The 288358-nt window shown below is 42.7% G+C and overlaps 3 protein-coding genes across 4 annotated transcripts in view; 1 reads left to right on the top strand and 2 right to left on the bottom strand.

The window, feature by feature from the left end:
* Positions 1-2040, bottom strand: part of LOC142501712 (inactive pancreatic lipase-related protein 1-like) — a 148975-nt gene extending 146935 nt beyond the window's left edge. The window contains exon 1 of the mRNA XM_075611993.1: positions 1603-2040. Within this exon, the coding sequence (XP_075468108.1) occupies positions 1603-1647 (45 nt within the window). The 5' untranslated portion in view covers positions 1648-2040. The remainder of the gene's footprint in view (positions 1-1602) is intronic.
* A 27362-nt stretch (positions 2041-29402) lies between these two features.
* On the bottom strand, positions 29403-61846 carry CCDC172 (coiled-coil domain containing 172). The gene is made up of 8 exons (XM_075611992.1): positions 61601-61846; positions 56865-56950; positions 53710-53826; positions 51656-51821; positions 50733-50834; positions 48319-48421; positions 33713-33800; positions 29403-31956 (listed from the first exon to the last, which is right to left on the bottom strand). Exons 1-8 carry the CDS (start codon positions 61677-61679, stop codon positions 31906-31908), a joined length of 792 nt encoding a protein of 263 aa, XP_075468107.1. The 5' UTR covers positions 61680-61846; the 3' UTR covers positions 29403-31905.
* A 35893-nt stretch (positions 61847-97739) lies between these two features.
* On the top strand, positions 97740-220267 carry GFRA1 (GDNF family receptor alpha 1). Of its 2 annotated transcripts, none has more exons than XM_075611991.1 (9): positions 97740-98416; positions 102739-103041; positions 109655-109738; positions 183842-184178; positions 198606-198715; positions 199505-199639; positions 202651-202841; positions 214316-214369; positions 216580-220267. In XM_075611991.1, the coding sequence occupies exons 1-9, from the start codon at positions 98377-98379 to the stop codon at positions 216736-216738; spliced, it is 1413 nt and encodes a 470-aa protein (XP_075468106.1). In that variant the 5' UTR covers positions 97740-98376; the 3' UTR covers positions 216739-220267. The 2 variants fall into 2 exon arrangements, with proteins under 2 accessions (XP_075468106.1, XP_075468105.1); XM_075611990.1 differs by having other exon boundaries at positions 97741-98416; positions 183839-184178.
* Positions 220268-288358: the final 68091 nt, after the last annotated feature.

Genomic DNA, 288358 nt, shown 5'->3' with positions numbered 1-288358 from the left:
GGGTGTCAGAGTGTGTGTGCGGAAGAGTGTGTGTGTGTCAGTGTCTCAGTGTGTGTGTGTCAGTGTGAGTGTGTGTGTCAGTGTGTGTGTGTGTGTGTATGTGTATGTGTGTCAGTCAGTGTGTGTGTGTGTCAGTCAATGTGTGTCTATCTGTGTCCTGCAACCCCCCCCCAGCACACTTGTCCTCCCCCCAGCACACTTGTCCTTTCTCTGCAGCACCCTTATCCTGCCCCAGAACATTTTCCTGTCCCCAGCACCTTTCAGCAGTCTCCCCCCCCCAGCACACTTGTCCTCCCCCCAGCACCCTTATCCTTTCTCTGCAGCACCCTTATCCTGCCCCCAGAACATTTTCCTGTCCGCAGCACCTTTCAGCAGTCTCCCCTCCCCCCCCCCCAGCACACTTGTCCTCTCCTCAGCACCCTTATCCTGCCCCCAGCACATTTTCCTGTCCCCAGCACCTTTCAGCAGTCTCCCCCCCCCCCAGCACACTTGTCCTCCCCCCAGCACCCTTATCCTGCCCCCAGCACCTTTCAGCAATCTCCTCCCTCCCCCCCCTCCCAATTTCTACCAGATCGCGGCATGGAGGCAGTGGCGGCGGGGGGAGGGAGGCAGCGCGTCATAGTCAGCTGGAGCCGGCTCGGAGGTGAGCGCTGCCTCTTCTGATGGTGCTGCGCACTCAACCCCCCCCCCCCTTCCCGTTACCGGAGCAGGAGCCGTTCCACTCGCTATGGCGTGACAAAGCCCGCCTTATTTTGCGTGACGTCACAGCCGAGCCGGAGTTCCATTGGCTGTCCCCATGATGATGAGCGCTGCCCCCAGGTGAGGTGAGGACGCTTCTGAGGGCGTTATTCAGTCAGTGGGACACAGGGAAGGGGTAGGAGGGAGGGAGGAGAGATGCTGAGCAGCGGCTCACTGAGTCCACTTGGCCCACACCCGTGTCCCGCTACACCTTTCACTCAAAAGCACCGGAAGCTCTGCGGCAGCCATCTTGCTACACCCATGGCAGCGGACGTGTGGGGGTAACGGCGGCCGTTAGGAGCGGCGCCGGCGGCTATCGCCGTCGCCGCATGTCACAGCGGGTGTGTGGGGGAAGCGGCGGCCGTTAGGAGCGGCGCTGGCGGCTATCGCCGCCGCCGCATGTCACAGCAGGCGTGTGGGGGGAGGGGGAGCCGTGACGTCACTTCCGTTTCACATTTCGCCCCCAACTCTCCCGTTTTACCCTATCAGAATAGGTGCCACTAAAGAAGTTTCACTTCAAAAACAGGCAAGCGGAAAAGCTGCTTTACATGTTTTTGCAATGCATATTGCCTTAAATCCCTATAGCATAATTTGATATACAACTAAAACCTGCATATACTAGAGAAAAGCATGTCTGTTGTAAGATCGCAGCCCCATCAGGTATATTTTAAGTTTGAATTAAAACATTGTATCAGTATAACTCTATTCCACATAAATTTAACATTTTAAATATGTAATGCCACGGGAGCCCAGGACTAATACCAGGGATCAATATCTCCAGACAGGAACACGGGAGTTTATAAAATTTATTTACTGGAAAAAATATCCACAACTGACAAATAAATAGAAAACACACATACTTACAATTCCCCTGTTCTTCTTTTCGCACGTTGCTTGGTTTTCAGCCATGGGACCAGCACTGGAGCTTAAGCTAAATCTTGAGTTAGTTAGGGGTCTCCCTCCCACATGTTTATACCCTTAGGCCTCGTTCAGGGTGCTGGCTTCGGGGGCAGGGCGTGCTGACGTGCGTGCTGCCGTGAGCAACAAAGTATTCAATTTGAATACTTGTTGTCAGGGTAGCTACTGCCCTGCCTCCGAAGCCAGGAGTTGCTGCTGACGACAGCTTCAGTAAACGAAAATTTTGTTTCTTGGAGCTGAAGCAGCGTCACAGGGACCAAGGCAGCCAATGAAATCATTCTTCAGAATGATTTCATGACTGCAGCTTGGATACTTTACCCTGCCGTCTGTAGCCCCGCCCCCTCCCCAACGCTGAAAAGTCTGCTGGGGGATAATCACATGTCGCCCAGCAAACTCCAAGCACTGCCTCCCGCACGCCCCCCCTCCGAGTCCTCAGCTGCCTCCCTGAACGAGCCCTTAGTCCACCATATTGCAACATTCAGGGCCAGTTGCTGCCTGCGTGCCCAGGCGCACTGATTAGTGGGTAGAACTGCAACATTACATTCGAAACAAACTGTTAAAGGAGAAGGTCACAGACAACTTGTTTTTTGTTATTTGTTCCTTTGAGGAGGTAATTGGAATTTAGACCAGGGTAATACAGTTGATGTGGTCTACTTAGATTTTGCAATGGCTTTTGATACGGTTCCACACACAAGAGGTTGGTGAACATAATAAAGCAAATTGGACTCAGTATAAATAGATGCATATGGATTGAAAACTGGCTGAAGGATAGAAAACAGAGGGATATCATAAATGGAACATTGTCTGGTTGGGCTAAGGTCGTGAGTGGACCATAGGCAAGTACCCGTACCCTCTTCACTCTCTTATCCTGACCCTGCTACGTTCACGACTCTGCAATCCGGACCCACCCCCGTGGCTTAGGGCGGTGGTTATATATATTCCCCACCTCGGCCTCGCGGTTCAGTCCAGGTTGCAGTGATCAACCGTGACACCAAGAACCCGAGTTTGCTCTTACATATTTGGGTGTGCAAACGACGACAGTTTTGGCGACGGAGGATTGAATTCCAAAAACACATGGACTAGAGGAGACAGACGGCTCTCACTGCAACACTCAACTCTATGATAATCATTTGACAAGAAAGGCGCCTTTTGAAATGCCATTAGTTTAAAACGTTGAGTGTTTCATGAGGCCATGAATGTCTCTATGAAGTCTAGTCTGTGTGATGGAAGACCGATAATGAGTAGGTTATTGTAAGAATCAATTTATTAAACCTGTATGGTCTTAGTGGTCTGTGTGGTCTTAACGTAAATCTGCAGTTATAATCTGTGTGAGGATAGCATAATTCTGTAGTAGTTTGTGAGAATAGCATAAATCTACAGTGGCTATTAAAATAGGTAAAATCTGTGTGGTACAGTGTGGTGGATAAAATGGGTCAAAAGAATTATGTTGAGGAACTGGAGGATCCCGAAAAAGGAACTTCAAATTATATTAAAGTCCTAATTTTTTCCCCCTAAAAGGTGTTATTACTGCTGTATGTACTTTAACCATTGACTGGACACAAATTAACATAGCAGTGGACTCCCAACATCTCTGGCACTTGGACCAGAGGATATGAAGGATTTCTATAGAAATAGACAACTGACCGGTCATTAAATAAGGTAAAGGCGCCTTTTGAAATGCCTTTAGTATAACTTGGAGTGAATTTATGGAGGTGTGAAATCCATCCGAAATCCATTCGAAGACGGCATGGCCATAAAGTTATTGATTATTATTCAGAAAATCTGTGTGGTATATATAAAGTTAAAAGAAAGTTTGAGCTCGTGAACAAGCTGGTCTTGATATGTGAGGAAGAACTGATACATGGGAAATAGATTTAAATTGTAAGAAATGTCCATTACTAGGGTTGAAAAATCAGTATTTTGAATTCCAAAGTTGTTGCAAAATTCTTAGAACTATATCAGGAATCCAAGAAGTAATTCATGACTTTAAAATAGCTGCATCCCACAGCACCCTCCTCCCTCCCTTTCATTGAAAATCACAGAAGAAGTTATGTCTGTGAGACATGCAAGTTAATCATTAACCTAGAAAGAAATGGCTTGAATTTAACATATAAAAAGTAGTTTTTAAAGTAGTTCAACAGAAATGAATGTATTAATATGAAAGTATTTAGATGAATTAGAAAAAGAAAATGAAAATTCTTATTAGGTTTTCTTACAAGAATAAGAATTAAACTGTTTTTTTCTCAGCAATAATGTAGGTAAACACTGCACTAATGTTTAGTGTAGATTTTTGGTATCAATGACAAGGTACAGTATAATTTTTTAGGATCATGTGTAATTATTTGGCTATAAATCAGAAGTGTATAATTTCTGATTGTCTTATAATTTCTATGTTCTGCGCTAAAAAAAGGGGGGACATCCTCTTTAAATGTTTTTGTTTTGTTTGTAGAAAGATCATAGTAAATAGTTTCAACGCATAATTATTACATGTCGTGGAGTGTTTGTATGTCACTCTGATGGTTAATGATTTAGAATTAAAGAATAATAAGGGTAAAAATAAACCTATGTAGTATTGTATGTTGGTTTATTAGTGTAATGTTTTAAAAGGAAATATGAAATTTGGCAGTTGTAAAAAGATTTTTTTTACACCCCGACTCAAGTATAGATTTGTATTTACATTGAAGTAATTCAATAGCTCATTAACATGTGTAACGGGTATTCCCCCCACCCTATCGCATATAGCGTGTGTGCGGGGAACCTAATGTTACCTGGTGTGGTGCGTTATACCTGTCAGGCTCACAGGAGGCCTGAGCCTCCGCTAGTGAGAGCCTGGGGTGAATCTCTGGAACGTTCTCGTCGGTCAGCGCCTCCACCTATGTAGGATTCTATAGGAATGTAGAATGGGCCTAGCATAGGAACCCACCCAGAAACCACATACACCAGGGTTATGGCTAAAAGGTTTACTGAACGAGCAAATAACACAATAACATTACATCATATTGTATAGCAACACAACACAGAGTATCATACTTTAACAGTGCAACATCATCAGTATGCACAACGATATATATGCCACCCTCTGCCACTAGCTGGCAGCTATAACCTTGCCCCTAACTGGGCTATAACCTCCTTACACAGTATCCCCAAAGTCCTTGTACCCAAAGTCCCAAGAGTCCCACAACCCCACCCACGTGTGGAACAGCGCTGCCCACTAAGATGAAGTGTATAGGTGGTGCACTTGGTGACTTGGATAATACCTGCCGGTGCTCCTGCTACCAGGTGCGCAGATGACCTTTGCTTGGAATCCCTTGATCCAGGAGATGATCCAAGATGCCTCCGCCTCAACGGTGGGTGGCTCCCGCATGGAGTGATCCACCTTTATAATGTCTCTTATCTCTGCTAACGCAGAGGATGTATTACCTTCACAGCAATTGCCAGGATAGTCACGGTTCCTGGGTGGACCCTCACTTGTCTAGGTTCTACAGGACCCTGTCCCTAGTCTAAGGGGAGTCCCTGTAGTAACCACAAGCTGAGGTGAGTAGGGCCTAGCTGGGGGCTAAGGGGAGACTTCTGGCCTAGTGCAGGAGGCTACTTTCCTCCCCTCTCTGTGTTCCAGCTCCTAACTGACAATCCCTGTCTTCACACAACATTGTTGCAACTTTGCAGCATGAGAATCTGTCAGCCTTATTGGCTGTCTGGCTGCCTGTGACCAGGGTGAAAGTGCAGTCCCCAGAGGCTGCTGGGAATTGTAGTCCTTGGTGGCTCTCTTTAAAATTGGGGCCTCGTGCGCGCTGTGTAATGGCCACCGCCAACTGCGCATGTGCGAACTGGGGGATGTCCCTGACTATGGAGCGCCTCTTCTCACTCCCTGTAATGGCTGCCGTATCGCATCTGGGGCTATACTGCGCGTGCGCGAGCTTCCGCGTATGCGCAAATGCACACAAGATGGCGGCGCCCTGTAGCTGATGTCGCTGGAAGCCTCCGGTGACGCGATCACCCCTGCAACTGCCCTCACGCTGTCGCAGGTGAGAGAGAGAGAACCGAATGTCTGGGGAGCCAGAGGGGACCTGGCTACACATGTTTTTACCGTAGCACAGATTTTGTTACTCCTGGGCGTGGGAGATACTGTGTTACAATATGTAAATGATCTATTGATAAATAATAAAATATGAAGTAGGATATAAGGAAGTTTCAAATAAAGTTTTTTATATACTGTTTTAGAAGTCAGGACTGAAACTAAATATATCTAAAACTCAAACTTTTAAAAAGTAAAGTAAATTGTTTATGGTAATAAAATAGACAAAATAAAGAGTCTGATCCAATAGTGGAAGGAAGCTTTACAGATTTTTTACCCAGGCTTACTTCAATCACAGGATTGAGAATATTTGGGATATTTGTTCATTTTGTTGATTTTTCAGAGGAATTTTTAAAAGGTTTTTCAGAAAATCTAGACCTGTCTATAATTTTTGAAAGGGAAAAAGACTGAGTACAAACAGGGTAGAATTCAAATCTGTTAAATGGGGTATACAGAATTTTAATGGAAGGTATGAGAATAGTGACAAGAAATGGAGAATGGTAGGAGAGAGTTGTAGGCAGAGAAAGGTGTAAAAGAGAGAAGGAATTAGAAATAAATAGTGATTAAAAACAATAAGATTTTTGTTTTATAGGAAAGACTTCAGAGATGGTTTTGTTTTTTTAGTTGTAGCGCACGTTCCCCCACCCCTTGTGAGATAAGGCGACTACTGTGCGTGTGGTGCAATACCTGTGACTCACAGGAGTCTGAGCCTCCGCTGCTGGGAGCCTGGGGTGAGTGTAATAAATATGCTAACAGTGCCTCCACCTGGGAAGGATCCTCACGCAGTGGGATAGCCCCTCCCAAGACAATACTGTCAGTAATTGCACACAAGGTATATGTAACAGTATTTACTGATCAGTAACGTATAATAAAAAAAGCTGTGTGTGCTGTGCACGCACATAGTAAGTGAAACTTCGTGAGTTGTCAGCATCATATAAAGTAACAAAAATATAATTACTGCTTAGAGCATGAGTAAATTTGATTGGCGGGGTCATGTTTATTGGCAGCAGTACCAGCATCATGGATGTTGAGCGGGTGGGGGAGCTCACAGGGGTGGGGGGGAAATAGGCACATCATTCAGGGAGGGGGGGAATAGGCACATCATTCAGGGGCAGTGTTCGGCGCATCAGTGGGGTGTGTGCGTGCGTGTGTCAGAGTGTGCGTACGTGTGTCAGAGTGTGCGTGCGGGTGTCAGAGTGTGCGTGCGGGTGTCAGAGTGCGTGCGTCAGAGTGTGTGTGTCAGTGTCTCAGTGTGTGTGTGTCAGTGTCTCAGTGTGTGTGTGTCAGTGTGAGTGTGTGTGTGTGTGTGTGTGTGTGTGTGTCAGTCAGTGTGTGTGTGTGTGTCAGTCAATGTGTGTCTGTCTGTGTCCTGCAACCCCACCCAGCACACTTGTCCTCCCCCCAGCACCCTTATCCTTTCTCTGCAGCACCCTTATCCTGCCCCCAGAACATTTTCCTGTCCCCAGCACCTTTCAGCAGTCTCCCCTCCCCCCCCAGCACACTTGTCCTCCCCTCAGCACCCTTAACCTTTCTCTGCAGCACCCTTATCCTGCCCCCAGCACATTTTCCTGTCCCCAGCACCTTTCAGCAGTCTCCCCCCCCCCCCCCAGCACACTTGTCCTCCCCCCAGCACCCTTATCCTGCCCCCAGCACCTTTCAGCAATCTCCTCCCTCCCCCCCCCCCCAATTTCTACCAGATCGCGGCATGGAGGCAGTGGTGGCGGGGGGAGGGAGGCAGCGTGTCATAGTAAGCTGGAGCCGGCTCGGAGGGGAGCGCTGCCTCTTCTGATGGTGCTGCGCACTCAACCCCCCCCCCTTCCCGTTACCGGAGCAGGAGCCGTTCGACTCGCTATGGAGTGACAAAGCCCGCCTTATTTTGCGTGACGTCACAGCCGCGCTGCCCCCGGGTGAGGTGAGGACGCTTCTGAGGGCGTTATTCAGTCAGCGGGACACAGGGAAGGGATAGGAGGGAGGGAGGAGAGATGCTGAGCAGCGGCTCACTGACTCCACTTGGCCCACACCCGTGTCCCGCTACACCTTTCACTCAAAAGCACCGGAAGCTCTGCGGCAGCCATCTTGCTACACCCATGGCAGCGGACGTGTGGGGGTAACGGCGGCCGTTAGGAGCGGCGCCGCCGGCTATCGCCGCCGCATGTCACAGCAGGCGTGTGGGGGGAGGGGGAGGGGGAGCCGTGACGTCACTTCCGTTTCACATTTCGCCCCCAACTCTCCCGTTTTACCCTATCAGAATAGGTGCCACTAAAGAAGTTTCACTTCAATAAATATGCAACATAACACACAAAGTATAAAGAGCACCTAACCCAAACCCCTAGTGAATGTCCCAACAGTACTTTGGGTGCTAGGCACCAATACACCTTGATGTCCCTTTCCCTAGTGTCCAGCCCACCCAAAGTGTAAGGAGTAGCGCTCTCCAGTTAAATGTTGGTGCACTTGTTGGAATAGGTACCTGCCGGGTGTGCTGTTGCTGTACTTGTGATCTACGCATGCTGAAGGGTAGTCCACGATGTCTCTACCTCTCCGCTGGGTGGGTCTCGCGTGGATGGTACCACCATTAGGAATGTCCAGGTAATAGGTGTCTGGTCCCAGAACACCTTTGAACAGGAGACTGCCGTGTCCTGTCTCAGCACCGACTGCCTTACTTAATAACTCACTAACTCACTATCTTCTAACTTACTAACTTCTAAATTACTAACTTACTAACTCATAAATTACAAACTTACTAACTTACTCCTAACTCACTAACTTCTATATTAATAACTCATAAGTTACTAACTTACTCCTAACTCACATCTCCTTCCTGTCTCTCCCTCAACTGTCTTAATCTTAACTCATAATATCTCAGCCTCACTGGTTGCCTAGCAACATGGGAACTGCAGACTCTGAAGCTGTGACATACTCCTATAGAAAAATAAGGGGACTCTGGGAGCCGGGGCTATATAGTTATCAGGGTTTCTCTGTTCAAACTTATAATAGGAAACTTACTGTTTGTTTTCTTAAATGAACTAGTCCTGTCTGATTTTTGAAGAGCCGTAATTTAAAAGAGTAAATAATAAAGACCCTATCTCTCATTGGAATTCTACAGTAGATCAAGCTGCAAAACACGCTCTATCTGTAACAGCTCTCTATGTTGCAAACCCTGATGCAAAAAGCACAGGCACCATCACTTTACCTATGGTCCTGCAGCATTTTTATGATAATTTGCTTCACCGTGAAAGTGACTGGTGGGAGTCTCATGGGGCCACCTAGCTGGAAGGCAATATGTGGATTGGCCCCAATGGCTTCCTGGCTTTGCGCCTTCCTCACTATTATTTTATATTGTTCGCATGGCACATGGGATGTTCCATGTGGGAGAAAAAAAAAAGAGGGGATTATACAATTAATCAGCAGAGATTGGTGGGCGCCTGGATTGTCAAAAAGAGTGTCAGATTTTTGCCAGCAATGTGCTATTTTCAGGCAACACAAAGTAGGAAAGGCTATAAAACCTACACCGCGCAATCCTCCACCTTGTCCATAGGGCGCTTTTGTAAATTTGCAGATTGATTTTATTGAACTCCCTAGAAGTTTACATTATCAGTATGTGTTGGTAATGATTTGTACTTTCTCGGGTTGGGTGGAAGCGTACCCGTGTTTACATGCAGATGCTAAAACAGAAGCAAAAAAGTTACTGCAGGAATGTATTCCTAGGCATGGGTTGCCTCACCATATCTAGTCAGGCAGAGGGACTCATTTTACAGGACAGATAGTGCAAACAGTCTGTAAGAGTTTGGGAATTGAGTACCATCTTCATTGCTCATATAATCCACAGAATGCAGGGGCAGTTGAAAGGGTTAATGGAACCCTCAAAAACAAAATTGCTAAAATTTGTGATGACACAGGGATGAAATGGCCTGAGGTCTCCATGTGGCTCTAATGTCCATCCGAAGCACCCCTATTAGAAAATATAAGTTATCCCCTTATGAGATACTTTTGGGTAGACCAATGACAACAGGCAGTTCAAAGGAACTGATTGTAAAAGATCACGCAACCTGTAATGAGACAATTAGTAAAAATTACATACAACTAATGAAACTTTTAAAGTCTCTCCATGTGCAAATCTGAGAGAACACCAACTGGAACCTGGTGATTGCAAAAATGTTGTCTTGTATACTACAATTGGGGATCACTCCCAAGACCAGTGGATACTGAGAGGGTTAATGTAGTGGCTACTAGTATGTTGACAGAAATGTTGTTGCCACTAGTTCACCATGTTGTCTTAGCCATTAATACTGCCTCTTGTCCACATGCCCTTTAGCATTATAGGGGGGGGGGGGGTTCCCTTTGTTCCCTTACCTAAGGAATGTTGCACCCATGTCCCTGATGTATTATATAATATCTGTAGATCTGTGTCTGCTATAAGAACAGCAGTACAGAACTTAGAAGATAGGTTAATCATCCCACAAACTTGGTTGCTTGGCCTGGAAGGCTAGTTTGGACCCCTAGGAGCAAAATTTGTGCGATGCTTGATTATCTGTGTTTGTATTATTGTTGTACTGTTCATTGTCCTCTCTTGTGTTAAAGAAATATTGTCAAAATTACTTCACAAGTTATTCCCTCCATGCCCCTCCGAGAAGATGCTATAAATAAAGGAATGGAACTTGACTATGATGATGCAGAAATCTCTCTTGATGAGTTACAATTAAAATTACAGAAATGCCAAGACAAAAAAAATAAATTGCGAATGGATGTGGAGTGGGTGAGACTCCAAAGGATTGAGGTACTGGATCAAGTGTTACATCAAGGAAATACCCTCTACTAGGGATGGATACCATGTTTTTCAAAAATAAAGTTATACATTTCTCACTGAAGATTTCGAAAAGTATAAAAGAGGCGACTGTTGAAATAATGTTGGAATGGACATATTGAAATGGACTGAAGGGGATCTCTGGAGAGTGGAATTCATTTTGTTTCACAGACATCCATTTTGTCTTTGTACGTGCTCTTTTTCAGTAGGCGTGTTGCAAGAATGAACGTTGCTCAAACATTCAAATGTTGTGGTCAGCTAAAGAACCTGTTTAGGTTAGATGAATCGATCTTAGGAGCCAGTCTGTGATAGATAAAACGTAACTTGATTGGCTTAAAAGAGGATTATTCCTGCATGCACAGGGAATGCTTCGGTGATGTCATTATATTCTTCCTATTAACTTATTTTAAAACAAAGGAATCTAAAATGTATATAAAGCTTGAGCAAAAACAAGTGATAGACAGCACTCAAGATTGTAGGTCAATGACTAAGAATAGGGTGCAATAGAAACAAGGAGGACCCAGGCTCCCCCTAAAACAATAACACAAGTAATGTTCCAGCACTCTCAAATTTAAGCAAAAACGTAAATCAAGGTAAATGCCAAATTGATAATATTTAATATGAGTACATGACAGTAATAAACTTGGAGAAATGTCACAAGTGGGTAATATGTCCGTAGGGAGAACAGGAACAGGGAGTGCACAAAATGAAAAAATGGGGGGGGGGGGGGGGTAGGAGGAGAGGGGGGAGAAACACAAAGGTGAAAAAGGAAAGTGGAAGAGGGTAGTAGGGGGGCAACGTTTCGGGGAGAGGTCCCCTTCCTCGGGCCCGTTCCCTCAGGTCCAAATGGACCATAAGGTACTTCCCTGCACCCTGTATCCCCAACCAACTGAGAAACCCCGGTATAAGTGTAGCAAACAATAATCAGTATGCTAGAGAATATGCTCAGTAACCAAAGTCCAAAAATCAGCCGGAAAGTATGAGCCCAATGTCAAATAGAAGGAAAGTCAAACCGTCTCTCTCTTTTTTCTCCTCCTCCTGCAGCATCCCCACTCAGTAGGAGGAGGACAAAAAAGAGAGAGACGGCTTGTCTTTCATTCTATTTGACATTGCACTCATACTCTCTTGCTGATTTTTGGACTTTGGTTACTGAGCATATTCTCTATCTTATTATTGTTTGCTACACTTATACTGGGGTTTCTCAGTTGGTTGGGGTGCAGGGAAGTACTTTATGGTCCATTTGGACCTGAGGGAATGGGCCTGAGGAAGGGGACTTCTCGCCGAAATGTTGCCCCCCTACTACCCTCCTCCACCTTCCTTTTTCCCTTTGTGTCCCCCCCCCCCCCCCCACATTTTTTCATTTTGTGCACTCCCTGTCCCCCCTACTATTTTTAAGGATCCACTGACATATTACCCACTTGTGTGACATTTCTCCAAGTTTATTACTGTCATGTACTCACAAATATGATCAATTTGGCATTTAACTTGGTTTACATTTTTCCGTAAATTTGAGAGTGCTGGAACATTAGTTGTGTTATGTATATAAAGCCTGCTTAGGCCCTCCCCTGGCAGAGCGTCTCATTGGCGTTTGTGTGCATGATCATACATTATGCTGTACAGGCAATAAACTACTCATTATCCATGAACCCGTGTTTGCTCTTACATATTTCGGTGTGCAAACAACAACAGTAATAATAGTAAAAAAAAATCTGCAAACCGTGAATCACCCTTTTTGAGATTGATCTGCTGAAATCCGTTGACCAAAGAAACCGGCCGATCCGCGAAGGATCCAAATTCGCAAAAAATATTTGCCCACCTCGACTTCTGATGCTGGAAGACACATTAAAGCCCATTCGCTTCAATGGGCAGTAAGGTGTCCCATTAAGCACTAGAAGGTGCCTTATGGCAGAATAGGGGGGCTCAACTTCAGGTCAGGTTTTAAGGATATCCCAGCTTCAGCACAAGTGGCTCAATCAGCGGCTCAGTCAAAAACTGCACCACCTGTGCTGAAGAAGGGACTGAAGCACAGAACTGAAGCAGGAAGTGATTGAGCGACCTGTGCTGAAGCTGGAATATCCTTAAAACCTGACCTGTTGGGGGAGCTTGAGCACTGGAGTTGAGTGTCCCTATGGCAGAACACTGCTGAATAAATATGGCCCAAAATATATTTTACTTTCAGCAGGAACATGATGTGCTATGATGACTTGCTGGTACATAGTCAGCATCAAAAAAAAAATGTCTTTAATTCCTTGCAACATTTTTTTTTTCTGTATCAGCAGTTTTTTATTTGAAAATGTGATGGCACCAAGCCCAGAGAGCACACGACCTGTGAAAGGTCAAACTATCGACAGATGGAGAAAATATAAATTTAACTTCTTGCAAAGATAAGTAAAGCTTGACGGGAGAAACTGACACTTAAACCCTCAAGGACATTGCTCTGGAATAATATGTTATTTTAATGTCAACTTGTGAAAAAACTGCTTATGTAACTTCACATCATCACCAAAACTGTGAACAATCAATGTGTTGACCACATAATCACCAGCTGTTGTTTAACCCCTATGCTGACCAGCGAACTCTCTGTATGCATTATGGAGACTTCCCGATAATTAGGACAAATATCATCCCTGATAAAAGTAACCACAACCCAATACAAGTCAAAGAAAAGATGAAGAGATCACTCTAGCAGGAGTGGCCAACACCAGTCCTCAAGGGCCACCAACATGTCAGATTTTCAGGATATTCCTGTTTCAGCAGTTATGCAGTCTTCGATTGAGCCACCTATGCTGAAGCATAGATATCATGATAACCCAACGTGTTGAGGACTGGAGTTGGCCACCCCTTCTCTAGTAGGTGAGAATGTAACTGTAGAATACCTACCACCTTGTCCTCCATTATGCTGACAAATAGGCCATCAACATGTTATCCTCCAGGAGACCAGAAAGAGGGTTATGTGCTAAAAATAAATATATTTTAATATACAGGTATGCTCTCCAAAAACTACAACCGCAAGATGAGCAAATATAGAACGTCTTGAACAACAGAATAAAAAAAACTTCCTTGGTGCATTTAATTGGTATTGGGTCAAAGAGCTGCAGGTTGTTTCCTGCAGTATTCATGGTTTATATCTTAAACACTTAGATTGTAAGTTCTTCAGGACTCTATTTCCTAATGTTACTGTTATGTCTTATGCGCATATTTCCATTATGCATTATATTATTATGTCACATGTATTACTGCTGTGAATTAATGTGACAAAATACCTTTTGTCTGAAGGGTTCTTGTCTGGGAACCTTAAAACCCACTGTCTTTTAGGGTAAAGCACAGTCACAGGAGCATCCAGCTCTGGTTTAAAGGCTTATTTGCTTTGTCACTCCAGCAGACAAAATCAAGACAAACAACAGAATCAAAATAAATCCTAGCTCTATCTGAGCATTAACTAGACAGCAATTCTCTAGCTATCTTTGGGTGGCTTTCCCACTTACCAAACAAAAAAACAGATATCATAAACCAAACCTGTTGCAGGTCAGTGCCTGTCTGTAGCATCCAGCTCTCTTAGCAGGAATGAGGGGAGAATTGATGCAGCCTGGCCTTTCTTACACTCTGTTAATTAAGTTCAGGTGATCTGCACCTGGCTGTGCTTGCAGAACCTCCCCTGGCTCTTTAAACCTTAGTAGGGCAAAGCACAGTTTGCCAAAGCAGGAGGTATATACCTCCCCTCTACAATGTTACCACCATTCCTCTCACAATACGTACATACCAGGTGGGATTATGGTTACCATTTCTTTTCCTAAATGGAATTCTTTATACCAGGCCTGTCCAACTCCAGTCCTCGAGGGCCGCAAACAGGCCAGGTTTTCAGGATATCCCTACTTCAGCACAGATGGCTCAATTAGTGGCTCAGTCATACTGAGCCACTAATTGAGCCAGCTGTGCTGAAGTAGGAATATCCTGAAAACCTGGCCTGTTTGCGGCCCTTGAGGACTGGAGTTGGACAGGCCTGCTTTATACAAAACCACTTAACAGTTCTTAAATAAAGTACCTACAGTTTAAAGAAACAAGACATGCTCTTAACATTGAACCTCAGGAATTGCAAGAAGACAGGCATAAAACTGCTAGCAATCAGCGACTGCTGAAATGTTCTACTTCTGTAAAAGTTGTTTCATGTGTTCATTTGGTAAAGCTGCACCACTAATATATCTCATCATTATCTTCAGCCCTTGTCAAGCCACTACTGGATAAAGGCCTCCCCAATGATCTTCCAGGTATTGTGACTGCAAGCCCCTTTTGAATTAAATCAATTGGGGAATGAAGATGGGATGGAGCACATTTTGAAGAAACAAGACAATCTTTCAAGGGAACCTTCCACTGCGCCTCAGGAGGAAATTTTTTGACCAGCATATTCTGCCTGTGGTCACATATGGATGTGAAACTTGGACCGTAAGGCTAAGGCCCCGGTCACGGCGCTGTAATGCGCGCCCGCGCTTTTGGCTGCGCGTTCCGGCGATTCCCCGGTCTGCAGCTCACTGCAGGAGCAGAGACCGGGGGGGGGGGCGTGGCGGAGGAGTGACGGGGGCGCGGCCATGACGTCACCCGGCAGGTTCGCCCTCATTGGCTGAACCGCCGGGGGGCGTGCCTAGCCGCTCGACGTGAGTTCCTGCTCTCAATTCTATTGAGAGCAGGCGTAGCTCTCGCGCGAGCGCTGCGGCCCCCCCTCGCAGCGGGCCCGGCGCCATTGCGGGGAGGGCTCTCGTGAGCGCAGCGTCCGCCACAGCGGACGCTGTAGCAGCCAGCGGGGGCAAGGCCTTATTGTGCAGATAATTCAGAAGCTTCAAGGCAACCCAAAGATGTATGGAGAGATGTACGCATGTATCACTCGAAGAGACAGGAAAAAGAATGAATGGGTTCAAAGCCAAACAAAAGTCTGTGACATCATCACACAGGTGAAGAAATTAATAGGCAGCGGGCCGGACATATTGCAAGAAGAAATGATCATCCTTGGACAAAGATTGTATTCAACTGGATTCCAAGGGAAATTAAAAGGCCAAGACATCGACCAACAGTAAGATAGGAGTATGAGATGAGAACATGTGTTGGAGCGACGTGGAGAAGAGAGGCTGTAACCACAGTACCTGCAAGATCATTGCGGAGGCTTCATCCAGCAGTGGATCGACAAGGGCTGAAGAGGATTTTTATATATACAGGTAGTCCTCGGTTATCCGACACAATGCGTTACTCAAAATGGCGTTGTAAAGCGAAACGTTGTAAAGCGAAACACGTTTTCCCATAGGAACACTGTTTAAATGAAAGGTTCCGTTCCTGAAGGCATTTTTAACACTAAAATACACCAAATATTTTATGCAGGCAATAAGATATGCAGCACACACATACATTATATAGTTTGTATATACTGTATTATATATATAATATAACATAATAAATAATATATTATATAGTATAATATTATATATATACGCTGTTACGACGCTTTGCAACGTTGTTTATGTGAATGTGTATGTATATACACACATGCACAACGTTGCAAAGCATCGTAAGAGCGTTGGATAAGCCATTTTGGCGTTGTAAAAATTAACATAGGTATGCATTTCATAGCGTTGGATAAGCCATTCGTTGTAAAGCGAAGCGTTGTAAAACGAGGACTGCCTGTATATATATATATATATGTATGTATGTATATGTAGAGGTATCAGTACCGTGTTAGCCGAGCTTCAATAATCAAAAAATAAATAGATGATACCGTTCTGTGGCTAACGAAATGCTTTTATTTGTGTGAGCTTTCGAGATACACTGATCTCTTCTTCCACCGATGTTACAATGTTACATTCATTGTAACATCGCCGGAAGAAGAGATCAGTTTATCTCGAAAGCTCGCACAAATAAAAGCATTTCATTAGCCACAGAACGGTATCATCTATTTATTTTTTGATATATATATATATATATATATATATATATATATATATATATATTGTGACATAGTCCAAAGATGTTAGGCAGCTTTCTGCCCCATTTTAGGTCAGAAAGTGCAGGAATAGTTAAAAATGGTCCATTCCACAGCTTCACATTAACTCAGGCTGCTGGATGGAAAATCCAGACCACAGATTACAATGGGTCTAGTTCTCCCTCAGCTGCTCTTCTAATCACATGCACAGGTATTTAGAGCAGAGAGGTTTTGCATTTCACTCTCTCACCTTAGAGCCTGGAGGCTGGGGGTATCGCTGCTCCCCTGCATCCAGTTTCGGGGTGGACGGCCCCTCTTTTGTAGCGTTGACGTCTCTCTGGGTTCTTCCCGACACAGTCTTCTAGGGTTAATTATACAACAAGCAGGAACATGCAAAGTATTACGTTACTTACAGTAGAGGCAACGTTTATTCTAACATTTGCTGTAAACTAGCCGGGTTACATTCTGGGTATGTGCTGGGTATGTGCTGGGTATGTGCTGGGCTAGTTCAGGCACGTTTAAGGCATTTCTGCATTGACTAACGACCCATAGGATTAACACAGCAGGGATCCCTGGCAGTCCAATTCAGTTTGAATGGGACTGCCAGGGACCCCCGCTGTTAATCTGATAGGCCATTAATCAATGCAGAAATGCTGGGGCTAGTTTAAGGAAAGTTTAAGGCATGTATTCAGAATGTACCTGGGTGTTTCCTGGGTTTTTTGGGGAATTGCCACTGGTTTTTGTTCGAATAAGAGTTGCCTCTACTGTAACTCAGGCTTCTGCCTGCTTTATTTTCATCCAAGTAAGGGACTGCAGCTTTAACATGTGTAGGTTAGAGGCACTCAGACATTTTCATTCAGCGGTTCACTTATATCAGTGTCATAGCATTTCACACAGTGTCACTTTTAAGAAATAAAAACCAAACCATATAAAGAAATCCTATCCCTTTCAGGGATCTAACTACACATCAGAATCAGCCTCTAACTGCTGCTGGGCAAACTAACCTGGTTCCCCAGCTTAAAACAATGCCCTCTCATTTAGGGTCACTAGATACAGCATAGTCTTTTAGAAACAGCAATAAACATTTGTTTGTCTTATCTGTTCGTGGTGGGAACTCGGTCCCAAGTGTCCAGGCAAATCCTCTGGTACTGTGATACTTGGAGGGGCCGTCCACCCCGAAACTGGATGCAGGGGAGCAGCGATACCCCCAGCCTCCAGGCTATAAGGAGAGAGAGTGAAATGCAAACCTCTCTGCTCTAAATACCTGTGCATGTGATTAGAAGAGCAGATGAGGGAGAACTAGACCCATTGTAATCTGTGGTCTGGATTTTCCATCCAGCAGCCTGAGTTAATGTGAAGCTGTGGAATGGACAATTTTTAACTATTCCTGCACTTTCTGACCTAAAATGGGGCACCTCCCTTTCGGCGCACTGTATCTCGCGCTCAGCCATCCGCTTCTGCAGCTCTTCCTGTATTTCTAACTTTTCCTGGATCAATTGCTTCTCCACTTTTCCTGCTTGGTGAAGCTTCTTATCACCTTCACTGATCTGGTCAGTCAAGTCTGAATTTTTCTGTGTCAGAATTACATTCTCTCTCTTTACAGTCTCTAAATTACTCAGGGTATTCTCACAGTTTTCCTTCAATATTCCCAGCTCTGTGTTCAGACCGTGGCCCTCCAGGCGTAAGTGTTGCACCTCTGTGCTGAGCGCGTGAACCTCTTGTAGAGCCTTCCCGTATTTCTGTTTTAGGATAGCAATTACGGTGTTGGCCTTTTCCAGACTAGTCGTCACCTCTTCCAGCTCACTCCGTAAGAGAGACTCTGTTTTCTTCAAAGCCTCGTGCTCTTGTAAAGCTGGGAGTATACACCTCTGTAACTCGGCGTTCGCTTCTCGCTCCTTATTGTTAGCTTCTTGCTCCTTCTTCCAACATTCTCGCTCCTTCATCAATCCCTGCCACAGGACTTCATAATCATGGCGGGCAGCTTGGAGTGCAGAAACCAAAGCCTCTTTATCCTGGATCAAGGATTCAGCTTCCCTTTGCTCCTCCTTTTCCTTTGCCACTGTTCCCGTGACAATTCTGCCGGTCATTCCGGTCTGCAGCACATCTCGGCGCCTTTCTGACATATGTCCTGACAGCGCAGGTTCAAGTGGCTCGGTCACTTCCCCTGTAACTTGAGGAACAGTTTTCTTTTTCTTCTTCTTTCTCTTTGCTTTATTAGCTCCAGAGATATCAGTGGTACTGGGCACACACTCACTGGTAGCTTCCACATTTTGCTTGCACTCACAGGGCGTTGCTTGCTTATGCAGCTGTTTGTCTTTGAAAATTTTGGGGCACACATCTTCCATGTGACCTACTTCACGACAGGCCCAGCATACTAAATTCATCTGTGGGTACGGCTCTCCAGGGGCCACATACGAGTCGTCGTCATCATCATCGTATGGCCTGAAGGGACACTGTTTTTCATGATTACGTGCATTACAAAACAAACATTTCACGTCGACCATTTTAGAAACCCAGCAGGGACAATTTGCTAGCTGCAATTTCACTCACTTCAGCAACTTACATACAGCACTTGCTAGCTGCAAATTCACTCACTTCAGCAAAAGGCATTAGCTTTACAAACAGCACTTGCTAGATGCAATTTTTTTTTCTTCAGCAAAACATTTTGGTTTTCTGTTTGGGTTCAGGGTGCTATTGCATCCACACTTCGCACATTCTCTGTGTATGCTAGAAGCACAACTGATATACACAGTGGGACAGACTTCACTCATAGCATCTGTACTTTAGTTCAGCTGGGCGGCCATTTTAAAGCCCCGCATTTATTTACAAACCCACAGACTTTTTAGTGTCGACCCGCATTCTTCACCATATGTGACAAACGCCCCTCTTTTGTAGCGCTGACGTCTGTCTGGGTTCTTCCCTACACAGTCTTCTAGGGTTAATTATACAACAAACAGGAACATGCAAAGTATTACGTTGCTTAACTCAGGCTTCTGCCTGCTTTATTTTCATCCAAGTAAGGGACTGCAGCTTTAACATGTGTAGGTTAGAGGCACTCAGACATTTTCATTCAGCGGTTCACTTATATCAGTGTCATAGCATTTCACACAGTGTCACTTTTAAGAAATAAAAACCAAACCATATAAAGAAATCCTATCCCTTTCAGGGATCTAACTACACATCAGAATCAGCCTCTAACTGCTGCTGGGCCAACTAACCTGGTTCCCCAGCTTAAAACAATGCCCTCTCATTTAGGGTTACTAGATACAGCATAGTCTTTTAGAAACAGCAATAAACATTTGTTTGTCTTATCTGTTCGTGGTGGGAACTCGGTCCCAAGTGTCCAGGCAAATCCTCTGGTACTGTGATACTTGGAGGGGCCGTCCACCCCGAAACTGGATGCAGGTGAGCAGCGATACCCCCAGCCTCCAGGCTCTAAGGAGAGAGAGTGAAATGCAAACCTCTCTGCTCTAAATACCTGTGCATGTGATTAGAAGAGCAGGTGAGGGAGAACTAGACCCATTGTAATCTGTGGTCTGGATTTTCCATCCAGCAGCCTGAGTTAATGTGAAGCTGTGGAATGGACCATTTTTAACTATTCCTGCACTTTCTGACCTAAAATGGGGCAGAAAGCTGCCTAACATCTTTGGACTATGTCACAATATATATATATATATATATATATATATATATATATATATATATATATATATATATATATATATATATATATGAGAGAGAGAGATAGATTCTAACACTACAGTACAACATTTAATAACCTCTTTGAATGCCAAAATGGAAGAAAAAAACGGCAAAAATATCAATCATTTAACAGTAAAATGTCAACCGGTATCACATTATTTCAAGGGAATCCCTGGTCATCTCATGCATATTTTATGTATCCCAAGGGTTCCACAGAATATAGCTTGAAAACTACTTATCTAAATGAGATTTATATGGTTTATGCAATGTCTTTAGGTTCCCAAATTCCATTTTTGCTTAGAAATTGACTAGAGGTATTTTAATTATTTGCCTACGTGCCAATGTATCGAGCTGTTTACAGTATGACCTATTTTTCCATAGTGTTTATTTGCATCAGTTTGCAGTCTGGGCAGTGGAACAGTAATGAGAGGGGCTGTTATGGAATTCTTCCAATTCTGTGTTTCAATCCATCGCTTTGTGCTTTTGTGTTTCGTGTCAGAATGTATCTGCCATGTTTAAGAACATGTAAACTCTTTCTATGCATTCAATGTAAGACTTGATTAACAAGTGACTTTTATGGCACAGATATTAAATGAAATTAATATATTGTTATTATTATGTTGTTGTGTGTCTTTTTTACTTCTCTTCTTGGATATTTTAAGAATTTGTCCTTGGGAACTAACACAACAAGTTTCTCCTGGCTAAAAATAACCTGAAAGAGGAGCGCGCTTTCACCACTATGCATGAAAATGAAACTGTTAGAAATGCTGATAGGAAAACCAGTGGAACTGTTTATTTTACTACTTGTATGAAAGTGTTGTGTTCTGTTACTGTGCTTATTGCTCATTAGAGATACCTGGCCCTTATTAGAGATGTGATTTTCTTCTAAAAAAATTTTGGTAATTTTGGTAGATTTATTTAAATATGATTTCTAAAATTGTTTTTTTTATTTATTTATTTTTTAAATAATAGCATTGAATAATAGCCTTGAATTTTTACAGTATATTGCTTCTGCAAAAGTCATGTAGATTTGCTTTCTGTGTAGCGTGTAGAAAAGAAGAGCATTTAGGGCAACTTTTTTGTTGATTTTTGTGAATGTTACTATTTTTTTGTCTTTTTTACTAGCTGAGGTGATAAAATTATAGGAGATGTTGTATATTTATTGTATAACATGTTTTACACACGCTCAAATGAATGTGCGTGGTTTAATACCAATAAGGTAATATATGTGGTGTACATATTCTATCCATATTTAAATCCCTTTTTAAAACTCCCCTTGTGATTAATCATTTCAGTCATTTGAAGTATGACAGGAATAGTTTGTACACACAGCAGCTAATTAATGTATTCACCTGTGTAATGATGTCACAGACTTTTGTGGTTTCTAACCATATCCTGTCTCTTCGGCTAATACCCAGCATGCATGTCTCCATAATTCTTTGGGTTGTCTGAAGCTTCTGAATAATCTACTCATTTAGGGTCCACGTTTCACATCCATAAGTGAGCATGGGCGGAATACACTGGTCAAAAACTTTCCCCTGGAGGCACAATGGAAGGTTCCCTTGAAAGATTGTCTTGCTTCTTCCAAATGCCTCCATCCCATCTTCATTCTTCTATTGATTTCATTCAAAGGGTTTCCAACCATTGTTATATGCCGGCCAAGGTAGACAAGGTCGACTTCTAGTTCTAGTCTGTTTTACTGTATTTCATTTTTTGTTTTGCAGAACTAACACATTTGTTGAACATCCCTTTGGTCTTGCTGAGATTTATACGGTGGCCCACTTTCTTACTTGCTTCGGCGAGTTCACCAATTTGTTGCTGGAGGTCTTCTAGACTTGTGGCAAAAGTAACAATGTCATCTGCAAATCGTAGGTGACTCAAGTATTCACCGTTGATTTTGATTCCTTTTTTCTCCCAGTTCAATGCCTGGAACAATGCTTCAAGTGTTGCAGATGAAGCTGATCCGTATCTTGCTTGTATCTTCAGATAATCTAATGGGATGGGTGATGTGGCATTCTCGTAAATTTTCCTTATAATATTAATGTACGCTTCTTAAACACTGTCTTCTTAATACATATAAAAATGTGGTGCTGAGGTGTTGACAGAATCAAATGCTTTTTTGAAAATCCACGAATCTTAAATTGATTGTGGTAATCGTATTCATTATTTCGGGAAATCAATTCTTGTACGATTTGCATATGGTTCATTGTATTATACCCACTGCAAAATCCCGCTTTCTCTCTAGGCTGGGTCCAGTCCAGGGTCTGTTGTAGCCGATTAGTTAGCATCTTTGTACATATCTTGTAAGTGATTGGAAGTAGAATGATTGGTCTGTAGTTCTTGAGGTCTGTGTCTCCTTACGTGTGGTTGAGGATACAAAGATATTAATACAGTATATATAAATAAGAGGCCTAACAAAGCAATAGTTTTTACAATAAAATGCAATGTACAATAAATATTTGCGTGGTTGCACAGTCACGAGTCACAATTCATTTTTAAAGCGGTCAGCAGTTCTGAAAAGGTTGGAAGTCCCTGATTTAAATTTAATAAAAAAACAAATCCGTAAAGGGTACGTTGGAGAACAGTTTGCATGAGAGCTCTTCATGATTTGACTTTTAAAGCAAAGCTTTTGCACATCCCTTTGCACATATACCCATAACATAGCATTACCACATTCAAGGACAGTATCCACTTCATGCACTTACCTTCAGGCAGAACATCTCCAGGACAGCTAATCTTTTCTTGAAGACCTTGCTTCAATCCGTTTAGTCGTATCCTTTTGTTCATTTTCAATCTCGTTCTACAGATTCGGTATTGCTAGCAAATGGAAAACAAATGGCGGTGATAAATACAGATGTTCTGGGAAGATGTAGCATTTTACTGTACATTTACAGTATTTAGTAATACACAACTTGTTTCTTATCTCTATTTGGATACTTCTTATCTGAATTGCACAGACCATCAAGACTGGCCTCACCTTAATAATCGGAGAACCTTAAACTTATTACAGCAATTCCTTGTCTCTGAGCTCTAACGGGGAAATGTCATCAACATATAAATTACACATAATATATATATATATATATATATATATATATATATATATATATATATATATACATATATATATATATATATATACATATATATATATATATATATATATATATATATATACAGTATATATATATATATATATATATTTTTTTTTTCCCCAAACTCGTACAAGCTGATTCTACTAAAAACCAATATAATAATGACATAAATAAGTGGATTTAACCTCCTCGGCTCAAAAGGAGAAAACAACACACAAAAAGATGTGCAAAATACACCCACAGTAAAATAATTGCTGTGACCGTACTTTAAACAATGATCCTAATATAAATATATTAATGCATATGTAAGAGCCTCAGCTACAGACGCTCATACTAAACAATATAAATGAAAATTATGTACAACTGTATGACCCCTTGGTCATTGATTAAGGAACAACCTTACAGTGTAGCAGACAAAGTTCAGTCCAATATTTCCAGCGGGTGCTGCTCTCTTGGTTCAGGGTGCCAACCCAGCACTCCAGTAGGGAACTAAGATAAAAGAGAAGAAACGAAAGCGCACACCTCCAGGTGCAATAACGTTTTTTACTTAAAACTTAGACAAACAATAGAAATACCCTCACAAACATCCAGTAACAATAGGCAATGGTTTGCAGAATTGTGCATCTGGTGTGCAGAAATCTTCCTCTGTGGGGATACTCCGCCTGCTGCCACAGCGCGTCCGCTGCTCCCTGTTGCCTCCACAGTACCCGGAGTCTCCTTCCGCACCACGTGACTCCTTCCCCCGTTTCAGCGTCGCAGCAGATCGGCGGTTCAGGGATGATGTAATTACAGACCGGACCAACAAGTTATCCGCTCCCTTCCTTCTCCTCCACAGTATCCCGTTCTGCACTCCTCACACACCAAACCTTCCTTCTTTCACCAATGAAAGCCAAGCGTTTAGAGGCGTGGCCTCTTCGTCAGGGTGTGGCTTTCAGTGGTGATGCAGTCTCTTAAATACCTTATGTCCTAATGGACTCATAAAACCCTTTGTGCCCCCCCCCCCCCCCTTGTGGGGTAATGAAGGACATGGCAGTCTCAACATGATCACCATGCATTCTGGCTGAAATATTACATCACAAGAATAAAATACCAGATACAATTCTAACTCACTGCTATTCAATAGCATAAAGTATAACAAACATAAATAAACCTATATAAATATGCATACGTCCATAATATAACTTACATCATAATAATTACATCATAATTACATATAAATAACACAAAATTAATATAGCGACACATAGTCCTATTCTGGACAGGTTTAGAATTCCTACATATGATAAAATAGAATTATTACTATAAAATACTTAATTGATAAGCTCTATAACCTTTCTTGAAATATAATCATAAACAATCAAAGAAGTAACTAAGATATTACACTGTACCAAAAAAAACTCAACACAAGTCATGGAAAATCCTCATAGAATTTACCTAAAAATATTACACATTTTGCTACATTTTACTAAACTGAGCAACCAAGCAATGTCCATTTAGTCCATGAGGGATTGAGATAAATAATTACTTATTCTCCTCTAGATGGCAATAGAGGATTACGAAGATAGTAGCATAACCCAGCACTCTCCTTGATTTCTGGATGTGTTTTACTGACACTATACTTTCATTCCCAGTGCAATCTCTACTTACTGCTGCATCCTGCAATCAGCCATGTTCACTTACTCAGCTGGGCAGGAATTCACAGCAGCAGCACATCAGGAATAGTGTCTAAATCCTCTATTTATTATATCGTAAACAGAAAAAGACAATCGCCAGGTTTTGGAGGATATACAACCTCCTCTTGTCAGGTATATACAGAGGATTACTACAAGAATCACTCACTGACGTTACTATAGCAATGTTTGTAATTGTAATACCTTACAGTATGGAATTAAAACTCTAAACTGAGCGGTTCTAGCTGCCTTATTGGTCCTAGAAAAGTAAAAACAGGTTATAATGAAGGTTAATGGACTGAAGGTAAGTGGACTGTAGGTTAGGGGACTGAAAGTACAAATGCAGCTACTTGTATTCGACCACATCTCGTGAAAAACATAGAGATTACGATCAAAACCCCAGAGAGATGGGCCATATCAGCTGTAATGTAGCATCGGATTAACACAGCGGATGTCCCTGCGTTTAAATGGGACTCGCGCTGTGTGAATCCTACTGGGTTCTACCTGTCTGTAAGAGACGCGCAGTCAGAGATAGACTGGATCAGTCCCTCTACCTGCGTGCCTCTAACAGGCGAACACGGGGGGGGGGGTTATTTTATTTTAATATTACAGTATTGTAGCAGGGGGTCTCCGGAAATGAACCGCATTGATTTCAGGTCCGGGGACCCCCTGCTTCCCAAGTTACAGGTTACAGGTGTCGGTATCCCGGTGGCCATGTTTAAGTTCGCATCATGGCCCACGTGATCGGGGGATTTAAATTAACCAGAGGGATACCGGCATCCCATAACGGGGCCTGTAACTCGGGAAGCAGGGGTCCCTGGACCTGAAATCAATGCGGTTAAGCTCTGGAAACCCCCTGCTACAATACTGTAATATTAAAAAAAGAAAAGCAGCTTCATTGAAACCTCTCAGGGTCCTTCATCAAGTATAGCTCTGCAATACTTCCTCGTGCCATCCTGTCCAAACCTCCCGGTACCCCAGCCTGTTAGGGATCGGATGCCAGCGCTGCTTCTGAGTTGCTCAAATACCAGTAACTCAGTGGCTAGGGACCGCACCACACATTCCTATCCCTCTCATCTAGCTACATTATATAAGTGCAAATAGAGCAGAATTCATACACCAGCTAGAAAGAAATAGCACATGAACATTTGGGTACAGAAAGGAGGGTTCACTAAGAATGGTTGCAAAATATATTATCCATACCAAACAAAATGAACAGAACCTTTGTCACAAAATGTGTATGTTTCACAGGTGAATAACAGAAGATTCATGCACTATCCAACACTGTGACATCTAAAGAGACTCAGTTGTGGTCTACAAAGTTTATATTGCGCACAAAGATATAAGGACCTTTTGTTCTGGTCCAATAAATATTATCAAGAGATGGTCAAATTTGGAGGGTTTGAGTCCGTACCGATTAAACTCCTGCAGTCCTGCTCTCAGCAGACAGCTCTGAATTACAACTGCCCTTCCTGTCTGAGTCTGGTTCGAGCTTGGGAGGAAATGCCACGAGAACAAGTGTCCTAATAGTTTTTTCTACCTTTAAGTAGCGTGATCTTCATGGCAGCAGGTAGGGAAGAAGAGGAATAGAGGAAATAAAGGGGACCCAAGGAGATACAGGCAGGCATGCAGGCACGCATGGGCTATAAGCCTACAACCTACTCAAAGGATGTTAAAACATCAAAAATACAGTGAAGAATTGTCTGTCTTTCCACAGTAATTCTTACCATTCTTTTTCGGCTGTGATATTATATTTTAAGTTTTGATCATGGAAACTGAGTTTACAGTTTTTATAAAGACCTAAAATATAATATATAGAGAAAGAGCTGAATATCTTTAAGAGAAATTAGTAAACAGACCATTTTACCAACAAAAAAAAACAACAACAAAGAACCATAGAAATTGATGGCAGATAAGAAAGCCTTAGGTTCACCTCTTCTTTCCATGTCCTATCAGTTGTGAAACCCCAGACACTATAAGATCTTTTGCTTTCTTTCATATTTAGAATACCCTTATGTCTATCCAAAGTAGTTGTAAATTTATCCAATCTCTACTGGGACGCCACTCCATGTATCCACCACCCTTTCTGCAAAGAAGAAGTTCCTCACATTTTCCCTGCCCCTCCCAACCTCTTAAAACTTGTTTCTTTAGACCTTTTTTTGTGCCAGTAGAAGAGTGCCATGGAATACTGATGTTGATTTTGAAAATCTGTAATATATATGTGGTTAAAGTTACATCTTCAAATGATAAGAAAACGTACGCAGTCAAACTGATTCACATAAATATACATTTTCTGGCACTGTTCAATTTAACATCTCATAGCCGCAGAATGTCACTGTTGTTGTTTATGGCTTTAAATGAGATCCATGGGTTTATCAGTGAAACCATTACGTTAAAAATATACTTTGTATACATAAAGACACAGTAGTGTGATAATAAAAATGGAACCTAATGTGTATGCCATTACGGCAAAGTGTATAAATGAAAAAGCACATTGCAGCTGTATGTAATATAATATTGCAGGCACATTAAATGTCTGTCATAAAACTGAAATATAATGTCCCAATCTCTCACTCAGTCTTTTAACCCTTTATTTCTCTGAGTGTACTCAAGTGTTGATGCTATTGAGCCAGATACATTAAGTAATAAAGCCCTGGGAGGTCAATTGTGCATTGCTTACAAAAATAGTGCACTAGCAATCTAAATCTGAGATCAGATGCATTGTAAGGATCTACAACCCTCTCTAATAGCGCGTCCGAGATCAGATCCATTGTAAGGCACCCCAACCTTATCTAAAAGTGCGTCTATGATCAGATGCACTGTAAGGAACCCCAACCCTCTCTAATAGCGCAGTGATTATAACAAAATATCCATCTATTAGAGGTTAACCCGCAAAGTTAACGATTGGTTGGATAATTTTTGATCATTTTTAATTACGGATTGCACTCACCTACAATGTATTTAAATGTTGTACTCCTTGAGAAAGCGCCATTTAGGCGTGAAATGCATAGGAAGTGGTTTATGGAGATTGCCATCTCCTGTTTGTCCAAATAAAGCCTTTTCTACTTGACCTACCTGGGTACAGTGCAACTTGATTCTGCCATCCAGTTATTGCTCTGGATATTCTCCTTTTCTTCTATTCCTCTTGAATAGCGTGTCTGAGATCCGATGCATTGTCAGGAACCCCAACCCTCTCTAATACTGCGTCTGAGATCAGATGCATTGTAAGGAACCCCAACCCTCTCTAATACTGCGTCTGAGATCAGATGCATTGTAAGGAACCCCAACCCTCTCTAATACTGCGTCTGAGATCAGATGCATTGTAAGGAACCCCAACCCTCTCGACTAGCGCGTCTGAGATCAGATGCATTGTAAGGAACCCCAACCCTCTCTAATAGCGCGTCTGAGATCAGATGCATTGTAAGGAACCCCAATCCTCTCTAATAGCGTATCTGAGATCAGATGCATTGTAAGGAACCCCTACTCTCTCCAATTGCGCGTCTGAGATCAGATGCATTGTAAGGAACCACAACCATCTCTAATAACGCATCTGAGATCAGATGCATTGTAAATTCGGGTGGTGGGGGGGAGGTTCAGAGACAAAAAACAATCCGTTTCCGGACGAATTTTTGAACAATCTGCAAACGGATTCTTAAAAAAAGAACACACACAGACGGACACACGCACACATCCTTTCTAATGTACCTCCAAATAAATGAGTGAGACATGCCAGGGCTGAAAAAGAAGCACACCTAAGGTGCCTGGCTGGGAGATATACTGATGGCTATGCAAAGTATATTTAAATGAGTCCCCTCCCACACTTCCAAAAACTATTTCCATACCAACTATATAGCGTTTATAATAATCCTAAAGCACCAACTGAATGACTGGAATGGTGATAGACCCAACCGGACTAGAACCCACAACTCCTGCTTTTCTAGGCCACAGCTCTGGCAGCGTGAGCTAAACCAGCTGATGAGCAGAATTACTGTCACAGCTGTGCTTCACCTTGTTTCTAATTGTGTGTCAGAAAACGTGTTTTATTCCATTTATATTAGAATATGGTGAGAGGGAAAAGGCAATCCTTTAGAGGTGTACTCCTAAATACTTCAAGTGGGCAAAATACCCCTTAGAGATGTATAATGACCTGTACAACGTACCTTTTAATACATATACAATTAAATCCAATGATGGATTAGAATTAATCTGCCCAGATTTGTAAATACTGTATGCAATCCGTATGTGGATTTTAGTGTGCGGGATGGATTTTGTCAAAATGATCCGTGGATTTCCGGGAAATGGATATTGACAGTTTTGCCCACCCCTACAGTATTCAAGATACCGAGGCAAACGTTGTTACAGAAGGAGTAACTTAATGTACCTGTACCAATAAGTGGGCTAATGGCAAGAAGAGAGCGAGTTAGAAAACAAATGGAAGCAGTTTTTGAAAAGACCATTTATTAATCCAGTAGTACTGTACTTGGAATAAAGCAATAACCATTTAGTGCAACGTGAACACTTTTTGCAGAATGCTACCCATAAACTGTAAAAAAAAAGTTAATATCCATCCCTTACAGAGCTCTTGGTATGTATATCTCCTAATGTACAAGAACAACAATTATAAATAATTCAATTTTATTGAACAGATTTAAGTGAGAGAAGAAATAAAACATTATGTTCCAAAGATTAAACTGAATAGGATTATGCAAAATAAATCAAGATGGATTGTGATAATTTGATCATAGCTGGGTGTTGTGAATGATGTCGGGAAGAAATGCTATTGCACTATAACACCTTTTTAATTCTCACTGTATGATCCAGTAGATTCTCAACTGAATAATATATAAATTGTATCGGACAACTCATGATGAGACCGATTATGGCTCAGGATCCCTGCTCAATTCAGTGGACGAAAACGCCTCGTTAGAAGTCTGAAACGTATTGAACATCAAAACCCAGTGTTTAGCTGTAAATTCCAAGCAACAGAGTGTCTATCTGATGAATAATTTGTGTACTAGGATTCAGCACAATTGATTAGTAATGACTGGATATCAGTGCCTTTAGCAATGTAATGTACAGCAGTCTGTGAGATATTTTACGCCATTCCCATTTCCTTGAAGGATCACAATCCCCAAGTTCTTCCCCAAGAGAAACAAGTACTGCCAAAATACTCAACTTGCGTTATGTGTCAGAAATGTCTGCAGTTGTGTTAAACTGAAGCAGCATCATTAATGAAACCATCGTGCTGCAAAGAAAGCCTATTCACTTAAAGCAACAGTCCACACCCTGTTCCCTTTTTATTAATGTGTGAGAAGCAATGGGTCCTGGAGCTGAACCGCGGATCAATAGGCAACCACCATGGATGATGTTGAGGCTTCCTATTGGTCCGTGTAATGCGGGAGATTTGAACTTCCATTTTGTTTCCCCTAAAGGGATGTTGCCAGCAGCACCTTCCGCGGAAATTAACAAGGTACAACTTCTGGGAGCCTCTGCTTCCCACACATGTAAAAATAAAAGTGTGTATCTAGGGGGAGGTGGGAAGAGGAGGGGAGAGGGGGGAGATGGGAGGTGGCAAGGGGGATTGGGGTGTTGGGGAGTGACGAGCAGAAGAAATTCCTTCTTTGTGTGGGCTCACCTGGGAGTTACAGCTGCCATTCCCACTTACTGTAACATCTAAGGCCCTAAGAATTGTTCCTTGGACATACAGATTCACAGTCATTGTATTGTGTTTAAGGGGCCTATGCAGAGAGCAGCGCTATTTCGAAATTCGCCATTTTTTGGAGAAAATCGCGCAGAAAGCAGCAGAAAATGGCGAGTTCCGAAAAACGCGCCAATTTTTCTTTTCTATTTGTAAAACTCGCCTCGCGGCTGGCGAGAACCTCGCCAGTTTTAAAAATATCCTAATGCAGAGAGGCGCGAATGGCATCTAGCATCTCACATTTTTGCCGCGCCAGGAAAAGATGGCGCTCGCCGCCTATAGTAAAGGGGAAAAAAAAGGCGCGAATTTGTTTTTACACGTTTCTGAAGCGCGCATCTCGCCAATTTAAACTCGCCACACGCATCCATGTTAAACATAGCAGAATTCGCACTTTTCTGCATATGGAGATTAAAACTCTCCAAAAAAGCTACTTTTTAATAAATTCGCCAATTTTAAAATTCGCTGCTCTCTGCATAGGCCCCAAAGTCTATTAACAATCGTTGTATAATGGGTTAGCCATTTCTGCCTCTCTTGCTGTCATTTTTGTAAATGTGCTGTGCATCATAGTGCCGGGCCTGAGCTGATATAAATCTATTTATGTTTCCTGCTTCTAATGCAGACACTAAAGAACCAAATAATGTGACTTCCCACAATCAAAGGCATTAGTACCGTACAGTGTAAGTTTCATATATAGCGGCATTTCCAGGGATTTCATTGCGCTGAACCTGAACTAGTAATTTGCATATTAACAGAACATGAACATTAATTTTGTTTAGACCAGAGGTGGCCAACTCCAGTCCTCCAGTACCACCAACAGGTCAGGTTTTCAGCACATCCCTGCTTCAGCACAGGTGGCACAATTTGAGCCACCTATGCTGACGCAGGGATATTCTGAAAATCTGACTTGGTTGAACCCTCTGAGTTGGCCACCCTTGGTTTAAACCTACCAAAAACTGCAGAAGAGATATGTTGGCCTCCAGCCATTTTACCAAAATGTTCCATTTGTGGAAAGGATAAGCAAATCAACACGTAACGTTAAAGAAGTGAAAACAGATTCCTATTTCAAAATAACTGACATTTCCACTTACAGAAATACCTCTTTCTCTTGTAAACCGACAATATCACAACTGAGAAAAACTGAACATTTACCATTAGAGCTTCAGTTACTGTATATATGGATAGCACTGGTGTTCTCAGCATCACAGCTGGTTACATGTGTCCACATAAACACACAGTTACGTGCCATTTATCTGCTCAGATTCATTTTTTTTCCATGGGAAGCCTTTTGAGATAATTTCTAGAAAAGCAAAAAAGAGAGAAGGATTTAGAATGTTCTTATAATTCTGCCAGTGGAACTGCTTAGCCTGTAATCTGTTTAAAGCAGTAATGCATGTTTGAACATTGGGGTTTATTCAGAAAACTTTTAGAGCTGTTGGAGATCTTTAATGGCCAAGTACTTTGCTGCCTGTTAACCATCACTAATGGTTATTACAGTTTAGGGAATAAACAGATTGTGTTATAACATTTTCATAACAGTTGAAATCTTAATTTCTTACAATAAATGAGCATTAAAAGGTGGAAGGCTACTATTAGAACTCTTGCCATTTACATTTCCTATGAATATCCTTCCATTTGTGCTAGCCACACAACTATAATTACTTTCACTCCCAACACCGGGAGCTCTCAAGGGGCTGTTTAAATGCTGTCATGGACTCAGCTCTATTACTTTGCATTGTCCAACACAGAAACTGTGTTAGGCTACGCTTATAGTCCTGGCTATGGTGCATCGCATCAAAACAAGTTGATTTAATCCATCGCGTGCGCCTATAGTGGGCGTGACCGCGACACAGCGACCAAAATCACTGAAGTCAATGGAAAAAAAAATTTCGGTGACCGCGCATGACATCAGCGGCACGTGAGTGGTTCAGCCAATGAGGGTGAACAGCTCACGGCCACACCCCGCCACGTCCCCCAGGCCGCCGTCTCTTGTCTCCTACACTATAAGCAGAAATCGCTATTACAACGGCGACGGATGACATCACGTCTTCGCATCGCCATAGCCGGGACAATAAGCGCGGCCTTAGTCTGCAACCTGACCACACCCCTATTCCCTCCCACACTCAGTTCAGAGAACGGCAGTGTCACTTAGTTTCATTTTTTGGTCCTATTTAAGTGGTACCCCAGAAATGTTTTTTAGTGCTATTAAATCAATCTACAGTTGTGTAAATATATTTTAATTATGCAGATAATGTAAATATTATGTGTTTTATGTGTCCGTATATTTTGGTTCATGTTATGTTTTTGTGGGGGGGAGGGTGGGGGTTTATGCTAACCTTTATTTCTTCAAAGTTTCTGTAAATATTTATTGTGCAAACAAACTTTGAAAAACACAAAAAAAAAATCAATCAATCTACAGTAATAGATTGAGAGAAGTACGGCAAGAAAGCCATGCAAACATTGTATTTCTAGCTTTCATATATTTAACTCTTGAGTGCCATAATGATGAACTGGACGTTACAAGGAACGGCATGCTAGTGGCCCTTTATATTTGCTCGTGTATTGGAGATTGTAAGAATGGCTCTGAGTGGTAAGGTTAGACAACAAGAGCTTTCCCGCCTGCTGCCGAGTTCAGGAGTCTGAGAGTCACAACCATGTGATTGTTACCCAAGTCGATGGAGTAGTCGAGGTACCAGCATGTCCATGGCAATCAGGGGTCAAGGACATTCCAGCACGAAAAGGATGATAACCATACAATGCTTTGCTAAGCTAGTGTCTACTTAGAAAAATACCCTTCATGCAGTAGCATCTTTTCCGTTTTAATTTTGTTTTGCTTCATCGAATCTGTATGCAGACGCACTACACACCGCTAAAATAGCAGTGTTCGCATTGGAACCAAGTAAAACACAACCGGAGATGGTATACAGCAGCAGTACATTACATTTCTGAGACACAACCGTATTAAGACACGAATCAAACTACAACATAATGCTGCAAAACATATGTTTGCTTCTGAATAAACTTTAATTTCATAGAGAAGAAGAAAAAGGACATACCGCCTGCAAAAATTCTATCTCCATGCGTAGAGCCTCATAAACATTTTCCAAATCATCTTCTTTATATGAGTCCAGTTCTTTTTTTAGCCTGTGTACATGTAAAAAGGTTTGTACATTAACCCTTTGAAGTCTATGCTACCTTGCCTATAAAAAGAACCTTGCAAATAGAACTGCTGTCCCAATACTTCGTATCAAAGAAAAAGGGAAGTTACAAATACAGATATAACTATCATCTTTCATTCTTTAAGACAGTATTGCCTGCTGAATTATATGTTTTTAAGGTTTATTGAACCCTGGTGCAGCAAATGTCTTTACATATTTTTGGACCTGGATTTTTTTTTGCATAAATATAGCATAATGAGCAGGGCCAATGTTATTTTCAAACATTTGAACAGTGAACCAAATATGTGATCCATCTTTATATTCTTTAGGCACTGACTCTGTAAACAATGACACCAAGTTTGAAGCGGGGGAACCTGGTTTAAATCCCGGTGTCAGGTCCTTGGACAAGTCACTTTATCTCCCTGTGCCGTAGGCACCAAAAACATAAATTATAAACTCATCTGGGAAGGGACGAATTTCGAAATAGCGCTGCTCTCTGCAGTGGCGTAGCTAGACATGCATGGGCTCCCGAGCAAAAAAAATCCAGGTCCCCATTAATATTAATACGGACTGCAATTTTTTTCTCCATCCTCCATCCTCTCTCTCTCTCAAAATATCTCCCCCTCCCCATCGCTCCCTCTCATCATCTCTCCCCTTCCTCATCACCATCTCTCCCCATCCTCTCTCCATCCATCATCACATCTCCCCATCATCGTCACCTCTCTACCCCCACCATCACCTCTCTTCCCCCACCCTCATCACCTCACTCCCCCCACCATCACCTCTCTCTATTCCCGCCACCATAATCACCTCTCTCTCCCCCCACCATCATCACCTTTCTCTCCACCCCACCATCATCTACCCCGCCATCATCACATCTCCTTCCACCCCACCATCATCACATCTCCTTCCACCCCACTATCATCATCACCTCCCTCTCCCCCTCATCACCTCTCTCTCCCCCCCATCATCACCTCTCTCCCCCCATCATCATCATCTCTCTCTCGCCCCATCATCATCACCTCTCTCCCCCCCACCATCATTACCTCTCCCGCCCCCCATCATCACCTTCCCACCTCCTCGCCCTCATTCCTACCTGTCGGGGGTCCATCGCTCTCTTCAGACAGACGAGGGGAGATGGTATTCGGCAGCGGGTCCCTGGCGATAAACAGAAGCCGGCAGAGGAATTAGCAGCTGTTACAGAGCAGGACAGTAGGGGAGCAGCGCGCTCTAGTGGTCTGATCCAAAAGTATTTCTTACTTCCGGTGTCTGCTGCCAGAGCGTACTCCTCTCCTGCTCTGCCTGTGTAACAGCTGTCGGCTTCTATTTATCGCCGGGGACCCGCCGCCGAATACCATCTCCCCTCGCCTGTCTGAAGAGAGCGATGGGCTCCCGACAGGTGCGGGGAGAGCGGGCCCCCAGGCTTCGCCTGGTCTGCCCGGGTTATAGCTGCGTACTGCTCACTGTACTGTAATTGTAAAGCACTTTCAATACCATTGGGACAAAAGCGCTTTATGAAATAAAATTATCATTACTGTAATATATGTATATTTAGCTTTTCATATCAATGACTGACTCAAATATCACAGTATATCTAACAGTACTGTATATGTTGTACATACTGCTTTTATTAGGCACATAAAGAGGTTTACACCAATTTAACTAATTAAAAAGTTTAAAGATTCAAAAGGTGCAGCTATCAGTGACAAGTTTAACCCAGTTCTTAAAAAATTAAATGTTATATTTATAAAGAAAGAAATGTATATTTGATCAAAGTTGATCTCCAAAATAGAAAGCACCTGGGTAATTTCAGAATGAAGCGTGGGATTAGGAAAAGGGCAACTGACAGCAATTGTTTGTACCCATAACTGAGCTACTGCACCGACACACTTTATTCGAGCAAATACCCGGTATGTACCTGGCAGATACCTGGAATGCGCCGCTCCTCACCTCTGACAAGCCCCGTTGCATTTGCCTTCCCAGCCTGGGTTCATGCCTGGCTGACGGGCGGCTGATCTGTTAAATGATAATGATTAGGATTTAATAGGCTGCAATGCTTCGCGTGTCTACCAGATGGCATAAATTCATGAATTGTAATGCAGTATATATATATGTACTGTGCAGTATTGCAGCCAGCGGGAATAAAATGCTTCAATCCCTGCCGGAAAATAACTCAATGCACTCGGGCAGAAAACAGTCACAAACCTCAATACACCCGGGTATACCCGAATTCGTGGGACTAGCCGAGCTCGAATAAAGTGTGTCGCCAGTGTAATAGTGCTCACTGCGCACACAGCACTAGGATAGAGTGGAGTGATTCTGTTTCGCTTAAGACTCCTGGTAGAGGCCGAGATACACTACACGTTATTTTCCTTCAGTTTACCCCATATCCACAAAGTTAATTATATGCAAAAACTCATTAGCACAGGCTGAACATTGGGTTAAGTTAGCACTACAGTACATTGCGTTAGCTTCAAAGCATTTCTTACCTAAACGTAGCGTTACTCCCAGACCCTGAAATACAGTATAGGGAGAGAGTCCTAATTTGGTAAAATACAGTACCTCCCAGATACGGTACGTGGAGAGATACCTGTGAACATAACTGAACACCTATAATGCCCGAAAAATATGCTAATTTGAATATACTTTGCATATCGAAATTGGCATATTTCCCAGGTGGGTTCAGTTTTGCTCCCTAGTATCTCTCCACGTGTTGTATAAAGTAATTTTTGGGAGGTACAGTATATAAATCACTGGGTAGGATTCTCCCTGTCTCTCGCAACAATTATTTAGTGTACGGTCACTGGTCTGAAACAAGTGGTGTCCAATAGGAATTCAAAGCTAGCAACACTTGTGGTTGTCGTCTTTACATTTTCACCACGTTCTCGTGTGAGTCACAATAGTTTCATGCTCGCGAGTCACGATGCCCGTTGCATTACGCCCTCTCTCACACCACCCCTATCCCTCCTCCTCCTCCCACCTCGCTTTCTTACCCACACCCCCACCTCTCTCCCCATCTCCCAATATACACAAATAAACAAAAGACACCCTGTGGGCAGCACTCGTTGTAAGCAAATATGAATTGGTGGTAGATTTAAAATAAAAATGCTTTAATCGTATAATTTAAAATAAATGTCAAAATTGTTGAAAGAGTGGACAACTGACTGTGGTGACAAAATACAAAAAACAGACAAAAATACATAAAATACTGTAACTGAGATGTAGGGGGAGAGGTGGAATATCCACCTAACTGCTAATTAGCAGAGATCAACAATCAAGGACTGAATAGTCAACCCCCTAGTTCAGCAATAACAAGGTTAAAAAGCCTGTAAAGTAGATACAGGTGACGGAGAACTACCCATGCAAAGGTATATATCAATGTGCTATGTACAGTGGATAGCAATAGAGTGAAAGCTCACTGATAGTAATTTGATAGTCCACAATGAAATAAAGTTGCTGATAGTGAGGAGTACCCTCAATATAGGGTTAAAGCAAACCTAGCTATAGAAAGATGGATATGGTAGGCAATGTGTTAAATATTAGTGTGCACAAGAGCTCACAAAGTGTGGTGCTTAGCTCTGGGGCACGGATCTAGTCCGTATCCAGTTATAGCCCCCTAGTATAAATGTGCCACTTAAACTAGCTTAATAATACCTCACAAAATACATTGGTCATTCAGTAACTATCAGTAACTAAGTGCACAAGAGCTTACAAAATGTATTTTACAGCTCTGGGGCATGGATCTAGTCCGTATCCAGTTATGGCCCCCTAATTCAAATGTGCCACAGTAGCAAATAGGTAAACAGACTGTGAAAAAATAATAATGAGCAAACACATGAATGAGCCGAGGGGAGAGGGATTATATGCAGTGCAAAAGTAGTCAGCAGCAATTACAATTTACACGTGCTGGGTAAGGTAAGGTAATTAAATATGTACCGCATCTCTTTTGGTTGGATTAAGCCCTCGTCAGGGTTGATGCCGCGGAGTAGCGCTGGCATATGCAGTTTTACCTGCTCAAAATCCTGCTGCCAAAAGATACCTTATAGCATACCTGGTGTCTCTGGTATATAGACCCAGTCTCCCTTCACACGCGTATCGGCACTATACAGTGCCTCTCACCCTCTGCTCGGCATGGGGACGTCAATGCGTGATGACGTCAGTTCTGTAGCCGCCTCCCACCTGACGTAAGTTTCGCTGGGGCGCTTTATCAAACGATTTTTACATTTATTTTAAATTATACGATTAAAGCATTTTTATTTTAAATCTACCACCAATTCATATTTGCTTACAACGAGTGCTGCCCACAGGGTGTCTTTTGTTTATTTGTTACAATTCTGCTCCTTCCCCTTATTGCACCGTTGTCAATTCTTTTTGATTAGAGGCTGATGCGAGGGTTTCTACCCCTTTCCCCCTTTCCCATTGTTGTATCCCAATATACACACTAAGCCTCCACACCCCTAAAAAACAAACTAAGCTCCCCACTCCCAATGCACATAACCCTTCAATAGGGATAAAGTCCTAATTTGGTAAAGTACAGTACCTCCCAGATACGTTACGTGGAGAGATACCTGTGAACAGAACTGAACACCTATAATGTCTGAAAAATATGCTAATTTGAATATACCAATATACATCTCCCAATATACACACTAAGCCTCCACACCCCTAAAAAACAAACTAAGCTCCCCACCCCCAATGCACTCATAATAATACTCATAATAACCCTCCACACCCCAAATACACATAATAACCCCCCAAATGCACATAACCCCCCACACCCCAAAAACACATAACCCCCCTAAATAAACAAACCCCCCCATTCTAATACACATAATAACCCTCCCCAAGTACACATAACCCCCTCCCCCCGCTCAAGTACACATAATAACCCTCACCAAATACACATAATAACCCCACCCCCCAAATACACAACCCCCCTACAACATACATGGGGGGTGGCTTCCGATCCCGCAGGCGAATGAGGAAGCAAAACCACCTTCCGGTGCACATGTGTGTTGCTGTGTCAGTAGGTGCCGGCCCCGCAGCTGCCGGACAGTCAATCCCCCCCCTCCAGCCGCCGGGCAGCTGAGCCCACCCGCAGCCGCCAGCCAGGCAGATGTCCCGGCTCTCACCTCTGGAGCCCCCGTTCGCCACAATACATTGTTCTATTCACTACGTGTGGAAAGTGGCAAATGTATTGGGCACCACTGGTCTAAATGATAACATTACGGGGGCCCTGTATGAAGATGTGTTTGCAAAACAAATGAAAGAGTGAAAATCTATTTACTTACCTGAAATCATTAGCGACATATGATCGTATGTCATTAATCATGTTCTTACATTCGACACACGTCTTCTTAGTAATTGTATGGGGTGTGTTAAATTATATGTACATAAATACAGTGCAAGTCTGAATAAAACCCAAAAAGTAAATCAAAAAGTACATGAATTATGAAGATATATTCACTTTCCCTCTTACTATTAATCAAAAGCAGTTCATGAATTTCAGCGTCAACACACAGAGACTGCGTTCAGACATATCGATGCGCTAATAAATGTTTGCGTTGTTTTTTACACAAAGAATAACTTGACAGACAAATATATCATGCACACTCTGCCTCAAACTTCACTTCCTAGCGCCATTTTTTTTATTTGCAGAAACGATGTTGACACACACCACACAACACATAAAAAATACTTTTTAATATTGTTAAATAGGTTTCGTGGTGTTCTACTAGTCTACTTTCTGAGAACCCTGTGACTCCTGCATTGGCTGAGGTCTCATTGTCCCCTGAATCCGTTGAGTAAGAGTATAGGCGGGATGCTGTTTATGAGTGTTCCTCTTATTTTTTTAAATAACAGGTATTTTTCAAAATGTATTTGCACTATCTTTGTATTTTACTTTTCTGTATTTTGTTGGAGGGTTATCTTAGATGGAAACAACAAACTCAAATAATTTCAATTGTTAACTCTCGGTTAATAGAGCTGCTCGCCTCTGCACAGCACCAGCGTGCTAAGGGTTTGCTAATCTGGGATTGCTTGCTGCTATGTGTTTCGTCAGCCTCACCCTCCTGCAGTGTTTATAACTCTGGACATAGGAATTTCAAACCGCAGCTGAATTCATTTAGAACCCCTTCAGCCTACATCTGCGTCGCCCCAAAGGCAGATAGCCAAAGGGCAGCCAAAAGGTGTCAGCCATTTGCTGCCGTTTGCTGCTCAGGTACTGGGTTGGGTAAAGTCTTCTAACACAGCACATTGCAGGCCTATCCTATCATTTCAAACGCAGCACATTGACGGCCTATCCTACCTCTTCTAACACAGCACATTGCAGGCCTATCCTACCTCTCCTAACACAGCACATTGCAGGCCTATCCTACCTCTCCTAACACAGCACATTGCAGGCCTATCCTACCTCTTCTAACACAGCTCATTGCAGGTCTATCCTACCGCTTCTAACACAGCACATTGCAGGCCTGTATTACCTCTCCTAACACAGCACATTGCAGGCCTATCCTACCTCTTCTAACAGCACATTGCAGGCCTATCCTATCATTTCAAACGCAGCACATTGACGGCCTATCCTACCTCTTCTAACACAGCTCATTGCAGGTCTATCCTACCGCTTCTAACACAGCACATTGCAGGCCTGTATTACCTCTCCTAACACAGCACATTGCAGGCCTATCCTACCTCTTCTAACACAGCACATTGCAGGCCTGTATTACCTCTCCTAACACAGCACATTGCAGGCCTATCCTACCTCTTGTAACACAGCACATTGCAGGCCTGTATTACCTCTCCTAATACAGCACATTGCAGGCCTATACTACCTCATCTAGTGCAATTTTTATTTTATTTTTTCCACAGCTTAATTTTATTTGCAGTTTTCAATGGGATACAGAAAATAAAAAGAGAACATTCAGGATCACAACTAGCAGTTTTCGCATACTGTACATTTAAAATTGAATAGTGATGATGGAGTCAAATTAACAACTACTAATAACAACACGTTTAAATAATAAATAGACCAGACAAATACATAGGAAAGGAGGGGAGGAAGGGGGTGTAGGGGGACGGGGGCAGCTTCTTTATCAGCTTTTTAGGTTTTTAACGTGTCTATTTTCCTGTATCTATCTATAAGCAATATTCCTTCCTACAGGCCTTGCCCGAACAACCTCAAGGGGAACAATTTTTCCATCTTATATAAAGGCTAGTTCTCTGTTGTCTCTCTGCCCCCCTTCTCTGGTGAAACCAGGATCCCAGATCTGGGAAAACTTTTGGCAGTTCTCTCTCAGAAATGCAGTGAGCTTTTCCATAACAGAGATATGCCATATCCTACGTTTAACCATAGCTAGAGAGGGAGCTTCCTGTTTCTTCCAGGACATCACAATACAGCAACTTGTGGCTGACATGATATGTGCGATCAGCTTTGCTGAGGCTCACAGCATATATTGAATAGTTCTTCCCAGGAGGGCAACCCATGGGTCGTGTCTCAATTTAACATTTAACAACCTATTAATAAGTTGGAAGATGAGATTCTATAGGGGTGCTAGTTTTGGACATCTCCACCAAATATGTGACATTGTTCTGTTTTGTCCACAGCCTCTAAAACAGGATGGCGAATGGGAGTTAAATATCGTATGGAGCCTAACCGGCGTCATATACCAGCAAAATAGTAATTTATAGGAGTTCTCTTTTACCACAGTGCATATTGAGCTTTTTGCTGCAGCTTCCCATATATCTGCCCAGTCCTCGTCATCGAGGACCTCTCTTAGTTCTTCCTCACATTTTAGCATATAGAGATACTACAGTATCTGCCACCTTCATCAGAGCTAATTAGAATATGTACAGAGTGGATATCATACCTTTCTCCAGAGCTCGGTTTCTATAAAGCGTTTCAAAATAAGTGGAGGCAGGGGACACACCAACTCTATAATATTGTGTAACAAAATGTTTTACCTGCAGGTAGCGAAATATCTCAAAGGGGGGCAGGTTTCTATTTTTTTGTAATTCTGGGAACGGGATAAACCTACAGAAAGAGAACAGATCTCCTACTTGACAATGCCGGCCGTCCTCCAGGCTTGGAATGCACCTGTCGCTCTACCTAGGTCAAAGTCTGGGTTGTCGAAGAGCGGGATCATAGGGGAACACTCTGTTGTGAGTTTACACTTTAATTTCAGGCTGTCCCAGAGTGTCAGCAAGTGTCTAATCACTGGATGGGATAGAGTATTTGGCGGTTTGTTGGATTTGGTTAGCCATAAAAGGGTTTTGATGTCCGCTGGTTTGGACTCAGCATTCTCTATATCTACCGATCCTCTAGAGTGAGGGTCCGAGTTCCATAGCAGAAGCTGACTCAGCTGGGAGGCCTGATAGTATTTCAATAGATTAGAGAGAGCTAAACCCCCATCCCCGTAGGCCTATATAGTACCTCTCTTTTGACTCTTGGGCGTTTCATGTTTCAAACATACTTGGTAATCCTGGATTGGAGGTCCTCTAGATTTTTAAGGGGTATCTTAATGGGGAGAGTACGGAAACAATACATTATTCATGGAAGGAGATTCATTATATAGATATTATTTTGCCAATCCATGAGATATTGTATTTGCTCCAGGATTCCAAATCTTTCTTTAGGATTTTAATGAGTTTCGGGTAATTCAATTTGTATATGGTTTCATATGATTTTGTAACATTAGTTCCGAGATAGGGAATGTAATGAGTTTCCATGTAAAATCGAAGTTAAGCTTGAGAAGCTTAACGGTGTCGGTGGGCATGTTCACCGCCGATTTGGTATGATTTTGTTTAAAGCCCGGCCTACTTCCAAAGTCTTCAAGAGATTGGTAGAGGTTCAGGAGGGATATTAAGGGGCGTGTCAGGGTCAGGAACACATTGTCCGCAAATAAGGAAATTGTGTAATTAACTTTACCAATAGTTACCCCTGAGATGTTGGGATTCAATCTAATTTTAGCTGCCAGAGGCTCTATTGAGAGCGCAAACAGTAGAGGGGATAAAACACAGCCCTGTCTAGTGGCATTAGTTATTTGGATTTTATCTGAGACAAGGCCAGCGCATCTAACTCTAGCTGAAAGGTGTTGATATAGACCTCTGACCGCTTGTAGGAATCGACCTGTAAAACCCATCTGTTTTAGTACAGAGAACAAGAAATCCCAGTCGAGTCTATCAAAGGCCTTTTTGGCATCTAGAGATAGGCAGAGAAGAGGGGTACACCCCGCCTTTGGTGACTGGATCAGGTCTACTATACATCGTACATTGTCTGCGGCTTGTCGGGAGGGAACAAAACCCACCTGGTCGTGGTGCACTAAATGGGGCATATACTCATTTAACCGGTTGGCCAATATCTTGGGAAATAACTTAAAGCCAGTATTTATAAGGGAGATAGGACAGTAGCTCGAACAGCTAGTGTGGTTCTTTCCTTTTTTAGGTATCACCACTATATTGGCTGAAGACATAGTGTCGGGAATGGGCTTGCCCTCCATAAATTGATTAAATAGGATGGTTAGCTGGGGAGTATATTTTTGTAGGACTTTTTGTAGTACATACCGGAAAAACTATTCGGACCAGGAGATTTAAGGTTTTTGAGGCCTTTAATTGCCGACACTACTTGTTCACATGATATTCTTTGGTTAAGTTTCAACACCTGTTCTGGTGTTAGTGTGGTAAAGTGACTTGACTGTAGTAAATGGGAGAGACTGGTTTTGGTGGGTGGGTATGAGACTGTATTAGTTTAGAATTGTGATATCGATTATCGCATGGTCTGACCATGTAATCGGATTTATGTTAGCATTAGGAATTGTATATACCAGTCTAGCATCTGTCAAGATCATGTCAATCCTAGAGTATGATTTATGGGGGGCGAATAGAATGTATAGTCTCTTTCCGTAGGGTGAAGAAACCTCCATATATCAACAGTCTGTGACTCCACTAGCAGTTTAGTCATCAATCTTGATTCTTACCGAGTCGGGGGGTGACTTGTTCCCGACTCGTGAGCGCCTGATCCATCTAATTTAGGGGTTCGGACTAAGTTACCTGCCACAATCAGAAGGTCTTTTCTAAATTCCTGAATTAGGTTTAGAATTTTTTCAAAATAGGGGGCCCTACTGTAGCTGAGTTTGAGGCATAAATGTTGACCAGTGTGACCTCAATCCCACTTATCCGACCAGTCAGGAGAACAAATCGCCCTTCTTTATCGGTTTTCTTAAGTTCTAACTGAAAGGGGGTTTTATTATTGAAAGCTATGGCTACACCTCTGTTTTTGACTACCACAGATGAGTAAAATACTTGGGAGAATTGTTTATGTAGAAAGGTGGGTTGAGGTTGCAAGTCTATATAAAATTGGGAAAGTGAGTTTCCTGCAAAAAGATAACATCTGCAAGCACTTTTTTATAATTCCAGAACACCGTCCGGTGTTTTGCTTGTCTATTAAGCCCTTTGACATTATGGGATCGTATTTTAAAAGTACCCAACATTACGGTGGTTGAAAGCTAATAGTTTGATCATTTCTGGTACCCTGAGTCTAACTGATTTAGGAACTGGAAAATACATGTTATTCAAAACATTATGTTGGAAACATATAGCCTTATTGTTATTGAAGGTGAAGGGAGACACATAGGGAAAGAGAGAACAATAATAACTGTACAAAACTAACACCTTAAAATGAAAAAGGTTTGGGTTCACTGGGTGGCCCAAACAATCAAACTCATGACTTGCCAACTTATTGGCATGAGTCAAACAATAACTCGGGTCAAATACCCACAACATAACTTCTATGGCCGGCCATCAGCAGCCCCAGGAACTCATATCTTAAACATTTGGCAACCTCTGTTACTTAGATTACTCCACCTACCTCCCCCTACATTTGGTAGGGGAACCCATATTTAAGTGATGGTGGGGTCTGGCCCACTACTCATTTACCTGGTTACAACTGCATGAAAACACTCTATATCATACTGGCCAACAGTGGCAATGGCTTGTAGCACTACCCCAATGTGATCTTATCTTCGACTCGTCAAGGCCCAAGGTGCTTGACACAGAGCCGGGTCATAACCGGGATCATGAATTGCACCTTATCCATTATACTAACAGTCCATGTATAGTTCCACTTATCTTATGGGTTGTCTTATTCCTTTTGTTTTCTCTATATGGGGGAGGGGGCCTCAGGGGAGAGATCGGATCTCAGTCTGTGAGCTCCGGTGGTCCTGTTAGCTGGGGCGTAGGTATAGCAGACGCACTGCCTCTCTTTACTTTTATGCGCTTCCCCCAGTCAAAGAAACAACCCCCGTGTTGTCCCCCCATCCCAGCGCTGCTTCCAATTCCACAGCTCCGGAGGGTGCCGAATCAAAATGGCTGCTTCTGTATCGGCCGCCTAACTGCTGCCTCGACCGCCTGCGGTCATCTTGGAATGCTGCTGTATGGATTTTTTATCTGACCCGGTAGCTCTGAGTCTCTCCCGCAGGCCCCCCCCTCCCCCATCCCACCCCAAATGCAATATTGACTACGGTACTTCCTTTCATATGGTTTGCAATATCATGTGATACACACCCTTTGGAATGCAATGCTGGATTTTCTGCATAGGATGTTTAATTTCCCCGTGGTATCAGGTCCTGCGATTTGTATCTTGGGCTTAGTTGATGACTTTGCTATTAGTTATCATCACAAGATAATGGCAATGAAGCTAATAATTTAGAAAATGGATTTCTGTGGAATGGAAAGGAAGTGAATGCACAGATTTACAATTGTTGATTGATTCTGTTTAATCAGTCCTATCCATATTAGAAATTGATATATATGCATAGAGGCTGCCCTGATTACTTTGAAGGTATATGGTCGATATGGATAGAAAATCCCTTCACGCATAAATTGGATTTGAAGTATCATTACAGTATAATAATTACAGATGGACTTGGTACAGATATATTTAGATTATTAAGACTACCCTCTGCCTCTAATTATCTGGGATATGCTGATTTATCCAACAATACAAGTACAATCTGCTGACTGTGCATTCTTCTTTTTGTTTAATAATTATATTGTTTTGTTTATATTCTTTTCTACAAGTAAGAGGAACTGCTTTTTAAACTCGGTTAAATTTGGAGTGTACACAACGGAAACTGCGCACTGAAGCACTCGCTCTACTCTCCTATATTGCCTACCTAACCAAATCCGAATATGCAATCACACTACTTCAGTCTCTGCCTGTTGGTTGGTAGAGAGGGTTTTCACTGCCCTATTGTACCTTAAGAGCAATCGCTAAGCCTCAGTCTTCTCCACCTGAGGGTAAAGAACATTATGAATGCGTTGCAGAATAACCCAATGACCCACTGTTCTCGTAGAGCAGATATAAAGTAAACCCAGATTCTTCCCAAACTTGTGCTTCTATCTGAAACACAACAACATCTAATACAGTTTGAAGAAATCAACAAGCAGATTGTTATTACAGAAACTCATTTGGCATGAAATATAATGCTCTGAAGATTGATATTTCCTGCTTATAAACTTAACATAAAATTAAATTGCAAATATTTCTCAAACCCACTAGAATTGGGGCCCCAAGGCAATCCATTGCTAATATGAAACATTGGTTCAGCTCTAGTGGGCATATTTCTTGGTATGATTTATAAGGAGAAAAGCTTCATTTGCTTCTCTATGGCTTCAATAATGACGTTTTTGTTCCCTATACTGAGCGCATCAGAATGCTAAGCTAGATCTTTAAACTTAGGTGAATAAACAGAGTCCTGATTAAATTTTCTAAGCGCCCTTCATTCAGTATGAATTTTTGGCACTACTCCTTCATCTATACACACACACACACACATACACATGTCTTTAAATGGTTGAGAAGCTCAACCTTGAAACTGAAAACTATATTTTTCTTCTGCCGCCAGTCATTCACTCCCAGACGGAGGACAAAATGATTTCAGTAAATGTCAGTCGTGTTCATATAAATATAACTTTTTTGATTAAAATGTTAATAAATATTATAATTACAGATAGGGAGGGGGGGAAAGAAAGTCGATTCCATTCTCTGCCTACTGAAAAAAAAGTTACAAATGTCTTAGAATTATTGTTAAATAAAACAGGCGAGTGAGATGTGTCCAAAAGTGTTTCAACAATATTTGCAAGTTTTTTTTGTGAATTTCGCCAAAGTCACAACATTTTGCATATTGCTCAAAAAATAAACAAAAATCACACATTTCCACTGAGAATTCACCAAATATTTTTAAGACCAGACCCTGAAATACTGTAGGGCTTTTTGCTGGAGAGGAGAGAGGGAGGTGGGGGGGGGGGGGGGCAGAGAGGAGGTGGGGGGGGAGAGAGGGGCGAGGGAGACAAGGGGGGGAGATGAGTGAGGAGAGAGCCCTTGGCTCTTTTGCATATTCAAATGAGCTCATTACCCAGGTAGATTCTTGTTTTGGGAGGTATATAAGTCAATGGGTACTCTAGTAAACCTATCGATATCAAAGACTTAGTGAATCGTTTGCGAAATCTGACAAGATCGACATTTTTCTCCCGGCTAAAAAAAAGCACATTTCACCTGCTTTGGAAACTTGGGCAAATGGTTTTTTAATTCAATTCAGTAATTGAACCTGCCTGAAATGTATGTATTTCAGATTGAATAAACTGACAACAAATTGCCTTTTAAATGCTAGAAGATTATTTAACCCAGGGATGCTCAACTCCAGTCCTCAAGACCCTCCAACAGGTCAGATTTTAAGGATATCCCTGCTTTAGCACAGGTGGCTGAATCAGTGGCTCACTTGAATCCACCTGTGCTGAAGCAGAGATATCCTGAAAACCTGACCTGTTGGGGGGTCTTGAGGACTGGAGTTGAGAACCCCTGATTTAACTCATTCAAACTGGTGACATGTAAAATGGGATTTCTGATGGTATAATGTAACTTCAGTGGCAAATAGGAGGAAGAGAAGCAAATGTGTATCTGTAGCAAGTGAGGCCAGTGGTCAAGGTCTCAACCGCTCTTGTTAAAGCTGCTGACCAAGCAATATCCTACATGTGTTTTTTTTTAATAAATCAGTTCTGTACGATGAGAAAATTCTTGCAACATTTTTTTTAAACAACCTCTGAATTACATTTTTAATGTATTATAATGTAACAAGTCTTTTTTGTTTCTATAGCAACCATTTACAAAGTCACATCCCTTTCCTCTTCTGAAACAAGTTCTGGTTCACCCCTTTTTGAGCCCTGCCCTCTATCTAGCAGTGCACCAATTGTATCTAGTCACTGCCTGGTCACATGATCTTCCCCACAGAACTTTGCATCTTTGGTCCTCTTCTGCTGCACTGACAGCCATTTAGTGAACCCCCGAGCCGTATCTTCACAGATTGATCACAGGAGAACGGAGAGATCGGCAACTTAGCGAATTGCTTATTGTGTGGATTGTACTGATGCACATATTAAAGGGGGAAATAAATTAAATAAAAAAAGACAGTTTGGACTGCTGCTTTAAAGATTTTGCGTTTTTTGTCTCTCACCTCAAACAGTCTGTGTCTAACTGCGGTTTCTGACTGATCTTGACCTTTTTAGCTTCCAAACTCTTGGTTGTAGCAGTGGCTTCAAATATTTTATCTTCAACATCTGCAATTAAAATGGTGGTATTATTATATGACAAGAACCATACTGGTTAGCTTGATAAGCACATACAGCACTTATTCTAAATTCAGTAACAGTTTTTACTTTCCCTAAGATTGTTTCTGTAGATGCAAACCCCGAGGAAGAAATTGGTGCGTGCTCCGCCTAACATTTATAGACTGTCAGAGTTGCCTAAACAACGTGTGCATTTGCAAAAATAAGGAACTGTCCACTGCAAAACGAAGCCCAAAAGCACAGTGGTGATAACACATGTGAATGATTCTCTTTCTTGTTCATTCCATGCCTGCTTGTCCTACCGAAGCTGCTTAGCTGCACTGGCATACAGTAGATGTAAACAAAAATGTTATCCACTGCAAAAATATTACAGTATCTACAGATGTGACTCTTGCTATTACCTTTTCTATGCAATATTTGTGATATATTTTGATATAATGTGCTAGTAGTAGCACTGAATTTCATGGGAAAGTCTGATATTCAGAGTATATTATAATATATATGCTGGATATGCTGTTACCACTGTGGCCAATGATACAGATCACATGTGAAGACAGAGGACCTGGGAAAATTAAGAAGAAGAATATTGGGGGGCCAGTCCTTTTTTATCATTCAGCATAAAGCGGTTTTCAGTCTCTCCATTATTTCTTAGAAACTGATCTCAGTGTTCAAAAACAACTCCGTAAACCGTATGGTCCATTTCGATACTTTCTGTCTGTGCTGATCCCTGTATGAGGGAGGGTTTTTGTCCCTGTTCTACCTACCGTAACTGAGGGAAACGCTGACCCATAATATTAAAAATAAACATATATATATACTGCTGAGACACACTTTATTCGAGCAAATACCCAGTATGTACCTGGCAGATACCTGGAATGCGCCGCTCCTCACCTCAGACAAGCCCCGTTGCGTTTGCCTTCCCAGCCATGGTTCATGCCTGGCTGACGGGCGGCTGATCTGTTAAATGATAATGATTAGGATTTAATAGGCTGCAATGCTTCGCGTGTCTACCAGATGGCATAAATTCATGAATTGTAATGCAGTATATATATATATATATATACTGTGCAGTATTGCAGCCAGCGGGAATAAAATGCTTCAATCCCTGCCTGGAAAATAACGCAATGCACTCGGACAGAAAACAGTCACAAACCTCAATACACCCGAGTATACCCGAATTCGTGGGACTAGCCGAGCTCGAATAAAGTGTGTCGCCAGTGTATATATATATATATATGAGAACAAAAAACAAACAGAAGCGCAAGCTCCATAGCATGTAACTGTTTACATTTATTTAAAAAATAATAACCTGACGAAGTCGCCCTTGTGTGACGAAACGCGTAGGGTTGGTGACATCATCACGTTCTAGGTGTGTGTACACAGAGTCCTGGGCGTCCCTGCGATCCAGCTAGCTGCATTTTAAAGTGCTGGCAACTGTTCCATGCTAGAGCAGAGGATGTGGAGGCACTGAATGACTCAGTTTTTGGCGCCAACTCGTGACAGGAGCAGCGACAAGCTGTGCAGATGTACCCTGCCTACCTGGGACCCCCCTCACCCTCGCAGATGACTACACATAGAGATTTCTCTCCCACGTATGGTTGCTTTTTTTAATCCTGTTAGTGCATTTCCTTTGGGCTGCAGTTTTTTAAATAAATGTACTTTATTGTTTAAACAGTTACATGCTATGGAGCTTGCGCTTCTGTTTGTTTTTTGTTCTTAGATTCGTAGTGGTTGGCTATACCTCTTTTATCTGAAGCTGCATAACGCTCCCTGGATCTTCATATCGGACTCTTATCTTTCTGGATTTTTATTTAAAGTGGAACATTCATATTGGACTTATTCTTTATCACTATCACGTTATGGTTTGTTGTTATATTTAGTTAAATGTGTGTTATCTTTAATCAGTACATTTTTATTAGTTATAATATAATTTTTACTATTAATATTATCACTTATATCCACCTGAGCGCTACATATTTTTGTGTTGTTTTCTGTCATATATATATTTATTTATTTATACAGTTATACAGAATAGCTCATTATAAAATATGCATTATTCACATACTGTATGCCGCCTCATTCTAATTACGTCTGTGAGAGGAAACTGCAGTGGTGAAAAGCCTATCAATGTACAAAAAAATGTATCTGGAGTGATAAATATTGATGTGAAAGGAAAAGTCACTGTAGACGGCAAAAAAAGGTTTGTATGTATGTATATGCAATGCAACAAAATACATTGTATTTTTTAAATTGAGTAAGATTTGAGAGCGCTTTAGACATGTTTGCCAGATTTCATGTGTACCTTTTAGAGTGAGTTGTAATTCTAATAACTCTCTTTTGATCGCGTCCTTCTGCAGCTGCAGTGAGTTGAGATGGAAATTTTGACGTTCCATGGATTCCATTTCTGGAGAAGAAAAGTATTTCAGAGTATGACTTTGTATCTGAATTATTATCATGTTTTTATCCCATTGTAAGAGTTCAGGTTTGACCATGAGAAGCTTCACATGAGACCCTGTACTTCCAGCGGGCCATGACGCTTACCCACAAGCTAAGGACAAACATTTATGACATTCTACCCAATGTGCTACTGGAAGAAGCTGGGTCTCAATACACAATATTATATAATAAAACTAACAAATTACAAAATGACAACCCTTAGAGCTGCTTAACAATGTCAGAGTGTAAAGCAGCATAAGATGCCTCAAGTGCTCTGCAAATAAATAGGGCTGCACTTATACTGTATAATAGTAGTGCTAATTGTTATCTACTTCTTAGAGCAGCCGAAGCAGCAGGTGTAACAGAAAGTCAGGGCACCCGTGGCAGTACACTACCGAAGATGTACTACACCCAGAGGTAAAGACCATCAAACTTTCAGTCCATTTACAGCAGGAGTGGCCAACTCCAGTCCTCAAGGGCAACAGGCCAGGTTTTCAGGATATCCCTGCTGCAGTACAGGTGGCTGAATCAGTGACTCAATCAACGACTGAGCCACCTGTGCTGTAGCAAAGATATCATGAAACTGACCTGTTGGTGGCCCTTGAGGGCTGGAAGTCACCACCCCTGATTTACAACCATTCTAACCTCACTTAGCTTGTCCACTAATGCAAGACTTACTAAGCATCCCCTATTTGATAGTTACATTGGAAGGCTGGTGATAACATAGGAATGTGGATTATCCATGGTAAACCAGGAAGACAAATGACTCCGATATACAGTAAGACTTACCTTTCCTCAGTATATCTGCCTCTCGATCTAGGAGGTCTGTTTCAGTGTTGACCTGTTCTCTAATCAAGATTTCTCTGTTACTGGTCAACCCGTATCCACTGTTAAAATCCATAACCTCCGTCATGAACTTCTCCTCTTCATCAGCCATTTCTTTCTTTATCTTTTGCTTATAGAACGAATACATTGTTATCAAAATGTCTTGAGAGCACTGTACTAAATTAGGCTGCAATGTAATATAGCTTTCTATTTTTGTTTTGTTTAATTTTGGTAATGCTTACCTGGCGGTTCTGGGACCAAAATGGTTAAACTGTACATTTGCAGTGGCAAGAGGAGAGAGGGAAGAAATGGAGCACTATCCAGTATACAAAAAACGATCCAGAGGGGGCTCGCTTATAAAATAAGAAGACTTTATTAGATCATAGAGGCAACCCCTACAGAGGTAGCAACAAACAACACATTTCGCGCTAGTAGCGCTTCATCATGGTGTGCAAAATGTAGTAAAATCGGTATATTTAAATTCTGGCGCGCGCATGACGTCAGACGCTGTAACTCCTCCCCTTTATGCTCCTCCGCAAGCTCCAATGACTGCGGATTCCTATTGGTTAAGCTACTGTTCAAACAAGAAAACTTGGAGCTGCGGCAAGGAGACAGTGAAGGGAGGAACCGGACTGTGCACGAGCCCGGAAGAGTCCCCTGCTTCATATCACTTGATGAAAAACATCTCTTACGCCGAGGCAGACCCCACATCAACACCTGGAGGTACCGGAGATAGACCTGGAGACCTGTGGAGTCTGGAATACATTCCCTCCCAATGCTATATATCGTTGGCTGTTTGTGAGTTTTCAATCTCTTTTTTTATTTATTGTTAATAAATGGTTTTACACTATATTTTCTTTTTTTTCCTTGTACTTTGAGGCACCATCAGGAACTTTTTCCCATCTCTCCTAAGAAACAACTTTTTGATGTGAGTGCATTTTTCTAAATGAACTAACCAAGTTGTATTTTGTTTTACTCTGACCACTCCTCATTGTGGTTTTGTTCTCTTTTCTTATTGCATGTGTCCTGGAATCACGAGTGAAACCACGCGCCGGAGAATCTCCTTTTTTTTCATGACTGATATTGTGTAGAGGATGCTGAATCACCTCTAAGAACTCTGGCAGCAGGACTTCACTGTGTGTGGGACTGAACATTTACGTGTACATCAAATTACGGTGGCGCTACTACAGCCGCGGCTAAACTTAATCTAACGCTTACCCGCTTTTTTTTTCAACTTTTTATTTTTCCGGCCGGATTTGGCCGCGCGCCAGCCGCATCTCACGGCCGCGCATGGCCGGTTCTCCAATCAGCGCCTAACAATAAAAGCGCCTGCGGCACCAATTTTTTTTTAAAAAGGCCGCGTCTACACGGGGTTTTAAATTACCCGCGGTGCCGGCTGCTTGAGATTAAGTTTAGCCGCAGCTGTATAACCCGCTTTTTTTCAATAACTGTTCAAACAAGAAAACTTTATTCTACTTTCACATGGGGAATAAGGTATACGAAACCGCCCGATGTCATGCGTACCCACGTGTGCGGAAGTGCGCCCCTCGTGAGTGCACGACCTTAGACGAACCAATTGAAGAATAGAAAAACTTTAATAGATACAAAGACAACTATTTTGACACGAACGGGCACCAGAAATGCTGAGAATAAAAGATGTGTAAGAATCACATACATTAAAAACAAGTATAAATACCACATAAAGGTGCATATGGCATGTACATTTGCAGTGGAATGGTTTATCAGAAGATTCTGTAATGGCATATAATCTGGATAGGGATTCCACGTCTCCAGTTTATGTATTTCTTTTGTAAACTCTCCAAATAACAAGGTTCAATTTCAGTCGCTCATATGACCATAGCAATGCTACTTGCTCAAAACTTAACTGTATCTGATCACGTACTTGAGTTGATATTTTCACAAGAGATCATCTTACTGGCTTAAGTCTCTGGGTACAGTATACACTCTAAAACCTAAGAAGCAAAACCATTCCTTTTGTAAAAGAGTCGGTCACATACCAGCATAGTTAGAATAACCTGTTTCTCCTTAAGTAGTTCCTCATGCTGACAGCCAAGGCTACCTTGACGCTTCTTCAGCAGGTCCCGTTGAAAGACTTTTTCAGACAGAAGGTAAACCTTCAAACACAATATGGGAACAAACTCGTGAGATGCGAAGCAGACGCATGCTGTGCACTCATTTTATTGGTGCTGCTTTTATAATGAGATAAAGTAAAGATATGGTGCGTGGCAGGTGAGAACCCACTGCCGTTTAAGTCATTAAGCAAACTGCAGTGGTTTATTAAGAAAATACCTATGTACTGTATCTGTGGGTTTACTGTATAATATCTGCAACTTTTAAAATATTACACTCATGCCAAACAATGTTTCTTTCTCATATCGTAGGGATGCCAGGTGTCCTGTATTGAACCGGACTGCCCTGTATTTGGACACTCTGTCCAGTACAAAATGAGAGGTAATACTTGACATGTATATGTATACCGTTATTACCTCTCTGGACATAGTGACCTGACCGGCTTGGGAGCACGCAGGTTTTCTCAGAGCAGGGCGAGAGTGGGGCGGTTGCTAGGGGGCTGGGAAGCTTCCTCCATCCTGATTGGCTGGTGGGTAATGCAGCCTATCAGGAGGAGGTGTCAGGAGTTCTTGCGTTGGTGAAGGATATTTTATTCACTATATTCATTTATATATTTTTGAAGTTCACATTTATATATCACGTTTATATCACTTTAATAATTTCACTATTAGAAGCGCCCGGTATCATTTTTCTTTGTTGCATTTTCCTTGGAGGTGTCAGGAGCCTGAGTGTGGGGCCAAGGAGAGGAGGAAACAGCATGGAGCAGAGAGCGAAGAGAGGTGTGTGGGTGTGTGTGTGTCTCGAGCGCATCGCACCTGTCACCATTGTGTCCAGTATTTTTTGAGAAAACACTTGGCAATCCCACTCATATGTAATCACAGAACTATAAAATGCTAATGTTATAAAATACACTATAAGACACTTGGCATTTCACAACACAGTTAACATCGATCTCTGTGCACTAAAGCTCCATATGAGAATATATGTAGAAAAAAAATCAACCCTGATACGATAATTAGAAAATAATTGCAAGACTTTAAAAAAAAAAAAATAATAATAATTTATTCAGCTCAATTTTTGTTCTCAAATTCTTACATACTGTACTGTTATATGTACCCTAATGGTAAATTGAATATATTAATCAAATTCCTTATTGCTAGAAGATAATTCACTCCACAGCACAGGAGAAGGAGCAACTAATGTATATTTAGATATCAGATCACCAAAGTTGGGAAACTCCAGTCCTCAAAGGCTCCCAACTGGTCAGGTTTTCAGGATACCCTGCTTCAGTATTCGACTGAGCCACTGATTGAGCGACCTGTGCTGAAGCAGGGATATCCTGAAAACCTGACCTGTTGATGGCCCTTTGGGAATGTAGTTGGCCAAACCTGAGTAGTTATGTACAGTAAGTTGGCTGTTTGCTTGGTACAGACAATGTGATGTATGCATGTATGTATGTCTTTATTTATATTGCGCCATTAATGTACATAGCGCTTCACAGCAGTAATACATATGACAATCAAATAACAAATAATACAAATAACACATAATGGGAAGAAGTGCTTCAGAAATAAAAGTAACAATTAGAAAAATGATGATGATGATGTATAAATGCAATATATACATAGATTATTTTAGAAAACACTCCGCTGACTTTGTTAACCCCTTCGCTGCTTTGCAATGTGTTGCCGTCCCCTCTGGCAGCCAAACGCTAAAGTGTGTTACAGAATATATATAATGTATTTCATTATATGTATATTTATCCACTGCGTTCATTACCTCATCCACCTTTTTATTCACACTCCAATTTGAGCGCTGGTTCTTCCCCTTTATCTGTTATATATGTAACATGGTTAGTCCATCCTGCCTCTCTTTTCCCCCTGTCACATAAGTCCTTGGCAGTCTAGGCTGTGACAAGCAGTCCTGTGGGCAATTGACCCCCTCATGCTACTCTCTGAGTGACAGAAGTGTGGTGGTGACTCAAGGTCTGTGTACAGCCTATCAGGGTACAGACCTTGAGACCCTCCCCTTCTGATTCCTCAAGGGGAAGTACCAAAGTTAGTAAGTTAGTACTTCCAAGAGAGTGGAGGTGTGTGGCCTGTCCCCTCCCTGTGTGAGAGAGAGGCCAGCCAGGCCCTCATGGCTGGCTCAGAAACATCTAAGGCTCCACATTAGAAGAGCCAGCACCACCCAGAGACCTGGGATTCTCTAACGAACCCTGCATCCGCTGTATGGGGCCTATGCAGAGAGCAGCGAATTTGAAAAATGGCGAATTTATTAAAAAGTAGCTTTTTTGGAGAGTTTTATTCTCCATATGCAGAAAAGTGCGAATTCTGCTATGTTTAACATGGATGCGTCTGGCGAGTTTAAATTGGCGAGATGCGCGCTTCAGAAACTTGTAAAAACAAATGCGCGCCTTTTTTTTTCCCTTTGCAATGGCCGCGAGCGGCCGCTTCTTGCCAATTTTTTCTGGCGAGGGAAAAAGGAGACAATAGCGCCATTTTATTGGCGCGAACAGCCGCTAGATGCCGTTCGCGGCTCTCTGCATTAGGATATTTGTAAAACTGGCGAGATTGAGGTTTTCGCCAGCCGCGAGGCGAGTTTTACAAATAGAAAAGAAAAATTGGCGCGTTTTTCGGAAATCTCCATTTTCTGCTGTTTTCTGCGCGATTATCTCCAAAAAATGGCGAATTTCGAAAATTCGCTGCTCTCTGCATAGGCCCCTATGAGTAAGAACTGCAGTGACTGCCAATAAAGCCCTTGTTCCTTTTTACACCTGCTTGGATTCTAGTCTGTGCACATGGGTGTATGAGAATAGCGCCAGAGGGGACTGCCTCTAAGATTCTTGGAGCCTACTGAAGCTGGAGGCGCTTAACACCGGATACCGAACATCAGATGACACCAAAAGCCTGTCCTGGTCTCCACTACAACGCAGACAGCTCAGCTCTCCTGGACCCTCACAGGTATGCGCACTACTGACACCTTTAGTCTCAACAGTATCTTCCAGAGGGTGGTGGTACATGTGCTACACATACAGTACATACATACATCTTTATAAAGAGATATTTATTTCACACTGTACCTTACTTTCCAGCAGGGCTTTTGCTTCTGTCAGTTTCTCAGTAACTTCTTTGATATTTTCATGGCAGTTGTTAGTTTCTGATTTCACTGTAAATAAAGTGATAACAAACCACATTTGCTTACTATTTCAGTATATTCATAATCTATACATAATGTATAAATACTATAGGTGTTCCTAATGATCAGATAAAAGATGATCACATTTTCTAATATTTTATATTTACCATAGCAAGAAGCCGGTTAAGACCACACAATCTTTCACTTCTTCTGAAGACCCTGTTAGACTTTTGCAGCCTTTATATAATTTGTCTCTTCTATTTTTATAATCTACATTTTACATTACAATATATTTTATATTACTATATATTTGCCTAAGGGATGTCCCAGTATCACATTTGTTAAGGACTATCATTTATCTCTCAGTATGCTATATAATATGAACAAATCCCTCACCCGTTCCTGTAAATATATCCTGTCCAATACACTTTAAATGTGTCATTTTTGCTTTTTAGCTTTTTAGCTTTTAACTGAGATAACGTTGTCTAAGGCAGGGGTGCGCAAACTTTGCAGTGCTCTCCCCCACTGCTCCCGCCCCCTTACCTTAGTTCCGGCATCAAATGACGCTGTGGTGTCATGTGACGTCACTTCACGTGACCCTGTGGCATCATTTTGATGCCACATTGCCATGGCAACGGGTGTCATATGACGCCACGGGATAACGTGACATCACGGCACATGATCCCAATGCAGCATTTGACGTCGCGTTGATATGGCGACGCATTGCCCGAAGCCAAGGTAAGTGAGTTTACAGAGGCCTCGCGCGCTCCCCGGCATTTAATATAAATGCCTTGGGGAAGATCGCAGGGCCTCTGTAACCACCATGCCCCCCCTTTTGCACACCCCTGATCTAATCATTTGGGATATGTGACACCCAAAGACCTGATCATTCTGAGTTTCACTGATTTGGAATCAATCTCACTTATCTTTAGCATAATTAGTCTTAGTGTTAGTAACACAGGAGGGAGGGAGTAGGGGGTCTGATACCTTTTATTGGACCAACAAGTAGTCAATATGTTACAAGCTTTCGAACCTCCAGGGTCCTTCATCGGGTATGACAGAAATACAGAAAGAAAATATAATATACAGTGTATGTAAGAGGGATATCTGGTTGCAATGCATGTTGAGAGGAAGTGGGAAACAAGATAAGGTAGAAACAGGTAGCCAGATGTGAAAATTAACAGTGGAGACATAAAAGGCTATTCTTTAATTTAGGGTTGCCAGGTGTCCAGTATTGAACCGGACTGTCCTGTATTTGCACACTGTCCAGTAAATAATTAAAGGTAATACTAGACATGTATGTGTATACCGGTATTACCTCTCTAGAAATGTATGCGTATACCGGTATTACCTCTCTGGACATGTATGCGTATACCGGTATTACCTCTCTGGACATGTATGTGTATACCGTATTACCTCTCTGGACATAGTGACCTGACCGGCTTGGGGGTCGCGGGATTTCCCAGAGCAGGGAGAGAGCAGGGCGCGGGGCAGCTCACTCATCCTTAATGGCTGCTGCTGAGTAATGCAGTTTAATCAAGAGGAGGTGTCAGGAGTCTGGAGGTGGGGCCAGGGAGAGGAGGAAACAGCATGGAGCGAGAGCGTGTGTGTGGCGCGCATGTGTGTGCCTCGAGCGAGTCGCTCCATTCACCATTGTGTCCAGGGGGCGCAAGATTGTTTAGGGGGGGGCGCAGGCAGAGGCAGCGATTTTGCCAGGAGCAGAGAAAAAAATCCATCTGTAGCGGCAATTTCTCTTTTGGCCATTAGGTGGCACTGTGCTACACAGCTACACAGCAGCATCTCCTTCTTGCATCAGCGTGGTGAATGTGTGTGAGACTGGGACATGGGGAGGGAGTGTGAGACTGGGACATGGGGAGGGAGTGTGAGACTGGGACATGGGGAGGAAGTGTGAGACTGGGACATGGGGAGGGAGTGTGAGACTGGGACATGGGGAGGGGGGTGAGTGTGACATGGGAAGGGGGTGAGAGTGTGACATGGGGAGGGAGTGTGAGACTGGGACATGGGGAGGGAGTGTGAGACTGGGACATGGGGAGGGGGGTGAGTGTGACATGGGAAGGGGGTGAGAGTGTGACATGGGGAGGGGGGTGAAAGAGCTACATGGGGAGGGGGTGAAAGAGACATGGGGAGGGGGGTGAAAGAGAAACATGGGGAGAGGGGAAGAAAGAGGGACATGAGGAAGAGAGAGACACTGGTGTGAGGGAGGGAGAGAGAGACACTGGGGGGAGGGAGAGACAATGGCTGGAGGGAGAGTGAGAGACACTAGGGGGAGGGAGATAGAGACACACACACTGGGGGGAGGGAAAGAGAGAGTGGGGGGGAGGATAGACACTGAGGGGAGGGATAGAGAGACTGGAGGGGGAGTGAGAAATACAGGGAGAGGGAGAGACTGGGAGAGGAGTGTGAGACTGTGGAAGAGGGGAGAGAAGTCCTGAGAGGTCCTAATGTGGCGGGAAGAGAGAGATTAATAATACAGCAGAAATGGGGACGCTATTAGACAAATATCATAATATTTATTTTTAAGTGATGTAATTTGTTATAAATATTTTTTTTGTAGATGCCTGGCGGGGGCGTTACAAAGCTGGTTCACCCTCATTGGCTGAACCAGCTCAGGTGCACTGACGTCATGTGATTTTGATTACATCAGGTAGGGGGGGCCCGAGAAATTTCATGGATGAAAAGGGGGGCTTGGCATAAAAAGTTTGCTCACCCCTGCTTATTGAAATGAAAAAGCGGCCTAGACAGTAAGGAGACGAAAGGGGGGAGAGAAATGGGACAGGACAGTGTATGTGAATGTAACCCCGGTCTCTTTTCAGCCCCAGAGACCCCCCATGTAGCGCTCCGAGGCTCTGCGGCACACCCGGCTAGCGGGGACCGCCATGACAGGTTGCGCGAGCGTGCGCGTTGGTCGCGCAGGCGCAGTAAGGGTAGCGCACGCGTTCCCAATGCTAAAGAGGTCCTGAGTGGACTACAATTCCCAGCAGCCTCTGGGGATTGCCCTTTCACCCACATCACTTGCAGCCAGCCAGCAAATAGGGCAGCCAGCCAGCTTCTCCTGTGGAGGAAGGCTACAATGTTGCGAGGACCACGTTTGGCGGTTGAAGCTGGGAGCAGGAAGGGGGAGGAAGGGTGTAGGGAGCAAGTGGCTCCTACACCAGGTAAGGTAGTTCCCCAAGTCCCAGGCAGGCCCCAATCCCTGTTAGGGTAGTGGGTAGGTACTGAGGGACAGCCCCTAGGTTAGGGACCCAGCCCTTAGGTGTGAGTGTGCAGTCTTGTCAGTGTCACGGCTGGAAGTGCTGTGAGCGCTGCCAAGTAGGCACAGTGTGTGTGCAGTGCAGTGGGTTGCTGCAGGTTCCGTGTGCAGTGCAGTGTTGCTGCAGGTACCGAGTGAGTGCAGTGCGGTTGCTGCAGGTACCGTGTGAGTGCAGTGGGTTGCTGCAGGTTCAGTGTGTGTGCAGTGCGGTTGCTGCAGGTACCGTGTGAGTGCAGTGGGTTGCTGCAGGTTCAGTGTGTGTGCAGTGCGGTTGCTGCAGGTACCGTGTGAGTGCAGTGGGTTGCTGCAGGCACCGAGTGAGTGCAGTGGGTTGCTGCAGGTTCAGTGTGAGTGCAGTGCGTTTGCTGCAGAGGTTAGGGAGAGGTTAGTCAGAGGGGACCCGGGTGTTGAAGGGAGAGGTAGTGTGGGTGCAGGGGGTCAGTGACCCACCTGCATAGGACAGGCTACCCCGTAGGCCCCTAGGAGTGTTCCCTGAAGACACCAAAGGTTGCTGTGCTGCAGGGACGGCCTATAGTATTAGCGAGCATCACCCTTACTGTGTAGACAGCTAGGGACAAAGAGACAAGCGTGCGGAGCAGGTTGCTGGCGAGTCGTCTGGGACCAGACAGCTGGACATTAAGACCAAGAGGCAGACCGTGATTCATCTGACCCTTTGCGAAGAGGTACCGGTCACCGCCGTGACCGGCAGGTACTATATCATCAAGTGCACCAACACCGGTCATCAGGCGCTGATCCCGCTTTAGGCTAAACTCTTTGTAGGAACACTGAGCGAGTGGTTACAAGACTGAGCCTATACCATATAGTATCATACATGGACACGGTGTGTGGGGCACGCGGTGGGGGGGGGGACCCGTTACTCCTGATGAGAGTGGCCGAGCCACTAAGGTTACCTGTTGCATTATAGAGTGATAAGGTTACTCTGCATCGTTAATACAGTAAAACTGGTTGCATATATATATGTGTGTTGTTGTATTTCTTGCCCAGGGAATCTCACATCACGGGATCCTGGGTAAGTGGAGGCGCTGCACTAAGTAAGTGTATGAGTGTTACCCCAGGCTCCCAGCTAGCGGAGGCTCAGATCTCCTGGAGCCGCAGGTGTTGTACAGTGACCAGTAGTTCCTTTGGGAGGGTTCAGAAAAAGGGCTACATGTACAAATATCTTACTTCTATATAAAACCAATACAACTATTTAAATGTCTGTATATCTGTAAACAATGTTACCAAGGAATGGGGCATATATACATGCATACACACATATGCACATATACACCATACACATATATACATATAAACACATACATACACACATGCAAACACATACTGTAACACAAACAGTGTATATAGTGTTAGACCTAGATTCCATGTATAAGTTAAGTGTAATTATTCACCCTCTTGCATCAGCCTGCGTCTTTCTTGGGCCTGCTGCTCTGTGAGCAGGATTTGTTGGAAGAGGGAATCCAGGCTCATTTCCCTGTGACTCCGGCCTACTCCACCACAAGATTACTGTATGCCCCTCTTGTGAAAAATATAGGGCCTGTAGTCTGAACATCTACACAGCAATCCCAGTGATCTGAGAGGTGAAATCCCAGTTATCTGAGAGGTGAAATCCCAGTGATCTGATAGGTAGAAATCCCAGTGATCTGATAGGTGGAGAAGTGTGGCTTATTTGGTGGGGGGTATGGCCTACTAGAGTAAACTAGGCCTGGTTGCCATGGCAACCCACATGAGCTGAGCTGAGCATAGGCCCTTTCCAGGAGGTAAACAAATATATTATGCTATGTGCTTGGAGACATTAAAAGTTGTATGTTCTCTCCTCAGGCACCAAAAATCCCCTTTTTAATAAATGTCATACTTAAAGTTACATGGTGTGTGTGTGTGTGTGTGTGTGTGTGTGTGTGTGTGTGTGTGTGTGTGTGTGTGTGTGTGTGTGTGTGTGTGTGTGTGTGTGTGTGTGTGTGTGTGTGTGTGTGTGTGTGTGTGTGTGTGTGTGTGTGTGTGTGTGTGTGTGTGTGTGTGTGTGTGTGTGTGTGTGTCCCAATTTAAAATTAAACTCTTCTTAGCCCCTCAGAGATCTAAACTTCTAAAATAAAAGATTAAAGCTTCTTTTCCTTGTAACACAAATACATCAGTCTCAAATACCTTAGCACCTTACAAAGTCAACCTACAAAATCAGATTTGGGTCAATAATGGGAAATTGCTGATTTTATCAGTAATATTCTATTGGAAGTTTATGGGCCAGATCCACAGAGCTCTGTTAAATCAGGCAAACTAAAACAGCAGTGCACATGACTTTCCCTCAGGTTACACATATCCACAAAGCTAATTATATGCAGAATGTGTGTTAATATATATATATATTTTTATTTTTTTAAAGAAAAACTTATTACAAGACAACCAAAACACACAACAATATATATGCACACACATATATATATATATATATATATATATATATATATATATATATATATATATATATATATATATATATATATATATATATATATATATATTATATATTTAATAAACCGCACAAATAAAGGGCAGTAGGGGGGGATTCAAGCAGGAATAGAAGCAGAAGAGGATGAGTACCCCAGAGTCCATTCTTTATAGCCCCTCCCCTTAGGTTCAGCCCCCTGAACTTTGACCTAATATCCCACTTTCCTTAATCCCTACAGATCGGGCCTCCACCCTCTTCTGTCATGCCCCCCTTCCTGAGGGGTACTGGGAGCTCCTTGAAGTTCTGTATGTTTAGTGTTTTTCAAGAGTTGCAGTGCCTTCCGTTAGTGACAGGGTTCAGCATCAGTGATCAGCATCCTTTATACCAGAGGTGGCCAACTCCAGTCCTCAAGGGGCACCAACAGGTCAGGTTTTAAGGCTATCCCTGCTTCAGTAGCTCAGTCGTTGACTGAGCCACTAATTGAGCCACCTGTGCTTAAGCAGGGATATCCTTAAAACCTGACCTGTTTCTGGCCCTCGAGGACTGGAGTTGGCCACATTTAGAAAGAGGATTAATTTGAATGCTGAGCAATAAATAGGAGCCTGGTTTCTATCATGAAATTCCTAATTGTCTGTATTGACATGTTAGAATGAATGTGGTACGTGTCCAGTCATTTTTCCCATGATTAATAGCTTTGTAATATAGTATCGACTTATGCATTAAATGGAGACCAATTTATTTTCCATTCAATCCCTTTCAAAGGCACAGTCATGGCTAGAATTTTTGGGCTGTAACAGCCCATGAAATTACTGGATGCTTTATAATTTCCAGATAAAGGTCCGAGCTTTTATCCATGAACCCTGTAATCCGGTATTCTGCGCTTCATTAACTATACCAGAGCTGGGGGCTCTGTTCTTGCAGACACACCCAATGTCACAACCTATACATAATACATAAATCAACTTGTAACTATTAGTGCAGGTCCAGATGGGGTCCCATGGGCATTTAATTTAACCCCAAGAAGTTCAGATGTAGCAGGACTTATTGTCTCCGGCACTGACATGGGTGGATTGTCCTACCGGGCATTCGGGCTTGCTCCGGTGGACAAGTGCTGCGGGCAACACATTCCACATCACCGGCCCACAGCACATCTGCAGCACCGGCCCACAGCACACCTGCAGTACCGATCCACAGGCGGGGTGTTGCTGCGTTATGCATTGTGCTTACAGAGGTGCCGCACTCTTTCCCCACAACAATTAAACTGATTGCCGGGAGAGAGAGCGGGGCCTCTGTAAGATTTACGTTTTCCAGAGCAGCCCTCCTCCTTCAACATCACAGCTGCATGTGGCGCTGCATCATCATGGTGACGCATTGCCATTACAACATGCAGCCATGTGAGGCGGCAGTGTGGAGAAGATGCGGCAGCCGATGAGGATTTGCAGGGGTTGGGCTTTAGAGAATGCCGGCTGGGCCGCATGGGATTGGTTGAAGGCTGCCGGGGGCGGGTCTTTGTAGGATGCCGGGCCGCAGGCGACTGGTTGGAGGACAGAGCACACTGAGCTGCTTCCTTCTCAGAGCGTGTGTGTGTGTGTGTGTGTGTGTGTGTGTGTGTGTGTGTGTGTGTGTGTGTGTGTGTGTGTGTGTGTGTGTGTGTGTGTGTGTAGGTCAGTGGCTCTGTATGTGTGTGTGTAGGTCAGTGGCTCTGTGTGTGTGTGTGTGTTTGTGTAGGTGTGTGTATGTAAGGAATCGGGGAACACGTCCTTTGCGACACAGACCTTTGCGACACCTGTCGCCGCACAGACTTCCACTCTGGCACCCGCGCGTGCGCGCACCCCGCTCTGCTTACAGAGCGCGCCCACGCAGCTCTTCTAGGTTGCCACAGAGCTTAACTCCGCCCCCTTGGATGCGCCGCGCTTCTCTCGCGCGGCGTGCACACGTGACGCCATGCACCGCTCCCAGCTGCATGACAAGTTCTCATCAAGTCCACTTGTCTCCTGCAGCCAATCCTTGCCGCGCCTCCGCTCCGCCTCCATTGCTACTGGTTCCTGTGCGCTACTAATACCCTGCACTTCCCTTCCTGCTTTGCTGAGCATAACTTGTTGTAACCTTGAGCTCCTGCATTTGTTGTGCCTTGCTCCTGTCTTGTCTTTCTTGCAGTTTGGATTCTACGTGTACCGGCCCGGCTTGACTTCTGAACCCCTCTGGATATTACCTTCGACTCTGCATACCTCTCCAACCCAGACCACGGCTATACAGACTTCTACGATTCTGACCTCTCCAGACCCAGACCACGGCTATACAGACTTTGACCATTCTGATCTCTCCATCCCAAGACCTTGGCAAGTATCAGGACTAACCCACTCCCAGACCCGGCTACATTGACAATCCGCCTGCCAGGCACGTTTCCGCTGCTGTGGGTGCGTGGTTTTATACTTCCCCACCTCAGTACCGGGGTCCTGTCTTGCTCGTGGGCAGCGCAGGCGTTACAGTGTAGAAATGAGGAGGGGGGAGATATGGGGAGGGGGAGATATGGAGAGGAGGAGATATGGGGAGGGGGAGATATGGGGAGGGGAGAAATGAGGAGCTGAGGGGGAGATATGAGGAGGGAAGGGGAGGGGGAGATATGAGGAGCTGAGGGGGAGATATGAGGAGGGCAGGGAGAGAGAAATGAGGAGGGGGAGATATGAGGAGCTGAGGGGGAGATATGAGGAGCTGAGGGGGAGATATGGGGAAGGGATGGGGGAGGTATTAGGAGATATAAGGCGGGATGGGGAGATATGAGGAGGGGAGAAATGAGGAGCTGAGGGGGAAATATGAGAGGAGGGGGAAATATTAGGAGATATGAGGCGGGGAGGGGGAGATAAGGAGGGCAGGAGGAGATATGAGGAGGGGAGAAATGAGCTGAGGGGGAGATGGGGAGCTGGAGATATGAGTAGAAGAGGGGGAAATATGAGGAGGGGAGGGGAAATATGAGGAGGGGAGGGAGAGGTATGAGGAGAGGAGGGGGAGATATGAGGAGGGGAGGGGGAGGTATTAGATGGGAAGGGGATATATGAGATGGGGAGGAGATATGAGGCTGGGGAGGAGGAGATATGAGGGGAGGGGTGATATGAGGAGGGGGAGATGTGAGGAGGGGGAAGGGAAGATATGAGGAGGGGGAAGGGTGTAGGTATGAGGAGGGGAGGGGGAAGGTGTAAGGAAAGGATGGGGAGGGAGAGGTATGAGGAGCGGGCAGTATGAGTAGAGGAGGGGAGGTATATGGAGAGTTGGGGGAGGTATGAGGGGAGGAGAAGAGGGGGAGGTATAAGGAGAGGGGGAAGTATGAGATGGGGAGGGGGAGGTATGAGGAGGGGAAGGGCTGTGTGTGTAGGTCAGTGTGTGTGTGTGTGTCTCACTGTGTGTGCACGTCTATTGGGGAGGGAGGTTGAGTGTGGGGAGGGGAGAAAAATAAATGGGGGTGGGGGTGTAATAGAGGGGGGGAAGGAAAGGGTGACTGGGGAGTGTGAGGTGGGGTGAGTGAGGTGGTGTGTGAGAAGGGGGGTTCTCGCAATGCCGCCAAAACCTGGGTAGGGGGACCTGGTGGAAATGTTGGTCCTGGGCCCTGGGAAGGATGTCTGCGGCCCTGCATGGCAGTGATGTTACTGACTGCCACGAGGAGAGCAAGAGACCCTATTTTGCAAAGTGTAATATACACAAGGTCAGGAATGTCACATTTTTAAAATGTCTTAATTTTAATTAATGCCTACTTTTTTAATTTAATTTTAATTTGTCAATTAATTATTTAATTTTAATTTGTTAATTATTTTAAATTGTAATTAATGTCTTCATTATTTAATTTTAATTAAAGTAGAGTAGAGAAAGTACATTTCAGATTTCAGGCTGCAAAGTGGTTTGTTTTATTTCTGAAAGTGAAATCCCTTTTTACTTAATAGAATTTGTTATGTTGAAGTTAAACGCTAAAGGTGGTTTGTGGGTTTTTCTCTGCTGCTGTCAAGAAATGTAAATGTATTGCATTTAAATGCTGATTTCAAATTCATATTTGTGCATCCTTTTTCCTGCAGCGTGGGCACGGACATTGTCGTGCCTGCCACGAGGATGAGTTTTGACATACCACCAATGATCCATACAGACCTCAGGTCAGTCCAGAAAATAATAAAAATAATTTTTTTTTAAATATGTTGCTTTTCATTTTCCCCCCCCCGACTATTTTAGAAAACAGATATACAGTAGGTAACCGGCGCATCAGAAACAGATTGATCCTTTTCATAAAGTATAAATCTCCGCTTGGACCATTCACTATATAGGGTATAGATACAGCATCCCTGGCAGGGGATAAGGGACTAGTACCTACAGTAGTGCTATCTAGCACACATGTGTAGTACAAATAATGTCCCTTATAAAGCTGGTAAGTATATAAATCCACAGGGGTAACTCACTGTTGGGGTTCCCAGGTCCTCAGTGCGGTCCAAATGGTCCAAACGGTGTGCAGATCCACCAGAGGATGAACAGGAGAAAAATGGAGAAGGGCAGCACACTGCCAGACAAACAGGAGGAGGCTCACATTAAAATAAATCCTTTTATTCTTAAACTGGATCCAACAGAACCAATAGAGAGCTCAGAAATCACCACATCTACGCGTTTCGGGCCGTGTGCCCTTTATCAAGGTGTAACACACATCCAGGGGGTGAGGGAGCAGAGAGAGCGAGAACGGGAAGGGAAGAGGGGGAGACGAGAGTTTGTGTTATGTTAAGAATTGGAAATAAATACAGTTTGAAGTAGTAATTATCCCCTCCGAACTGGGCATTCCTGCCCAATAATGCCCTAGCTGTAAGAGTTGAAGGGCCCAAGCAAAGCCCCCACCTCTATACACACAAACACACACTGCAGGGCCCACCTCTGTACACACAAACACACACTGCAGGGCCCACCTCTGTACACACAAAAACACTGCAGCCCCCACCTCTGTACACACAAACACACTGCAGCCCCCACCTCTGTACACACAAACACACTGCAGCCCCCACCTCTGTACACACAAACACACACTGCAGCCCCCACCTCTATACACACAAACACACACTGCAGCGCTCACCTCTATACACACAAACACACACTGCAGACCCCACCTCTATACACACAAACACACATTGCAGCCCCCACCTCTGTACATACAAACACACACTGCAGGGCCCACCTCTTTACACACACAAACACACACTGCAGGGCCCACCTCTGAACACACAAACACACTGCAGCCCCCATCTCTGTACACAGAAACACACTGCAGGGCCCACCTCTGTACACACACACAAACACATACTGCAGGGCCCACCTCTATACACACAAACACACACTGCAGCTAGGGTTGCCACCTTCTATTGAGCTTGAGTGCTACCATTGGGTTCTTTTCTCCACAAGTTCTCTTCTATTGAAGGCTAACCCATAGATAGCAATTTTTAGATCTTTTTATTATATATTTATTTATCTTGCCTTTGGCTGTATCCTCCCCTCCAAATTCCATCAACATGGCTGCGCTACGGCACGTAATGCCCATCGCCAGAACAACAAGATGCTCCATGACGTCAAGCGGCATCAAGTTGACATGACGACAACGGGACGCATTATGGCGGCGAGGCATCACGTGATGCCACATTGTCATGGCAACAAGTCACCGCCTGACATCAGTGTCTCGTTGTCATGGCAACGGGGTGCGTCACATCATGTAATTTGTTTTATAAATAATTTTTTATTGCACTAGGATGGGGCGCTCTCTTTTTTCCGTTTTTATAGATCTACTGGGGGGTCGTTGGTTCCACGTAGAAGGCTGCCAGTATCCTGCAAAGAGTGCTATTCTTGATTTGAGTATACATTTTTTATTCATCCAGTCATGGTTTTTTATCCACATTGATTTTTTCCAACATTTTTTTTATCACAGCCATTTTTTGATCTATGGTTTTATAGACACTAGCAATCTTTTTGTTTAGGATATTTATATGTTTGTTTATCATTTTTCATGTTTTTAGAGATATCTCTTTGCTATTGAAATATAGTATAATAAATTTAGTTAATCATAATTTCAAATAATTTCTATATGTTAAATTTACAAGTGTACAGTATATAGATCCCAACAGGCGCAGTCTTTTTGTGTGTATATATATATATATATATATATATATATATATATGTGTGTGTGTATACTGTATATATATATACAGTGTTCGACAAACCTATACATCTGCACGCCCCGGGCTAGTGGATTTAACATCGTGGCGAGCTCCTATTGGCCCAAGCAGTATACATGTGGCGAGTAGATTTTTTTGTTCGGCGAGTAGATTTTTTGGTGATTTGTCGACCACTGTGTGTATATATATATATATATATATATATATATATATATATATATATATATATTATACAGCTCAACCCTGTTATAACGCTGTTCTTGGGGTCCAAAGAATCACATCGCAATGTAAGCGGATCGCGTTAGAAATAATGTACAATTGTATACACTGTACAATAAAGTATTTAAGACACCAATAATCGTGTTGTAAAGTATTCATAAATACGAAAATTGGGAGTCGAGCTTGCATCGCGTTATAAGCGGATTCGCGTTATAACGGGGTTGAGCTGTATATATATATTTATATATATGTGTGTGTGTGTGTTAAAACAGCTGATCAGTTTTTTTTACAGAAAGGAAACTGGGGTCCGTAGCTAAAACCCCTCTTATGGTGTCTGCGGTCCAAAGAGAAGCCATTATGTCATTGGTTGCAGCTTCCTATTGGACGCGCATTTCAAGCCCTTTAAAAACCAGGAAGTACTACTAGTGACTTCACTCAAAAGTATATCGGAAATCTAGGGGGGGGGGGGGGGCGTTCCCCATAGCTGAAAATAGAGGGGTTCATCTCCAGAGGATGCCCGGTTACCATCTGGTAAAAAAGAGGGGTTAGTTAAGGGGGATTGTTGCTTCTGCTGTGATAGTAAGACTCTTTGTTACTAACACCCTAAACGGGTGGAAGAGATTTGGCTCCAGCACATTTTTTGTCTTAAATACGTGTATATAATTTCCCCAGTTTTAGTGACGTGTTTTTACACTGGCTTTTTTTTTTTGTAAACAAAGACCTCGCACAGATGTGTTCTTGTAATAAGAGCCACTAAAGTTCGAGCTGCAGAACACTGACGCCCAATATTTTTCATAGCTGCCAACTTTTAATAACACTTTGCAGAGACTCTCCCATTTATTCAAATGAAAGTACTAGGTTGTATGTAATGGGATATTCAGAAGGAGATGGGACAGATGGATACAGTAAACTGAAAATCAAACCTAGCTCTCTATAACACCATATGCATTCACTCTCTGTGCTAACGCCAACACTACTGTATATTCTCTCTGGCACTGTCCTCTCTATTTGGCTCCCAGCCCTCGTCCCCAAATATACCCCTAAACGCCCCCTCCATTCTGCCCACAACATCCGCCTTTCCTCCTGCCTTATTACCTCCTCTCACTCCCGCCTACAAGACTTCTCCCATGCTGCCCCCTCTCTCGGGAATTCCCTACCACGTAATATCAGACAATTAAAAGTGCTCTAAAAACTCACCTTTTTAAGGGAACCTATCTGGCATACCTCTAACATCCCCCCCCCCCCCTGCGCCCCTATTGGTACCACCTGTGTGGCTGGACCAAACACCACACTATCTAACACCCCCTAACATCCACACCCCCAAACCTTAATTGGTCCAGTTGTGTGTCTGTACCATACTCCATCCTCACAACAAGCAGCTACTTTTCCTTTTGTTTCAACATTGCCCCTTATTCCCTCTACACTGTAAGCTCTCCGGTGCAGGGCCCTCATTACCTTCTGTACTGTATATGTTTGCACTTGTCTGTCCTTATTTGTATATCCATTCTTTTTATGTAATTAATGTCACTCTGTACTCCCCATTGTGCTGTGCTGCAGAATGAGTGGGCGCTTTACAAATAAGTGATGATGATACTGTAATAATAACAATAATAATATCCAATATACCGTGAAGCCATCTTCTTCGTGCTGGAGAAGAGTTCAGCTCCATTTAAGTGATTGGGATTAAAGTGTTTTAAAGCATGGGGATGATTGCTTCACATCATTAAAGGTCCTTCTTTGCCCTCCATGCTTCTTTAACCTGTTAATGTCACTGTGCCACAGTGTTTTGCCTTGCGCAGGCAGAAGAAAGCAAAGGGGTAGAGTGAAAGTCAAGGTTTTGACTTCTCTGAAGTATCGATGGAGTTACACATGCAGCTAATGGTAGTGCCCCAATTATCGTGCAGTATGGCGCTTAATCACGCCAGTTTGCAACTCGCAGCTTCACCAAATTACATTTCAAATGGTACCATGACGCATTGAAACGCGTGTCGGCGGTAACACGTTATCATGCGAGAACATTGGCTACATCTGTACTTGACAGTTGACAACAATGTCCACAATCTCTGGCTTTGAACACCTCATATTCAGAGAAAGATAAAAATAATGATAGTCTCTTCGTGTTTCATGGGGTTCCTAAATTAACAAATAAAATGCTTACCTGGTCCTTGAATATGATTCGAAGACATGGAAATGATTTCATAATAATGAAACTCCTGCAGAGCTCAGTGGCCATACAATTCTGCAGAGAATACATTGAGTGAAAAGTTGGTACCCTCCAGACAGGTAAGAAAAGGGGGGAGTAATGGGAGGGTTGAGGTCCCCTAAAGAGAGGGTAGAGAAAGTGGAAGATGGTGTTGAGAGAGGGTTAGGAAGGGGAGGGGGCAGCAGAGTTAGGCCTTGTGGCTTTCAGAGGGGTAGACAGTAACACTTCCTGCCCCCTTGATGAAGTAGATGACCAAATATGGCCAGATAGTCTCCCCCTCATAATGTTAAGCCCCATATAAGGGCATCTACATCATCCAGGGGGGAGGAATTACAGTACAGCCTGCATCTTACAGTACCTTCAGCGCTGCAGGGACACGGCTGCAGACGGGGAGACGTCTGCACAGTTCCTCTGAAAGGTAAGTACCAATATTTCTCTTCCTACACATGGTCCAAAAGGATTAATGTTGTGGGGTCCTATTCAGATGCATGGAACCCCACAGAGTTAATCCTCCTGGCCAGTTTACTGCAGCCACAGGAGAACAGTCAAAATCGCGGCACTGAGGACAGTAAGTCTTGCCACATCTATGCTAAATTTAGACATTGTTCAAAAAAGTGTTATTAAATCGGCGCACTATACTAAAAAGTGCAATTCATATATATGAAAACATTTCAGTGAACAAATCATTCTGTGGTGTAATACCAAATAGTAAAAGTGCAGTGTTCCCACACACATAGAAGTACCGGTCATCTGCTGCCACTGATGGACATGCTTAAAAGAACATAGATTGTGAGTACACAGTCTATAGGTTACACTGAACTCTATTAATTTAAATAGACATATTGAACTATTTTGTGTTTTTTTTATTCACATATCTGCACTCCCCAACGACTGGACTACTAAATTTAGACGACAGATACTTTATCCTATAATTTGTACTTACAGTATATTGATCCAGAGGAAGGCAAACAAAAAAAAACAGTGATACTGTATATATTTGCCGAGTGTCCGCCGATGTTAGTGGAGAAGACAGGACAGGCTTTCAGGAAATAGAGCTCTCATCTCGTACATGGGTGCAGCGCCTCCATTCCCCGCAGGCCCCATAAGTGCTGGGTGCAGTCCCTGCAGGAAAAACCATCTTGCACTCCCCTGATAAACTGCAGTCACAGGCAGGAGTATAAAAGCAGCAACTGGTCATTATTCTTCATAGTACAACAGTACATTACAGCATACAACAGGCACACTCTTCTTAGGGTCCCTAAACTCAGCCCCCAGGGCTTGAGGCCCCAAAGGTCTATCCTTTGGTCCCCTACTCACTGGTGGAGTAAGGGGTAGTATCCCACTCCCTTGCGGGAGGGGAAGGAAGGTGGCCAGAGCCCTTGCTCCACACTTCCAACAACCACTACATTTTGATCTGCAGTCCCTTTGAAAACCCGTGTCCTAGTTCTTAGCCCCTTATAGGGCAGCACACAGGCCTCAGCCCGCCTCCCCCCCCCACACACACACAAGGGAGTATACTGCAGTGAAACCCAGATTAACCCTAATACTGCCTGCACTGGTACCAAGGCTTATGTGTTAGGTAGGGCAGATTAGTAGCCAAGAGGATGCAACTGTATACTTTTTTTTTTTTTAAAGATATCTATTGTATCTGCCATCACAGTCTCCATGGGTAATGAAATCCACATTGTAATTGCCCTTACTGTAAAGAACACTTTCCTGTGTTGCTGGTGAAATCTCCTTTCCTCCAACCTTAAGGGATGTCCCTGTGTCCTTTGTACTGCCCTTGGGATGAATAATTATTTTGAAAGCTAAATATAATTGTATATAATTATCATATCCCCTCTTAGACGCTTCTTTTCTAATGTAAAGAAATCTAATTTAGCTAGCCTCTCCTCATAAATCAGATTTTTCTATCCACTTTATTAATTTGGTGGCTCTACTCTGCACTTTTTCTATTTTCATAATGCCTTTTTTATGAAGTGGTGCCTAAAAATGTACTCTATATTGAAGGTGTGGTCTTACTAATGCTTTGTAATTATGCTTACTTCCCATCCATCCATTGCCCATTTAATCCAAGATCTTGTTTGCCTTTGAAGCTACTGCCTGACATTGTGCACTATTGCTAAACCTGCTCTCTATAATCACTCCTAAATCCTTCTCCATCAAGGATTAACCTAATTTTGCCTTATTTAATTTGTAAATTACCTGTTTATTCTTGTTTCCCAAATGCATAACCTTACATTTATCTGTATTAAACCTCATCTGCCATTTACCTGCCCAAGTTTCCAGTCTATTCAAGTCCTTCTGGAGAGAAATTACTCCGGCTCTGATTCTACTGCCTTACACAATTTAGTGTCATCAGCAAAGATGGAGACTGTGCTTTCTATGGCAACCTCAAATTCACTAATAAATAAGTTAAAAAGCAGGGGTCCCAGTTCCGATCCTTGAGGTACTCCACTCACAACTTTGGCCCCACATGAAAAGGTTCCATTTATGACAACTCTCTGTTGTCTATCCTTCAACCAGTTTTCAACCGAGGTGCAAATTTGCTTTATTTTGTCCACTAACCTCGTGTGGCACTGACCGTATCAAAAGCATTTGCAAAATCTAATCATCAACTGCATTACCCTGGTATAAATTCCTACTTACCTCCTCAAAGAAACTTATACGGTAAGTTTGGCACGACCTATCCGTCATAAATTCATGCTGATTATTACTAATAAATGTATTATCCATTAGGTATTTCTGAATATATCTCAAACTAAACCCCACTATTGATGTCAGTCTTACAGGTCTGTATTTCCCTGGTTGTGATCTAGCTCCCTCTTTAAATATAGGCACCACGTCTGCTTAATGCCAATCCTGTGGTACTGAGCCTGTAGAAATGGAGTCCTTGAATATTGAATGTAATATTTTGGCTATTACTGAACTTACCTCCTTATGAACCCTTGGGTGCCTGTCATCAGGGCCAGGTGCTTTATTTACTTTAATTTTATCAAGTTGCCTATGCACCTTTTCCTAAATTAGCCAATTGTTCCGTACTATAGAGGTTGTGGCTTCCTACCGTGGCAATATTTGTGCAATTGATTCCTCCCTGGTAAATCTAGAGGCAAAGAAGCAATGTTTGGACAGAAAATGAGAGAATTCAGTCAGTGGTTGGATCTCAGCTGAAACGTTTGGCAAGCTTGGTCCTACCAAGCAAAGGAGGGGTTAAATGAAACAAAGAAGATGGGATTCCTTGATAAAACGTACATTAGTTAAAAAAAAGAGAAAAAATAATTAGATTTTTTTTTCTCCTCAGTTTTTTGTTACAATTTTATTAGTCGAAGTGCAGAGTTTATCATGTTGTCTGATATTATAATTCCCTTCTCATGAACAACTGTCCTCGGTTTAAAAAAAAAAACACGCCATTGAATTCTAAATCCGGAGGTGTCCTCCTGAAATATCTGTCTAAACTGCTGGCTAATTCATCCAGATTAAGATCACTCTATGCTTTCAGGGCTGAAATGGGCTTGAGCAGCCATAACAGAATGCTATTATTTCATTAGTCCTTTGCAGCTGTCATTATATTCTATTCCAGGCACCATAACTTGAAAAGTTTGCAAATATGTTCTGCTTTGTATGGTGTAGAATTGGACCCCTGTTTGACCTGTTGAGTGTTTTTTTTAAAAACTTGAAACATTTGTACCGTGTAATTTTCCCCTGAATATGGCTGCAGTTATTTTATTTTTAGATCCCAACATTTTATTTTGAGAGGCTTGTAGTTTGCAGAATGTGGGATATAAAGGTCAATAGTGTTTTGTTTTTTTCTTCCTTGCTTTGCTGTCCTTTTTAATTTTTTAACTTTTGACTTTTTTGTTTCTAAAAAACACAACCCCAGCCTACATTTCTTTAATCTGAAATGTATAATTACTTACAATAATCTAACACTACTCTTCTCCTTCTCTCCCTCTTTGGGGTATTTTCAAAGCTCAATAATGATGCATTAAGTGCTGTTTTCTGCAGTAACGAGCGTAACTATAACGGGCGTTAGTGCTAATGATATGAGAGGCGTTCCCTGTAACCGCGCAGATCCCCAGAGCGTCGTTATAGTTACCGCAGGGATTTAACGCTACGTTAGTAAGGATAGCGCTAAAGGTGGCGTTACTCACACCCAGGCCCTGATATAGGTCTGTTACAGGGTCGGGATACGTGTAAGACCACAGTACGATTTAACTAGCAGATTGTTATTTACAGGGCTCTTTTCCTCTCCTCTCTTATCTTTTTTTTACTTTAATGAAACACCTATTCAGTGTCTGGATGGGAGTAACGCCCCCTTTGGGTAAGGCCGGCTTACCGCCATGTTATGTGAAAGTAACGCAGGGCACTGCTAACTTCACATGGGGTTAAGCCGATGCTAATGAGAAATTAACGATAGTTGTTTTTGCATGTATTTAGGTTTAAACCCAGGGAAACTAACGTCCATTACCTATTTAGGTAACATCACGTTAATAGGCCAGATTTAACAGACTTCTGAAGATCTACCCTTATGTGTATATATATATATATATATATATATATATATATATATATATATAGTGGCGGGAAAAAGTTTGTGAACCCCTTAGGATTTTCACATATTTCAAATATTTTAAACCTAAAATGTTATTAGATCTTAATCTAAATCCTAATAATAGATAACGATAACTTGATCAAACAAATGACATAAGAACATGATACTTTTTCAACATTTAGTTATCCACAAATGATTCAACATTCAATAGCCATTCGTGAAAAAGTAAGAGAACCTTTAGATTCAGGACCTGGTGGCGCCCCCTTGAGCAGCAATGACTTCAAGTAAGCGATTCCAGTAACGGCTGGTCAGTCTCTCACATCGGGTTTGAGGAATTTTGGCCCATTCCTCCTTACAGAACTGCTTCAACTCAGTGACATTTGAGGGCTTCCTTGCATGGACAGCTCACTTCAGGTCCTGCCACAGCATTAAGATGGGGTTTAGGTCCGGACTTTGACTAGGCCATTCTAAAACGCAGAATTTCTTCTTCTGCAGCTATTGCATTGTAGATTTGCTTGTATGTTTAGGATCATTGTCTTGCTGAATGACCCACTTTTGGTTCAGCTTCAGCTCATGGACGAATGGCCTGACTTTCTCCTCTAAAAACCTGATACAATGCAGAATTCATTGTTGTGTCGATGGCAAGACATCCAGATCCTGAGGCAGCAAAGCAGCCCAAACCATCACACTCCCACCACCATGCTTAATGGTTGGGATGAGGTTCTTCTGTTCGAACACAGTGTTTGGTTTTCGCCAAATATAACGTTTCTCATTGAGGTCAAAAAGTTCTATTTCTGACTCTCCTGTCCAGAAAACATTGTTCCAGAAGTCTTGTGGATCATCTATGTGCTCTTTGGCGAACTTCAGATGGGCAGCAATATTCTTTTTAGAGGGCAGTGGTCGCCACCTGGTTATCCTTCCATGAACACCATTCTTGTTCAGTATTTTTCTGATAGTTTACAGTAGTCATGACCACTCACATTAGCCAAGGCGAGAGTGGCCTGTAGATCCTTGAATGTTACTCTGGGTTTTTTTGTGACTTTTGATTTGCTGGTTTGTTCTTGGACAGATTTTGGTAGGATGACCGCTCCTGGGTAGAGTAACTGTGGTCTTCAACTTTCTCTACTTATCTGTCAGTGGATTGGTGGACCCCCAAATCCTTAGAAATGGTTTTGTAACCTGTTCTAGACTAATGAGCATCAATAACTGCTTTTCTGAGGACCTCAGATTTCTTTTGATCGTGGCATGACATGTTTCCACACACCTGTATGCTGAAGACCAAACTCACCACATTTCTGATCTTTATATAGGATGAGGCCTCCCAAAGTCACACCTGAAAATCTACCTGATCATCTGATTATAATTATCCCCTTTAATTTAGCTGATAAAACCAGGGTTTTACTTACTTTTGCACACACCCGGACTCTTAATTACTCATTGTTTGTCTAATTCATACTTCATTCATTCTTTTGTTTCAAAAGACACAGAATTGGTTAATATAAACCCTATTGGATATTTAAGAAAATACTTGTTTTGATTCAAGACGGTTATCATGGAAAAACTATGGAATTTCCGTAAATATCATTGGGTTCACAAACTTTTTCTCGCCACTGTATATATAAAAAAAATATATATATATATACTGTACATATTTATGCCCATATGCAGTAAAGGGTGATAAGCTTTAACCCATCTAAACTTACAGTCAATCGAATGGGAGTTAGGATGTGGTAAAGCAGGGGTGCGCTAACTAGGGGGCGCTACAGCACTTATTGAGGCCCCACGCTCTTCCCCACAACATTTAATGAAATACAGGGGGAGTGCGCAAAGCCTCTGTAAGTTCCATTAACGTGTCTCCGGTGGCTTCTGGCGACGCAGCAGGGTCACATGATGTCGGGACGTCAGAAAACATTGTAGAAAAGGTAAGGGGGGCCACAGGCAGGGGGGGAGAGCAGACGGGGTGCGGACAAAAATGTTTGCGCACCCATGTGTTAAAGAGTAGCAAGCTTTAGTGCATCTGGACCTTTAGAAAGGTAATGAGATGCAGTGATTTGATGTAAAGTACCTCTCCCATTCAGGGTTTTTCTACTACTCACCACACGGGGTCCCTCTCAGCCAACCGTTGAGTTTTGACGGAGGTAAATCATCTGAATCTTGCTTGCCAAACACAAAGGATACTATATATCATTAACCTGTATTAATAAGATACACTTCATCAATTAAATGAAAACCTGCATGTTCACGTCTGTGGGGGTTACTGATTAAAGTGCGATAATGCCAATTGACACTACTGCATTTTATTGAACAGCTCTACATAGCATTCTTCATTTCAAGTTTAATGTTGGGTCTGTTCTCTAGCTGTATTACTGCTCCAGAGTGTCAGGAAGGCACAGGGCAGTCAGGTCTATTTATAATATTTAGTTATATATAAAAAAAATGGAATAGCCATCTATACATTAGTTAAATAACACATAAAACTCTAGGATATCCACTGCCCTACTGAATACTCATCAATGCTCACAAATACCCGAGTATTAAGAAGTATGTCAAAACAATAGGTAATCCAAAAAAAATTGGAGGTTGCATTCTTTAAATTCAATGTAACAATTTGATTTGTTCGATTTACATAAAACTTTATTTTGTCCAATTCCAAAAATGTATCCTAAGAGGATATACATATTTTATAATTGCAGATGAGGTCATGTGGAATGAGGTTGGAGTTGTGATATACTGTAATGATTAAGTGATGATGATGCGGATGGAGATGAATAATGAGTCAGAGTTATGGTTCACAAACCTACCCTTCTATATCACTCACCTACGTAATATTACAGTACATGAATCAGCTTCATTCTTTTGATTCCATCACTAATAGCATTGAAGAATGAGGCTCAACAGTTATAATAGTAAGTGACCCCTTAGTGTGAGTAGCAGAAAGATAGCTGGTTATGTCCTGATTTATAATCCTGTATAACACTATTTAGTATATATGCTCATAGGGCAAAAAGAGCCCTAAAGATTTATCTGTGTGAAAAAGTTAACAACATATGCATGAGATGAAATAATGGTGCCTTGGGAAAGTAGTTGAGCTGTACCTGTGGTCCTTATGTGGCCACCTCCCGCACTGCTGTCTGGGAACGAGTTATTGTTTCTACTTTATGTTGCTGTTGGACCATAGGAGCCATTCCCTCTGGGATTTTATACTCTAGGTCTCAATCCTGGCTTGTTTGTTCTCCTTATTAGGCTAGTTTTACACAGACTCAGCAACCTACTCCTTGCTACTATGCTGTACTCTTGCCAATTACAATTTATTTTGGCAAACAGGAAAGTTGTAAAGCCTGTGTTTGTTGAAGTGGAAGATTTATGGAGTCCTGCGTGGTAATGCAAATGTGAGAATCTCACCATGCATTTAGACTTACAACACAACCACTTCGTCCCAGCCTTTGTTCACAGCAATTATCCTCTTTACTGTCAGAGGAGACTGCAATGCGTTGCTTTGTAATGTGTTCCAAGCCCCTGTCAGGAAGGGGTTAATATTTAATATCTATTATCAGCTAATACAAATATCACTTGTGAGCACATTCAAATGTCTCAGACAATTCTGCAACCCTACCTTTCCTCATTATCTCTTAGCATACAGTGCGTCCACTGCAGCCAGGGATTCTGGGAAATGGCATGCAAATGAGCACACATATCTATTATCAATGTTCTAAATTATGACATTATTAGATTTTGTCCAGCACTGATTTTCTCACCCCCATCTTACTTCACTCAGGTCTCCATAAACCTGCATTGAAACATCAGATGTAGGCAGGGAATATAAGGTTTGGGTTACAATCTCGTGATCAGGTGCACCAATTTATATTATAAACAGCTATAACAGAGTCGGAATCTCTACATGTCCATTTATCGCTCTTTTTTTGTGCACCAAAAACTCCGCCATAACTGAGATGGGATAACAACTCTAAATAAATATTACAAACTTGATTAGCAAGCTTCTTACATTTGATAATCCAAACATGTTGCAGTGCCCCAAAGTACATTTCTTTTGTAGTTCTATATTATTATATGGAGATATGTTGAAACCTACTGTAAATGTACTTAAAGTAAAATTACTGTACTTGTTTATTACTGCTGCACTGTCTTTAATAAATTCCTCTGCCCTCTGATGAACTTGTGGGACCCTTATAAATAAACTATTGGCAGGTCTCACTGGTAGTTCAGCTAACCCCAAAAGCTGCAGAATAGGACATGAACCGTTGAGGTGCACAGAGAACGTACCATCTGGAATGGTTTTGTGGTAACAATAAAACCATCACTAGCTGTTTACATAGCACTTAGGCTTTACATTGCATGAAGATTCTTCCCTGTCATGAGAAATTCTCTGAGTAGACTGGCTCTGTAATAAGCCATTAGCACTTGTAATGAGAGTGAAAGAGCGGGTTGTGTGAGTGTTAGAAAACCTGAGCAAACAAACAATCTAGTTCTATATACTGTATAAATTATATAATACATGTATAGTGCTGAATATTGCAAAACTGCAGTTGCATGCATTTTGTATGTATGAATAATTTCAGCGCTTTACAAACATTACAGTAGGAGGTAAATAAATTACAAACAACGTGGATAAGTGCAACAGGTAAATGGCAACATAAGGCTAAAGGAGACCCTGCCCCAAAGAGCTTACAATCTAAATCTTTCAACCATAAAGTGTTAGAGTTGGAAAATGTAAACAAATACGTGTGTGCCTACATTTACATATTTGTCTTACTATTTATTTATTATAGATAAGCATTTGGTTCTCCTGATGTTCAAAAACGAGTTGTTGATGGAAAAAGTGGTAGCAGCCGCCATCTTTAATTGCAAAAGTAAGCCTATTATTTACATTTACAACTGGAGGCCAAATCACCACAGCTGAGAACAATATGGGGTAATTGTAATCAAAATCAAACACAATATTTTGCACAGCAAAATTGTCGCATTTACACATCACACATTTAATAGTTATATGGCCTTTTTTAGGTGTCAATAGCTGGACCTCAATGAGCAAAGATGGCTGATTTACTGTGATCTCTAAATGAAACATAAAACGGAACCCAATTATTTGCACTTTAACTTTAAACAAACATTGGGCTTAATCAATTTTCACTGAAACACATAAAGCCCTTTTTTCTTTATATAATTTAAGACAGGATGAAGGTGTATCGTCTCTTGATTTTCACACATAAATACCAGTTAAATAAAAGCTTATCGGAGATCTTTGAAAATCTTTCCTGTCTTTCATGTTTATTGTCACAGCATTTGCCCAATAGTTTGTTGACATTTTGAAAGTTCAAAAATAATAAAAAGTTCCAACTTTAGAACTTAAGACGTGAAAATGCTTAGACTATTTTTGAGACATCAGGAGTTTGCAGAACCACAGAATGTGATTTGATTAGACTAAGTGATGTGCAGTAAAACTATTAAGATATCACAAGATACTAATATCATAAGATCTTCATTTCACAGGTAAGGTAGTGAAATGTAGTTACGTTGACCATACTCTGATAAGTAATTAGCTAAGTTGTCGATCGATCCGTACTCCTGTGATCGATCGGCGAAGATTCGGATTGGGGGTTCACTAAATAGAGATCAGTGCAGCAGAAGAGAACCAAAGATGCAACATTTTGTGGAGAAGACCATGTGACCAGGCAGTGACTAGATACAATTGGTGCACTGCTAGAGAGAGGGCAGGGCTCAAATCGGGGTGTGCCAGAGCCTGATTCGGAAGAGGAAGGGGATATGACTTTGTAAATGGTTGCTATAGAAACAAAAATGCTTGTTACATTATAATACATTAAAAATGTCATTCAGAGTTGTTGTTTTTTTTTAATGCTGCATGTAGTAGCTCTCATAGTACAAAACTGATTTATTAAAAAAACAAAAGAAAAAAACAAACGTACTGTAGGATATTGATTGGTCTGCAACTTTAAAAGAGTGCAAGGTGACAGCCTCAAAAATAAGCAGAAATCCCAGATATTAGCATGAGAATTTGAGCATAAAAATGTGTAGTAGCTTTTTTTCCCACTTGCAAAATAATAACTACAGTAAGCATTTAAATATATATATATGATATTTGGATTAGTGCATCAACTATTCTGAGTAAGATCTGGCTATACCTTGGCTGACAGGCACAAAAAGGAAGATACAAGTAAGAAATTCTTACAAGGTTTGTTATTAGAGTCATAAATCTTCTGCTGCGTAACACAAGTACAATTGGAAAGATATCTTGGTTATTTCAATGGATGAGAAAATGACATTACAAATCAAACATGGCTCCCTCTGGATGCGTGTGGAGAAAGTACAAATATAAGTGGAAGTGATTACCAGGTTTCTGTTTTTCTTCTGGGTTGTAGTTGATTTTGGTGTGTAACCCCTTCCCTGCTAGGGTCCATCAACGAATTTCAGAGCATTGTGTTGCTGAGCTCTTTGGCAGCCAATCGGTTAATCTTGATATTAAGATTAATGACTGGAGAGTGAGCATTGGAAGAAAACACTATTGTCTTTTGGGGGGGGGGGGGGGAGGGAAATTGCCATATTTACTAAGCAGTGCTAAGACATCAGGCACTCATCCTCAAACTCTTTTGGATATGACACCAGAGTCACGTCAAAAGGTGGCACCCTAAGAGACTCTCTCCCTGCTCCTGTCCACTAAGCCAGCATGAACAGGGTTAACAGCATGGGAAAAAGAGAAACAACTTCAAAAGATCTGGAGTTCCTCAGTCTCTTCCCCCTGTATGTCTGCTTTGAGGGGTTCCGCCTGCTGTGAGGGGGTCCTCCTGCTGTGAGAGCATCTATCTGCTGTGAGGGGGTCTGCCTGCTGTGAGGGGGTCCTCCTGCTGTGAGAGCATCTATCTGCTGTGAGGGGTCTGCCTGCTGTGAGGGGGCCGCCTGCTGTGAGGGGGTCTGTCTGCTGTCAGCGGGTCCGCCTGCTGTCAGGGGGTCCGCCTGCTGTCAGGGGGTCTGCCTGCTGTGAGGGGGCCGCCTGCTGTCAGGGGGTCTGCCTCCTGTCAGGGGGTCCGCCTGCTGTCAGGGGGTCCGCCTACTGTGAGGGGGTCTGCCTGCTGTGAGGGGATCCGCCTGCTTTCAGGGGGTCCGCCTGCTGTCAGCGGTCCACCTGCTTTGAAGGGGTCCACTTGCTGTGAGGGGGTCCGCCTGCTTTGAAGGGGTCATCTGCTGAGAGGGTGTCCTCCTGCTGTGAGGGGTCTGCCTGCTGTGAGGGGATTCGCCTGCTGTGAGGGGATCCACCTGCTCTGAGGGGGTCCGCCTGCTGTGAGGGGATTCGCCTGCTGTGAGGGGATCCGCCTGCTGTGCAGCTGAATTGGCTCTTCCTCAAAGGCTCTTGAACATAACACCAGCGTTGCGCCAAAGTGTGTTATCCGTTTGCCTCCATTCGCTGATGTTACAGCCGCTCTGTTATTGGTCTTCGGTAAAATATTTTATCCCCCTGCACCTTATGTTTCCACTTACCCTTCCTCATAGATTGTAAGCTCCTTGAGGTGGGCCCTCCTTACCTGTAGCGCAACCAGAGAGGGGGGGGGGGGGGAAGGGTGCATTTGCACCCTCCAAGAATTGGTATTGAGCTTACAGAGGCCCCGCACTCTTCCCCACAGTAATGAAACTGATTGTCGGGAGAGAGAGCAGGGCCTCTGTAGGAGAACAGCCCTCTTCATCGACAACGTAGCATCATGTGACGCTGTGTCATCATGGTAATGTGATCACGGTGACGCATTGCTATGACAATGTGCCGTCACGTGACGCAGCAACATCATGACGTCGCAGCGTCATATGATGTCACGTCGTCGGTGGGGAAAGCTGGTGAAACCTGTACCCCCCAATCAGAACTTCTGCTTGGGCCCTTTATGTTCATGCCTGTTATTTTACTGTTTTTGTCCTCCAACCCTATTGTACTGTGCTACGGAATATGTTGGTACAGTACATTATAAATAAATTATAATAAGAAGAATCTTGTGGCTTATTCAAGTGAATGGATTGTAATGGGCTTTACGGCATAGCTCTGCTTCGTAGTTATTGCCATATTCTGTATTTCAAGGAATATATTGCATATTCACCCATCTCTGCTTAACTCTTGAGTCTTGGAGGGATTCAAATATTTATTGACTTCTTTCATTGATTTTAATATAACATACAGTAAGATCATCGTTGTGCATTGAAATCCTAAAGGCAGCAAAACCGGCTCTGAACTTCTCCAAACTGTCTTCTCTCTTCAACCTTTGATTCTATTTCTATATCTTTACAGACAAAAAGGAAACAGAGTGTTCTGTTGTGTTGTGGATAAGACCTTCCCCGGACATTCACCATCTGGTCCACCAGACACTCCAGGGAGTCACGAGCTACATATGCTTTTCAGTGAAGAAAAATGTCCTCCCTCTGCTTTTGTTTTGAACAAAATAAGTTATCAGCTCATCCCACTTTGGAAACAGTTTATGGCATTACTTTGGCTCTCTAAAGATACAACACACTGTCTGAGTCCCTAATCAGTTGCTCAGTAACTCTACTGGAGAGCTCTTCAACACATTACTACAATATCTACTATATATTTCTCAAACCGTTGTATGCCTATCTGTCCTGTCCCTAGGAGAAATCACATTGGACCTTTGGCCCGTCACTCCGCCTCAGGCAATGAGATGGCTCCCTTGGCCCGCCCACCCCCGCACACCTCTCATTGGCTGGTGTGCTCTAACAGTGTCTCACACACACCCCTGTGACCCCCTCACCGCAAACCCCCCCGCGCCCCCTCACCGCAAACCCACCCACCCCCCGTCACCGCAAACCCCCCGCCCCCCCTCACCGCAAACCCCACCACCCCCCGTCACCGCAAACCCACCACCCCCCGCACCCGCAACCCCCCCCCCCTCACCGCAAAACCCCCCCCACCCCCCCCTCACCGCAAACCTCAGCCTCCCCGGTGCCAAGCCTCCTCCACCTCACATCTCGACACGCCGCCAGCAAAACTCCCGCCGCCTCTCACACACCGCCCGCCTGCCACTTGGCTCTTCTCCTCGGGGCCCCGTATTACCGCCGGGAGCGCCAGCAAGCAGGAAACATCCCCCGCGGCCGAGCCGGGAGCACTGGGTGGCGCATGGAGGTAACCTCCCCCCCCCCCACAATACCCTCCCCCCCCCCCACAAACCCCTCCCCCCGCGGTCGGGAGCACCGGGGGGGCTCCAGCAGGTACCACCACCATTCCCCCCGAGCCGGGAAGCCGGGAGTGCGAGCAGGTATCACCACCCCCCCCCCCTCCTTTGCCTCCCCTCACACCTCCCCCCCACACACACTGACTGACACACACACACACACTGACTGACTGACACACACACACACTGACTCACACTGACTGACTGACTGACTCACACACACACACTGACTGACACACACACACTGACTGACACACACACACACACTGACTCACACACTGACTGACTGACTCACACACACACACACTGACTGACACACACACACTGACTGACACACACACACTGACTGACTGACACACACACACTGACTGACACACACACACACACACTGACTGACACACACACACACACTGACTGACACACACACTGACTGACACACACACACACACACACACACACTGACTGACACACACACACCACACACTGACTGACACACCCACACCACACACTGACTGACACACACTGACTGACGCGCGCACACACCCTGACTGACGCGCGCACACACAGAGTGCCTGCGACACACATACTGACTGACGCACACTGACTGCCTGACTGACGCGCACACACACACACACACACACACATTGACTGACGCGCGTACACACACCCTGACTAACGCACACACCTGAGACACACATACTGACTGACGCACGCACACACACTAACTGACTGCCACGTGCACACACACAACCCCTTACTGACGCACACACACACACACACAGAGTGACTGACGTGCACACACACACACACATACACCAACTGCCTGCCACGCGCACGCACAAACCCCCTGATTGACGCACGCACACACCCCCGACTGACGCACGCACACACCCCCTGATTGATGCACGCACACACACCCTGACTGACGCACGCACACACACCCTGACTGACGCACGCACACACACAAACCCTGACTGATGCCCGCACACACCCTGACTGACGCACGCACACAAACCCTGACAGACGCACGCACACACACACTGACTGACGCATGCACACACTGACTGACGCACGCACACACACACACCCTGACAGCCGCACGCACACAACCCGACAGCCGCACGCACACACACACACACACACTGACGCGCACACACACACAAACTGACTGACTGGACACACACACACAAACTGACTGACTGATGCACACACACACACTGACTGACACACACACAAAGACTAACTGACACGCACACACACACACACTGACTGGCGCACACACACACTGACTGACACACACACTGACTGACTGACTCACACACACACACACTGACTCACACACACACACTGACCGACACACACACACTGACTGACACACACACACACTGACTGACACACACATACACTGACTGACACACACACACACTGACTGACACACACACCACACCACACACTGACTGACACACCCACACCACACACTGACTGACACACACACACACACACACACACACTGACTGACGCGCGCGCACACCCTGACAGACGCGCGCACACACCCTGACTGACGCACGCACACACAGAGTGCCTGCGACACACATACTGACTGGCGCACACTGACTGCCTGACTGACGCGCACACACACACGCTGACTGACGCACACATACACTGCCTGCCACGCGCACACACACACACACTGACTGCCTGACACACACTGAATGGCGAGTGCACACACACTGACTAACGCACACACCTGAGACACACATACTGACTGACGCACACACACACACTAACTGACTGCCACGTGCACACACACAACCCCTTACTGACGCACACACACACATACAGAGTGACTGATGTGCACACACACACATACACCGACTGCCTGCCACGCGCACGCACAAACCCCCTGACTGACGCACGCACACACACCCTGATTGATGCACGCACACACACCCTGACTGACGCACGCACACAAACCCTGACAGACGCACACACACACACACACTGACTGACGCATGCACACACTGACTGACGCACGCACGCACACACACACACACACACACACACACACACACTGACTGACACACACACACACACACCACACCACACACTGACTGACACACCCACACCACACACTGACTGACACACACACACACACACTGACTGACACACACACACACACACACACACTGACTGACACACACACTGACTGACACACACACACACACTGACTGACACACACACACACACTGACTGACACACACACTGACTGACACACACACTGACTGACGCATGCACACACTGACTGACGCACGCACACACACACACACCCTGACAGCCGCACGCACACAACCCGACAGCCGCATGCACACACACACATCCTGACTGACGCACGCACACACACACACACACAAACTGACTGACTGGACACACACCACACACACACACAAACTGACTGACTGATGCACACACACACACTGACTGGCGCACACACACACACACACACACACACTGACTGGCGCACACACACACACTGACACACACACACTGACTGGCGCACACACACACACTGACACACACACACTGACTGACACACACACACACACACACTGACTGACATACACACACACACTAACTGACACACTGACACACACACACACACACACACACACACACACACTGACTGACACACACACACACACACACTGACTGACGCGCGCACACACACACACACAAACTGATGCACACACACACACACACTGACTGCCGCACGCACGCACACACTGACTGACGCGCCCCCTCCCTCCTTTACAGCTCGGTTTGTCCCCCTTTACAGCTTCATGCAGTGTGTGCGTCAGTCATTGTGTGTGCATCAGTCAGTCTGTGTGTGTTTGTGTTTCTGCGTCAGATGGACTCACGCACGCGCACACACACACACACACAGTGACTGACTGACTGACGCACACACAATGACTGACGCACACACACTGCATGAAGCTGTAAAGGGGGACAAACCGAGCTGTAAAGGAGGGAGGGGGGGGGACTGGATTGATGTGAATGTGGGACAAACGGAGAGGGGGGAGGAGAGAGGAGAGAGAGAGGAGTGGGAACATTACATCCTGGGCAACGCCGGGTCTCTCTGCTAGTAACCAATATTATCTGAGACACACCTAAATAACAGGAATTAGTCAAACCATCATTCTCTAAGAAGACCTGTATAGTAGTATTTTATTAACCATCTTTTTCTCCAAGTCATTCTACTGTATTTCAAAATTGATGGAAACCTGCTAGAACACTATTCTGAAAATTATTTAGGGCAGCTGACAAACTACACACAACATATAAAAGCGTACGTTCTCTTTATTCAAATGTATTCTTTATTCTCTTTATACAAATGTACTTCACTCACCAAACCTCTGAGGAAGAAACCCTACTACATGAAATTCATCATGGGAAGGCATCCTAAGGAAGTGACGCTATTTCACAAAAGTCATCATGGGAAGGCATTCCCTTTAGGGAAGTGATGCTACATCATCACAAAATGCACCAGGGGAAGATGCCACCTATACAGAAATAATGCTACATCATGAAACCCGTCCGGGTAAGTCACCCCCTTTGAGCAAGTGATGCTATATCATGAAAGGTGTCAGGGGAAGACATCCCCTTTGAGCAAGTGATGCTACATCATGAAACGCATCAGGGGAAGGCTAATAATATGTCGAGTAGCCTTAACAATATGTACATTTGAGTTATGAAATAAAGCATTTGTGTCCATGAAGCGTTGCTGTGTGCTTGCATTGTCAATAGGCATGACTTTGGATCTGACAGCGGGTTTCTGCAGCAAGCCTGCCATGGATGTGGGCTGTGTGGCCAATACCATGATTGGTGAGCTATTTCTGAAGTCCTAAGACCTATATGGCAGTGTTTAACGGACATCAGTGCCACTGATTTTAAAGCATTTCGGCCAATGTATTCAAACCCTTCAGAGACAATTATTTGCAATACTTATTCCCCTTTCTTAACTTAATTTGTAATGCCAGTACCAAGTTAGGGAAAAAAGCGGTATCAAAATATGGTAAGAATTGATGTGGTAGATTACGTTAATTTATTATGTTTGATACATTGCTTCCATTGTTTGCAACCAATTCAAATAATCACTGATTTCCCAACATCAAATATAACGTTTATTCAAGATTGTTTTAAGATGGATTGTTGTACATATCCAAAAGTATTGTAAAGTAAGCATAAAGTATTAGAAGTATAAATTGCATTGATAAAGGCAAATACCAACAATTACTATTGTTCTATCAAGCAAAATGAACCGTGCCTAGCTAGAAAAAAATAGAAGCTAGTGTTATAGAGGATGCAATTATATAGTGTCATTTCAATTCAAACATTGGAGCGAGTGTCAGCAGCGATACTTATCACCTGATGTTCCCAAGCTTTAGGAGTTGCTGTCACAATGTCCTGGTCCATTTATTAATCTCTCTGATACTGAACCGGGCCAATTGTCAAAACAGGCTTTCTAAGAACATCAGATCTGCATCACCAAATACATACACACCCACACCCACACCCACTTTCAACAATATTTCAACTGGGTTGATACCATATAGTCAAATCTTTTCTGAAAGAAAATAACAGATCGTTGGCCTCATTCAAAAATCTTATGTCATGCTTGGTATAAACCCATTCAAGTGAATGAATATTGGTAAGGTAATTAATTATTTGTGATGTGGGTTCACCATTAATAGATTCTAAGCATTCATAAAAGGCAGATTGTGACAGTGAGCTAGCTTTGCTTCATTCCCACAATACTGTACGTATCATACGTACACATGTTCATTAAATCACTATTTGGTGCTATCAAAGCATTGTCTATGCTAGGGCTAGCCAACTCCAGTCCTCAAGGGCCACCAACTGGTCAGGTTTTAAGGCTATCCCTGCTTCAGCACAGGTTGCTCAATCAGTATCTGCTTCAGCACAGGTGGCTCAATTAGTATCTGCTTCAGCACAGACGAGCTTCTGATTGAGCCACCTGTGCTGAAGCAGAGATATCCTTGAGACCTGACCTGTTGGTGGCCCTTGAGGACTGGAGTTGACCACCCCTGGTCTATGCTGGTATGATACAGGCACAAGGAGACCTTGCCTTGACGAGCTTACAATGTAATATTTAGTGCCATGGGGAGATTATGTAAGTTGCCCAAAGACAAAGTGTATTGACACCAGGACTAGTGATGTGCGAACCTGCCGACCGCCGAAACCGATTCCGAAGAGTTCGAAAAATGCACAAAAAATCTGATTGAACATTTCTCAGCAAAAGTTCCACTGAAAGGGCCCACGTTGCTAAAAAAAATTACTATTTTCAAAGTAGCAAACTAGCAGCCCTTCGACTAGTAAAAAACGGGGGGGTTTGTACAATTTCAGTCAAATTTCGAAAGTGAAAGTAATCGAAAATACAACGCCCATTGACTTATTGTTAATCGAATCTGTGACGAGTTTTTGTATCGACGCGCACTTCCTCGCCGAACCGCATGAAACATTCGCACATCCCTAACTGGGACACAAACTGAAGTCACTAATATCAAAGAAGAATGCCTCAATCAAAAGGGTAACACCCTCAGGCTTGAAGACTTCATGAAATCTCTGCTTTATGTTACCATTGTACACAATAACAGATACTTTTTCCTCTGCCCCTTCAGCATTGTGCTTGGTTTCAATTAAAGTTTGTTTCAGACGTAGTGTTTCTGTAATTAAGAGTGCAATCTTTCTCAGATTTCAGCGTTATGAGTTATGCTTCGGTTCATTACAAATTGCACATTACATGTTACTGAATTGAAACGTATCTGAATAATTTGTGCATTAGTGCTGTTCTTATTAACATTTTATGGATACATTTCCTTTTGTACTATGATTGTTGATTGCAATATAAATGTAATTACATGAAACTAAATCAAATGAAATAGGGTTTGATACAGTAGGGTTCATTAATTCCAAACTTGTACAGAAGAAATGTGCCTCTCATATCTGCATCCTCAGACTTATTAAATATTATTGAAGAATCATTTTCTACCTGTTCCTACAAAGTTAGTGACACGTATTACTGACACACCACTATCCAGAACACTTTACTCTTATATGTCTATCCAAAAATGTATCAGACAAATCCTTTTACTCTACAGCAGGGGTGGCCAACTCCAGTCCTCAAGGGCCACCAACAGGTCAGGTTTTAAGGATATACCTGCTACAGCACAGGTTGCTCACTCAGTGGCTCAGGCAAAGACTGCACCACCTGAGCTTAAGCAGGGATATCCTTAAAACCTGACCTGTTGGTGGCCCTTGAGGAATGGAGTTGGCCACCCCTGGTTTATGCCATGGTATGGCACTGGCACAAGGAGACATTGCCTTGACAAGCAATGTAAAATTTAGTGCCAACCGGAGATTATGTAAATTGCCCAAAGACAAATTGTAGTGACACAAGTTAAGAAAATGCACGATAAATCTTCGACTTAGCCACTGATTGAGCTAACTGTGCTGAAGCAGGGATATCCTGAAAACCTAACCTGCTCGTGGCCCATAAGGAATAGAGTTTGCCACCCCTGAATGATCTACGTCAGGGGTGCACAAACTCAGTGGGGTGCAAGATTTTCCAGAGGGGACACAGCAGTTACAGAGGCCCCGTGCTCTCCCCCAAGGCATTTAAAGTAAATGCCGGGGGATCACGTGAGGCCTCTGCCACTTACCTTCTCTTCGGCGACACATCGTCATGGCAACGCGGTGTCAAATGATGCCGCGGGGTCGCGTGATGTCACATTGCCATGGCAACATGACCCACAGCGTCATTTGATGCAGGACACATGGTAAGGAGTGGGTGCGCGAGCGGGGGGGGGGGGGAGAGCAGGCAGGGGGGCGCAGACTGAAAAGTTTGTGCACCCCTGGTCTACATCATATTTACATCTACACAACCTACACTACTCTAAAGCCATCAAGAACACAATGCCTTCCCCAGAGACATACCAATTACATCTGACACAAACAAGAGGATACCTCTTTCTGGCTCACCCCTATATGGACTTTATTGGAATGGACCTGTTATTTCTCTAAAACTATATCAAGAAACATATACCATAATAATAAAGGAACACCCAGGACCTGTGTAGACAGACAATGGGCCAGAAATCACTAACCACTTTCACACACACATCACTACCATGTTATACTCCACTACAACAATGGCATTAGTAATAAGGCGACTGAGACCGTGAAACATGTTTCTTCTGTGCTCTTACAAAGAAACGCAAAAAAGGAATCTAAGACCGGCTGACAGACTATTAAAAACCCTGATACGATTTTAGCCAATATTTGCATTTTATCTATCCTCCATTTTTATAAGAGGCGACAGCACGCATCGGATGGATTGATAAATTGGAGCATGTCTGAAAACCAAAGAAGGAAGAAAGACCAACTGAGACTCCAAGGAAAAGCAAGAGAGAGCACATTATCCAGCCAATTATCTTTCACTTCTGTTCTGTACAACATAACTATGGGGAAAACACAGCACTACACTGGCCACACTTTAACCATCTGTCCAGCTGGGGTGACATATGTTTCCTTTGTTTATTTAGGAACAATTGTAAATTGATACATTATATCTGCCTAGCTCAGTGGCACACACATATATCTGTATGCCAAGGCACAAGACAGAGCACTCCCTGCAAACCCACGTATGTTAATTCCACTTTTGTTCATGTAACGCACCAATAACTTCTAAGGCGTCCTGCGTGCCCAGAATATGGATACACTGCCTAGTGATCTGGTTTTATTATTTAACTCTTCTAGAGATACTTTCAGGACAAAGATCATATAGACATGTGTGCCCCAGTTTCCAGCGAGTTACCCTGTGGCCTTTTTATAATGGCTAAGAAAAATTCCTTAAATGCTGTAAATGAGTACTTCAGTATTAGGTGGTACCTTTTTATTTGGACTAACAAATTATATTATTAGACAAGCTTTCAAGAGCTCTTCCTCAGGTCAAGCAGTATTGCTGACCTGAGGAAGAGAGGAGAACTCTTGAAAGCTTGTCTAATAATATCAATTGTTAATCCAAATAAAAAGGTATTACCTAATACTGAAGTAGTAATTTACTTTGCACTATCGCAGCTGGACTAACACTGCTATTGCTACTTAATTAAACGCTGTATGAATAGATCATTTGAAAACATTACAGAAAAGAAACAGGTCATTCCATACAAAGGTTCCAAGTTTTTGAGAAGAATAGACTATTTCACACCTCTCCTTGTAGATAATTAAAGATTGTCGCAGAATTGTGTTGCATAGACACATGTTGCTCAGGTAGGACGGTAGCATCTTCAGGGTGTCTTCAAAATGTAACACGAACAATAAACACTCTGCATGTAAGCAAGGGCTAAATAAAGTGGCAAAGCAATCACAGGCATGCATGTTTAATGCCCATAAGATACCAAAACTGCTTATATAATTGTACAGAATATGAATGTATATGGAGGTAAGATACAGGTGAAGTGCCTGCAAAATAACATGGCACAGCTGTCCTCATGCGGAGCACGAGCTTCTCCTCAGCATTTCATTTGCAGCTCTTCGGGATATGCTCTGGTGGAACATACAGCATAACTTCTTATACTGTAGTTATCATACCTCTACTTTCTCACAGTCTGACACTATGCTACTTTCACACACTTTCATAAATGTATACACACGCCCGGTTTGCCCCTAAAGCTATTTCTGAATGTATTTTAGGCGTATCTTGTAGTCGAGAAATAATTTGCAATTGGATCTTTAAACAGGCAGCCTTAGGCAATCTTCACTCTTTAGTAGGTCTCCTTCACAATGAGAAAAAAAAAGTGGAGTAACACAATGATGGGTGTTTCAGGCTGGAGCTTCTTCAGATATCAAGACATTCCATAAAAAGAGACTGGGATTGTACCTGCTATCCATATGATCATCCTTGCTTTAATGCTGTGTTACACTTTAGCCCATTAAAACCTTTCTGTGATAAAACCTGATAGTAGACAAACTTCTTGATTCCAATCATGCACATACTAATGTTACAGTACAAGTACTCTCTAAAAGCTGGTTTAGTAATACCCCCACCTTCTACAATATTGAGGTTGTTTGCCAGTGCCAGATCTCCTAACGCAAAGTTCATCAATGCCTGATCTAACTTGAAATGTTCTGTATCTCCTGTACTAACTACAGTACACAGAAGTAACCCCACCCTCCCAATCCTTTCTGTTCTCTAACAACAATTAATAAACACAGCACAAAATAAGATTGCTTTGATCAATAACTTCTACTGCTTATTTTAACATGCACCTGCTTCCCACTGCAGTGGCAGAAATCAGGTCCATAGACCATGCCCATGAAAAGTGAATATTCATTCAGCACTTTTATATCAATCATATAAACCCACTAGCTGATATACCCGGCGTTGCCCGTGATGTAATGTTCTGGCTCCCCTATCCTCCCTCTCAACTCCCTTCCCCCCCTCTTCACAGCTGTTCAGAGCTGCGCCCCCCTCCCCCCACTGTTCACAGCTCCAATTCCCCCCTCCCCCCGTTCACAGCTCCTTCCCCCCCCCCTGTTCACAGCTCCGTGCCCCCCCGTGTGTTTGGCAGCTGAGCTGACTGAGGGGGAAAGTGTGTGTCAGTCAGTGAGTGTGTATCAGTCAGTCAGTGAGTGTCAGTCAGTCAGTGTGTGTCAGTCAGTCAGTGAGTGTGTGTGTCAGTCAGTGAGTGTGTGTGTCAGTGAGTGAGTGTGTGTGTCAGTCAGTCAGTGTGTCAGTCAGTCAGTCAGTGTGTGTCAGTCAGTCAGTCAGTCAGTGAGTGTGTGTGTCAGTCAGTGAGTGTGTGTGTCAGTGAGTGAGTGTGTGTGTCAGTCAGTGAGTGTGTGTCAGTCAGTGTGTGTCAGTCAGTCAGTGTGTGTCAGTCAGTGTGTCAGTCAGTCAGTCAGTGTGTCAGTCAGTCAGTCAGTGTGTGTCAGTCAGTGTGTGTCAGTCAGTCAGTCAGTGTGTGTCAGTCAGTCAGTCAGTGTGTATCAGTCAGTCAGTCAGTGTGTGTCAGTCAGTCAGTCAGTGTGTATGTGTCAGTCAGTGTGTGTCAGTCAGTCAGTCAGTGTGTGTGTCAGTCAGTCAGTGTGTGTCAGTCAGTCAGTCAGTGTGTGTCAGTCAGTATGTATTTATGTGTGGGCTTTCCCCCTTCTCTCCTGACTCCCTCCCCACCCCCCTTTTCCTGACTTCCTCTCCCCCCCCCTCTCCTGACTCCCTCTCCCCCCCTCTCCTGACTCCCCCCCTGCTCCCTGCTGACTAGCGGTGGTGCGCTAGTGTCGGCGGCGAGTGGACAGGTGAGGCGCTGCTGAGAGGGGGGGGGGGTGGTGGTGGTGGGCTCAGAGGCGGCTGCAGTGGTGTTGTCCTTCCCCCTCCCCCTGCATCTGTGTCGGCAGCGGGTGGGGAGGAGTTGAGGCGCTGCTGAGAGAGGGTGGGGGGTGGTGGGGCAGAGGCGGGTGTCGTCGGCGGTGGTTCCCCCTCCCCCGCGCGGAGCTGTGTTGGCAGCGGGTGGGGAGGAGGTGAGGCGCTGCTGAGAGAGGGTGGGGAGTGGTGGGGCAGAGGTGGGTGTCGTCGGTGGCGGTGGTTCCCCCTCCCCCGCGCGGAGCTGTGTCGTCGGCGGGTGGGGAGGTGAGGCGCTGCTGAGAAACGGTGTGGTGGGGGAGAGGCGGTTGGAGGCGGCGGCGGTTCCACCCCACCTCCCGGAGCTGTGTCGGCGGCGACACTACCCTCATGCTGCTGCTGGCCGGGGCTCGGGTGAGCCTGGTGGATTCCCTGGGGGGAGGTGAGCTGGGTGGGTGATCGGTGGGGGAGACGGCGGGGAGGTGAGCTGGGTGAAGAGGAGTGTGTGTGTGTGTGTGTCAGTTGGGTGAGGCCATGGGGGATGGTGAGCTGCGGGTGAGGAGAAGAAGAGAGTGGCAGTTGGGTGACGTCATAGAGCCACCAATCTGATTGGCCAGAGGCTGAGGACCAATCAGATTCACCACATCTAGCACCAACCTCACAAATTTCAATTTTATATATTAAGATAAGATAAACCCGCACTGACTGGAATGGCTTACATAAGTCAAAGATATGTCACAGCTGTTTGGGGGGGTCCGGTAGATGGAATACATCCATGGAAGATGAGTGAACAAGGTGACACAACTGGTGCTTTGCTTGTCAAACCTGTGGACACCTCTCTGTTCATAAATGTGGATTTTATTGTGAAGATTACAGGATATACACTGCAGCCTTGAGCATTTAAACAGAAGGTTTACCAGTTTAATCAGTTCTGGAGAGTAGTGGAAATACAAGTATGAAAGCTAGACAGGTGCAAAGATTCTGGAAGGAATGCTGTGGGACCTCAAATGTTCAATGAGTCTTAATAAAACCTCAACATGAATCTAAAAGTCCAATATCTGATGAATCTGTTTATATTTAGTAAAGTCTATTCTTTGCTGGAGATTTAAGCTATGCTGACCTTTCTCCCCTGCCGTAAAGAAGGTGGAAGTGTGCATGTGAATTTCCTTAAATATTTAAGGATCTCGGACACCCTGCCTCGGTAAACACAACAATAAATGTTGTGCAATGAGTTTAGAACAGGAGTGGCAAACTGCAATCCTCAGGTGCTACCAACAGGTCAGATTTTCAGGACATCCCTGCTTCAGCACAGGTGACTCAATCAGTGGCTCAGTCAGGCTACCAACAGGTCAGTTTTTCAGGATATCCCTGCTTCAGCACAGGTGGCTCAATCAGTGGTTCAGTTGACTGAGCCACTGATTGAGCCACCTGTGCTGAAGCAGGGATATCCTGAAAACCTTACCTTTTGGTAGCCCTTGAGGACTGGAGTTGGCCACCGCTAGTTTAGCAGCTGGAATTGTCCAGAGATCAAAATCAAGGACGTGAATAAACGTTGTGCATGACCAAGCAGATTTAAAAGAGTCCACGCCAATCTCCCCACCTCTCCCTTTGATCTGTGCCAGTAATAATTACTCACTGAGTGACACTGTCATAAATCAGTAACTCAGCCTTTGCTTTAATGCACACATCTTGACCCATTGATCGGGGGTTCAGATCAGATTCTGTAGAATTGATAAAACTGACTGACCAGGGATAAGGAAAATAAACACAATAGGAAATAAGAACAGGGGGAAACAATTTCATTCCCTACTGGGGGAAATTAACAACTCCAGTACACAGGGGAAAGAGAAGCACATAGAACAAAGCCATGTAAGGCTGGAGGTAAGAGGCTGTGATATCTTTTACACTAGATCAAATGATGTATGTATATCTTTATTTATATATCGCCACCCATGTACATAGCCCGTCACAGTAATAATACAAGACATAATAATATAACACATAATGGGAATAAGTGCTTCGGACATGAAAGTAACATTAGAAAAAGAAGTCCCTGTCCCAAAGAGCTTACAATCTAAGTGTCCTTTTTACTCTTTCCTGTGCCAGATCCATGCATTCCTTCCCATATTAAAAATAATATCATGCTCTGAGCCTCTCCCCAATCTACATTTTACTTTGTTTGCATACTTAATCCCTTTCACTCCCCAATGCTCCCCAAACCTGAAATCCCCCACCCCCATAATATCACCTCTCCTTCCAGCCTCTCCCCCCACCCTTACAACTTCTTTCCTCTCAACACCACCCACTCCTCCTCCGTCCAGTTTCACATCAGGACTACAGTATACAAAAGCAAGAGAGTAGCCTCTCTTCTCCCTAATCCAACCACCACCCCGAAGCTCTGACCCCCTCCAAGTCTCTTCCCTTGTGTCCAGGTCTCAGTCTCTCCAGATCAGGGCTGTGGGTGAGAAGCACTCTCTCTCTTTCTCTCTATCTCTCCCCCCTCTTTCTCTCTCTCCCCCTCTTTCTGACTTGGAGGCGGTAGTGTTGCTTGCTCTAAGTGCAATAAGCATTGCCACCCTCTCTTCAGTCTGGAGCGATCTTTGGAGGAAGAGCAGCCAACCTGCTTTGGAATTGAATCTCCTGGACTCGTTCTCTGCTCCTAACCTCTGGTTTTTCATTGTTTGGTTGTTATTTTTCTGTAGAGAGAGATTTCAGCAGGATCTGGGTACCTGGAAAGTCCATTCTCCTGCATCAAACCCCCCCCGTGTGCCTGGTACAGGGGCTGCAAGGTGCTGACACACTGGGCTCCCTGTGTTACTTGGATCTGGCTTCTATCTATATGGATGTGAACTTGGACGGTCTGGATGTTACTCTGGGGATACCTACCTGCTGATCTGATTTTTGGGGAGGGCGGCACTTAAGCGTTTTCTGGACAATTACCCGAGTACAGCACCATGTATTATTCCAGTCTTTACTTCGTGTTGCCTCTGATGGGTAAGTGTCTCATCATACAGTATAACGCCAAAGATGTGTGTGTGTGTGTGTGCTGGGGGAGAGGCTGGGGGGCTGCTGCTCATCGGGAGGTATCTCTGGCTGGAAACTCTGCTGTTACTGTCCTAGAGGCACATTTATTCTGCATGGGTTAGTGTATAGAAACAGGTCTCTTTTTTTATCCCTCATCACTCAGCTAGAGAGAGAAGTATCTGCAAAACTTTTACAAGTATATTCACACCCTGCACTAACGGCAACATATATGACATGACACACACGGTACATATGGTGTGTGTGTGTGTGTGTGTGTGTGTGTGTGTGTGTGTGTGTGTGTGTGTGTGTGTGTGTGTGTGTGTGTGTGTGTGTGTGTGTCAACATAACAAAGGGAGAGGCACACCAAGAATTTGCACACACAAATTTTTTTTGGTGTGCCTATCCCTTTGTTATTTTTGTACAGGATCCTCTAGGTACTCTTCAGCACTTTGGTGTGTGTGTGTGTACTGTGTGTACAGTATGTATGTATGTATGTATATATATATATATATACACACATATACACATACATACATACATATACACACACTTCAAAAGGCAAAAATAGTTTTTATTTTTATATATATATTAATTTTTTGCCTTTTGAAGCTTTAACAATTTCTCGGTCATGTTTCCAATCGCAAGTCTAAATAGGTAGGCTACAAACCCTCTGTTCTTTGGTTATTGTCCATGTGTGTTTATTATAGTATCCCATATATGTCCCAGTTTAAGAGCTGCAGACAAAGCGAGGGCAGTGTGGCTGCTGCTGCTACTGCTTCATTGTTACACTGTTATGGGGAGTTGATGAATAGGCTGAAGATGTTGGTAGCAAAATGAAGCTAATGCGCGTTTGCTCTTATAAGGGATCTTTCCTAGGGATGCACATTTGTACAAACTTACATTGTGTGGGATAGTGGGAGCCTTTTGTTCATGTCCCTTTACTCTCTGTATATCTGTATACTGTACTTGTCTTTCTTCCTCCTCTCTCTGTGTGCATATGATCACACACACACACACACACACACACACACACACACACACACACACACACACACACACACACACACACACACACACACACACACACACACACACACACACACACACACACACACACACACACACACACACACACACACACACACACACACACTCTCTCTCTAACTCTCGATGGATGAATTACTTCTTGGTAAAACATTTGATAAATAAATGTGTGTGTGTTGTCTCTGTCTATATATTTATATCTAAATATATAAATACTGTACACTGAATATAGTATACATATATTGTACAAAACACACACACACACACACTATACTGTACATGCACACACACAGGATATGTTTCCATTTGTGTGCGTGTGTGAACTAAGGAATTATGGATGTGTAAAGTGATGTGACTCCTACTGTATATGCAGACTGAACAGTGATATTTGATGCACACTGTCTGTGCTATGAGTATGGCACATGCTGCTGGAAGTACATGACTGAAGTACAGTATAAGTAAGCTTAGTCACTTTAACCAGACTTGAACTACTTGAAATAAATGGAGAGTTACAGTACAAAATAGGGATCTACACCTTAAACTTATCCCTTGATCTACGGTGTTAATTCAAAGTGTAGGCAATCCTTGAAAATCAGCTATTTCCTAGCAGCTGCTGGCATATAATGTTAATTTTTTGGCTCCAGGTATGGCACAGTATGAGCAGATCTCTCAGTTCTTTCTCAGATGCCCCACACTTGCTAGGTGTTACCCAAACATCACATCTCAGCTCTTTATTTAGATTTAGGATCTGTATGCCATGTCTGCTGTTTTTGCATCTTTTTTGGCATCAAAATTAAAGTTGCAGTAAGCGAAAACATTGTTAGATTTTTAATTAAAGCTATGAAATATTCAAACATTACAGTAGGCAAGTAACGAAAATGCAGCCTTCTGTTTTTACACCTTGTACAGTATGTGAATGTGATATGATTCTGTGAAAATATATATATATATATATATATATATATATATATATATATATATATATATATATATATATATATATATGTGTGTGTGTGTGTATATGTGACATATACAGTAGAGTGGGACAGCTTGTGTACCTGGTTTCAGAGTAATAAATACAATGTATGTGATCCTGATGTTACAGTGGGTTAGATGTCTCTGATGCTTAGGTGGTATTGATTAGACCTGCAGTACAGTATGTGTCCCAGATGTTTGTATGGACAGTGCTAGTGGTAGGTGCTCCTGATTTTTTTTGTGGGATGAAAGGGGTGATAGTTACAATTTAACAGATTAGTTGAAGGGATAAGATATGTATAGCATGTGCTAATTATCTTTCGGTGGGAGATCATTAAAACATAATGTGTGGAATACATTCCCAATTACTGTGTAAGAGAGGTGAGAAGTACTGTATACGACCATGTTAAAGTGTTAATGTGCTAAGGTGTGAGTATTATATGTGTTTATGATGGAAGTGGTGACATAATATCTTGTATTTATTTTGTTTCTTTTAATTCCAAATAATGAATACAGCATCTAACCAATCCTACTGCTCTAACCACTGTGGCAGCATGCGAAGAGAACAGGGGACAAAAAAGTAATTTGATTATTATACCCAATTGCAGGAGGGAAATCTTAGGGAAATAAACTGATTTGCTGTACATCACTAATAGTTAATATACAGTACAGCAAGGGGCAGAAACTGAACCCTCAGCCTTGTGCATTTAGATCATGTCATGAATAGAGATGGGCGAATCCGTCCAAATCCATTTCTCGGATTTTCTCGCATTTTCCCCCTAATATTTATTTATAAAATATTTTACCAGGAAGTAATACAGTGAGAGTTACCTCTCGTTTTCAAGTATGTCCTGGACATAGATAATATGTCAAATAATACATGGTTAAAAATACAGTTACATAAATGAACAGGGTATACATTATATACAATACATTGCATGCACAATATCCATTTCGCAGTGTTATTTAGTCAGTTTTAATCTGCGCTGATTAATCGAAATTTACCATTGGATTGAAGCATCCAATTGGATTTGTAGAATCCAATCCGCGGATTCAGCGATCCGTTGGCGGATTCTTAAAAATCCATCAACGGTTTGCTGCATCCGCGGATTGGATTCTACAAATCTGTCCACAGGTTACGCAATCCACAGAGTGCATTGGTAATAATAATAATAATTCCGCAAAACGCGATGAACCCTTTTTTACTTTGATCCACGGAAGTCCGCGGACCAAAGGAAGTGGCTGACCCTCTGGGGATCATGATGCCACCTACTCACATTGCCCTCACTAGGTCTGAGTATGCTTGTGCATTACAACAGTCTTATGCACCTGATGTTTGCGTAGAGGTAATGGGATATATTTTACAGGTGTAAATGTACTATAAACTAACCAGCTGTATGGAATGAGAACCATCCCTGTGATATTTCTGTATTAAGTGGTGAATTGTATGGGTTTCTTTCTATGTCTCTGTATGAGTGGGTGAGTATCTGTCTCTGATGATGCACACAGGAATACATCTTTGATACTACAACGGGAAGAGATGTAACATATATGGGCTGTACGTCTCTGTTGGAATAGGTGGAGTGTGTGTGCTGTTGATATCTCTGTCAGAAAGGTGAGACATTTCGGTTGCCGATTCCTTCATAGGGAAACATGTGTAACAATTGTCTGTTAGGCTCTTCCCTAATTTGGATATGCAGAATACACAGGAAACACATAATGTAAACCAGGAGTGGCCAACTCCAGTCCTCAAGGGCCACCAATAACCCAAGTTTTTGGGATACGCCTGCTTCAGCACAGGTGGTTCAATCAGTGGTTCATTCTCTGACTGAGCCACCTGTGCTGAAGCAGCCTGACAGGTTGGTGGCCCTGATCTAAATAATAAATGCATTTATTGGTGTAACATACAGATGTAGTTTGTTCAGTGTTCTCTCTGGCGTGATATGGTAAGATATATTGTGATATTCTGCACTAATATTGCCTGTGAAGATTATGGAAACTGATATTCAGAGTCATTCTGGGATACGTTGTGTTATCCGGGGCAAATGTCACATATTACGTCTGTACCACAAAAATAAGTGCAACTGATGTTTTGGTGCCCAAACTGGAGACTTCTACGTCACACTATAAACCTACATAGCCTGTTCCTACACATATTACAAGTCTTTTGGGTATGGTTTGCATCGTTTAGCCGCTATTTTTGCATTTTTGTATGACTTCTAAATCGTTGTCTTACCAGTGCCATCTAATGCCAACTTCTTGTGCCATTCCAGATGCCTTTCTGTGTGCCGAGGTGAGGGGGATGCCTCCTGGGGACCGCCTGGACTGTGTCAAAGCCAGCGAGCAGTGCCTGAAAGAGCAAGGATGTAGCACCAAGTACAGGACTCTCAGGCAATGTGTGGCGGGCAAAGAGAGCAACTTCAGCAAGGTCGCAGGACTAGAGGCAAAAGACGAATGTAAAAATGCAACCGAGGCTCTCAAACAGAAGTCCCTCTACAACTGCCGCTGTAAGAGGGGGATGAAGAAAGAGAAAAACTGTCTCCGGATTTATTGGAGTATGTACCAAAGCTTACAAGGTAAGTTACAAAAATCCGAAACCTATTGCTGTGTAACCAGCAAACACTGACATTTTGTATAGATTAGCAGTGCCCTTTTCCTGCCCTTTCCTTGCTTTCAGATTTGAACCTTACAGTCTTCCTTATGACATGGGAACACCTTGGCTGTGTGAGAAGCCTGCAATGCATTGCTAAGGGGGTTATAGAATGACATTGTTATAACACTGCTCTGAGTGTTTTCTTCAAGAGGTCATCCGTGATTCTTTCATTCATTAATTTCTTTAATTTTTTTCATTCGTAGTCTGGAAATATGTGCATGACACAGATCAGGCTTTTGATATATTTTAAAATGTCCGCCCTTGATTTAACTGAATGCTGATTGATAGGAAATGTGAACTTTGGAGATATACACCTCCCTTAGGCCCTTGTTTATACCTTTCAGTGGTCGAGGTTAATGTCCTGGCAGAATACTGTGTTTATTCTTTATTTTCATATAAAACATTTGACTTGGAAAAATACATTGAGAGTTACCTCTTGTTAACAAGTATGTCCTGTTCACAAAATAAAGTTGACACTATTGCAAGTTGCTGGCACTTCCTAAAATAAAAGGGAGTCTATTGTATGTGAAAATACTGCCACCGAAATTCAAACACATGGAGGCCTAAGTATGTCAACTTACAAGGACCAAAGAGAATGGATGGTTTTGGAGCCAATAAAATAGCATTTTGTACCGCGCTGCGTTGACGGTTTACAAATAAGTGATAATAGTCATGTAAATGGGAAAGTGCCAATTTATTAATGTGGCGCTATTGAAGTCTATGAGGTGACGGTGTTAAATATTCGTGAGACTAATTCCAAATCACTGAGACCCACAGAAAATTGACAGGTCTTGATATGTGAGGCCCATGGCCTTTGTCCTTCCCCAATTCCGACCCTTGATTCCATTAAAGGCAGCTCTTTGTAACAGATTTGAAATTGAGGGTTTGACCTTATGATTTAATTCCCGTTGTGTGCTGCTCCTTCTCAGCTGCAAGAGCAGAGCCCTTTCTTCAGGCCACAGAACAGATGGCTGGAGGATCTGCTCCTGTCCTCCAGAACCCTCTAAGAAAAGAGCTCCCCAGGGGGACATGGCTGAATTTTGTAAACAGATGTCAAAAGATTAGGACATTAGCAGAACAGGAATAAAGAAAAAAACACACAGCAACAATCGTCTTGTAGATATTACCAATAAGGCTTGTGTATTGTAAGGCTGTGAAGAGTGTAATATATATGCTTTCAAAAAGTAAGCCCTACACCTACACAAGACATCACTATGGCAGGAGGGAGGCTCAAAAGTGTGTTAAGGGGTTGGGGTGGGGGGGGGGGGGGGGGGGGTTGTAGCGTGAACATACAGTAAACATCATGGAGGTAGCCATCTTAAATGTGACCCATCAAAAATACATGACATTTAGTTGTTGTTGAGTGGCTACAGCACTCGTATTTAAGTGTATTAATTCAACTTCTACAATAGAACTGCAGATCCTTTTCTTATTACAATTAAATGTGAGTGCATCATTACATCTTAACTGAAATACTGGAGGTCAGAGGAAGATCTAGAGAAAATAATATCAATTACTGTAGTATATCAGTTTTGTACCTTGGCAAAAAAAAAAATGACAATCTTTTTATTGCCCCAGTAAAGTATAAGCTGATGGGAAACTGGAGACATTACATTGGTGCAAAACGTACATAAATGCCCCACCTGTGACCTGAGGAAATAAGTTTGTTAATATAAAATGTAGTTATTCTATTAAAAGGATCATAAAGCACAGATGGGTTGATACCCTCCTCTGTACTACTTCTATAGGTAAACAATGCTTGAATAACTATAAAAATCCAACTGGATTTAACCCGTTCACAACAGGAGCCATTGGATTTAGAGCCAAAGGAAAATGGTTTCATGAATACTGTATATTGATACACTATTGTCTAACCATTATTTCCAGCTGTCTTTTGTATCCACTGACAAATCAATTGTATTGAATACCATGCGCCTCTGGAATCTGCTACAGACCATGTTCATTATAAATCTGAATTGAATACTCATGGGGATCCTACATAATTGAAGGTTTAAAATCAAACTGCTGTCATAAGAAGCATATAAAGAGACACCCTTCATATAATAAGATTTATTTGTGAGTAGAGGTGCACAGATGTGGACATTTCTTATGGTCATAACTGATATTTTACTGTATACCGTACAAAAATAATAGCACTGTTGAAGGGTGATGAAGACTTCAAAAAATTACATTATTTGTGCATTTTTCTGTATGGCTACTTAACCCTTTAATGCTCTCTGCCCCCCCGTACGAAAGGGGCCATGATACATTTTCTGTGACCATTTAAATTGTTTTTATGTATTTAAAGGAGCAATCCAAGGCATTAATTTATTATTTGCGAAAAAAAAATTCTTTACAGGGGATGGAAGCAGGTGTTGTCCGGAGATGAACCCCATTCATTTCAGCTCAGGGGACCCCCTGCTTCCAGAATATTTACCTCCGAAGGAGGTGCCAGTATCCCTCTGCTTTTTAAAGCTCCCACGTAACGTGGGCCAATTGGAAGCTGCACCGGGTGACGTCATGGCTTCCTATTGGCCCGCATGGTGCGGGAGCTTTAAAAGCGGCCATTACGTGATCCCGGTTAGCTGAGCAAAGCTACTACCAGCACCTACTATGGAGGTAAGTATCTCTATCTCCGGAAGCAGGTGGTCATCTGAGCTGAAATTAACTGGGTTCAGCTCTGGAGACCCCTGTTTCAATACAATGTAAAAACAACAAAAAACTCTGATAAAAATTTTTTTGGCTTGGACTGCCACTTTAATTGTTATGCTAAGTTTTTGACATCTGATCTCAGACGCGCTAATAGAGAGGGTTGGGGTTCCTTACAATGCATCTGATCTCAGGCACATTATTAGAGAGAGTTGGGGTTCCATACAATGCATCTGATCTCAGGCGCGCTATTAGAGAGGGTTGGGGTTCCTTACAATGCGTCTGATCTCAGACGCGCTATTAGAGAGGGTTGGAGTTCCCTAGAATTTCCCCATATAATTATTGGATTCCTTAACAACAACAAAAAATTGAAAACAACTTTCTTACTGTGACCACAGCTTGTTAATTTCTGTGCTTCTAGTAAGCCGTTCATACTTGTGCACTGCAATCTTGAAATAACCCTAAAAGTCTAAACCTCCCTAAAGCTAAGGCCCCGCTGCCTCAGACCACGCGCCCGCACTGCAGACAGGCGGTGCGTGGAGAGGCACTTGACCGCTATCTGCGGTCTGTAGGGAGTGGGAGCGGCGGCTGGGGGGGGGGGGGGGCGTGGTTTGAGCGGGGGTCTCCCGGGCTGCAGGAGGGACCCCCCACATGCCCTCTGCTGCTCTCCCTACTACTCCCCTCCCGCGGATGGCTGCAGCGGGGGTCGGTCTGCCGGGCTGCAGGAGGGAGCTGCTGCCGGCTGTATGCTGGAAGGTAAGCAGCTCCCCCCCACACATGCCCCCCTCTCCGTGCTGATCCCTCCGTCGGTCCGTCTGTCCCTCCTCCAAAACACACACACACACATATATATATATACATACACACACATATACATACACACACTTCCCCCCCTACCTTTTGGAGGTGGGGGAAGCTCTGACAGCTCCAGCCCCCGCCACTGATAGGTTCACCAGCGCACCACGTGACGCGTCACCGCTCGGGATCGCAATTCTCTTGCATCCCCTGGTGGCTGACGCGTCACAGCGCGTAGTGAGCCATGCAGCCAGGGTGGACTGGGACCGGCTCGGGAGGATACCCCTGCTGGTGAGGAACGTGCACGCAGCCGCGCGTGCCGCCGGACACAGCGGGACCAAAGCCTAAGAGGTTACACCAAATATGGACTCTGGATGTCAACACAATTCATGTAAAGATGTTACCTTGTTATGAAATGTTTTGATACAAGTAACGCGGTGATATAATACAACTGAATCCCGTGGAAAATACTGTGCTATGTTATGACATACTGCAATACACTGTGCAAACATTAACACTAATTCCCAAAGAAGAGACCTGTGATGTGTTGTGATGTATTGCGATATTTTGTGCCAAAGGCACAGGACGCATCTGTGCTTTTGTAAATTCAAACCCCTTTGGAAGATCCACTTCCTCAGAGAAGGTTTTAAATTATCTCCCCTTATTTAGTCCATTGCTCAATGAAGTCACTATTTTAAATCCAGTCCTGTGCACAGTTAATTTTGGGGGCTTTGAAAAGAGCACAAAAAGATCATTGAAGAAAGCTTGCCAGCAGCAAGCCCCATCTTACTCCATCGATCACTTTTGTAAAGCAGTCCTTTGTTTCACACACCCCTGCTGAACGAGATGTTCACTCTCTCTCCCCCTCCCAGGTCCTTGAGGAAGCTATCTAATCCCCCAGTTTTGTTTCAAAAGGAGGGGGATTGTGGGTTATAATACCCAAGGGCCACATGCACAATATCAGGCAGATGATTTAACCCCAAAGTGCATAGTGTAGCATTGCACTGTTAATCCCTTTGGATCAATGGGTTAACAGTATTCTTGCTGCATTGTTTCCATGAAAATCTATCATTTTGTTTACTTCTAATATAGGAGTGGCTTACTTCAGTCCCCAAGGGCCACCAACAGGTCAGGTTTTACGGATATCCCTGCTTCAGCACAGGTGGCTCAATCAGTGGTTCAGTCAATGGCTGAGCCACTGATTGAGCCACGTGTGCTAAAGCAGGGATATCCTTAAAACCTGACCTATTGGTGGTTCTTGAAAACTGGAGTCGGTCACCCCACATCTAATATATTTTATTTGCTTCCAGCAATGCATGACAATAGTTACATATATTTACGATATACTCCTCCTGCGGATACATACACGTTATTCCTTTTTTGTAACCTGTGCTTTGCTGGTGTCCTTTCCTACACAACATAATCAGGGAAGGGGTTAACTGTGTCAATGATTTGCCATTAAAGAGTTAAACAAGTTACTGGCTGCTTGCGGAAATGGCGATGTAAAAGCCAGGGCATCATATCCATCAAGATTTTAGTCAATTAATTTCTCTTGTATTGATTGCCATTGGTGAACTAAAGCAAATGCTATATAAAATGGAGGTATAATTGAACCTGGTCTGTCATGTGTTGCTTGGTAATCCATCAAAGCAACACAGCTCACCCGTAAATGCCCGTAAAGCAGGGATGGGCAACTCCAGTCCTCAAGGGCCACCAACAGGTTAGGTTTCCAGGATATCCCTTCTGCAGCACAAGGGGGGTGCAGTCTTTTTATACTGAGCCACTGATTGAGCCACCTGTGCTGAAGCAGGGATATCCTGAAAACTGGCCCTTGAGGACTGGAGTTGCCCACCCCTGGGCTAAAGGGTCCCTTACAAATAGAGATGGCCGAATCCGTCCACATCCGTTTCGTGGTGTAAAATCCGCAAACGGATTTAATCAATTTTAATCCGCGAGGATTCATAAAAAACCGCCATGGGATCCACATCCGTGGACGGATTTGTAGAATTCAATCCGCGGATTCAGCATTCCTTTGACGGATTGTTAAGAATCCAAAAACAAATAGCTGAATGCACGGATTGGATTCTAAAAATCCGTCCACGGGTTGCGGAATTCGCAGAATGTATTGGTAATAATAATAAAATATCTGCAAAACGCCAATCGCCCTTTTTGAGATTGATCCGCTGAAATCCCCGGACCAAAGAAACCGATCCGCTGCTGATCCAAATTCACTACAAAATGTTGCCCATCTCTACTTACAAAGGGACATACAATGGGACAGGCTTTAACGGACTCAGATAATTAAACTGTGCAACTGAGTTACTTTATTTAGCAATTCTGATAGAGGGTTCAGACGTGTTACAAAAAGTGAAACCATTAGGCTATATCACTGCTCCTGACACATGACAGATCCACATATGAATTATAATTTCTTTACTTTTTGCCTATATACATTTTATATATGTATTACCTTGCTGTGGCCAGCAATTATTATTGGCGCAGTCCCACTTAGCTTTTTCCGACATAAATTGCCCTTTCTTCCTCTTTTTCATACTAAATAACATCATTGGGAAATCCTCCAACCGTGTTCTATTCTGGAGAAATAGAAGTCTAATTTTTTTGGGGTGGAACTTTACTAGCGGCTTTATAACTAATCTGTAACTGTTGAATTGCTGCAGTATTCTTGACCTAGTTGGGTGTTGGCGTCTAACTAGCCAGAAACAGAAGCAGCATGCATTGCATATTCTGCCATACTTGGCATTCTTTGTGCTGTTAGGTTTTAAAGTTCACATAATATAAACACATCTTAAATTATTAAGCAACTGCGAAAAATTGTATTAAGGATGGTACATTGCTGAGTGCTTTGAATCCATTGTAACTACAACATATTGCTAAGTGGGATTGCATTTCACACACAACTGTTGATTTTCAGTTGTGTGATGTGACTGACAGAATTAAAGGTACATTTGTAATTACATTGTATGCCTAAGTAATAGGGCGTGAATGTATTTACTGCTGTTAAAACCTAGACTGGACTAGGAAAATGTGGTGGAGAAATGTAAACATGTGTCTCTCTTTGGTGCTGCCTTTAGGTAACGAATTGCTTGAAGATTCCCCATACGAACCTCTTAACACCCGGTTGTCTGACATATTTAGACTGGATTCCGCAATATCAGGTAAGAACTGCTTGCGTTGTGTAGGGTGTAAAGTTTGCACCGACATATAATGTTTTTATGAAACCCTCCCTACAGTGTCATAGCTGCTAAATAGTTATTACCCTTTTTAGTTTTACATAGATTTACATTGTATTTAGGAATGGACGTTTGTCCCTGACATTGCTAGAAGTAACCCAGAGGATTGCCTAATGGGGTAACCCGCTGGCCATATGAAGTGAATGTGTGGTCATAACGGACTATTGCGAGATCCCTCTTTTCAAAGATCATCTCAAACTTGGGAGCTTACAATCTAATTGTGGAGTCATATATTCAAAGGAGACGCCATGACTTGCATTAGGCCCCATAAATTTGCCCAAGAACAATCCACATATTGGTGTGTCGGCCATTTCACAAGGCCGCCAAAGATTTGAATATTTCAGCCATTATGTTGACTCCAGTTTCGGACTGTGCTCAGATTTTAGAGTAACATTACTCAAGACTTGTCTGTAGGTGGCAGCATTATTCCCTCCATCATCTGTGCTTTCCCAACTGATATATTGCTTACAAAGGACACATCCGCACACTGTCTAGCTGTGTGACTTCCAAAGGGGGCCTGGATGTGCCTGCTTCTGTTGAAAACAGACACCCAGCTTGGAAAGAATTGTTTCCTTTGTCTCAGTGTCCGCTCACAGTGTTGAGGCCAGTCTTGTAGAGCACTTTTGTAATGCTTCTGATGACAGATTTAGCTGAGGCTTTCTAGACACTTGTTTCAGAAATTTCAAAGGATGCATCTCATTCATTGAACCAATAGGATGAATGTGTCCTGGCAATCCATTTATTTTCACATTGGGAGGCTGAAGTCATATCCTTGAACTTGGTGCAGTTGAACAGTACTTCTCAGCACTATCCTCGGGGAGCCACAGATACTCTAGGTTTTAGGAAAACCAATTAATTGGAATACATTCAGTTTACATAGAAATGTACTATTGGTTGGGTTTATTTCTGGAAAGTTTTACAGGGTTAGGATTGTGTGGAGATAATGTTCTAAACATTTCACAATCATGCAAAACCCAATTTGTGTTGTCACTGTCCCCTATTTATTATTGATGTATATGGCTCATTGTTTAATACAGAAAAGTACAAACAAGGTACTGGCTTGGGTAACCACAACAGAAATAAAAGAAAAACATAATGAGGGGGAGTATTCCTACTGTACCTTAAATAATTTGCAATGTAATAAAAAAGCTAAGTGATGGTCTATTTTGTATGTCAGCCTAAAAGCCTACATTACTTGTGTAATATTTATGTGGTTAATAAACCACCAAATCCAAATTAGCACATTAAAAGCAAAATTAAAATATTCCACTGCATCCTTATAAAGATATAAAAAAGAGCTTTAACTGAAGTTGCAATTCTGTGTTATCACTTAACTGTGTATACCAGGGGTGGCCAACTCTAATCCTCAAGGGCGACCAACAGGTCAGATTTTAAGGATAACCTGCTTCAGCACCGGTGGCTCAGTCATTGATGAGTCATTGATTGAGCCACCTGTGCTGAAGCAGGGTTATCCTTAAAACCTGACCTGTTGGTCACCCTTGACAACTGGAGTTGGCCACCCCTGGTGTGTGTTTGTGTATATATATATATATATATATATATATATATATATATATATATATATATATATATATATATATATATATATATATATATATATATATATATATATATATATATATATATATACCATATCCACACATATAAATGTGTTTTGATGACTGTCTCCATTATGAAACACTCTGTCCAACATGTTGCCAGAAATTGAATGCTGTGTTTTTCTCATGAACAAAGCTGTATAATATGCATCACATTCTTCCTTCTCCATACCAAAGCAATGACTATAAAAGCTTTCTTCCATCTCACGTCATTCTGAGTTATTCACATGTGCAGCAACTAGCTAAAGTGATGTTCCTTCTCGGGGTGACCTTGTAGTGTGTGAACCAGTTCCCCTTCCACTGAGTTTATACTTGTTGACATGCTCAAATAGGGTGTCCTAGAGGCACAGATCCTGGATCAGTGTCCAACTGCATGAATATTTGTCTCTTAAAATCTTGCTTAGTTAGGTTAAGTCTATACTCAATTTCCACATTTTGTTTTCTTTGACCTTATGGAGCTTCTGACGTATACAGCTGGGGGAATAAAAGTTATGGTGACGTTTGCACTTTTTTAATTGGTCGAATGCACCACCCCCATGACCGGCATTTTAATTGTCCAAATGCAAACAAAATGTTCCGTTCAGTGATGTGTCTGTACTGTGAGTGGGGATTTTTAATCTTTATTTTTCTGTGCATGTGTCTGAGGTATTATTTGCAGTCAAACAACTACAACAGAATAATATATGGAAATATTTCCACGCTTCGCGTATGGTAAATAAATTCCAGACAAAGAACGTTGCTGAATTTGTACTGATGTCAAGCTGCGGTAATAGAATTTGTATGGAACTTGATGACTTAATATTTCATGTGAAAGATACATTTCTAAAAAAAAAATAATAAAAATCAGATACAGTAATATGAGCTTGGGACAATTTAATCACTTTTAGCTCTGTGGGCAAAGAACGCAATTTTGCTTGGAAAGAGTCAGAAAACATAAATTTTCTTCCCTTGTAGTACATTTTGTGACAGATGTGCATTATTGAAATCCCCTGATGCCATTATATTGTGAGAACTAGGAAAATGTGGCCTGGACATTCTGCATTGCAATTGGTCGGTTCCTGGTCCACAGTCTATTCTTAACCCATTACCTGCTGGAAGACTGCTCCAGGTTATGCATACGTTTCAAAATCAAAGAATTGGATGCGTGTTAATAAGTTGATCAAACTATGTGCATTTTCAGTAGGAGAAACCCAGGTAATATTCTTCAGGCTGGGACCAACTGGCTTTGTGTTCCTGTAAGTCAGCATTTGAAGGCTGATGGCCAAGTTATATCGGTCATGGCTTTAGCATAAGGGCATAGCAGTATTATGTGTGGGGTCTACCGATCTAGCAAGCTTCATTATCTTTAAGTGCATTGTGGTGGGATACTGTATGTCGTGATATTCTGCACTATAACAGAGAAAACAGTGTCACGTGCTATGTCCTGTGTGGGTGTGACCCTGTTATACTTGACAAAGGGATTCAATTTTCTTGTCTAAGGAAATCAGTGAAATTTGCTATGTATATTTGGGGAAGTTTCAGGTTTCTCGATTCCTTCCCATTACCAAACTCCAATTTGCCTGTAGTCTAAGGACATTGCAATAGCACCCAATTTTCACACATTAGTACTAACATATATACAGTGCCCTACATTGCATATCCTCTCTCAACTCCCACTGTAAACCATCCTACTACAAATTGTATGTACAGTACCTAGGAAAAGAGCTTCTTTTGTTCTGGGCCAGAGGATGTCAGTGATGAATGAGGGAGGCTGGTGAGAGCGCTGCAATCCAAGTAGACATTGGTTTGTTTTTGTTTTTAAATAGGATTGAAGCAGGGCGTCTTCGGAGCAGAACCACATTAATGTCAGCACTGGGGACTCCCTGTTTCCGGAGATACTTACATCTGTAGTAGGTGCGGTAGCCACTCCGTTCGGCTAGCAGGGATCACATAATGGGTGTTTCTCAAAGCTTCCACGCCCTGTGGGCCAATAGGAAGCCATGATGTCATTCGTTGCGGCTTCTTATTGAACCACATGACGGGGGCTTTAAACTGTGCAGATACAGGCACCCCCTTTGGAGGTCTGTATCTCAGAAACAGGGGGTCCCCGGAGCTGAAATTAAAGGTGCTTAGCTCCGGTGACCCTCTGCTTCAAACCTATGTTAAAAAAAAATAATTAAAAAAGTGCATGAATTTCTCCTTCACAGAGGCAAACTGTTTTTTTGCTTTAATATATGCAGCCTTGGATTACCTTTATTGAAAACAAATTACCTAAACTGCTGATTGATTAGTTTTCCCGTGATCGATCAGCAAAAATCCTGCTTCCCAGGGTTCACTAAATGGCTGCCTTTCAGTTTCGATCAATCCTTCATTCAGTCTAACTCAGCAGCTACAATGTATCCTGATATTACTAAGGTAAAATTACCTATTGTTACAGTTTGCAGCTCAAACGTCTGGGAATATTGGCAATAAATGATCACAAACAGCAAAGAGTTGCAAAGATCTTACACTGCCGTGGAAGTGTGCAAACACCTGCTATTGAAATCAAAGGATGCTCAGTATATTAAAACTCATGAAAATGGCATTGAGTTGAATATAACATTTTTTAGTAAGTATTATTTAATACTACAGAACTGATTTATTTTAAAAAAAACATACATTTCATGAAATTGCAATGAAAGTTAAGGAAAATTGCATGACTTGCTCATTTAAAACTGGAGAGAGGGCGTATAGAAGATTTCAGCAGTTACATTAGATGGGCTGGTGGTGAGTTTATTTCTACTACAGAAAACAAAAAGCATGTGCTGTATGTGCTTCAGCCACATTCTCATCATCTGCATCCATCCACGGTACCTGAACCGTCCCTCCGTCTCATAAAGAGACAGTGCAAGTTCTTCAGTGCCATGCTAGGTAGATCTAAACAGGACACTGAAAGCACAGGATAGCACAATACATTACCCAGTGACACAATTTTATTCAGAAGTAGTTCTGAATGTTTTGCTTACAATAAGAAGCAATACAAGGTATTTACACATACATCTTTTAAATTTGGGGGTGGAACGCACTCCTATTAAAAACAACTTCTTAATGTTAGCGCAGAACAATGTGCCAGGGATAGCGGCTTGCTGATTCCACTATATATATATATATATATATATATATATATATATATATATACACACACACGTGTGCTGGGCGACTCGTTTTCAACTTTGGGGTTATTATCAATGTTTCAGGGCAGCGACCCGTATCTTGACACTGAAACGTTAATAATAATAATGTCTCTGTAAGTTCTCCCTAATTACCATTTAGACTGTAAGCTCTGCGGGGCAGGTGTTCCCTTTCCTATTGTTACTTCCATGTCTGAGTGCTTATTCCCATTATGTGTTATATTATTATGTCACATGTATTACTGCTGTGACGCGTTATGTCTTTGACTGAGCCACCTGTGCTGAAGCAAGGATATCCCTAATACCTGGCATGTTGGTGGCCCTTGAGGACTACAGTTGAGCACCCCTGGTCCAGCATACCATCTTTGTATCTTCTCACATAACATTGTCCACTCATTTCCTCCCCCTCTGACTTGTGCGGAAATAACCCTTCCTCCACCACTGTATATGAGGAGCAGAAGCGAGGACATTGCTGAAAGAAAATAAAGCCCTCCACAGATAGGAATTGTGATCTTTATCACCAGACAACAAAATGAGGTTCTCATTTCTTGCTGTCCTAGTTATGAGTGACGTGACCCCGCAATGCCATAATCATGTAGGAAAAAGTAGAGAAGGGGATTATGGGGAAAAGGCGGCATCCTATTTTGTTCAGGCAGCATTTATAGCTGTTCCTTCCGCAGAATAATTGTTTCAGTGCTTTTGTGTGCCCAGAAGTTATTTAATTGTTGCTGTATGCAAGGGATTAGTTTTGGCACAACCCTGCGAGACAGCGAGCCAAAAAAAGTAGTATTCTTTGGGTGACAGTAATAAATTCATAGAATCTACACTACAACTGTCAACTACGGCTGCTTTGGCAAAGGCTTCAAAGCCAGTGAAGCACAGAACACTGCCAGACGGAGATAAGATAAAGAGTTTGCTAAAGGGGTGGTTTTAATATGTTTTCATATTATGCCGGTTTGTTTTGTTCCAAACGTACAAGCCTGATTTATTCTTTATTTGGATTTATTTAAATATAATAACCAGGCTTTATTAGTGATCATTTTAGGAAGACACCACAGGGAATTTAAATTAAAGTCGAAATCTCACTTTGGCCGGGTTTCATCAAGCCGCGGTGTAGGGTATTGAACCACGATCTGACGGTAACTGCTATTGGCTTGAACGGCAGATATCTCCAGATTGGGGTGATTAATCCCCGGCTTTAAGTCAGATGTATTGGAGATACAGTAAAGTAAAATAACTGACCATGCAGCACTTTACATTTAATTAGTAACATTTCTTTTGTTTGGGGACCTGAGAGCATAACCAATATTCCTATGAGGCTTCAAAAAGAGATAGCAGATAGGCAGGTCCTTGACCTTGTAAGGTTTTGAAGGTCAAACCCAGGGCCCTGGACCTTCACACCTCCTATGATTTTTTCTTTATACTCTTCTCTACCAATACTGAAATGCTGCCCTAATGCATGGGACTCACAGGATACCAATCAAGAACAACTCTTAGCTAAAGAAACTGTTGCATATTTTCTCCCTGTTCACCCCCCCCCCCCCTTCTCTTTTTTTTAAGTTCGAAATGGTAAGGAGAAGATAAAAGGGGAATACATGAGAACAGAAGTAAAGCAAGAACACAGATATTGGAGAAGGAAATATGTATTATATCGGTGTTACTTACTATGATGCAGTCTTGCATTGTATAATCTTATCCTGATGCTATATGTTCTTCTATGCTTCCTTCTGGTCTCTCCACCTCCTTTATACAATGTATCCTGTAGGATGGTGGATTTGTGCAATAGATCCCAATAATACAATAAGGGGGATTTCAAAATGTTTGGGATAGGCACAAGACTATACTAAATATGGAACAAAAAAGTCAAGGATCAAATTGGGTCTGACGATATAGAAAAAAAATAAACTGGGTTTTACAACAGAGAGGAAAATGGGCAGAGTAGATGGACCAAGTCTTATCTGACATCAAATTCTATGAAACCAGACAGTCTTGAATAAAGCAGGAGGTGAGCAGTGGCATAGTGAGTTCATGCAGTTGAATGCAACAAATTCTCTCATGTGGAATACTGATGTGGCATTGCACAGGGCATGGCTCCTGGATCCTCAGCCTCATTTATAAGTCTGTAGCAAATTACACTGCCGGGGGAGATTGCCAACCCAAGGACGCTATGACCTAGCCCTACCAAAGATCAATAGCCCCAAACAGCAACACCTGCCAATTATTAACTTGATACTCAGTGGACAGGTCTTGTTCCGAGTTATACAAAAAAAAAATCTATAACACTCATTGAATTTCATAGAGGTCCTGAAAATATACAGTATCACAGCCTCTGGTGACTCCCCCATTTAGTATTGAAATAACTGAAAAGGGGAAGAGGAATCAAAGAAAGGGAGAAAGTGGAATCGTGGTAGGAAGGTGGGTCGGGGCAGAGGATGGCACAGTAATACAGTATTGTATTGTATTGTATGTCTTTATTTATATAGCGCCATTAATGTACATAGCGCTTCACAGTAGTAATACATGTGGTAATCAAATAAATAACAGACAATATAAATAACAGATTATGGGAATAAGTGCTTTAGACATAAAAGTAACATTAAGGAAGAGGAGTTCCTGCTCCGAGGAGCTTACAGTCTAATTGGTAGGTAGGTAGAACGTACAGAGACAGTAGGAGGGAGTTCTGGTAAGTGCGTCTGCAGGGGGCCAAGCTTTATGTATCATGTGTTCAGAATATCCACAGTGCTATTCATATGCTTCTTTAAGCAATTGTGTCTTAAGGTGGGTTTTAAAGGTGGATAGAGAGGGTGCTAGTCGGTTACTGGGGGGAAGGGCATTTCAGAGGTGTGGGGCAGTCAGTGAAAAAGGTTTAAAGCGGGAGAGGGCTTTAGATACAAAGGGGGTAGAAAGAAGACATCCTTGAGAAGAACGCAAGAGTCTGGATGGTGCATAATGAGAAATTAGGGCTGAGATGTAAGGAGGGGCAGAAGAGTGTAAAGCTTTAAAAGTGAGGAGAAGAATGGAGTGTGAGATGCGGGATTTGATCGGAAGCCAGGAGAGGGATTTCATGAGGGGAGATGCTGAGACAGATCTAGGAAAGAGTAGAGTGATTCTGGCAGCAGCATTTAGGATAGATTGTAGGGGAGACAGATGAGAGGCAGGAAGTCCGGACAGCAGGAGGTTACAGTAATCAAGACGGGAGAGAATGAGGGCCTGAGTCAGAGTTTTAGCAGTCGAGCAACAGAGGAAAGGGACGTTAAATGTTGAAACATGGGTGAAATCCTTCACCGCGTACCTCTCTTACACAGCATGGGGTAAATACAGCTCTGGGTACAATGTGTGGTATGTGTGGAAGCTGTGTTAGGATTGGATGTGTACCACACCTACACTGTACATGGCCATGTGCCATGGTGGTTACCCTATTCTGTATCAGTATGTTGTGAATAATTGGACCTTGGCACCTATTCAGTGCCAACGCTTACATATATTACCAGAACAAGTTGCTTTGTTCCATATGATTTAGACACTTACTTAAAAAACACAGCCCTGTGTGTGGAATGTAAGTTGGATACGTTCAATTTGCATCAGTTGCTATCTGCTATGGTGGAGAGGTTATAACAGCAGTGGCATGTTGTCCATATACTAGATCAGGCCTGCACAACTCCAGTCCTCGAGGGCCGCAAACAGGCCAGGTTTCCAGGATATCCCTACATCAGCACAGCTGGCTCAATTAGTGGCTCAGTATGACTGAGTCACTAATTGAGCCAGCTGTGCTGAAGTAGGCATATCCTGAAAACCTGGCCTGTTTGCGGCCCTCGAGGACTGGAGTTGTGCAGGCCTGTATTAGATGATTGTGAGGTTATTGATAAGTGTTGAAGTGATGACATTCAAAGAAGGTGTACATTACAGATATGAATGCATCACTGTTTATTGTAAGTAACCCCTCTAAATCGGCTGAAAACATACACTACAATTAGCCATGGAACAAGAACAGTGCATATAGTTCTGGTGATGGCAGCAAGAGCAGACCAATGACATTAATGCATAGCCTTCCGTCAATCTGTTGTTATCTAGCATTGTTACAGCCTGCATTGCCCAGATATTGTGCACTAGTGGAAGTGTTCAAGGCTGATGAATGGAGCAAGTCCAGGTGTTATCATGGGGTTTAAATATTGTTAATAATTGATAGTGCTCATTTAAATACAACACTCAATTACAGAACTATACAAGGATGATACATGTACCAAGCACTCGGCACTTCATTATTCTACTTGTAGTGAACTAAATACAAGGTGAGCACACAGCTGCACATCCCATCAGGAGCACATAGGAAGGTATTAGCAGAAGACACCAAGTAAATTAATACTCATTATTATTTGTGAACTCTGTGTGAACGAACACACAAACACTATTATTTATAAGGATCCCAAATGCAGGGGGCACCTTCCAGTCCATGAATATCCTGATTCATCAACGTAATCCTCCGACTAACCTTTCCCAATACTGCTTGCTGAACAAAAGGGGCAATACAGGTGCAGATGACTGCCAAAAAAAGAGAGTCTGCACTTTTCAATGAAAACCCTCTTTCACTGGGAATAGGCACATAATATTAGCAAAGGATTTCATCATTTAAATTATGATCTGAATTATAAGGAAAGATTAAAGTAATTTATATTTTTAATAGAAACAACGTAATTAGCCGCCAGCCCTTTAATACACGTGTTTTAGTGAGGGTTAGTTATCCAGGGTTCCTAGCTGGGGCAATTAACACAGTGCAAAAAACAGCCATTCTTGTTCTAAATAGGAAAATCATATACTGTGCATTTTTTGCTTCAGTTTCAGCCTGTTTTTAATGGGAGGTGGGGTTTTTAGTGGAATGCTACAGTTTACAATGAATTCATTGAATTTTACTGACACCTACCAATGCATGGCAAACTGCTGCAAGTTCCTTCAGGATTTTATAGCTGTTAAGATCCAAAGTCTAAAGGGACGAGGTTCTGGAGCTGCAGACAAAGAAGTGATACTTTAATAAATTAAGTCCTCAATGTGTGAGACTTCAGGGAAGTTTATGAGGCCTGCTATCCAATGACTGAGACTCAAAAGGTGGTCCACTCTTACCCCTCACATCCTCTATTGGAGAATAAGGAGACTTTCAGCCATATTGGTCTCTTATCGCATCATGTGAAAACTAAAATGGTAAAGAAAAAGAACAAATTAGGTGGGGATAAACATTTTATTGGGCCAACACATACTGTAGCTTGCAATGTGTGCATGTAACGCTTGCGCTCACCACGAACAAGGCGGGACCCTGGTACTGAGGTGGGAAAGTATGAAACTGCGCACCCACAGCAGTGGGGGCACGCCTGGAGAGTGGGTTGTCAGCATAGCTGGGTCTGGATTGGAGAGATCGGGTTAGTTCAGATACTTGCCGGAGTCCGTAGGCGGAGCCAGTGGGATGGTCGGAGTCCGTTGTGCCACGGTCGGGGGTTGGAGCCAGGAGATTGGTAGAGTGTCCGTAAATCGTGATCAGGGATGGAGAGGTGCGGGTAGTCAGAGGCAATCCGGGGTCGTTATCCAGAGCGGGTCCAATAGTCAAGCCGGGGTCTTCTCCCAGAGGGGGTCCTATAATCAAGCCTGGTCGGTACACAAGAAAGCAACAGAGAGACAGCAACAAGGCACAGCAAACACAGGAACACAAAGCTACACAGGTGAAAGTGAAAGTTTTTTTATGTAAACAGGAACCAATGAGGCTGGGGGCGGACCAGAGGCGCGGCCTCTGCGGAGGCATGGATAGGCTGCAGGAGACAAGTGGGCATTTAGGAACTTGCCACGCAGCTGGGGAGCGGTGCACGACATCACGTGTGTGCGTCACGCGTGACAGACACGCAACGCGACCGGGGGGTGGAGCCAAGCTCTTTGGCACGGAGTGAAGAGCTGCAGGTGCGCGTGTGCTCTGTAAACAGGGCGGGGGAGCGCGCGGCAGCAGGTAAGGAGGGAACACGATAAAAACAATACAAGTGTGCAACTCTAACGAACAAACAATGTGAGAAATAATTTGGGTGAAATATCCACTAAATACCCAGTTGAATAAAGATAACTATGTTACCAATATGGAGCATCTGCTGCTGAAATAAGGGTGGTCCAAAACCCTGAATCTAGACAAAACAAAACAAAAAACAGCGCACAACGCTCATCGTGAAATAAGAATAAACAGCTTATACTTTAAAAATAATTCAAGGTTCTGCATACATCAGAAAAAGGTATATCAAGCATGTAACTGTGACAATGACAGTTGTTACTACTTAGACATCAGGACGCATGGGGAGGGAACGTTCCTATACAACGTTCATATATTTCTACAAACTTGTGAGTGTACATTTCCTGAGGAATTTACTTCTATCAAGTCCCCCACACCCTTTCCATTAGTATTTTATATAGGATTGCACTATACTGTATGTGTTTCTCCTTTTTTTCATATAAACAACTGATGACTTGTGCTCCTTTATCTACTACATACAACGGTCATTGAGAACCAAGGAGAGAGGTTCATTTAGGTTGAGATGTTGTCATCTGTTTTAATAAGTATTATTTATTTTTTCACTTTGGATGTGCACTGTGTATTTACACAATATATTATTGTTAACTTAATTTTCATTACTTGAGCGCCGGGTGAAGTTTCTTGCCTGCAGGAATGTCTTCTGTCTACCCCTTTTGTATCTAAAGCTGTCTCCCTCCTAAAACATCTCTCATTCACTGCCCAATGCCTCTGGAATGTCCTTCCACTCAATATCCAACTGGAACGCTCTCTCTCAAGCTTTAGGACCCTTCTTAAAACGCACATCTTTAACGAAGCATATGGGTAGCTCCGCGACTGACACTATACCACTCATACATCAACCCTGGTTCCTTGCAGACACACCAGAACACCCTCATACAAAGATACTGTATACATACATTCCTCATGTGTCCCAGTAGTTCAGAAAGGAGATTGTATGCGTCTAGTCATTTAACCCATTAGCTGCTCTGCAATGTATTGGTAGTCTCTCTGGAAGGAAAAGGGTTAAACTATACCCTACTGCCTGATTCTTTTTTGTTTCATTTTCCTTTTTAATATTTACATTCTCTATGGGAGGGGTATATCAGTATTAACTTCTGAAGACCCTCCAAAGGTCAAACAGAAACAACATGGTAACATAATATACTGTAGGGATTAGTGAAATAACAACAACCTTTTGTCATGCTATCGGGTGACAGTAGTATCGAACAGATCATTTGAACTGAGAGGAGAAAAGGAAACAGTAATTGTTATTTACTTCATTACTGTGTTACATGATAGTCCAGGGAGAAAGGTCTGCCTTGTATGGCCAAGCCAGTTGCTCTTTGTTGATAGAAGCTTTCTCCTTCAGGACAAGTAGCTTGTCAGATGTATAAGGCAGTGTTACTCAACCTTCCTCATTAGAAGGAGACAAGTCACAAACAGCCAATGTATTTTAACCTCAGTATTAACCCTTCTTTGTCACAGGAGTCTACAACGCACTGTTCAGTGAAATGTTTTATAAACTGCTCCAGCTCTCTTTGTGCTACTACAGTAAGCATAAGAAATTCTTGTATATAACCAATGAGTAAACCAGTTGATACATGATCAAGCTACAGTGTTCCCTCTTTAACTGAAGCACCACTTGCTTTATTTCGCTTAATTGAGCTTAGATTTTTAAGTGACTTGGACGGCTTTCAGTCTAACTCCTGTTCTCAGATAAAGACCCTCATATTGGAAGAAGAAATGAGAGGAGACAGGAAGATGACAGCTCAATATTTGGGGAATCTTTATTTGCAACCCTGGAGAGCACAGGAGGTTGGACAGCTCCTATAATGCTGCGTACACGGCCACTGTCAAATAATCACTGAATAGGCAGCACTTCTACTTTATATGTTGGATGCCATGGTAAGATGTGCATGAGTCTGACCATATATTAATATAGCACCATGTACATAGCTAGATCCACAGAGCGCCGTTAAATCTGGGCAACTAACGTGACATTACCAGCATAGGTAACGTCAGGTAGTTTTCCTGAGTTTAACGGAAATCCACAAAACTAATTATATGCAAAACCAATGGCCGTTAGTGATCTCATTAGCATAGTCTTAACCCCATGTAAAGTTAGCACTACCCTGCGTTAGCTTCATATAACACAGCGTTAAGCCTGTCCTACCTATAAGCGTCGTTACTCCCATGCAGACACAGAATAGGTGTTTCATTCAAGTAAAAAAGAGAGGACAGGAGAGAAAAATAACCCTGTAAATAACAATCTGATAGTTATATCATACGTACCTGTGGTCTTACACTTATCCTGCCCCTGTAACAGACCTATATCAGGGTCTGCATGTGAGAAACGCTACCTTTAGCGCTGACATAAACAACATAACATTAAATCGCTCTGGGGATTAGCGCTGTTACAGGGAACGGCTCTTTTGCAAATCATTAGCACTAAGTTTAGGTCCCCGCTGCTGACGGCAGAGCACACGCCTATCACCAGTCCCTCACCTCCTTTCTAGCAGGCCCTGGTGTCTCCTTGATTGTTGTCCCTCTTCGCGCTGTGTTGCGTCAGCCAGCAGGGGATACAACAAAATTGTGATCCCGTGCGGTGACGCGTCACATGGTGTGCTGTGAGCCAAACAAGAGGGAAGATCCCCGGAGTCAAATCCCTTCCGATCCTTTTCTCTTTGTTCTGTATAGGTTTCCATTAGTTGAGTAAAAAAAACAGAAAGAAAAATAACCTGTGTCTGTATAAATGCATGTGAATTCATTTTACTTGTGTCAGTTCATGTGAACCTTCATTACTGTGCTTATTTCCGTGTATTTAAACATTTATTCCTTCTCCTAGGCAAGTAAATGTAACCTCTCATACATGTACTGTACCTCTCTCAGTGCATGTCTGTATGATATTACAACTGCGGGTAGCACAATTATTAAAAATAGATGAGCTTTTAGTAAACTTGAAATGTAAAATTGTGTTATAGTTATTTTTAAGTTTGGTTGGAGGAAGGACGCACACACGCAGTGAGTGATTTCATATTTGCACAAACCAGGCCTGTAAGACAGAATTTAGTGACTCCCAGAGTTTCCAAAAATACTTCCAAGTCAATTCCTAGTCAGTGTTGCTCAGTATTATTTCAGCTCTTATTGTGTTATTTCATTATTAAATAAATTACCATCACATTTACCGGCTCGACCTGAGAACTATCTTATACCTCATCAATAATTTGCAAATACAAATGAGAATGTCAGCTGTCCTGCTCCGCCAGCCCCAAGCTCTCATGGAACCCAAGGTTAAGTGTAATCTTTATTATTACCCACCCACGCCTCCGATCGCTGGTAACAGACCGCAGATCGCGGTTGTCAGCTGTGCACGCGACGCCAGAACGCCTGGCGCGCGTGCCGCAGTCTCCATGGGACCTTAGCCTTACGTTTGTTATAGTAACGCAAGGGTCCATTACGGCTGAAAATAGCACTTAGACGGAGCATCATTACTGAGCTTTAAAGATCCCCGTTAGCACCTAACGAGACCTTAACTGAAGTTAATGTTTCGTTAAGTCACTAACGGAGCTTTGTGAACGAACCCCATAGTGCTTTAAATATGTACATAGTGCTTTGGTTTAAATTAATTACATTTAAAAATACAGGGAAAAGATAAGATTCAGAAGTAATATCACAACAACCATTAAGCCAACAGAACCCCTGCCCCGAACAGCTTACAGTCTATAATTCAAGCAAATTGCTGATTAAAATAACAATATGCAAATAAGAATCTGTATGTATCGAATGCATTAGTATTTTTTGTATCTGTTTTTTCCTGTGTGTATAATAAGTTTACATCAGTGAGCTTCCTTTCTAAGAAATTACCCCAAATCGTTTCCAAAAGCGGAAGGAGCAGACTGTGTATTTCAGCTCTTACAATGATTGCAGCTGTAGGGGTGCTTTCTATATTCCTGCAATTTAAATCATACAGACCCTCACTCAATACAGGTCAACAGAAATAGAAGCAGGGTTCTTTCTCTCCATTTGCTGAATTAATGATTGCAAAGCAATTTTCAACAAAATGTTTCCCATCGGGCTGTCATCGTGAAAGGATTGTAATATTGCCTTTTAACTTTTGTTTTGGCAGCTACCCAGAAATTATTGTATTGATACAGAAATGCTTTGTGGAAGGCACTTTCATTTTACTATGCAGGTAAACAGTAAAAAGGCAGCGAGAGCAACGTTTGCCTTTTTTTTTTTTACTTTTCTCTTTCCCCCCCCCCACCCCCCCCCCCCCCCACCGTTATATAGAAATGAGCGAGAAAAATCCATACACAAAAATACATATTTGGCTAATATTGTACAATCACAGCATGCGAAGAAAGGCAAGATGTGCCAAAAGCTTAAAAAGAATACAAAAGGCTGCTGTTCACTTTTCAAATACTAAAAATAGGGCACAAGTGTGTAATCCTCTCTCTCCACCTTTATGTCCCATCTTAAAACACACCTCTTTAGCCAAGCATATGGGTAGCTCTGTGGCTGATACTATAAATCTCATACATCGAGCTTGGCCCCTTGCAGACGCACTTACCCACCCTCCTACTGTCTCTGTACGTTCTTCCTACTTGCCACTTAGGTCTCTAGCGCTTATTCCCATTATGTTATATTATTAGGTCACATGTATAACTGCTGTGACGCGCTATGTACATAAATGGCACTATATAAATAAAGATATACATACATACAGAGGAATTTTACTTGACATTATTAACATTCCCTCTTGTGCATTTTCAGAAATTTACCAAATGTCATCACCAATCTGTAAACACAAAGCTGTCCAGAACGTCAGCATTAGCCAAGATTATAGACTAAAGGTGGTAAATTCTGGCCATTATTGAAATCCCTGCTCTCTGATTGGATAATGGCCGGAATTTTAACCAATCAGTAATAGGCTGGAATTTTTGGCATCCTGCCAAGTTTTCAGCCAATCAGCTTTCGGTTCTCATTCTCAAAGAGTGAGATCAGATCTCAGACAGGGCAGAAACCTGATCCTGTGTCACCACTACCATCGGCAAACAACTCAGCCCTCCTGTTACCAGCAGGTATCATGCACCACAACGTTATATTTATGAGGGGGGAAAAAAGCCTATGTAACAGTGTTTCCCCCACCCGGTGGGAGATTTGGCTATTACTAGTCATGTGGTGAATGATACCTGCTGGTAACAGGAGGGATGAGCTATCCGCCGATGGTAGTGGAGACACAGGATCAGGTTTCTGGGGTACATTACTCACATGGTTCTCTAGCAATGCGCCGCCTCCATCTGCCAAAGGCTCCAAGATGAATGGAAACTATGTCCTACGGTAGACATACAATTGGGTAATATGGTGCTCAAGTATGCAGTCCTATCATATGCAATTATAGAGATAACCTCCTGGGACATGAATATAGTACCATTAGTGGAAGGGCTCCAGTTACCCTGAAGGCAGGGGTAGTTGCATGAAAACACCCACCCCTAACCTCATTGGGCTGGCCCCCAATAGTACTCACAATAATATTGTTGATCCCAGGGTTACTCACAGTCTGCGTGCTATCGCCAAAGGGTAGAATCCTGTACAGAGTAGTTGATGCAACGCACAGCAAGAAGGGGGTGACAGCAGGTCTGGCAAAAATCTTCTTTATTGTAGAATCATTAAAATGTGGAAGGCTGCAACCTTCTACGCGTTTCGTGCAGTGAGAATTGCACTTTATCAAGATCTACTTCTTGATAAAGTGCAATTCTCACTGCACGAAACGCGTAGAAGGTTGCAGCCTTCCACATTTTAATGATTCTACAATAAAGAAGATTTTTGCCAGACCTGCTGTCACCCCCTTCTTGCTGTGCGTTGCATCAACTACTCTGTATATGTCCTACGGTACAATTATTCCCTCTCCTCCCAGTAAGATCACACACCAGACAGGAGGTATATGCAAACAGGAACAGTCTTTATTGAATACATCACAACACAGCAGTGGTCTGCCCAATCACAGCTTCTCAGGATCATCTATCCATTAGATGATGGTCCCTGGACAACCACTACAGGTCAGGGCCCCTGCAGCTGTCTTAGCTCTTCCCGACTCCCCTATCAGGAGTCAGGTATAGGTCTACAAACTCTCCCCCAAGGGGAAGAGGAACAGGGAAGGTCCCAATCTCAGGCTCCCTGTGTGTAACCTGCCTCTTTCAGTTAGGGTTGCCAGGTGGCTTGTCCAAAAATACTGACACCCACGCCCCCCGAATACATTTATAAAATACCCCCACGCCCCCCAAATACATTTATAAAATACCCCCACGCCCCCCAAATACATTTTAAAAATACCTCCACGCCCCCCAAATACATTTTAAAAATACCCCCACGCCCCCAAATACATTTTAAAAATACCCCCACGCCCCCAAATACATTTTAAAAATACCCCCACGCCCCCAAATACATTTTAAAAATACCCCCACGCCCCCAAATACATTTTAAAAATACCCCCACGCCCCCAAATACATTTTAAAAATACCCCCACGCCCCCAAATACATTTTAAAAATACCCCCACGCCCCCAAATACATTTTAAAAATACCCCCACGCCCCCAAATACATTTTAAAAATACCCCCACGCCCCCAAATACATTTTAAAAATACCCCCACGCCCCCAAATACATTTTAAAAATACCCCCACGCCCCCAAATACATTTTAAAAATACCCCCACGCCCCCAAATACATTTTAAAAATACCCCCACGCCCCCCAAATACAATTTTAAAATACCCCCACGCCCCCCAAATACATTTTAAAAATACCCCCACGCCCCCAAATACATTTTAAAAATACCCCCACGCCCCCCAAATACATTTAAAAAATACCCCCACGCCCCCCAAATACATTTTAAAAATACCCCCACGCCCCCCAAATACATTTTAAAAATACCCCCACCTCCCCAATACATATAAAATATACCCCCACAAAAAATATAAAATATACCCCCACTTCCCAATACATATAAAATATTCCTCCACCTCCCCAATACATATAAAATATTCCCCCACCTCCCCAATACATTTAAAATATACCCCAACCACCTCAATACATTTAAAATATACCTCCATCATCATCATCTCACCTCACCCTGGCACCCCATCACCATCTCACCTCACCCTGGCCCCCCATCATCATGATCTCATCTATTCTCCCCAGCCTGGCCCCCATCACCATCTTATCCCCCCCCCCATTTTCATCATCGCACCCTGGCTCCTCCCCATCACCATCATAGACCCCATCATCTCACCCTGGCTCCCCATCATCATATCACCCCCCCCAGGTGGCATGGCTACACCTACATCTAGCCTATAATAGTAACAATCCCCTCAGAACAGGGCTTACTGGCCAATAATGCCCTGTTCTTCTGAGATTATCACTTAAATAAAGTGAAAACATGGTTAACGCATTTTTTTTTAACTGGTCACTCAGTAACAGAGATTGTATTCACTTTGTCTAACAGTTTGTCTCTGTGCACTCTAAGTTTATGGGCAGTCCTGGTCTCTCATACTGATATTTATTGGTCACATTTCCTATAGTTTATTAACAAATTACTGTGCGGTCACAGTGTAAAGCAGGTTGATTTAAAAAAACACAGGGATAAGAGTAAGCAGTAAAACAATATAATGATGTACATGTATGCACATATAGGATATACAGTATATGCATAAAATTTTTTATTTAATCAATTGATTCATTGTCTTACAGTCCATGGAACGGCTCGGGGCTCCACGAGAGAGGTAGCGATGGCACTGTAACTTTGCCAAAGAAACTGTGCAGAGAGCAAGCAAAACACTATAATTAGCCAGAGCAATGCAACATTCATTACACTTATTGCAGGCTATCAAATACAGTAATTACAAACAGCCAGCAAAATTCCACATACTGATACATTTTTAATGCTTATCTGTACTTGTTCATACACAAAATGGAGAAGAAATTGTGCATAATTAATATGGAGAGGATGTTTATACGTTGCACAGTGGGTTAGCACAGGAATGTGTTTCTTTTCTACAATACTGGGAAAATCTCAGTGGCGCAATAGGTTGGTTTATCAAACCCACACAGCATTGTCTAAAAATGTTCTGAAGATCCCTGCATACTAATTCAACGTTTTGTCAGGTCATTATACATGGCAAAATTACACTGGGTGCTGCACTTCCAGGATTCGGAGTATAAACTGAGCCACTGACAAGGCAGCGTATTGTCCTGTGGGAAAGATGACACTGTCACGCTTCTTGTACAATGCTGGTTTGTTATAATAGCATATAGGGAAGAACGAGAACAGGCATCTTGGAAAAGTGTACTCAATGTTCTTAAAGGTGCATTCCCTTGCCCAAGGTCACAAGGAGCGGGCCCCAGGAATTCAACCAGGGTCATTGTTTACATAGTCAATGTATTTAGTCACTGAGCCACGCCTTCCCCCTGTATTGAAATGGTGTAATAACAGCAAATTATATTTTCCGTATTATATTTAATAAGTAAATATATTTCATAATCAAATTATATTTATTTCTGTATAACAGAAATAAACATAAGGGGTGGTTCCAGCCTCAAAATTCTCTGGTTATAACCCAGGCAGAATATATGTGTATGGGGAGGGTCCTGTATACTCTCTGGTTATAACCCAGGCAGTACATATGTGTATAGGGAGGGTCCTGTATTCTCTCTGGTTATAACCCAGGCAGTATATATGTGTATGGGGAGGGTCCTGTATTCTCTCTGGTTATAACCCAGGCAGTATATATGTGTATGGGGAGGGTCCTGTATACTCTCTGGTTATAACCCAGGCAGTACATATGTGTATAGGGAGGGTCCTGTATTCTCTCTGGTTATAACCCAGGCAGTATATATGTGTATTGGGAGGGTCCTGTATTCTCTCTGGTTATAACCCAGGCAGTATATATGTGTATAGGGAGGGTCCTGAAGCTGACTATGTTACTCCTGGCGGTTTCTTTATGACGTATAAATGGATTGCAGTGAAATATGCGGAGGATATGGACACACTAATACAGTAATTAGCATATTTGGTAGTATGTGTGAATTATGATATGGCCAATCTCATTTTTCTATAGCATGTGTCTCATCTATCATGTGGCATCAAAGCAAGAAATGATGTAATTACTGTTGACTTATGATGTCTAGATCAGGGGTGGCCAACTCCACTCCTCAAGCGCTACCAACAGGTCAGGTTTTCAGGATATCCCTGTGTGGCAGGACGGCCTCACGGTGTGGTCAGTAAGAGTCCCAAACAGTGGGTAAGGCTTTTAACTTCAGTGGTTTTATTTTCCACAGTCAAATAAACATTAGGCACACCGTCCCTTTAACACAAAACCTAAAAAGAACATCTACTCCATGGTAGGGAGACTAACTATACAGTATAAAGCTATCTGCGAGTTGGCCGACTAAAGCAGTTACCAACTTTAAATAACAGAATCTTATATATAGAAGAACAATTTCTTATCTTGTTTGGGGAGGACTTCTGTCCTAAGAGGGCAATCTGCCAGGATTTAGAAGCCTAGTAGGACAGCTCCGGTGTATGAGAGAACCCATCTACAACCAGCCGTAGGTTCCTTATCAAGCTGCCTGCCAGCGGTGTTAATTTAGCCCTGATTGCTCATGTTGCTCTAACTGGGTTAACCTTCTGACTGCTGGTTTCAGCAGTCACAGGTAGGTTTCCGAGGCAGATTCATCAGCAAGTGACTTCACCCTGTCACACCCTGCTTCAGCACAGGTGGCTTAATCAGTGGTCCACAAAGAGGACCCCACAGTTCGAATTATGTTAAAAAATCAATACCAACATTCAGTGAAATTGCTGCTTTAAGGTGCAATGTCAGTGATGATAATCGCAAAAGTATTCGAATTATTATTAATATTATCATCGACACTGGAACTTTAAAGTCCCTTTTTTCATTGGGTTTGTCATGTAACTCATAAACCAAAAATACGCTCCCTGCTCACCCGCCCTTCTAACTCCTGCAAAGATTCTAAATCAGGGGTGGCCAACTCCAGTCCTCAAGACACCCCCAACAGGTCAGGTTTTCAGGATATCCATGTTTCAGCACAGGTGGCTCAATCTGTCCCTGCTTCAGCACAGGTGGCTCAATCAGTCCCTGATTCAGCACAGATGGCTCCATCAGTCCTTGCTTCAGCACAGGTGGCTAAATCAGTGACCTGTGTATCAGTCACGGAGCCACCTGTGCTGAAGCAGTGATATCCTAAAAACCTCACCTGCTGGTAGCTCTTGAGGACTGGCGTTGACCACCCCTAGCCTAGTCCCTTCAGTTCTGTGGCGTACAAGCAAGCTGGATGTTTTCCAACAGTTAGAGGGGGCAAAAAAAAAAAGTGTCAGTTTTTCCAATACAACAGACTTCAGCAAATCAACACTGGAGGAAAATGAAATGACGGGAAAGGATTTCTTATCTTTCACCCACAGGATAGTGTTATTTCATAGCCAGCTACTATCTCCCACGTGGGATGCTAGAGCAGAGTTTCCTAACTAATTCATTAAAACAATGATATATCCAGTAGAAAGTGGACATTCAGCGGTTTTCTCAAGTGCCACAGTTAATTACATGGGCACTAGGTTTCAAACGGATTTGATACAGTTATTTTTATTGCAGCATTATGAGATTGCTGGTGCATAAGAGATGCACTTGTGCATAATTTGTGTTTCAGGGAGAAACAGAGGGAAGGGAAACATGATTGCAGTGGGATTGCATTGCAATTCGGAGCTTTCACCAAACCATTGACTATAAATTACATAGTACATGTTTAGACTCTTTGAAGGTTTTCATACCTACTGTATTATTGGAGCAACATAAAAATTATTCATAGGTGCTATTACACGCTGGCTTTTAAGGCGATGCAAGCCTTATTTCAGGCAGTTATATCTGAAGTCGTCTCAAAGGTGGGGAGCAATGGATGATGTTCACTGTGTGGGAGAGAAGAAAACGCAGGAAAACCAAAAAGCAACACAAGGAGTGTCACCTGGAGTGTTGACTCACTCTGTGTATAGTAATAAGGCAAACCCCATACTGTGGCAAACTTTAAATCAGGTCTGTCAGACTGTAGTTGGTCTCAGGAAAAAGGGAGAAATGTTATCTGAACATTTTAAAATCGTCCTTTAAAACAATGTGGAGAAAAATCTACTGTAAGTGACATCCCGTCGTGATCTCACCGCCTCCTCTACCCTGTCCTTTCGATTTGCACATTTTTTTAATAGTATCCAAATGTCAAATATTGAAAATTTGTTATATTAAAAAATGCATTTTTAAAAAATCTATTTTTGCTGCAAATTCGAATTTTGGCAAAACATTTGCCCATATCTACTTTTAAGGGGACCTCTAGAACCCGAAGGTATCATGGCATACTAATTATCACCCATCATCCCATGACCCATACTATGATACTTTTGCCCCTATTTAACATGGCAGGGAGCATTGTCCCCTGTCAGGGAAGCTTTTAGACTCTAATGTGACTTGGAGATAATGGCTTCACAGCAGGGGTCTTTGAACATAAGAGGTGAAGAATGAAAATAACTACAGTATCTTAGCATCAATTAGACTGCAAAAAGCTTCATACAGCACATAGTAACCTGCCAGCATTACCCTGGTGTAACACTGATTTTGAATTACGTTGATCTCATTTTACACTGATTTTGCACCGCAGCAACTTTGCAGTATATCCCACTCTATCCGTTTCACCCACATGCGTGGAAAATGATATAAAGCAATGTTCATTTTTTTTTTTTTGCTCATTTTCCCTAGTGATGATACATCAGTAATTGAGCTCCATTTCTCCACAACAGCAAATAAACCCTTCTCTGCTTTTCTTAATAAAATGCATGGTTTTTTTTGTGTCAGAAAAGTACATTATGTTACATAGCTGAGCTTTTACCAATAAAAGCAACATGTTCAAGTGAGAAATATGGCCATAACGGTGTTACAGTTATTATATACTCCTGTTCTAGTAGGTTTAATTTCCCATTTGCCCTGTAAGTGTGACATATTTTCTACTGTTCTACTATTTTGTACCTAGTACTTTACAGCCTTTGTGCTCACCGCAGGCAGCGTAAGTATGGAATCAAGAGATAATGGGAATTAGGAATGCCCGCTAAGCTCCTTTTAAGTGATATGCATAAATAGAGGTGACTTGATAATTACCTCCACTCTACTGTTTAATCTTGACCTTATAACTGCTCATATTTTCGTTTTGTTTTGTGTCTCCATGCATTACTACACTGTGCGCCCTTCACTGCATTCTCGGGTAGATATCACGTGAGCAATGCTTAAAGGGGCAAACTATAACTTTGAAAGTCAACACTGTTCTGTGGATGTAGACTTTAAGGAAGGTCTTCATGCTTCTTCTTTATACTTTTTTATGCTCTAAATTTGGTTTTGTGGCACCCGGGTATTTATTCTATTTTAGGGCAGTGTATAGCATGGTTGCCATCACCTCTTATAGGAAGCATGTGGGATGTTGTCTATTGATGCTATGTACATCTACTGTATATATGTAGCACTGTTTCCCCCTGAACACAGATAACTACTGGTGCTGCTCTTTTTACCTGTTGGCTCACAGGAGCCTAAACCTCCGCCACGGGGAGCCTGGGTGATGTACTTACAAATACGATGCAGCGCCTCCACCTGGGAGAGATCCCAATGTAGTGGGAGAAGCCCCTCACTTCCCAACAACATTAACCACACCCACACAGTGTAAAATATAACCCCCTTTACTTAACAACGTAGTCCTTATCACTCTAATATGGTTACTAATAACACAACTACCCATGCAAAGTGTAACCCTCCACCGTATTACCCCACACCGTGTCCACAGTACTATCTGAGGCCCATGGCCACTCTCCCACATGTGTCCCTAAGTATGACCCCCACCCCTTAGGAGTAATCAGCGCCGTACTGTACAGTATGTTGTGGCACTTTATAACGATACCTGCCGGGCGCTCCTGCACCTGGGCACACCGACAACTTCAAAAAGGATCCGCCGATCCACGATGTCCTTCGCGACGTCCTGGACTCTGCTGGGTTTATTGTCCGTCCTGGGTGTTCCCACCCTGAAGACAGTCACTCCCTTGGCAGATTTGGTCTGGTGCCAGACCTCCTTTGTCAGGATCCGCAGATTCCGCTGTGTCCCTCACTCTATATAATACTAATTGGGCAGGATCCCTATCTAAGGGCCTGTCACTAAGCAGTCACAAGCTAAACAAGGACTCAAGGCCTAGCTGGGGCCTAATGGGGATTCTGGCCTAGTGCAGAGGGTCACTGACCCCTCCACACACACACAATCTTCCCTTAGCCCCTCCTGGCACCGACTAACGTGGTCCCCCAGCGCGAGAAATGTATCTATGTGGGGATCAGTGGATTCTGGCAACCCTTGTGGCTCCCTGGCGTCATGTGTCCTTCGCCCCTAGGCTTTATGGGCCTTGTATTTCCCCACGGAGCCTGCGTCTAATACCCGCCTCGCACGCCTCTCAAAACGCATGCTCAGCACCTCGCGCACGCACAATGCAATCCATGATGGTGGCGCCCTGCAGAGGTAGCCGCCGGAGCCCTTGGCGAGTCCGTTGCCTACCGCACTTGCCCGCAGCATCGGCACTCATCGGAGCATGTGCACTCCCCCACTGACCGCCGAGCGCCCCCCCCCCCCAACGCTCCCTGCATATAGCGGAGGTAAGGGGCCACTCGGAGCCCAAGTGGACCGAGGCTACACACATACATACATATATATATATATATATCTGAGAGAGAGAGAGAGAGAGAGAGAGAGAGAGAGAGAGAGAGAGAGAGAGAGAGAGAGAAAAAAAGAGAAGAGAGAGCGCACACCCCATAGTGTAAAAAGTACATTTATTGATGGGAAAGGAGGGGAAGGGGAAGAATCTCACTCACAAGGGTATATAAAATATAGGCATATGTGAATATATATATCACCGCCAGCCCGATGTCTGTGATCCGCAGCCCGAATCTCACTTAACAGCAGCGGGGAACAACGATACACCGAAAGGCCAAGGATTACTGTTAGAAGTCCGCAAACAGATCCGTGTGGAGCTTCCGTAGAGCCTCCTATCGTCTGTAGCCACAAATCTGCTCCGCACGTGATCCGGCTCAACCACGCTCTGTGTGAGGACGTAATGTCTTTGCGTAATGACGTATTTCCATAGTCATGACACAAACACATTACGTCATCAAGCAGTGCGTGGTTGAGCCGATCACGTACGGAGTAGATGAATAATGAGGAGCAGGGAATGGAATGAAGAGCAGTGTGCATAAGACATGAGGGAATGCAAAGAGAGGCGAGGAGAGACAGCAAGGTGAGCAGAAGGAGGAAACAGAGACAACAAAGAGGAGGAGATAGATGAGTAGGAGAGGAGGGAGTGTAGTGTGCACAGAGAGGATGAGACACAATAAGGCTGGGAGTGCAAACAGAGGGGAGGAGAGAGTGCAAAGAGGAGCACGGAATGATGGAGGGGAGAGTAAGGTGGGGAAGAGGAGACAAAAGACAGCAAGGCATTATAGAGAGGAGTGAAAACAAAGAGTAATGTTTAATTAATAACCTTTAAGATCTGCTAGATCGGCGTACTGTATGTTACACCAGGTACAGCTCGTTATACTCTACAAAATTCCAGATTTAATCATCATGGTGAAATTCTCCAATAGTGCACTGTTCTGTAAAGAAAAAAATGTGAACTAGCGCTAAAGTGTAATACACAGTGTGATATTAAAAAACTTATAATAAAGGATGGCTGCCCGGTGATACTGCCAGTACTAACAGAATAAACCAAAATAAAGAAAAACCTGGCGCCAAATAGTCAGTGGAATGTCCTGTACTCCTCAAGGGATCCGCACACTTGCTCGACAGACCATGCAAAGAAAAGAACACAAACAAACAAAAATCATAGCGCAACACTGTAGGGTAAGCAGTACTGCACTAATACACACAAACAGTTAAGAATCCTAGCGACTATTAAAATAATTATTTATTAAAAAGAACTATGCCAAGACCGACAATGGCAAATACAAGGAACCGCAGGTCATCCGGAGCACAAAAATTGGAGCCCTACTTACATACAGCAAGGTTTAAACTCGCATGGTAGGAACAAGTCCTAGGTAGAGATGATCTCCCTGGCGGGTGATGCCTCTGCTCCACTGCGGCTCAGACACCAGTCAGTCCTTACGATGGTAACCGGAACAGCTCCGGCCGTGGGGGCTGGTGTGCGGGGTCCACAGCTCTGCACCGCGTGTAGACACACGCCTCACTTCCTCCTACGGAGCAACAGGAAGTCTCTGCGCGCCCGCGCGCGATAGTGCCCGTTGCCTTAAAGGAACAGCTGGCAGGCTGAAGGGAAAGTTGGGCTCCAAGGCCAAATGTCCTTAAACGTCCAAAGTCAGTCAAATAGTGGCTGTGCCACTAGCCCTACGCGTTTCGTAGATGTCACTATTTTTTCTGCACACAGACAACAGTGAATCCACTGTTTCAGTGTGCAGAAAAAATAGTGACATCTACGAAACGCGTAGGGCTAGTGGCACAGCCACTATTTGACTGACTTTGGACGTTTAAGGACATTTGGCCTTGGAGCCCAACTTTCCCTTCAGCCTGCCAGCTGTTCCTTTAAGGCAACGGGCACTATCGCGCGCGGGCGCGCAGAGACTTCCTGTTGCTCCGTAGGAGGAAGTGAGGCGTGTGTCTACACGCGGTGCAGAGCTGTGGACCCCGCACACCAGCCCCCACGGCCGGAGCTGTTCCGGTTACCATCGTAAGGACTGACTGGTGTCTGAGCCGCAGTGGAGCAGAGGCATCACCCGCCAGGGAGATCATCTCTACCTAGGACTTGTTCCTACCATGCGAGTTTAAACCTTGCTGTATGTAAGTAGGGCTCCAATTTTTGTGCTCCGGATGACCTGCGGTTCCTTGTATTTGCCATTGTCGGTCTTGGCATAGTTCTTTTTAATAAATAATTATTTTAATAGTCGCTAGGATTCTTAACTGTTTGTGTGTATTAGTGCAGTACTGCTTACCCTACAGTGTTGCGCTATGATTTTTGTTTGTTTGTGTTCTTTTCTTTGCATGGTCTGTCGAGCAAGTGTGCGGATCCCTTGAGGAGTACAGGACATTCCACTGACTATTTGGCGCCAGGTTTTTCTTTATTTTACTGTTCTGTAAAACTATTTTTGATATTTCTTGGGGGGGACAATTATTGAGTTTTTCTAAAAACTGCAACTAATTAATAAAGAAAAAATCTTCTTTTAACCTAGCCCTAATCACTGTGACTTTTGAATACCTGCATCATTCTTTCCTTTAGATCCAAGCCTCAAACGGCGTGTCCTCTTTTCACAATTAGGCTTTCCCGCCAACATACGTTAACCCTTATGGTGCCGGAGGTTCAGCAGCACCCGAGTGCCATCGAACATCCGGGATTGCGACTATATCAACCAGGTGTTGGCAACACCAATCCTCAAGGGCAATGACTGACCTACTGATTGAGCCACCTGTGCTGAAGGAGGGATATCCTGCAAACCTGACTTGTTGGTGGCCCTTGAGGATCGGAATTGGCCACCTATGATGTAAACACTTTGGTGACAATCCCATGGCTGCGTCTACCCCCCAGTGACGTGAACAAAAGCAGAGGGGAAATTTATAAGTAATATGGGACTTAATAGGAATCCAGGAGAGGGATTTCAGCGGGAGAGACGCCGAGACAGATTTAAGAGAGAGTGAAGTGATTCGTGCAGCAGCGTTTAGAATAGATTGAAGGGGAGAAAGGTGAGAGGCAGGAAGGTCAGACAGTAGAAAGTTACAATAATCAAGATGGGAGAGAATGAAGGCTTGCGTTAGAGTTTTAGTAATAGTACAACAGAGGAAGGGGCGTATCTTTTCTATGTTACATGGAGAAAATCTGAAGGTTTTAGCAGCAATATGAATGTAAAGATAGGTCCCCTGCCTGCTGCAGCTCGTGCTATGGCGTGCGCTGCAGGGACAAGAACCGCCCCTCAATGGGGCTGCCATGGCTGCCGCATTGCCCGACAAGATTTTTCTGAAGACAGTAAAACTGTCTTCAGAACTGGCGACAGAGCGCTGGCCACGCCCCCCTGCGGTTCAGCCAATGATAGCAAACCTGCCAGATGACATCATGTCCCCCCCACCCCGCAAGAACCGGTATTGTCCCCCTGCAGATGGCTCATTCAAACAAAGGATTAACGCTGTGGGGTCCCATTCGAAAGCATGGAACCCCACAGTGTTAATGCTTCCGGGCTGCAAGAATTGCTGTTCTTGTGGTCACGGAGGGTCCGTGACTGGGCCCAGGTTTTCCACATTTTTTTTCTACGGCTACACATCTGTGACCACAGTTTAATGTCCTTGGTCTCTGGTAGTATGATGGTCATTAGTTATTTTGGTTACGGCTGTTTCAGTGGAGTGAGCAGTGCGGAGATCAGATTGTAGAGGGTCTTCGAGAGAATTATACTTAAGATGTTCAAGGCGTTTAGAAGCAGAGGAGGGGGGCAGAGTGAAACTTTGAAAGACAGGAAGAACACATGGTATTTTATTGCAATTAAGATATGGTGTTAAGTGTACTGTGAATTTCCAAGAGCACAGGAGGTTGGTATTTTGTATTTGTTTAGTATAAAATATAATCATTTGCCATGCATGTATTTTTAGACGGTACTGCAACTCAGAAGAGTCCCAGAGCAGATTAAGAAGAGAATACTCCCAAGTCATTAAATGTTACTCTTTGCCTGAAAGCATTTGAAAATAATGATTTTTTTTTTAAATTGCATCTAAAGTTTGTTAGGAATATATCAGTATACTGTACATAGATTTATTTTTTTCCAGTGTAATGGGTTTTTCACTGGTGTGTAACTTTCCCAAAATTAACAATTTAGTACGAGTAAAAGTGTATTGAATGTGCTCTGTATTCTATATTGCAGAGAGAACAAATAATTGAAATAAAATATATTAGCACTAGCTCTTCTTTTTAACTGTACTTTTCACAAATATTTCCATAGAAAACGTTTAGTCTTTTTTTGTCACCTTCGACTTTCTGTGTGTTTATAATGATCTCATAATGGAGATGGAGATAGCCATGCCCTGCAATATGATATATGGTATTAGAAGTAATATGTCAGAAGGCTACAGCGTTGCTTAATTGTCTCACCTATGAGTATCTAGAAATACAATATCTGCCAGTCAAGACATGCAATATTTATAAATATATATATTTCAACACACACAAAAAAAAAACTAAAGAAGCTCTCAGGTATACCAAAAAAGGTCAATTATTTTATTACAAAAAGAATATTAAAACAAAGTTTAAAAACAAAATCCTCTCCTAACACAACAAAACTCCATAAGTAGCATAACAGATAGGCAGTGCAAAGGCACTCACAGAAAAAAGACGGTGTGAAACAGCGCTATAAATATTAATAAAAACACTTAATTAGTGAACAACACTGGCAGCCAGGTAAAAACTGACAGTACGGTCAGTCAGAGAGCATGGAAAAAAAGGGATAAACCGGCGCCACAAATAATAAAGTGAAAACCAAACCAAAATGGTGTAAAGTCCAAATGGAGTCCTAGTAAGGCTGGTAATGAAGGATTCTCAAATCAACGAAGTAAGTTTAGCAGTGGAGCCGTGGTGTTATCGTGGTGTACCTGCGGAGGAATAGTGAAGGAGGAACGTTTGCGGTGGGACTCTAGTGGGCGTGACGTCACATCCGCCCGGAAGTCCCGTCATTCGTGTGACCCACCTTCCACCTCTGTCACGTGAGGACGCCAGTGAGAGTACTCCGGTCGCCATCTTGGAAGCCCAGCAGCATGTTTCCAGCCTGTTGCTTGTTAATATCTAGCATCTTGTGAGTAGGGTTTTTAATTTTACCCCTCCGGATGCGTGTTATTTTCACCCTCCACACCCAGTAATAAATTAGCTTTGTCTTTATTATTAAGCCGTGCTAGTGTATTTTCGTTTGTCTGTCTTGTTTGTCTTGTATTGTTAGTCTGCCTTTGTCTTTTAGTCTCAGTGATTGACTTACTGCACCATAATTTGTTCTTTTTCTTTTTTCACATATTACTTCGTTGATGTGAGAATCCTTCATTACCAGCCTTACTAGGACTCCATTTGGACTTTACACCATTTTGGTTTGGTTTTCACTTTATTATTTGTGGCACCGGTTTATCCCTTTTTTTCAGTGCAAAGGCACTCGACAAAATATCTACTGAAAAAAATACTATAGAAAATACTCTATCTGCTGGATCATGCCTTGATTTTATTCATTCTTTAATGATAGATGTTCTTTGCAATACTGTTTCGTACCTGCCGGTATTTTCAGTGTGATGCTCACTTTGGTTAGCACTTAGTGGTATTGTTGAGTAAGGTTATTGCCTTGGTTTCAGCTATTGACCGGCCAGTTGTGGCCATCATTGTTTTGACTCCACCCCTTTTTTGTCACTGTCTGAATTTATGTTGCAGGTACTGTAGTATAGGAATCAGACCAGTATATATTTTCACTGCCTATCTGTTATGCTACTTATGCTATTGTTGTGTTAGGATAGGAATTTTTTTTTCAACTGTTAGTTTTAATATTGTTTTTGTAATAAAATATTGACTATTTTTTGGTATACAGCTAATGATACTGATGGAAATTGTCAGAAATGGGACTAAATGGGGACAAATGGTATAGGTATGAATAATGAAAATATGTTTAAAAACAATATTTATTCGGAGATAACCTCAAATATAAAATAAATAGTCCTCAATATATACATAAATCATATATTAATGGCGAATTAAAATAAAGATGGAGGTAGGGTGAAAAGAACCAAAAGGAATGTATGTTCCTATTGGCATCTATAGACGTACTGACGTCATAGGTGACGCTCCCGAGACTTCCGGGTTCGTCACTTCCGGGATACGCTCACTATCCCCAACTGCGGAGGAGTATCCGGTACACAGACTCCCACGGTCTGTATGATACGATAGGAGGGGGGTATTTTACCTGACAGGTTATACACGAACGACACAGGGAGGTACAAAGCGCTGAAAGTACAATCGCAGACATGCTTAGTCTGCTTTGCGTTCTACTGAGTAGTTTACTATTACCAGCACAGCATGTATATGGTTTTCACAGTGTATAATTGAAGTATTCTTTGATTTTAGTAGCCCCGTTACTTATATCAGTGAGGGCTCCGGGCACAAGCTGTTGTCTGCAAACATCTGGGCAGATATCATTTAGCTGTCCACCTGTTAGACTCGCAGCTCTGGATATATATACAGATGTACCTAGCGAGTGTTTGTACTGAGTTTGTCTGAATTGAGCAGACGACTCATCATTTGAATTTTATATGTACTGCTCTATATCATGTGATCTTTACACTCTAATTAGATCATTAATGTTCTTCAGTTACTATAGTGAGGACTCCGGGCACAAGTCATTGTCATAACACACTTTGGCAGATATTATATACCTGCCAATCTGTCGGACTTGCAGCACTGGTCATACACAGTCTATTATACATGGATATGTTTTGGAGCTGTACTATTGGTATATACTGAGCCATTTTGTAATATGCTTGTGTCACATATTGTATCTACCACTTGAATACAATTATACTACTGTGTATACAACTACCTGCCCTGTCATAGTGTATACAGATAGACCAACATTTACTAGGAACATACATTCCTTTTGGTTCTTTTCACCCTACCTCCATCTTTATTTTAATTCGCCATTAACATATGATTTATGTATATATTGAGGACTATTTATTTTATATTTGAGGTTATCTCCGAATAAATATTGTTTTTAACATATTTTCATTATTCATACCTATACCATTTGTCCCCATTTAGTCCTATTTCTGACAATTTACATCAGTATCATTAGCTGTATCATTGAGTGCTCCCAACATAGGGGTTCTTTATCTCTGTGTTTTCTGTTCTGCATATCCCCTGGTCGTAGCACCTTTGTCATTGGCAGTAGCGAGGGTTCCCTTCACCCCTTTCCCCCCTCCCCTCCCTCACCCTGGTATTATTTTTGGTATACGCGAGTGCTTTTTTCTTCTATTTGTGGTCATTTAAACTGTATACAATTTAGAAACACAAAAGATATATATATATATATATATATATATATATATATATATATACATATATATATATATATATAATTACTATTTATTATTTATCTGTACTTACTTTTCTCTGTTACATAGTTACATAGTAGATGAGGTTGAAAAAAGACATAGGTCCATCAAGTTCAACCTATGCTAAATTTAGACAACAGATACTTTATCCTATATCTATACTTACTTATTGATCCAGAGGAAGGCAAACAAAAAACCCCATTAAGGGGAAAAATTAATTCCTTCCTGACTATAAGAATTGGCAATCGGATTAATCCCTGGATCAACATCCTTCCCATGTATACTTATTTGGTATATCCCTGTATACCTTTCCCATCTAAAATGTCCAACCTTTTTTTGAACAAAGCTATTGTATCTGCCATCACAGTCTCCATGGGTAATGAATTCCACATTTTAACTGCCCTTACTGTAAAGAACCTTTCCTTTGTTGCTGGTGAAATTTCCTTTTCTCTAACCTTAAGGGATGGCCCCGAGTCCTTAGTACTGCCCGTTGATGAATAGTTCTTTTGAAAGCTCCTTGTATTGTCCCTGGATATATTTGTATATAGTTATCATATCCCTTCTTAGACGCCTCTTTTCTAATGTAAATAAATCTAATTTAGCTAGCCTCTCCTCATAAGTTAGATTGTCCATCCCCCATTAATTTGGTGGCTCTTCTCTGCACTCTCTCTAGTTCCATAACGTCTTTTCTTAGGATTGGTGCCCAAAATTGTACTCCATATTCAAGGTGTGGTCTTACTAGTGCTTTGTAAAGGGGCATAATTATGTTTACTTCCCTTCCATCCATTGCCCGTTTGATGCAAGATAAGATCTTGTTTGCCTTTGCAGCTACTGCATGACATTGGGCACTATTGCTAAGCTTGCAGTCTACAAGCACTCCTAAATCCTTCTCCATCAAGGATTCCCCCAATATATCTCCATTTCATTTGTAAGTCGCCTTTTTATTCTTGCACCCCAAATGCATAACCTTACATTTATCTGTATTAAACCTAATTTGCCATTTACCTGCCCACGTTTCCAGTCTCTGCAAGTCCTTCTGAAGAGAAATTACATCCTGCTCTGATTCTATTACCTTACACAATTTAGTATTATCAGCAAAGATGGAGACTTTGCTCTCGATCCCAACCTCAAGGTCATTAATAAACAAGTTAAAAAGCAGGGGTCCCAGTACCGATCCCTAAGGTACTCCACTCACGACTTTAGCCCTACCTGAAAAAGTTCCATTTATTACAATCCTCTGTTGTCTGTCCTTTAACCAGTTTTCAATCCAGGTGCATATATTATTACTGAGTCCAATTTTCTTTATTTTGTACACCAACCTCTTGTGTGAAACCGTATCAAAAGCCTTTGCAAAATCTAAGTAGACCACATCAACTGCATTACCCTAGTCTAAATCCCTACTTACCTCCTCAAAGAAACAAATAAGGTTAGTTTGGCAAGATCTAGCCTTCATAAATCCATGCTGACTATTACTAATAATTTTGTTTTCCATTAGGTATTCCTGAATATTATCCCGTATTAAACCTTCAAGTAGTTTCCCTACTATTGAAGTCAGGCTTACAGGTCTGTAATTTCCCGGTTGTGATCTAGCTCCCTTTTTAAATATAGGCACCACATCTGCTTTACGCCAATCTTGTGGTACTGAGCCTGTGGAAATGGAGTCCTTGAATACTAAATATAATGGTTTGGCTATTACTGAGCTTAACTCCTTGAGAACTCTTGGATGTATGCCATCGGGGCCAGGTGCCATATTTACTTTAATTTTTTCAAGTAGCTTATGAACTTCTTCCTCAGTTAACCAATTGTTCATTAATATGGAGATTGTGGCTTCCTCCTGCGGCACTACTATTGAAATTGATTCTTCCCTGGTAAACACAGAGGCAAAGAATTTGTTTAATACCTCAGCTTTTTCCTTATCTCCAATAATCTGCCTACCCATCTCACACTGAAAGGGTCCTATATTTTCTTTTCTCATTTTTTGTTATTAAGGTACTTACAGAACTTTTTTGGGTTGACCTTACTTTCCTATTGCAATCCTTTTTTCATTGTCCCTTTTTGCTAATTTGATTGCCCTTTTGCAATTTTTTGTTACATTCCTTATAATTCTGATACGATGTCTCCGTCCCTTCTGCCTTTAAGAATCTAAACGCCTTCCTCTTCTTGTCCATTTCCTCCCCTACCTGTTTATTTAGCCACATTGGTTTTGACTTATTTCTTTTATACTTATGACCCAAGGGTATACACTGATAAGTGTGCTTTTCTAACAATGTTTTAAAGACTGCCCATTTATCTTCTACATTTTCCCCTGCAAAAACATCATCCCATTATATTACTACTAGATTAGACCTCAGTTTATTAAAATCTGCCTTTCTAAAGTTTAAGGTCTTTGTTAAACCCAAGAAATCTATTTTTTGATCATTTATTTCAGATTAGACCATGTTATGATCACTGTTACCGAAATGTTCCAGGACTTGAATATTTGTTATTACTTCTACATTGGTTGATATTACCAAATCCAGTATTGCCCCTCTCCTGGTTGGTTCCTCAATAATTTGGGTCATATAATTGTCTTTAAGCACCCCCCAAAACCTGTTTCCTTTTGTTGTAACGCTAATCTCATTGCCCCAGTCTATGTCTGGATAATTAAAATCCCCCATTATGCAAACATGACCCAGTTTTGATGCCTTCTCCATTTGCAAAAGTATTTTAGCTTCCTCAATCTCACAGATATTTGGTGGTTTATAGCATATTCCCACAAACATTTTCTTAATACTTTTACCTCCACTGCTAATTTCTATCCACAAAGTCTCTACATTTTCATCATTCCCTTCATAGACATCATCCCTTACAATACGTTTTAGATCCGGTTTAACATATAAACATACTCCACCTCGCCTTCTATTTGTTCAATCCTTCCGAAAAAGGGAATAACCCTCTAAATTAACTGTCCAGTCATGAGTTTCATTCCACCATGTTTCAGTAATGCCTATGATATCATACTGCTCCCTTGCAGCTATTAATTCAAGCTCCCCCATTTTATCTGTCAGGCTTCTTGCATTAGCATTTAGGTACTTTTATTTAGAATTGTTTTTGGAGTGTTTTTCTTCTTCTTTGTACTTTAATGAGACATATATATATATATACACACACACACACACACACACACACACACACACACACACACACACACACACACACACACACACACACACACACACACACACACACACACACACACACAAAAGAATGATTCCTGTGCTCCTACCAATTATCTCTCTCTGTCAGCCTTACACATTCACCTACCATTCAATGGACGGTGATGTCCAGACCGACACTGGGGTGTATTATACCTGCACTAATTGGAGAGATCTATATGTGTAAATTTTATTATATTCACACCAGGGAATTTGTGCACCCAGTCTACCTCAATAGTAAAGGTAAGTATGATACTGGCTTCAGCCAGATTTTAATTGCACTACTCTCATAAGCTTATGCTTTATTTAACACCTTCAGGGCTTTTACACTTTTTTTCACCAGTCCATGGGACAACTATTATATATATATATACAGTATTCGACAAACCTATACATTTGCTCGCCCCGGGCGAGTGGATTTAACCCCCGGGCGAGTAAATATTGGCCCAAGCAGCACACGTTTGGTACTAGGTGGCGAGTAGATTTTTTTGTGTGACGAGTAGATTTTTTGGTGATTTGTCAACCACTATATATATATATATATATATATATATATATATATATATATATATATATATATATATATATATATATATATATTGTAGGTACCTGCATTAACGGGTATGCCTTGACGTGGCATGCAGGCTTACAAATGCTTTTGGCCAAAGGGTTTAACAAAATACCCTTTTTCATGAGATTATTATTTTATTTTCGCCTAATTGGTAGGAGCGCAGGAATCGTTCTTTTTGTTTTTCTATATGTACGGCCTATCTTTTTACCTGCAGCAAACTTCTATAGGGAGGAGCGCGGTATCATGTACAGTTTCTCACTAATATATATATATACATATATCTCAAGAATGAATAGACAATACCGTTCTGTGGCAAACGAAATAACCAAGTACTGTAAATATTTTTATTATTGAAGTATTTAAACTTTATACTTATTACTTTATATGTTTTGTCAATTGGATGTAGCATTGGGCACCCCTGTCTTTTGTTTGTATACATTGGCCCCGCTCAGTAGCACTCTTATTGACATAAATATATATATAACGTGGTGGGTGTTGGAGTTAGAGCGTGCTGGGAATGTGTGTGCTAACTAAATGCTTTTATTTCTGCGAGCTTTTGCACAAATAAAAGCATTTTGTTAGCCACAGAACGGTATTGTCTATTCATTTTTGATTATTAATCTCGGCTAACACGGTACAGATATATATATTTCTGAAGCAAGAATAAACAGGCAACTTAAAAAATTAAATGGGGATAAATTAGGAGAATCCTTGATGGAGAAGGATTTAGGAGTGCTTGTAGACAGCAGGCTTAGCAATAGTGCCCAATGTCATGCAGTAGCTGCAAAGGCAAACAAGATTTTATCTTTCATTAAGCGGGCAATGGATGGAAGGGAAGTAAACATAATTATACACCTTTATAAAGGATTAGTAAGACCACTCCTCAAATATGGAGTACCATTTTGGGCACCACTCCATAGAAAATACATTATGGTACTAGAGAGAGTACAGAGAAGAGCCACCAAATTAATAAAGGTGATGGATATTCTGATTTATGAGGAGAGGCTAGTTAAATTAGGTTTATTTACTTTAGAAAAGAGGCATCTGAGAGGTGATATGATAAACTATATACAAATATATTCAGAGACAATATAAAGAGCTTTCAAAAGAACCATTCATCCCAAGGGAAGTACAAAGGATATGGGGTCATCCCTTGAGGTTTGAGGAAAGGAGATTTCACCAGCAACAAAGGAAGAGGTTATTTACAGTAAGGGCAGTTAAAATGTGGAATTCATTAACAATGGAGACTGTGATAGCAGATACAATAAATATGTTTAAAAAACGGTTGGACATCTTTTTAGAAAGAGAAGGTATACAGGGATATACCAAATAAGTAAACATGGGAAGGATGTTGATCCAGGGAGAAATCTGATTGCCAATATTTGGAGTCAGGAAGGCATTTATTTTTCCCCTTATGAGATATCATTGTATGAGATTTCACTGGTGTTTTTTGTTAGCTTTCCTCTGAATCAATATACTGTAAATACAAATATAGGATAAAGTATGTGCCATCTAAATTTAGCATAGGTTGCACTTGATAGACATATTTTCAACCTCATCTACTATGTAACGATGTAACTATATTTGTTAATGTTTTTAATCCCCTACATTCACCACATTAGATTTAGCCCATTAAACATATCCACTGCCATTAGTTCACTTTTATGCTAGCTTGGACGGTCTTTTGATGAGAGTATAGCCTTTAGCCGAGCCCCATGTTCTGAAGAATATTCAATAGCAACCTTCACAAAAGCTTACATCAGACATAACCATGACTTCGGCAAGGCAATCTTTGTTAAGTTATTCAATAAGAAGCAAATTCTAAGAGCTGTCATTCTCTCAACGGGCTTTCGTGTTAATTAGACTGTGTGGTTAGGCCTTTGGTTTAGTCTGTCTGTGGTGTATCATCATAGTGCTGTGGGTAAAAAGGAAGTTGAATAAAATTCTTATAATGGGAAACTGCTTTCTCTGCATTGTTTGCAGACTTAATTATATATCCTTTAGTCAGTCATAAGAGTGTAATGTTGACCTTTGTTGAGGAGTTGATTTTCATTTTCCCCTAAGGAAGACGAAGAAAGTTTTCATTTTCAGTGCATCTAAACCAAGGCTTTGTACATTCCCTTATTAATATACTGAGCAGAAACTGAAGTTATAAAGTTTTTTTTTTTTAAAGAATTCTGGCGGGGGAATCCTCCAAAGCTGAAGCAACGTTATTTTTATTAGCTCTGGAGATTCCCCAGTTCCCGAGATACTTAAAGTTTTAGTTGCTTCTTTTCAGGAATTCAAAATGTCCTCTAAACCCACCCGACCAATAGAAAACTGCGATGTTATCGGGGTATGATATGGCGGCTAACTATTGAAAAATACCGGCAAAAACACAGTCAACTAAAACGTCTATTGATTCCCGATTCCCGAGATAGTTGAACAGAAAATAGCACGGTCCCGCCCCGGAAGACCCACCTGTTCGAATGTGTGGATGCAATAAAGTTATGTAGCATTTCCTTGATACATATATATTCCATTATTTTAATTTCACTCTTCATAGAAAATGCTGTGTGTGGATTTTTTCGTTGTGTAATGTTAAAGTTTTGAATAGCGTAGGACGAGTTAATGTGCCAGTCAAGTATGAATCTCAATTATTTTGAAATGCAAAAGATGAAACATGACAAATGTTAAAGATCAGGGTGTGATAGCAGGGATTGTTACATTGAAGGGACAAAGGCCCGACAGAAAAAGAAAATGAGTCGTTAATACAGTGCAGACATTGATCTAGCAAACACTCTTAAATGCTCAGGGGACATGTACTCATACGTGTCCCATCTGGGTAGGAGGCTAAAGTGTCATTAAGAGAGCTTTGTCTGAAATAATGAGAATAAATAAATATAGAATATACTGTGATTTTGTACATACAGTGTATGCACATAAATACGTGCACATATTTAATAATTGGGTGCAGTGATGTCTGTGTACACAGTTTGTAGAATAAATACAGACGTGTGTGTAGGATGGAGATATGCCATCTATATATAAATGTACTTTTGCTCCAGTCTTGTATCTGGGAGACTTGGTACATACTGTGTGTGTATATATATATATATATATATATATATATATATATATATATATATATATATATTACTGTATGCTCATTTGCAGTCTTAGACAGGTCTGGAACCCTGCCTTTCACAATTATCACCCAGCACACACCACTTCCACTGCAGCAAGGGATTCTGGGAAATAACATGCAAATGAGCACACAGTGCCACCTCTTGCTTCAAAACCATTTAACATGGTCCCCTATAAGCTTAAGCTTGCATGCATTTCACAGCTTTGAGCACAGCCTGGGTTAAGATGCATAGTCAGTAAACCCACCCACAGACAGCTGTTTCGACCTTAATGGGTTTCCCTAGTGTGGGGTTGGTTATACTGGCTTTGCAAAATGAAGCATGGGATAGGTTTCACCACACTTAGTAAAGTTATGGTGGGTAAAAAAAATGACAAAAACCAAATGATCATACAATAATATTTCCATTTGCTATATGCTTTACTGTGGAGGGTTTTTACCCACTATAACTTTACTAAGTGTATATATATATACATTATTTAAGGAAAAAGGAACCCAGTTTTTCATCATATTTGATATATTTCTCGCTCAATCCCCATGAAAATGTGCATAATTGTAGGTGTGTTATGTAAATTAACACTATATAAGAATCACAATGTAGGCAAATCAATTGATGTTTACTAAATTGATGTCACTGTATTATTGTAACACTTGTGCTCCTACACACAAGCGCAGAGAAAGGAAGGGACCCGATAGCGAGGTGGGGAATCCGCAGGAGAGACGAATGGGAGTGAGTTGCCGTGCAGCTGGGGATCGGCGCACGTAGTCACGTGAGAGCGCCGCGCGCAGGAGAATGCACGACGCTTCCGGAGGTGCGGAGCCAAGCTCAGGGACACGACTAGCCCAGCTGCATGTATGCGCAAGCTCTGGCAGCAGAGCGGGGATGCGCGCGTTCTCAGGCACCAACGCGGGGGGAAAGCCAACGCTTCAGCACAGGAGTCTGGAACAGGCCTCTGCGTGGAAAGTAGCAGCAGACCTTAGGAACTCAGAAACACAGGCCTTAGCGTGGAAAGTAGCAGTACTGACCTCTGCGTGGAGAGTATTAGCAGGTCTCAGGAACACAGGCCTCTGCATGGAGAGTAGCAGCAGGCCTCAGGATACTCAGGTAACACAGGCCTCTGCATGGAGAGTAGCAGCAGGCCTCAGGATACTCAGGAACTACGAACGAGAACTAGAGAGGAGCAGGGAAGGATAGAGTCCAGAGCATAAGGTCACATCCACAAGGGAAAAGATTCTTGGAGGACGTCCAGCCTCCTTAAAAGCATAGTGCCAGTAACAGAAGAGTGCAGCAAATACTAAGTTCAAAGTAAGGGTTCTTTAGTTGAATACTTTGGCCAAGGTATTGTAAGCCTGCTTCCACGTCAAGGTAAACCCTTATCAGCAGGTCCTACACTACCCGACGGTAAACTAACCTCAGTAGTAAATGAGTGACTGTCCCAGTCTTCCGGAATCCAAAGGAGATGAGTAAAGGTCCCAAGGAGGTCCAGGCAGGAATAGCATGCGATGGTAGTACTAGCAGGAACCAGGGCAGGCAGCAAATGACTAATAGCAATGAGAATGTCAGAGAGAGGCTTACTTCCTGTCAGGAGGAAGAGGGCAGGAATTGCCAGAAAGCAAGATGGCGTAGGAAGCTTCAGAATACTTAAAGACACAGGATCTTGACTCGCAGCTAGAGGGCGGCGATCAGAAATTAAACAGGTAAGGAAGGAACACGCCGCAGGGAGCGTGTTCCGCGCATCGTAACAATTGTCAACTGCAATAGGTTCATTGTTCATTAAACGAGAAATGGAAGTTTTTCCTTCGTAGCTCAAAAATGTGTTAAACTGCTGTAATCTTATCGGAAACACTAAGATTACTATAAAGTTTGAGTTCTAAGTATGGTTCAAAGTGTGTGTTCAAAATGTCCTCCTTTTGCTGAAAAGTGCACCTGGAGACGAGAACGCCAACTGTCTGATTGCATAATCGATAACGCGTTAATCCAGCTGCCCCCACTCCTGAACGATACATTGTTTTACTAATTCGTCGCCGGCGGCGCTTGCGGCGGTTACTTACATATATAGATATATGTAAGTCCCTGCTCACGCTGTGCGTGTGGCGCTCGTGCACGGGCACACACGCTCACCCGCGCTCGGCGCTTATGTAAACAAAAAAATTATAATTTCAAGCGCGCTCAAGGATTCTGGGTAATCGGATGCAAATGAGCACTCACTGTGTGTCACTTTTTACTTCTGATCCACTTTAACAATACATTCTTTATATATTAGTTACCAAATATAAGAATTATTTTGGTACTATATGTACAAATTACTTTACTATGTTATAATGTTAATAATCACAGTTGTGTCGCTTTGTGGTCTCAGGAACCCGAGCGTTTTTAAAACCTATGTATTATCCATTCTTGTACTTTCTGGGGCATTATGTGCCAGCTGAACACACCATCCGAGAAGCGCAATAACAATCCATGAACCAGTTTGAAAGGCTTTTATCCACTACATGTTATGGAAGCGCTGACCTGTACAACAGGGGAGCTCTTGAATGACTCCATGGAGCGGCTCAGAGTCCCTGACAGGTCCACCTTGTCACCAACGCTAATGGAAGTCACAACTAACAAGGCAGCCTGTTAGGAGAAAAAGCCTCTGGACTAACCAGGTTTATTGGTTTAAAAAGCAAAGATGGCATTGTTTCTGTCCACTCAGATCAGTCCCACGGTCCTTAAACGAAGAGCACATGACCTACAATCAACAAGCATTTTTTATTTCTGGTTGATAGTTAGTAAGGGGTGTATGTTAAAGCAGGGGTGTTCAACTCCAGTCCTCAAGACCACTCAACAGGTTAGGGTTTAAGGATATCCCAGCTTCAGCACAGGTGGCTCAGTCTTTGACTGAACCACTGATTGAGTCACCTGTGCTGAAGCAGGCATATCCTGAAAACCTGACCTGTTAAGGGGTCTTGATGAGTGGAGTTGAGCACCAAGGTGTTGAAGGACCCTTTTGGACCTGTGCTTCTCTAGGGAAATAGGTGTTTGTCCAAATTATCTTATCTAAGTGTGAAACTAAAAGGAGTCCAGAAAGAAAAGTCTTAAAATGAAGACATTATTATTAGCATTGTTTAACCGTATCCCTATAAAGTGCAGAGCATGTTTTGAACACTGTCTAGTACAGGGGAGCACAAACTTTTGAAGCTGCGCCACCCTGTCTTCCCTTCCCCAGCTCTCGCGCCTCCCCCCTACCTTGTATCTGTGTCAAATAACGTTGCGGGGTCACGTGACCCTCTGCATCGTTTGACGCGTGTGACGTCACATCATTTGACGCCGCGTTGCCATGGCGACGTGTCACACAGCCGGCTGAATCCTGGTAAGTGGAGTGTTGCAGAGGCTTCACGCGATCCCCCGGCATTTAATTAAATGCCTGGGGGAAGAGCGCGGGGTCTCTGCAACCGCCAACCCCCACAAAATCTCAAGCCCCCTGGGGGGCGCACCCCCCCCCCCCGTTTGCGCACCCCCCGTCTAGTATATGGTTGAAAGAGTAAACAGTGGGAGCCACTAATAACAATGTATTATGCAAATAATGTAAGCACAATAATAGACATCGTGGTTAACATTGGAAGATGGAAATCTCTCCCTCAGATTGCTTACAACTTACATAAGCTTAGCACCTATGGTGCTGTCTACGAAAGATACTTGTGCTCTGGACTATTGAAATACTCCATGGAAAGCCTCTTCTCTAAATTAAATTCTGTTGAGAAGGAAAAACTGAGATTGGAGAATTGTTGGTAGAAGTTCTTAAAAATTGATGATGCGAGCATCTGGCCCAGATCCACACAATGGTGCAAAGTTTTAGCCCACCTTTGCTCAAATACATAATGATGACCTGTAATGCTAACCTTTTGTATGGAGAAAAGGTGATGAGAATGTTCGATCCCATTACTTTCTACTGTAGCCCCAGCACAGTAAATATTTGCTTCATTAGATGGGTGCAAATAAATGTCCCACATTTCAATGATATATCAAATAGTCCGCGGTTCTTTTCTCAATTTTTTCAGAGAGTACATTTTTTCACGCATACATATAGAATTTGGTTATAGAGTAGAGAATCTTCAGCTTGGTTGATGTTAAATGATTCAGGATTCAGCTTGGTGATAATGATTCTGTATTCTATATATATACATCCAGGTACAAACGTTAATCATTTCCTTAACCTAGCAATCACCTGTTTTTCTCACTGTCAGCCAAATGTCCTTCGACAATCATATCAACGTTAGAACAATGTTTCTTCATTTAGCAATATTTACTTTGATTTACAAAACTCCCTTGTTCTGCCACTAACTATAGGGCGTTCCTAATCTTTAAGACCAATCTCTATTGTATTGTTTTACTAACTAACTATTTCTAACTACCCCAATATCATTTTTAACTTAATACTAAATTCCTTATTTTAACTAATTACAAAGTGTCATGATTTATTTAACAAAAATAAAGCCAAAATGGAGAAGCCATGTGTGAAAAACTAAGTACACCTTATGATTTAATAGCTTGTAGAACCACCTTTAGCAGCAATAACTTGAAGTAATCATTTTCTGTATGACTTTATCAGTCTCTCACATCGTTGTGGAGGAATTTTGGCCAACTCTTCTTTACAACGTTGCTTCAGTTCATTGAGGTTTGTGGGCATTTGTTTATGCACAGCTTTCTTAAGGTTCAGCCACAGCATTTCAATCGGGTTGAGGTCTGGACTTTGACTGGGCCCTTGCAACACCTTAATTTTTTTATTTTTTCAGCCATTCTGTTGTAGATTTGCTAGTGTGCTTGGGATCATTGTCCTGTTGCACCCAATTTCGGCCAAGCTTTAACTGTCTGACAGATGGCCTCACATTTGACACTAGAATACTTTGGTATTCAGAGTTCATGGTTGACTCAATGACTGCAAGGTTCCCAGGTCCTGTGGCTGCAAAAACAAGCCCAAATCATCACCCCTCCACCACCGTGCTTGACAGTTGGTATGAGGTGTTTGTGCTGATATGCTGTGTTTGGTTTTCGCCAAACGTGGCGCTGTGCATTATGACCAAACATCTCCACTTTGGTCTCGTCTGTCCAAAGGACATTGTTCCAGAAGTCTTGTGGTTTGTTCAGATGCAACTTTGCAAACCTAAGCCATGCTGCATGTTCTTTTTAGAGAGAAGAGTCTTTCTCCTGACAACCCTTCCAAACAAACCATACTTGTTCAGTCTTTTTCTAATTGTATTGTCATGAACTTTAACATTTAACATGCTAACTGAGGCCTGTAGAGTCTGAGATGTAACTCTTGGGTATTTTGCAATTTCTCTGAGCATTGCACGGTCTGACCTTGGGGTGAATTTGCTGGGATGTCCACTCCTGGGAAGATTGGCAACTGTCTTGAATGTTTTCCACTTTTGAATAATCTTTCTCACTGTAGAATGATGGACTTTAAATTGTTTGGAAATGGCTTTATAACCCTACCCAGATTGATGGGCAGCAAGAATTGCTTCTCTAAGATTGCTTCTCTAAGCTGATGTCTTTCCTCCTTGGCATTGTGTTAAAACACCTGAAAGCTCCAGACCAGCAAACTGCTAAAACTTCGGCTTTTATAGAGGTGGTCACACTTGCTGATGATCAATTAATCAAGGGAATTTGATTAGCAGCACCTGTCTGCTACTTAGCATCTTAATTCCTATGGAAGCAGTAAGGGTGTACTTAGTTTTTCACACATAGCTTCTCCATTTTGGCTTTATTTTTGTTAAATAAATCATGACACGGTGTAATATGTCATGTGTTGTTGTTCATCTGAGGTTGTATTTACCTAATTTTTAGACCTGCTAAGGAACAGATGATTGTTATTATGTCCTGATATGTAAAACCATGGAATTCAAAGAGGATGTACTTTCTTTTTCACATGACTGTATGTATATAGACAATATTGCATCATTATTATTATTCGATTGAAATCGTCCAATCTTGACACAGCAAATAAAATACTTGCATTTTGTATTCTGCATTATTTATGAGTAAAGATAAAATAGTAAAACAATATTGCGAAGTGCAACACGTATACTGTATGTATCAAGAGCTTATGTAAGTCACAATGACGAGACTTTGATGCATTGGTTTGAAAGATGTTTTTAGGCCAACATGTAGAGAAGGTGTTAATATGTCTATGCTTTTCTGTAATTTCCTACCAGTTTCCCAATACAATATTCAGTTTGTCAAAAGGCTAAAATAATACCCTCTCTAAGAGGGATCACTTAATTAACACATCACTATATGTGTTAACTAAATTATGACATCAGAGATGGAGAATTTCAATACATTGGTTGTTTTTCATATCGCCTATTTTTTCACAACTTTGTATAGTCTGTTTTAATAAATTCGGCCAGTGCTTCACAAACTGTTTTCCTTTGCATATATTGAACCTTTTTTGAACATATGCCTGAAATACAGTAGGCCACATGAGTGCTTCTGATAGCTCAGATTTGAAGCACCATTTAAACAATAAACATGAGATGCGTAGTCTCTATTCCTTGGGGTTAATTGGGATATATTCAGATTTAAGTGCTAAAAAAAACAATCACTGGCTAATTATATGCTGTATGTTACATCTGTCGACGGAAATGGGAAGTGCCTTCACAGCTTATTCGTATTCTATGTATTGCACAGTAAAGCCTATTTTGTATGCCTAAATATTAGGCAATAACCACCTCTACAGGCACACAAGGTATGTGGGTATGTGTGTGAGCACAAGAAGCATATAGAGCAGTGGTAGCCAACTCTAGTCCTCAAGAGCTACCAACAGGTCACTTTTTTTGTATGTCCCTGCTTCAGCACAGATGGCTCAATCAGTGACTCAGATTGAGCCACCTGTGCTGAAGCAGGGATATCCTAAAAACCTGTAGAGCTATTATTACCATGCACATAGAATTCAAAGAACATCAGATTGCTGACACCTAAATTTGTTTGCTTTCTACCCAAACATATTGTCTTCATATAAACAAAAAAAAACAATTGTAGTGACGTCTTTAACCCTTTCAGTGCCTTAATGACGTGATGAAAAGTGCCACCACCAGAGGCTCCTATAATGTGCATTGCAGAACATATCCATTTGCTTATTTTTAGGGCTGCTGTCGCTCCACCCGCGAACATACACTGAAGGGGGGACCCTTCTCCCGGAAGGGTTCACATGATCTCTCCATAGAGTGGCACATGATCCGTCAGTGCCAGAGAGTCCATGGCCCGGAGGTCTCTAGGTGACCTAATCACATCTCGGGTTCAAATATCACCTCTTTGCTGATGACACACAAATATACTTTTCAACACCTGACCTTACACCTGCTATACAGACCAAAGTTTCTGAATGTCCTCTCTGCGATATCATCCTGGATGGCCCTCCGCCGACTTAAACTTAACATGGCAAAAACAGAGCTCCTCATACTTCCTCCCAAACCTGGCCCTACTACCTCCTTCCACATTACTGTTGGAAGTTCAGTCATATACACAGTAGCACAACCACGGTGCCGAGGGGTCACACTCTCACTTTCTCCTCTCACATTCAATACGTATCTAAAACCTGTCGCTTTTTCCTCCGCAATATCACAAAGATACGCCCTTTCCTCTGTTGCTCAACTGTTAAAACTCTGACTCAGGCCCTCATTCTCTCCTGTTTCGATTACTGTAACCTCCTGCTGTCCGGCCTTCCTGCCTCTCACCTGTCCCCCTACAATCTATCCTAAACACCGCTGCCACAATCACTCTACTCGTTCCTAAATCTGTCTCCGCATCTCCCCTCCTGAAATCCCTCTCCTGGCTTTCTATAAAATCCCGCATCTCATACACAATTCTCCTCCTCACATTTAAAGCTTTACATTTTTCTGCCCCTCCTTATATCTGAGACCTAATTTCTCGCTATGCACCATCCCAACTCTTGCATTTCGCTCAAGGATGTCTTCTCTCTACCCCCTTTGTATCTAAAGCCCTCTCCCGCCTTAAACCTTTCTTACTGACTGCCCGACACCTCTGGTATGCCCTTCCCCTCAACACCCGACTAGCAACCTTTCTATCCACCTTTAAAACCCATCTTAAAACACACCTTCTTAACGAAGCATATGAGTAGCTCCGCGGCTTATACTATACACCTGATACATAAAGCTTGGCCCCTTGCAGATGCACTTACCAGAATGCCCTCCTACTGTCTCTGTATGTCCTCACTAGCTACCAATTAGATTGTAAGTTCTTTGGAGCAGGGACCTCTTCTTAAATGTACATTTTTAAGTCTGAAGCACTTATTCCCATGATCTGTTATTTGTATTATTTGTTATTTATATGATTGTCACGTGTATTAGTACTGTGAAGCACTATGTACATTCATGGCGCTATATAAATAAAGACTGCATACATACTGAAGGGGTTTAAGCAGGAGTCCTCGGGAGCTGGACTGCATTATTTTCAGTTCCTAGGACTCCCTGCCTCCCAAAATACTACTGCTTTCCACCATTATCCCTTGCTGCAGTGGAAGTACTGTATGCTAGGTGATAATGGTTGAAAGGCAGGGTTGCAGACCTAAGACATGTGAATGTGCTCACAAGTGATATTTTCATTTGCTATATGGTATGCGGTGGAGGGTTTTTTGTCACTTTTTTTTTACCCACCATAACTTATCTAAATGTGTGGTGGGAACCTATTCAAGCTTCAAATTGCAAAGCCAGTATAACCAGCTTCACACTGATGTGTGGTGGATATATATCCAGGCAATTGAATATTTGGTTTGTGAGTTCCCTCGTTGTGGGGTGTGTGTGTATATGTATATATATGTTTTAAGTTATGATGGGTGAAAAAGGCAACAAGAAACCTCCACTGTATTGAATATAGCAAGTAAAAATATCACTTGTGAGCACATTCACATGTCTTAGGCAGGTCTGCAACCCTGCCTTTCACCATTATCCCCAGCATACAGTGCTTCCACTGCAGCAAGGGATTCTGGGAAATGACATGCAAATGAGCACACAATGTGTCACCTTTTGTCTGAAAAACCATTGTTACATGGAGCCCATATAAGCCAATGCTCGCTGTTAACACAGCTTTAAAAGCACATGGGAATCAGATGCAAAGCCAAGACCATTCACAGACATGTTTCAAAGGTTGAAAGGTTTGAAATGTTTCAAAGCATTGTTTCCACTAGTGCCCCATGTACCCGCAATTCCCGCAGGTCTGGGGCTGGTCAGGGTAAAAAACCCTTCCTGAACAACCCGCAAGTGAAAAGCTGGGGGGGGAGGTGTTGCAACCGGTCCATCGCATCTGGGTTCTGGCCGCAAGCGCACGCCCATGCTCCACTTTCCCACCCAGTACCCCAACTTGTCCTTGATCCGACTCGGCTCCTTCACCACGTTGCAAAAGCGCCGCAGCAAGGTGGCAATATCCCTACCAGGGATGTGGGGGCTCCTCACCATTACAGTGATCCTCTTCTCGTCCCTCTGCAGTTCACGTTGGACTGGGAGAAGGGGAGCTCCTGTTTCAGAGTCTGGAATGCCTCCCAATACCGCCTGCAGGCACCCGCCGTGGTGAAGGTGACAAAAAACAGGCCACCCCTGAGGTCCTGGATGCTCAGGATCTCGTCCGGAGCAAAGCCTGCTTTACTCACCAGCTCCTTGGCAAAGGTCTTGGCGTCCAATAGGGGGCACTGTCCGTTAACCTCCCTCAGCTGCATCACCACTGTCTGCCTCATCCAAGGTTCCAGGCGGGGGACCCTCCTGTTGCTGCTGCTCCCAGCTCCAGGGTTGGAGCTGGGGCCATTGCTGTTGTGCTGACAGTGGGGTTATGGCTGCCTGGGGGGGGAGGGGGGCAACGTCCAACGTCACTGGAGCTGGTAGCTGCTGGGCCTCCTCTGTCGTCTCCTGGTTGCTGGTGGAGGTAGTTGCCAGGGGTGCTGTGTGCTTTGTCAGTAATATTTCCATTTGCTATATGCTTTACTGTGGAGGGTTTTTGTCACTTTTTTTACCCACCATAACTTAACTAATGTGTAGTGAAACCTACCCAAAAACTTCAAATTGCAAAGCCAGTATAACCAGCCTCACACTGATAAGACCCTACAGGTCGAAACAGCTGTCTGTGGGTAGGATGCAAATGAGCATACAGTAATATTTCCATTTGCTATATGCTTTTTGTCACTTTTTTTTACCCACCATAACATAAGTGTATATATATATACATGTAGAGGTATCAGTACCGTGTTAGCCGAGCTTCAATAATCAAAAAATAAATAGATGATACCGTTCTGTGGCTAACGAAATGCTTTTATTTGTGCGAGCTTTCGAGATACACTGATCTCTTCTTCCAGCGATGTTACAATGAATGAAGCAAGCAAAAGCTATACTGTAAACAGTGTCTATTGGAATGTTATCTGTGCTGGTCCTTCCCCCGGTGTGGATGTGTTTTATGGCTGGAGGTGTCAAAAGGTTCCAGAAAGCAAGTGATGAAAGAGTGCGTATGTGTATCAGTGTGAATAAAAATTAATGGAGACCCCACAGTAATATACAAGCCTGTCACGGTGAGATTATGGCAGGCTGTATAGTCACACATAAATATATATAACAGTTGATATATATTTATCACTGGGTCTGAACTGGGACGAGACTTAGATATGATAAAATATAATTTATTCCTTGATGAAGGTGAACACACAATAATGTACAAATAACAGGCAAAATATAGACACTTACGTAAAATGGAAATGATGAAGCAGTCACATCTGGGCTGGCAGTTCATACAGCACTCTTCATAGTCATCAAGACACCAAAGACATGAAAAGACCTATGGCAGGAAGACAGTGCATAGCGTTTCTCTCAGCAATCAAGATGGTATAGAACAGACTGAGCAACTTGAAGAACTTGAAGAACATGAACAACACTGGATAAGGGCTTGACCACAGATAGAGATATATAAATATATATATATATATATATATATATATATATATATATATATATATTGTGACAGAAACCAGGGGATGGTAATAAATTACATATATTGGGCTCCCAGGATACTGAACAGTTTCTATCCTGTTTAGGCTGGAAGTGCAGCCTCATAATACATGCACTCCATCCCACAGTTTGGCAAGTGCTGGAACTGAGGGATGAGGGATCCAAACCAGAGTTTGTCTGCTGTCTGATTTCTGTCACCTGTCCTGCTAATTAGAAATCATTTATTTAAGACTGATTTCCTGGTTCCTCTTCCCTCTCCCCCAAGAGCCTGGAGGCAGGAAATCTGCTGGAAGCAGAGAGGAAAAGCCTCTCCCCAAACAGGTTAAATCATTCTGCTCTTTTTTGTCTAAAACTGCAAAGTTCCTTATTTTGTTGTTGGAAGTGGAAAAGCCACTTCAACCCTGAGTCAGGGAAAATGTTAAGTTATTGCTCAGGCGAGCAGGTTTTTGTTTTGCTGTATTTCTGTCATATGCACTGTGGCAGTCTCAGTGCCTGGGACTGAATAAACCAGGCATAGCCTGTTTAAAGGAACAGCACGTGATGCCTCGTCATTTAACCTACCCTAAAAGACCATGTTCTAACAGTCCCGGACAGACGGCGGAGCCCCGGAGTAAGCCGTTTCGGACAGACGGCGGAGCCCCGGAGTAAGCCGTTTCGGACAGACGGCGGAGCCCCGGAGTAAGCCGTTTGTCACAATATATATATATACACAGTGGTCGACAAATCACCAAAAAATCTACTCGCCGAACAAAAAAATCTACTCGCCACCTAGTACCACACGTGTGCTGCTTGGGCCAATAGGAGCTCGCCACGATGTTAAATCCACTCGCCCGGGGCTTGCAAATGTATAGGTTTGTCGAACACTGTATATATATATATATATATATATATATATATATATATCACACATACATACATACATACTGTACACATATTCTGCTGAAATCCAAAATCAGAACTAAAACGAGCAGACTTGAAGCAAAGATCCAAACCTGAAAAAAATATTAGCGGCAAAATTAAAACAAAAACACGAGGCCAAGTGAACATCTCTAAATCCAGGTTGTGCATTATTAATGTAATCCATTGTGTGAATACAGAGGGGAGAAAGTAAAGCTTCCAAGTGGCCCACTGCTGTGCTTGGCTGGTGACCAACCCTTTGGACACACTGCATGCCATCAATCTACTGTATCTCTATGAAAGGATTTCTCTCCATGGCGCTATTGTTTGTTGCTGTCTTGGAATTTATCAAAGCAAAGTAATAATAATGTATTTATTGACCTGAAGAAACCTATTTCCAAGCAGACGGATGTATGTTTTAATTTGATGTAAGTTTTCTCTGTTGCGATGGATTTCTCAATCTGAAGAATGAATGGGAGAGATGGTTACACTTCAGTAAGTAGAACAAAGATTCAAAAGGACCGTAAGGCTCATTTTAATTGACACTGAAATAAATAAACTGTCATCTCTTCACATTTATTTGAAGCCTGTTCTAACAGGAGCTCATTTACAACATGGAACCGTTATCAAGTGATAAAGACCTACAGTAGCTCTAGCTTGAAGTGTGGTCTTGGGCGAGTCTCAGACTCTTCCTCTTAAAACTCAACTTGCATCGTGTCTCTGTGTCTCACTTAACCCCTTGCTCTACTCTGCGTTGCCGGGACCATCTGGCAGCCAATGGTTTTTTTTCCCCAATTTCTGAGGCTCTCCTAAATTCATGAATCATTTAATGCCATATGCAGCTCTCACTTAGTACTTTTATTCACACATACACCTGGATAGCATGCATGCATTTAAATCTGGGGTTATTAACACCACAACCCCCCCCCCCTCCCTGCCCCCAACAGGTCAGGTTTTACGGATATCCCTCGTTCAGCACAGGTGGCTCAATCAGTGGCTCAGTCAAAGACTGAGCCACTGATTGAGCCACCTGTGCTGAAGGTGGGATATCCGGAAAACCTGACTTGTTTGGAGGTCTTGAGGACTGAAGTTGAGAACACCTGATTTAAAGGTTTGAAGATTGCATTAACGGTATGTTTTTCCGCTATATATTAATCTTTGCAATTCCTGTTGCAAGCCTTGTATGAGCATCCCTAGGAAATACCTCTTTGCTTGTATAACACGGCCAGCACCCAGTGCTATGATATTTATGAAATGTTAATATCAGGTAGCCATTTCAAAGAGAGCTGAACAATTGCTTGTTTGCTTATTTGACTCCTGTCGGCTGTGAAACCATGCATAGCAATTACTTAATGCAACTGGGAAAAGACCCTCCACTTAACAGCCTTTTATCTTCAACCCTAATAAAGTCCATCTCTGCATGAGTAGAGGTCCACCCCTTGGTTGATTCCTATTCCTAGATAATGTGTTGTTTGTTGTTAATGTGGTCAAATGGATGGAATGCATAGGCTGTGATGCTAGCTAAGACCCACAGAGTGGTTATATTAATATTGAAGCAATATTAAATCAATAGAAAGTTCTTTAAAAATACATCAGTAGGACTAGACAATTACATTTAAGTATATATCAAAGGAAACTCAAGCACTCGACATACACTTTGGTTTCATTAGAGGGTAGAAACCTTTTTAATTAATTTATTTCCCCTACCACAAAATTTACAAAAGGGAATGAAAATAAACTCCCAGGGCATTTAAGGTAACTCTTTAATTCCTGGGCTGACCATTACTGAATTGTTTTTCCACGTCTTTTTTGCCGTGAAGGTAGGAGTGGTGTGGAGACACGGCCTTGTACAGTTGTCTGCGGCACTAAGAGATTGTTGTAGAATAATTATAATGCATGGAGCCAAGGAAAGCAATGTTGGAATCATGGCTCTACCACTAACAGCCCTAAGTCAGCATTTTATGGGCATTATGAAAAAATATTTGCTGATGCTTTCAAGAAACCTATATCACGCTGCGAGACGGTAGGGGGTAACCAGGCTCTCAAAGGTTAAGCCTATTTTGGTTACCCCTGATCCGTGTATAAGGGTCTAAGAGAGTTAGCTGTTAGGCCCAGAAAACATTGTACTGTTCCATGTACTGTATGCAATAAAAGTATTTGATGTGTTTTTCCATTTCTGGGCACGCCAGCGAATAGGGATTGCGAGGGGATGAGTTCCAAGGGTTTTTTTTTGCACAGGAACCGTTAACAGAATGTGCCTAGGAGGTTGGGGTCCGGAGTTGTCAGTTCCCTCATAAATGTACCCGGGAATCATGTCTGATTCTCGGATATATGTAGGCACATTGTCCAGGCAATATCTCCACCTTCAGAACACAAGCACGACTCACTACTAGGGTACCCTGCTTCAGCATAGCCCAGAAAGGAGAATGAGGCAAAGGGATGAATAGGTATCCCTGTAGCTGTGGGAATCCCTAGGTTAAGGGGTGTACACCAGCAAGTGCCAAGGTGACCCAGAACCAGGGCAGGGTTTGTGGGTGCCCCAACCGTATATAAGGTTAGGGGGGACTCTGAGAGTCTAGTATGAGTCCAAAAGATAATGTGTGGGGAACAAGGCAGCTACTGTAGGAATAAAAGTACAACGTCTTTCTTCTTCTGACCCCTGTACCCAGAGACTCAGAAGTATATTAAAACATACCCTAATGTATTAAAATATACTTTATTAATGTAATGTGCTTTTACATTCGGAACCGATGTCCAAACAGGCTGTCTGAGCTAACTCATAGGCGCCGGTAAGTCTACTGGACATCGGAATTCAAAGCAGTTAGAGGAAGCCCAGAGGTGTGAATAGCATTTGGGCAGCGGGGAACAGCGCAGTACAGGTCCGGAGATCAATAGCCAGTGGGTGGCATTGAGATAGCCAGGGACGGAGGTTGCAAACTTGTGCATGTCCCTTGGCTATTACTGATTTTCCCGCTGATCTGGCTTTTCTAGCTGGCTTGGCTCTGATTGGTTCCTGGGAATTTTCCCACGCGATGATGGCTGCTGAGTTTTGTGACTGAAACTCAGAATACTATAAAGAACCTGTGAGCCAATCAGGTTCGAGTCTCCGGTAGTAAGAGCGCAGGCAGGCTTTTCAAATTTGCTTTTGCGCGAATAGCAAAGCAACCGGCTTTAATTTAAAGCCTGCCCGCCAGAGACTAAGTCACGACTTTTGTGCCCAAGTTCTGAAAATGGAACGCCGCTGGGATTTTATGCCGATTTGAGTTCCAGAGAATTTGTAGCAACTCGCGGTCAGGAGGGACCAAGTACTCAGAAGAGAACGTACCGGTGGCGTGTGGAACTTCACGCCGATTTGCGTTCCAGGGAATTCCGGGCTAAGTCCCAGTCAGGGTAAAACTCATCTGCTGAGTTCCCTGCACCTAGAAATGTCTAGTTTTCGACTCCAGTCCCAAAGTAAGTGTGTCTTTTTGTCTGTATTTTGTGTATCATTGTGTGTAAGCGAATTTGTGCGAATAAACTTCAATTCATTTCATTACCTTGTTTTGCTCAATGAATGATCTTGCCAAAAAGGTGTAAATCGCATGGTCTCCCGTGACACACGCCAACTATTATTTCGACACACCCTTGTGTGGGACTACCCTGTATTTTTTCCTTATAAAACTATTATGCTATTCAAAGTAAATGCTATTTTCTCTTACAGTTAAAATTGTAACACTGGTAGGTAACCCTTTGACTCTGACCCTCTAATTTAGCACTGGTTGAACTTGATGGACGTACTGTATGTCTTTTTTCAACCTCATCTACTATGTAACTATGTAACTATGTAATTGTTTGGCTCTTCAGGACTGTCTTTTTATTCTGCAGAGATTGTGTACAAGACAATGCCTTATTCCAGAACACAGTTAGAGCAGCAATCCCATTTACCCATTTCATTTTTTTTGAAAATATTAATTATTATTTTTTATCTCGATTCCCAAGATGCTAACATAGCTAATGGTGTTTCCTCCTCTTTAGGGAAATCAAAATGGCCGCCAAATCTTGCATGTTCCAAAGGGCAATAGGAAGCCGCAACTTCATCAGGGTTCCTATTGGATGACCATTTAAATGGCTGGGAAGTAGCACTGGCAACTATAACAGTAAGTATCTAGGACAGGGGTGCTCAACTCCAGTCCTCAAGCTCTCACGACAGGTCAGGTTTTCAGGATATCCCTGCTTAAGCACAGGTGGCTCAATCAGTCTCTGCTTCAGCATAGGTGGCTCAATCTGATGCTCAGTCTTTGACAGAGCTGAAGCTCGGATAACCTGACCTGTTGGGGGATGTGGCTTGCGGACTGGAGTTGAGTCCCCTGTTCTAGGGAACATTGGGTCCCTGGAGCTAACAATAGCATGGTTTAGCTCTAAAGGACCCCCTGGTTCAAATACAAAAAAATCAATTTTGAAATTTGGTGGATTTGCGACTTTATCTGGTAGAACAATATTAGTTCACTAGCATCCTACCTACATCATACTTTTGTTACTAATCAGAGCTTATTATCTACACCCTCCTTTTCGCTTGCAGCAGTACGTGGATAATTCAACACAATTCCAAAAGGTTGTCTTAGCTCTCAGTTCTGTCCTGTCTGGTTTAATTTCATGTTATGTGTGTGCTGCATTTTACCATAAAAATACCTTGTCTCTAAAAACATTACATTTTCTATATAAGACAGTAACCCCTGGCTAGCGGCTTCCTGTCCCAACAGGAAAACTTCAAGATATACAATTTAATAAAATGAAAGTATTCCATGATCATTTGCAGCTGGAGTTCCAACCAACATGTAAAGCTCTGTAACAAATAAACTTCACATGTACTGCACTAAGAGTAACGGGTTTCCTTAGTAAGGGTGCATATATTCTCAGCCCCTTTGTTTAATACTGAATATTTAACTCACAATACAATCTGCTTGTATTTACTAACTTACTTCATAGCCCTACACTTTCAAGTTGTTTCTATTAGATGTCTATAAATTATGCTTTCTTATATCGTTAATCAGTAGTGTTCTGATGCTTCATCCAATTTCATAACTTCAATCTTGAAGAAGAATGCTCATGTGAAATGATGACTTGAGCTTCTGAAGGATGCACTTATATCATTGCTGCTGTTCATATGTTACATACACTGTTGGACATAAGTAATCTATTGCTTAAGCACAGTTAGATCTGTGATATTCTGCTATGATGATACCAATGTTCACATCTTTATCCATAACATGCTAACACTGCAGTCATTTACTAGTACTGCCCTTCTTCAGGATTTCTTGTTGGTTTCCAAGCCTGGCACACTGTAGATCTATTACTACTAATTAATGTATTAATACTCTTGCCACTGTTATTGTAAATTCACAGTAGATTCAGTGTAGGCTGCAATACATTTTAATGGACTGAGAAGAGCGTTCTTTATAGAGCTTTCAGAACTCAAAACTTTTTCAGCAACCCTCTTTTTCATTACCTTGAAGTTTAACAGTAATTTGTAATCAGGATTCAGGACTCCATACACTGGCCTTGATTATCCTATAAAATTGTATTTTTTTTGTAATAATTTTATTGTTGATGATATGGCTAGATTTTAATTGAAGGCATTATAACAGATCCCTCAGTGATATGTATAAATATGCCATGTTGTGTCCAATCATCTGTCTGTAACTGATGGAGAGCCAGGATAAAGAAGAAGGAACAGGTGAAATTCATTCTCCTTGTGCTCTCAAATACAATAAAAAAGCACACAACCACCTATTGGAAATCTACATCCTTAAGGCACTATGGATTTTTTGCTTTTGAGGTTTAATGTTTTTCTTTGCTTAGGTTGTTTGCTGCCGGGACACCGTCCAACATAAGCAATCTGCTGAGAATAGCATGCGCTGAAACTTATTGTCCTTCAGCGCCAGAGAAATGTGTAGGTGAACATTAGTCACTGTTTTAGACATGTTAGCTTGAAGTGGAAGCAGTCAATTATAGGCTGCAGGTTTTATGGCTACATTATTACCATCATACTATTAGGTTTTCAGCACCATTGTTCCATTTGATGGATCCATGGCAGGGCATTGATGGATGACTTTGTTCTTCAGATGTCAAATACCCGGGACTTGGAAATGTTATATATTTACAGGCAAACAGATCTGCTTTGTATTCCTCTTGTCTCTGCAGGGCAATGCTTTAGTAGCTGATCATATCAACTTAATGCTGTAGCGTTCACTTTATTGCCATTTCTCATCTGCCTTGTGTTCACGCTTCCGAAAATGCCTGAGAAAAAAATGGACTGTTTGATTGGATTTGTTCTTCTCATAGTGTTTAACTTGTCTACTGCATGTATTAGGGCAAAGACAGCATTTGTTTCATTGAATTAATACAGCAAACGCTCTGAGGTGGCATAAATCGCCTTGGCTAATCATCTACATTAAAGAGGCAGTTTGTGTGGCAAAAAAAATCATTTTTGTTTTCATATATGCAGCCTTTGATTACATGAATTGAAAACGAATTATCTAAGATGCTGATTGATTAGTTCTCCTGTGAATTATCAGCAAAGATGCTACTTCGCAGGGTTCACTAAATGGCTGCCTTTCCGTTTCAAATCAATCCTTCGGTCAGGGTAACTCAGCAGCTACAATGTATTTTTATATTACTAAGGTAAGATTATGTATTGTTACAATTTACAGCTCAAACAGCTGAGAACATTGGCAACAAATAATCACAAAAAGGAAAGTGTTACAAAGATCTGGCACTGCTGGGGAGGTGTGTTAAAGCCTGCTATATGGAATTAAGAGATAAATAAAAAAAAATTTTTTAAAGGTAGTAAGTATTATTTAATACTACAGAACTGATTATTTTTTTTTTTTAAACGTAGAATATTGTTTGGATTGCTCCTTTAAATAGTACAATGTGTTTGTTTAACAAGCTGCAGCCATTAAAATAATAAACATTGCTGCATGTCAAAGCAAACTTTTTTGTGTTGGTAAACTCATTTTGGTAGTGGAATTCCAGCACAGAAACCGTGCGATCACTTGTAGAGGGATCTAATAGTTTCAACCAATTCCCACCGCCCCCCCCTCCCCCCCCCCGAAAAGGCAGAAACAGAAGAGGACGTTGCAGGTGGGTTGCATCCATGGCTCTCGGACATCCATAGCGCTGATCTGGCAATCTGTACCATTATAGTATGTTGCTATAATCTAAGTGCCGCCCACTATATGGGTGGCCCAGTCAGTGACGGGGGTGGCCGAAAAGAGATTAAAAATGGAATCCCCAAACTACGGGTTAACGCACACTCTAGTACAAGTATAAGTAGCAGACCGCGTTATCACCCCCACCGCATGATGACATGAGAGCAGCTGTGGATATTAACTGCCTTCTTGCTAGACAAAATCGTATAGCTTTCGCAAATTGAAACTAATCAAGCGGCTGCGACAGTGGGAAACGAAGCATACTTATCCCCCGGACTCAAAGGTTACATTAAATAATACATGAGCCAGCTATTGTTCTAATTGATCATTGAGAGATTTATACCTAGTAATTGTAATCAGGTGGAGGAAAGCGTTTGAAGGAGAACGCGTCCTGTAGACAAAGAACCATTAAGCCCTCCTCTGCTGCCAAAACAACAATGAGCTGGGAACACAGCCACACCATTTAGTGCGTCTGTCCTATCAAAGTGATGTATCGCTTTTGGTACAAACCAGCATTTAGCTTCTGTTTTCCCCCCACCTCATTAACCCTATCAGTACCAGAAGGGAAGTGCCTTCCCTTTATGTTATATTGTTCCCATCTAGCACCTGCTGTGGGCGTAACCATTCGTATCCCTTCCTCGAACATCCCCCGGGGCTTCACGAACATCAGCAAAGGGGGAAACGTCCAGCCACGCAGGTATGTCGCCACACATGGGGCGACAGTGAGAATGTATGGAAGTACATTAAGGATCTTGAAGCACAGGAAGAGAGTTTATCAGGCTGGTCACTCACCGATTCTTCTAGTAATGTGTCTTGCTGAGCTTTGCATGATGCTGGTTCCTGCGTGGGAAATTTGCCAAGTCAAAAAACCAGTTGTTGGAGCTTCACCGTGTCAATCACAGATTGATGTCGGAAAAGCCAACTTGAAAAGCATAATCAATAACTGATTTAGGGTAGGAGAGGCCAACTCCAGTAATCAAGGGCCACTAACAGGTTTTAAGGCTATCCCTGCTTCAGCACAGATATGATTGAGCCACCTGTTTTGAAGCAGGGATATCCTGTTGGTGGCCCTTGAGGACTGGAGTTGGCCATCCATGATTTAGGGGCTAATTCTATATAAGGCAAAGTGGCCATTTGGGTATTTTCGATTAAAATCAGCCCAAACTGTTACTTCCGACAATATAGAGTAAGATTTATTTGGGCTTATTCACAAAGCGGTGGTAAAATCAGTGCATTGGCACCCGAATTTGTACAGATTTATCGTGCACATGAGGCTAAAAATGGTATTCACTAAGACTGAAGGCTATTTTTTTTAAAGGCCTATACAAAAAACTGGTCGGGCGATAGTGTATTTTTTTATCAGTGCTATCGCGCTATAAATCCTATAGCGCGGCCACTGATAGAAAACATTGCTGCATGGGGATGCTGCGTCTCCATGCACGGCTCTTACAGGCGATCATGCATTAAAAATATTGATTTTGATATTAGTGTGTGGGAGTAGGGGGTCTCCTGAGCTGAACCGCATTGATTTCAGCCTCGGGACCCCTTACTTCCCGAAATACAGGCCCCAGCCTTTAGCTGGTGCTTAAATATTAAGAGATTTTATACACCAGCAAACTTATCACTGCTTTGTGAATAGCTGATACTGGCAAAAAAAAATGCACTTATGTCTTTTTTTGGTCTATTGGATGACTTTTTTGTCTTAAAAAGCCATTATAGCGCGATACTGCACTGTTATCACTGCTTTGTGAATAGCAGATCAGGCAGTATCGCGCTATAAGAGCATTTATCGCTCATGAAACCACTGCTTTGTGAATAGGCCCCATAGTGTATAAAGTGAGTGGAACATACAGTCTGCTGCTAAATTCACATCAAACATAAGAAACGTGGGAAGAAAGCAGAAGAAAAATGAGGTGCATCAAAGTGAATTTGGCTTTAAAAAAAAGTAGTGGTCCTGTGCATGATTTGAAAAAGATCTACATTTATTAACCCAGTGGGTGCCCTCTAGGCGTAGCTACCACATTGTGGAGTGTGACACTCCAGGGGCCACATAACGTACTAGCTATGTCAAAATGTTCCTAGGGAGGTCATATTCTGCTCTCCTGTGGAAGGACACAGGCACATCCCACAAACCGGTCTTCTCCCCAATCACCAGGTCACAAAACTTGTTGGTAGGATAACCTGGTCACATCTTTATTAAGAACAAGTTGAACATATATTAAAGAAGCTAGGGACCCAGCCAGCTTGCCCTACCATTACATACACGAGCATGGAGGATACGCCCGACTCGTACCCACATTGCCAATAACCGCCTGTCATGATAATATCATGCGATATTATGTAGGTAATACATTTGGTACTTGAGGGGTCAATGAGCTACGTTAGAGGGAGCGAGGCTGGGAGATATACAGCAAGACGACGAGGCACAGGGACATTCCGCAGAGAGAAGGAAGAGCCAGGCTGGGAGAGATATATACAGCAAGACGACGAGGCACAGGGACATTCTGCAGAGGGAAGGAAGAGCGAGGCTGGGAGAGATATATACAGCAAGACGACGAGGCACAGGGACATTCCGCAGAGGGACGGAAGAGCGAGGCTGGGAGAGATATATACAGCAAGACGACGAGGCACAGGGACAGTACACAGAGGGAAGGAAGAGCAAGGCTGGGAGAGATATATACAGCAAGACAGCGAGGTACAGGGACAGTCCGCAGAGGGGAGAGTGAGCGAGGCTGGGAGAGATATATACGGCAAGAGAAAGCAAGACATCGAGGCACAGGGACAGTCCGCAGAGGGAAGAGAGAGTGAGGTGGGGAGGGGGATATTCAGCAAGAGAAGGCAAGACAGCGAGGCAGATGGAATGTTAAAGGTTTTATTTGGGTGAGCGCGGGACTGGCGTGTAAGCCATCCCCTTTACTCATTTTAAGGAGGGTGGTGTCATGATAATATCATGAGATATTATGTACGTAATACATTTAGTGCTTGAGGGGTTAATGAGCTACACTTGTTTGAGCAAAATACAAAATGCTGGGTTTGAAACCAGCCAGGACTGTTGCTGTGGTCTGCTCTGAATTTCAGAGGAACTTACTTGGGGCGGGGGTCCTGATCGCCCAGTCAAGGTGTTAACTGTTTTGATGAGGTTCTATTGACATGGTCTGGGGAAAGCAACTTCAAAGTATCCTGTAGAAAGGGGTGGGCTCATGCCGGTGCCTTGAGGAAGAATGTATTTAAGTCTGGGAAAATATTTTGAAAATCAGATCTCACCGGAGGCATGCTTGGAACAAAGCATGTGAGACCTCCTGTTCTGAGCCGATGGCCTCTCTGGGGAAAATCCATAGCATTTGGTAAGGTGTAGGATTTTCTGTTTGTTTTCTACTTTTATTTTAAGAAGCTGTTCTGCCTTACATTGTAACTGTATGTTTTTTGTAATTTTCTGTAATCTAAGCACTGTATTTATATATATATATATATATATATATATATATATATATATGTAGATGTATCAGTACCGTGTTAGCCGTATATATATATATATATATATATATATATATATATATATATATATATATATATACATATTAAAACATTTAATAAGTAATGCTTTGGGTTCTGAATGAATTGGTGCACGTTCTGGGGAGAATAATTACGATTCAGACACATTTTTGCTACAACTGATTTTGGTGTGTTAAGGTGCATTTGCTATTCTATAATAAACAGGGACCTGGGTCCCTGGTAAATATTGATTTGACATTTTATTTGCAAACCTCAGGTGGTGGCAGTGGATAGTTATGATTTGCAATTGAGTAGGCTTTAATATTAACTCGCTGGTTCCTTGCAGAGGAGAAAGGGGGATTGGCTAGAGTAGCCATGTGTATTAACTATGGTTGCATAGCTAAAGTCACGTGCTTACTTGTGTGCTGTTCGTGGTGGTGGTATATTGGGGCAGCTTGAGGAGAGATACAACTCATTTGAGGGACCTTTGCGGAGGTGAAGAGTGGGGCAGCTTGCGGGTTTTGTATTGATCCTTGATCCTGTAGAGGAGATATTGTCCATTTGACGGACCTTTACGGAGATGAAAAGTGGGAGCGCTTGCGAGCGTCAGTATTAACCCTTGTCCCGTATGCAAGTCGTGTGCTCACAGGGGTGCTGTACGTGACACCGCCCAAGCCACATGGCCCATAATTACACATACACGGAAGGACACGGTCATGCCGGCTGCCCCAGGCAGGCATAACACCGCCTTCCCCATCAATCCCAACTAAGAGGTCCAATACAACACACTTAAAGGAGCCAATACTGACCGAGTCCTCGTCCCCCTATCCCCCAGGGACATACTTCTCCGCCATACAATCCCTTTAAGGTACCTCCACAAACACAATCACTAAATTAATGGAGGGTCAGCAAGAAGAGAGAGGTAAGGCACTACTCCAACCCCTTAAATAACCTTCCTGACTCCCCACCCCTTGACCTGACATCACAAACCACAGGGGTGGGGCCGCTCTGCACCAAGTCACGCCACCACACCCCTTAATGGTACAGGGCTTTCTTTCTAAAATGCCCCTTTCTCTTAAGATAAAGTGGAATTGTTAGTTTGTAAATAAAAAAACGTTGTGGCACTTCACAAACCCTTGCGCCATCCCTAGTCATTGATCACTGGTTGATACATTGTCTCCAATGTGCCATTTTATCCCACTTGCTGCAAAAGGGGCAGGTAACATATTGCTTCGCAAAGGGGTTAATTACAATGTTGAGGACGAATAGCCTGCAAAAGTGCCTTGTCATTAAAAAATATTCACATCTCTTTTTCTTTTTCTTCTCATTTTGCAGCCAAGAGCTGCTTAGTGCTGCGACCTTTAAATATTTCCCCCACTGCTCTGCCAGGCCTCAGTTTAATCACACAGCATAGATAGCACAAGACTCATACAAGCCTGCTGTATGAAAAGGGGCATCAGCCGATACATACCCACCTTACCACAAGGTTCCTTCTCCTCTTCCTGCATGCTCCTGCAATGGCTTGCTGACCGCTCCAGCAATGGAGGAGTGTAGTGTAAATGAGCACAGGAGAGGGAGCCTGGCTGTCGCTGCTGCTGTTAGGTAGATGTGGAGTGTGGAAGAGGTTATTTGAAAACATAATGATTACACCTGCTGAAGCAGCGCTATTAATCATGCTCCCTTTGCGGTTTAACAATAGATGTTTCATTTCAAACTAAGCCTCGGCAGGTAACCCTGAGAAGTTCAGGTGATTAACAATAGCACTTTGCTTACATATTGTAACATCGTAGCTGAGGAAACATACCTGTCAACTGACCCCTGTGCGATAGTGACCCAAACCTGGTTTTATATTGCTATTTACTGGCCTGCCAGGTCATTTGCTCTTGTAGAGCAGGATATTGGAAGAAAGATCAGCACTGATCTTTATCCCACAGTTGGCAGGTATGAAAAGAGATAAATGTCCTTCTAGTTCCACCTGTTGTTCCGTTCTAAATAGGATGAGTTACTCATACCATACACATTGTATGCCCTTACACCAGTGGGAAATTCCGAGGATTCCCAACCCTCTCTAATAGTGCGTCTGAGATAAAATACATTGTACATTATTTCTAAATCCGCCACCCCTAGGCCGTCCCCTTTCTGCCTCCCTCCTGCTCCTTCGGAATTCCGGCGTCAAATGACGCGGCGGACAGCACCAACGTGATGTTGCACGGCGGCACATTGCCATTGTTCATTTGACGTCACAATGTCACGTTGCCATGGGGGCAGAAAAGAGGCGGCCGACACAGGGAAGTACCTTCCCATTAGGTCCGATAGGCCCGAGAGCACGGCAAAATTGCCGCTCCCAAATTTTGCCGCCCTGGGCCCTAGCCTAACGGGTCTACTGGGAAATCAGACACCGGCTGTGGTTCAAATACTATTAAAAAAATAACTATTAAAAGAGAGAACCTTGTTGCCGGGGCTGCTGCTATAAGTCTCAATGTAGAAGAAGATTTATATATTTGTGTGTTCCACTTGTTACTGGTTTGTTTTGGAGCAGGTTCGTTTTCAAGCGGTGCCCAGGACATGAAAGGCTTTCTTAAATCAGTCGTCTTACTTTACTTGTCTCTTATCAACCTGGTCACACGCTTCCTCCTGAAACCCAGCTGTAGTTATCTAAAGCAGAGAAAAATGAGTCTAACATATCAGTAGGGATGATCAACGCTGCCTGCCACTGTGCCTTTTCCAAGCCGTTTTGTAGCTCTGCCTACATTAGCGCACCTTCAGGAACCAGTTTCTGCTCTTCCTTATTTTGCCGGGTACTTCTGGCAGAGAAAAGCATTGCCAATTCTTTGTTGCTTATTGCCGCTGAAGTGATGGATTACCTTACAAGTACATTATTCCCTACACTTATTTCTATTTTAATCTCATTTTTAGCAAGGGTTTCATGCTGTGTGCATATTATTTTCTATTTTTTATAATTGTGCTACATTATTACAGCGTGATCATGCTTATACATATTTTCACATTGTTACTGTACACAACTGCCGTTATGTTCTTTTATAGAAAACAATGTGTTTAACCGTTTTGTCTGCCAGTCACCCAAAACCACGTGGCATTTTTTGAGCCAGATATCCAAGGATACATTGCACACAAACAAATATTAGTTTCCAGTGTTTTGTTTCAATAACTTGATTGGGGGACTTTCGCCATTAACAGAAACTCTATTCCGTGCACAGACGCCTGCTTAGTAACTTTGTGTAATCTGTATGACATGAAAGCTTTTCATTTGAAATATAAGCAAGAAGATCTATCTAATGTTTATCTTACATTCTACATGGCTGTGATCTCGGAGGGGCTTTTCTTACAGCTTAATGCATATTGCTGTGACAGGCATGGGAGAAATAGCAGCAAAAATTCATCACCATGTAATGTAATATCTGGAATAGAGTAATCACGATCATTTGAGCATATTCTCAAGGCAGTGCTGTGGCGCTGAGGTGCTTTTCATTGATACATTGATGGGGAGGGGTAGGGGAAGAGTTGTGGTTAAGGCTGTAGCCTTTAACATGGGACTTTATTATTTAGTTCTGGTGACCCTAGGCAAATCCGTTCACCTCCCTGTGCCTCGGGTGTTAAACATTTAATTGCAAGTTCTACACCATGTCTTATTTATCAAGAACTTCATACTATGTAACTGTAGCTATTTTGCAAATGCTGTACCCGGTGTTTGAGTCATGTACATTTTGAAAACCAGCTTTATATATGGTATCTATTTCTATCAGTGTATGAAGGCTGAAATAGCTCTTGTTTTCTGCTTCCTGCAGCCATTGTTTGAATGATTGATGACATAACTCAGGGGTGCTCAACTGAAGTCCTCAAGACCGCCCCAACAAGTCAGGTTGGAAGGAAATCTCAGCTTCACACAGGTGGCTCAATCAGTGGTTCAATAAATACATTTTTTAAGGAATTTTAAATATTCATTTTAACGTGTGTATATATAGGTACATTATTGTATATCTTTCTACCGTAATGTAGGGACCCATGGGATACCCATGACCCTTACCCCATATCGCCACATGCTGCAAACCTGGTGACACAAGAAAACACACCTTACTACGTGAGCAAAACCATTATACCTGCCACATGAGCTTAGCATAGCACCACCTCACCTGAAACACCCACCTGCCAAGCTGCAAAGTAATAGAAACTGATCACCAACACAACCTAGGGAGGGAGGACGAGGCTCAGATGATGCACCAGAAACGAAGAGGCGGGCACCGCTAGGTACCCCTCTTTTGTACCAGCCACCTAGTTAGCCACACATACACCATCACCCAGGATTTACCAATTCTCTCTCCCCTCCTACGCACACTGGAGGGGACCCTAGGCATGTGGTCCTAGCGCTCCTCCCATATCCAGTCCAGGGCTCCCTAACTATTGTGTATATGATTGTGAATACTGTATGGGATTTTGCCAGAAAGTAAAAAAGAAATGTCACTCGATTTAAAAGTGCAGTTTCTCCATTTTGGCGGGTCCATGACAACACAGGAAATCACAACCAATACATTGGGGCCTAATCTATAAGCCTCGATAACCCACTTATCGAGGCCTTTACGACCAAAATGCCTACTGCTATTCAGTAAACCTCGATAAGTGGGCGATGAAGGCATAAATCGCCAATTTTTGCTGTCGTCCAAAACACATCGCCGGGTGATCGGCGATAAGCCACTTATCGGCAGGTTTTGAAACTCGTGCAATTCTAGTAGCCTCGATTAGCTTATTTAGGATAATCGCGGCTCTAGAATGGTGGGTTTCTCCCAAAATCCTCACGCAGGAAAAGTTGGCGTGAGGCGGAGAAGAAGCTGCTGCGGGCGGATTGTATTTTTTCATGTACTCTTGCTGCCCGCGGAGGACATGGACCTACAGTATGCTGATGAGGACGCCCTTCATGATGACAGGGGTAAGTAGAAAGTTTTATTTACTTTATTTATGCCGGCTGGCTAATGTTTGATTTTGAATGGGCAAATGAGCTATTATCCATATCTGGATAATAGTTATTTTGCCCATTACTGTACTGTATGTGTTGGGAGGGTGGGGGGGGGGGGTTGTTGGAAATAGAGGAGGTGGGTAGTAGGGCTGTTGTGTGTATTTTTGTTTATTGTGGGTAGAGGGATTGGGTGAAGGGCGGTAGAAGCCCCAAGGATGGATATTTAGGCCTACCGGGTGGTAGCAGAATGGGTTAACCCCTTCATTACCATAGCAGTATTAACCGCTAAAGTAATGAAGGGGTTAACTCCACCCGCAACCACCCCGCAAGGCCTAAACACCCACCAAGGGCCAAATACCACCTTCACCCACCCCGCTACCCACAATAAACCAGGCACTGGTGGTTAACCCATTCATTGCCTTAGCAGCTAGCCGCTAGGTAATGAAGCTACTGCAAAAAAAAGTTTAATACTAGTGTAGATGAGAAGGGGGTTTCCGGAGCAGAACCGCGTTGATTTCAGGCCAGGGAACCCATGCTTCCCGAGATACAGGCCCTGTTATAGGGTGCCGGTATCTGCTATGCATTTAAATCCCACGGTCACGTGACGTGAGACATTTAAATGCATAGGACATACCGGCACCCCATAACGGGGGCTGTATCTCGGGAAGCAGGGGTTCCCGAGCCTGAAATCAATGCGGACCTGCTCCGGAGACCCCCTGCTCACGTACACTAGTATTAACATTTTTATTAAAATCTTGCGATCGCTGGCGAGACATGCGCCGGCCAGATAGCAGTGGGTCACCGGGTGAGCCCTTTTGAGAGAGGCGAACATCACCTCGCCGGCTACTCAACAGTTTTGGGCATTTTGCTATCGCAGGTATTCGAGGCTTTCTGAATACTGTGATAACAACGCTTAAAAAACAGGCGGAGTAACCGGCCCGGCGATATTATTTTATAAAGGCTACTAGCATAGGCCCCATTGTTTTCTGTTTTTTTTTTCAGTTCTTTCAAATCATAAAGTTAATTATAATCAATCATATAACAAAAAAGAGTAGCCGGGAAAAAAAGAGTAGACAAAAATGGGTAGATAATGACTGCATGAGCTCATGAGTTTATAGTGACACCTTGCACAACACCGCATTGCTTCAGGGTTAAAAACCTTGTTACTGTAAGTGAGATGACAGAACTATACAGATATACATCCAAAACACCTCAACTCAGAGACAAGAGGGAACCAGATGTTCTGTAAGCTGGTTACGTAGCAACATAAGAGATAAGAGACGTACAATGTAGGCCAATTAGTGCATGTTTTGCACCACTACATGGGTCTGATTAAGGAGAAAAGTATGTACTGATGTGTGTCACATAAGTAAATAAATCTCTATTTATCTCTAGCAAGCTTTGACTTTTGCATTTCGAGAACATGTGTTGTTGTTCAATTATTACTTAGGGAAATTAATGAGTGCACCTTAAGATGCATAACATTTAGTGTTGTTTAATTTTATGAATATGCACAATAAGGAGAAAATTCGGAGCAAAAATAGTAAAGGGACCATTCATGTAAGGGCAGGGTTGCCACCTTCTACTGAAGGCTAATCCGGAGATAAATGTAAAAAAAATTCTCTTACCGGCGGCTTGGTGTGGCGGCGTCTCCCGGCATCCTCCGCCATTCTCCTGCATCTCCCCCTACAACTCCCGTGAACATCCAGAAATGCAGAGGGAAAACGGAGCACAGCCAAGATTCACAAAAAAAAGTCAGGATCCTGTGCAACTCTAGATGTATTTAATTAGTTGTACAGCTCACAAAAAGGCAGACAAACGCACCTACACGTTTCATGCAGGACGCACTTTAATAAAATGGCACCGTGACACCGCGTAGCGTCGTGATGTCAAGTAGCGGCCCGCTACCATGGCAACGGGCGTCATATGACGCTGTGACATCACTTAGCGTCCCATTGTCATAGCAACGCGGCATCATTTGACGCCACGCAGCCATGTTCAAGGGCTTTGCAGGTGGAGATGCTGGAGGATGCGGGGAGATGCCGCCGCACCTTGCCGCCACCCGGAGCTAAACCCGTACCCCGGAGATCCGTAGCCTCCGGTCAAACCCGGAGTGGTGGCAATCCTGTGTAAGGGAAGTAGCTGTAATTACTGTACATGTATGACATAGCTACTGCTATTTAGTGAATGAGGCCCTATGTTAGCCAATGGTACCACTGTATATCAACATTAATTCAGTTATACTAAGGCCATATATAGCACATTGAAAAGCTCGATACCTTATATTGTCTGCCAATATTTTATACCGTTGTGCTTTGCACTTTACTTTTGTGTTAAGGGAACTTTGAAAGAACCACGCCATATGCATATTTCATTGTCTTACACAAGATAAGTGGAATGTGTATTTCTCTGAGCTATATGGCAGATTTTAGGTTTCTTTGGGGTCTTTTTAATAAGGTCTCAAAGCTGCAAAATTGGCATATTTATCAAAGAACAGGAATCTCACTAAAAACAGTAGGAGTTTTTTCCTTTGATAAATCTGGTGCAATTATTTTGCGCTGCTTGTGCCCCAATTCTGGAGCTGGGAGACTTTAGTAAAATAACCCCTATAGTATTGAATAGCTCTGGGTTTCACTGTGGTGTTACTCCTCAGAAATACTGTAGGTGGGAGAGTCTAATTTATGCCAACAGAAAAGAGAAGGCAAAGAACTCACAGGTATACAGTATGCCAATTTCTATTCATAAGTAAGGGAGCTGTAACAAAAAGAAAAATCAAGCTTTGAAATGGGATTGAAATAAATAATCCAATCAGTCAAGAGAAGTTAAAATACTCACAGACGGTATGTGTGCACAGTATACTATCCACAAAAATTACTCAACTATTTGACAATACATATTCCAAATTGTGTATATATTAGGTATGGGCATGTAGGCAAGCTTATCAATCGTGCCTATCGTGTACACTACGGTGTAATGCAGAAGGTCCGTCCAGACATGGTGGTATGTCTACAATACATGAATCTTAGCAGAAATGCTTGCTTATTATTGTCTGGGGTGACACCCCAGAATCCTGAAACAGTCACCTTGAAGCATGAAAGGAGAGGACAAATGGTTAGATTGGCAGAACACATTTGATTGGAACGTTAAATTATAGAATTGGCAAAATAAACTGATGGGTTATAGATGGCAGATGGAATGGGAGAGATGGATCAAGGATTGCAGTACGCCCAGATGGTAAAGTTCAATTAGAAAATCAGGCTCATTTTGTCCCCCTGTCAGATCATCATAAAATAAAAGAAATGTGCTAGAGCATGGAAGGCCAACTCCAATCCTCAAGGGCCACCACCAAGTTAGGTTTTAAGGATATCCCTGCTTCAGCACAAGGTAGCTCAGTTGGCCATCTCCAGTCATCAAGGGTCACCAGCAGGCGAGGTATTGGGGATATCCCTGCTTCAGCACAGGTGGCTCATTAAGTGGCTCAGTCTTCGACTGAGTCACTGATTCAGCCATCTGAGCTGAAGCAGGGATATCTTTAAAACCCTGACCTATTAGTGACCCTTGAATACTGGAGTTGGCCACTCCCGTGCTAGATGAATGTGGAAGGCAACAGCACTGACACGGTTAAGTTACTGACCATCCAATTACTTTTTTAATTATTGCTTTATTACATCAAAAACATGATATCTGGAAGCATTTGCCCTTTTTGCAACAACAGACAGAAAGGTGGCGGAAATTTTAAAGAGAACATTCAAACTCCCTTAGGGTATAATTACATTTTTACATAGAGATCAGGGCAGTCACTTTTTACAGCCTGAACGTAATCAATGATGTGCTGAATTATAGGTTAGAAGAAATGCATGCTCTTTATCAAGCAGTGGGATTGTGGTTCATGTAGTTAAATGAATTAAACACGGTTTTGCTAAAATGAGACCCATATGTTGAGTTTAGGAATTGCCTCTGGTATTAATGGAAATAAGACTGAAGCTTATGGATAAAGTGAACATAGCCCTATGACAACCGAAAATTAAACTTTTACATATAATTGAACAGCTGGGGAATACCTCAACATTAGAAGCATTATAACATCCAAAATCTTCCGTGGCCACACTTTTCAGAAAGTAGTCTCACAACAAGACTTTGTTGTATTTTTGCATATTATTGCAGACATCTGGACGCACAGCGGTTCGGGGAATTAACCTCTTCCTCAGGTGTGATTCCAACGTTGTGCGTCCAGTGCAAAAAAATAATGTCCGGTTGTGCAACTACTTTCCACGCACGAAACGCGTGAAAGCGTCCTCCTCGAGCTACTTGTGCGGTGTTACATGGTTTGCAGACTTCAACAAAGATGACTTTTTAGTGACCCAGCAGCATCAGTCTCTCCTTGGCACTTTAGTGTAGCCGTGCACGGCATGCTTCTCCCCGACGCAAGAGACTTCATTTTACTTTCTGAAAAATGTGGCTACGGAAGATTTCAGTTGTTATACTGACTCAAATGGTGGAGTGGAAGTCCTAGCCATACTTCAAAGACCAGCACCAGCTGATCATAATACAGAAGAAATAGTAGTATTTAAAAAGAAATGTGGTAAGACCATATATAAATGAACATTAGAAGCGAGATTATGGAGGAATCAGGGAAACAAAAAAAAAACCACACAGTACATTCTACAATAAAACTAAGAAACACTAATGTACATATCTCGCCCAGCTGCTTCAATAATGTCCCCAAATATCACAGTGTATAAATGACAGATATAGTAGTCATTCTGGACACTAGCTTTCACCAAGCAACATCCTGCATGTGTATACTTTTTTATAAATCCGTTCTGTACTATGAGAAAATACTTGTAGCATTTTTTTTAAACAACTCTGAATTACATTTTGTAATATATTATAGTGTAACAAGCATTTCTTGTTTCTATAGCAACCATTTACAAAGTCACATCCCCTTCCTTTCTGAAACAGGCTCTGGCTCACCCCTTTTTCAGCCTTACCCTCTCTCTAGCAGTGCACCAGTTGTATCTAGTGACTGCCTGATCACATGATCTTCCACACACAACTTTGCATCTTTGGTCCTCTTCTGCGGCACTGACAGCCATTTAGTGAACCCCAAACTGAATCTTCGCCAATTGATCACAGGAGAATGGATCAATTGGCAACTTGGCTAATTACTTATTATTGTGTGGGTTGTATTAATGCACATATTAAAGGGTAAAAATTAAATTAAAAAATAAACGTCAGCTTGGACTGCTGCTTTAACAGTTTTCTTTTTTATGGATTTTCTAAATCTTTAGGTTTAATTGCCAAACTGTCTGGCGCTGTGGCTCTTTGAGAACCCAATCAGTGACCAGCCGTATGATCCATGCACAATCCCGATGACGAACAAGGAACATCACAAGGGCCATCTGAATGTCTGCTCTTGCAATATCCCCTAAATGTTCTAGGAATCATAAGGGCATTCAAAATGTTTCAGAAGTACAAATACAGTAACCCATTCAGGAAAAGTTTACAGGCTCTTTAGCCTGGTGCAGATGGGCTGGTCCTGTATTGTGAATATGGAATCAGGCTTCACGGCCTGTGGATGTTGGGAAGTTAAAAACTAAGTCTCCATCACACAAAGTCCAGTAGAGACAAGAAATACTGCATTGTCTAAGTCACTATGAGACATACATATCAACTATCTTCTATATTTAGAGAACGTAGTTAAAATAAGCAGAATAGATTGGCCAAAGGGTTCTCAAAATCATCTGCTGTCAATGTTGTATATCTAGGACAGGGCTGAATCGGGTGCAGCCTACAGTGTCAGGGAAGCGTTGACCTTGAACTGGATCAATTAGGAATCTTAATGAAGTGCTTTGCTCAGAAGCCTCCCAGCTCCAATTTCACCTCTTTCAATTAGTACCTGCGTTGGAAGAAGAAAAAAAATAGATAGAGTTGAACTGGATATTAAAAGGAAATCACAAATATAATTATTTATACACGACGGACCAGCAGAGCGCCAAGGCGTCTGTGGCCATTCTCTCCTGATAGTTGTAATAATGAGAGTAGAATTTAAAACGTAACATTTAAATATTCTCTTACCCTGTGAGATATGTAAGAAGTATTGTGCAAAAGGGAGAACAGATTGGGGATGTGCTGCATTTTTCAGTGACTCTCTGAAGATCCTTCCATATGAACAGACAAGTGACACAGTTGCATTACTACCTCACCCAGAGAACGTTTTGGCATGTGTCTGTTTACTATATGTGTGTATCTTAACTCAATTTAAGGCAAGTGCACTAAGAAGAGTGCATTAAAATGTGATACAATGCCTGTGTCACTCCATGGACTCTTATAAATGATGGCCACAGGCTGTATAGGAGGGAACCACAGTATACCATGTCAGAATAAGTAAATGTATCCATTGATAAATGACGCTCTGTGGAAAAGTTTTAGCCCTCAATGTGTCTCTGTGCACGATAGAGCATCCAGCATACAATGATGTAATGGTGTAATTTCTTATATTCTGCGTGTATGGGTTCGAAAGATCATACAATCACATTTCAAGTACAAATTGTTGTCGAAAGACTAACTGCAAATTATTTTGCATATTTTCCTTACTGGCACAAGTAATCATGCAAGGACTCCAATTACACACTAATGAGTGTGTTCTGCGTATATCCTATAACTACATGCCCTGCAGATTATACAGTAATTATAGATATTTTTACATTTCTGAGTGGAATTGAGAACTGAACAAATTCTAGATCTGCTGACCACACAATGTTGGGGAAATAACTTCCTGTTAAGGGAAGCAAAAAATCTCCTGTAACTTTGTGCAAGGACCTTCCAGCCGTCCGCGTCCCGGTTTTGTGCCGGTTTTGCTGTCAGGAGGTTCTTTAACAAACTCCAGCGTGTTTTTTTTTATATCAAAATCATACCTCTCAGATTATACAACGGTTATGTATCAAGCTGAAACAAATGGCAAATGTCTTATATGTTTTTATGGATGTTCTTTATTTCTCAACAAGAGCTCTCTAAGAAGTTTTTTTACCTAAACTAAGCAGTTTAAAGGAGCCGTTGCCCTTACAGAGAATTTTATCATGCTCCCCCTCTCCCTCCCCCCCCCCCACTATTTGTGACATGGGTGAGAAACAAGGGGTTTCTGGGGAAGAATCACGTTCATTTCCGCTCTGGGGACCCACTGGTTACTGAGATACTTGGGGCCACCGGTCCTAACCCCCCCCCCCCCACCCTGCAGGGGAAATAAAATAGAGGTTTACATATTCCGCGCAACACAGGTCAATATGAAGCTGCAACATCTTGCATTGTGTCTTCCTATTGGTCCAGTGTGACGTGGGATATTTAAACAACCATTAAGTACCGGCGGAACCTTCCCCGGTAAGTATTTTGGTAACCAGGGGATCCCCAGAGCTGAAATGAATGGTCTTCAGCTCCAGAGACCCTTTTTCCCCACCCATGTAAAAACAAAAAAACAAAAAAGGAGTTTATGTCAGTCAACTTGGAATGCTCCTTTTAAATGGTACATAATGTTTTATGAATTTATGCAAGAAAACTATTGATGTGATGACACAGAGTGTAAACATGCCAGACTTACCCGTATTTGTATTCTGTTTTAGCAGAGCCAGTTATATTGAAGGGGAATGATTGCTTAGGTGCAGCGAAAGCCTGTAACCTGAATGATGTCTGCAAAAAGTACCGCTCAGCCTACATCACTCCTTGTACTAACAGCATGTCCAACGAAGTCTGCAACCGACGCAAATGCCACAAGGCCTTAAGGCAGTTCTTTGACAAGGTCCCAGCGAAACACAGCTATGGCATGCTCTTCTGCTCCTGCAACGACGTCGCGTGCACCGAGCGGAGGCGTCAGACCATCGTCCCTCTGTGTTCGTACGTAGAAAAGGAGAAGCCAAACTGCTTGAACTTGCAGGAGTCCTGTAAAACCAACTACATCTGCAGGTACAGTAACACGTCTCTCCTTTTCTATCCTGAGAAGCGACACTGACTTGATGGTACCTTGTGGTAACACTGTATAAGATTGCAGAACTCTATGACTTTTAGTGGGTGGTACCGTAATATTTCTGTTGTGTAAATAGGCTTTGAATGAGTGGAGCAGTGTTATAAAATTGTATAAACTACAGCACATTGGTGTGTAAAAAAAAAAAGCAAACAAAGCTGGCTATATCAGTTGGAGGCATGTGGGGATGTGGGGATGTCTGCCGAAGGCCGTTGCTAATTGTGAACTTATGTGAACTTTTGCTGATTTAGTCGTGGCTCTACCCATTTGAGAGAGGCAGGTCACACAGCTAAGAGCCTGACTAATGGGCCTTCTCTGGTCCTCTTCCCCTCGGGGGAGAGTGAGTGTGTACCATACCTCTGACCCTGCTAGAGGGGCAGGGAAGAGCTGGGACTGCTGCGGGTGTCCTTGGCCTGTAGTGAAGGTCCAGGGACCATACTTCAGTGAGTAGCTGACAGTTGCTGCATTGGGCACAACCCTGCTGTGACCTATGCTGCACAGAGTGAGAGAATAAACCGTTCCTGTTATACTCCCGCCTAGTGTATGATCTTAGTGGGGGGGGGGGGGGGAGGAGAGAGGTGATAGTTCTACTGTGGGAGATCATCTTCACCTACCTGGACATACAGCAGATGGAGGCGCTGCACTGCTAGAGAACCATGTGGGTAATGTACCCCAGAAACCTGATCCTGTGTCCCCACTACCATCGGCGGAAAGCTCAGCCCTCCTGTTACCAGCAGGTATCGTGCACCACGCGACCATAATGGCAGAATCTCCCAGAGGGGGGGGGGGGGGAAACCGATACATATATGTGTTTGTGTGTAAACTTTTTTCTTTCCGCTACTAGTGAAATAAGGGGATCGCCCTATAATTGGGCAAATACGGTATTATCGTTTATTTGTAAAGTGCCAACATATGCCGCAGCGCAGTACAGTGGGGGTACAGAGATCTGATAAATACATAACCTCTATATAAACGTGTTCAAGTTGTTGGCAATGTGGTCACATTGAGGTATTGGTGGGCTATGTATTGTATAAGGGAGATAGATGTTTAAATAAGGATGTGAGTCAATGGGCATAAACTATACTCCTGTGGCAGGAGAGAAGCTTCCAGAAACATTATTGCGTTTGCTACCGAACACAGATGTCCCCTAATGTCAGGTGGGGTAAGAGGTCACTTGCTACAGCAATGTAGCTGCCTAAATAATGTCACGTGCAGAGAAGTCATGATAAATAAAATACTTGAAACCAGATCACCGGAAGAGCAAAGCAATTAATCTAATTATCTTCTTATTCATTTGCTGCGTGAATCAAACATTAAATAACCATGCACGCAATGGGGCTCTGGAGAGGAAGCAAATAAAACAGGATAATTAGGGTTTTATTGGTCTTTGCATTTAACAAGGTAATCCCCACGCAGTGTTTTATTTTTTTACATGAGTTTGAAGTAGGGGGTCTCCGGAGCGGAATCCCATTTATTTCAGTTCCGGGGACCCATTACTTCACGAGATACTTACGTCCATAGGGGGTGCCGGTAGCAGCTCCGGCTGAGCTTTCTGCAGTTCACGTAATGGCGGCTTCAAAGCTCCCGTGTCCTGTTGACCAATAGGAAGCCGTGAGTCATCCGGTGCGGCTTCCTATTGGTCAACATGCAGAAGGAGTGTACCTGTTCCGGTTGAGAAGAGGCAATTCAGCGGGCACCACGAGGCAGGAAAAAACGTTGCAGAAGCTGGACTGTGCTGTATAACAATTCCTTTAATGAAGCATAGTTAAAAAGAGGGGGGGGAAAAGCATACCCCTGCACCTCTAACGCGTTTCACCCAGAGATTGAAAAAGCCCAATCTCTGGGTGAAACGCGTTAGAGGTGCAGGGGTATGCTTTTTCCCCCCTCTTTTTAACTATGCTTCATTAAAGGAATTGTTATACAGCACAGTCCAGCTTCTGCAACGTTTTTTCCTGCCTCGTGGTGCCCGCTGAATTGCCTCTTCTCAACCGGAACAGGTACACTCCTTCTGCATATTATATCAGCCATGGAGCACACAGATCCGGCGTTCATATCATATGTGAGTACAATTGCTGCTTAATGAGAGCTACCCCAGGCACATAGGTCAATTCAGTTCAGGGAGACTGCAGAGGTCAAGGGGGGGGGGGTTTAAAGACTCCCCACTTACAACTCTGCACATCTCTGCTATACCTTGTGCCATCTAGGGGGTTTCATGCATATAGCCTCAAGCATGCACTTTCACACCAAGTGATCCGGTTCAAATGCAGTGAAAAACATTTATTTTCAAATAATTGTGGGTTTATATAAAGCTCTGCAGCACTGGTGATTGGGGCCATCCACCCCATATATTTTTTTCTTCCTATTGGTCAACATGACCAGAACCTTTAAACAGAAGAAAGATACCGGCACCCCATACTGAGGTAAGTATCTCTGGAAGCAGGGGATCCCCCGGATCTGAAATTAATGGGATTCAGCTTGGAGACCCCCTGCTTCACTCCTTTAAATCTAGTATGCTGTTGAGGTGTGGGCATAGAGGGGAGACTTGGCACTTGTAGCAGGGCTTTTTGCTGCTGCTAAATTGTAGCTGCATTTAGGTTAGAGGAATATTTTGACAAAGGGAAGTATGGAAATGTTAGAGAGAAGCTAGTATATATTTACTGCATCATATGTTAAGCGATTCATGTCTTCAACATTTGCGATGCCTGCAGTTCTATTGGTATGCGAGAGCATTTCCACACTATACATATTCAGCACTTACAGAGTATTGTAGAACCAGGAGTCAAGCAAATGCCACATGCTTTATTTTGCTGTAATTGATTTGCGAAGCTATCAGATTTACCTGCTCATAAAACAAGAGTGTCACATGCTCCATAAACTCGGCAGTTTGTAGCAATTCTCAGTGGGTGGAAAGGCAGAGTTCAGAAATCAGGCACATATTTTCAGCGGCAAAGACCAAAACTGGCACGGTCAAGAATGTTCTAATAGTTCCAGGTCACAGGGGGGAGGACCAGATTTCTGTCCAGTTCAGCCAACAATTGAGTAAATACATTGTGTGAGAGACATGATGCAATAAGAATATTCTGAGCCTTCTGCTCTGTTGACATCAGCCAATAATACAGAGAGCATTTGCATGTATATACAACCCAGCCCACACAGTAAATATGTGCATAGAAATGTTGCAAAATATATACAAATAGAAAAATATACTTATTTGACCAGTGACCAAAGGCTCACACAACTCATTAAGCACCAACAGACCAATAATCATCGGCAGTATACGTGGCAGCAAAGGGGTTCAAAGAAACAATTTGTAATTCAACATTTGCCTTTATTTTATAATCCCAGGCAATACTGTCATTCCGTTCTGTAACTTTTCTGCCAGGTTTTGCTAAAATATTGAGATGAATCATCACTTATAATGTAGCTAAAGACAATTTGCTAACTTGTTCCAGAAAGCTGATTGAAATTGGAAGAGCAGAGTAATCTATTCAGAAATTGACATAAAGGCCCAGATTCGATATACTGCTAAAAGGCAGCTCAGCCAGGGTGCTTTGGGAACAAGATTGGGGGGGGGGGGGGGAAGCTCTCTTTTGGATCTTCAATAAAGGGTGAAGAGATACCCGAGGCTGGACCAAAGGCAATTTACAATGGATTTTTGTCCAAAGGCCAAATCTCCATTGAAACTCTATAGCATCCCCCCTCCACTCGAACAAGCTCCCCCACCACATCCAATCTGCCCCCTCACTATGTTCAGAAGCCAACTCAAGACTCATCTCTTCATCGCATTCCATGTTCCCCCGTTAACCTCCTTCTATCCCATCCCTTCCTTCACCCGACCCTCCCCAGTTCTCAAGATCTCACCTACCCTCACCTCTTCCTAAATAAAAATAAATACTAACTAATGTACAGTGCCCTGTATAAGAGCACTATATAAATCTTGTTATAAATAAATAAATATCTCCACCCCATATTTTATATACTCCGAAGTAGTTTTCTGAGAGAAATGAAACTAGATTTTTTTCCTCGGCTGGTCCAGGGAGCGGCCCATTACAGCATTCTATATTGCCTTTGCAATATGGAAAACCCAAGTAAAAACTGTAGACTATTAGGGGGAAAAAATAGCAACAATATTATATTAAACTTTTAGTAGCCATAGTGACAATGAAGGAATGCAGCATGTCCACTAAGGTAACACTGGTAAGGTATGCAAGGGCCAAAAATAGCTCCAAAAAAACAAATAAATCCAGACCCAATGGCCTATTTTATAATCCAAGGCTTTCGATGGCCTGACGGTGAGGGATCCTCAATTTGTAAGAAGCCCTTGATCCTCGGTTGTTGGAAGACTCTTCGCCTGTTAATATTTTTTCATCTTCTTTTCTTGTTGACGTCTTCTGTCTTCTATCTCCAGCCACTGGATGTGGCCTCCTCTCTCACTTTCGGCGTTCTTCAAGTTCCCCAGCATTTTATAGGAGCCATCGCAAATCATGTGTAAAAGAGTCACATGTTACATCAACCAATCCAATTGCTTGCTGTAACTTGAATCCCGCCATTCTTGATAACATCACTGGTTTTGCCAACCAAACTTGACCAAAAGGTTTCGGAGCTGCAGCCACGCGGACATTAGATGTCGGCCTCATGGGTCCTTGAGATGGAGTGTGGCGAAATGTCAAACGGCGACCTGCCCGGCGGTGAATTGTAGTGGCGACGGAGTGCCGGAGGTGCTTTGGCTGCGGCCAAACATCCTAGGAACAGCAAACTCATTGGTTTTACCTAATGAAAAGACTACCAATATTAACAAATAAATAACAGGTTTTAGTGTACTGTAAAACAACGAAGTGCACTAAATTGGAGGAAAATTTGGAGACCGTCCCAATGGACTCAGCCTGGGTGTACTTACCCATAAATCCACTTAAATAAAGTTAGATGTGCTTTCTGTCGTCCCCATGCTTTAAGAGCTACAACACTTTGATCTACATTCTACATCCAGGAAGACGGTAACAAATCGTTAACACAGCAGACTGCGCTCATCGTCCTTCTCGCTCTTTCCAGTGCTGTGTTTATTTATTTATTTTAAACATGGTACTTTGTTCAGGAGAAATAAACATCTGAAATATTTGTCCGGGAGGTTAAAATGGAACTCGCCCTAGAGTCCATTGCAGTCTAAAGGTTACACTGGAGCTACAACACGGGTGGGCAACTCCAATCCTCAAGGGCCAACAACAGGTCAGGTCTTCAGGATATCCCTGCTTCAGCACAGGTGGCTCAAGCAGTAGCTCAGTCTTCACGTGCACCACCTGCACTGCAGCAGGGATATACTTAAAGCCTGACCTGTTGGTGGCCCCTGAGGACTGGAGTTTCCCACCACTGAGCTAGAGATTTAGAAAATCATGATTTTTAACAATAACAAAAATCTGAGGGGAGATTGCTTCTTTATTAGGATGTAAAGTCCCATCCTCCCCTCTTAGCCACCACACTGTACGTCACAACAGAAAAACCTGGATCATGTTTAGTACAAAACCATCATTATCTAGATGAAGCACATGGAAGGTTTCCAACAGCTACATCTAAATTCTTACCAGATCTCTGTCTGACCTTGAGAGCTACCCACTTACTGATACAAAGCCAGCTTCACTTTTCTCCCTGAGCAGGAGGTAAGGTTCTTGGTCAAATATACATTGAAGGGAAGGAAATGCACATTACAACGTACTGCTAAGTATATGGCTCTTTGACAAAAGTAAATGAAATCTTCCTTCCCAGCAAAGGGGATATGCTTTATCAAAAGTTACAAGCACACTAGATTAGAAAATGGGATTTTAGACATAATGCCAAAACACCAAGGGCATTGAAAACTGTAAAACCACAGTAGCCTCAAGGCAGTTTGGTTGAATCAGGATTCTTAAAGGATTTCTTTTTCAGTCTGGGTGGTCCTTAGATGGTTAAATGGAACTAAATTAATCAATGTACAGTATAGCGTCATGTGAAACTCGTCATATTCATAGTGTGCAACCCTTTATATGACTCGAGCAAGGGTGGCCAACTTCAATCCTCAAGGGAAACCCACAGGTCAGGTTTTCATGATATCCCTGCTTCAGCTCAGGTGGCTCAGTCAATGACTGAGCCAACTGTGCTGAAGCAGGGATATCCTGACAACCTGCCCTGTTGGTGGCCCTCGAAGACTGGACTTGGCCAGTCAACGACTGAGGCACTGATTGAACCCCATTTACTGAAGCAGGAATATCCTGAAAACCTGACCTGTTGGTGGCCCTTGAGGACTGGAGTTGGCCACTCCTTGTCTGGATCATCAGCAGCCTATTAGAAATTATTTGTCAAATTAAAGACAACCATATAACAATGTTGTAGACCAATATAACTTTCCGACATATATGCAACAACCGTGCTGCATCACACAGGTTCATTTCTGTATGTGTAAAATAATAAATCCTTAATCTGAAGGCTTTAACCCCTGATGAAGGGTGCGCAGTCCCAGTTGTATATTGTTATGACTAGATATATTGTCTTCCTCACATTCCCTCATGGGGCATGGGAGGTAATTAACCATGACACAAGCACGGGTTTTTGTGTGTTGAATTTTGATATTACCTATTGTGAGATTCTCATCGGGATAGGAGGCGAATACTTTCTGAACTGGGGGGCTCGTCTGGATATAAGAGGGGCAGACTTGAGCCTGGATTCAGACGAGGATAACATTTTTGCTGCCCAAATCATTGCTGGCCTGTCAGACAGGGAAAGGGTTTCGTGTTGCATAGTAATGCATTGCTAGTCTGCCTTAGGGTTGCCAGGTGGCTTGTCCAAAAATACTGGACACCCACGCCCCCCCCGAACACATATAAAAAATACCCCCACGGCCCCCAAATGCATTTAAAAAATACCCCCACGCCCCCCAAATGCATATAAAAAATACCCCCACGCCCCCGAATACATTTAAAAAACACCCCCACGCCCCCCGAATACATTTTAAAAAATACCCCCACCTCCCCCAAATACATTTTAAAAAAATACCCTCACCTCCCCAATACATATTAAAAAATTACCCCAACCTCCCCAGACACCTGGCAACCCTAGTCTGCCTTCTGGCAGAGAAAGGGTTACAAATATTACTAGAACAGGTTATGGCAAGAGCACAATAACGTGTGTATTGTTATCATTTTTTATTTGTATGGAGCCAACATATTCCGCAGCGCAGTACAATGTGGGAGGGAGGACAATAACATTGTGTCACAAAATATAACATATGTGTCAATACTGGGACAATACGAAGGCGGTCACGGCCCCAGCAAGCTTACAATGATCATGAACTTTTTTTTTTAATCAGGCTGCTTAAAAAAAAATCTTTAAACAAGGAAAAATATTGGCCAAAATAGTCTGAGCTCCTGTGTTTGATCATAGCTGCCCTTTTATGTGTTTACAGTACAGATCAATGAAAATATAAACACATCCTCCCTTCTCCTTTGACCTTGGCCTCTCTAACATGCCTGGGTTGATCAGATGTTGGCTTTCCGAGTTAATGGCCATGAAGGCGTTGCGATCATTTGTGTATGTACAGGAAAAGGTTTTCCATGCCAGTGTTTCAAGCACATTCCTATGTGCTGTGCTTTTTTTTAAAGAATATCATTCACCTTATGTCCACGTATATTTTGGGACAACTTCTTGAGGACGGTATTGGTCGCACTGCAATAGTCAATCATGTTAAATAGAAAGGTAATAAAACATGTTATGACACTAAACTAATGACATTTTGACAGGTTAATACAATCTGAATTGTAATTCTGGGCTCTTCCCATTACAGCTGCGGCTTTTTCTCGTTCAAAGTCATCGTTAAATAAGGAAATAACCCAAGTGCTTGGGAGTAGCATAAATCACTTGATAAAAAACCAAGGCCAATCTTAATGTGCACAAAAAAGATTTCTATCTCACTCTACAGCAAATAAAAATACAGTGTGAGCACATTCACAGGTCTTAGACAGATCTGCAACGCTGCTTTTCCCCTTATCTCCTAGCATACAGTGCTTCCACTGCAGCTAGGGATTCTGGGAAATTACAGCAAGGGAGCACACAGACCTTTTGCTTCAAATCCATTTTAACATGGATCCCTATAATGAAAAAGAAAGAAAAAGAACACGTCCCTGGTGTAATATTGACTAAAAATGTAATTCCTGGACAAGACAATAAAATTATCACACTCACAAACGTCTGCGATTTTAAGGCAGATTATGAGTACACTCGTGCTCCATAGTACAGTTTAACTGACCATGATCCTAGACGCTCGCGTCAATACGGGAACCTGAGCAGGCTGTGCCTCCTTACATTAGATTCCTCTGGTAACCAGCAGTGTAACTTTTCGTTCCTCGGCACTGTATCTGACCAGGACTTCCGGTGTTGTGACGTGATACGTGGCAACACAGCAACATCCCTACGCGTTTCGTTGTGATGTCACAACTTCCTCAGGGGTCTTGCTTTTCCCTATTATCTCCTAGCGTACAGTGCTTCCACTGCAGATATGAATTCTGGAAAGGAAATGTAAATGAGCAGACAGACCTTTTGCTTCAAATCCATTTTAACATGGACCCCTGTAAGCTTATGCCTGCCGTATTACACAGCTTTTTTTAGCACAGCCTGGGTTAAAGAAGTCCATAGGCCGTAACCCTACTCACAGACATCTGTTTGACTAAGCCACTTATAGAGCCACCTACACTTTTTCCGAGACATATCTCGGAATACAGGGAGTCCCCGGAGGGAAATGAATGAGGTTAGCTCATGAGACCCCTTGCTGCCTGTACTGATTAATAAAAAGTGCGGTGTTGGGGAAGAACTGCCCCTTTGCTACACAGCATTAAGCTTTTCGCCAGTGCACTGTTAAAAAAAATACCTGCCAATAAAAAGGGCAAATAAAATATGTATCTAGTTGCGAAGAAATGTGCATGTGTGGTGTAGTTTGTCTCAATCCTATGCAAAGGAAGGGAATTTCCATACTCGCGCAATATACCTCTGGTACTCTAGTCCAGGGGTCCCCAACTCCAGTAATCAACCCTCCCCCCCCCCCCAACAGGTCAGGCTTTCAGGATATCCCTGCTTCAGCACAGGTGGCTCAATCAGTCCCTGCTTCAGTCGAAGACTGAGCCTCTGATTTAACCATCTGTGCGGAAGCTGGGATATCCTGAAAACCTGACCTGTTGGAGGGGCTTGAGGACTGGAGTTGAGCACCCCTGCTCTAGTCTTTCATTTCTCTGTTAATAAGGAGTACCGAAATTAACGAGCTAGTGAGCACCTGTTCTGAACACTCCATAACACATGCAATTTATTCTATGCAAAGATCAGTTGATAAATAAAACACTTGTGCTTGTGGATGAGTTTATATACTTTATACTAATACATACATCAAATAGAAGTAGCAATAATTTCCTATTGATCAGTCATTAAATCAGTCGATCTTCAAGTTGCTGTAATTACTGGCTCCAGTATTCAACCAAATCGGAGAGACAGGCAGCGGAGGGGCTCTGCTGTGCTCACACAGGCAGGAAAATGTACAACAGACAGACCTAGGGATGCGAGGTGTCAAGTATGGAACCGGATTGTCCTGTGTTTGGACACTGCACAGTAAAAAAATTAGAGGCAATACTGGACATGTTTGTGTATACCGGTATTACCTCTCTGGATATGTACAGTATGTGTATACCGGTATTACCTCTCTGGATATGTACAGTATGTGTATACCGGTATTACCTCTCTGGATATGTACAGTATGTGTATACCGGTATTACCTCTCTGGATATGTACAGTATGTGTATACCGGTATTACCTCTCTGGATATGTACAGTATGTGTATACCGGTATTACCTCTCTGGATATGTACAGTATGTGTATACCGGTATTACCTCTCTGGATATGTACAGTATGTGTATACCGGTATTACCTCTCTGGATATGTACAGTATGTGTATACCGGTATTACCTCTCTGGATATGTACAGTATGTGTATACCGGTATTACCTCTCTGGATATGTACAGTATGTGTATACCGGTATTACCTCTCTGGATATGTACAGTATGTGTATACCGGTATTACCTCTCTGGATATGTACAGTATGTGTATACCGGTATTACCTCTTTGGACATGTATGTGTATACCGGTGTTACCTCTCTGGACATGTATGTGTATATTCAGTATTCGACAAATCACCCAAAAATCTACTCGCCCAACCAAAAAATCTACTCGCCACCTAGTCCCGCCCCCAACCCCGCCCCTAGTCCCACCCCCAACTCCGCCCCTAGTCCCGCCCCCAACCCCGCTTTAAAATAAAATATATAAATAATATACATTTAATAAATTCCTGGTCAGAGCATTCGTTTTTGACATAAATGTATTTATTCTATTACATTATACTACAATTAGTCCTTGTTACATGTGTGTGTGTAAATGTCGGATCTAGAATTAAAAGCCAGGTGTGAATGACTAGTTTCCTGAACCCCTTAACCAATGTCTGGACGCCCCCGCTTCACAATATCTAAAGCAGCAATCCCGCCTGGGATCTTACCTGATCTGCAGTCCCTCAATGTCCAGGTACCCTCAATCCCGCAATGTTATACATTGGAGGGGATGTGTTCCCTACCTGTCTTCTGGATTAGGGGGGTTCCGATGTCTCCCGTGTGAAGCTTGAGTCAGATCTGGAAGAAAGCAGTATAGGTTATTTCGGTGTAGTATAGGGCAGTTAAGATATAGAGGTTAAATAAGAGATCCAGAGTGTGAGAGAGTGTGGGTGACAGAGAGAGAGAGTGGGGGTGAGAGAGAGAGAGAGAGAGAGAGTGGGGGTGAGAGAGAGAGAGAGAGTGTGGGGGAGAGAGAGTGTGGGGGTGAGAGAGAGCGAGTGTGGGGGTGAGAGAGAGAGTGTGGGGGTGAGAGAGAGAGAGAGAGTGTGGGGGAGAGAGAGAGAGAGAGAGAGAGTGGGGGAGAGAGAGAGAGGGAGAGTGTGGGGGGGAGAGAGAGGGAGAGTGTGGGGGGGAGAGAGAGAGAGGGAGAGTGTGGGGGAGAGAGAGAGAGGGAGAGTGTGGGGGAGAGAGAGAGAGGGAGAGTGTGGGGGAGAGAGAGAGAGGGAGACTGTGGGGGAGAGAGAGAGGGAGAGTGTGGGGGTGAGAGAGAGAGTGTGGGGGTGAGAGAGAGAGTGTGGGGGAGAGAGAGAGAGGGAGAGTGTGGGGGGGAGAAAGAGAGAGGGAGAGTGTGGGGGAGAGAGAGAGAGAGAGAGAGAGGGCGAGGGCGAGAGAGAGAGGGCGAGAGGCAGAGGGCGGGGTGATTGGGTGACACTTCTGGTATCCCACACACACACACACACACACACAGAGACACACACACACAGAGAGAGACACTCACACACACAGAGAGACACACTCACACACACAGAGAGACACACACACAGAGAGACACACTCACACACACAGAGAGACACACTCACACACACAGAGAGACACACTCACACACACAGAGAGACACACTCACACACACAGAGAGACACACACACACAGAGAGACACACTCACACACACAGAGAGACACACTCACACACACAGAGAGACACACTCACACACACAGAGAGACACACTCACACACACAGAGAGACACACACAGAGACACACACACAGAGACACACTCACACACACACACACACACACAGAGAGACACACTCACACACACACAGACACTCACACAGACACACACTCACACACACAGAGACACACTCACACACACAGACACACACAGACACACACAGAGAGACACACTCACACACACTCTCTCTCACACACACACACACACACACACACACACACACAGACACACACACAGACACTCACACACACAGAGAGACACACTCACACTCTCTCTCACACACACACACACAGACATACACACACACACAGACACACAGACAGACACACACACACAGAGACACACACACACACACACACACACACACACACACACACACACAGACACGGTATTCATTGAAAAGAGGGCCCACCTATGCAGCAGTTCATCCAGCCAGGCGGGAGGTGCTGTTGGTCGGGCAGCCGGTGCGGTAGTTCGGGCGGGAGGTGCGTGACGCCGGGAAGCCGGGTGTGAGGTCGGGCGGGAGGTGCGTGACGCCGGGTGTGAGGTCGGGCGGGAGATGCGGGCGGTGCTGGGGGTCATGCGGGCGGTACTGGGGGTCATGCGGGCGGTGCTGGGGGTCATGCGGGCGGTGCTGGGGGTCATGCGGGCGGTGCTGGGGGTCATGCGGGCGGTGCTGGGGGTCATGCGGGCGGTGCTGGGGGTCATGCGGGCGGTGCTGGGGGTCATGCGGGCGGTGCTGGGGGTCATGCGGGCGGTGCTGGGGGTCATGCGGGAGGTGCTGGGGGTCATGCGGGCGGTGCTGGGGGTCATGCGGGCGGTGCTGGGGGTCATGCGGGCGGTGCTGGGGGTCATGCGGGCGGTGCTGGGGGTCATGCGGGCGGTGATGGGGGTCATGCGGGCGGTGCTGGGGGTCATGCGGGTGGTGCTGGGGGTCATGCGGGCGGTGCTGGGGGTCATGCGGGCGGTGCTGGGGGTCATGCGGGCGGTGCTGGGGGTCATGCGGGCGGTGCTGGGGGTCGGGCGGGAGATGTGGGCGGGAGATGGACCGTGCGGTAAGCCGGGCGGGAGATGGGGCATGCGGGGGCGGCCGATGGTACGTGCTGGCGCCAGGCGCCAATGGTGGCTCGGCTCGTGCGCCTCAGCTCCTTGACGCTGCGTGACGTCATGACGTCACGAGCGTCATGTTGGCATGGCAGCGCGGCGTCTGACGCCACACGGCCATTGCAGTACCTGCAAGAAGGAGCGAAATAAAATGGGCTCACATAGTGCGAGCAGGGAAAATTACATGGGGAATTCCTAGAGCCGCAGAACTACTCGCCCGCGGCCTAAATGCACTCGTCACGGGCGTGTAGTTATAATGAATTGTCGAACACTGTGTATATTAGTATTACCTCTCTGGATATGTACAGTATGTGTATACCGGTATTACCTCTCTGGACATGTATGTGTATACCGGTATTACCTCTCTGGACATGTATGTGTATACCGGTATTACCTCTCTGGACATGTATGTGTATATTAGTATTACCTCTCTGGACATAGTGACCTGACCGGCTTTAGGCGTGGGTTTTCCATGAGCAGGGAGAGAGCAGGGCTGTTGCTTGGGGGCTGGGCAACTTCCTCCATCCTGATTGGCTGCTGCTGGTAATGCAGCCAATCAGGAGGAGGTGTCAGGAGCCTGAGGGTGGGGATAAGGAGAGGAGGAAACAGAATGGAGTAGAGAGGTGTGTATGTCTCTCTCTCAAGCGTATGTTTGTTTCTCGAGCGTGTGACTAGAGTGTGTGTGTGTGTGTGTGTGTGTGTGTGTGTGTTTCAAGTGCATAGCACCTTTCACCATGGTGTCCAGCATTTTTGGAGAAGCCACATGGCAACCCTTGGTAGACCTGGTTTTAATAGATACAGGGCATGAAAAATAGGTACATAGGTACAATACCTGCTTCCAATAGGTACAGATGTAGGTTATGACAACTGTCACTATGTTCAACCGCACCATTGGGTGTATTCTGCGGGTAACTAGAATAATGGCAAGGCATGAGAGACAAAGTATTACATATATCTGTATTTACACACCTAGCAGCCAAACGATGGAATGTGAAGTTTAGGTGAATTCTACTTCCCTTACCTGTTTACTTATATCCTATGAACTAACCTAATTGTAATTCAGACAGTGAGGCGGCATGGATACATTTAATTAACTTATAACTAAGGTGGACCAAACAAGACTGTCAGACATCACCTATTCAGGTTTCCATTTCCAAATTCAAATAAAAAGAACATTTTCAAAACTATGTAAGAAAAAGAATTTGCTTCGGGCAGGAATAATCTCCTAGTTCTGCCCTATGCTTCTTATCACAGTTCACTGCATAAGACTGTACTGTTAACCGTTTGAGTGCTGTAGTGGGTACAGGCCCTCCGGCACTCATGGTCACCGATGACGCATCAGAAGGGGAGGAGTCACCGCTCCTTCCTTCCATGTTGATTTGCGCAGAGCACGATCTTCCCTAGAAAAACGGTCAGGAAGATTAAGATGTAGCTACTACATCGTGGCAGCCCTAGAATACACGGTCCCATGACGTAGGAGCTACGTCTAAAAGGTACCCTAAGGGTTAAATAACCTTGTGTTACAGTGGGTAGACGATATTGGCAAACAAGGTGACCCTTTCAGTACTGACCAAAAAGGAAAACCCATAGGCAGAGTGTAGGCTCGATCCCTGAATCATTGCTCTTTCTTTATATTGTCCCATATTTTAGATCTCGCCTCGCAGACTTCTTCACAGACTGCCAGCCTGAGCCACGCTCTGTCACCGGCTGCCTGAAGGAGAACTACGCCGAATGTCTGCTCGCTTACTCAGGGCTTATTGGTAAGAAAACACTTGTTTCTTAACCTGATTTGCAGTCCTTGTACAGAGAAAATGATGGCTGTATTGGTCTAAGTCAGGGGTGGCCAACTTCAGTCCTCAGGGGACACCAACAGGTCAGGTTTTAAGGATATCCCTGCTTCTGCGCAGATAGCTCAATAGGTGGTTTAGTCATTGACTGAGCCACATATTGAGCCACCTGTGCTGAAGCAGGTACTGTATATCCTTAAAACCTGACCTGTTGGTGGCCCTTGAGGACTGGAGTTGACCGCTCCTAGTCTAAGTAAAGCATCCCCATACAGTGCTCACAAGGATGGATGATTACATGATATTTTAGTAAGGTCCCAAGCAAACAAATGCTCACCATTTCATATACTGTTTCTTCCTATTAGCACATTGCATACAGTATATACACTTCATACTACCACCCCAAAAAGCCAAGTCCTTCATTCTCACTTTGAGCCTTTTGGCTTTTTTTGGGTGGGCTCCAGTGGCCTTCTGCAGAGCTGTCCATTTAGCGGTGTATCTAAAAGTGGACAAGTAAGTTATACTGTTGCCTTCTTCTCTCATGTTCTAGGCTTTAAAACTGATGCAAAGAAACAATTCAGGTTTCTTCAAAGAAAATTGTTTTGATAAATCTAATGCTGTATTCCTACCCAGTTTTTCTGCTGGAAGATTGCGATAATTAATAACTTAATAAACAACCCCATAGATTGGTCAGGCCGTTGAGCAGCATTCAGTACTACAGTGTACAGGTCCTGTAGTATAATATATATCTCTGTCCGTCTGCAGGCACCGGTATGACTCCTAACTACATCGAGTCCAGCAGTCTAAGTGTATCCCCTTGGTGTGATTGCAGCAACAGTGGAAATTATATTGATGAATGCCTCAAATTTTTGACTTTCTTCAAGGATAATATCTGTCTTAGTAAGTATTCCCATTCATTTATTGCTATAATGTATATGCATTGCAACACAGTTGTATTGTGAATTTAAGTATCTGGTACAATTTTATGTATTCAGATAATCTACTGTACATTCACACACATTGCAGAAGAGTGAAAAGTAGCTATGAGAAAGATACTAGTAGTCATTACAGTAAATGAAGCTCCTAACACAACTTTACTCAACAGTACAGTTTTATTTCAGATTTGTTGGCACAAATTGCAAAACTCCCTAATGAGGTGGAGAATGAATTCAATGAGCTTCTCTCTGTGCCTGGTTGTCCAATACCGAGATTAGGTTTTAACTAAAAATACATTACTTTTGCAAAATGAGGGCTGTGCACTGAAGTTAGAATAATGCTATGCAATTTTCTGGAGCAATTGACAAAAAAAATCAGTTTGCCTTTTAATGTGTCTGATTTATTTAACCAGTGATTTTGGTCACCTGCCCCTGCAAAGCACAGCAGTGACAAGCTTACATGAAAGGTAGAGAGATGTATATTATACATGAAGCATGTAATAAATCAGATGGGGTTAAGCACCCAAGAGTTCAGCCTTTAGTAGGCAAACTAGAAGTCAATGAGCCATTCTGTAAAGGGTGTATATGACAGTATGAGTAATCAAGTCATGGATAGCGCAATAGGGAATATCTGAAGTAGACCTACTGTAGAAAAGAACAACATGGGAAGTAATTATAAAAAAGGAAGAAAAACAGTCAAAAAGATTCACAAAGTATGTCTTATGTTGGGTGATCACCTTATGCGTGTGTATTGTGGAACTTTATTGCAATACTCATATTTCTTGCTACATGGGAGTACACAATGCATTAACTCAGGGGTGCGCAGACTTTGTGCGCTGCGCCCCCCCCTTACCTAAAATCAAATGATGCGTGAGGTCACGTGACCCGCGGCATCATTTGAAGTGCGTTGCCATGGCGACATGTCATGTCACATCACCCTGTGGCGTCGCCGAAGACAAGGTAGAAGACACTGCAGAGGCCTCACCCGATCCCCCGGCACTTCATTTATATGCCGTGGGGAATCTTGCACCCCCCCACTTTGCGCACCCCTGCATTAACCCATAAAGTTCAAAAGCAACAGTGTACAACTATATCAATATACTCTATAGTTCAGGGAGCATCCAGTTCACAGATATAACGAGAGAGAAAGACATTTGACAGTGGAGGAGTCGGTGAAGATGTCAAGGTCATTGTAGTCTTCCCATGGCCATAGACACATCTAAGGCCTCGGCCATGTTAGTTGCTTGCTGGCGGAAGCGCGCTCCCGCTCAGCACTGAGCCCCTACAGCCGCAATTAGAGACAGGCCGGTCTCGCTTGCCGGCGAGACAGGTCGGTCACGTGAGCGGTTCGCCCAATGAGGGCGAACCAGCTCCGTGACGTCACTGGCCCGCCCCCGGCCAGTGATGCCCCCGGCCCGTGATGTGCCCGCCCCCGGCCCGCCCCCTGCAGGCCTGCTGACGGCGCGTGCGGTAAGCAACCGCAAGGCCAGGGAAAGCACCCGCTTTCCCTGAGCCTCAGCGAGCAAGCAGGGAGCATGGACTCAGCCTAAGAGTCAGCAGGGGTTAACCTAAAATCCACCTCCCCCGTGAAATGCTTCTAATTCCGAGTACCACATTAACATAGAGCACATTCCGTTTTGATTTCCTGCACCATAAGTCTGAAATCCTTAAATCCGCAGCAAATCCCCTGAAGACCTGATTAAAAACTGTTTTCTATTCATTTACCAAAGGAGGAGGAAAATGAAATAGAACACAGGTAATTTACTCCAATCCCTTTTCAATTGCTGTAATCTTTTAAACTTTTGCAATGTAAACTTTTATCATGTGCTTCATCGCCCTAATTATGCAATAGGCTGAAAGCTGCAATGGAAAGTCATTTCCTGTTTTGATGCCATATTTCTGCCTGCACAGAACAAAAATCGACCAATTTCCTTGTAAGGCAGATTCTGAACCCAGAGTTCATGGCTAGTATTAGGGATTTCAGTGTGAGCGGCCGTGTTCAGGGTGCAGTTCTGTTGCTTTCATTGTTAGCCAATGATTGAAAGAAATTATTCAGCATATGGACCATAAACATCACACAGACCACTTACAAAGTGGCAGTGACATGAGAAAGATAAGTTACATGTGAAGAGCGCAATATTCCCAAATGTTATCATCTTTAGTGAGGAAATATTATTTGACATCTTGCTGAGGACTCGAAACATTTAATGCTTGTTAAAGCAGCGGTCCAAGCTTTTCTCCCTTTAATATGTGCATCAATACAATCCACACAATGATAAGTAATTAGCTAAGTGGCAGATCGATCTGCAAAGATTTGTATCGGGGGTTCATTAAATGGCTGTCAGTGCAGAAGCAGAGGACCAAAGATGCAAAGTTCTGTGGGGAAGATCATTTGACCAGGCAATCACTAGATACAATTGGTGCACTGCTAGAGAGAGGGAAGGGCTCAAAAAGGGGTGTGCCAGAGCCTGTTTCTGAAGAGGAAAAGGATGTGACTTTGTAAATGGTTGCTATTGAAACAAAAAAATGCTTGTTACCTTATAATACGTTAAAATTGTCTTTCAGAGTTGGGGTTTTTTATTTTAAAAATGCTACAGGTATTTGCTCAAAGTACAGAACTGATTTATAAAAAAAAAACACGTAGAATATTGCTTGATCGGCAGCTTTAATACGTATCACATTTCAGATCAAATTTAGTATACAGTATCTACGAATAAGTCACTTCTACTTGTTTTTACAACGTTTGTAGTTTTTCAGTGGGTTAAAACAAGAGGGTGGGATACAAAATCAGCATAAAAATGCAGCACTAAGGAAAGTGTACGTGGGAGGTTTTTCAGCCCGACTTGCAACAAAATCCTGACTTTGCGCCAACATTTTCCCTTTGATGCCTCAAGCCTTAGGCTTTTTTTTTTTTTACAGTAGGTTGCTATCTATGATTTTTTTTTGCCTTAACACTGCTATAATTGTCCCATGTAGAACATTCAATTCAGGCATTTGGAAATGGCACTGATGTGAGGCAACAGCTGGAACCATCAACGCAAACCACAACATCAACAACTCCAGTCGTCTCCAAAACCAAAACCAAGGACCCAGGATTCACGGGCTCACTGCACATTACTAATGAAATACCCACACACAATGGACAGCCAGAATGTGCACATTTACAGGTAGGAGCAGTGTGACCTACTGTGGCTTAATATGTATCCCCAATGGAGACCAGCTCAAAACGGACAAGGGCATCTTTCCATATATAGTATTTGAAATAAATAGAGTAAAGAAAATGTCCAATTTTTTCTTTAGTTTACATTTCAGATCCAATTTCATGCAGAGTTTTTATTCTAGGCTAGGGTTAGTGACCGCAAATCTCACTTATTTGTTATGCATTATCATTTTTTATAGTGGGTCTGTTTATGCTATACTGTACTTACCTGAGAACAGAGATTAGAGCCTCCAAAATCTTCACCATATACAGTTGGTATCCCACCCCATTGGGAGCCAAGCAGAATGTTCAATAGAAGGGGTGAAATAATGATAACACATTGGTTAATAGGTCAGATGTTTACAGAATAGATGCAGATCTTGTGCTTATTGTTTTCAGGATGTCAGACTTACGGATCAGTGATGAAATATATAAATCCTCCCTTTAACAACACTGTGACCTGTTGTGTAAATCAGGTGTACTCAGCACCTCCACACACCCCCCCCCTCACCCCCCAACAGGTCAGGTATGCAGGATATCCCATCTTCAGCACAGGTGGCTCTGAGCCACCTGTGCTGGAGCAGGGTACTGATTGAGCCACCTGTGCTGAAGCAGGGTACTGATTGAGCCACCTGTGCTGAAGCAGGAATATCCTGAACACCTGACCTGTTGGAGGGGCTTGAGGACAGGAGTTGAGCCCCCCTTGTGTAAATCATGCTCAGTTTTTGACATACCAAAATTAACATCTCAGCATTTCAACCTCCAAAGGCTGATAAAATCATAACACTTTCCACATAATAATAATAATTAAAGAAGGAAAAGGTGCAAGCACTTTGTAGGGCACTTAGGGGATAAATGTGCCTTAATAATGTTTAATCGTTTGCTTCATGACTCCCTTGTGTGAGATCCAGATACCTTCAAGGTTGAGAAGAGTAGAACTACACCTACTTGCTGGGACAGTTGCATCTCTGGGGTGGCCTTGTTTCAAGTTATCGAACCTCACATTAACGCATTTATTAGTAGGAGGTCACTTTGCAAAACACTATTCATAGCTGTTAAAGCAGCAGTCCAAGCTGCCGTTTGCCCCTCTGCCCCCCTTTTAATATGTGTATCAATACAATCCACACAATGATGTGATTAGCTATATTGACGATTGATCCGTTTTCCTGTGACCGATTGGCAAAGATTCGACTCGGGGGTTCACTAAATGTCTGTCAGTGCAGCAGAAGAGGACCAAAGATGCAAAGTTCTGTGGGGAAGATCATGTGACCATGCAGTCACTAGATACAATTGGTACACTGCTAGAGAGAGGGCATGGCTAAAAAAGGGGTTTGCCAGAGCCTGTTTCCAAAGTGGAAGGGGATGTAACTATGTAAATGGTTGCTATGGAAACAAAAAATGCTTGTTACATTATAATACATTAAAAATTTCATTCAGAGTTGTTTTTTTAAGAAATGCTACAAGTATTTTCTCATAGTAAAGAACTGATTTCTTAAAATATACACATGTAGGATATTGCTTGGTCTGCAGCTTTTAAGGCAGTGTCAGAAAAGTGGGGTGTAGTATTTTTCAAATTATACAGTAAATGTAGATATGACAATGACATTCACAACACATTGCATACCTAAAATTCTGGAAGTCCCATTTTGTACCCCTCTATAACTTTTTTTTTAATGTCTAGTCATACCTAAAATAAAAACTGAAAAAAACAAATATATTGTGCTCTAGAATGAAAAAATGTGTAAGTGATTTTGACATAATGTAATAGCATTCACAAAAGTGTCACATGAAAAGAACTGCGAGAGTGAGAAGACACAAAGAACTTTCCTTGTGAATGGAGTGTTTGCAGCTTTTCATATGGATGACTCAACATCACAGATCTAAAGAAATTGAAAAAGAGAAGAAAATCGCAAAACCCTCATTGTGTAGTATTTAAAATGTGTTTTAGTGGTAAAAAAAAGGGGGGGGGATAATAAATGCACACAAAAAGGACATTCAAATAAGCATAGTTTGTATAAAAACCATTTGGAAGTAATCTCCAAGGCAGACTCTCGCATCGGCACTTGAGTAGGATGGACGTCTGTGGAAGGCAGGTAGCGGTATGGTCACTGAAGCAGTGTAGACGCAGGTTTCTGTGTAGGTAGCTCCCGATACAGGTCCTAGGAGCGCACACCACCTCGCTCTGCTCAAACGAAAGGCTGCAGGTGGAATCACACTCGGAATCTGAACGTGTCCAGCTCTGGAACGCTCACAGATGCCGTCAGATCCAGCACTCGTCCAAAGCGGACAGACGGGCAGATCCGGGCAAAGTCTTATTATAAAAGGTCAATAACTAGCCGTAGCAACCCAGTTAGATTTGGGTGCAATAGGAGGCAAAACTAAATCCAACGCATTTCGTAGCATAGCACTACTTCATCCTGGTCCATCCTGGTCAGGTGCTGATGCGAGAGTCTGCCTTGAAGATTATTTCCAAATGTTTTTTTTATACCAACTATATTTATTTGAACGTCCTTTTTGTACATGCATTTATTATTCCCTTTTTTTTTTACCACTAAAACAAAAAAAAAGTCATCTCTTTATTTGTATTTTCACAAACATATCAATTTTAAAAGATAGCAGATATATTGTCACCTATAGTTAGCTCTTAACATAGATTAATAATACTGTGTTGTACATTTAGAGCTAGCAAATTATAGTAGAGGGATACATTTTAATAACAGGAAACATACTGTATAACATGGACTAAGGGACACACATATAAACCAGGGGAGGGGATAGGAGTAAAAAAAAGGGGTGGGTGATGTCACCACGTATTATAAACATCTCATCTTCAATCCAACATATCAATATACTAAAACAAATTGGAAATACTACACCATGAGGGTTTTGCACTTTTCTTCGCTTTTTCTAAAATAGACACTACAACGTATTTTTCAGTTCCAATGAGCTTTTTCCATTAAACTTGAAGAGTTCCTACTGTATGCAGCCAGTCTGACGTAGAAATCTTGAATTTCTTGCATTCTGCTCTGCATAGCAGCTTCCTAATGTCTGAGGGCAGAAGAAACAAGCAAAAGGCTTAAAGATAAACTGAATTGCAAATGTGGAGAAAGAGTATAAATGGCGGAGACAAGGACTGAGCCTCATACTTATTTATGACCAAAGCATATAGGTGCCCTAAAGATACTGTATACATATACTACAGTACATGTGTATTCAGGGAAACTGTGACAGGGTAAATAAAAGCCACCAGTTATATGCCTGGAAAACCTATGTCTAGTCTCCAGTGCAGCACTGACTAGGTTAACTTCAGCTGGGAACCTCAGGACAATTAGTTGGATCCCAGCTGCCTAATCAAGGTGTGTTAAAACCCAGGCTGTAGACACATGGAGCCTGGCTGTTGAGGAGAGAGGAGTAAGCTGCTAAAGATTACTGAAACAAGGTCTGAGTAGCAAAGTAGTTGAATTGTGAACTGTCTGTCCCCTGCATAGAAAAGGGTAGCTACCTTATATATAAACTGTCTGCTAAAGAGAAACTGTTTTGTTTGGTTTGCTGAAGAAAAAGCCATTTTCGTTTGTTGCTGAAGAAAAGGCCATTTTCGTTTGTTGCTGATGAAAAGCTATTTTTGTTTTGTGTGCTGTATATCTTTTAAGGCTAAATAAATAAGCCTTGTCAAGAAACCCACGTGTGTAGTTGCATGTACCCTGCTACAGAAACAATCAGGGCTTCTGTCTTTTCTCATAAATTGATTAGTTTCACACACAATAATATTCTTTATTGATATCATGTCTTCATTAAAATCAGATTTGCCCATCTGCAAATAGGTTGATCATTATACATAAAATAGACTTGATATACTATAGCAACTGGAATAAGATCTTTTCATGAGAGAAGAGAAACTCTTGTAGCCACTATTACAGTAACAATGGCTCTGTTCCTCATCAGCTTCCAACACTAACATAGATATAATGCTCACAGGGTTGAACAAAGGCAAGGTAAACTCAGCCTTCCACCATTCTGTGGTAGGAGTATATGGATGAAATAAGTCCCAACTAATAATTATGCATACGCTTATAAGATGCAAAGTGAGTTAAATAATTATCCATTTAAAATACAAAGAGTAATTAGTGTGGTATTTCAGAGCTCAAACTTCCTGTAGTTAGCTCAAATAATTGGTTTTACATTTGATCATGTTCTGTATGACAGCATTACGTTTTGCTATTTTGTGTCTACATACAGTACAGTAGTTTAAATTAGAATTGTATTGTATGTCTTTAATTATATAGCGCCAAAAGTGTACTCAGCGCTTCACAAAGAATACAGTACAGGGAATTATAATTATACAAGTGCTGCAAAATCAGACAATAGGAAAGGAAATCCCTGCCCCGAAGAGCTTACAATCTAAGAGGTTTATTGGGAAACTTACAGAGACAGCAGGTGAGGGAGTAAGTGCTGTAGATAGTAGTGCTTGGTCACAATGGGTGGTAGGAGTGTGGAATATTAGCCATGAGGGCAGGCTATTGGGATGCTTGATTTGTGGGGTAAAATTTAAGGAAGGTCAGTGTTAAATGAAAAGGTTAACACCATTTACAGGGGAAGAGGTGGCAGGGAGGCATGAGTGAGATCAGGTGTGTACGTCTGGCTTCAGGCTTAGGGAAGATCCCCAGCAGCAGGAAGGAGTAGATAGAGGGTGTGAATAGAGGATTTGTGTGGGTGTTTTTTATTGAGGGGTAAATAAGTTGTTGGGAGAGAGGTGTATAAATAATGGTGCAGTGGGGAGTGGAGATGTTGTATAGAACAGAAATGCTCACAAAGGAGTGAGGAAACAGTAAACAGAAAAAGAAATAGGGAGGGCATAGTGAGATGCAGGAGGAGAGAGTTCCAAGGTACTGGAGGATAAAAGTGTACACATAAATCACAGATGTTAAAAGTTAATGTCTCACAGTGGCAACGTTGTAATGACACAAACATCCATTTAGAGGGCTAAGTAAGGGGAATTTAATAATTAAAGCGATTAAAAAAAAATGCATCAGTCCCTTAAAGAAGGGACTATCATTTGAGTATTTTATTCCCTAATGTTACGATTTGAGAAATACTGAAGACGGTTGATTGCTATTTCTAGTACAAGTTTAATAACAACAAGACACACCAACTGTTATTTAACTATAGACCATTTCATATAATCCAATGTTCCTGGCCCATTGAGAGCTTGGGGAACTAGCAAAGGAACAAGCTAAAAAGTAGCATTGTAATAAATGGAATATGAATTTGCTATCCTCACCCATCACATTGTAAATCCGGTCTTTAAATCAATCAAATATGTTTTCTTTTTGGATCACTCTGCCAGAGGGATATTGCAAACATTTCTGGAGTTGAACGACTGATTCTGCAAAATTTGAGCAGATGGAACTAAATGTGCACACTCTGCATCTTCATATCTAAAGGCAACTGCTTGATGGCCAAAACTATAACCCCCCTCCCCCCCCCCAACTGCATATCCATCAGTGTCATTTAGTTGTGTACAGAAAAGAGGGACAGCGGGTTAAATGTAATGTCCATGTACCAACCCCCAAGGGTTGCCATATAGAACACACGAGATGCCAGCCTGACCATTGTGTCAAAGCAAATTGGTTATTCATATCAGCAACAGCAACAAGACAAGCTAATGGGCTTTTGACATATATCTCTTATGACTTGTACTAAGTCATGTGAAAAATAGAGACATTAATTGGGAACTAAGCCACAAAGAAACTTTTCACAGCAGTAACATTGACCTGTTTTTGGCATTATTTTTATAACAAGCTGAAGTATTAAGCGCCAAGATGGGGTTTCGGAGGAACAATGTTATAGCAAATAAAGCATGTTTGTATCCTCACATTCTGTATGAAGGCCAGGGTCACATCTCATATTAGCTTTTACCAGTTTGCTATTCTTATTGGTCATGTTTTATTGCACATTAATTGTAATAAATTGGTCCTATTTATCAAAGTTTATAAAATGTGCCTATTTTGTCTTTTTATACAATATATTTTTGTTTTATGTATGACAGAGACAAACCAGAATGAAGTAAAAAGAGTATTAGTAATAATAATAATAATAATAAAGTGGTTAATATTTATTAATGCAACATTTCGGTTCAACACAGTAGACCTTTCTCAAGATTTGTCTTTTTATATCATACTTGTGTTCTACTGTATGTCTGACATAAACAAACAAACCAGCTGCTATTGTATTACTGTATCTTCTATTTAACATTGCGATACCTTAAGGAACAAAGTAATTCAAATAGCAAGGGCATATTTAAAGAGTTAAATCTGAATGACTAGTACCTTTTACATAAATCTGATTATTATAAGTATTTCATGTAGCTTGGTAAACGGAAACTTCCTTCTGCTTTGTATGTTTGTGAAACGGGTAAACAGCAAGTTAACCCACCAGGCGCTCAGAAAGCATGGCTGCAGCTGTGAACTGGTGCTTGAATAACAGTTAATGTTGGTAACGAGCGCCACAGTCCCCCAGTGTAATCTTCACAAATGTAAATCTCTGCAACTGGCTAACCATAAGCACAATAAAGTTAGAGAAAACATAGAAGTAGATAACTTACAGCTGGGGGATGTAGAGAAGTGGCTGGTCTATCCTCCGGTATGGAAATGCTGCATGTCCCTCTGCTAGCAATGTGTCTTGACGACTTGATCCTCTCAGCCCGCCAGCACTTTCTTCTGCCGCCAACCCTACATCCGCTCGATCGCGGTGGGTGGTCACCTGACCGACGGCAGTGCCGGTGTATCCGGGTGTAGCAGGGGGACGCAGGTGCACCAGACGCAGCCCGGCGTGCAGGCAGCAGGCACTGGAGTACTGGAAATCCTCCCAGGGGAGGTGTAGATGCCGCACAGCCGTGGAGCAAGAACTTCAGAGAAGGCTGATCAGTGATTCATAAAAAACTTTAATGAGACAAAGTGCAAACGGATCCTCTTTAGGATCTAAGTTCTTGCTCCACGGCTGTGCGGCATCTACACCTCCCCTGGGAGGATTTCCAGTGCATTGTATGTTTAGTTGAGATGGGCAATTTCTTTTGGCGAATTTTGATCCGCAGCGGTCGGGTCATTTGGTCCGTGGATTTCAGCGGATCAATCCCATAAAGGGCGATTCGTGTTTTGCGGATTTTTACATTATTATTACCATCACGCTCCGCGTATGGGATGCTTATACAAACATACTTAAATAACATAAAGCAACTCATTCACCCGAAGTAAACAGGTTGAATGTAAAACATAAAACTATGCTATTGATGAACTCTTTTGTACCAGGTGATCAGGCTATAGGTCTATCAATAATAAATGACATAATGAGGCCAATATAAGTGTCACACGGGATTTATACGACATCTTTTGGAAACTGGACTTTTAAACACTATTTTCTTTTTAGTACTGTATATCCAGAAGTCACATTGTTTTCCAAATTGTTCTCTGACATTTTCAGTATTTAATGCAAGAAGGAGTAGCTATTAACCACATGTTGGAGGGCACCCATCTATTAAGAAAACCTATCCCAGACTAATACCCAGGAAGTATTTGATGTTAAGAATGTACCAGTTCCTTTCCATGATCTTACAATTGTAGACTGTTCCATTTGGGATTTAATTATAAAGGACACAGGGATTGAGTTATGGCTGGCAATAATGGTTTGTGGGAGCAGTAAATTAAAGTCAGAATATCCCACTTCAGCCATTACTCACTACTTTGGATTGTATTGCAAATTATGTTTGCGAACATACTTTTCACAGTAAAGAACTATGGAGACATACAGTATATACATAGATGTACTGTTTTGCTTAACTAAGGAAGGAAGCAAACGTATTTCAGAAGATCTCTGAACAGAACCAGGATCATACAAATGCACAATTATTTAGTGCATCTCAAATATTGCAAACCTCAATAACAAAGTTTTGCAGATTGTATGTATGTATGTCTTTATTTATATAGCGCCATTAATGTACATACTGTAGTGCCGACAAGTATTCTAAAACAAATATGGGGCAATCACCAACAAGACCCAGGTACATGCTGGGTACATGCTGGGTACATGCTACAACATTTCAGTGACATTTCTGCAGACAGACTAATGGCCCATCAGATTAACAGTGGGGGTCCCTGGCAGTCCCATTCAAATTGAATGGGACTGCCAGGGCCGCTGCTGTGTTAATCTGATGGGCCATTAGTCTGTCTGCAGAAATGTCACTGAAATGTTTGCAGCATGTACCTGGATCTTGTTGGGGATAGCCCCAGATTTTCCAAGGCAAGTTTAATGCAAGTTTTAGAATACTCGTCGGCGCACCTGTACATGTAGCGCACTTCTCCCCCCACCCCACCCACAGAATACAAGACATTCACGGAGTTTAGAGGCAAAAGGCAGGAGGGAGACAGGTCGATAGTTAGAAAGACAGGTAGGGTCAAGCTTGCTGTTTTTGAGTAATGGTATGACTGCTGCATGTTTGAAGGAAGAGGGAAAGGTACCAGAGTAGAGGGAGGAGTTAAAAATGTGTGTGAGCCTAGGGATTATAGTAGGAGCAAGAGGATTTAGGAGATGGGAGGGATTGGGGTCAAGAGGGCAAGTAGTAGAGGGAGAAGAGGAGATCAGCAATGACACATCCTCCTCTGTGACAGCAGATAAAGAGTCAAGGAAGGCAGGAGGAGAGTTAGGAAGATGTGTAGGATGGGAGGAGGATACAGATGGTATGTCCTGAAATATGGATTCCACCTTTTCCTTGTCCTAGTCAGCAAAGTCCAGATTAACATTTGTATTAAAAAGGGGATATTTATTTATTTTATGTATAAAATGTTTTACCAGGAAGTAATAAATTGAGTTACCTCTCATTTTCATGTATGTCCTGGGCACAGAGTTATGATGACAAATACATGGTTATATTGAAAAAAATCATACCAATGTAAAGCAATACATCCAGGCCCTTCATAATTTGGTTTGACCATTCATACCAAAGTGTCAGATATACTGTAGTCACTGATTGGCAAGTGTAATTGTTTTTTTATGGGGACATACTTTCTCAGCCTCCATATTTGATCATCCATTTATGGCTAGTATTAGATGCCATTCCCTGAAGCTGGAGGGTGGCAGGCTAAGAGGAAATGTGAGGAAGTACTTCACTGAAAGGCTGTGGATTTGGGGAATAGCCACCCAGCAGACATGGTAAGGGGCTAATAAAGTACGGGAATTCAAACATGCTTGGGATACATGATAGAGTTATCTTAAATAGGGAAGAAAATCAGGGATAAAATAGGGTCTGAATTTTTACAACAGATAGGAAAATGGGCACGTGGGTTGTATCTGCCATTAAATTCTATGTTTCTATGTGTGGTTACAAGCAGGCATATAATTGCCTATTACAGGAGGACTTTTCCATGCCACTTAAACCCATGGTTATATCATATTCACTCGTACTGTATCTCAGCATTTTATTATCTACTATAATTTGTTTATCCCATTTAAAGTCTTGGAAGGTCTATATTAACTGCGTGTTAGGGTATCAACCGTATTATCTCTCTATCTCATGTAAGCATTGTCATATTACTCACATTGTCCTGAGGATACTGACTGATGTGTATAAAAGTTCACAGTTCTGGACCAAAACATGCATTTTGACGGGAAAATCTTTTTTCCCGTGATTTGAGGCTGTATTCAAGTTTAAAGGCTGAATTCACTAAATGACTGTTTATGTTTAGGAAATTAATACTGTTCATAATGCTATCAGTGCAGCAGTGCATTAGTAACTAATATAGTTACATACTTTATATAGTTAGATACTTAAACAAGAAAAATAAAACCATGTAAAGCTACAGTAACTTTTAGAATATGGTAATGTGTTTTATAAAAGAGAAGTAATTGTAACCCAACTTTATGGCTTCCTGTAAAAAATTATGTAAATGTGAATGCACTTTATGGTAATTTTTCTCATATTTTAGAACATGCTCTTAAATGTTTCATTGCATAGGCAATATGCAGCTTGTTCTTTTATAGGCTGATAATTGTACAAATGAAAAATAATAAATACAAAATGTAATATACAGGGTGTTAGTGAGGGAGTCTCCGTGGGTCAGTACAATTACAAGAGATGTTTAGTACAGACATAAACAAAACTGATGGGAGTTAGAGGGGAGATTCAGTAATTACAGATCATAGCAAGACATGCAAGAGGGTAACTAGAGGGGCAAATTAAGAGTGTATAGACAGTAGAGTATATAGAGAGTATAGATTATGTATGGGCTCTATTCATTCAACTCCAATATTGCCAAAGCAAAATTGCCTTGAAACAGGTTGGTTAAAATAATGTATCAATCAAGCTGATCTTTGTCTTATACAATAATAATGTAGAACAAGCAAAATACGTGTTTGGAGCCATATTTAAAACCAGAGACATAACATAAAACACAGACAAAGCTCAGTGCACATCCAGAAAAACTTATATACGGTACAGTGCCTAAATATACATGTATAAATAACTAATAAATAAAATGGTCTTTTAGTTTAACATTTTGGCCAAATTGTTGTAAGCCCTTGAGCCAAACTTCACGGCAGATATGTTGTGGGTATTTTGGAGGTTCAATTTGAGCTTGTAGGTGTTCTGTATGTTTTTTTGGAGCCATATAACACATTAGAGTGATCATAATCTGAGCTCGAATAATGCAATAGTGAGAATGAACATAGCGCTGTATATACAATAATAATATCATATACAGTAATATAACATGTTCCCAAAATTGGGCTACTTCCTTGTGTCTTCAGAGTTTGAATGGGGGCAATCTTGGCACTTAGTCCAATAAGATAGACCAAAGCTTCTGCTACTATAAGCACTTAATCAACATGTGTTTTGGCAAAAATGTTCCCGGAGGCGTATATGCATTGTCCAAATTAAATGAACATAAACTCGCATTGTGCTTCAAGTTACCAGTTTCATGTGTACAAAAGAGCTGTACCATTTTAAAACGTTTGCTACATACCATTATTTCTTTAAAGAACGCACCTGTAGTACCACTAAAAATAATCACGCCTCGTAATAAATATTCAGTTCTCCATGACCAAGTCAGCTTCTAGAACTTTGCACTACTTTTTACTCCAACAACAAATATATCTTTTAAAAAAATTCAGTACATCGATATATTAGCCAGTAGATATAATGAGCTGTCAACAGACTGTTCCAGCTAATTAATAGAACTAATCATGCTAGCGTATTCTTTGTGTCTTGCTATGTAATTAATTTCAATAGCTAAAATGAAAATCCGTTACCAAGTAATGCTTTTTATATCTCCTAAGGAACATGTCATTAAAAAAAGGTATTCTATGGCTGTTAACAACTGCTGTTGGCATGTGTCTTCGTGTGATCAAAACAAGAAACACACATCTAAATTGGTGCATTTTATTTAAATTTTTTAGGCACAGAAACGGAAGTCAAATAATTCTGTAGACGAACAACTTTGTCTTGCTGAGGTAAGAGTTTTCTTTGCTATGTGCTTAAATTTAATATACAAATATGTTTGTTTTTTTATAGCGCCAGCCAGCTACAAAAGGGTTTACAATTTTTACAACAAAACAGTGAGAATACAGGAAATATACTGTACTATAGATGGGATAAGTGCATCAAGACATAAATGCAAATGGGAGAAAGGAGTCCCAGCGCCCAAAGAGCTATGAGTAAATTTGAGTACTTTGGCTACAGTGTATAAGAGCATATTTTATTTTACTGAGCAAATGCTTTATTGGACACGTGAGTTTTCATTTGGGTTTTGAAGATAGAGAGAAGGTGCCGGGCGAACGTTACGAGAGGGGTGCAGCATGGGAAGAAGGTTACAGGCATGAGAGAGCTGTAATGACCCAAGTGGTAGAGGAGAGCTATAGCAAGAGATTAAAGCTGAAATATCGGAAGAGAATTTTGTAGTGAATGCAAAGTGTAATTGGGAGCCAGCAGAGACTGAGCAAGAGGAGACAGAGGTTATCCTCACAGCAGCATTTCAAATACCTTACATAATATTCCAACAAGTCAGGTTTTAAGGATATCCCTGCTTCAGCACAGGTGGCACAGTCAATGATTGCGCCACCTGTGCTGAAGCAGGGATATCTTTAAAACCTGACCTATTGGTGGCCTTTGAGAACTGGAGTTATCCACCTCTGGATTTAAGGGTAGAAAGATGCATGGCAGGCTCTTGTCTGGTTATGTTCTTAAATTAAACTCTACTTTTGTATGTTCATTGCCCCTAGGAGCCTCATGGCCATTTATTTGTACAGAGGTGGCAAAAAGGCATTTGTAGTTTTCTTTTCATTATGTACTTGGGTAACATTATATTTTCTATGACAGTGCCCCCCCACCCCCCACATATTTTACCGTAGCTACTAGGCAATTACCCTTTCCCTATCTAATAGTGTATCTGTCTCGCTCTCTGTGGCCCAACTCCACAAAGCTTAATTAAGTCACTTCACATGGTATTAACCTGACTTATTGTCACATTGAGACTAATGGTGCATCTGAAAAGGACAATAACATATTGTTAAGTCATTTCTTTCTCCCTTAAAGAGTACCATGTTAACTATAATTGACTTTAGTGATGATGACATGCAAATGATTTGCAAATGAGGCATTATAATGACATATCCACTAAAGTCTGTTAAGGGTAACTCGGTTCATTTAACGTTAGGTTATTTAATCCAGGGGTGATCAACTCCAGTCCTTAACCCTGCCAACAGGTCAGAATTTCAGGATATCCCATCTTCACCTCAGGTGGCTCAATGGAAGACTGAGCCTCTGATTGCGCCACCTGTGCTGAAGCAGGGACTGATTGAGCCACCTATGCTGAAGCAGGGATATCCTGAAAACCTAGCCTGTTGGGGGGCTTGAAGACTGGAGTTGAGCACCCCTGATTTAAGCTGTACCTAAACTTGGTGTTACTCCTACTCAGACAGGGAACAATGCATTTGGTAGTGTCTTGGTGTAACACAACAGTTAGGCATAATTTAAATAACATAGCATTATTTCCGGCAATATTTCCCTCTCCTCTCCCTGTCAACTTAAGCAAAAGTCCTATTTTGAAGAACTAGAAACACGAATACTGGCATAACATTACACTATTGGAGGACATTGCATGGTTATGCGTCAATAACATAAAACCTATGCTAATGAGACGTAGGATGGCTTTTGTTTTTGCCTAAAATTAGTTTTGAGGATACCATGTTAACTCAGGGATCATAACGTCCTTAGATTAATATTTGCTTCTGCTATTCTGAATCAGTTTTTTAGTACAAGTATCAATGTCTTCCCTGTATTGAAATATTTGGTTATAGTTTATAATAACAACTTGTCAATAAAGTCTCCTTATATTTATTTTGAGGAAGTTGGAGAAAGACCATCTCCAAACTAAATCAATTCCATTCCAAACCCCAACTGATTCTGATCTCCACTTCACATGTGTGGATGACAAGCCGACTGCTAGATATTTCTTATAGGTTTTGGTAATATCTGGTTCAATAATTGTGCAAATATTATTATTCCTTTTATTTAATCATGTGCTAAGGCTAAGAGCTATCCTGAGGACCTCATTATATCTGCCATCTTTGTTAGAAGCATATTGGTTTCACCAATTTATAGGCGTCATGTTACAATGTAAGCCCCCCTCTTTGATATCTAATTTTTGTTCTGTCTCTTCTAGCAATCACTTGGGAAAAACAACATTGTGGGGAAATCTTCAAGTGAACATATCTCAACCGGCAATTCTTCTGGATGCCCTCTTGGTCCCTCCACACTGCTTTTCATAATGGCAACAACACACTCGTTACTCCTAGCCTTGCGTTCTTCTCTAACATTATAGCCAACTGCTGTTCAAGGACCTGTATAAAAAAAAAAGTATATATATATGATTAATATTATTCACTTTCCTACCCTCTCATGTTCATCCGATATTCCAGTTCCAGAGGCTGAACACACTCATCTGGAATTCAACAGAGGAAAACCAAATGCTTTTTGTGGTATTTAGGGGGCTGTGTAATTACCTGCTGCAGTGCTACATTCCAAACCCAAAAGTCTTCTGGGCATGCCATGTGTTTTAAAGAGAAGTATGTACATTTGTCTGTTGATAAACTGTTTTTTTATGTTTACCCATGTCCTTACGTAGAAAAGGAATCCTTATAACTATTATTTATACTAAGCTTTTTTATCGTTTTATTTCTTTCCTCAAAATGAACGTTAAATTCAAAATTAAAGGATGCCAAGTGTTGATATTTACTTCTCCAATATATGTTTTGTGAAAGCAGGTAGGGGGGGCTCTTCAAAGGTTGCCCACCTTTGGTCAGTGATTATCTATGTTGAGTTCTTTGCCTCCTTTCTCTTTGGTACTGTGAAGTGTTTCTGCAGTGTCGTCAGCATCTACTGTAATAGACCTGCAGCTCGAAAACAATTTTGAGCTAGACAAAAACCTACTCCCAAAAGTAGCGGAATCTCAGAGGTGTTACTTTTCCTGCCATGTGGAAGAGGCTTGGAAGGACTGCTATTTTGTATGGCATGAAGTGTACATTACAATAAAATCAGAACACGAAACTCTGTTAAGTCACAAATGGATGGTACATTTTGTTACTTACATTGTAATTGTTTACGGTTTTGGCCTTCATTTGTTTGATACCAATTGACTAACGTGTGTTTTGTGCAAAAATGTTTTTCAATGCCTATATCTCCATAGTTGTTGCCATTTTTCTATAGGTGGATTTTTTTTATTTTTACATATTTCACATTGCAGCTTACAAATGCGTAACAAGTGAGTGCCTCTAATAATGCGTGTCTGTGCAGACAGGCTTTTTCCTTTGTAATTTGTTCCTCACACTTGTACAATGTGGCAGAAAGTATCATCTGAAGCAGAAAACGGTCATACATTTATATGAAAAATATGGAGATAATCATGTAAGCCAAGGGTGGCCAACTCCAGTCCTCAAGGGCCACCAACAGGTCAGGTTTTCCAGATATCCCTGCTTCAGCACAAGTGGCTCAATCAGTGACTTGGTTGTTGACTGAGTCACTGATTGAGCCACCTGTGCTGAAGCAGAGATATTCTTAGAACCTGGCCTGTTAGTGGCCCATGAGGACTGTAGTTAGCTACCCCTGCTATAAGACATCTGCTGGGCACTAAAAGCAGAAGACATGGTGAAATGGTTTATGATTCTCTACATTACAAGATTTTGCTTTCTGTTCTTGACTGTTTCAGCACACAAATTAACAGATTGACTACAAAAGCATTTTTTAAGTATGTTTAGACCAAACAACACATGTACACATGGAAAACTCAAGTGATGTGTTTGCCTTAATGAAGCATGATTGCATAACGCTGCATAAAGATAAATAAGGTATATTTCATAGATTTACACATTTAAAACAGATTTGGCATAGATACTTTATCTTGGTTAATCATGTTTTTTTAGTACAAGGTGCACCTCTCACAGCCACCAAAGTAGATCTAAAAAACAAATAAATAACATCCTTGCTGTGAAACCCTTGGGTAGCCAGCGCACTAAAAACACATTGATTCATTGTATTTTCTTACATGATATGCTTCAGCGCCCATGTGTATTGTGTGCCTATGAGTAACAGAGCATCTGATGGCAACAACCAAAGCAGATGGATTCACATATTTTAGTTTCATGAAGTAACAGAGGAGGAGGGGGAGTAGGGTTGATGCGTTTTATTGGACCAATAAGTAGTTGATATGTTACAAGCTTTCGATCCTCTCAGGGTCCTTCATCAGGTCTTACACCTACCCTGAGAGGTTTGAGAGCTTGTAACATATCAACTACTATTGGTCCAATAAAAGGTATCATACCCCCTACTTGCTCTCCATCCTGTCATACTACTTGGAAGAAAGACCAACACGGCCCCCCACCCTTCTTTGCATATCTTAATTTCCTGAGAAGATATCTAGAGACGATTTCTCAGTTTAGGTTACTCTAAATATAAAGCAGTTTGTAGCTGGTTGACTCATGGAACTACTAGGCCCCATATATAATACTTAGTTTGTAATCTGATCACTTTAATGTCATGTAGCCTAAAAACTACATCTTCTCAGTGTTGTTAAAAACACTTTGGCAAAAGCTATGTGGGGAACATGGGGCATCCAAAATACTGCAGACGCATTTCTGGGCAAGCAATATCAAACCTAGCATATCTTTTGCTAGGTTTGGGATTACTTTGCGTATAGTACACCAATCATTTTCGAATAAACATGATTTATTAGAATCTCAACTTAGTATCTACATTACACCTTTCGAAAAGTTCTAGAGTTGAATTTAAAATGTCCAGCCAACAAAATAATTTTATCAAACAAATGTACTTCTCATTATAAAAACATAGTTTGATTTAAGAAATTAGCCTATTCACATTTTTTCATTGACTTCGTCAATCCCCATGAACCTGGTAGGATATTAGTTTCCAAAACAAAGGCTTGGACTTATGTTGGGGAGAGCAGGTTACTGCTTTGGGAACCAGAATAAGGAGTTTAATAGAATTTAACCTCAGTTAATTTGTTATATTAGGGGTTCAATGCTCAGTTTTTCTTTAAACTGGAGACCTTTCAGAACTCTAGAAATACAGACCCAAATTGGGGTCTTCATCTATTTTTCACGTTCACTCTGTCCTCTGAACTCGACTTTTTACTAGTGACAGAGTCAAACCTGCAAAAAAAAACCTCCGCTATTGGTAATCATGGGCAGTTATGTAATGGGAAAGTGGAGAAGGTATTTTTGAAGATCATTTAATCACTAATATTTGTTTAGAACACTTTAATTAGAAGAAGTGATACCCAGCATCATACTTTGAAGTATATTCTACAAGCATGTTGGTTTTCTCGATGACAAATGGTCTTAAACAGGAACCGCAGGCTTAAATCCCAATGTATAGCCTTTATGTACAGGAAATGTGTCTGCTGGTTGCACTGTTAGTGCCATTAACTATATCAGTGTTTTGATTTAACGTTACTGCAGTAGCGCATTCCTAAGCAATGCGTTGCCATCTTCCATATCATGGTAAGGATTCAGGCCCATATGTCTAGGCAGCGCTAATCCGCGAGACATCTTCCAGAGCCAGATAAGTGAATAAACCTTAAGGTGTCTTATAGAGCAGCATTGCTTAGTAAATATGGTCTAAGTCTCTTAGCCAAAATGTAAAAAAAAAAAAAACCATGAATCCCAGATCTGTGATCTACAAACTGCATTATTATTTGATTTTGTTGGAAATAATGCACATCTTGTAACAGAAGTACTTAAACCAGGGTCATTCGCCAAATCATTCACTTATTTTTTATTATTAGTGATTATTAATATTATGATGTTAATTGCTTTTAATAAAAGTGTACAAAACTATTACGTTTCTGTTTCCTAAATATTATTCGGTTATTTATCATTGAAAGAAAATGTGTGAGCAGTGCATATGTAATTTATGGGGGACTTGTGTAATGGTCTGCTTTACTTTGTCAGATTCACTTAAACTATTGAATGGTCTGCCTGCTCCTGCTGACTGCTCCTAAGGTTGGGCGTGAGATTGTCGGCGGGAAGCGCGGGGTTTACAAAGGCCCCCCGTGCTTCTTGAAGGCACTTAAATTATATGCCGGGGAAGCGGCGAAGACCTCTGTAAACTGCACTTACCTTGGCTCAGACGGCTCCTGGAGACGTCGCCATGGCAACGCGAAGTCAAATGATGCAGCGGCGTCACACCGCCCAGACGGCGGAGCTGAGTTAAGAGGTGGGCAGGGGGGGCACAGAGAGGGGAACCGGCAGGGGGCGCATGGAAAAAAGATTGCGCTCCCCTGTCCTAAGATATGCTCCTAAGGCAGGGGCGCGCAAACTTTTTTTGCGGCGCCCCCTCCCCTCCTGCCTTACCTCCGTTGGCTGCCCCCCTCCTTACCTCGCACAGCATCAAAAGACGCTGCAGAGTCGTTATTTGACGTCACGTTACCAGGGCAACCGTGACATCACATGACCCCGTGGCATCATTTGATGCCGCGTTGCCATGGTCACGCGTCCTAAAGCCGGCAGAATCCCGGTAAGTAGGAGGTTACAGAGGCCTCGCGCGGTCACCCGGCATTTCATTTAAATGCCTTGGGAAAGAGTGTGGGATCTCTGCAAACGCCTGCACCAAAAAAAAAAAAACTTGCGACCCCCAGTTTGCACACCGCTGTTCTAAGGTATGCTCCTGCGGTATGCTCCTGCGGTATGCTCCTGCGGTATGCTCCTGCGGTATGCTCGTGCTCTGTGGATTGCAGGAGTTTATTATCCTAGCATGAAGCACTTATGGGTTTCACAATGAAGGTGGTGAGAGGTAAGTATGGGGATCTTGTGTTAAAAATAATATTGAACATTTAATTGAGGGTCTAACCAGGGCAGATTGGAGGGGTTAATACTTCCTGGTCCGGTGCTCAAAAATTTACCCCCAGCAGAGTGAACCGAATTAAAGAGGTACAGATCGCTTGTACATTCAGCAGGAGTATTGATTATGTATATATATCATGACCTGTCCATATCAATTAGAGCACTGTGAGTTTTAACTTGTCCTGATGTCCGAATGAATCTAGGAAGCCTGATGCTGCGCTGGTGTGCAACTCAGAGCTCCCACTTCAATCGGCTCTTAGGGTTCAAATACGCATAAGATCCCACTGGCATAAGCTTCAATGCACCATAATGTGTAAAGTGTTTTAACTCATGGTCTCGTTGGACGAAGCCCCCGCTGTGCGTGCTCCCATGCGCTGATAGCAGAGTAGAGTGGTTCCCACGGTGAGAAGAAATGCCAGTGCACAGCAATACAAAGGTAGAACGGGATGACCAAAAAATTAAGTGTTTATTGAAGCTTGGCAAACATATGAAATGGTACCAAATTTCCTAGATACAGGCCCCGTTATGGGTGCCGGTATCTCCTATGCATGGAAATGTCTCGCGTCACGTGATCGGGACATTTCCATGCATATGAGATACCGGCACCCCATAACGGGGCCTGTATCTCGGGCAGCAGGGGTCCCAGACCTGAAATCAATGCGGTTCAGCTCTGGAGACCCCCGGCTATATTACTGTAATGTTTAAAATTAAATAAAACCCCCGCGATCGCCTGTGAAAGGCGTGCAGTTAGAGTGACTGATTCAGTCCTCTTACTGCGCGTCTCTTACAGACAGGCAGACCCTGGTAGGACTCACACTGCAGGGACCCTGCTGTGTTAATCCAATGGGCCATTATGTCTGCAACAGAACATCTCGCAACACGACGCGGCCTAATGCAGGATTTACCCAGGTAAATGTTCGAATAACGGCCGCTGCATCTGTAGCTCTAAATCTATCAGTCTATAATAGGCTCTATACTGTATCTCTCTCGTTCCTTCAAACTCATATCCTTTACCCAAAATATCCCACTTCTCTTTAGCACTATGGGGCCTAATCTATAAACTTCGATGAGAAACTCAGAGGTTTTTGGGCACTTTCCGAACGATTTGGCAAGTTCGCCATTCATAAAGCTTCAATTACTTGCCAAACTCGTACAGGGAGTGCATTTTCCCGTGTGGTTTCGCTCCTGTCCAAACACATCGGGGCCTATTCTAGTAACTTCGATAACGATGTGGCATGTTCCCACTGAACGGTTTGTCATTTGTGTTATCACGGTATTCAGAAAGAATCTGAAACCATCACAAACCGTGAGGTAGGGAAATGCCAATACCACTCGGCATAGCAGCAATGTGATCTCAGCCTCTCCCAAAGTTCTCCCTGCATGATCTGGCCGCAGTCTGTAAGAGCTGCATAGACAGCTGCACAGAGAGAGCCGCCTCTCCCTGCTCTCACAGGCGATCGTAGTGTTTTTATTTAAATTTGAATACTAGTGTGCAGGAGCAGGGGGTCTCTGGAGCTGAACTGCATTGATTTCAGCCCCGGGGATACCCTGTTTCCTGAGTTACAGTCCCCGGTATGGGATGCCGGTATCCCCCTGCAATGTTTAAATCTCCTGCATCACGTGACCGGGACTTTTAAATGCATAGGAGATACCGGCATCCCATACCGGGTCCTGTAATCTGTGAAGCAGAGGGACCCCGGACCCGAAATTAATGTGGTTCATTAAGAATCACGCACACGTCTTCCCTGCACCTATAACCATACAAACACACCTCCTGCCCACACCAAGAAAAACACCACACCTCCCCCACCACAAAATAAAAACCAAACCTCTCATCAGGAAGAACACACACACCTCCCCCACCAAGAAAAAAAAAACAGGCGGGTGCGGAAGTTAGGACTGACTTCCGGGCGGGCCCAGCATCCTGCAGCGGAGGAGGTAGTAGTGGAAGCCGGGCCACAGTTGGGGACTAAAACGTCTCATATGTTCCAGTTTTCAAATTGCTGCTCCAAGAGGTTTGGGGTGGCAATTTCAAGACCGGTACAAATGAGACGTTTTACTCACCTTTTCGGAACACCTCGACAAGGGCATTAAAAGCGATCAAACCGGTACATGTGGTCACTTTAAGTTGAACCCTAAAAACCCTAACCTCTAACGCTAACGCCTAAGGCCTCGGTCCCGCTGCGCTCGTTGGCGCGGGCGGCGGGTCGCGAGTTCCCCACCAGCAGGGGAATCCTCGCGAGCCGGTCCCGGTCACGGTCCCCACTGGCTGCACAGCTGATTACACGCTGTAGCGCGTCAGCCGCTGGAGACACCAGAGAATGGTGCTTTCTAGCTTTGACGCGTGACGTGTGTGGCTGTGAGCCAATGGGGAGGGGAGGCTTCGGGAGGAGGAGAGGCTTCGGGGAGCGGGGAGGAGTGTGGAGTGAAAGCAGGTGAGTGCCTTTCTCTGTGTGTGTGTCTGAGTGCGTGCCTGTCTGTGTGTGTATGTGTCTGAGTGCGTGAGTGCCTGTCTGTGTGTGTGTGTGCCCGAGTGCCTGCCTCTGTCTGTGTGTGTGTGTGTGTATGAGTGCGTGAGTGCCTGCCTGTGTGTGCGCGCGCGTGTGTGTGTGTATGAGTGCGTGAGTGCCTGCCTGTGTGTGTGTGTGCGCGTGTATGAATGAGTGCCTGCGTGTGTGTGTTTAAACTTACCTTCCAGCTCCAGCCCGAGTCCGTGGAGGGAGGGGGGGGAGAGTAGCGGGTCCCTCCGCTCAAGCCACGCCCCCCCTCCCTGTCAAACCGCCCACCTCCCGCCCACCTCCCAATCAAACCTCCCACCTCCCGCCCACCTCCCGCTCCGGCTCCCGCTCCCTACAGACCGCAGATCGCGGTCTGTGTATCTCAGCGCACCGCCTGTCAGCAGCGCAGGTGCGCTGACTCTGGGAGCGGGGCCTTAGCCTTACCCTGCGGCAAAATGGAATTACCGTGGTGAATTGTCCCACAGCAGCGGCCAAACAACAGTGGCTAATTGTTCCATTCCTGATATAAACGTTTTCCTGGGTCACACGGCACGAACCGATACTGGCATCTCTTGCCCTCTTGGAAACCTTGTCTAACAGTTTAAACCCAAATCCATGGTAGCACCCACACAGAACATCCACACTACAAAAAAGTGAGAGCGAGTTACACCTTTCCTATATATATATTTAAATTATTGACTAGCAGACTGATATTCACTGCCTGTACATGTTTGTTATGAAACCACGAGAAACAGATCATTACTGCAGGAAATCTAGTACAGGCCACTAATTGGTATGCAAATAATTTGAAGCTCAGCTCAAAAATAATTGCATTGAAAGGTAATTAAAACATCTTCAAGTTAGAATTTGTTGAAAAAACATGGACACTCAGCCTGCTGTTCATTGTAAAGATTGTCTCACTGCCTTATAACAATGTTTCATTCAGTGCTAGAGGATACACCATTTTGTAGCACAGCAAAGTAGCCTTTTCAACAAATAGAAGTTGTGTTGCACATATAGTGCATATCTTTGCTTACATCATTTGCATTTCAAAACGTCTCCTACGAGGTTGGAATAGGTTAAGTAAATATTTTCATGTTATACTGTAGGAGAAGGATTAATATTGTGAGTGAAAGTCTGCAAAATACAATCAAAGAGCTTCCTACCGAGTTATGGATTTACCCTCATGTTTATGAAAATTGGCAAATATTAAAAAGGCATATTTGCTACATTTAAATTGTCTGTATTGTGGGCTTGAGTTGAAATGTAACACATGCTGAGTTTAATTTCCTTTCCAGGATTGGAACTTTATCATATTGGTATAAAGACAGAGAGGTACATGTTTTATAGCAGTAGCTAGTTGGGTTTCTTGGAAACTGACACATGCTTAGCCATCAACATACAACTAAACTAGAAACTGGATTATTACAAGACACAAGATGAGATCGCATGTCCAGTTTTCATTTGTTCAACGGCTAGCTAGCTAAACCCTGCTAAATGTTTGATATTTGCTTCTACTAAGAGCAGCTAGATGGTAGTTCCACTATCTGCTGGCATTCTAGGTACAAACAAGTCATTAGCAGTAAGTCACGGGCAACATGACTGTGTGGGCCTGACCTCTACTGGATAGTATACAGAGTGGGTACAAGGGGTCAGGAGGTAAGGGATGGAGTGTTAGGGGGGATTGTGTGTAAGAGGCGGGATTTTGCTACTCATCTCGTGGCAGTAGGAAGAAGTGGTCCCACCTTCCTTCCCGGCGTTATTGTTAGTTGTTGGTGAATTTCTTGATTGTTATGTATGTATGTATGTATGTATGTATGTATGTATGTATGTATGTATATATATATATATATATATATATATATATATATATATATATATGTATGTATATATATATATATATATATATATATATATATATATATATATATATAAATAAATATAATCAAAAAATAAATAGATGATACCGTCCTGTGGCTAACGAAATGCTTTTATTTGTGCGAGCTTTTGAGATACACTGATCTCTTCTTCCAGTGATGTTACAATGCATTGTAACATCGCCGGAAGAAGAGATCAATGTATCTCGAAAGCTCGCACAAATAAAAGCATTTCGTTAGCCACAGAACGGTATCATCTATTTATTTTTTGATTATTGAAGCTCGGCTAACACGGTACTGATACCTCTACATGGATATATAAATATATATATATATATATATATATATATATATATATATATAAAAACAAAAGCGCAAGCTCCATAGCACGTAACTGAGTAAAAAATAAGGTACATTTATTTAAAAAATCAGCAACCCATAAGAATGTGCACTTACAGGATTTTAAACAGAACCATTCGTGGGAGAGAAATCTCTATTGTGGTCATCTGCGGTGGTAGGGTGAGTCCCAGGTTTGCAGAGTGGATGTAAACAGCCCAGGTTCACCATGAACTCCTATCCCAAATTGGCAGCAAGATAAAAAGGCATCCAATGCCTGCACGTCCTTTGCTCCCTCATATAATGGTTGCTAACACTTGAAATTACCGCCAGCCGGAGCGCAGGGAAGCCAGGGACTCCAAATACACCAACACAAACGCGATGACGCCACAGCTCTGCGCGTTTCGTCACACTGAGGCGACTTCGTCAGGAGCAACCATTGTATGAGGGAGCAAAGGACGTGCAGGCATTGGATGCCTTTATATCTTGCTGCCAATTTGGGGTACGAGTTCATGGTGAACCTGGGCTGTTTACATCCACTCTGCAAACCTGGGACTCACCCTACCACCGCAGATGACCACAATAGAGATTTCTCTCCCACGAATGGTTCTGTTTAAAATCCTGTAAGTGCACATTCTTACCGTTTGCTGATTTTTTAAATAAATGTACCTTATTTTTTACTCAGTTACGTGCTATGGAGCTTGCGCTTTTGTTTGTTTTTTGTTCATAGATTCCAAAAGTGGTTGGCTATACTACTCCCCTTAAAGCTGCAAAGACGCTCCCTGGATCTTCTATTGGGACTATATTTCTCTCTGGATTTTTTGTTTGAGTAGAACATTCAATTTTGATTTTCCTTTTTTTTTCACTATCACGTTATGGTTTGTAGATATTATTAGGTTAAATTGTGGTAATTTTAATTTATTTTAATATTTTAAATATGTTATTATCATTTATCATTTATTAGGGTTATTTCACATCCTCTTTAGCGCTACTTAATTTTTGTGTTGCCTTTGATATATATATAATGTTAAAAAAAATTGGAAACAGCGTTGAATTAAGAATTGTTTAATTCTTTTAAAGAGGAACAAAAATTTATATATGTATGTATATTTAAACAAAAACGAATAGATGATACCGTTCTGTGGATTACGAAATGCTTTTATTTGTGCGAGCTTTCGAGATACACTAATCTCTTCTTCTGGCGGTGTTACAATGGATAAAGCAATAAAGCGTTTAACTAAAAAAACTTAGCATCTTGGAATGTAAGAGTATGTGTGTATGTAAATATACATTTATAAAGTGCCCACAGTGTATACAGCGTTTTATAAAAGGTGTGTGTGGAGTGGCAGTGTATACCAATGGTGTCGATAGGAGTAGAAATGTAAGAGGGTGTTGCAATACTATTAGTGTGTGTAGATACTATGTGGTCCCTATTGGTATATAGGTGTAACAGGGTATGTCTATTCTGCATGTCTTTCCCCCTTGTTATGTAAGTTCCTGCTAGCTGCAGGCTGTGACAGGTTAATTATGTGGGTTTGTGATCCCCCCTAGATGCTCCTCTCTGGTGGACAAAAGTGAGGTGGTGACTCGTGGCCTGTGTCAGCCTATCAGGGATAGGTATAGACCATGAGCCCACCTCTTCTGCTTCCTGATGAGGGGCAGTGCCAAATTTAGTCAGTCCTGGTATGGAGGAATTAGAGACCAGTAGAGCTGTGAGTCTCTCCCATCAGGGATGAGCGTACTCACCCCCGGCCCTTGGGGATGGGGGAACATCTGATTGAAATCCAGCATATGCTCTGTACTATCTGGGGCAAGCATCATCCAGAGGCCTGGAGCCTCTGAGACCCGCATCGCTGTATGTAGAACATCTGCAGTGATGGCCAGAAATAAAAGACCCTCGTTCATCATACTCCTGTCTAAGTGTCAGTCCCTGGGCAGGAGGGAAGAAGTGTGCAATAGTGGGGACTGATCTCTGGACATCCTGGAGCCCACTACGGCTGGAGGCACTAACACCATGAGAAGAACTGAAGCCTGTCCTGATCTCCATACCACCGCAGATCAGCTCTCCTGACCCTAACAAGTACTCGCACCACACCCTAGGTAGCAGAAGCTGTATTTCTCCCACTGGGGGGTGGGGGGGGGAAGAGGGGGGGAAACAGTGCTACATAGGGATGGAAGATGTGGAATGTGATTTGCCACAGCTTGGTGGGGCGGTTGTTTCAGTATACAGACTGGGCCCATAAATATGTATACTAGCCGCGTAGGGCCACTGATGTGGGCTGACTAACTGTAAGGAATCGGGGGACACGCTCTCTACAGCAGGTCCTGTTGCCCCGGCTCCCAGCACTGCTGCACGCTCCGTGCGTTCTCCCCGCCGGCTTCTTACCTGCTCCGGTCGAGCGAGGCTCTTCTCCTCCACGGTGCATGCCACCTCCTCCCACACGCTGCCGGGGCATGCACGCGGGAACCTTACAGGGCACGCGGACCCGATCTCATTTGCCGTCCTCCCCCATGCCTGGCTCCACTCCCATCAGCTGCAGGCAATCTCCACCACTGGCTCCCACGTCAGGCATCTGAGCCTATCCCTGGGGCTGCTCATTCATGCCCCCGCTCCGCCTCTTACTCCCTTTGGTCCACCTACATATATAATCCCAGTCTGCCCTCTCCTTCCTCGCACTGCATAGTTTCTTGTGGCCCTTGCTGTACGGAGTTCTATGCCTGGCTCTCGTGTCTTGCAGCTCTCGCTCCAGTCCCTGCCCTTGTATGCTACCCTTGGATTTGATCTCGGCTCTCGTTAGGCTTCGTGTACCTCGCTACCCCCTGAATTCGGCTTTGGACCTCACTACGCTGCTCTCTCCTGTCCTTGACCTACGGCTTTCGGATCTCTACACTCGGACCTCTGGCGCCCCGGACGCGGCAAGTATCTGGCTAACCCTTTTCTCACCAGACCCGGCAATGCACCCTACCACACTCCGGACATGCCCTCACTGCTATGGGTGCATGTTTTACCCTTACCCACCTCAGTACTGGGGACTGGCCAGCTCTGCGGGCAGTTCAGCGTTACACTAACCCAGGGGTGCGCAAACTGGGGGGTGCAAGAATTTCTTGGAGGGGGCGCGGTGGTTACAGAGGCCTCGCGCTCTTCCCCAAGGCATTTAATTAAATGTCAGGAGGCATGAGACCTCTGTAACTCCTTTATCTGCTCTCTGTCGGCTCTTCAGCAACACATCGTCATGGCACCGCGGGGTCATGGGACGTCACATGCCCCACGGCGCCATTTGATGCCGAGTCCTTGGAGAGGGGGGGCACGAACACTGCAGCTGCCTGGCAGGGGGGCGCAGCTCAGGAAGTTTGCGCACCCCTGCTCTAACCCACAATTCAGATACAATGTTGCGATCTTGTGATCGTTACAGCTTGTGGTTTGGCACAGTTTCAATTAGCAGTCTAGATGATTTGTATAAGTGTCTGTGAGTTTTCTGAATTAGGTTTGTTATGTGATGTAGTGCCCCATTCTATAGCCATCTCCTGCTTTTTGATGATTCCCGTCTGCAAGGCTTCCGTAGCATTCACCTGGTCTCACACGATCAGACTATTCAGGTGTTCGCTGGCACGAAATTACCTTTCAACACTGGGGTGGCTATTTAAGGAGAAGCTTTTAGAACACTAGTCACTCTTTGATAAAGCGCCTTAATGGTGAGAAACGCGTCAGAGGACCTTTTCTGTCAGCTTGATTTTTGCTATTATGCACGACAAATCATTTAATTTTACCTCCAGCCCTGACTTTTTCTGTTGTGCTCTCCTGCTGCCGCCTTCTAGGTGGAATGAAGCTTTGCAAGAGCCGTGTCTGTCGGCTGGCAGCAGGGGGCTTCACAACCCATAACAACGCTGGGGCTCTCGACATGGTACAGGACAGTCTGGGGTTAAGTATAATTGCTGTTGTACAATTAATAAAAGCTGTGACCTTATTCCTCCAGCTGTAGCGGACGTCACTTACCACAGGAACGCCGGGGCTCTAGAACATGTTTCGGAGCAGTCTGGGGCCGTATTCCTCCAGCAGGGTGTCAGCTGTCTATGTTCCTTAGTAGCGGCCTATCGGGCCTACCCGACCAATGTCAAATTCATTACAATACTGCTGTCAGCACTGACAAATTGCTGGTTTGCCAATTAATAGTCAGTCAGCAAATGGGAAGTTTCTAGCAAAAAAAACCTAGAAGGAAATGATCACAATATTTATTCATTCTAAAACTATTTTTGTAGTAACAGAATTAAAGCATCCAGATCCTGTATTTTTTACAAGGAAGACTTATTGGCAGTGTTCATTTGTGATAAACGTTTCTCATTGGTTATCGTTAATGAATTTGAAAAGGTTGAGAGATTTTACACGTGTGCATTTAAAATAAGCTCACTTTGACACAGACAGACGCAGCACAGGTACAGACAGAAGCAGCACAGGTACAGACAGAAGCAGCACAGGTACAGACAGAAGCAGCACAGGTACAGACAGAAGCAGCACAGGTACAGACAGAAGCAGCACAGGTACAGACAGAAGCAGCACAGGTACAGACAGGTACAGACAGAAGCAGCACAGGTACAGACAGGTACAGACAGAAGCAGCACAGGTACAGACAGGTACAGACAGAAGCAGCACAGGTACAGACAGAAGCAGCACAGGTACAAACAGGTACAGACAGAAGCAGCACAGGTACAGACAGGTGCAGACAGAAGCAGCACAGTTACAGACAGGTACAGACAGAAGCAGCACAGGTACAGACAGGTACAGACAGAAGCAGCACAGGTACAGACAGGTGCAGACAGGTACAAGCAGCACAGGTACAGACAGGTGCAGACAGAAGCAGCACAGGTACAGACAGGTACAGACAGAAGCAGAACAGGTACAGACAGGTACAGGCAGAAGCAGCACAGGTACAGACAGAAGCAGCACAGGTACAGACAGGTACAGACAGAAGCAGCACAGGTACAGACAGATACAGACAGAAGCAGCACAGGTACAGACAGGTACAGACAGAAGCAGCACAGGTACAGACAGGTACAGACAGGTACAGGCAGAAGCAGCACAGGTACAGACAGGTACAGACAGGTACAGGCAGAAGCAGCACAGGTACAGACAGGTACAGACAGAAGCAGCACAGGTACAGACAGGTACAGGCAGGTACAGACAAGTACAGTACAGGCAGAAGCAGCACAGGTACAGACAGGTACAGACAGAAGCAGCACAGGTACAGACAGGTACAGGCAGAAGCAGCACAGGTACAGAGAGGTACAGGCAGAAGCAGCACAGGTACAGACAGGTACAGGCAGACATGAAAATGCTGACTCCTTTTCTCCTAAATTCTAATTAAAACCTGGATGGAAAAGCCAGCTCGTCATTTTCATCTTACAGAATGAAGTCAGCATTTTTGGTTAAGGCATTTTTCACTTTTTTTCCCCCAAAGGTAGGTATTTTTTGTGCAGTTTCCAGTTTTGCATAAAGCTTCATTAACTTATTCACCTACAAACAATGTTGCAGGTGCTTCCCGAGTTCCTCTGGCCACAACAATGCTAGGGAATAAAATGTAGCCAAATATTGAAGTATGAAGCTACACTTTAACAGAACAAACTATTATTTATATTACAGAGCTAAGCTTTAACTTCACTTGATAAAATGTATTGAATAAAATAGTGATTTATTTTTTATGAAGGTGTTCAGCAAACGTTGCTCCTTTTTTCAAATCATGTTGGAGCTGTTTTTAAATGTGTGGGCTGTGTAGTACATTAGTCATCCTATAAACAGGGGTCAAAGACTGGGGCACTGAACCAAACAACTTATTTGTATTTTGGTCACCATGGGGGAGAGTCACTAAGCACCGATGTGGCATGAACTGCCATTGATTTGAGTGGCAATTAATGCTGGATCGGGGTTTGATACCCTTTATCGGCGCTTAGTGAATCTTCCCCTATTTTTGAATTTGGCTTTTTTAGCAGTCATCTGAATATAAGGAAAAAAATATATACCCATTTAGATGTATACCCATTTAGATATATACCCATTTAGATTTAGATATATCTAAAAGGGTATATATTTTTTTCCTTATATTCAGATGACGGCTAAAAAAGCCAAATTCAAAAATAGGGGAAGATTCACTAAGCACCAATAAAGGGTATCGAACCCCGATCCAGCATTAACTGGCACTCAAATCAATGGTAGTTCATGCCGGATGGGGTGTGATAACCCACATCCGTGCTTAGTGACTCTCCCCCATGGTGACCAAAAGACCGCTGAAGGGTCTGCCCAGCATTAGTGCTTACACTTCTTGGCACTATTTAGCCTTCAGGGTGGTTTCTGTGTGACCTACTGGTCTTTTTACATGTCATTATCTGTATTTTCATTTGTGTCTGTATAGTGCATCTGCACACTGGTGTTTTATAACGGGAATTGTACCGCTTGTCTTGTATGTGTGTGTGGTCTTAGGTAGACCTCTTTTTTAATTATTAATAAATACTCTTGACTATTCAATTGCTTATTTCTTGGGGATACACACTTTTTACAATTCCTTTAATATGGCTGTTCAGTAACCTCTGGTGTGCTTTGTGTGTATTTGTTTCGGGTTAAACAGGGGTATCCAATTTGTTGGGGTAAATGGGGTGGGTGAAAGGGGTAGTTGCCCCAGGGTGGGTGGTTAGGCCTCCCAGGTGAGTAGCAGAAGGGTTTAGCCCCTTAATTACCTTAGCAGTAGTAACCGCTAATGTAATTAAAGGGGTTAACCACTCCAGCAACCCTCCTGGGAGGGCTAAGCACCCACCCTGGGTCAAAGTAGGAGCTCTTCCAGGCAAGTGCAGCCCCGTAAGATTAACACATTCATAAGCAGGGACCCCAGCTGTTTTAATCCTGATGGGAAATTCCCCCCTGATCTGCACTTGTCTGTGATCACTCCACATTTGGTCTGTGGTACACCAGCACATGTTGCGGGGTATGGTGGAGATAAATCTGACTGCATCTATATTTATCCCAAGATTAGTCTAAAATGTGGGTCTCAGGACTGAAATGTTACATTTCTGTTTGATCTTGTGAGGATCCAGACCGCTTTACAGGAGCATGTCCTTACAATCATCTATAACTTTCCACTAGCTAGAGACAGTTTTACAGCCTGAGGTCTAGAAGAGGGGAAATATTTTATTCCAACTTTAATCGAGGAGTATAAAAGGATTAATAACCAACACTCTTTTAGTAATTACCATATTAATTGTAACAGTGCCAACATATTTAGGAGAACCTCTCAATCGTACCCATAGTAAATTTGATAGCACCCTTTGTAACCTTGAGGATAAACAGAATTATCTCCTACTTGTCATGCAGTAGCTCCGTTCTATTGATTTCCATGCTACAGTATGACTACCAATTCTGGTCTTGTTATACATACACAGAACATCATAGAGTAAGTGTGGCTGCTGCAGGTTGTACAAAACAATTCACAGCATTTAAGTCATATTAGCCTGTAAGGATAACCTTTTAACATCTGGCTCTACAGAATCCTTATAACAGATAGCTCGCAATAACACATCTGGAGTACATGAAACAAGTCATCCCTCCCATTACTGTAATGTAAGTATAAACAAACTAAGATTATGTTTTATGAGACAGACAGACTCCCATGGCCAGAGCAAGGCTGGACTTAAAAAAACACATTTAGCAAAAAGATCAACCCCATGTGTTGCTATACTGCATACAAAGTAACATTTACCCCTCTTTCATCAGAAGTTTAACATGAAGAACCTGTAGATTTCCTTGTTGATGATTCAGTGTGGGTTGAAAGTTGTTATTTTCTATTTTTATGATAAATAATATACTACAGGTTACTCTGCACAAGTCTGATAGACAGCCCAAGATACTGTTTGTTTTTTACATATACAGTTGATCTAATCAAACGCCCTCTATTAATAAAAATATGTTACAATGCCTTGCCCCTATGCATAAATTGATAATAAAGAAAATATTTTATTGGGATGCTATTAGGTGCACTGTGCAATATTACAGGCCAAACACTATCTATATATATATATATATATATATATATATATATATATATATATATATATATATATATATATATATATAAAAATATATATATATATATATATAACAAACAGAAAAGGAAAGCAGCGCCTCTGATTGAAACCAATAAATAGGTAAATGAGCTTGCTAAGAATAATGTTAATGTTATAACTACAAAGTGTTAACTAATATAGTGAATCCCTTAATTATTATTACTATAGCACATATATATCTAAAAAAAACCTGTAAACCATATAGAGAAATTGTACATCTAACAGAATAACAACATATAAAGAAAAAAGCAAAAAAGTGATAAACCAGTCCTCAGAAATAGTTCCAGTAAAAATGTGGGTGCTGGTATGCAGGGTCTCCGGCTGCTCTCAGTATGGACAAACCACGTCCACAGGGAATCTAAAAGGAAAAAGAGAGGAGAGAGCAGACCTATCCATGCGCGAGTGCTACAGAGGCTTAACAATACGGAGCCACTTTCTTGGACTCGAATACAGCATTACCTGCCCTGGATACCTGCTGGGACGTTGATCCTTTATACTTGGAGACCGGGATTGCCCCAAGATTTGCAGTACTAACCGGATGGTGGTGATTATAATCACGCAATGCTTGTTTATATTGTACTTTTGTAAGTGCATTTTTTACCCCCTCCTCCCCTTCCCCTCATTAAATTTACTATATTACGCTATGGGCGTGCGCTCTCTCCTCTCTTTTTCCTTATATATATATATATATATATATATATATATATATATATATATATATGCGTGCTCATTTGCATGTCATTTCCCAGAATACCTTGCTGCAGTGGAAGTGCTGTGTGCTGGGTTATAATGGTGAAGGGCGGGGTTGCAGACCTGCCTTAGACATGCAGATGAGCATACAGTTATATTTACATATTTATATATATATATATATATATATATTTATATATATATATATATATATATATATATATATATATATATATATATACATAAAACAAGCACAGATATACTTTCAAATAAAAAGTTGATAGGTTTTGGTCCCAAAACTTCTGTTTGTTAAATGTTAACAGTATACCTGTGTTTTCATAACGGCAAAAGGGGGGGGGGGGGGGAGGGGATATATACACTGCATGCTCTTTATAAATAATTAACGAAAGGTACCTGTGGACTCAATGTCTTTCCCAGTAAGCTGGCAATGGCCAAAGTGCTTTAAAACGTGGGAGCACTGTTCTTGAATGAAAGAGAATATTTACCTTGTAAAACTAAGGCAGGAAAACTAGTTGGACCCAATATTGAAAAGGTTTTTGTTAGAGAACAAAAGGCAGAATGATTCCCTGTATGGAAACAAAGCAAAACGAGATATTTTCCTGCTGTTTTTCAAGCTGTTATAATGGGATATCAGATGTGATTTCCATGCAGTTAACTTCAGTAGACATGCTGCAAACTCCACATCCTGTTCCCCAGACTCTAATTTGTTTTGTTATTTTGACCTCAGTCATGTACTCATATTGTAATTTATAAAAATGTGCTCGCATTCATAAAAGACAAAGATTTGGCCATGAAGAACATAAGCTTTAGTTTTATTTGTCTCTTCTTCCGCAATGTATATTGTTTAATTCTTTCATCACTGATGGTTTATTTCATAGCTTTAGGTCACTACAGAATTTAGCTCATCTTCAAATATTCTAATGGTCATCTCATGAGGGGTGCTGGCCATAAGGCCATCACATGTTGTAAGTGTATTAAAGCCCATTGGTATCATAAAAGAGGATGTATAGTGCAGGGTTAGGGACCCAGATTGGTTAACCAAATGTCAGCAGAAAGCAACCAGTAACAGAAACCACATAGATTTGAACCCAGGTTACCCAAAATCAATTCTTATTACACTGACCAGCTGTATGACACAGGCATTTATAAGCAGAGTAATTGTGGGACAATAGTCTATGTCTGACGCACTCCTGGAGGTGCATGCTGGTAATCACAATATTATAAACAAAGAGGTTCATTGGATATAATGCTATATACGCAAACAATAGAAGGGAAACAACTCATTACCGCAGGTTGGGCATGAATCCAAGCTTGAGTACCGCTTCAATGCCGCTACCAGTTGATATCATCATCTTCAGCCCTTGTCGATCCACTGCTGGATGAAGACCTCCCCAATGATTCCAGATACTGCGGGGTCAAGTCTCTCTTCTCTTTGTTGCTTAAACAAATTTTCTGATTTCATCCTCTCATCTTACTTTTGGTCTTTTGATATTCCTTGGAATCCAGTTGAGTACAATCTTTTTCAACCATGGTAATTTCTTCTTGTAATACGCCTTGCACACGGCCATTTTAATTTCTTCACCCTTGTGATGATTTTTGTTTTATTTCAAACCCATTCATTATTGTTGGTCAGGTAATACCCAGCTATTTTATATACTTCTTTGAGTTGTCTCAAGCTTCTGAGTTATCTTCGCATTTAGGGTCCAAGTTTCCCATTCATATGTGAGCGCAGGCAGGTAAAAGACTTTAATTTTGAGGTACAGTGGAAGGTTTCCTTGAAAGATTGGGAGGTAGCTCATACAGGCAGTTTCATATATCTTGGATTAGAGAGTGCGTTTTATCCCATTAGTTTTTTGCTGTTCTTTATACAACAATTATAAACATTTGTTACTATATACTGTAAGTGGAAATGGATCTCACCACAACAGAAAATGAGAATGAAACAGAAAATCCAATACATTACGCCTTCAATTGCTCAGATAACTATAAACGAGTGAGAAAGGCTGAACAAGTATTCAACAACTCCCTAGAAACTAATTGTGAGGACTTGTCAGATTTGAAAATACAATTCTCTAAATTGGAGAAGTATCTATCAACTGATGTACGCATCTGGTGAGACCTAGTAACCCTACAAAATTATATAAAATCACTAAGAATCCCAAGAGGACTGCGTATAAAAAAGTTTCCCACTTTTGGTTTCACTGATTTGGAATTTGAAACAAAATGGAAAGAAGTTCTAAATATCTATTCCTTTAAACTGATGGAATAATCATCCAATTAAAGTATAAAGAAAAACTAGGCTTAGGAAAGGATATAAAAACCCTACAGAAAGAATTACATCAGTATAAGGAAATGGAGGGTTTCAATGATTTAGACCAAGCATTATCCAAAAACATCAGTCTAAATAAGGCTAAGTCCATAGTGAATTTAGCCGTGCGGAGGCGCGCTGAGGCTGAGGGAAAGCGGGTGCTTTCCCTGGCCTTAGACCGCGCGCCGTCCGGGGGCGTGTCGGGGGGGCCTCATTGGGCGAACCGCTCACATGACTGGCCCTGCGCTCCGGCGAGCGCAGAAACTAAAATTTTCTTAAGACACACGCTTCCGCACACTTGCAGAAGCGTGCGCGAGCCCCTACTAAAGCCGCTCTCATTGCGCCTGCAGGGGATCACTGCCGAGCAGCAGCGCGCCTCAGCACGGGTCAGCGCCTAAGCGCTGACCATGCCCGAGGCCAAATGGAGAAAGAAATTATGCTGAAAAAGCAGGTCAAATTTGAGAGACAGACAGGACTATATCCGAAATCATGGCAAAAAATGACACCTTTTAGGACATTTAATTCCTCTACTCCACATAAACCTAATAAATCTAAAGGACAGCAACAAAAATCTATATTAAAAAAGAACATTTATTTTTCCCACTTGGTGAGTGGGGAGTCTGATCTCTCTGATTGTGGTCCTTTTTCCCAAGCCACTTCATCCCATTACATAGGAACACAGGATAGTGACCATCGGAATGAACAACACAGGGGATACTATGGCGGAGGACACCAAAACCTTGATGAACACAGAGGTAAAGAATATGAAACCAGAACCTATTTTGGACCTTCAAAAAACCAGGGGAATACAAACAGACAAGGAGAAGCCAGAAGAGAAGGCATACAAAATCCTCAGAAGAGGAAAAATAACTTTTAATCGATGAAATTGGAATTATCAACCTCTCTGAGGCTACTAGGTAGATCCAAAGAGGAAAAAGCGGCGGAGCACTGTAAGAACAAGTGAACAAGAAGGGGGGCCTACGAACCTAAGGTAGGTTAAAAAATTCCTTTATTGATCCGGTGACATCCGGAGAAAAAAGATGTAACACGCGGACGCGTTTCGTGCTACAACGCTTTGTACCCTTACCCAGGCTGAACTTTCAGTGCTCAACAAGGGGTTCAAATTTGCACCAGACTCTAATTACAAATTAACCTTGAAAAGATTTTTTGGTTCAAAAGAGATTGCTAATCATCTTGATTTTGTTAATGAGGGTATTCCAAACAGTTCACAACCAATAGTGACTGATATTGATAATTATGATTCTCCCTCTATTATTGACAATTGTGCATAATTTAGCTTGAAGGAGCATTGTTGGTTGCAAAACATTAATAACCTTATAGATGAACATACTAATACTATAGAAATCTCTTCCTTCGTGGGCAGACAAGGCTAAGGGTTTAAGAACAAGTCAGTATTCTATCCAACACATATGAAAGGCAACTGTTTTACAACTTTTGAAAAATGAATTGAACGGGACTTAGCCTTTCTTTCAAAGGGTTACACATTCCATACATTTCCACTAAAACATAAATCTATGACAATCTAACAGCTGCAGAAAAAAATGGCACTACAATCACTTAGATCTAATGACTCCTTGGTAATTATGAGGGCTGAGAAAGGAGGAGCCATTGTAGTCCAGAACAAGAAAAACTATAAAAATTAGGTGCTTCGTCAGCTTAATGATGACTCTTATTTAGTGCTACGAGGTGATCCCACCACCCCCTTTCTCAAGGAGTTCAAAACCCTTTTGGAAGAAGGATCCATTTTAGGAGTCCCAGAAAACAAAGAATTTGAGTTTCTCTTTGAGGCTTATCCGATTATCCCGATTTTTCACCATTTCGCAAAGATCCATAAGACGTTGGTCTCCCCTCCTAGTATTGGATCTTTGGGAGATGGGTTATCGAGATATGTGGATCATTATTTGCAAGTTCCTGTTCGTTCATTACCCTCATATATCAAAGATAGTGGGGACCTTCAGGCACAATTGGACTCTGTCAAATGGGAGAGAAATTATATCTGGGTGACGCTTGACGTGACATCTTTGTACACGGTCATAGCAGATCAACACGGGATGGCAGCTGTCAGTTTTTATTTGGAACACTCTGATTTATCACCAGCACAGAGCACTTTAATTTTAGATGCTATACACATTTTGTTAACTCACAATTATTTTTTGTTTCATGGGGCTTTCTATCTCCAAACACATGGAACCGCCATGAGTACCAGCTTTGCCCCCTTCTATGCCAATCTTTTGTTATGGAGGTGGGAGTCAGTCCATGTGTTTGGAGAGGTAAACCCCTTCAGACAATTTATCACTTTTTATAAATGCTTTATAGATGATCTTATTTTGATTTGGAATGGTGATATAAACACACTTTTATTATTCATTGAGTATCTTAATACTAATAATTTAAATCTTCACTTCATTTTTAATTATGACTTTCACCATATCCATTATTTAGATGTATTTTTATTCATTGATATGCATATGAATATTAATACAGATGTATTTCGGAAAATTAATTCACAACACTCTTTTTTGAGGTCAGACAGCTGCCATCCCAAACCCCTATTAAGGGAAATCCCTAAGGGACAATTGATCAGACTCAAGAGAATCTGTTCAAACAACAAGGATTTTCTCAAACAGTCTAAGGACTTGCTAGCCAGATATGAAACCAGAAGTTATTCACCATATGATTTAAAGAGATCTTTTGAGGAATTGAAAAGTATGGATAGGATTTCATTATTACAAACTAAGCAACGGAGGCGCTCCAATTCAGAGAATTCAATGTTCATAACACAGTATAATGTACAAATAAATCAAATTAAAAATATTTTCAAAAAACATTGGGGGGTCTTACGGGCTGACCAACCATTAAAAAATGTGTTTATGGAAGGTCCCAAATTAGTTTAAAAAAAAGCAAAAACTATAGCCAGCCATGTTTCATCTAATTAATTCCAAACACGACAACACAAAGTAAATAATTTACCTTTCAAATGCTTAAAATGTAAAGCTTGCAGACCACATGCAATCTAGTTCGGAATTCACCTCTACAATTACTGGATATAAGTTCGATATAAAATCTTTCATCAATTGCAATACCACATTCATGGTTTATCTATTAAAGTAAGCAATATGTGGGACATATCACAAGGGCCTTAAAGGTCAGAATTATGGAACACACGTCTCATTATAAAAAATGATCTTACCCACTCAGTTGCACAACATTTCACCAACTGTTATTTAGGTAATGTAGATACATTTACCTATATGGGTATTGAGCATATACCACACCCCATCAGGGGAGGAAACAGAATTAACACACTGGAAAAAGTGAGCTATTCTGGATATTCACACTGAAAACCAGAACCCCCCAGGGTTTAAATTCAGATTGGGATTGGGTCCTCTCCTACATTAAATAGAATCATTTACCTGTTATATATACACTCATCTGTTTTTCATCTAAGTAGATTATTTTTGTAAAGGCAAAAAAATATAGGAAAAAGTAATTCCCGATATTAATTCAAATGTATAAAATCAACAAGAGTATTAATTTATAGGGATAATCCCTCTAATATATTGATAATTCAGCTGGCGCTCTTACCTAAAGAAATAATTATGGTATAATGAAATGAAAAATAGAAACATACATTTCAGTGCATGTACATATAAAATAATATATAGTAGGAATTCAATATACACAAAATCCCAGAGTCCAATTCAGTCAATACATGGGTGTGCAGCTTCTTTAAACCGGATCTAACCCTCATGACCGGTGGAAACTATAAGAAAAAAGACAAAAAGAAAAAAGCGCAGAAACCCACGGTGTAGTATGGTCCGTTTATATGAAAGAGATAACGGTTATAAACACTTACATAGGTAAATTGTTATAAGGCACTTCAGTATGTGATAGGCTGGGTTACAATGACCACCGGAACAGTCATAGTCCACTCGTTTGCCTGCTGGGTGCTCACTGTCTTTCCTTGTTGTCCTCCACTCGATCAGCGTCACATGACTCGTAGCTCGTGACGTCAGCGTGTGCGTCGTCAATCGGGAGTTGGACTTCGGCAGACACTAACTCCCCCTCCAGGCCAGACATGCAGGATCTGCATGCTCCATGTGTTTCTTAGTAATGTCCAGACACGACACAGGCAACCTTTGCAGAAACAGCCCTACGCGTTTCTGTTTTCCGTTGAGGGCCTTATAGCTGCAGACCAATTATTATCCGGCAGCTGATTGCAGAATTTGCAGATGGATTGTTAAAAATCCACCAGCGGATTTTGTCCAGTGGTGGTTTTGGATTAATCCACGTGGATTGAAACTGTAACAAATCTGTCAGCGGATTTTACACCCCAGAACGGAAAATCCGGGACACGGATTTCAACTGGTTTGCCCATTTCTAACTATCAGTCCATCATCTCGACAGTTGCAGATTGCCAGATTTAGGTTTTGATCTAGTGACAGTTGGTGTATAACCTGTGGGAATTTTTAGCACCCTTTGCTTTCTGCCTGAATGTTGTCAAACCCAGGGACAATATGTCCTCCAGAGAAGGAGGGCATTGCTTTTTAGTGTCTTCCATATTTGGGGTTTGAGTCCTTGCTTGCCATGCCAGCCTTATTTGCATGTTGGCAAGTACTTTTCCCACTTTAGTCAGGTATATTTTTCAAGCTTTCATAGTAATGTTGAAGCTACCAACACAAATGTCACTATACATCTTCTTGAACACCCACTGCCACCTTCCCATCACTTAGAGCCTATGAGATAAGGATTTATGTTTATGTATGAAGAAGTAAATAATTACAGGCATACCTTGCATTAATGTATGCAAAGGGTCCAGAGCATGTATGTAAAGCAAAAATGTACTTAAAGTGAAGCACTACCTTTTATCACTTCAGTAGAGTTAGGGAGCCGATATTGCTGTTCATGATGTGCCTGTGTCCTTCTCACAGGAGCCGTTTTCCAATTGGGCGAGGGGAGTCAGCGTGTAACACAACTACGGCGGTCTGTAGGGCTGAATAAGTGTCCGTACTTGTAAAGCGAGCGTACGGACACCGAGGAATAGTGCTATTGTAAATATGTCCGTACTCGTGAGTGTCCGTAAAGTGTACATATAGCGGGGTATGCCTGTATACTTCTATGTTTGCAATGAGTTAAAAATATGTTATCCTAACATTGATCTCACTGTATAAACAAAAAACAAAGTGTGTGTTAGGACCTGCAGAGTGGTGATGCTGTGCCGTGGCTGCATGATAATAATGATTCGGCCAAAGAATTTAACTAAATGACCCTTACTTCTGAGAAGACAAACAGATACATACATAACTATATACGTTGGCATTTTGATGTTACATTGCTGTGCTTTATTTGTTGTTGTATACAGTACATTTGGTCAGACCCAATAGCACTCCTTTTGACATACAGTGGCGTCCGCCTTTAGTCTAAATCGGCTAGATCCGCGATTTTCAGATTATCCCGGTTATGTGCGGTTTTGTGTCGTTTTCGTCCGGAGTGAACTGCGTTATTTTCGCGCTCGTGATATTAGCATTTTATTCTCGCTGTCTGCAATACTGCAATGCCGTGTAAAAACTCAGGGGGGCGTTTGCGAGCTGTTGTCTTGGAAGTCTAATACCTTCGCGGTTCAACCTACGTCAGTACACAGTCTGTGTGCGCGCGCAGTAATTGTAAATTTGCATATTTAAAGTATACATGCATTTGCAGTGCTGTTCTGCAGTACAGTACAGTACGTCTCATTTGAAAATTGTTGAAATGCATAGGTGTGTACTGTACTGTAACTGTGTCACATTTCAGCATATACAGCGCTCTCCCCTCGCTCAGGATAATTAACTGCACTGCAGGGTATTTCAACTTATCTTCTGTGCAATGCAGTACATCTCTCCCACACCATTCCTTTGAACGTGTGTCTGGTTTCAATCACATTCCTGCTTGACAGCAGGAATTTACTGCGCATGCGCCTGTAACTTCGCCCACCACTGCTTGATTGAGTGAAAAAAAAAATTTTATTGTAATTTTTTTTTCTCCACAAGCCTGCAAAAACCATCTTACTGTATTACGATATTCAATCTGTGCTGTACAGTAGCTTTTGTCTGCGACCCTGTGCGTTTGACTGCACATGGTTGATTTGTGTGCTTTTTACGTACTGTATTTGGGGGTGTATTATTATGATGAACTGCCTTTTGAAATTAAAGTATGTCTTTAGCTTTGAACTTCATGTGCCTGTCTTTAATTTTTGGAATCTTGCCATTGTGTTTTGAATCCGTCCATAGCCGAGCTTGAAAGCCTCACTGCGCCTGCGTGTAATCCTTGTTCAGATGGGAGCTATTTAGCTGCTTAGCTGCTTAGCTGCTTACTGCGCATGAGTCACCCAACCCCCCCTCTCCACAGAGTCCTTCGACAGACACCTGCACAGAGTCATTCATTTTCTGAAGTTAGTCATTGTGTTTTTAATCCGTCCCTAGGCGAGCGTCAATCGCCTCACTGCGCCTGCGTGTACTCTAAGCCTCTTTGAGATGGGAGCTAGCTGCTTACTGCGCATGAGTCACCCAACCCCCCCTCTCCACAGAGTCGTTAATTTTCTGAATCTTGCCATTGTGTTCTTAATCCGTCCATAGCCGAGCTACAGTACAAAGCCTCACAGTGCCTGAATGTAATTCTCTTTGAGACGGGAGCTTTGAGGCTTTGTTTACGGCAATGTTTTGGAAAATCCCTTCTCGAATTTTATTTGCACAGAGCATCACCTTGATATTATAATAATAATAGCATGTTTTTGTATAGCGCTGTTAGTTACTGTATACGTAGCGCTTTGCAGAGACATTTTGCAGGCACAGGTTCCTCCTTGTCCCGTGGTGCTCACAATCTACTGTATGTTTTTGGTGCCTGAGGCACAGGGAGATAAAGTGACTTGCTTTTTATGTACTGTATTTGGGGGTTGTATTTGGGGGTTTATTGATCAAATTATTATGATGAACTGCCTTTTGAAATTACTGTACTCTACTCTACAGTATGTAATTTCTTTGAACTGCAGCACAAATAATCCTTCATCCCTTCCCCATGCACACACAAACTCTTTTCGACAGACACCTCCACAGAGTCATTCATTTTCTGAAGTTAGTCATTGTGTTTTTAATCCATCCCTAGCCGAGCGTCAATCGCCTCACTGCGCCTGCGTGTGCTCTAAGCCTCTTTGAGATGGGAGCTAGCTGATTACTGCACATGACTCACCCAACCCCCCAAACCCTTTGAGGCTTTGTTTATGGTAACGCTTTGGAAAATCCCTTCTCGAATTTGAAATGTAAATCTGATGTGCACAGCATTGTGAGAATTGAGAGTAAAAAAACACTTAACTGATTCATGTTATTTTGTCATTCATTCTTATACTGCAGGGGTGGGGAGGTGTGGTTGTTGTCAATGATTATGATTACCAGGAATGTGAATAAATATTTATTTTATTTCATCAGGAACAAAAAAATACAAATAAAAAAATAATCATGAATAATACATAATGCAGTCTTTATTAAGTTCTTCTGGCAGATTGAAATTGGATAAACATTTTAGAAAACATTTGTAAAACATGGAGAAACATGAATTATGCACATTTATAAGAATATTATTTAATAATATATATACTGTAATGTATAATATATATATATATATATATATATATATATATATATATATATATATACTGTATATATATATATATATACAGTATACATAGTAATATTATTTTTTCCGTCTTTATCTTGTTCCTCATTCCGTGTACAGTACAGTAGTTCATTGAGAGAGGAGAGGTTTTGTGTATATCAATACTGCTGTTTATATACTGTACATTTTACTGTACAAAACAGATTAGACTGGACACAAAACCCCACCTCCCCCCAGGCCACCCTTTTTTCCTGAAACGACAAGAAAACAAAAAATGAGTGCAGTTATGTGCGTACTGTATTATGGCATTGTGTGATGTGTAGTACTACTGTAGATGGCTGGTGCTGCTTTCTCTGGAAAGAAAAAAATTGAGCAGTTAGTAGGCAGTTACTGTAGTACTGTCAAACTAGTCTACTGTATACTGGAACTACTGTATACTCTGACTACTGTTAAATACTATGTACTGTAACCTGATGGCTGGTGCTGCTCTGTAAAGAAAAAACTGTAACTACTGTATACTCTGACTATTGGGAAAGAAAAAATCTGTGCCATACTTACCTGTATCATACTGTACTTACAATACTACAGCACAGTACTACCTTCCTGATGCTTGCCCATTACGCGCGATCACAATGGGCAACACAGTGGCAATATGGTCTATATATTTATTGCAGCGTTCCACGGTGAGTACATCGTTCCAAAAACTCATTATGCCTTTCAACAACTCGTCCTTTTTGGAGGGTTTCGCCACTTTCCGGATATGGTCCTTCAGCTGATGCCAGACCATTTTGATCAGATTGATGTCTGGCGATCTCTCATTGGAAAAAAAGGACAATTAGTTTAAGAGATACAGTACACAGTAAAACCAGTGAGGGAAAAAATGAGACACGGTCTACTGCACTTACTCCGCTGGCATCTTCACCCAGTTGATACCGCGCTCAAGGATATGAGCTGTTGACGCGGTGTGCTTTGGATCGTTGTCCTGGTAGAAGCAGTGACCACTGGGGAACTCGCGTGTCATGTATTGCACTATCTCAGGGACAATGTTGTCTTGGAAGAAAGCTTTATTCATTATTCCTATAGCAAGAAAAGAAAACTCCTCAAAAAAACTGCACAATAGTACAGTACAGTGCATACAGTAAGGTTACACTAGTAAAGTACAGTGCATAAGGCTACATTATATTTGATATATTTTACCTTCAAAGATGACAATGCATCCTGGTCCACGCCTAGAGATGGCACCCCACACATGCAGCTTCACAGGGTGTTTTGGCCGCGGCTTCAAAGATATGCGGCCTTTTTTGTGGACTGCAAAGCTTGCAAATCTCTCCAGCGACACAGTAGACTCATCAGTGAAGATGCAATCCTGGAAAGTCTCCCCACTGTCGATCCATGCCTGGGCCTGGACCACTCTTTTGATTTTGTTTGCGTCCTGTATCATGGGGTACGCTCTGTAATGACAAGGAGTAAATAATTTTAGCGGTACAGTACAGTTTCCTAAACAACACTTTTACCTCCTGTACTGTCCAGTACTAACCTCACACGTCCATATTTCCATCCAATGCTGCGTCTCATCTTCTTTATGCTGCTCTCGGATACAGTCAGATTGTGCTTTTCCAGCAGAGTGTTTTTGACCCTTAATGCACTCTTCTCATCATTCTCCTCACTTATTTTGTCCACCAGAAGAGTTGTCTCCCTACAAGAAAATATATTCTTTTATTAATATGCAGCAATATAACATTTATATATAAATATACAAAATATATATACTGTTGTAATATAATTATACAAAATATATATACTGCTGTAATATAAATATAAATATACAAAATATATACTGTATACTGTACTGATATAAATATACAAAATATATATACTGTTGTAATATAAATATACAAAATATATATACTGTTGTAATATAAATATTCAAAATATATATACTGTTGTAATATAAATATACAAAATATATATACTGTTGTAATATAAATATAAATATACAAAATATATACTGTATACTGTACTGATATAAATATATAAAATATATATAGTGTTGTAATATAAATCAACAGAAATAAGAAAAATATTTGATTTAAATTAAAATTAATTTTATTTTAAAGTTGTATAAATATACTTACGCGTTAGTTACCCTTGGTGCCCTTTTGCGGTCTCTGTTTTTTCCGTGTGCATGATAGCTCACGGTGGTTGCTGGCACAACGATGCCAGAAGTAGCTAACCAGCGTTGGATAGCAGCAATTCGGTGTCCGCTCGTGTACATGTCCTTAATTCGCATGCTGAGCTCCTTGGAAATCTTTTTAACAGGCATTGCTGCGAGTAGAAAGAAATACAAACACAAGAATGTATATTCGATGTTTAGTCGATGTGTATTCAATGTGCAGTGAATCCACAAAATGGATGGTGTATTTATACGGTAATGACTCACATTAGAGTACGCCCACTTTCAACACCTGTACCTGGTCGCCATGCATAAAAGGTTACACACTTTGCATAGCCCACCACTCGATGATCTTTATCTGAACTTGCCCTTGTCCAGATACTGCATTGTGCCACCTGTTTCCATGGATCAACCCCGATTCTACGGACGCAGGAACCCACTCGCCTCTGCCGTGCCTGTCAAGCAGAGAAAGCGAAAGGCGGTTGCCATTTCCACGCCAAGGCAAAAGCGACAGGCTAAGGCCAATAAAGAAAACCTTCTGCTGACCCCAAAGGCTAAGGGTTTTCATAGACGTCAGCCTTATTATGTCAAGAAGATATACGGTGATGTACTCTCGACGCAAAACGATTGGCAGCCAACCCATCGAACCCACAGACAACTTCCTCACATACGCTTCGACGACTCTGCCGCCGCTGTCCCGGAAATCTTCAGCCCGTCTTCTCCACCCCTCGTCCTTGACGCTGCCGCCACCCTCACGGAAACCCACAGGCCATATTCTCCAGTTCTATCCGACGACGCTGCCTCTGAAATCCACGGGTCACTTTCTCCTTTGCTCTTAGATGACTCTGCTTCTCACCCGGAAATCCAAAGATCACTTTCTCCATCCCTCTTCGACGACGCTGCCGCTTCTCCTCTACCGGATATCCACAGATCACCTCCTCCACTCTTCTTCGATGTCGCTGCCGCTTCTCTCCATGGAACCCCCATCTCATCCTCCGTTGCACCCATCCACCCAGAAGTTCACATGTCATGCACAAGAATCAGCTCGTTAGACCGGATGCTGAATGGGATAACTGTGGATCTCCCCGGGAATTCTATTGTGCTAGCAAAGATAGATCTGCTTCTGGAGACAATGCTAAATGTGGAGCAACGGATGCTACAAATGGATCAACGGATGATACATATGGATCAACGGATGCAACATATGGATCAACGGATGGATCGACGAATGGAGAAGATAGAGGCTGACATAGCGGGCATACATTATTTGCTCGGTGTTAATGCCCCTGTTTCCCCGACGCTGGAGTAGGGGTGTGACATGGATGTGATGAATGGGACCTTCGACCCCCTTCCATCACCAAGCGCACCCCCTCCACCAGAAGATGTAGTGTACATGTATGCCGTTGAGGAGGACATGACAACCCCGTCAAGACCACGCCAGGAGACAACACGGCGACAAAGACCGAAGGAAAGCTTCCTCCCAGACAACCTACCATCGCCCGTCGCCTCAAGCACACCCGCTTCCAAAAGACCTACTGTCGCTCGCATCGATACGGTGCCCGACATCACCCTGTGCGATCTGCCACCGGCGCTCAGCGAGAAGTATAGGGTGAAGAGTGCTGGTGCACCCCACAAGTATGCCTTGTTACTTTTTAAGCACCATGTTCCCTACTCGTTGTACTGCGACTGGGCCTTCAAAGTGAAGTACGAAGGAAATCGCGTCAAAAAGGTGCTTCCTGCCAATTTAAGAAAGAACATTCGGGATGAAATGCGGCGCTTTTATCCAGTTACAGATCCTGTAATGAAAGGCGTTCGAGACTGCATTAATGGCGTTTTGCGCCATGGAAGGAATCGGTCATGGACGGACAATGTGGAGGACTTTCTGTAAGACCATACTGTTGTGCTGAACTGTATTGTACTGTACATGATTTGACCTGCTGTACTTAAATAAAGGAGATGTTGTTGTGTGTTTTTTTACTTGTATTTATACAGAAATGTTTTAACTTGCTGTCCACATACATAGGACCTGCACAATTACAGTCCCTGGGGGCCGCAAACAGGCACGTTTTTCAAAGGTTACCCTGAAAACCCGCCCTGTTTGCTGACCTCAAGGACTGTAGTGGTGCAGGTCTGACTGACAGTTTTGCGCACCATCCCACTGTACTATATATGTTTCTTTAATAAAGGAGATGTTTCATTTGTATACTGTATTTTATGAATAAAGTTTTTTTTGTAATCACAGGTAAGACCATACTGTTGTGCTGAACTGTATTGTACTCTACTGTACATGTTTTGACCTGCTGTACTTAAATAAAGGAGATGTTGTTGTGTGTTTTTTTACTTGTATTTATACAGAAATGTTTTAACTTGCTGTCCACACACACAGGACCTGCACAATTCCAGTCCCTGGGGGCCGCAAACAGGCACGGTTTTCAAAGGTTACCCTGAGGTACTGGGTACAAGGACTGTACTGGTGCAGACTGTTTTGCACACCATCCCACTGTACAGTATATGTTTTGACTTGCCGTTCTTTAATAAAGGAGATGTTGCGTTTTGCTTATTTTATGAATAAAGAATTTCGTTTTTAAAACATGTGACTGTAAACCATACTGACTGACATAAATGTTTTCACAAATGTAGCAGTAAACCATACACCTGTTGATGTTTTGAATTGCTGTGCACTTAAAATGTTTCTACATTGTACAGTATTTGTAAATACATGTTTTTGTACTTACTCCACCAATAAAAGAACATGTTGATTTGTTTTACATTGTTCCATTTGCTCCTTTGCTACTGTAATAAAATACAGTGTTTCTAGAATGTCGAGGCATACTGCACTGTATACTGTAGGCATGCTCAGTATAAGAGTATTAAAAAAAAATAGAAGACACAAACTGTACTGTACTGTATGTACTGGCACTGTATACTGTAGAACAGCGTTTCCCAAATGGTGGGTCGCGACCCGGCACCGGGTCACGGAAGCAAAATTGCCGGGTCGCAGCGAGGCTGGCCACGCGGCGTCCCCCCCACCCTCCTTGCGGCATCCCCCCCCTCCCTCCTTGCGGCGGCCCCCCCTCCCTCTTTGCGGCGGCCCCCCCTCCCTCCTTACGGCAGCCCCCCCCTCCCTCTTTGCGGCGGCCCCCCCTCCCTCTTTGCGGCGGCCCCCCCTCCCTCTTTGCGGCGGCCCGAGGTGAGGTGCAGGACAGTGCTGAAGTGGTGCAGGCTGCTATCGCTGGGTTGTCAACGGTGATTCGCTGACTCGGGCTCCTACTGCAGCCCCGCATCATGATGTTGCCGCCCATGACATGTTCCGCCCCCACAGGACACGATGCCCGGCGTGATAGGAGGAAGGAAGTGGTAGCGGGGGCGCACCTGTGCCTCCGTTCCTGGCGCTCCCTTCCCCTCGGTCCCCTTGATGCGGGTGCGGGAGATGGCTGCGGGAGATAGGCGCGGGGGTGGGCAGTGGTGGCTGCGCGGTTGCTGGCGGGCAGAGGGTGCAGGGGGAGGCTTGGAGCCGCCTGCTCGGATCACAGGCCTTTCCTCTCTCCCCCGCCCCCCCCACTCTCCAGTCACTCACATCCGTCGCTGCCTCTGTAATACAGTGTGTGTGTGTGTGTGTGTGTGTGTGTATCAGTGGCTGTGTGTGTGTGTGTGTGTGTGTGTGTGTGTGTGTGTGTGTGTGTGTGTGTGTGTGTGTGTGTGTGTGTGTGTGTGTGTGTGTGTATATAGGGGAGTGTGTGTGTGTGTATATAGGGGAGAGAGAGTGTGTGTGTGTGTGTCAGTGTGTGTGTATTAGTGTGCGTGTGTGTGTGTGTATCTGTGTGTGTGTGTGTGTGTGTGTGTGTGTGTGTGTGTGTGTGTGTGTGTGTGTGTGTGTGTGTGTGTGTGTGTGTGTGTGTGTGTGTGTGTGTGTGTGTGTGTGTGTGTAGGGGAGAGAGTGTGTGTAGGGGAGAGAGTGTGTGTGTGTGTGTGTCAGTGTGTGTGTGTGTGTGTGTGTGTATATAGGGGAGTGTGTGTGTGTGTGTGTCTGTGTGTGTGTGTATCAGTGTGTGTATCAGTGTGTGTGTGTGTGTGTGTGTGTGTGTGTGTATAGGGGAGAGAGTGTGTGTGTAGGGGAGAGAGTGTGTATCAGTGTGTGTGTATCAGTGTATCTGTGTGTGTGTGTGTATCTGTGTGTGTGTGTGTGTGTGTGTGTGTATCTGTGTATATCTGTGTGTGTGTGTGTGTGTGTGTGTGTGTGTGTGTGTGTGTGTGTGTGTGTGTGTGTGTGTGTGTGTGTGTGTGTGTGTGTGTGTGTGTATCAGCGGGTGTGTATAGGGAGTGTGTGTATAGGGGAGAGAGTGTGTGCGTATAGGGGAGTGTGTGTGTATCAATGGCTGTGTGTGTGTGTGTGTGTGTGTGTGTGTGTGTGTGTGTGTGTGTGTGTGTGTGTGTGTGTGTGTGTGTGTGTGTGTGTGCATGTGTGTAGGGGGGAGAGAGAGAGTGTGTGTGTATAGGGGTGTGTGTGTGTGTGTATCAGTGGCTGTGTGTGTATGGGGGAGAGAGTGTGTGTATGTATCTTTGTGTGTGTGTATGTGTGTGTGTGTGTGTGTGTGTGTGTGTGTGTGTGTGTGTGTGTGTGTGTGTGTGTGTGTATGTGTGTGTGTGTATGTATCTGTGTGTGTGTATGTATCTGTGTGTATCTGTGTGTGCGTGTGTGTGTGTGTGTGTATCAGCCACAGCCACTATGTGTATCAGTGGCTGTGTGTGTGTCTGTGCAGGCCAGCAGTGGCTGTGTGTGTGTTGGTCTGTCTGTGTGAGTGTCTGTAGGTCAGTGACTGTGTTGGTCTGTCTGTGTGAGTTTCTGTAGGTCAGTGACTGTGTGCGTCTGTGCAGGTCAGAGAGAGAATGGGGGAGGGGAAGAGAGAATAGAGGGGATTGGGAGAATATATGAAATCTGTATGGATATTCACAACTGTTTTATTTTACCTATAGGCGATAACATTTTTAGTGGGTCACGAAGGAGAAGTTCAAAAATAACCGGGTCACGGAAAGAAAAGTTTGGGAAATGCTGCTGTAGAAGACACAATGTATGTGATACATGTAGAATAAATGCATAGTTTTAATTTTTTCGTGTTTATTACACAGTATACTGTACTGTATATAAAAAAGTATTGTATACTATACTGTACGGCCGGAAAACATCAGCATACTGTTTGAGGTACAGTATTCTATCCTAATCAATAACAACGGCAACTAAACTGTAGACTCCGGTACGTGGGTTTTTAAATCCGATTCAGCAATGTGCAGGCATTGTTACACAAAGCGATATTATCCATCGAAATCCCTCCATTAGCCGTTTTCTTATCTGAGGAAAAACAAAAAGAAAAGCTTTACTGTAATGGTCAGCCCCCTAAAGAAGTTCCCAGCCAGTCCCACCAATAATTTTCTCGGGGGGCGTCTCCTGTTCACATGCGCATGCGCCTAGCGTTCCACCAATTGTTCAGTTTCTGCAGTACAGTACTGTAGAAGCCGCTCAGCCAATGATATTGCTTACAGGAGAATCGCTTGACTTTTGAATCGCACCAATATTGATACTGTATTGTCAAAATAAAAAAAACACAGAAAATAATACGGCAACAATACTCACCATAGAATTTCCCATTCAGCTGGCGCCGGCGCCGGTCCACTGCCAGTCCAGCGTTCTTGATCATCCACGTCGATAGTTTGCAGCGGGACTAGTCCACCTGTAGTCAGCTGATGAGGCTGGAAATTGCTTAGGTACATGCAAGCTTGATCGAAACTGCACGCGAAATCCGGCTCAGGCTCAGGGTTGTCACTGACGGCGGGACGTCATTGGAAGCCGGTGCTGGTGCATTGCTTGGCAGCGACTGTCGTTTCTTAGTTGGTTTTAACACGACCCTTCGCCTTTTGCCGTCATCATGATCATAGATATAGGAAAAAGCCGGTGATACACACCAATACCCTCCAACAAATTGTGGCTCAATACGATAAATACAAGGATCGCTACATAACCTTTTCCTTATTGCACACTTCCACGTATGAGGAGTTGCCGAAAATTTGTAAAAGTCATAGTTTTCGACAAAATACTAATAAATTTGAACAACTGTTGCCATCTTATCCTCTGTTGCATTGATCGCGGGCCATATCAAATACGCGTAACTTCTGTCGGGTTTTTGGAAAGCGGGCTGCACTTGAACACTCATGGCGGGCAGCGGGTCTCTGGAGAATACTGTAACCGAAACTGGTCTTTGTCTTTCTTTAATATGAAGAGCCTAAATTGATACATTTTTGCAACCTCTTCCTTCGCTATCAAGGCCAAGTTACAATAGCACACTGTGGTATCTTTTTTAAACGAAACACCTGCAAGCCGACACATTACTGAAGCGCATGCGCATTACAATTCATGAATATCTGCCATCTGGCGGACACGCGAAGAATTGCAACCTATTAAATCCGAACCATTCTCAATAAACGCATCAACCGCGCGTCAGCCGTGCATGACCCGTGGCTGGGAACGAAAAATGAACGCGGCATGAGCCAGGTGAAGAGCGTCGCATTCTAGGAAAAAGCCAGGGAAAAAACGGCGATTTGTTAGAATAAAAGCTGCCGCAGCAATATATATATATATATATATATATATATATATATATATATATTGTGACAAACGCCCCTCTTTTGTAGTGCTGACGTCTGTCTGGGTTCTTCCCGACACAGTCTTCTAGGGTTAATTATACAACAAACAGGATCATGCAAAGTATTATGCTGCTTAACTCAGGCTTCTGCCTGCTTTATTTTCATCCAAGTAAGGTACTGCAGCTTTAACATGTGTAGGTTAGAGGTACTCAGATACTTTCATTCAGCAGTTCACACATTTCAGTGTTACAATATTTCCCCCACTGTTATTTCAAGAAATAAAACCAAAATCATATAAGCAAATCCTATCCCTTTCAGGGATCTAACTACACATCAGAATCAGTCTCTCTAACAGCTGCTGGCCAACTAAACTGGTTCCCCAGCTTAAAACAATGCTCTCTCATTTAGGGACACAAGATACAGCACAGTCTTTTAGCAACAGCAGTAATCATTTGTTTTGTCTTATCTGTTCGTGGTGTCCAGGCAAATCCTCTGGTACTGTCATACGTGGAGAGGCCGTCAACCTCGATACTGGATGCAGGAGAGTAGCGACACCCCCAGCCCCCAGGCTCTAAGGAGAGAGAGTGAAATGCAAAACCTCTCTGCTCTAAATACCTGTGCATGTGATTAGAAGAGCAGGTGAGGGAGAACTAGAGCCATTGTAATCTGTGGTCTGGATTTTCCATCCAGCTGCCTGAGTTAATGTGAAGCTGTGGAACAGGATCATTTTTAGCTATTCCTGCACTTTCTGCTCTAAAATGGGGCAGAAAGCTGCCTAACATCTTTGGACTATGTCACAATATATATATATATATATATATATATATATATATATATATATATATATATATATATATATATATATATATATATATATATATATATATATATATATATATATACACAGTATATGTGGTGGGTGTTGGGTTCAGAGTTTGCAGGCATTGCGTGTGTGTAACATGGAAATCAAGAACATTTTGGCAGAAATGTTATTTGTCTTCATGATATTTGTGCTCAAATAAGCTTTTCTTGCAGCCCTTTTGCTGGCACAAAATATATGGTGAAATTGCAGATGAAAAAATAAAATACACAACACTAGAGATATATTTGTATTGTCAGAGCTTTGTTGTAATTTAACATGTTATGATAACACATGACAAACAACAGGAGCGTCGTTAAATTGCTTACAGTTAATTTGTTAGAGCCTGATGCAGAGTGACTCGTCCAAATTTGTAACCCCAAAGTTACTTCTCCGAAACAATCGAAGCCGTTGTTTTCTTCATAATTTTTTTACATTGAATTGAAGCAGGGGGTCTCTGGAGCTGAACCCCATTCATTTCATCTCCAGGAAACCCCTGGTTCCAGAGATACCTACCTCCGTAGTGGGTGCCGGTTACCTCTCTGGCTGACATCCAGGGGGAATTGCTCCTTTAAATCCTTTACTGCTGGGGGCTCATGCGCAAAATGAATGGCAGTGGTCATGTGAGTGTAAAGGCCCTGGGAGAATGCACAGACGCTCTACAGGCTAAACAGACTCCATAGTAGAAGCACAGAATGCTCTGCAGCGCAAACTACAGGAAGCAAAATACCTCATTACAGAATTAAAAGAAACAGAAGAAGACATAGACAAAAGATCCAGGAGGCACAATGTAAGAATAAGAGGAATTCCAGAGGGCGTGTCTGTTTTTATCCGTGTGGATTCATCAAAAACCGCCATTTGATACAACCCGTGGGTGGATTTGTAGAATCCAATCCACGGATTCAGCAATCCGTTGGCAGATTCTTAAGAACAGATTGTGGAATCCACGGAGTGTATTGGTAATAATAATACAAAATCCGCAAAACGTGAATCCTCCTTTTTGACACCAAAGGAACCGGACGATCTGATGCGGATCCAAATCCGCCACAAGAATTCGCCAATCTCTACTGCTGAGGATAAAGGTGAAAACAGTCGCCTTTGAAGAGGTCCCTCTCATGATTTTGCCAGACCTCTCACCAACAACCCTGGCACACAGGAGGGCGATGAAGCCAGTCTCCGAGAAACTGAGGGAAAAAAATATAAAATACAGGTGGGGTTTTCCCTTCCGTCTAGTTGTGCAGCTCAATGGTCAGCAACATCAGACCAGATCACCAGCGGAAGGAGAGAGGCTTCTGGAGAAGCTGGGCCTGCTGAGCTGCTCCACGAGGAGAGCAACGCACTCAAGTCCTGCAGAGATCCTGGAACCAGGTGGCGAGAGACTAAGAAATATTGCACAACATCTATGTTTCACCAGAGGTGACAAAGGTTTCCCCCAAGCTAGAAACCTTACAAGAGGAAAGGAGATAGATATGGCAGAACACCCTGACTCAGGCTACCAGACAGAAGAAAACTACAAATTTGAACAGAAAGACCTGGGAGTTCATTGGGAGAGAACAAAGGGTGTTGCAACAAAAGTTGGTCATTAGATTACTGTAGCTCACAGAGCATATGTATAAAGAGAAAAAGAGGGGGGATGATTGTTGGAGTAATATGTATAATGTATAAAATGTTTACATTTATAGGCACTAAAATATAAATGTTTAAAAAAAAAACATGGCCGGCTAGATAGGCATCATTGACTCCTTTGAGGGAACAGGTCCCAAAAGGGAAAAGAGGTAGCCAAAATAATAATATATATATTTTAAAAGTCCCATGAAAATACCATACATACTGTATAGTGTAGATACTAGGACACAGCGTTCCCAGTGTACCGTGCTCAGCAGATAAGGTAAGGGCAGAACAGTGCCACATAGAAATCCCATTGTGACCAGATGGAAACAAGGACAGCACAAAAGTGAGTCAACTCTTTATAATCACAATATCATAACAAGGGCGTGCCAAAAAAAAAGTCACTCACTCCCACCCACCGTGGCCCCCCCCCCAAAAAAAACTCTCTCGTCCCCCTCACTTTACCCGCTAGCGAGTCTTACCGACGGCGGGGTGCCATGGCAACAACGGGACGCTGCGTGACGTCAAGACTTCACACTGCGTCAAGTTGTCATGGCAACTTCACGCCGCGTGATGTCATGATGTCACTTAGCATCCTGTTGTCATGGCAACACGGCGTAATTCGACACCGCCCAGCCATCTTTACGGGAGTTCCAGGGGAGACACGGAAGTTGCAGGGGAGAAACAGGAGAATGCTGGGAGACGTTGTACATGCTGCCGCACCCCGCTGCTGGCAAGACTTGCGAGCGGTTAAAATGCACTCGCCCCAGGCGAGTGGGCAAGTGCATTTGTCGAGCCCTGATCATAACATACCTAAACATAACCCCAGCACAGAGGTATATCATATAAAATATCACACAATGTGAAGGGAAGGGACTTAATAGTCCCCAAAAATGTAAAATAGCGTTTATTGAATACAAAAGGACAAATGTAAACATCTTCCTTTTGTAGGAGACTCATTTCAGCAAACACTCCCCACCAACCTTCATGGAGAGAGATTCCAGCTAGCATATTGCTCATCTTCCAAGGAGAGGGGAGTGACAATAGTGGTCAGCAGAAACGTCCCCTTAAAACAGATTTAAAAAAAAGAAGTTAAGGAGGGAAGATACTTGATTATAACGGGCAAAATACATAACAATGATCTCACTATAGCAATGCTATATGTTCCAAATACTTACAGCAATATGTTCTTCAAAACATTCTTTAAATGATCTGGGAAGGGTCAGGAGGGGCAGAGTCCTGGTGGAAGAGGACTTTAATCTTGTTATGAACGTTAATTTTGGTAGAATTAGACACCAGGATGTAACAGGTTGCAAATCGGAATGGTGACACAGCACCCAAACCTTTCAACACTTTGCTACAACAGCATGTTTTGGTAGTTGCCTGGAGAGCCCTGAATCCCAGTAAACTAGACTACACATTCCATTCAAACTCTCACAAAACTTACTTTAGAATAGATCACATATGGATGGATATGAGCACATTTCAATTAGTACAGGAAGCACAGATCCACCCGATCACATGGTCTGACCACACGAAAATTGAAATAATTCTGAAAGGCACCCACAGCCACTCTCATGGAAATTGAATAGCTCCATGCTCAACATACCAGAAGTGGTAGAAACCATATCCATATCAGCAGCTTGAAGTGTGCTTTTTCCCAAATCAATATAAATGGAAGGACCTAGAGATGCAGAACAAAAGAACCCCCTCTCCATCCCGACAGGTGGCCATTAATACTACAAGGAGGGTGTTAATTTCTCTGCCTTACTGACCATGCGGGAAAATACTTAATATGGACAGGCCAACTTTTTTACAAAAAGGGGAAAATGCCTAATACACTACTGGCCCGTAAACGTAGGACCATACAGAGCCAAAACTACATACACGCCCTAAGACTTAAATCAGGGGCAGTCTCTTACAACCCAGAAATAATTATAGAAGAGATCTATAAATATTACAGCGCTCTCTATGATGGGGAGAATGTGAGACACTCACCCAGACAGGAGAGGCCTTGTACACCTTTTATTTCTACTAGACAGGCCCCGGATAACGTCCGTAGAGTAGTAGGCCAGAGACACACTTTAGTTACGGGAGTCTCTTTCTTGGTGAAACACCATTTTTTTTTTGCCTCACAAACACACGCTGTTTTCTGTAACCCCATTGATTAACCCTATCATTGCCTGATTGTTTTGAAATTCATCGCCAAGCAAAATGCTTTCGTCTCTCCAGCACTGATCAGGTTAAAGCTACACCCGACTGCATTAGATAAAAGAAATTGATCAACGGCTGTAGACTATCCATGCTCACAGATCTTCAAGGCTGTTCTTTAACAACAAATGAGTCTCGTTGGCTCCAGGCTGGTTACCTTCCTCGGTTGAAAGAGCAATACATTGTTAGTTCATTTAGCAGTGAAGGGGTAAAAGGACATCAAATGATTACATAAAAGCTTAATGCTAACTTATTTTTTTCCCAGCCCAAGCTAAATTACACAGAAGTTCACCACTGGAACCACTTCACAATGTTTTATTCCTGTTTTTCAGCCACTTCAAGGCTTTCTTCCAGCCTACATGCCTCAGTGGGATTACATTTCCATATTACTACAACATAACATAATTATATGGTGGCAATAGCAGCTATTAATTAGGAAATTCTGAACTCATTTAAAAGCTGTCAATGGCTTGTCAAGGAGTTCATTAAATGCTGCTAACAAGCAAAGGGGGGGGGAGGGGGAGGAGAGCCTTCTCTTCAAATGGAAGAACAAGAAACAGATTTTTTTTACTTTTTCTTTTATTGAACACATAACCGAATCAGTGAAAAGTGTGTGAAGAATATTGGGCAACGCTTGTTAATTGCAGATCCACTGCCTGACTCTTAAAATATATGATTGTTCTACTCTTCCCTTAATTAAATGCTCCCCACAGCCCACTCAAAGTCAATAGAAGAGAAAAAAAACTCTGATTCATTTTCCTCTCAAATCTTTGTAAAAGCTGTCAAACGTGGGTATTTTGGTATTAACCCAAGATAACTTGGGTGTTACTGAGACTTCAAAAAGATTTCCATTTTTAAATAACATCAGAAAGACAGAAAAGTCCCTTTTAACTCAAATACATCGCATTGTTTTCATTATTATTTGTAGAAGGGAAAACATGCTTATTTTCACACTTGCTCTGAAATAATGAGGTGCATTTTAATAATAATTATCACCCTATGCGTTACCTCTGTAGTGCAGTATCAGCTTCATCACAGAGCACAGTATAATGTTTATTATTTATCCTTCACTCCATTTGATACAAACTATTGTCTTTTGTTCCTATTGCACAGACTTGGTAAATGAGGAAATAATCCAAAGTTTCAGAAAACAAAAATACACATAAATGGTCATAGTGCACAAAATACTACATATCCTCTCTAGTTCCAAACCCAGTCCTTCTATACTCATTGGTTTACTCAGCGCTCATCGTTGAAACAAAGACCAAACACTTCCCACAGGAGTGACAATGAGAAGGCAGCTTGGGACATAATCGTCACAAAGGTGTCACAACTCTCGTGCTGGCTCAGTTGGATTTCAGCTCATGTCTATTCAGGGATCAGATGTCTGATACTATGCCTGTCATGCATATAATTAATTATATTGTCGTTATTACATTATCATAATTACTATTATCAGGGCCGGAGCCGTAATGTCTAATTTAGGAATCTCTTAATAGTGTAATTTACAACAAGTAAAGTATGCGATCTATGTGAAAGCAATTTAGCCAATTCCCCGCATACAGGAGAAGATGCATCAACTTCCAATATACAAAGGCACCCTTTGGCCTCCTTGACATCCTACTCTTCAGTCCGTGATATAGAGGTAGCTGGTAGGAGTAGATATGTACTAGGTTTTGCATCACTGAGCAACATTTTGATTCCCAATCTGCCTAATTAGTGTAAATTGTGTAATTTATTGAAATAAAAATGCTACAAAACAACTTTTCCTGTAACTTTAGTGATTTTTGTCAATATTCTTTCTCATTTGTAATGTATAAGGAGCGGCTCAGTGAGTAAAGACACTGACTCTGTCTCTTTAAATAATGATACTGAGCTTGAACCTGGTTCAATTCCCGGTGTCGGCTCCTTGTGACCTTGGGCAAGTCACTTTATCTCCCTGTGCCTCAGGCACCAAAATCATAGATTGTAAGCTCATCTGGGCAGGGACAGCGTCTGAATAATCCATAGACCTATGCGTTGTGTACCGTGCACTATACTGTAATTGTGATGTGCTTTGAAAAAAAGCACTATATGACATAAATTCATTAAATTATTATTAGAAAAAATGATGCATCAAACTATGTCTGAGTTGGCATTACTACCATTGTATATAAAGGCATCCACCAAATATTTGAATAGAACTATGTTTCTTTTCTCCCATTTGTGGAAATAGCAGCTTACCACCATGTCAGGGGCAGTCCGCACAGAGCTATCGCTACCCTCAATACTGTAGTTTGAAGTCAGATTACAGGTTTGATGAATCTCTAGGTTTTGGGTTCTTCTTACATGTAGACACAGGAGTTTTTTTTAGATTTGATGACTTCTCTAAAAAGCAGCTTTTTTAATTATTTGACAGATTATAAAGTGCTTTTATAGACTTGTTAATAAATATTGTATCTACTTTTAGCTTGCTGAGTCCTGACCTCCACTGAGATCCCTATTGAGGTGAAAGAATTATAAAGATGCTTCAGACCGTGCAACATTTTAAATACAATGTAAAGATCCAGTAGGAGAAATTAGCAGGAGAAGATCCCCTTCAAAATGATGCTGCTGCTTCAGAGCATATTATTTTTGCAGCGGTGCGCAAACTGGGGGAGGGGGGGGAGACACACCGAGATTAACTGTGGGGGGTGCGGGGTTTACAGAGGCCCCGCGCGCTTCCTGAAGGCACTTAAATTAAGTGCCGGGGAAGCGGCGAAGGCCTCTGTAAACCTTACTTACCGTGGTCGAGCTGGCATCTGGAGATGTGTCGCCATGGCAACGCAGCGTCAAATGACGCCGCGGGGTCATGTGACGTCGTATTGCTATGGCAACGTGACATGACACCCAGATGCCAGGAACCACGGTAAGGAGGAGGGAGGGGGGGTGCACAGAGAGGAGGACAGCCGGCAGGGGGGCACAGGGAAAAAAGATTGCGCTCCCCTATTTTAGAGGAATGAAAGATACATTTTGCATGACATGATTGACAGCTGAGCACAACATCTGATAAACATGATAGAGCGAAAACAAGGGAGTTAAGGCCTGTGTTACTGTAACTCAAAACCTGAGAGTATATCTAGGGAATTTTTCCATGTGAGAAATGGGGATTTGGAACAGCTATTTTCAGAGAGGTGATAATTAAAGAAAAGTTCTGTTTTACACTTAAGGTTTTTATAGACATTTAGAACTAAAAATGACTTCAGTTATGCAAGGTTGAATAGATGAGCTGTCTCCCGCTCTGGCAATGCATATTTAACCATTAGGTGCTAATGCAGTAAATCCCTTCTGTGCCTCGTTTAATGGCCCGGTCTCAGCATTATTGCACTTTAGGGACTGATTAAGAATTGAACAAATATTATGTTAATATCCCAAACTTTAGAATAATTAAAAGTTCTCATAGCCAACAGCCATTCCGGTCCTGTACAAGTCGAATTTGTAGGTCTTAGAACCTTTTGGGGGACCAATAAGAGACCTTTTCATTGTTGAAATTATATGGGACTGTGTATCAAGGCAAAACTGGTGCAGTTCAGAGAGGGGAAAAAAACCTAATTGGATTTTATTTCTTTAATACACCTGCTAAAAAACAAATTGCTCCACAATTGCACCACTTTTACCTTGATAAATAAACTAAATAGTATCTCTTCTTCAATTGTACAATGAAATGTCTCCAGAGCACTTCTCTTCGTCACAATAGAAGTAAAGCTACTTTGCAAATTATGCTTCTGTTTCTTTATACAGTGACCAAGCATTATTCCTGTTTACCTTTCAGAACTGCGTCTGAATGACCTTGGCAAGTCATTGCATCACTTTGGCACATGGGTACTAACATTATATTGCTAAACAGGATTAATTGTGCCTGTTTTATTCTTCCTTTTACAGTAATGCATAGATTGGCAGCCATATAAAAAAAAAAAATATTACTGTGCTGCCCAAGGAGATTCTTGTCACTTTCAGTAAAGATGCTGGCTGAGAACTGGAATGCTGAAGATTCAAAGCAGCCTGCGCTAATTTAAGCAAGATATTGTAAATTACGATTTTCAAGGTCAGTGGCACCATTTCAATAGCTGTCCTGCTAGATTTAGAAATGGAATGTCTGATGTTACTCGTTTCAATTGTATGCCTAAGGATGTTTTTTGCCAGCACGTTAAGGTGTCGGCCCCTGATACAACCAATTAGGAATTAAAGATTGTGACAAAGGTAATTTGTTTCCTTTAAGGATCGCGTCAAAAGTGTTGACTTGACAAAAATAATTTGATCAAAGTGCAGTGTTAGATGGTTGTGCTAAACCCCAAATGGGTTTCTGATTCCCACAATTGCTCAAGGTTCTTGAAACTTCCATTGATGAATGAAGGAAAGGCTAAAGTGACACAAATTGTGCCATTTACATGTTTTATTTACAGAAATGTGCATTCGGTGTGGTTTATTTGCATTACTAAATTAGTGTAGTCAGCCACAGGCAAAGGTAACATTGACTAATTATCCCCATAAATCTTGGAATGAGAGATACATTGGGGTTTGTTTAACAAAGCCTATCGGCTACGAAATAGATATGGAAGTAACATTGGGAAAAGGAGTCCCTGCCCCGATGAGCTTACAATCTTAGTGATAAGTAGGAAGAACATACAGAGACAGTAGGAGGGAGTGCTGGTAAGTGCGTCTGCAAGGGGCCAAGCTCGATGTATGAGAGCTAGTCATAGATATTTTAATATGTGAAACCATTCTAATATACTTTATTAAGTGGGACAAATACTAAGAAAAAAAAATGTGTAGCTATAGGCAAGACAGGAAAGAACAAGATCTGCTGATAACTAAGAAGAAATCGAAATCATCATGTACTGTATTTCCTGTTAACACTACTGTGCCAATTACTCTATATGTCATAATTACTTGCAAATTAGACCACTTCCATAACATTTGTGAAGAATCAGCTAATAAATGACCTTAACTGAGACTTATGACCAAAACATCCTTTAATTAGTTCATTCAAAAAGTCCTTTGAACTGTGATTTAGTCAAATCTGAGGTGTACAGTATGCACCTTCTGTGTGCAGATTGTAAGCTCTTCGGGGCAGGGATTCCTTTTTCTATTGTTACTGTCATATCTGAAACACTTATTCCCATTATGTTATTATTCCACGTGTATTACTGCTGTGATGCGCTATGTACATGGATGGCGCTATAGAAATAAATATATACATACATACACACGTTAGACAAGTGGCTGAGAAAAGTACAGCTCAACCCCATTATAACGCGATCCGTTACAACGCGGATCCGCTTATAATGCGATGCAAGCGTGGCTCCCAATTTTCGTATTTATGAATACTTTACAACACGATTATTGGGATCTTAAATACTTTACTGTACAATGCATACAATTGTACATTATTTATAACGCGATCCACTTATAACGCGATGTGATTCTTTGGACCCCAAGCACAGTGTTATAAGGGGGTTGAGCTGCACATTGTATTGCAAAATATGAAAATGTCAATATTTAGACTAAAACCTTAAATTAACATTATATATAGTCTCTTGTTATATAAACTATAAGCTGTAGCACTGAAAAGTTCAAAAGTAAATTACACAATAGTGTACTTTATTAAAGACACGATAATCTCTTTTAGCAGCATCATTGTAATACTGTATGAATGTACAAAAAAGCTGCATCAAATGTGAATAATTTCTTATATTTGGTGCAACAACAAGCAGATTATAATAATACAGGTTTACTTTATACCTAGCATAGTTGGCAGTTAAGGTGTTTAATACCTCATCTCCTGAAGGACAGTAGTCTGGCAACTTTTATAGCACTTAAACTTTGCTGTTAAAAAAAATGAAAGTTAAAAAAACAACCAAGGAGGCTAATATATGCAAACACTTACTTAATATCATTCACAAAAGATGAAAATATGTGTATGACATTAACATTACAAGCAACCTCGTATATTTTTTTTCATGTGTGAAAGTTGTGATGTGCTGTATCTCTAAATTAGATTTTAAGAAAAAGAGAAGTTACCTTACAAATAAAAAATGAGTGTTTATATCATAAAAGAATAGTCCCTCTCTAAACACAACAGCCCAAACAGCCCTGCTTCTCCCTCTGAACTGTTTTCAGAAATGGTGCAGCTCGTGCGGCAAATAACTCAGCATGGCACAAAGAATAACACAGAAGTGCTTGTGAAAATGTTATTTTGGAATTGAATATAAATCACTTTTTCGCTGCTTGAGGGTACCACAATACATCATTTAATCCACAGATCGTACTGATAGAAATGAGTACAATTCTAAAGTACGGAGAAACAGTTTCAGGCGCGGAGACTCCTGCTTGTGCAGCCAACACAACACAGACAAACAATTTCTTCAAAGCGCAGGTCTCCTCAAAGACCGAGATACAAAGTGGAGCTCTACTCACAAGTTCATAATGCAATTCTCCATTTAATGTGATAGCCAAGAACAGAGGAGAAATAATGTTTCAGGTCCTATATGGACCTGATGAAAGGTCCATATGGGACCTGATGAAAAGTCCATATGGGACATGAAATGTCTTTCCACTGTTCTTAGCTGTCACATTAAATGGAGAATTGCATTATGAACTTGTGAGTAGAGCTCGATTTTGTATCTCTGTCTTTGAGGAGACCTGCACTTTGAAGAAATTGTTTAAGGAGAGAAATGGCAAATACCGAAGTAAAAATAAACAATTGTGTATCATGTTGTATGAAAGTATAAAGCTTTTTGCATGTCAGCAGAACCACGAGAGGAGCACATTCACATCATGTGTTATGCAAGTCTTGTTATCTTGGTGGATATTCCCTTGCACAATCAGTGACATTTACAGATGTAGCAAGACTTACTGTTTTCCGCACCGGAGCAATCCACAAAACCTTGACTGCCCCGGCATCGGAGGATTATTGCTGCAGTGGGGGCGGGTCCAAAACGGATGCATGGACTCCCCCTCCACAGCGTGACGGCACTATCTCCGGAACCGTGGCTTTAAACTTTTTCAGTCTCGGCTGCAGAATCAGTGAGTCTCGTGATATCCATATGTTTAATCTCTGTAACCCTTATTTACATTGTAGCGTGTGTGTGCGCGTGTGCGTGTGTATGTTCTGCCCACTTTTGCACCATGGTGCTGTGTTCAGCTATCAGTGCAGATTATTTCACTCGATTTATCTAACAGAATGCTACTGAACCAATATCCACAGAGGTGAGTAACACAGCATTGTGTCTCTCAACATGCAGCAGAGAAGACACTAGGGGCCTATGCAGAGAGCAGCGAATTTTAAAATTGGCGAATTTATTAAAAAGTAGCTTTTTTGGAGAGTTTTAATCTCCATATGCAGAAAAGTGCGAATTCTGCTATGTTTAACATGGATGCGTGTGGCGAGTTTAAATTGGCGAGATGCGCGCTTCAGAAATGTGTTAAAACAAATTCGCGGCTTTTTTTTTCCCTTTGCAATGGCTGCGAGCGGCAGTTTTTTCTGGCGAGTTAAAACTGAGACAATCGCGCCATTTTATTGGCGCGAACAGCCGCTAGATGCCGTTCGCGCCTCTCTGCATACGGATATTTTTAAAACCTGCGAGATTGAGGTTCTCGCCAGCCGCGAGGCGAGTTTTATAACTAGAAAAGAAAAATTGGCGCGTTTTTCGGAACTCGCCATTTTCTGCTGCTTTCTGCGCGATTTTCTCCAAAAAATGGCGAATTTCGAAATAGCGCTGCTCTCTGCATAGGCCCCTAGATTTCTTAGTCTCTTCCATGGTTTGCAAAACTCCTACTTCAAGTCTCCAAGAAGCTACAATGATTTCTCTTTAATAAGTCCCCAGTGACACGCTAATGAGATAACTGCAAAGTTATATGTGGCAGCTTTGGTTAGTCTACTTACTTACAGAAAATTACCAAATTGGTTTTACATTTAGGGAATATTAATAGGAGTGATCCCAATAAGCCTCCTGTCCCTTAAAGCTTCCCTACTGTAATAGCAGGGTCTCCAGATAATTCTCTCTTTCTGTTGTTTGCTTGGTTAACAAATGAATCATTTTATTATTAAAAAAAAAACATACAAAATGTACTTTATATTTCCAAGATATATATATAACTGTATATAGAATAATCATTATAGAAACAAATCAAGCTATGACCACAAGCACTAACACATTGCACAGTGATAATTCTCATATACATATAGTAGTGGGTACAGGGTTAAATATAATTAAATATATTAAATATTCTGAGTTCACAATTAAATAAAATGGTAAATGAGGTATATGCGATAAGACGCTTGTGACGGTTACTCAGGATATGATCAAAAATACACAGAATTTGATGTGTTCTTAGGTGAACAGAAGGAAACTCTTGGGAAATGTTGATGGGCAGGTTTGCATTTTTAGGACTCTACTGTTTGTCCGATCAGATCTAATGTACGGCATTTACAACTGCAGTGCAATGCAAGCCATTCCTGCTCCCTGAATTCAAGCACTTTAGCCGTATAGTGAACTAGTAGAAAGAATGCAGAAGACGTGCATGGAATGCTCAGCTGTCTTCGGGTTAACCAAGAAACAAATCTATGAGGTAGCACTTTCCATTGTGCTGCTTTGCGAAAGCTACAAAAATCAGTGTTGCTGATCCATTCTCTAATGATATGATACCATCTGGTCGCCTTACACATGCTCTCTATCTTTCAGGATAGTTTTGAGGTTGATGCTTTCAGTGACAGTCTTGGAGCCAAGATAGAGCTGTCTAAGCTGATAGCAGGCTCCTCACTTTATCAATTTACAAGCCAAAATGGAGATATTCTTGTCACTGCAGTGAATTGTGATGACAAGGCTGCTACATGGGCATATTTATCCATCCGCTTATACACACTCTACACACACTTACAATGTGCAAATGTGACTGCAAACATGCTATTTACCATAAAGAACAACATCTCAAACCCACAGAACATGAGAAGTCATTCTTTAATAATCGTCCCTGTTCAGCAGTGTCAGCAGGTCTATTACTTCAATGGGAAATGTACTGTATGTAATCCCACAATGTATGGAGATTATATATCAAAGAATATATAAGAAAAAGTGCTACTTACGTACTATGTAATAGTTTGTGAATGCATATGTGATTACTGTGATATTCCAGAATTAAATACACTTTTTAAAAGTTGCAGGTGTTCTAATATGACCAAACTCTGAGCCAAAAAATGTATATAAACAGATACAGATAAAAAAAAATAGTAATATGTACGTATAGTACTTGTAAAAATACTATTATGTAGAAAATAAAATAGAGGAAAAAAAAAAAAAAAAGCAGCGCACAACCAAGGGAGTAAGGTCCAAAACAAAAATGTTTTATTGGGTCATGAATAAAAAAAGAGGTACACAGCTCTCCTACGCGTTTCGTACACTTCTGTACTTTATAAACTACAGAAGTGTACGAAACGCATAGGAGAGCTGTGTACCTTTTTTGTTTTTGGACCGTACTCCCTTTGTTGTTTTTTTTTTTTTACCATTTTTCCTCTACTGAAGTTATTACAGCGGCTGGCACGCCACAGAAAGACCTCCTGAAGTGGGACACTCTATACCAAATGTGAGTACTTTCCTGATTAACGATTATTTAGAAGACACCCCCAATTAGATTATATATCAACCCCATATTGCATGATTATTGAAAGTAAAAAAAATAATGCATCTGCGTCTCCAAGCAACACACTCACTATCTTTATCATCTGATGCTAAAATATTAGTAGCGGCATTATTTCATGTTTGTTATAGGATAGTTTGTGGGTTATGAAACCATTCAATGGACCAACATATCAGCCATAAAAGGTAATTTTGTGCATAAACTTACAAGGCTGCAGACAGGGGTCTCTTCATCAGATTTCCTTGTCCTATTGATTTCTTGAACCAGGAGTGACCAACTCCAGTCCTCAAGGGCCACCAAAAGGACAGGTTTAAAGGATATCCCAGCTTCAGCACAGGTGGCTCAAATCAGTGGCTCAGTCAATGACTGCACCATCTGTGCTGAAGCAGGGATATCCCTAATACCTGCCCTGCTGGTGGCATTTGAGGACTGGCTTTGGTCACCCCTGCTCTAGAGTCCTGTGAAGTTTCTATCTCTTACAATCTATATTTAGGAGAAACAACCAGTATGTGATTTATACTGATGGAAAATACGTCTTACAGGTATTTAGCTATTGTGACCTTCTTTGTAACACACCCAGATCACCTTTATACCGGTCGTAAGAAAAAACAAGCACAACTTGAAATGATTTATTAGCTCTTCTTGCTGGATACTAAGAGTATGAGTTGTGTTTACTTTAGGCTATTAACTGTCTGATATTTGTACATCAGCATCACAAAAGCCTAATATGTCTCTTCTCTGTTGGATTTGGCGCCTTTTGTCACAATCTATAAGGAGCCGCGTCTTACTCCCTATGCCGTGCAGTGGCAGCGCTGTCAGATCCAGATACTTTTTGGGCTTTTTTTTCCATTAGCAGAGAGACAGAAAGGTTATAAGACCCAGAATGAGAGCGTCCCTCAGCAGCCCTATCAAATTAATTGAGAGTGATATATTTGGGTCAGGTGCTGTATCTGGGAGTTGCTGCATTTATCCCATTTGATACTATGGAAAGATCCTGCTAACTAAATAGGACAATCCTCTGCCATCTCAGATCAAATTGCAAGGACAAGCAGCTCATCTGCTTCTGTGCAAACATATTGCACTGCTATTTTATCATGAGAAAAACGAGTGTCAATAAGGTACAGCATGTCAGGTTCTCTCCGTATAGACCAACTTGTACCAACTATCTCTGTGATATACTGTATAGCAGTCTTGGAATGGAGAATAATCTTTTTCCCAAGTCCAGAGAATGTATTCATTCATTCATCCACCTGGAAACTAGTAGAAATAACATATCCCATTTGGCCATCAAGCACCTACATTATGGCTTTTAGAAGTTAGAGAACTAGTTTCTTATAACAACACCCACTTCTATGTTATCTGAAAGTTTGTTTCATAATTCAAACTCTTTAATAGGTTTTCAAATGTTGGTTCAAAAATCAAGCTCTGAATGACCCAAAGGAAAATAGCAGGCGGAAGCAGAGGATGCTGGGTGCCTGCAGCAAAGCATGCAGAATGCGGAAAGTGCAGCCTGACCAGTGAAGCAATTTTGAGCGGTCATTTTAATAGGACCCCAAAATATTATTTTATATAAGTTTCTTTATTTAACAATTGAACTCATTCAGTTTTCAGCTGTTTTACAATAAATTAAGCAGTTATAATAAAGAAATTCAGGCGAAAAAAGGATGTTTTAGGACGAGGTCTTCATGTTGCACATTCAATACTGATATACAGCAGTGGAAGATTTAGGATAGGAATGGAATAATTAACCCCATTAATATGGCTCTTTATTGTGTTGCATTCATACTACAATAAAAAAAATCGAATAAAATCCACAACTCATGCAAGCACCCCAAAGAGCTGTAAATAAAATATATATACTACCTGATAATATCCAATAAATAGTATTCTCAGAATGACTATGTAATCTCAAAGGATGGTGCTCACTGCGAAGATAACCATTAATAAACCACAAAAAATAACTCACTAAGAAGGGAGAGAATCAATCTTCACAAATGTGGTATTAAACTGGAGTAAATTCATAATAAATATTTTATTATCAATACAAAAACTAGACAGCGTTAAAAACATATTTTTAAAAAAGTGTGTAAAGGATGCATGAAACAATAGAAAATTGCCAATGTGTGATAATCCTAATATATTTCCAAACCGAGTGCGGGGGTCACCCAGATTGGAACCACTGGTCAGTCTGATACTTCCTGGGTACCGAGGTACAGTGCAGATAAGTAGACCCTAATTTACTAAACGTGACATTGCTCGGGTCTGACAGCAGTAACCGCGGTTCACATATCGACCATGAAAGATCCCAATAGAAAAATGTGTAAAGACCGGCAAAGTTGATATTGATGCGGATTGAGAAAAATATAAACACTGGATTCCGTTCTTAAAATAAGTCCCAAACCATCTCACATATATTGGTCGAGGGATAATACCTGAATAATATTCATCAGTCATTACAGGATAGGGAAACTTCATGCGCTCACTCAGCCCAGATTCAAGGTGATATGCAGGCAGCTAGCAGTAGGCAGCAGAGGCATCCGACATTACACACAGACGCCCGAGGCGCGTTTTTCAAGAAGGCCTCGTCAGCGGCGGGGCTTTAGGCGCACTTACCATTCTAGTTATACCTCATCACATGGTGACGTCATCAATCTAGAAGAGAAAACAAAATACATTAACATCAAAAAAAAAGTTATAAAAATCCAGTAAATAACAATTTTTCATTGGCTCCTGCTGGACTAACTGTGTGTAGAAAGCAAATGCAGCAACTTTCCCTTTGGGAAAGTAACTTTTCAATGTCCCCTTCCTCTGTAACCTTGGAATTCGTTCTATCCCAAACACACACAGATCAGAGGCTTTACTGGTGTGAGAAGAAAAAAAATGTCTCGCAACACTTGTCAATTTGTTACCTTTGTGTTTTTGTGCATTTCAATTGTGGTGTTTTGTAGTCGATATCTGCATTGCGGTTATTGCTGCCGGGCTTGAATTTTTGGATTAATAAAACATCTTTTACGATTTTACTCCTGTATAGTGCCGCATTTTTGAAGATTTATACTCTCTCTTCTTAGGGGGCTATCTATTCCACATACAGCCACAAATACACAATTTGCGTTTTGTTTGCCAGGTTTGTGGCTATTCCTGTAACAGGTGGGAAGAGATAAGAAAGAGTAGCAAAGTTAATGAGAAGTTGCAGAATCTACCTACTTACCCGGTTCATGGGTCATTTTTTTGTAAGATCAGTTGAGCTCATAGATTCACTGTGGTCATAAAATAGATACTTCGGGGGAAAGCGTTGAGGTTCAGTTGATCTCTGTAACCCCAAAGTGAGATGAGTTTTGGGTGGTGCATTTCTGGAAAGTTATTGGGGTTTTTGGTTACCAGAAAAGCAGCATTGGAAATAAGCACAACACAGCATTAGAAATAAGGGGAAAACGAAAGAAGAGAGCACCATCTGGATGATGCTCTCTTCTTTAGTTTTTCCCTGGATCTATCAGCAGCAGCACATCATCCATCACAAGAGGTGTCCGTGAGTACTGGGCTATTAGCCCTATTAGCCCCCAATGAAATTGTTCATGGTGAGTCTCTCATTCACTTTCAATTTTCAGGGATGAGGCTTTATACCTTTTATAAGGTTTTACTCACTTTATGGCATACACCTCTCCATGTTTTGGGACATAATGATGTTATTTGAGCAGGGTATTTAAGCATTCTTACCAACTTTCTTGCTATCAGCATTAGAAATAAGCATGGATGGGGCACTGTGCCTGCTCGATCCCAAGCATTCTCATAAGAGCCATTGGGAACGAGAAAACACACAGGAAAAAACACACATAGAGGTCCAGAGTGAGTGAAGAGAAGGGAAGTGGAACACACTGTGGTGCCACTGGAAAATAAATAAATGAACACATGGCTATAAGAAGCACTAGGAGCAACAAAGAGGACCACACCAAGTGATTCGACTCATGCATGCCAGTGCCTGTTCCAGCAGACGAGTCCACTCCGTGACCAGAGTGAGAACCTTCAAGACAACGCTGAGGGATTTTGCTCACATATGCCCGTGTGAGTACCTATAACCCTATATGATTATCTCCTACCCTATTGTTCTCGCACATTGTTCTTTAGGATATATATTATACACTCTGTTGTTTCTTTTTACATGCGCTCATCTCCGCTCTATCTACATCTACATTCTAAGACAGTGTAATACTGTACAGAAGAAGTTAGAAGCTGAGAAACCTTGGGACTTATAGGCCTAAACTACTATATCGTGATGGACCGCAGCCCAAAGTCACCCATCTAAGAGAAAGTAAATCATGACACAATGGGAGTGTTTTGTCTGAAATGTTAAATACAGACGTACACTATACCAGTTCATTCTCCAGTTAAAAGATCCAGGGAATTTTACTGTGAGAGTTACAGATCAATTTCCATTGAACTTTCTTCTGAATAACAAGGGCTCTTATAAAAATGAGGCTTCCGAGAAGTGAAGAGTACACAGAAGGAAAAGAACCCCAAGGAGAGCACTGACCCGCTGTAGAATAAAGCCTGGTGTACCAGAATCATGTGACGGTGGGTGGACTGGAGTGAATTAAAACATGTATATGTTTAATTGAGTCGTAACTCAGAACAATAAAATAATGGGGGGGGGGGACGCTGTGGATCAGGTATAATACTCTGAAAAACCAGTGTACAGCGAATTAAAAAGGGGGACAAAAGGAACCAAAATATGAACCACTCTGCTATCTAAACTACTAAAGTGTGCTAGGGCAAGGTGTCCTATGAATACCACCACACTTGATGCTGGGTGGTATTGATATGGCCCAAGTTAGGGTTTATGGACAAACCGGTGCCACTATAAAGTAGTGTTACTGGTTGACACCTGCTTAGCCCTGTATAAGCCCAATCAGTACTGGTCAGTAGTTTTGAAAGGGGTGCACATATAGTGCCTGTGAACAGATTATGATCCGGAGCACAAGGTCTGAATAGGTGTTTTCACAATTAGGTAGTCACAGTAAGAGTCTTCCTAGTGCTATGTCACACAGTATAGTAAAGCATAGGGATATCAGTGATACCTATACCAGTACACAAGTAGTGTCTGTTTACATGAAAATGTGTCATGTGTGTGTCAGGCAATATAGCAGACAGGATCAATGCCTGTTAGAATAGTGCATAAATTGTGCCTGTATACATAGGACCTGTGTGCATATATACTCTGAGTCCTGTGGGGACTTGGTGTTAACAGATGCTCGATGGTGTATGTGTGCTGTCCCTCAGTGTAGAACATACAGTCACACACACATCGAGACAGTATAAGACCCAGATCAGTATTTATCTAGAACAGTGCACAAGTAGTGCCTGTTTACATGGAGTGTATGAAAATCACGGGTTTCATCCGTCCATCAAAGATCAGGCATACCTCTTAGAGTAGGGCTGGGCGCCTTCAGCAACATGCGTGGAGCTCTATTAGATCAGACTTAGGTATGCCTCGTAATAAAATCAATAAACGTAGCTGCAATAGCAGAGCCCCATATCTGAGGCTACTGGGGATAGGAAGCGCTCCGACCGCAAGCGCATGTCCCGCCCCTCTGATGTAATGACGTCATCAATCGCCGACGTACATTTCGCTAGTACTGCTTTGTCAAGGCTGGGGGGGGGGGCACTCATCATGCTCCCAGTATATATACGGTAAGCTATCCTCTGATAGGTAGTGACGCATTCCCTAATTTGCATGTTTAGAAGTGTATACATGCTAGAACTGGTAAGGGGCAGCTGCAAAGTGGGTCAAATAAAGGGGCTAAATACAAACCCCTCATTTAACCCCCTCGGTGCCAGGGTTTGTATGAGGGGTTAAATGAGGGGTTTGTATTTAGCCCCTTTATTTGACCCACTTTGCAGCTGCCCCTACCTATTTGCCACACACTTTGTCCGCCCAGCTTATCAACCATTCCTGATTACCAAAGCACTTCAATTTTCTCCCTCTGTGACAAGCAGTACTAGGTCTACACGCCCCCTTACCAGTTCTAGCATGTATACACTTCTAAACATGCAAATTAGGGAATGCGTCACTACCTATCAGAGGATAGCTTACCGTATATATACTGGGAGCATGATGAGTGCCCCCCCCCCCCCCCAGCCTTGACAAAGCAGTACTAGCGAAATGTACGTCGGCGATTGATGACGTCATTACGTCAGAGGGGTGGGACATGCGCTTGCGGTCGGAGCGCTTCCTATCCCCAGTAGCCTCAGATATGGGGCTCTGCTATTGCAGCTACGTTTATTGATTTTATTACCAGGCGTACCTCAGGCTGATCTAATAGAGCTCCCCGCATGTTGCTGACGGCGCCCAGCCCTACTCTAAGAGGTATGCCTGACCTTTGATGGACAGATGAACCCCGTGATTTTCATACACTCCATGTAAACAGGCACTACTTGTGCACTGTTCTAGATAAATACTGATCTGGGTCTTATACTGTCTCGATGTGTGTGTGACTGTATGTTCTACACTGAGGGACAGCACACATACACCGTCGAGCATCTGCACCAAGTCCCCACAGGACTCAGAGTATATATGCACACAGGTCCTATGTATACAGGCACAATTTATGCACTATTCTAACAGGCATTAATCCTGTCTGCTATATTGCCTGACACACACATGACACATTTTCATGTAAACAGACACTACTTGTGTACTGGTATAGGTATCACTGATATCCCTATGCTTTACTATACTGTGTGACATAGCACTAGGAAGACTCTTACTGTGACTACCTAATTGTGAAAACACCTATTCAGACCCTGTGCTCCGGATCATAATCTGTTAACAGGCACTATATGTGCACCCCTTTCAAAACTACTGACCAGTACTGATCTGGGCTTATACAGGGCTAAGCAGGTGTCAACCTGTAACACTACTTTATAGTGGCACCGGTTTGTCCATAAACCCTAACTTGGGCCATATCAATACCACCCAGCATCAAGTGTGGTGGTATTCATAGGACACCTTGCCCTAGCAAACTTTAGTAGTTTAGATAGCAGAGTGGTTCATATTTTGGTTCATTTTGTCCCCCTTTTTAATTCGCTGTACAATGGTTTTTCAGAGTATTATACCTGATCCACAGCGTTCTCCCCCCCCCCCATTATTTTATTGTTCTGAGTTATGACTCAATTAAACATATACATGTTTTAATTCACTCAAGTCCACCCACTGTCACATGATTCTGGTACACCAGGCTTTATTCTACAGCGGGTGAGTGCTCTCCTTGGGGTTCTTTTCCTTCTGTGTACTCCTCAATATTTTACCCCTGATAGTAGCACCTCCACCAGTCCATTCCAGTTAGCAGTAGCGAGGGTTTTCCCTCCCTTCCCACTTCCCCTTCCCCCTCCCCTTGTTCGGTATTTCCAAGAAGTGAATCAAGCAATACTGTACAGGTCTGTTTATCAAAAAATTATGTCAAAGTGATTCAGAAACACACTTGTATCAAAAAACAAAAATATGTATATATACATTTTATGTTGTTGTTTCAAATGTTCTGTTCATTAAACAAATAAATGATTTTTCATACTGATGGTGAGTTATAGCAGCTTGTCCATTCTTTACTGCCAGTTCCACTTGGGGGAATCTTCTAGTAGCTGCGAATTGTGCATATCCATGCGGGAAGAGCCCTTTCTGCTCGGATTTGCAGGTTTTTTTTTATTCTGTAAGCCCTTCTCGCATATCCAAACCGTATGGAAAATGGCTATTTTAGATGCGGTTTGATTCCTGCTTTGCAAATCTGAGCGGAAATTACAGAGTCTGAAAGACGCTGACATTCTAGCAGCTCCACAGAGAATACTCGGGCGCAATCTAAAACTACGGCAGATGTTAAGTCCCCAAAAAATCCTCTTTCTAATCCTGTGCTCCCCTATTTTTTCTGTTCCTTATACGTAAGTCTAGCAGCTCCGTTATCTCTAAAAGGCTAAACCTCTTCAAATAACTTGCTTTTGGGGAAGTGGGGGGTGAGGGAGAGAGAGAGAAAGGGTTCTTCAGAACAAACACACAAGGAAGAGTTAAGATGAACTTTAATTTTATGCAGAATCACAGTGGTGGGACAATGTTTCGGGCAACGAGACCCTTCGTCAGGTGAAAGATAACAGTGACATATAGAAATACACTTTGTGTAACCACTGAGACACACTCCCCAAAATTTCACCCGCCAGAGGAAGTCCATGGTGGCCGCTTTCCTCATTAGTGTTCAGCAACTTCAGTAAAATAACAGAGGGAATCCATTCCCTTTTTAATTTATGTCACAGCACCCCATGCCCTTGCTAATGCTTACTAAAATAACAATTGAAGGGAATAAACCAGTAAAAGTACATGGTGTCTACAAAATGAAACAAGTATGTACAAAGATAGAATGAATGGTAATGTCGATACACAGGCCTATATATATATATATATATATATATATATATATATAGGCCTGTGTATCAAAGTTAATTTATTCCGTATAGAGACCTATAATGGAAGAAGCACTGCATCAATAAAGGCAAAAGCAATGCAGTCCTTAAGGTAACAAGGGCAACCCGCCTCTGCAGTAAAGTGTACAAGATTAAAGATAATAGATTGACGTACAGACATTCTAACTCTTCAGTGTATACACCAGTGACTCCAAGATAATATATATTTCATGGGGATTTGTAGTATTTCAAATAACCAATCAAAAGAGGCAATATACATCTCTAGAGGATACACATCTGGGGTGATAACACTTGACAAGACAGGCAGTAACAGAATATAATTTATTGGAAAGTTAATCCACAGACATAAATGTAAACATGAAAGTTTAAGTATCGCGGATAGGAGCTTATAACCAGAGAAGTGCTGCACCCACCGAGACATTAGCAGCCCACGCCAACAAAAACACAATAAAAACATAGGTTTACAATCTTATTCGTCTATAAAATCTCCCCCACACAAATATGTAGGTTAATAGTAGTATTTAGTAGCAATGGCTATGAGTCAGTGTGTATTCCTACGGGTTCAATCTGTAATGAAGTAATGAGCGAAGAAAAGCAGTAATGGTTAAAAAAAAATAAGATTATTAGAGAAAATATGTTCTGACTTAAACGAATGATTTAACTACAACGAAAATGTGTGTTTATAAATGTTGTCGTAACTTACAATATGTTTGCTGATGAGGTGGTCACCTCTGTTAACAACATTACAGATCAACAAGACGAAGAATGGATAAAGTAGTGAAAAATGTTAAATCACACTCTGCGTACGTATTGTATAGGATTAGTCCAAATATAAGCACATTTCAGAAAGTGGTAATTGAAGAAATAGATACATTATGACGCACACACCACACAATACAAAAGGTCAGAAAAATAAATATAATGTAATGTAAGAGACGTGTTCAGGGGCATGCAATGGAGACTGTTTTAAGGTGAAATTAAAATAAGGCTTTATTGCGCCTGTTGCTTTAAACACAGCAAACATGTAAATCAGCAAACAAAATCCGCTCCACTCTGGAGTATATATACACTTTTGATCCAGCTCTCTAACTGCATGGTTAGCCCAGCGATTCACCAGCCCAAATCATAGAGACATTCATATACTTAGATAGACATAGATAATAGTCTTAAAAGAAAAGTCTTATCTGGGTTGCTGTAGGGGAAGGCTTCTTTGTTCTCCTGGTGTCCACACCCATCAGTGATAAGGCAATGTCAGGATCCAGGTATAGAAGTATTATCCCCTGTGTCTTGTTGTCACCTTGCAGTCTCTTTTGACAGACTCAAGACGTCTGTCTCCTTGTTCAGCTCAGTTGTGGACTAAGGAGTCTTTCTTCCTGTCTCAGAGGCAGGCTTTTTCTAACACCTGTAATCAGCCAGGTGGTGTTAGTTAATTGCCTACCCGCAGTTAAACACCACACTGCTGGATTAGAGGCACATTTGTGAACAGGGATAAGTCCCCTGTTACATGTAACAAAAAAAAAAAGACCAACATATTCTTTTTTTTTTTTTGTAACAATTTCTTTTATTGGTCATTTTTCAAGCAGGAAAAACAGTTTTTACATACATTGTTATCTTGAGCCCAAGATAGTTATACATTTTGACCAGGGTCTTTTTCTCGGTTTCCAAAAGTGGGGATAGAGGTGAAGAAGAAAAGAGGGACTAACAGGGGAGAGGAAGGGAAAGGAAGAAGGAGGGGGGGGGGGGGGGACTGAGGCCGTGTGCTTAACTTTAGATTGGGTGTGTAGCGAATTTGCTCGCTTTGGAGTGTCCTTTATGCGGTCTACTTTGATTCTATCTCCCTAGCCAGGGTTCCCAAGTGTTCTGGAATTGGGGTATCTTTTTCTGGAGCATGGCCGTGAGCTTCTCCATTAACATTACCTCGTTTATTCTCCTGATCACAGTTGTCTTTGAGGGAGGCTTGATCTGTTTCCAGGCCGCTGCTATTGAGCACCTGGCTGCTGTCAGTATGGCCGTGGTGAGCCTAGACCTCGGAGGAGGGACATCCTCTGTAGGTTTGCCCAGCACCAGGATCAGCGGGTCAGGCGGGAGTCTAAGTCCCGTTGTGTCCTCTACAAGTGTCTGGATCATGTTCCAGTACTTCTGAATCTCTGGACATGACCACCAAATATGGGCCATGTCCCCCTTTTGACCACATCCCCGCCAGCAGAGGTCTTGTGTGCCGGGGTAGATTTGGCTCAGTCTGGCTGGAGTCAGGTACCACTGATACATAATTTTATAGATGTTCTCTTTTGTTATTGTACATATTGATGTTTTTTTAGCTTGTTCCCAGATCTCTGCCCAGTCTTCCTGGTCTATTTGAATCTGAAGGTCCTCTGACCATTTTTGCATGTACCGGTGAGTAGGAGCCCGGGATCCGAGCTCCAGACCCTTGTAGATCTCGGATATCAGGCCTCTCTGGTAGTTGTTTTTGATACAGAGAGATTCAAACCTAGTGAGTGGAGGGAATTTGGCTGTTGGGGACAATGCTAGTAGGAAATGGCGGACTTGTAGATACTTGAATAAGTGGAGGTCGGGGATTTTATATTTGTTTTTAAGCTCTTGATAAGTCAAGATCACCTCTTTCTGCAGCAGATCAGCAACCAGCTTAATATTATGACCCTGAAATTGGTCGAATTGTCTTTGGGAACACCCCGGTGGGAAATTGGGGTTCCCAAAGAGTGGCGTGAGCTGGGAGGGGGATGCTATCAGACCGTACTTCCCTTTGCTTTTAAGCCATATATTCCACGTGCATCTCATTGCTCCAAGGTCAAATCTCTGTGGCCCGGTCCTACTGCTGTTTGGAGACCACATTGCTAACTGGAAGGGGCTATGACGTGCATAGTAGGTTTCTATTTCAAGCCAGGAAGCCAAGGCCGGGTCACAGTTCCATACCACTGCCTGCTTCAGCTGTGCTGCATGGTAGTACTTGACTATATCGGGGACCCCCAAGCCTCCTCTCTCTTTTGATGAGAGCAAAACTGATCTAGGGACTCTGGGTTTTTTATCATTCCATATGAATTGGATTAGTTGGGATTGGAGATTTTTTAGTACTGCTTGTGGGATTAGGATTGGGAGGGTTTGAAAATAATAAAGTAGTCTGGGCAGGATGTTCATTTTTATGGACACCATTCTACCAAACCATGATATTTGGTGCTTTCTCCATGCTTCAAGATCTTTCTTAATTTGATCGAATAAGGGGGGATAATTATGTTGGTAGAGTTTGTTATAGGAGTTGGAGATTTTAACTCCCAGATATTTTATACAGGTAGTGCTCCATTTATACTTGTAATTGGCTTGAATAAGCTTCCATATTTGATCGGGTAGGGATAAATTTAGTGCCTCAGACTTGTCTATATTGACTTTATAGTCTGAGACTGTTCCGAATTGGGTTAGGACTCTTTGAAGGTTAGGGAGGGAGGTGTGAGGGTCTGCGAGCGTTAAGATCACGTCATCCGCGAATAGTGAGATTTTATGCTCCCTACTCGCGATTGGTATTCCCTTTATGCTTTTGTCGTTCCTGATTGTCGCTGCGAGGGGTTCTATAGTTAAAGCAAATAATAGTGGGGAGAGTGGGCAGCCTTGTCTGGTCCCATTTTTAATTTGTATTGGATTCAAGAGGCCTCCTGGCAGTTTTACTTGGGCTGTGGGGTTTTGATAGAGGGCTCTCACTCCCTCTAGAAATGGGCCACAGAAACCGAACCTCTTCATAGTCTGGTCTAGGAATGTCCATTTGATTCTGTCGAATGCCTTTTCGGCGTCAAGACTAAGAATCATTGCTTTAGAACCAGTGAGATGCACGTGATCAATTATATCAACAATTTTGCGGGTATTGTCGGAGGCCTGTCTTCCTGACACAAAACCCACTTGGTCTACGTGTATAAGTCTAGGGAGAATAGGGTTTAACCTGTTTGCCAGGATCTTGCTGTAGATTTTGAGGTCTGTATTTAATAAGGAGATGGGCCTGTAGTTTCCACATAATAGTGGGTCTCTACCCTCCTTGTGTATTATGGCAAGATTTGCCTCTGTGATAGTGGCTGGGATTGGTTCGCCTTGTAGAAAAGAATTAAACATGCTGAGGAGGTGCGGTGATAAAGTGGATCTGAACATTTTGTAATAGGAGTTAGTGAACCCATCTGGGCCCGGGGCCTTAGATGGTTTGAGTGAGGTTATGGCCTGGTTCAGTTCCTCCTGTGATATCTTTTCATTGAGTGTCTCCAATTCCTCGGGGGTTAGTGTTGGTAAGGAGCATTGCTCTAAATAGCGAGTAATTGTTTCAAGGCTGACTGGGTCCTGGCCTGGAGGGTGGAGGTTATATAGATCGGAATAGAAATCCGCAAATTCCTGCGCTATTTCTTTTTCAATGTATGTAACCTGTCCCTTTCTAGACTTGATTCGGGTTATCTGGGATTTGACCTTAGTTCCTCTTAGCTTAGCGGCCAGCAATTTATTTGCTTTGTTGCCTTTATCAAAATACTTCTGTCTAGTCCACCTGAGGGCCTTTTCGACGTCTTCTAATTGAGACTGTTTAAGGGACGCCCTTGCTAAGTTTAAATTTTTTAGTATTTTTTTTGACATTGTGGCTTTATGTTGTTGCTCCAATTGTGCAATTTTTTCTGTCAGGCCTTTTTGAAGTTTAAATTTAATTTTTTTCTTGTATGAGGCTATTGATATTAGATCTCCTCTGATTGTGGCTTTGTGAGCCTCCCAGAGCATGGCTGGGGTGGAGGCAGACCCTATGTTTTGTTGGAAATATAGTGAGAGTTTTTGACGTATGGTTGCCTCTGTATCTGGGCAATTGAGCATGGAGTCATTTAGTTTCCATTTGTATTGTGTGTTTTTGGTAAAAGGGAGGGTCAGGGTTAAATCTATGGGTGCGTGATCCGACCATGTGATTGATCCTATGCTTGACTGGGCAGAGGCCTGGAGAACATTTCTTGTACCTAGAAAATAATCAATCCTCGAGTAGGACTGATGAGGGGAAGAGAAGAAGGTGTAGTCCCTTTGACCCCGGTGCTGGGCCCTCCAGATGTCTACTAGTGAGAATTCCCCCATAATGTCCCTAAATTTCTTGGCTTTCTTTTGGGATTGTGAGATGTGTGTGGCTTGGGGGGGCGGTTGGGCAGTACTAGTGGGGTTTGACTTGTCTTGCGTATGGGAGGCTACCATGTTAAAGTCTCCGCCTATGATGAGTGACCCCAAGGATTGTTGTTCTAGCGATTCAAGGAGTTTTCTGAGGAAGGGAACTTGATTGTCGTTGGGGGCATAAATATTGATTAGTGTGATTGGTGTACCTGCAAGTGTACCTTGAACTATTAGGAATCGTCCATCTGGGTCTGGGTGGGTTTTTGTGAGGGCAAATGGTGTCCCTGCTCTAATGAGGATGGCTACTCCTCGCTTTTTACTTGGGGACGAGGCATAGTATGCCTGTGGGAACACGCTTTTAAATGTGTTGGGAGGGGTGGGAGAGTTAAAGTGGGTCTCCTGAATAAGGATAATGTCTCCTTTGTTTTTTTTCAAATCTTTCAAGACTAGTTTCCTTTTCCTCAGGGAGTTAAGCCCCTTGGCGTTTATTGATATGAGTTTAATGTCAGACATTATTGTTATTTGTTTTCCTTCGGGGCCTTGGGCTCCGAAGCTCTTGGGATTCCCATGTCAAGAGGTTTTCTTGGGTTTCAGAGATCCTAGGCCTGAGCTGGCGTATGTGGGGTATTTTGTCAGGCCTCATGTACGGGAGGGAGGGGTGAGACACATGAGGGGCGCCTGCGGGCGGTGGGGGGGGGAAAGGGGACAGGTGAAAAGCCTGGCGGGACAGGGTCGCCAGAAAGAAAAAGGGTGGAAGGAGGACCAGAGATGGTCCTCTTAATTTGCTGCCGGTCATATTAACCGGCATATGGGCGTAAGGCCCGTTGGGAGAAGTCCGTTGACCCCTAAACCGAGGGAACAGGCAAATCTGGGGCGCAGACTCTCAGGAACTATGTACATCTTACCCTAACCTATAGGTTTTCATGGGGGGGGACCTAACGTTCTGGTCCCGTGATATCCTGTTTCTAATACAGTTAGTGGAGACCATCACCAATACTCCTTGACTGTGGGCTACGCGTTAATCTTTTACCCCTATTTGGGGATCCCCGAGTAAGGGGGAGGAGGGCGGGTCCAGGAGAGGGGGACGGGGGGGGGGGCTCCAGGGAGGGAGGGGTAGAGGACAGGGGAGGGGGGGGGGGGAGTTGGTGGGGGGACACACGAGGGTGGGTGGGGGGGGGGGTATGGGGGAGGGGGGGGGGGGGAAGAGGGACGGCGGGGGGGGAGGAGGGGGGCTACATATTTCTTTTGTTATCATTCAGTTTGGGGAAGTTTGCCCCACCTTTCAGTAAACCTCCTTTGAGGTTTAATTACTCATTGGACCTTAAGGTTGAATTGTAACATTTGCTTTAGTTCACATTTAACTTTTTGTACCTTAATCCGTGTTTGGGAAGGGGGGGGGCGAAGGATGGGGCGGTGAGGGGGGGAGGGGGGTGCGGGGGGGGTGAGGGAGGGGGGAACATTTCTCTCTTTAGCTGACATAGGGTTCTAGCATGATTATCAGACAGTAGAACAGACCTCCCTTAAGGTTTTTAGTTGCTTCCTTAGCTTAGGTGCACGCCTGTATCATTTGTTGAGGTAAATGGGGTGTTGTCTTTCAGTTAGTTGTGGACCCAAAAAAGAAAGGGGATAGGGGGTGGGGGAAGGGTTGGGGGGGTGGGAGGAGGGAGGGGAGGGGGAGGAGGGAGGGGGGAAGGGGGGGAGGGAGGAGGGGAGGGGAAGGGGAGGAGGGGGGGGGAAGGGGGGGAGGGAGTGGGGGAGGGAGGGGGGGAGGGGGGGAGGAGGGAGGGGAGAGGGAGGGGAGGAGGGGGGAAGGGATGAGGGAGGGAGGGGGGGGAGAGGGAGAGGAGGAAGGAGGAATGGGGGAGATACATCTCTCTATCCTTGTTATACAGTTTGGGCGAATTTGCCCGTCATATCAGTAAACCTCTCTTGGGGTATAGTTACTCATTAAACCTTGGAATTAAATTGCAACATCTACTTTAGTTCACTTTTAACTTTTGGTACCTTAATCAGTTATAGGCAAAAAAGGGGGGGGGGGGGTGGGAGTGGGGGAGGGGGGGGGGAGGGGCGGGGGACTGGGACAGGAGGGGGGTGAGGGAGGGGGGTACATTTCTCTTCTTATATTGACATACATTTCTAGTGCAAATATCAGACAATACAGCAGAGCTCCCTTGTTGTTTGGGTATCTCTTAGCTTCTGCATACACTTGTATCATTTGTTCAAATGTGTGGGATGTTATCTCTCAGTCAGTTGCGAGCCAGGAGGGGTGAAGGGGAGATGGAAGGGTTGGGGGCATATTGATCGAGGGTGGGTGGGCTGCGACAGAGATGGGAAGAAGGGATCATGGGGGGGAGAAGGAGGGGCGGGGGCAAGGGGGGGGGGGGGGGGAACACCTCTCTTATACAGTGCCTTGATAGGCCCCTCGGGCTTGTTTTTTTTTTTTATCTGAGAGCAGACCTCCCTTGAGGTTTGAGTGTTCCCCTAGCTTAGGAATTTGATTGCGTCAGGTTTTTTTTTTTTTTTTTTTTAAATAGGTTTGTTGTGTTGCCTCTTAGCCCGTTGCGAGACACGAGGGGGGGGGGGATGGGGAAAGGGCTGGGGGAGTAGGGGTGGGGGGGAGGGTTGGGTGGGGGTGGGTGAGTTGAGACCGGGGGGGGAAGAGGGGGGGGAAGAGGGGGGGGGAGGGGGGGGGGAGGGGGGGGGAAGAGGGGGGGAGGGGGAGGGAGGGGGGGGGAAGAGGGGGGGGAAGAGGGGGGGAGGGGGGGGGGAGGTGGGGAGGGAGGGCATATATCTATTGTGCTGTGTTTTGGGCATATTCAAGAGGTAATACAATAAACCTCATCCAAGGTTTGTTTAATGCTTGACTTTCAGCATAACAGTTGACTTGGCTTGAGGAGAGAGTGCCAACTCCTGAGCCGTTTTGAACCGGGAGTGTGGAGGGTGGGGACGGGGAGGGGGGAGAGGGCTGGTTGAGGGTGGGGGGGTGAGGACAAGGGGGGGGGGGACCTATCTCTCATCTATCGACACCCCGCTCTTACGTACATAACTTCCAGCACCGAGAACCGTCAACTTTATTAACAGGTTACATCGTCTGCTTTAGCCTGAGTCTTTCGTGAGGCACAGTCTTGAGGCTCCGGGGCGTCCCCCCAACCCAGATGGAACATGCGCCTACGCGGCACCCCGGCGAGGGCCGGGTCCCACCGGGGCGGGGGGGGGGGGGGGTCGGGGGACGGGGGACCAGTGGTATCGAGTTGAAGAGTACTCACAGTTTGCTGCCCTCCCTGGGCTGTAGCTGTCCTCCTCTCCCCCCCCCCTCGAAAAAAAACCACCAACCCCCCCACCCCCCCGTCACCCAAGCCCGTGGAGCTCAACTCCTCAGAGCCCGACAGCTCGAGTTTCAGCTCTGTGACTCAGCGCCTGTTGACTTTCGGCTTGCAGGGTGTTGATCTCTTCAGCTGTATGCCTCTTTTGTCGGTGGCCTCCTCCGTCAGGGCGGTAGACCGCTGGAGACCAGCTCCACGGGATCCCGCCAACCGGGACAGAGGGGGCGGCCCCCCGTGTTCCACTCCAGCTGGTGAGTAGGCCACGGTATCCATGATGGGTGGGAGCCACGTGCGTCGCTGGTCTGCTCACCGTCTGGACGTCTTCGTCCGGGCAGAGGCCTCTCTCCGCCCCGGCTCCGGGTTGTTGTCTCCCTCTTCTTCTTGCTGGGCTGGGATGCGGTTCTGGTCCGGAGTCCAGGCAGCTGGCGGCGTTAGACCAAGGGCTCGTGTAAACGGCGCCATATCCTCTGGGTATTTTATTGACAGGTATTTGCCCTTGTTGTTTGCGGTGAGCTTGAAAGGAAACCCCCAACGATATCTGATGCCATTTTCCTGCAGAAAGGTCGTTAGGGGCTTCATCTCCTTTCTTCTCAGCACCGTTATTCTGGACAGGTCAGAAAATATCTGGAGGTGTTCGTTCTGGAAGGTGAGTGTTTCTAATCCCCTACTCGCCGCCATTATCTTTTCTTTTGTGGTGTAACTGTGCAAACGCACAATTACATCCCTTCTTCTGCTTTGATCTTCAGAGCGGGGCCCCAGGGTTCTGTGGGCTCGGTCTATCTCTAGATCAGAGTCCTGCAGGGAGTCACATATTGACCCAAAGAGGTCCGCTAGGTAGGGGCGGAGGAGGCCAGGGAGAACCGTCTCCGGGATGTTGCGGATACGGAGGTTTTGCCTCCTATCCCGGTTCTCCTGGTCCTCCTGCGCTTCTCTGAGCTGCCCCAGTTCCTCCCGCAGCAGGAAAATTTCTTTTTCTGCCGCTGTCTGGCGCCTTTGGGACTCTTCCATCTCACCCTCCAGGGCTGTTGTTTTGTCTGCCAGGCCATTTATCTGCAGTGTCAGGCCGGTTACAGCAGTTTTTATTTCCAATTGTAAAGAGGCTTGCAGCTTTGTGTGTTGTAGTGCCATGAGTTCTTCCATGAAGGCTCTGGTGAGCGGTTCTTCCTGCGCCTGGGCCTCCTTTTGTCGGGCTGTTTTGCCTTGTTGCGTGTGGCCACCGCGTGCGCCTCCGCCATCTTGGGCCACAGGCTGCGGATCAGGGCTTCGCTGGTGTGGCGAGAAAAGCTTTGCCACCGCTTGCGCTGCAGGTTTCTTAGCCTGCTTGGACATCTTAGTGATGTTGCCCCTCGCGGGGGATAGATTTTGGGCTGAGTTTTTAGGTGTAAGAGTGCTATGTTTGTTATTTATGCGGGAGAGTCTGTGGAGCTCCAAAACTACCCGTCCATGTCGGCTGACGTCACCGGAAGTCTCCCAACATATTCTTAAGTATCTAATGGAAGATGACAATATTGTAACTAAAAAAACTGATAAAGGAGGAGGAAGAGTCATGTTAAATGAAGATGAATATATGGCAGAAACAACTAATCAAATGTCAGGGCGTGCACACCACAAACGAGACGGGACCGCGGTGCTGAGGTGGGATAGGATATAACACCACCCACAGCCACGAGGGCACGTCTTGAGAGTAGAGTGGTCCGGAAGTCCGGATCGGGGCAGGAGAGGTACGGATGGTAGAGGGTGCTGTTTGCCAAGTCCGGGGTTAGAGAGAGGGACGTTGTCGTTTACCGTTTGCTGAGATCGGGATGCCAGAGGTGCGGAGAGTCGTGTTGCCGTATGCCGAGTTCGGGATGCCAGAGGTGCGGGTAGACGTAGCGGAAGCCGGTTTGGTACACGAGGAAGACTGCAAAACAAGATAGGACAAGACAGGACTAGGGAGGCAGAGAGTGATGAGAACAACTGGTTCTATGCTCAGCCGACGAGTTAATGAAGCTGCAGGGTATATATAGGCAAGAGGGTCCAATGGCAGAGTAGCAAGGTGGGGGGGTGTGAATGGGCCAGGCTGAGACAGGGATAGGTCTAGATGAGTTCCTGGAGGAGGAGCTATAGATCCTAGAAGAATTGGTGTATTGAATTGCAGCATTGGAAAAGGGTACTGTGCCTTTAAGAGGCTGGTGCTTCTCTGTGTGGCCGCGCCTCCGTGTGGCTGCGTGCGCGGGCACACGCCCTGAACCGAGGGCAGAAGAAGGGAACTGACGTGCGTGCGCGCGCACAGGGGAAACGGAGTTCGGCGTCTTAGAGGAGGAATCCGTGTGAGCCGCGGGAGACCCTGGCAGGGCTGCAGGTGAGTGAGGAGCACGCCGCGAGCGGCGTGACTCCTGAATCCTTACACCAATGCGGAGTATTATAAGGAAATAATTCAACAAAGATCCAACAAATCAAATAAAAAACAAAATACATCTTTTTTAGAATACGGCAGAAATTCTACAACAACTTAATACCAAACAGATGATTTTTAATAGTAATATTTCCTCATACATCTATTATGTGTATGGTACCGAAAGTGCATAAACAGATATTTCATCCTCCTGGATGGTCAATCATTTCTGGCAGTGGCGGATTTCAAACTGTGCCGCCCATAGGGTCTTACCCTGGGTCACCTCCCCCTGCAGTGCCAGTCTACTCATTCTGCAGCGTCATGGCGTCAAATGATGTAGCAACATCACGTGGCGACGCGTTTCCATGACAACGTGTCACCATGTGATGTTGCAGCGTCATTTGATGCCGCGATACACCAGAAGGAGGAGGGTGGAGCAAAGGAGTAGGTAAGAGACCTTAAAAGAGTCCCCACTCTCTCTTCCCACCCGACAAAAAGTGGTGAAGGGAGCGGGGCCGATGTCTGCCACCCCCAAGTTTTGCAACATGGGAAATCTGACATTGGTTTCTGGCAATGGCTCTTTATTAGAACCATTGTCTATGTACCTGTACTATGTGTCAGCATCTTTTACCGAGAGTGACCACTCAACAGTCATATGTTAGACATTCGATTCATGTACTCTCTATTGTAGAAGAATTGGATGTTTCAGATACTACTTTCTATGCACAATGGGCATAGAAACCTTGTATGTAAATATACCTCCAAGCAAAGCGTTAAAAGTGTATTCAATAATGTTAAACGGTATAACAGGTATTCCATCTACTGCTACACTTATGCCAATGGCAGAGTTAGTGTTAAGTAAATTTTTTAATCAAGTTAAAGGTATAGCCACGGGTCATCCATGGCTCTGCCAGTAGCACATTTGTTCGTTGGGTACTTTGAGCATTTGTACATCTTCGGTGAACCTAGCCCATATCAGCAGTAGTGTACGTGGCTCATGGATTAGATTAATCAATGAAGTGCTGCTAATATGGAAAGGAAATCTAAAACGGCTGCGAGAATGTCATAGTTATCTAAATGCCAATTTTAGAGGATTATGTTTCACACTTTCTTTCAATTCAAGACAGATAGATTTTCTTGATTTAGGATTACAGATACATAGTAATAAG

Source organism: Ascaphus truei, chromosome 8 (assembly GCF_040206685.1).
Source record: "Ascaphus truei isolate aAscTru1 chromosome 8, aAscTru1.hap1, whole genome shotgun sequence".
Lineage (NCBI taxonomy): Eukaryota > Metazoa > Chordata > Amphibia > Anura > Ascaphidae > Ascaphus > Ascaphus truei.
This window is presented reverse-complemented; position numbering and strand designations above follow the sequence as displayed.

Excerpts from the sequence above, each read along its gene's own strand:
- GFRA1 (XM_075611990.1), top strand. The coding sequence starts at position 98,377 with ATGTATTATTCCAGTCTTTACTTCGTGTTGCCTCTGATGG. Across the intron at positions 103,042-109,654 it reads TATGTACCAAAGCTTACAAG|GTAACGAATTGCTTGAAGAT; the intron begins GTAAGTTACAAA and ends TGCTGCCTTTAG. Across the intron at positions 214,370-216,579 it reads AACAACTTTGTCTTGCTGAG|CAATCACTTGGGAAAAACAA; the intron begins GTAAGAGTTTTC and ends TGTCTCTTCTAG.
- CCDC172 (XM_075611992.1), bottom strand. The coding sequence starts at position 61,679 with ATGAGCCTGGATTCCCTCTTCCAACAAATCCTGCTCACAGAGCAGCAG. Across the intron at positions 53,827-56,864 it reads AAGCCCTGCTGGAAAGTAAG|GTTTACCTTCTGTCTGAAAA; the intron begins GTACAGTGTGAA and ends TTGTGTTTGAAG. Across the intron at positions 33,801-48,318 it reads TTAGACACAGACTGTTTGAG|GCTAAAAAAAGAACTGGACT; the intron begins GTGAGAGACAAA and ends ACATGTACACAG.